Source organism: Lissotriton helveticus, chromosome 7 (genome assembly GCF_964261635.1).
Source record: "Lissotriton helveticus chromosome 7, aLisHel1.1, whole genome shotgun sequence".
NCBI lineage: Eukaryota > Metazoa > Chordata > Amphibia > Caudata > Salamandridae > Lissotriton > Lissotriton helveticus.
In genome coordinates, this window is record NC_136068.1 from 332,709,963 (window position 1) to 332,998,320 (window position 288,358).

General features: G+C 44.9%; 1 protein-coding gene across 1 annotated transcript; it reads left to right on the plus strand.

Moving 5' to 3' along the window:
- Positions 1–9,821: 9,821 nt before the first annotated feature.
- On the plus strand, positions 9,822–158,381 carry ACTR5 (actin related protein 5). The gene is made up of 9 exons (XM_078652150.1): positions 9,822–10,289; positions 53,183–53,412; positions 59,166–59,335; positions 72,540–72,757; positions 81,465–81,641; positions 88,090–88,212; positions 105,567–105,706; positions 108,626–108,758; positions 144,897–158,381. Exons 1-9 carry the CDS (start codon positions 9,927–9,929, stop codon positions 145,167–145,169), a joined length of 1,827 nt encoding a protein of 608 aa, XP_078508276.1. The 5' UTR covers positions 9,822–9,926; the 3' UTR covers positions 145,170–158,381.
- The last annotated feature ends 129,977 nt before the right edge of the window (positions 158,382–288,358 follow it).

The window sequence follows — 288,358 nt, forward strand, 5'->3', positions numbered from 1 at the left end:
AGAAGTGTCCTTAACTTGTAATTTTCCAACTGCGACTTTCCCATAGAGTTGTACGGAGCACGCATCTGTGTTTTCCTCACTGCACCCGTCCTACATGGGCTCCCTGTGTCACTCCTCTGGGTGGTTCCTTGGGGTCCTAGCGATTCTACGTGCTCTAGGCACTGTGGCTAGTCAAGTTGTTGTTGTTATACAATGTTTTTAGTATATGGTTCGGTCTCCCCCTGGAGCCCGCTGTGTATTGTGCTATTTACGAATGTTCTATTGATTCAGTATTGTGTGCTTTATGTTCTAATCTCTTATAGAGATTAGTAGAGATAGTTATATTAATAAATACATATTTGTATATAACTACTGTGTGGTTCTCCTTTCATTTAGCCATTTAGGAGGTGATATTTGGGTAAAACAAGCTGCTTTACATTCCTTCAAGATTAAGCCTGAAGGCTGCTCCCCATAGCTACCACTAGGATAGCTTTCAATAAAGGTTATCTTTGACCTCATACATCATAGAGGTCATGTGGATTGGTTGGTACAAGGTGCCTACTTTAATTAGTAGACAACATATACCAACCCACCTTCTCACAAAGTGGAAAAAGCACTGGATGAAAGTAGCAAAGGAAAGGCCCCCGGTCCGGATTGCACCCCCTGGACCTGTACAAAGAACAACCAGATATATGGGCTCCTCTTCTTACAAATATCTATAATGCCTCTAAAGCTTTAGGACCACCCAGTTCTTGAAAAACTTCAATTATTGTTCCGATTAACAAGAAAAAGGACAAGTCTGTACCGCAAAATTACTGCCCAATATCGTTACTGGATGCTACTGCCAAATTCATTGGGCGCATCCTCTTAATAGATTGGAAGAATGGGCAGTAGAAAATAATACCCTGGCTAATATAAAATACAGTTTAAAAAAAGGCTTGAGTACTGTTCAACAGTGCTTAAATCTAAACAATATTATTGGGAAATATACAGTAGCGAGGAAGGGGGTCACTGTTTTTCTCCTTCATGGATCTTTCCGCAGCCTTTGATTGCGTTTCTCACTCGAAGCTGTGGAAGACTATAGAGAAGATGGGGATTGAGTCAGGGATCATAAGTTTCATAAGGAAACGTTATGCGGAAAATAGGCTCAAGTCCGTTTTGGCAGGAGAGGTGCGGGCTCAGGTAATTTTAATATCACTAGGGGAGTTAGGCAGGGCGGTGTTTTAATCCAGTTTTTATTCTCACTTTACATAAATTGGGTAGAATCCCGCCTAATTCCATCCACTTGAGATACAGTAATGATGGGCTCCCGTCCACTCCCGGTTCTTTTATATGCAGATGATGCTGTATTAAATGCTAGAACCGGGCGGGGCATGCACAAACTCATAAACGATTATATTATTTTTATGGCGGACCTGGACTTAAGAGTCAATATCTCCAAAATGTACATAATGTTAACCGGGCCAAGCAAAGATAAAAACCAACTTTATTTGTAATAGGGTCAAAACTGACTGGAACCTCTGTGTTTTGTTATTTGGGGATACTTTTTGATAACAAGAATCTGTGGACCCAAATGACAGTTAACAGATGTCCACAAATGGAGAAGGCCATAACAGGGTTACGTTCATTTACAAGAACATTACGTTTTAAAGCGGTGAGGGAACTTCCTAATATATACTTAAGCAAGGTAGTGACTGTGGCCTCATATGATGCAAGGTTATGGGGAATGGCCAGTACGCAAAACATGCAAAGAATTGTGGACTCCTTTTTTAAGTCCATTCTTTCCCTTCCCCTCAGTACATTGAATTATGTAGCCCATGTGGAACGGGGCATGTCATTTATTTCTGACAGACTTAAGATAGCCCCCATAATGCTTTTGCACTCGATTTGCTCGCATGAGGACACAGGTCTAAACAAATTGATACATAACAATGCCATGAATTTAAATTACACGATGAAAATCCCATGGCTGGGATACATTAAATCCACATGTTAGCTGATCGGTTTACCAAAACTCTTTCTTGATCCAGAAACTAGTAAATCGATAGGGAAAGACCAGCTGAAACAATGTCTTCAGTACAAGCTATTAGAAAAGAGAGAACTGGTGGAGGGGCTTAAACCATCTGCATTGACTTATAATACTTTGATCCCCCAAGAGGGTCTGAAGTTATACTTGACAGTGGTTTTAATGACCAACATAGATTTATTGTAACCCAATTCAGGGTAAATAAACTCCTGTTGATGTTAGGTTTCCCAGATAATTAATCACTATGCCCATGTGATAGAATGTCCTCAATAACTAATTCGCACATCATATTTTTTGTACATTTTCATTTTATGTAATTATAAGCCAACTAAGACGGCCACAATAGATGACTGTCTGACACTAGAGTGTCTGGCACCTCAAAGGTTTGTTAAGAAAACCCTCACACACCAACCTGGTTGGTGGCATGCGTCATCATCAGGACCCAGCTGAGTAGCTGAATGCTACCCAGCTGTGCTGCAACACCTGTTTACAGTGGAGCGGGTTGAGGTGTAAGTGAATGTGATGAAGTCAGTGTGAATGTAAAAATACCTCCAGGATTCTACCTATTAGTTTATTCCTGATGATCCGGGGTATGTTTAAAAGCAAGAGAGTGGATAATAAGCTGTGGATACTATGTGTAGCCTGTTATTACCCTTTGATGGTCGATATGTTTCAGCCCACTTGAAAATATTTTGGGGCTGGCTTTCTTCAGGACTTCTCAAATAAAGTGAGTGGTAAAACAACTACCACGTGTTAAAGCATTTTTAGTACTCGCGCTAAAGAGTACTGTACATGCAGGGAGGACTGACTGTGTGTGGGTCCTCGAATTTGATAAATACCTGTAAGAAAAAAGCACAATATAATACAATACAACAATTAAAAAACATTCCGTAGGTTTTGACCGCATTGATGGTGGACTATGGTGTTTTTTTGCGGCAAGCAGTGTCAGACATACGTGCAGTATCTTTCACACACATGCCATGCATTCAGTATACCATGTCTGTGTAAGGTGATTGGGCCTTCTAACATTACAAGAGAGGCGCGCTTTTAGTGCCCCGTATTACCCTTTATTGGTCGTGGTGAAAAGTGGCAGTGACTAATCTATTCGACTTACAGTGATTAATGGTGGTACAAGTCCAGTATAGTTAGCCATGTAGCGCTGTGAAAATACATTTTGTTATAGCTATGTGGCGCCTTGAAAATACATTGCTTTTTACATTGACTTAAGGAATGGTGATTAGTGTTTGACAATTACACTAATCGTATTGCAGGCTCTCACATCTGGTCCTGAGGGGGGCGAGCCTCTTTTAAGTCACATACTAGAATAGAGGAACTTAAAAAGAGGAGAGGGTCAATGAGGACATCTGGGCTTGCCTCCTGTAGCATGCTCTGTTTGTATGGCAGATATTAAAAGTGGGTTCAGTGGCGTGAGGGCTGATTGTACCCTGACATAGTTAAGTCTTACTTGATGCGAAGGTCTCGTCCGCGGTTTCACCTATTGCGGTATCCTCAGGAACAGGCTGGCACGATTCTCGGCGCTTGAGCTGTTTTTAAAGAGACGCTCCTGTTGTATGTGGAATTGCTTCCTGGTAGAGTGTGTGTCATCACGTACGTCGTGTGCGACGCGAGCGCGTCATCCTTCGCGTGACGGGTGACGACGATGTCTAGTATCTAGAGTGCTAACTTGCATGGGGGTGTGCAGTTACTCTCGGATAAGGATTTCAGTGAATCGTGCTAATTGGATGGTTCTTACGTGGCGTATGACCGCGTCATAGTAATTTAAATATCCCATTAATGTGCACTAGAAATGTAATAGTAAAGAAAATAATTAACAATAAAAATAAACAAAGACTAACACAGCAATATTTGCTTAGCTTGGATTGTCAATAGTCACGATGGTGGCATCTGGTTCAGAGTGATTCCAGGTGCAAATCATTGGCACAATGGTCATAACTTATTGATGTAGGTCGATTACTAAAGTTATGTATATCAAAAGCGGGTATTCTTGCATAACTTGCTGGGGTTCTATACGTGTTACATAGGCATTAGATTCAGGTTGATTCCAGATGCAAACTATTATACGTAATGTTAGTGTGGTTTGCCTTGACCCTTTCCGTGGTTCACTGTTTCAGCAGTTAAGGTTGTTCCAGGGTATATTATCATTCAGCCCCCCCTGGGGAATGAGTAGACATACGATATATCCATCTTTGCTCTTTATCCAGTAGTTCTTGTTGGATGTTGTTGGTATTGCCGTCCAGTTGCTCAATCACTACCCATTGCATATCGTTTGGGGTGTGGCCCTGTACCAGAAAGAGGTTGGTCATGCAAGATATGTTGCGCTTGCAACAAATGTTGCTTCTGTGTTCAAAGATTCTTGTTTTTACTTTACGGCTCGTCATTCCTACATATCTTAGGCTACATGGGCAGGTTATAAGGTATATGACGTTTATGTAATTACAGTTCGTGTGCCTGCGTATTTCCAAGGTTTTCCCTGGTTCTAAGCTCAGTGTCTTGGTTAGTTGCGTTAGATGACATATGCTGCAGTCACTGCAGGGGTGGTGTCCTGTTACTCTTGGTAGTCCCCATGCGCTGAAGATTGGGTTCTCTTGTCAGTTTTTTTGTTGGGGTCTAGTGTGTACCAGACTATCTTTCAAGCTCTTTCCTTTTTTGTATGAAAATAGTGGTTTCTCCCACTCAAAATTGCCTGTGTTCAGTATTGCCCAATGTTTTTGTACAATCTCGGCCACTTGATTTGATATAGGATTGTACGTTGCCACACACGTTAAAGGAGCTGTAGTATCTGTAGGTGTTTTGGGTTCTAATAGTCCCTCACAGTTTTGGTTGCGTGCCTGTTTTTCTGCCTTTTGGTGATTTTATCCGGGTATCCACGATTTTTTTGTTTTGTGGTCAGCACTTGTGTCTTTTCTTTAAAGTCTTTGAGATTACTGCAATTTATGCGTAACCGCCAGTATTGTCCTTAAGGAAGGTTTTCCCTCAAAGAGCGAGGGTGGAAACTAGTGTAATAAAGCAGCGAATTTCTTGCTATTGATTTAAAATGGGTCTTTGTGTCAAGTCTTCCATTGTGGTGTGTTATGTCTAGGTCTAGAAAGGTGATGTTTCTCCTATTTATGGTGTGTGTAAATTTCAGATTAGGGTCACACCCATTGATCTAGACAACAAAGGCTTCTAGTGACTCACCAGATCCTTCCCAGATAAGGAAGACATCGTCTATGTACCGTCTGTAAAAGTGTATATTTGCTGTGAGTGGGGTGTTAGAACTCAACAGAATTTTTTGTTCAAAGCTGTAGACGTACAATCCTGCTACGCTTGGGGGCAAAAGTACTCCCCATTGAAGTGCCATATGTTTGTAGATACAGTTGGCCTTCGAATTCCAAAAAGTTTTCTTTTAGGGCTAGCTCAGCACATTTCAGGATAAATGACTTAGATGTTTGGTAGGACCAGGTGATGCTGTCTAAAAATGTTTTTAGAACTTCCAAAGTGTCATCCGGAGGTAGACTCGTATAGAGACTCTCTATATCTAGGCTTACTACGAAGCTGGTGTTGGGGTTGAATCTTTTATTTGTCCTAAAAGATCTTTTGTGTCTTTTAAATAAGTGGTAGTGGCCTGCACCAGAGGTTGCAGAAATAAGTTGCAGAACTTCGAAATAGGCTCTAGGATGGAGCCTATGCCTGACACGCTGGGGCGGCCAGGTGGAGGAATTTTGTTTTTATGCAGTTTCGGAATGGTATGTAATACCAGGGAAGAAATAAATTGTATCTATTTTTTAAAACCTTAATTTTAGACAATGCAGGCCAGCTCTTTTATTCTTAGTACAACAACATACTCCACTTGAATGCTGTACAATCTCTTCTTATTTGTGGCAAGTGTGGTAAATAAGGAAAAGTATGCGGGGGATCATAACGCAGGAAAACCCATTGTAAAGATTACATCTGGCCTATATATGGTATAATATATATGAAATGTGTTTTAAGAAGTGTGATAATGTATTTTATATATATATATATATGAAATGTGTTTTAATAAATTTGATAACGTGTTTTTTACTAAGTGTTTTATCTTGTGTATTGTACTTTTAAGTAACTGAAAAGTAACAAATAAAGTTAAATGATTGATTGATTGAGTACGTTTCCTACTTTTCAGTAATCACAAACTCGGACTGTAAGTTACTGCTAAAAATACAGTAATACACCCAACCATAGGTATGGTAACACCTTCCCCTAGAAAATAATGGCAGTGGGGACTTAAAATAAAACCCATAGAAAATAATGGTAAATTAAATTATTTAAAATAGTTGCAAATATTAATAAATATAAACAATTTTTTAAAATATATATAGAAATAGTACTTATTTATTATGTAATTCTATAATATTTTAGTAACATAGTTACAAAAATGTAACCATTTTTTTAAACACAATTAAAACATGAAAAAAATGCAGTTTTTTTGTATGTGGCACAGTGGCCAAAATGGTTGTCTCCGGAGTGTAGGGCTCGCAGTATGATCCCTGGCACTGGCAGCAGCTCAGCTCAGCATCATGTGACTCTGGACAATAGCACACTTAATCTCCTCGACGGTCCCCAGTGCTTTGAAACCTGTAAGGGTGATATGTTTGCGATTTACAAATAGGAATTATTTATAATCAATTTTATGTACCAATTTAACTAATTATTAATGCACATTATTTTTTTCTGCGGGTGGGAATGTATTTCTTAATTTGAAGTTCCAAAAAAGAATTTTAATTTTGTATATTTCCATTTTTAAAGCTTTAATTCAAAATTAATTTACTAGTGCTATAGCATTTTCTATATGGTTATACATTTAAAGTAAATATATATGATTCATTTACACTTATATTCAACATAAAAACAGTTCTAATATTTATTTTTGAGTAAAATAAACTTTTTTGTAAAAATATTTTTCCTATATTTTAACACACAGAGATCTCCGCCCTGGCTGTTGTGTCTCCCTATAGTAAAGTATAGGGATTTTTTTATTTAACTCGTCTTCCGATGCTGGTGTTTTTAGTGATGATTACTGAGTCACATTATATATATATATATATATATATATATATATATATATATATATATATATATATAATAGATAGATAGATATATAGCTTTGCAGTGTGGTTAATAATGGCGACGTGCTCTGTCTGCTGGTGCTCGCGTGGAAGGTAGATCAGCCTTCCCATAGGTTTTCAACAAAAGGAAAAAGCTGCACTCCAGGAACTTCACATCACTGAATATAGAATGAGCACGGCCCCCGTTCTGTAACGAGACGTGGCGCGCATGGCGGGCGAAATGCCTCACCACACTCATGCGGCCCTGTAACGGAGATTTAACGCAAGCTGTAGAAGGAGAGATGATGCATCCTCCCGCGGCGGGGACCTAAATTGGGGAATAAGCAGCCCATTAATACCGAAGCTTAAAGTCAACATGAGTAGTATGAAAAGGTACTTAGATCTGCTGGAAGCAGGAAAGAAAGAGGAGGTTGACTGGGTCACAGTTGGAAATATTGACTTGACCTTTGCCTTGATTGGCTGAACTTTGTTGTGTAGTCCTTTCATGGTGTTTGATGGGAAATAATAATAATATTAATCATGATAATGAGGTAGTTTAAAGTTGAAAGTAGCTGGAATAAATAAAGGTAGAAAGTTTTGAGCATAATCCTCGCCTCCGGTCCTGACATAGAATTAAAATTATCTTTAAATATCTGTGTGTCTTCATCATCATTATATTTCATAGTCGAACTAAGGTAATTTGAGGGCAGTAAAATGGTCAAATGTCTAATTCAGTAAAAATGTTGACAAGGAAAATAGTTTAGAATCAGTAAATGTAAATTAGAATTTGGTTACATGTGTAATGGAAATTCCACTGCTATCTCGAACTCCATGGAAAACGGAGCCAGGTAGGAAGAGAGCAGTATAAAGGCGGGCCAAGGAGGGCTAAAGGCAGACGAAGCAGCAGGCTAGATGTGGGCTCAAGGTGGGCCGAGGCATGTAGAAGGCAGCCCTAATAGAGAGGTCGAAGCTGGAGGATGTCCTGAAGTCATCGGCATGAATAAGAGGACATGCTTACCAATGCACATCTAGTCACGACGCGTTATCAGCCTCCATAGAAAGTATACAGCCGCAACGCTTACGAGAAACAGCACAAAGTGGCAGTTGACTCATCACAGAGAAGTTCCTGAAGGGAAGGTCTCTCAGAATGGCATGTGAGGCGTTGGACTGGACTATGACCAGGGGTGAAAGTTAAACAGTTAAAAAACTAGTAATAAGACACTCCTATAATAATATTGTCAAAAGTAATCCTTAGAGAACTAAGAAAAATGAGGTACCTATCTTGACAGCGAGCAGCAAGAAAAGAGAACTTGTTGCTCCCAGTCAAGAGGTTAATAGACTTGCTGGGTTATGACTGGTTAATGTCTTTATGGCATCATACTGTAGTTCTTTGTATGATGGGATATGTAGTTTATCTTGGCTGCTATTTGATTAAATGCGAGAAAAAAGGCATAATAGGAGCCTCCTGTCTTGTAATAAAATTGAGATTTCTTAGAACCCTGCGTGCGCTCATAATGCCATTGCAAGATTGCCACCCGCTATGTTTAATTTATTTATTGCAAGCATATGCCCGTCATGTTTAGGTATAAGCATGTTTTCCTCTTCCTTCTTTTATTCTTATAATTTATTTTGCATATGTTGTTGAGTTTGTGGATAGGCTTTTTTGTGGTTGTGTGAGTGAACATAAGAACGAGTTAATGTGTAGATAAATGGATGCATGAGTGACAGTGCATGCAGGAGGACTTTTTAGTATCGGAGTGAAAAATACATGCAATGACAGCTGACTCAGTCGGGAGACTACTGATTTTCAGAGCCAAAAATTGGCATTATTTGAGCTATCTCCTACCTAAAAGTACCTCTTTTTAATGTTTGTCAATGGAAAAAATCATTTCCCCTGATTTTTTCCGCTATCTTTCTCTTTCCTGTTTCTAAATGTGGGCATGTATGCTGAAGAGGATCTTTCATTTATAAGCTATGACAATATTTGTCAAGATTGCAAAGTGCTCATTCACATCTAGAAAAAAACAAAAAACATACAAATGCATCACCACAGTTATGTAAAATGTTTGTTACAGTTTGCATGCAAAATAAAGGGGCAGCGTATGGCTATGTAAACTGATCACATTAGACCAGATGTCTTAAAACTGGGGAGTGGGCTCCCCCGGAGAGGAGAAGGGGGGGGGGGGGGGAAGACACCAGGCTCTGGCCAAGAGAAGCATCATGCTTTTTTGTGATAATAATGAGAGGCTGTAAGCCACTTTGTAATGGGCCATGACTAACATGTTTTGTCATTTATATCCTGACTGGGAATGTGTGTAAAAGGGGTAATAGAACTGCAATTTTTAGAAATGTTTATATATATTTTAACATTGCCGTTTTTGACAGAATAATTGAGGGGGGGGGGTTAAGACAGGGGGCGCAACATTAAGAAGTTTGAAGACCACTGCATTAGGCTATAGGGGAAGTGGCCATCGGCTCCACCCTCTAGTTTTGAAACTGCCGGTTTCTAAGAGAGAATAGGAAACAAACAAAACAGAATGACACAAGAATTCTGCATGGCCCAAGCCACAACATCGTGCGTCTCCATACTCCGTGTCCCTTTGGTAAACGATTTGCCTTGTATTGGTTATGTTAGAATATTATCTAACTATTTGAGTCCTGTTTCTTTGTTCATGCCTACGGGTATCCAGCGCTGTCATTCTTAACGCGTGTTCTATAGTCCGTCTTCTCTCCACCTGTATCCAAGGCTGTTGCTAGGATGCTTCGCGCCTAGTGCTGGTGATGTCGAAAAGCTAGTATCGTTTTGCACCCCGTTTGTCTTGTTGTCCCACAGCAAGATGGCGGAGACGTCTTGCAATGTCTTCTCTTTTAAAGATGCACAGGCGGTGCCAGACCCTGTGCTGGAGCCGGATCCCGCCGTGCGGAGTCCGCGACCCGTGCCGCTGGTGCTTGATAATGGTTCATTCCAGGCGCGGGCGGGCTGGGCTTGCTCAGCCGAGCCCCGATTGATCTTCCGAGCGCTGGCTGCTCGCAGCCGCGGCGCTTCCCGCTGCCAGACCCTGATCGGCAACGACATGGCTAGTCTGGAGCCGTATCGATGGCTGCTGCGGACCCCGTTTGAGAGAAACTTGCCGCTCAACCTGGAGCTACAGGAGCTGTTGCTGGACCACGTGTTCCAAAAGCTGGGAGTATGCGGACAGGTGCGCATGTGTGGAGAGATGTTGGAAGAGTCCCTTACTTGGGGAGAGGGGTATGGGATAGAAATCTCGGAGAAATGCACTGCATTAACTCGCTAGGCCAAGTTTCTTAGAGAGTTGCTTGCTGGTTCTCAGTTAAATTATTTGTTTTTTTGTGGATTGGTATACGCGTCGGAGGATTTATTGTTGGAAGAGTGGATGATTGCTTTACGATTGACAGCCACCATATTAGGATTATGGACTCAATGTGGTTGGCCGATTCCGTGTCTAATATTATGCCTTGTAACTTTCACCCTCTTCATTGTAAAGGAGGGAGATGATGTGATATGATGCTCAGCCATTATGATTGTAAATAAAGGTAGCGTAGTCCTTGTAGTTCCTTTATTATTGTAAGATGGTAAGTTAAGAATAAGAAAGGGAAACCCCACCAGGAGCAGCCTCCTGCTGCTCAGCCCTTCATCCAACTGACAGTCTTACGCACTCAACATTCCAACAAGCTCTCACACCAACATTCTAGGCTGAGCAGCAGGAATAAATATAACACATCTCCCTTCTTTAATTAGAAGAACAATATATAGGAATTAAATTGCGGAGAACAAGTCAAATCACAGAAATTAACATCAAATAAAGAAAGATCAGCAATTTAACATCCAACAGACAGTCTTACGCACTCAACATTCCAACAAGCTCTCACACCAACATTCTAGGCTGAGCAGCAGGAATAAATATAACACGTGGTAAGTGAAAAGTCAGAAGACACAACTCCGGCACTGCACTCAGTACTCAGGCACTGCCAATCTCATAACGTTCACATTCCAATCTTCCCCGAGCGTTCTAGAATGCAAACAAACACAAGACCCAACACACCCCCTTCCCTTATACAATGGAAACAAAACAATGGCATAAACTGAATGAAGGTTCCTCAACATGGGGAAAGAAAAGGTAAACATGCAAGGGAAAGAAACCATGTACAATTGGACAAAACACATGCAACATTTTATTTTTCAATTACATAATCATCAAACTTTTTAGGTACAAATTTCTTCCTCATGGAAACAGGCTGAACACCACAACTGCGCGTAGATAGTGCTGACTTTTGGACTCTCCTGTACCCATCTTCTCAAGTACATAACCAGCTTTAGAGCCTGGCACCACAACCATCCTACTCTTGTTCCACACCTCGCCTTTCTCCGTCCTTTACCTCTTGCACCAAAATCAGGGGTGTAAATCTGGAACACCCCTTCCAAACGTGGCGAGGAATCAGAACTCTCATTAAATATACAATCCAAATATGAGCTGGGATACAATCTCTAATTACCACGTTCAACACCCTTCCTATCTTTTCACAATCAATACTCTTCCTTCCCATCAATTCCCTATTTAAACAGGTATTTGTAGACCTACCCCTAACAGAGAAAAGGATGACATTCCTGTACTAATGTGCGGTGTTGTTCTCATGGCCCATAACATGTCCTCAATCACCATCTCACGTCCATTGATTAATGCTAGCTAGAGTTGGTCTTTGATTACTCGATTGGCCCTTTCAATATGCTCATTACTACGGGGATGATACAATGTGGATCTCAAATGCCAGATACCATTTGTCTTAAGAAATCCACTCATTTCCGTGGACACCATTTTGGCACCGTTGTTCGTCTAGGAAAAAATCCATCCCTTATGAAAACCTCTTAGAAAAAAAACCAACAATCACTCTTGGGTTAACACTATTTACGAACTTCAACTCTGTCCACTTAGACATGTAATCAGTTGGCACCAAGGCATATTTAGGCACATTTCATAAACCCCATAAGGTCCAGATACACAAAATGACAACTTGTGCCATGGCACTCCATTTGTGACCATTGTCAGTACGGGGTAAAGCACAGTAACTTGTGACTTTTCACCTAGGATGCACACACTATACTCTCTTATGTAATGCTCCACTGCCTTGTCTACACCCAGGCACCAAAAATGGTCTGTGACTCTGGTCTTCATCGTCCACATACTTACATGTCCTTCCTGGGCAAGTTAAAAAACCTTAGCCCTCATGCTCTCAGGTACCACCAATCATTCAGATCTCAATAAAATTTGGGCAACCATGGATAACTCATTGGCAGACATCCAAATGAGAACCACCCTTTTTTCCACATTACGCTTGCACGGCCAATGACTAGTAACACACCTAATGACGTTTTGTAACACCTGAGCCTTGCTGGCAGCTGCACGCCACTCCTCTACTGACAACACCCAACCAGTTACCTCGTTACCAGAACATACACGTTCTAAATCATCATCTCCATCCAGCTAGCTTGAATCCAGTGGCACAATGATTCGGGGACCCATGTCTGGGCATACTCGGCGCACTTAGGGCGAGAAAGCAAAAGACACACAGATGATGGACGGAATGCTAAGCAAATCAACCAGTCATCTGGGTTAAATCCATTGTTCTTTTGCTAACCATTCCACCCCAGTTTAGACCCAGCCATGTGCAAATCAGTCTTGACCCTGTGCCTCATGGGAACAGTCCTGCGTGAACTGCTAAGCCAGGTCCTCCCTGGTCCGGAAACCAGCATCCTGGGACCGGTTTCGGGTCATCACCCTTCATTAGCCAGGCTAGCTTGAATCCAGTGGCACAGTGAGCCCGGTCTGGGCATACCTGGTGCACTTAGGGCGAGAAAGCAAAAGATGATGGACGGAATGCAGAGCAAATCAACCATTCATCCCCAGTCGAGCTTTGGGTTAAATCCATTGTTCTTTTGCTCACCATGCCACCCCAGTTTAGACCCAGCAAATCAGTCTTCATGGGAACAGTCCAGCCTAAACTGCCAATCCAGGTCCTCCCTCAATGGGAAAAACGCATCCTGGAACCAGTTTCGGGTCATTCCTCCTCATACACAGGCTAGCTTGAATCCAGTGGCACAGTGAGCTAGGGACCCACGTCCGGGCATAGCCGGCGTACTTAGGGCGAGTAAGCAAAAGACACACAGATGATGGACGGAATGCAGAGCAAATCAAACATCAGGGCTCGACAAATCTGAAAAATTGTACTAGTCCTGCAGGTCTAGTAACTGGGAAAATCCCCTCGACCCAACTGCAACCTACTTGACCCTTGTCTCTGAAAACGGAGCAAAAGTGACAAGTTAACAAGATTTAATGGCATCTTTATTGCTCAGTCCCTTTGTGAGCAATAAAAATGCCTTGAAATCTTGTTATCTTGTCACTTTTGCTCCGTTTTCAAAGACAGAGGACAAAAGTTAGTTTGTCTTCTTACTCGCCAGAAAGGGCGAGTAGGACATAAAAATATCTCGTCCTCATCCATTCTCCCTCGCAAATGCGAGTGGGCGAGTGGATTTGTCGAGCCCTGAACATTCACCCCAGTCAAGAGTTCTTGGTTAAATTTATTGTTCTTTTGCTCACCATGCCACTCTAGTTTAGACACAGCATATGGAAATCAGTCTTTACCCTGTGCCTCATGGGAACAATCCAGCCTGAACTGCCAAGCCTGGTCCTCCCTGGACTGGAAACGAGCATCCTTGGACCGGTTTTGAGGCATCACCCAATATCAGCCAGGCTGGCTTGAATCCAATGGCACAGTGAGCCCGGGTCCACGTCTGGGAATACCCGGCGCACTTAGGGCAAGAAAGCAAAAGATAATGGATTGAATACAAAGCAAATCACACATTCACCCCCAGTCAATAGATCTGGGTTAAATCCATCATTCTTTTGCTCACCATGTCACGCTAGTTTAGACTCCAGTGTACTTGGTCCAATTTGTCACAGGATTAGTATCAACTGTGAAATATTTTGTAACCAGTGTAGCTGAAATCTTGTTTTGATCAGTTCTTTGTCATGGGTAGTTAGCAGAGATGACTCGTCTTCACCTGTGTATCCTAGGTGAAGAATGAGCTGTCAGTGGATCCTAGTCTCTTTGATACTGTTTGATCATAACATCATAAATTCTGGATACCGCATCTCTGGAACAGCTCCATTGTCTTATATTTGCTAGTATGGCGAAAGTGTAACAGTGCCATTGCTGATCTAGTCAGCTAGATAGTGCTCACAATTGAAAGAAAGCATGCACACGCATCAGTGTACTCCAATTTATAAACATTTAATCAAACTTCTACTTGGTAGTGTGCTCATGGGTATTACCCTCCTCCCATGGGTGTTGCAAAGTCAAACACCATATGCACGTATAGAAAACGACATGTGTTCCCTTAAGCACTCCTCCAGGTACTGCGAGAAGTCTCCACTCTTAATATTATTGTAGTTTCATTCCATCTCCCTCAATAACCATAACGTTTAATTTTTCATTAATAATTCATTTTATTAATATTTCTGTCCACTGTATGACAGACTTCCAGGTGTGTAACCAATTCATTCCTTAAATTACATTATTAACAATGTGAGCAGCTGCTGAGTTGTCTTTTGGAGCAGCTGCTGAGTTGTCTTTTGGAGCAGCTGCTGAGTTGTCTTCTGGAGCAGCTGCTGAGTTGTCTTTTAAAATCATGACGACTTGTAGAGGGGGGAAAGGTAGGAAATCTGTAACTGGTGGGTCAATAGTGGGTTCGCTGGATCAGTTCTTAATTAGGGCATCGTCTGTACTGGCCCATGAAATTGAACTGACAGAACGGCGTCTATCGCAGGATCCCATTTTTTCTAAACAGTCTTCTTTAGGCAGGCTAGCTCATGCTAGATCACCAGAGCAACCTCCAACTTTAGACATTGTCTCTCCTGCTATTACAGGAAATGACAAACAGCAACTACAGAATTCTGGGGGTCCACTTGACATTTCTTCTTGTCCGGAAGGTACACCAGAAACCCCGCATGTTGTTCCATTAAACAAAGAGCATGCTTGTGTTGCAATTTCCAGAGCACTAACGAGGTCTGCATGTACTTCTACCTCGCAAGTGGTGGCCCAATTGTGTGAACCAGAACCAGCAACTAAGAGAAAGCGAGGAGGAGCCTCTCGGAGGAATAAAAAAGCAACATTTCAAAAATGTACAAAGCCCGGAGAGCCGACAACTGCTGGCACGCCAATTAGTCCTGAACCACGTCAGCCACTCGCTCGAGTGAGCATGACTACTCCAAACTGCGGTGATGCTAGTTCAATTCAGATGGAAATGGACTTTTGGTCTAAATTGGAAATTCTATTTACTAATTCATGCATTCCCCTCTACGACAGACTTAACTCCATAGAGGAAAGACTCTTGCGTTTTGAATCTCTTTTTGCATGCAATCACGCTAAGGACACTATGCAGGTGGAAGGGGATAGTGGGAATCCAGTTATGACAACAAATGTAACATGTAACCTCCCTGTCCCTAGCAATTTACCCTACCCGCCCCCTCCCAATCCCCCTCCCAATCCACCTCTTAATTTACCTCCACCCCTAATTAGTGGGAATGTTGCGGCGAACGCCAAGGTAATATGTGGAAGTGTGTCAAATGATGGGGGTGGAGTCAATGAGAACACAACCCCAGCGAGCTATGTGAGGGGGGTGGCCGGATGCGCGAATCAGAGAGAACAGACAGAATACGTGCCCCGCAAGGAGTGCTGTGACTAATGGTGCACCGAAGACTGCACTACTGTGTATAGATCTTCCACCTGAATCAACACCGTACGTTGTAGTAATAGTAGGGGTTCCTGTGTTAAATCAAGGTAAAGATGAGTCTTTTTTTGTTTTTACTTTTACTTTACTTTACTTTATTCGGTTAAAATTAATAACTATAAAAGCATACAGCATACAAATTTCATTTACAATAAAATATAGTTAGAAAAACATTAATCAATTTTCCCTGAGGACAGACAGTAAGGAGTCAACCCAACAAGGTAGATTTTGCAAGTTAAAAAATAAACAATTACAATTGAGGAAATGAAATGAATATGAGACTATATCTAAACTATATAAAAGGAAGCACATAGGTGACATCAATTAAAATTCATTACATTTGACGACGCCAAAAAAAAGTAACTATGCTTATTGGATGCTTTTAGATCACCTAATCTAAGACATGAAGAAGGTCATAACGATTATAAGTGGGTATCTTGTAACTACTCGTTACGGGGCCCCTCCTGCCTGTCCAGTGGTTTTCCTCTACGCTCCATCTTGTGGGGGGCAAGTACGCGGTTCTGGGATAGAAATCGGACAGTTCTCTTGTTACTATGGGCCCGTCTCCTATTTGTGAGTCCCAACTACGTAGATATGGGATGACCTGGTTATCCCTGAAGTTAACAATTACCAGGTCTCCAGCCATGTCCTTAGGACGGGAACCTAACCATCCCACCCTTCTGACATTTAAAATTCTTCCATCAATATTAGATGGAAGGGGTCTATTCTTAGTTAACCAAAATTGTACTTTATTTTTGAGGTCCTGATGCCCTTCAGTTTTCCCGTTTGTGAGCGCCGGTACTCCCGAGAGGACGCACACATAGGGTGCTGCCTCTGGTGGTAGATTTATACAATTAATTTTCCTACGCATATTACCTTGGTTAGCAACTGACCCCTCAGAGCTCGTGACTACTTTGGACGGCCCTGCTCTAGCGGCAGATCTCAGTTCCTTTGTCGATTTTTTTGGGTACTTCCTTGCTTTTTGAGGCTAGTAATATGGAATCTAGTGACCGATTTTGGGCAGTGTTACTATGTGCAGAAGTTTCGAGCATATTGGAAGCAACTAGACTCTGCAGTTGCTTGCTTAGCTTGATAGTTTCTTCTATCATCATGTGTTTTTCCCCAATTCTCTCTATCCTTTCTATGAGGGGGGATAAAAAGGTTTTAACCAGTTCTTCAAGCTGGGCCAAAAAATTGGATGGTAAAGTGGATACAGAAGTTTCCAGTATTGGCCATGCATTGAGTGGTTCAGGTGTGATGGTGGCATTGACCAAGGGGGGACTTAAAATCAATTTTGGATGTTTTGCTAGACTCCCCCTGTGTTCCACACCTTTACGCTTTCTGTTCTGGGGAGGGACCTGGGAATGCGTGATCGCTTGAGTGTTAGCTTTATCTATTAATGGGAATGGAGTTTCCAGGGGGCTTTTATTTGGTTGGAGTGATTTACTAAACTCGGGGCTTCTATTTCCCATAGGGCATGTTAGGGGACTCAATTGCTCAGTTCCATGTACTGCTGGGAAGTACCTGGTGTTACAAATTCCATTTAATTCCCTCAGTAATAAAGAGTTCGGTGAATCAGTTGGAATCAAAGGGGATCGTTTGCAGGACATAGTTTCTGTAAACAAACTATGTTCTGCTCTCTCAATTGCCGATGTTACCCTAGTTACTTCGTAGTCCAGAGTCCCCTTGAATGAACCCCCCAGAGAGAGTGTTTGTTTGGAGGCCCCTTTAAAAGCCATGGGACAACTAAGTTATAACCAATAATGACATACACGAACCTATATCGGTCCAATGGGTATCTTAATAGCCAATAGGTAGACCGTTTAGAGGAAGCAGAAGTGTTCGTGGATAGTCTCTAGATATGCATACCTTAGTTCATGTCCTTTGTCCCCCAAAACCAAGGGGGGTTGCCCAACCCGACCTCCTCTGGCCTCTGACGGCCACAGACGGCCCGCCCTCTGCCCGGGCTCCGCCCGGCGCCGTCCACGCGCGTCCGCGACGCGGAGGAAGCTGTGTGAGTTTAAGCGCCTCCTGGCGCGCTGGAAGGGAAGTGGGCGGTACAGTCCCCCGAGGCAGGCTGGGGGCTGTGGTTTTCCCCTCTCCGCGGCCGAGCGATGTAATCTGCACGGCGGCGGGGGAACCACAGCGTCAGGCCTCCAGCAGTGAAGTCCGCAGAAAAGGAAGCCCTGTGAGCCTCGGAATCCGCCCCTCGCAGGTGTAGTGCAGCCCCGCTCCTCAGTGGATGCTGTGTGAGTTTAAGCGCCTCCGGCGCGCTGGAAGGGAAGTGGGCGGTACAGTCCCCCGAGGCAGGCTGGGGGCTGTGGTTTTCCCCTCTCCGCGGCCGAGCGATGTAATCTGCACGGCGGCGGGGGAACCACAGCGTCAGGCCTCCAGCAGTGAAGTCCGCAGCAAAGGGAGCCCTGTGAGCCTCGGAATCCGCCCCTCGCAGGTGTAGTGCAGTGAGTCATATATTGATCTTAAAAATAAATGTATATACTGGTTGAACTATAACAGGCCACTCCCCACACAGGCTTTCAGTGAAATCCTTTTTGCCTGCAGAGTAAATTGGGTGGGGCAACGAAAGAAAGATATTGAGGGGGACTGTATCTTGATCAACTTTAGAAATAGGTGGGTGGTTGAGCACATATGTAATTGGTATCCAGTACGGCCAACTACACAAATACAGTCCCTTCCCCTAACCTATTTTTACCCTGCCACTTCAATAATCCCATTCCAAAGAGAGGGGGCCAGCTTTGGGGAAATTGGGATAGTTGGGGCCCAAGAGTCCGGGCAGGCAGTAGATACTTTGATGAAGATATCAATGATATCCCCCTATCAATCGCATTTCCTGTAAGCAACAGATTCAGTGTTCTGGATCAGGTAGATTGACAGTTTAGAAGCAGTCACCATCCAGACCCACTTGACAACAAGCCGGGACTGCTAGAAACTGGTGAGGGAATTGAGGCCCATGATCAGATATTGTCCCCAAATAGTCCCCAGGGGTGTGAGAAATCTCCGAAGGGAGCTATTGATGATAGTAGGGAGTCCACCGGGGGGGGGGGGGGGGGGGGGGGGGGATAGCGTTGACGATGGTGTACCCTTTGGTACTTTACCATTGATAACACAGGATGGTGAGGCGATGGTCCTACCATTGCTAGCAGTTAGGGAGGGCACTGGTATAGAATTGGCGGTGGCAGAGCACAATTATGCCGGACTGTATCCTGATGGACTACCAACCCAGGTTGATAGGTGCACTGAGGGACACCGGAATATTCGACTGCTGGAAGCTAATGCTAATATTAGAATTTTGTCCTGGAATTTGGCTGGGATTAAGAATAAATGATCTTGTCCAGACTGGGGATCCTTTGTAGACAACTGTGATGTTTGCCTGTTCCAGGAGACGTGGGTCCGGGAGGAATACCAGAGAGTAGGCTTTGCTCCTTTCAATATATTGGCCACTATGAAGGGTAGGGGGAGAACCTCTGGTGGCCTAAGTATTTTGGTGGGTACCCACCTTGGTGTTAAAGCCGAGCAGATTCCAGCTAAATCGGATGATGTACAATGTGTCCTCTTAACACTTCCCTCAAATATACAAATAGCCCTACTTAATGTTTACTCAAGACCTGTACAAAATGGGCAAGAATCCAGAACCATTGAAGATCTGAGACAGTTTATACCAATACTTGATCCAGCAGTTGTCCTGATAGTAGGGGGCGATTTTAATTGTCAGTTTGAGCCCCTAAACAATCTAATCCTAGATGGCCCTGCTGATGAGGACCAGTACTGGCATATACCCAACCCGCAGATTCCACCTGTGAAAGCTTCTACGCCGCTGGTCTTACAACTAAATTCCCTCACCCTGGCATCTTCACTGAGGGCATGTAATGGGAGGACTAAATCTGATAGACCAGGCCAGCCCATGTTCAATAGAGAAGTGCAGAACTCGCTGCTGAATTACATCTTGGTCGAAACCAGAGCCCGGGACAGGGGTTCTTTATTTTTAGATTCATCAGAGACAAGACAGTGACCATAATGCCCTAGTAATGACCCTCAAACCAGGGAGTTTGGGTCTGTGTAACCCTTTACCAGCACCCAAACCAGCATAAAATGTATTGTCCCAATTGAATAACAGGCGGAGAGTGAGGTGGTGCCATATCCAGAATTCCCCAACTAAACTGGCCAATACATACCAACAGGTCCTACCATACTTAATTGAAATAGGTGAGGCAGGTGGAATGGACATACAAATAGGGATTGAGGACAGGCCCCTAAAAATCCACAAATAGTTGACTTCAAAATTGCTTGATGTGTTCTATCCAGTAGGAAAGCAAAGGCCAAAAATTGATTCTGCCCACCCTTGGTATAATGCTAACTGTCGTGAGGCTAAACTAGAACTGCTAACTGCAGTGAAGGCAAAGGGCAGGCTAGCAATTAAGCAGCATAGGACTAGGTATAAGCGGATTATTAATCTATAAAGGAAAAATTGGGAAGCCGAGAAGTGGTAAGATTTTTGGATTGCCCTGCATGAAAAAGACTTTGGGCAATAGTCAGCTTTGGGGGTTAGGGGGGGGGACGGACCTGCCCTAGAACCCAATATAGCCCCAGCAGTCTGGGAAACACACTTTGGGGCATTGTATGCTCATCAGGGCAAAGAGGGTACCTCCTCTCCTTCGCCGAACCCCTTCCATGAGTACCGATTGGAAGGGGTTTGGGAGAGCACCTTAGGTGAAGTAGAATCCGCCATTGATAAACTACAACCTAATAAAGCGCCAGGTTTAGATAAGCTACCCGGGGACCTTTTCCGGATGGAACCGAAAATCTGGGGTCCGTATCTGTGTGCCCTGTTTAATGCTATCCTAAAGGGTATGGATCCACCGGATACTTGGCGTGGGGCCGAGATAGTCCCCATACACAAAAAGGGTGGCCCTCTCCTACCGTCCAATTATAGGGTTATTAGCCTAATAGACACCACTCAAAAACTTATGGGACGGGTCATTTTAGATAGAATTCAGGGCTGGATAGAAGAGATGGAGATCCTGAGTCAGGCAGGCTTCAGGTCGAGTAGATCAACTATCGACCAGATATTTAGACTTCAGGTTCTATACTGGAAGACGGTGAGTGTAGAGGGTGGCAGCCTCTACCTCATCTTCGTCGACCTGAAGTCTGCCTTCGACCTAGTTCCTAGAGAAAAACTGTGGAAAGTATTGTGTGACCTTGGGATCCCACCGTACCTTTTGGATGTGTTAGTGAGGTTGCACAGGGCGACTTACTCCCCAAGTTAGGTGCGGGAAACATGGGGAATTGTCAGCGCGTTTTCCGGTGAAGCAGGGGGTTCGCCAGGGGTGTGTCCTGGCCCCCACCCTATTCTGCCTTTACATCAATGGGCTTATTGACTATCTACTTGGTGTTAAAGACAGTGATGCTCCAAGGTTAGTCTCGGGGAGGGTACCTGCGTTGATGTTCGCAGAAGACACCTTGTTGTTGTCCAAAACATCAATGGGCATTCAATGCATTCTGGATGGCTTTGCTGACTTTTGCATCTTGAGAGGCTTGGAGATCAACCTATCTAAAACTAAACTCATGATCTTCAACCCCCCCAGGACCACTCGCCCGAACCCATTGTTAGACGGCACACCCCTGGAGAGGGTGAAGACTTTCGAGTATTTGGGCATCACTTTATCTGAACAGCTGGAGTGGGATACCCAATTGACCAGGGCAAGCCTAAAGTTAACCCAAACAGCGGGCGGGATCATGAAAATTTACAGACTGGCCACGTTTGAGCCAGCTGCCCTATTATTGAAATCTATGAAGGACAGGCTAGGGGGGGCCTCCCTCTGTGGGGCTGAACTGTGGGGACATTGTAGGCCCTCTAACCTTATGAAAGTAGAGCATTCTTTCGTGAGGAATTTGGTGGGACTTCCGCCTAGCACCCCTTTAGTTCCCCTCTGCATGGATTTAGGGCTATTACCCATTGATGAAGAGACTGCTCTAAGACCCCTCATGTACTGGCGAAGGCTATGGGTAACACCAGAGCTGTCTCCTTATAGAGACAAACTCAGAGAGGTTTTGCCCACCCTGATCAGTAAGAACCTCCCTTGGCTTAACCACATAAGGGCTCTTAGTACCAGAATAGAGAGGCAGGAACTTTGGGAAGCACCGGATATAGCGTGCTCATTAACAACTAGGGTAGAACTGGCGCGACATTATAGGTATCATAACTTGTCAATCCTCCAAGTAAGTTCTACTGCTGGTCGCTTGACAACAGAGTTTCCACAGGTGAAAGCGGAATATAAAAAAAGTTTTTAGATTTGATCTATCCTCCCCTGGCCAGGAAATTATACATGCAATTTAGATTGGGGACTTTCCCTCTTATGTTGTTCACCAGTAAATTGGACAATGAAAAGATTCAGGAATGCCCGGCGTGCAAACATAAGACAGAGTCTGAAATTCATGTGTTTTTCCTATGCCCTGCTTATCATGTATCCCGCAAACGATGGGTAATTCCAATTTGTAGAAATCTAGGATTTAGACACTGTTTTCAAGCCCGTAGGATTTTAAAGTATGATACCCATCCCCCTATTGTTTTTGCTGCCTCGCGCTTTCTGAATGGGATGTGGCATAAGCGAAGGAGTTTCCTAAAATAATCATCTGTGGAGCTGTATCTTTGCCTGTCTGTTTAAAGAAATTTATGGAGGCATTTTATAATGTGGTTATTTGTACCACTTATTAACTTAGTTCTTAATATCGATAACTTTCAAGGAATTTTGAAGCTGTTTTTATCTAGGAATGGCTGAAATACATTTTTAAATTGGAAAAAATGTAGAATACATGATTGTATTGTATTATTTTATGCTATTTATTAACTTGCTTGTTATTTTGTATGATTGTATTAATGTACCTTTATGGCACGAGGTGGCCGAAATAAAGTTATTGAATGGAATTATTAACAAAAGGCTTTACAATCCCGTGCTCCCCCAAGCCCTAATTCATTTCAGGCCTGGGAGGCCTTTCATCAGGGAGAAAGTGTACTAAAATCAGAATAAAACAATAACACAATTAACCATCTTATATGTGGTACATTTCAGCAATAATTTCCAATCGTATGGTTAGATTAGCACATAACGAATTAAATAATAAAAATCTGCGCTTTATATCAAAAGCATATGCTTATCTCTTGCACTTCAGTATTAATATTAATCAATTTAAATCAATCCAACACAAATCAATGTGTATTTAAATCAAGTGTTTTCCCACAACCTAAGGAATGTGTCCATGAAGGTTGATTAATATCTAAAAAGCCATATGAATATAAGCTCATTTGCATATTGGTAACTGCTTAATAATCGATAAAGAAGCATTCTTAAAACTCAGTACTCATTAAGCATAGTGTAGCACCCCAGTCACCCCTTCATAAATACCAGACTAACCAAGAGATGTACACCTAATATCAATCCCAGTGGAAAATTGCGATTCTCCTATTACCATGACCAGAGAATCTGGATTTGATTAAAGACATGGAGGCTAACATTAATGCATTATTCCTTTAATGCACCTTCAAGCAGCCATTTTAAAGTTAATACATCACAATGCACAGCTCTAGAATACTAATAGGTTACAATGGCGACCAGGCTAGATAGATCTGCCTCTTTTAAATGCAGTGAAAGGCAGAGTTCAAGTATTATGAAAAAGATGAGCTTCTTCTTTTGGAACGGATGAAATCCAAAGGAACAAAAGGTACGATCCCGAGACTTGCTTGGAGGGAAGATGAGGAAATCTTAGAACTCCAGGTGAGATTGTGCATCTTGTGGAGGAACCACTTAAGTTGAATTATCTGAAAAAGGATAAATTATTAAAAATTGCATTAATAAGCCATATGAAAAGGGAGAAAATGAAGGGTATTAAGTAACTGGGATGTTTCCTCATTATGCATCCCTTTTTTTCTTTTTTAATTCTAATTTTCAAACAAATGCAATAAAGTAAATTACAAAAAATTAATAACATGCTAATATGAGGGACCACTCCCAGGAGGGGAGGGTTGGGATAATGTTAGCCTCCATGTCTTTAATGAAATCCGAGTTCTCTGGTCATGGTAATAGGAGCATCACAATTTCATTACAAGACCGGAGGCTACCATTATGCACATTGGTATTCTATTAAAACTACATCAGACATATGTTCTACAGGTTTGCAGTAATGTTTTACAAAGGTATAGGAATTGGACCAGTCGGCCGCCCTTAAGAATATCATCTAACTTACCTCCTTTGCAAAAAGATTGGCTAGCCATAGCGCCTCTTAAAGAATGAGCTTGAAATCTTTGGAGATCGTGTTACATCCAGTCTTCAATGAAAAGCGGAGAGAAGGCTAGTGTATATTAAAGGTTCTTTATTGAAGATCCTTCACAGCAAACACAAAGCACGTCAGCTATAAACAGGAGTCAGTCAGCAACTGCTAAGAGATAGAACCTCCAGTCTAGAACTCAATAAACATTCTAGGCATTAGAGACAAATGGAGAGGAAAGAAGGCTTAACACTACAAACCATAGATACCACACATCTCCCTTCCCCAAAACAAAAACAGAAAGAAAAAAATTAACGATAAAAGTCCTTAAGATAAGCAGGAGCACAGGTGTTGCGAGTACTCCGCCTGGGAACAGGTGGAAGATTCATTTGAGCAGGAATGACTTTTGGAACAGAAGCAGAACAATCAGGCATGACATTTGATGCAGAGGCAGAATAATCAGGTACTTCGTTAAAGACACATACTTCATCAGTGACATCAGGAGGCGAACATAGGTCCGACCGTAAGGAAGCAGGACCAGGACGTTCCAAAACATCAGCTTCAGAAGTAAGAGAACAATCACCCTGAGATGAAGACGTGGAGGGCTGCAAATCTGGAGATAAGCAGACCGAAGAGTTGCTGTCCTTCAAGCTCCTGTAATCCTTGAAGACAGGAGGATTGACCACCACTACATTTCTTTTGCTCCACCATTTCCCATTAGAAAGTAGCACGGCATTCTTAGAAACTCCGATAATTTTTGATGCAGGATAAAACTTAGAAGTCTGACTACTGTTTTTCATAGGTCTTTTGACTTTGACAGAGTCACCCACCTTGAAAGGAACAATTATGGTTTTAAATTTATCATCATAGGTAACTTTCATTTTGTTTTGCATAGAAACAACTTTATCACGAACTTGATCAACATTGGGTAACTTACCATCAACTTTTGTTTTGTCAAGGACCCAGAGGGGACTAAGTTTGGAAGAACCAAAACGTTTCTTTAACAAAACAAAAGGGTTAACACCAGTTGTGGAATGAGGCGTATTATGATAACTCCACAACCTTTCTTTGACTGCTTTTGCAACATCCAAATTCTGCATGCAAGCCAATTGGATGGTGTCCTTTAACATCTTGTTGACCCTTTCAACCATACCGTTCCCTTGAGGGCTGTACAGAGCAACAGTCAAATGTTTGATGTCAAGATTAGATAGAAATTTCTGAGTGACATGGGACTTGAATTGGACACCATTGTCAGAAACTAGATATTTGGGAATCCCTTCCCTATGAAAAAGGTCATCCAAAAAATCAATAACACCGACAGTGGAGGGATCAGACATGAACCTGCACTCAACCCACTTGGAAAAATAATCCACAAGGACTAAGGCATATCTTAATTGAGGCTTCAAATTATACATGGGACCAATAAAGTCAATACCTAGTTTCTCCCAGGGGCCTTGAGGATAAGGAACCGGATTAAGAGGAGTATTCCGTAGTTTGAGAGATTTGTCAGCTTCAAAACAACAAGAACATCTACCAACAAAATTTTCCACATCGACATCTAAATTTGGCCACCAGTAGTATAGTCTTAATCTTTTCTTAGTGCCAGTGATCCCTAAATGACCAAGATGAGCTAAGTTCAACAATTTCACTTTGAGTTTGTTAGGAGGAATTAGCAAGGAACCTCTCATCAAAAAGTCATCTTCTACAGTAAGTTCATCTTTGACTTTAGAAAACAGCCGCAACCCAGGATCAAGATTCCTTTCATCGGGCCAGCCTTTGAATATATGAGCCTTGACCATGTCTTGGACCTTGTCCAATTTAACACAATCCAACCACTCATCCTTACTGATAATACTCTCCGAAAACAACAAACCATCAACTAATCCCACAACACACTCAGAGTCCTCACCAAGGGAAAAAGAACCTTCAGAATCTCTAAGGGGACACCTAGAAAGGAAGTCAGCGCGAGTATTTTTACCTCCAGGGATATGTGTAATAGAAAAGTTAAATTCATACATCCTTGAAAGTAATCTAACTAAGCGAGGACTGAGACTATTGTGATCTTTGTTTGACAAAAGGAAAACCAAAGGTTTATGGTCAGTTACCAAAATAAATCTTCGACCCCAAAGATAAGTTTGGAAATGCTTGGTAGCCCAAAGACAAGCCAGAGCCTCCCTCTCAATGGTGCTATATCTGCGTTCTGCAGGGGAAAGGGACCTGGAAGCAAAACCAACAGTTTGTTCCACACCATCAATTAATTGAGACAAAACAGCCCCTAAACCGATGCCACTTGCATCCACCGTGACCACTGATTGAATGTCATCTCTAAAAGAATGAAGGGAGGGGGCTTGTACAATGAGTTTCTTTAAGTGCACAAAAGTTTTGTTGAGAGAATCATCCCACATGAACTTTTCACCTTTCCTGAGTATTTTCCTTAAAGGTTCTGTTTGTAAAGCAAAACAATCCACAAATCTCGAATAATACTCACATAGACCGAGGAAAGACCTAAGCTGGTCTTTGTTCTCCGGACTAGGACTATCTACAATGGCTTTAATAAGATCTTGTTAAGGAGAAATGCCACTGCTGGAAATGTGATGACCCAGGTAATCGATGCTGTTAACCATAAACTTACATTTCTCTTTTTTTACAGTGAACCCATTGGTTTCAAGAATGTTCAAAACTTCAGAAAGCTTCTTCAGATGATCATCATCACATTTAGAATAAATTAAAATGTCATCTTGGTATGCTAACACATTGCTACAATTACCAAACATTTTGTACATAAGCTTCTGGAAGACTGAGGCAGCGGACGCAAGCCCAAAAGGCATGCGTAAGAACCTGTAGGGACCAAAAGGTGTATTAAAAGATGTCAAGTCACGGGACTCTTCACATAGTTCAACTTGGTGATATGCAGATCTTAAGTCCAAACACGAAAAAACTTTAGAATCACCAAGTTGAGCTAACATGTCTTGGATCTTGGGAAGGGGAAAGCAATCAATTAAAATATTTTTATTTAATGATCTCAAATCAATGCATACTCTTATGTCTTTGCTACCCTTTTTCTTCGCGATAACAATGGGGGCAATCCATTCTGATGAATTTATGGGTTCAATAACTTTATCAAGGCAAAGCTGTTCTAAGTGTAGCTTGAGTTGAGACCTGACAGATAAAGGGACATTCCTTACTTTATGAATAACAGGAATGGCTTCTTTTTTGAGGACAATACGATGTTCAAAGTCATGAACAAGACCCAGCTTGTCCTTGAAGAGGGCACTATGTTTGGCAAGAAGTTGATGTAAGGTAAAATTAGTGGAAGAACAAACATCAACCAGAGTGATTGGACAAGAAGTGCCTGGTCTGAGAACCATGCCGAATTTGCCCTGATCTTTCCATCCTAATATGTTGTAACCATTTTTAGCTACGTATATTTTAGTAGCAATGCACCTGTCTTCAAATTTAATGGTGTCATTGAAAAATCCCAACATGTCTATGGAATGACCACCACATGAAATGGTGTGAATATCAGGAGGAAATAGTTGGGAAGATTTCCAATGCAAATTAAATAAAATGTCAGTAACAAAGGTGATTGGAGATCCAGAATCCACTGTCACCTGAATAACAATATCACCAATGGTGATATCGCAGATAGGACCACCATCATCCAATTCAGCATCAATGTATAAAACAATCTTATTGGAGGGAACAACTGTACATATACTTTCAGGTTCAGAACACTCAACATTTTCAATCGTATTGACTTTTATAGGATTTCTGTTACACACTCTGGTGAAATGACCAGTCCGTTTACAATTGAGACAAGTTTTACTAAGAGCTGGACAACTTTTAGAATTGGCTAGATGTGAAGAAGAACCACATCTGAAACACGCAAAATTTTTCCTAGGCTCTCTGGAGTCTTTGTTTTTAAATTGAAAAGATTTTGGTTTAATGCTTAAAGCATTGACAGTTTCAGCCAATGTTTCACTTTTATTTTTGTTCAAAACTCTTTGAGAAGAGACAGATCTCTCAATTCCTCTAGCAAGTTCAAGAGTTTCTTTGAGAGATGGATCTCTGCAACATAATAATCTCTCTTGGACCTTTTTATTATAACAATTGACAATTATTTGATCTCTGAGGTAAGAATCAATGTTGCCATCAAATTCGCACGTAGCGATCAAAACTCTAAGTTCAGTCAAGAAAGTGTCAATTGACTCAAATTCAAACTGATGCCTGGTATAAAACTTGTGACGTTCAACAACTACACTGGTCTCATCAATAAAATATTTAGCTAGTCTGGAAACTGCTTCTTGAAAAACATCCCAATCAGTTTCATGAGGTTGGGGAGAAACAGGTAAATAATCAAAAATGCGTTGACCTTCAGCTCCAAGACTGTTATATAACAATGCTAATTTCCTGTCTGGTTCAAATTTCTGACCATCTAAAGCAATAATATAACTACCAAAGCCTTTGAACCATTGTTTCCATTTGGTCTTAGGTACACCAGGATCAGTAAGGAAATAAGGAGGAGTGACAATACTTTGTGACATCTTTGAATACTGTGTAAACAATAATAAAATGAAAGTCAAATGTAAAAAACAACACAAAGGTATTTGTCTCTCTTAATTAATTTTTGAAAAATTTAGTTTGTGAGATGTGCACATCATCGAGTGGAATTCAATAGATGTGCTGTAATAACGCTGAGATTATGAGAATGAATAACGTCCAAACCTGAAGGCGATTAAATTGTCTGAAGACCAGAACAGCGCAGTGAATAATCCGGCAAAAACGTGGTAAAAATGATGAAAGTCGTTGTCAATGACAATATTCTTCATGCGATGACACGTTTTGAGAGAACGAGTGTAAGAAAATGATTGCGCAAGTCAATTGGTTAGAAGCGTGAACTTTACCAAGATGGAGGCACGTAGTAAGTATCATACGTGCAGTGCGTCACTCCGTCGTGGTTTGTATTGATGATTGTGACGACAGCTGACTGGGAGGAAGAGACGAGGGACGGAAGACTCAGAGGAGTACGTTCTGATGGACGCTCGAGCCGTGAATCGCTCGAGCAGTAGAACGCAGAGCCTTTGAAGCGCTCGAGCGGAAGCTCGCTCGGGAAACTGAAATGCGCAACGTATTTTAAGCAGCGCTGGACAGGTAGGAGCTTACAAATTTTTTTTTTAAATTTTTTCATACGACCTTGAGTGGCGGAAGTGCGCTTCTCCAAGATAAAGTTCAAACGCAGTCCAAGCGCAGTCCAATAGATGAAGAGGTCTCCCAGTGCTTCGACGAATGCTGGGAAAGTGAAGGAAAAATCCCGAACGTCGCCAAATGTTACATCCAGTCTTCAATGAAAAGCGGAGAGAAGGCTAGTGTAGATTAAAGGTTCTTTATTGAAGATCCTTCACAGCAAACACAAAGCACGTCAGCTATAAACAGGAGTCAGTCAGCAACTGCTAAGAGATAGAACCTCCAGTCTAGAACTCAATAAACATTCTAGGCATTAGAGACAAATGGAGAGGAAAGAAGGCTTAACACTACAAACCATAGATACCACAGATCGCCTGCCATTTGCATAGCTAGTTTAACCCATCTAGCTATAGAGGAAGTGGAGACAGGTTTGAAGGGTTTGACTAAGGAAATAAGAAGCTGGTTTACACCAATAGTGCGATGTTTGTTCATCCTTGCATCATACTCCTTCATTGATTGATTGATTTTAATACTTATATAGCGCATGCTGTCACCCTACGGGTATCCTGGCCCTTCCGACTGGAGAAATGACCAGAATAGAATAAGTCGGGCCAAATAGATAGGAGGCGAGAGATCAAGCTTTAGGGAAAGAGCCAGGTTTTTAAGCTGTTACGAAACTCGGTCAAGGAGTCCATTTGTCTGAGATTCAGGGGTAGATCATTCCAATGGCGGGCACCCGCCACATTCAATGCCCTCCCTCCCAACCTAGCACGTTTGAAACTGGGGACCGACAGTAGGCCGGCACTAGAGGAGCGGAGTTGCCTCTTGGGCTGGTACCCCGTAAACCTTTTCTGCAATGATACTGGGCCAGCTCATGCACTGCTCTGAATACCAGGCAGAGGGATTTAAAATGAACCCTTTCCTCAATGGGCAGCCAGTGTAGCTCTCTCAGAGCCAAGGTGGTGGATGAACGTCGCGGCCTATTGAGTGCTAATTTTGCTGCTGCAGACTGTACTCTCAGCAATCCCTGGATGATATTTTGTGGGGTCCCCAAATACAGTGAGTTGCAGTAGTCCAGTCTGCTTAGCACTGTGCTTCTTACCACCAGTGGACGTGACTCTGTTGGTAGTAGCGGAAGTATTTTACGTAGCATGCGTATTAGGGAGAAACATACGTTGGCGGTCTTGTTTGCATGTGACTCCATCTGAAGGTTATCATCAATCAGAGCCCCCAGATTTCGTACCTTATTGACTGGCACTATTGGTTCCTCCTCGGGAGTGAGTTTAAACTCAAAAAGTAACGGTTTGGGCATCCTGGCAGAGGAGCACTACAACACCTCAGTCTTCCCGCTGTTAATTTGAAGGAAGTTTCTCCTGAGCCAGTCAGCCGTACGATGCATACACTGCTGGAATATATCCAGGGAGATCGCATATTCACCTTCTAAGGAGAAAGACGGCTGTGTGTCATCAGAGTAATTAACTAGGCTAACTCCAAAGGACTTGATAATGGGAAGCAAGGGGTGTAAATATACTTTTTAATGTATATTTACAGCCCTTGCTTCCCATTATCAAGTCTTTTGGAGTTAGCCTAGTTAATAGGACTAATCGCAGAGCCCTGCGGCACCCCATATACTACAGGAGATTTGCTGGAGGATAATGGTGTTAGAGTCACTACCTGCTGTGTTCCTTCCAGATAGGACTGGAGCCATTGCAGTGCCCGTCCCTTCACACCCAGCTTCTTAAGTCTCTCCACTAAGATGGAATGGTTCACTGTGTCGAATGCTGCCGACATATCGAGAAGCACTAGAACAGTAGCATTCCCATTGTCGGCTCGCATGCGCAGATTGTCCATCATGGTGACGAGCGCCGTCTCGGTCCCATGGCCTGGTCGAAATCCACATTGGTCTCTATCAAGCAGGTGATTATCCTCCAGAAAGTACGACAGTGTCCTACTAACTGCCTTCTCCAGGATTTTGACCGGGTATGGCTGAACGTAGATAGGCCTAAAGCTTGCTGGGATTGACGGGTCTAGGGTGGGTTTTTTGATCAATGGGGTCACCACCGCCTGTTTCCAACTCATCCGGACAGTTCCTTCTACTAGCGATTGATTACAGATCTGCCTCAACCAGGGGAAGGTGTCTTTACCAAATGACTTCCAGATTACATGAGGAAGGGGGTCAAGAGGAGAGCCCGAGGTCACACTGTGCGCCAAGCAATAAAAAGCGTCAACAGTAAGGACAACGCTAACTTTGGGTAGGCATCAAACCTAGGGTAAAAATCATGTCACTTTTAAAAAGGAAAGGGAGGTCTCCTTTAAGATCCAATCAGGGACAAGGAGTAAAGTATGAAAAGTAAAATATCCCTAGCTGACCGTTAAATTTAATCACATAAAAAATACACAGAGATGAAAAACAATTACAAAAATGAGTATAGAAAATTGTACAATTTATTAGGGAAGTTATACATTCATAAAACAATTTACTGTATTTTTTATGTGATTCAATATACATGTGGTTATGGTGGTTACTTAAGAGCTATGAGAACATTCTCTTGATTTAATGTATGCCCCCCCCCTTTTCCCCCCAAATTTAACGGTCAGCTAGGGATATTTTACTTTTCATAAAAATCATGTCAGACATGGTTTTAGTTCTTTTGATAATTTCAAATCTGACACTGAAGGCGTCATAAAATCTATTGGTTATTTCCAGTGCTTTGACAACTGAAACCCTATGACAGGATATTAGACATAGGAGAGAAGCTAGTTTAATAGAACGTTTTTTATTATCTAGCAGATTATTATTGGGCCAGTTACAAAAAATGTCAAGTAACAATTTTACGTCCCATAGTGTTTCGTATTTAGGTTTAGGAGGTCTTCGCATTAAAGGAATAATGCATAATGGTAGCCTCCGGTCTTGTAATGAAATCTGCACATACATGCAGTTGTTTCATTACTAGGATGGTCAAACTAACCACAGTGAGTCCCCTAATTTCACTTGCCACAACTAAGCTTCAAGTTATCCCCTCAGACTCCTGTGTCCAAGTGCAAACTCCCTGCTAGTAGACCCTGCTACTTATAAGCTCCTTGTCTGGAGATAGAAACAGGACTTGCCTCATGTTTGATTTATCAAAATGTGTTGGCCGTATTGGAATAGAGTATATGGGGGAGAAATGTTTCTCACCATTATAGTGTCCTCTGTACTTGCTAAAAAATATGAAAAATATTTATAACGCAAAAATAGTCATCTTTTCCAAATGGGAGAAATTTAAAGTGTAAAAAACTATTTTTATGAAACATTGAGTCAATGTTCTTCTCCAATTTCAATTAACCTTTTCGATGCGTCGTAAGGCTCCCACATGTTCACCCATCCCCAAAGACCACGCTCTCACTGACACATGGCAGCCGTCCCAGAGTGCCATTAGTCAAAGTATTTTGTTCAAACTATAGTCTTTGGCTCTATGGACATTAGGCTTAATGATTAAAACTGGGCTTTTGGGTGTCTGGTAACATTACGTGAGTGGCTTAGCCTTTAGTAGGTCACAATGATTTTGATTGATCAAAAGTAGCTCTCATTACAGAAAAGGATGGAGACCACTACATGCCTCCAGAAATCTACATGGCCACTCGCAATGGTGAGTCAGATTTTTTGAGCTATTTTTAGCACCTTCTGGTCTGTGCTGACCAGTGAACATAAGCTGTAAAGGAACAGGTGTTCTGTTCTTTCTGAAAGTGAATGAGCACTAAAGATACCTTTAAATCTTGTTTTTATCTTGACATATTTGCTGTCTGCTCTGCTCAGGGAAAGAGGTCAAATGTCATTTTGTCTTTTTACGAATTGTTGTTTGGAAAATTTAGTTTTTTTCCTTCTCTTACTACAGTTAGTGGTTTTTGTTAGGCACTTTTTTTTTGTAATGAGGTGCGAGGAGCAAAACAAATCAGAACACTTTACTTGGTGATGTGCAAATGACAAATATTTTTAGAAACTCGATTTTTAAACATTATTGTTTGTACGTTATATAGTTTGATCAGTTAAACTGCACGTCAGTTGGACATTTTGTGGCCATTTCAATGTAAAATCTACTGATTGCAAATACCAGCGTGCTGCCACTTCATGCTTTAGTTAAGTATGATCGTTTTTAAACATGATTTCAGTAACGTCGCTGCCCTGATGGCAATGCTGTTAATGAACTAAGAGGCAAGTCATGGGCCATATGTATCCTATCTGTGGCTAGATTTGTATTCTATATGGAGCAAAAGTTTAGTCTATTAAATCAAACAAAAGTTTTTGTTCAGCAGACATGTTGAAGTCGCATATTTGAAGGTGCTCTCTCATATGATAATGAAGAAAATAGCTGCTCAGTGAATTAAAATATTTGCCCACACATGATTTGAAACCAGTTTATGGGTCAAGAGCATTAGAATTAGGTTGAGTAGATTATTTAAGTCACTAGACTTGCAGGTCTAGTAAAATTTTTATAATTTTTGAGCCCTGCCTTGAACTAGATAGTGCACCAGTTAACGGTATTTCCAGATTTGGAATGAGGTAATATCTTTTTGTATTATTGCAGATTGGTCCCCCAGCGTAGAAACTCCACAAGTGGTTCTTTTCTGCTAGGATGAGTGTACAGACCCTCATCAACAGACTTGAATTGTTCCAATCCTGGCCCTCCTTTGAGTAGAACTATGAATCTGAAATTACCGGTGTGCATAGATTATGCGGACAACAGTGCCTCGTCCGTCGGTGGTCTGGTCTGATCGCACAGGTGTCATCCACAGTAAAAGCTGGTTGGCTGCCAGGGTGGTGCCTCTCAGTTCCACAACACAAAGGTGTCCCAAACATGTAGGGGTTAGAAACACTAGTTGTGAACTGTGATGTGAAAGATAGATAGTGTTAAGAAATATCTGATAGTCTAAGGCCTCTTGATGTAGCGAATGAATGGAGTTTCGGGGTTTAAGTGAACGTTTTCTTCCCACCCATACAAAGGTCTTTATGTAACTGTTTCAAAAGGTTCTGCAAGGATGACAATGGAGACCTTATTGACATCCAAGTAGTCACTCACATGAGATCTCAGGGAAGACTTAGCCTCTGGAAGCTTATACCTAGATATTTTCATGTCCCACTCATTGGACACTGGAAGGATATGACCCAGGTCTAGAGTGATACTAATTGCAGAGTGACAACCCTCAAGCAAGTCAGACCGATATTGCAGGACTGAATGTGAGATCAGGAAATAATGTATCTGGGAACATGTGCCGTGGACACAGGACATAAAAGTTAAGTTGCTTTCCATTGGGTTTAACAGTCTTCAGGCCCACCGCGACCTGCGCGTTGAGAGTGCGTAACTATTTAAAAGCTTATCTCCTTAGAGGAGTCTGTCCAGGTCTTCAAAATCATATTTGGTAATGCCTTAGAGAACAGAATTGTAACCTCACACCTCTTGGAGGACATGTAGGAGTCCTACACAGAGCTGTTTTTAAGTTGGGTTAAGCTGCTGCTTGCCACCTCCCTACCCAATCCCGCTTCATTTACTGATATTCAGCTGCAATAGGTGGGTCATCTTAAACAATGCTATGTCTGGGACTTGGAGGCTCAGGGTGGTACTACCTCTGCTCTTTTAATGTGCGGGGGCATGCCAATTACATTTGAGGACAAAAGAGTGAGAGATTTCCAGCAGGACATCTCAGCACTGATGCATGAAGCTCCCTATGTATACTGTAAAGATGCCTCAAGCATAATTTATGGTAATACCGAAATGGCTGTTAAACAGTGACTGTGGAGGCAGAAAGGAGCGGTGGTAGTGGGATGATGTGGTTGGGAACAGTCTTTGGTGGCATGTGTGTAGGGATCACGGATTGTACATATGTTTACACGAGCCGTGTCACGAGCACTCAGCTGTGTCTGGCGCTCGTGACACGGGCGTGCGCTTGGGGATGATATGTTATGTTTTAAAATACATGTAGAATGCTTACTGTTAAGCATAACTTGTTATCGTTATTACTGGCTTGGAGTTCATGAAATAAGGAGCGGAATAAACCTACTCTGAACTTAACTATCTTCCGTGTGATAAATGACTTCCCTACACTGGCGACGGGCGGGATCGTTATTACCTGCGTAAGAGAAACCTCGCTGCAACAGCAAAAATCTATTTCATTGGATTTTACAATTTTTTTTAGATTTTCAGCGATGTTAAATTTAAATGAACAACATTGAAATACTGCTGAATTACGGGAAGAGGAAACGGAAGATCGCATATATAATCTAAAAGAAGCGGAAATTGAAGATATAAAATATTTTCACTGGGTTACTTACTTTTCATACTGGCATTTTTGAACCTGGCTCCAGATCTCGAGCACTTTACTCACGTTAATTTACCAGCATCACACGCGCACAAGGATTCGCGCATAACAGTTTTGATACCGCTGGTCAACGCGACGTTTGAAGTCATCGCGCAACGTCAGTTCCTGGAAACTGTTTCCGGTACTACGGACCCAGTCAAGATTCACTGGATTTAAAGGCACAGCGCGCATTAAAGGCACAGCGCGCATTACAGTTTCAAGAAACATCGCGTTGGAGATCTCTTCAGTGACACACTCACTGTGTGTCCTACATCGCGTTCAAGATCTCTTCAGTGACACGCTCACTGTGTGTCCCAGAAAATAAGTACTTTACCCAAATCTTTTATTAACTACCCTGCATTTAACTTACATTTAAAGTGCACACATTTACATTTAAGATGCATATAATTTATACTTAGAGTGAAATATATTATATATAGTGTGAAATATATAGATTGTATAATAATTAGTATATTAATAGAAAATTAACATGTCAGGCATTGTACCTCCTCCTTCATTTTTGTCCTCACCTGGTGAGCCACCCATGGCTTGGGAGATTTGGGAACCTGTTTTCTTGGCTTATGTTGATGTGCTAGAAGAAGGGGAGTGTGAACCAGAAAGAAAGTTATCTCTTTTAAAACATTGTTTAGGGGGTATAGCACTGAAAGAATTCAAAACATTGCCAGTGTTAGTAAACCCAGGGAACATCAATGTATATGAATATGCTTCTCTACAGCTAAGTTTAAGGTATGGGAAGAAAAAGAATGTGGTCATGGAAAGATTCATATTTTATTCTCGCAAACAACGAAATGATGAACCTGTAGAGGATTTTGTTTCAGCCTTGAGATCCTTGGCTGTCACATGTGATTTTGAACACATAACATATGAACAAGTGTTGAGAGACCAGATTTTAATGAGAACTAACAACAAAAAAGTACAGGAACGTCTTTGGACAACATCTGATATGTCACTTAATAATGCTATAGATATTGCTAAGTCTATAGAGCATTCAGAGAAATTTGTCAAAGAAATTAGAGGCAATGATAAAAATTATGTTTTTAACATTACTAAAGATTTAGATAAACCTAGGAAAAGTTTTTTTCAAAGGAATGAATACCCTTCTAGGAATGATAACAAATTCAAAAATCAGAGATATGAAAGGAAAACTTCCAAGCTACTATGTTTTAGATGCGGCAGTGACAGCCATTTAGCAGACTATAAGAGTTGTCCTGCTTTAGGAAAAACATGTGTAAAATGCAACAAGAAAGGCCATTTCACAAAATACTGTAGATCAGCACAAGGGAAAATGAATTGTATACACGAGTACTGTGATGATTACCAATCAGATAATGAAGAAAGGTTTCAAGTAAATACTGTCATCAATGTATGTGGGGATGAAAATTGCAAAAAATTCCCATCATGCATTATAAATATTGATGGAGTAAATTTAGAAATTTTTGTAGACTCATGCGCTTGGTACACAATAATTTCCTTAAATGTATTTAGAGACAAATTTACTAACAGAACATTACATGAGTCTGATGTTTCTCCTGGTGGATATACAGGACACAAAATTGACTTAATTGGTTACTTTATAGCAAACATACAATTCTCTAACCGACACATGACAGGAAAAATTTATGTGTCAAGGTCTGGATTATCACTTTTAAGTTGGCCACATCAATATGAATTAGGGATGAAAATTGATCCCAGGGCCAATCCACCTGTTTACATTGAACAAATACTAAGTGTTTCAAGTGTCACTGAGGATAGTTCTTCAATAGTGGAGAAATTGCAAAATTCTTTTCCCACTGTCTTTAGTGGTAAACTAGGCCAATATAAGGGATTTGAACACGTCATCAAATTAAAGGAAAATGTCATCCCTGTAAGACATAGAGTAAGGAATGTTCCTTTATCATACAGGATCAAACTTAAAGAAATGATAAAAGATCTCTGTGAAAAAAATATTATTGAACCAATAGAGTCATCACCTTGGGTTTCTCCCATTGTGATTTCGGTTAAATCCAATGGGGAACTCAGATTATGCATTGACCTCCGCAGTGTCAATGCAGCTATCTGGGTTGATTCACATCCTCTGCCCAACCTACATGAGATGGTCTCGACACTGGCTGGCGCAAAAGTATTCTCGTGTGTGGATCTAGCCAGTGCATATCACCAAGTGGTATTAGCTGATGAATCCAAAAACATAACTGCATTTATCACTCCTGAAGGGTTATACAGGTTTTGTCGCATGCCTTTTGGCTTAGCGAGTGCGGCCTCAGTGTTCCAAAGATTAATGAGAGATACTTTAGAGGGTTTAAGTGGGGCTGTAGCATTTCAAGATGACATCTTAGTATATGGAAAAGATGATGCTGAGCATGACAACAATTTGAAATGTGTGATTGCTGCATTAGCAAACAAAGGACTAACACTACGCATTGACAAATGCAAATTTAAACAAAAAGAAGTAGAATATCTTGGACATACTATAAGTGGAATGGGTATCAAACCTAAGGAAAATCACGTCAAGAGCATTGTAAATGCTCCTGTACCCACTTCAAAAGAACAACTTGTAGCTTTTTTAGGACTTATCGAATTTTATGCCAAGTTTATACCGAATTTTTCTGTAAAAGTTAATCCATTCAGGTGTCTACTAAAGAAAAATGTGAAATTTAACTGGACTGAGGAAATGACAAATGCTTTTCAATCTTTAAAAACGTATATTGTTAATGCACCGTGTCTCAAACCTTTTGTTATTGGCATGAAATGTATCATAATGGTAGATGCAAGCTCTTCTGGTTTAGGTGGAGTACTTCTCCAGAAAGACAATGAAAGTGAATGGGTCGTTGCTTATGCATCAAGAGCTCTGAGAGATGCAGAAAAAAATTATTCTGTAATAGAGAGAGAATTATTAGCATGTGTTTGGGGAGCTGAGCATTTCAGACCTTTTTTATGGGGAACAAGATTTTTGATTAAAACTGATCATAAACCTTTAGTGTATCTAATGGCTCCAGGTGGAGGCAGAACTATGTCGGCACGTCTGGCAAGATTAGCGTCGAGATTACAATCTTTTCAGTTCACTATTGAATATGTTCAAGGGAAAGCTAATATGCATGCCGATTGCATGTCCAGGTTGATTTCTGATTCAGAGACTTCTACAACTATTAGTGAAGAAGAATGTGAAGTAGCTTTTACTTTTCAAGACATTAGTTTAGTGTGTGGTGAACAATTGTCATTACAGAAAGAAGTTTGGATGGAAGAAATGAATAAAGACTTAGAGTTATGCAGTGTCAAAAAGTATCTTGTTCATGGTTGGCCGGAACAGAGGAAGTTAACAGGGAGCTTAATGGGTTTTTATAAAATTCAAGAAGAACTTGCTGTAGAGAATGAATTGATTCTTCGTGGCGATAAAATTGTTCCACCATTTTCTATTAGGACCACTATTCTCAAAATTGCCCATGAGGGACATTTGGGGATATCTTTCACCAGAAGGCGTTTGAAAGAATCATTTTGGTGGCCGGGCATTGACTCGTGTGTGGACCAATTTGTACGTTCTTGTTCTTACTGTTTAAATAGTGACAAGACAGCTGTTGCTTTGCGTCCTGAACCATGTCCAGTTGAATTACCTTCAGGTCCTTGGCGTAAACTTGGTATAGATATAATAGGACCTTTTAGTTGCTTACCCAGACAGGAGGCCTTTGGCATAGTACTTATAGATTACTTTTCTAAATGGCCAGAAGTTAAGATGGTAAAGGAAGTCACCTCGCATCACATAATAGAATTCTTAGATGAGATTTTTTGCAGGGAAGGTATTCCTCAGGAGATTGTGACCGATAATGGGCCGCAGTTTGTGAGCAAGGAAATAGAATTTTTTTTGTTAAATGCGGTATTGTCCATAAGAAGATTGCAGTTTTCCATCCGGAAGCCAATGGCCAAGTTGAGAGATTCAACCGTGTAATTAAGGAAGCTATACAATTATCTATCAAAGGCAAATTAAATTGGAGAAATGCATTGCAATCCATGTTGTTGGCTTATAGGACGTCACCTAATTCTGTGACTTTGGTCACACCTTTTGAGTTACTAAGAGGACGGAAGCCTAGTACCAAATTGGTTCCATGGTGGTTAAAAGGAAGTTTAGCGGGCACTGAAAATTATATGAAAGTGGACTTTGAAGCAGTTAGAAACAGAGTACAGTCTTATAAGAACAAAATGAAACATAATTTGGTCAGAAGAATTGGTTCTACATATTGTGGTTCCATTAAAGTGGGCGATTACGTACGTGTAAAAAGGAAGGAAGGTGTAAGTAAGGGTTTTCCGGTTTGGTCAAGTCCCAAGAAAGTTATCGAAGTTTTCAGAAACGCAGTCAGGGTTGATGGTGGTTCTGTATGGAATTTTAGCAGAATTTCACTATTTAAAGGACCTAGTCCCAACCAAATTGTAGATGATGTTGACAGCAATATTTTTTTTGATGTGGGAAAACAGAATGACAATGTGGAACATCTACATGAAGAAAACAGTACTACCAGTAACAGAGCAACACGTTGTCATCGTCTACCTATCCGATTTAATGACTTTGTGATGAACTAAAACTTTAAAATTGTTTTTATTATAAAGGGGGGGGGTGTGTAGGGATCACGGATTGTACATATGTTTACACGAGCCGTGTCACGAGCACTCAGCTGTGTCTGGCGCTCGTGACACGGGCGTGCGCTTGGGGATGATATGTTATGTTTTAAAATACATGTAGAATGCTTACTGTTAGGCATAACTTGTTATCGTTATTACTGGCTTGGAGTTCATGAAATAAGGAGCGGAATAAACCTACTCTGAACTTAACTATCTTCCGTGTGATAAATGACTTCCCTACAATGTGTGAATGGGAGATAACCAAGAATCAATGCTGTGGATCTCGGCCTAATTGTTATTAAGCTAAACATGTCTATTGCTGGGAGATTAAAGCAGACAGGTCAAGGAATAATCTATTGAGTTGCTATACTAACCTCAAAACTTTGAACAGGTTAAACAAGCCACCATGGAGCACCACCCCACAGTCAACTGTAAGAATCTCATACCAATACCTGTTCATTTTAAATCGAATTTTAGTCCGAAAACTGAGATTATATGACAGTACATGGGGCGGGAAACAGCCTGAACAACGAATTTTTAACAACGAGTGGCCTTAACAATGACGCAAAAAAAACGACCTGCAACTGAACCACGACCACCTCAACAACTACTACATTAAACAACGAGTAGCCTTAACAACGACTATAAACACAAACAAAAAATGTAATACGTTTTCGTTCGAAAACCTTTATTTCGGTCACTAAGACCATAAAAGTATACACAAGGCAATACAATAATAGTAAAAGTAAACAGTTCACACAATTCAGAACGTCGGCTCTAAAAATATTTCAGGTGCAGAGTTTTGGGATCATGGAATAGAAACATTTTTTTTTAACAGTGGGATGAAGTGGAAAGTAGGGAGGACATAAAAAAAAGGGCATGTATGGAGAGCAATTGTTTCAATTAATATTAGTGTAAACAGCAGACGAGAGATAGCAGCAATATTTCAATAAATAATTAAAATACACAGATTACAATAAAATCACGTTCACATAAAACTTTTGTATAAAAACCCAATTTAAAAAACTGTATCTCTTGTATACTAATCTCATGCTGCTCACTTTATGGTGTTGGTACATGCCGAATAACAATTTGCGCTTGTTTTTCCTTATCAATAAAGCCCCTTCTCCTTCGTCACATAGTATTTAAATAGCGAGAAACAGCGAACACAATGGGTTTTGAGGTATCATATTTTAGAACTCGGAATGCCTCCCTACAGTGCTCAAACCCCAGATTCCGGCAGAGTTGTACTAGCCAGTATCGCCTTGCTTCCTGGTAGCGTGGGCAGAAAAAGAGATCATGCAATTCTGTTTCCTCTTGACAAATGCATACAGGGCACCCATGTGCAGAATGCCCAACCCATTTGTTGGTAAAAGCACATACGGGTAAGGTACTATGTCTGAACTAAACATACAGTTTCCTTGCGACCTGTGGTAGGATATCATCCATAAAGGTTTCAAGTTTATAGTTATCCTTCACAGTGAGGAACTGAGTTGTAAGGGTGCCTAATTTTGTATTTGAGTGGATAGCCTGGAGCTTTTGGGTTTGATAGATCCTCGGTATTGTAGCTAGGGGAACCGTGGAACTAATCTCCCCTGGTCTACTCCACAAGGTTGGTTTGCCTATCTTTTTGCATTCATACTTCACATGTGCAAACCAGGGAACATTTTTCAGCAGCCCAGGATAGGATAAAAGCTTGTTGGTTTCTGCCTGAAATATTGCTAATTCGGGGGTTGCCCACAATCTTCGCCAAAAAGTTAAATGTCTTAGGGCGACCTCATCTTGAATCAGGGAGATGCCAAGATCTAATAGCAAGGGAATTAGCGGGGTACTAGCTGGAAGGCCCACGATTTGTCTGAGGAAGCTGTTCTCCAATACAGTTAGAGGAGCGGACCAGCAATGTCCCCAGAGTTCAGCCCCATACAATGTGGCTCCCCTCGCTTGCGCCCTATACATCTCAGTCGCGGGGCCAATGGGTTTGATTGGGGATTCCCTTGCCATTTTGGTTATACTCCCAGCAATCTGGGCTAACTTGAGCTTAGCTTTGGCTATCTGGGCCACCCACTGCATATCTTCTGTGAGACTGACACCCAGATACTCGAATACAGACACTCTTTCCAAAGCTATCCCATTCAATTGTGGGTTGGGCCGTGTTGTTTTCATTTATCTTGTGAGGCCAATAGATGGCGCTGTAGGATTGTTTTCATATGGTTTTTATGCTGACGTTTTAAAAAAAAATCGATTTAAATAATGGATTTGGTTTTAATTTTACGTTTGGTATGCCGCCAATTAAGTTAGCATTGTAGTTGTGACCTCTTTCACATCCCAGCTTCAAGGTGTCATTCTGTGTGATCTCTGGCATTTTGCACCTTTTTCTTCAGATTCTATTACGCAGGGCTAAAAAAAAAAAATATCAAGCAGCTATTGGAATATATATAATGGAATGAAGAACAGACCACCCGGCACTTCCGCTTTCTTTATCCGAATCTAGCATTTTTTTTTTATCACTACGATCTCCTTTTTCGCAAGGTTTCAATTAATTTATTTTCCACCATTCTTCTCAATTTTTTGCAATCAATTCTGTAGCTCTAAGATTTTCCTATTTGATGACATCATCCTAAAACAGTGTGGCTAGGTTCGCAAAGTAAAAAGAGATTTTCCTAAATAAAACGTAAATACCAGCAATATTTTACTTAAATACAAGGCTGGAGATTAACAGTTAGTACCAGTGTAGAATATGACATTAAAATCTGAGATAAGCGTCTACGTGTAAATAATAGTATTGTTAAAAAAGAAAAACACTTTAAGAATGACCTTTTCAAAGATAGCAGGTTTTCCTTAACACCAGTTTCAAAATATGGGTAGATTCGGTTTGCACGTCAAAAGAATTATTTTCGTGGTTCAGTTAAGTCTTGGTTCAATAACTTAGTGGTTAGCATTTGGTCGTTGTTTAGCCTTCGTGGTTTAGGCGCCCGTGATTTCAGAGGTAGTTATTTAATCATACAACCCATGGGGCAGAGGACAATCGGTATTCAACAGAAAGTGAGGTGTCCATGGCAGAGGCTTCTAGTGACTTCAGCTGTTGCTCTAGGCAGTTTACTAATTTCTGGTTCCTGCCCAGCGTCCAGTCTATTGACCAGGTGTTCCTTTTAAACCTTTAACATTGTCACCCTCCTATCTGTTAGGTGTATTTGGTTTGCTAGGCCCAGACCTCCGTGATTTGACATCTAAAGCAGTAAACATGGTATCAGCCTTCAGAGTACATTGTGAATCTTGTTGTTGTGAGTTCTTTTATGAGGGTGTCTAGCATGACTTCTGCTTTCTTGTCAGATTCAACCTTGGTCTTCCCCAACTTTGCTATCTTGTCAGATTCAACCTTTGTCTTCCCCACCACTAGTTCTGAGAATAGGAGCTCACTTGGGGCTTTAGGCTGTGAAATATGCCGCTCACTACAGGGTTTTTTGTAGACAATATGCGTGGGTTTCACTCCCATGAGAACTGTTTAAAGTACAGTAAACCAGCAAGGCAGTAAAACGGCTGGCATGTGATTGGTGGCTCCTGCGTCAATATATCAGCCTGTAACTGTGAATGGGGAGGGTAGGCCTGGATAGAATGCTGATATAAGCTGTTATTTACAGGGGGATGATGTGGCTCAGCTGCCAATGGACATATTTTGTTTGTTGAGGAGGCGAGGCCAATCACTGTAGTCCCAACCACGCTCAGTCAGTCAGTCAGTCATAAAACTTTTATTCGGTTAAAAAAACTTTAAAACCATAAAAAGTGCAAAAACAGAACATATAAAACAACTCAATATAATTAATTAAGAAAAATGACAAAGACAGAAAAAATAAAACGACTAATTAAAATTAACATTTCCATGGTTAGTGCGTTTAGATGACAGGTCAGTTGGAAAATAGAAATTAATGTTATATGGTTAATCAATCAAAATTGGAACGATATTTTAAACAGGATTTTAAAAAACATGCTACACATTTTGCGACATATTCTGAGTTCAAACATTTCAAGGCCCAATAGGCTGGACGACAGGATCTCATACCTAGTGTGCGTAGGAGCGGCACAATCCAGCGCTTACGGGCAGAGACATAATATCTGCAAAAAAGAGTGACATGCATTGTTGATTGTGGGGCTATTCCGTCACACGGACACTTTATAATAGTGGGAGACCAGTCCTGTTTTTTAGGAAATGTAACAATACGAAAAAAAGACTCAAAACGGAACCTCGTTAGTAAGTACTTTTCATATGAGGTGAGATGGTAGGTTAGATATGCTTGGATACCCGGGACGATCTGTACTGTCAAAATTTGAACGTTGGAGGGCTTATTAATTTCCTGAGATAGACGTAGTTCTCTCAGGTGGGTTAAACATAACTTTTTTAGGTCTTTCCTACTGATATCGACTAAACAGGAGGGATCTTGAAAGTAGGAAGAACGGTCCAAATCCCGGTTTACCCAACTTTCTCGAAAAAGAGACTAAAGCCGAAGTTGCTTGCTGAAAAAGAATTTTTTTGCTGTTCATAGCCGGTCTCCAACTTAAATTGTCGTCCACTAAGATTCCCAAGTAGGGATATTCCTTGGTACGTTCCAGCCTCACTTTGTCATTATAGATACTCTTTGGATTATGTACCCTGGGACCAAGGTGCATAACGAAGGTCTTTTTCGCATTTACTTTTAAGCCTAATGCACCCATAAATTGGCTGTATTTGTTAAGTTGGTTTTGTAGTTGGTTCAGTGTTCTGGCTAAAATTACTGAATCATCAGCGTATAATAGCGCCGGATTTGGGCGATGGGCTATCATTGGGAGGTCCTGGCTCCCTTCTAGCATGGCCACCTCAAGGCCGTTGGTGTATAGGTTAAACAGGAAGGGAGCCAGCACACAACCCTGTCTAACCCCTTTTGTGATGGTAAATGCAGGGGATAGTTCTCCGTTTACTCCATACCTGACGCGAGCAGTGGCATCTGAATAGAGTTCGCGGAGAAAAATAATGAGCGAGGGGTCTACCCCCAGATCCCCAAGTATGGTCCAAAGTCTAGAATGCTGGACGCTGCACTGAGGTCTACGTACACCATGAACAGATTTGACTTTTTGGCTCCGGTGTATTTCCCTATCAGGAGGGAAAGATTTAAAGCCTGCTCCACTGTGCCGAGTCCCTCCTGGAACCCATATTGCAGGTCGGTCACGATGTTATTTACGGTCGCCCAATCTTGAAGGCGCTCCAAAATCAACCGGCCTGCAACTTTTCCTAGGGAGTCCAGAAGGGAGATAGGCCTGTAACAGGCGGGGTCGTTGCGGTCGCCCTTCTTAAAGATTGGGAGCAATATAGATGTAGACCAGGAATCAATTAGGCCGGCAGATGTAACTGCCGCTAAAACCTGGGTAATCAGTGGGGACCAAAGTTCAGGATTGTGGACATAAATATCTACCAGTACCCCGTCAGGGCCTGGGGCCTTCCCAGTTTTAGAGGCTGTCAGGGCTTTAACGACCTCTTTGTGGTCAAAAAGAAGATTTATCGGGTATGTTTTGTCCAAAGGTTGACCACCCATGACTGCGCCCTCCTTACTAGTCTCAATTGGCTTACCGTCAAATATTTTTGAAAAGTGGGAGACCCACTCATCAGCCGTTACCGCGACATCTAAATGTCTCGCTGCAGATGAGTCAGCCAGAAATGTAGATTTAACTACTCGCCAAAACATGGCACTACCTTTACTTAGACGACTCTCATGGAGTTGGGCCCATAGATTAGTCTTAATTTCTTTCCTGCGGTTTAGTAAGGCAAGGTTATACTGCTTTCTTAAATTGGCTATTTCGATTTTATTTCTCACTGTTTTTCGAAGGGCCGCCTTTAAGTTAGAAAGGGCTTTACGGCAGTGAGAATTAAACCAACCGTTGGATGTTGGCTTTTTAGATGTCTGTTTACGAAAAAGCTCCTCTCTAATGATTCTAGTAATTTCTTGGAAGCTAGTAATAACCTGCAGTGGGGGAGAGTCTATCGCCAAACATTTTTGTACCCAGGGGAGTGCTTTAATTAAAATTTTTCTGGTCATTTCTGTCGGGTCCGTCTTAGCCAATTTGACAGAAAAGCCATTAGTTTTGTCCATAGTCAAGGTTTGTTGGGTTAACAAACTATTGGTTACAGGACTGAGGGGTACATTTTTTGGTAGCACCACTAAACTATTTGGGAAGTGGTCACTTACAGAGTTCGAGCCTGTTTTGAAATTTACCATTTGACCTTTCATGCTCTGGGAGGACAATATAAAGTCTATAGTACTCGATAGCCCTCTCCCATGGAAGGTTGGCAAGAAATCGGTCGGGGGATCGATCAATTCATTAGCGAAGTCCAACTCTAAGGAAAAGAGACATTCATTTAGACAATTGCCGGTCAATGTATGGGCAAAATGAGACAGAGGAAGACCACATTCATCTAATAACCCACAATTACCATTTTTACAGTTTTTACACAGTGGAATGTTAAAATCCCCGCCCCAGATGACATAGACAGAAGAAGACAGATTCTTAATCCGCTGGGCGGTCAAAAAGGCTGTAATTTCATTTAAAATCCTCACACAATTAGCGGAGTCCAAATTATTATAAAAATTAACCAAGAGGTACGTTATACACTTATTAAAAGACACTTCAAGGATTTGATAACTCTCTTCACCCTTCAATTCCACTATATGAAAGGGAAAGAGATTATTGGTTACCTAAATTACTAAACCTCCCTTGGGTCTACCAAACAGCCCTGGGGACGCCGGGACAAAAAAAGTTTTAAAGCCCAAGAGATGAATCGGGTCAGTTGACCATGTTTCCTGCAGACATACTACTTGATGTGCGTTTATCGTATCCAACCATGGTTGCAGGTTGGATTTTGGGCGTAAACCTGCTACATTCCAAAATAGTATGGAAAAGAAGTATGGATTAATGTGGGAAGATCTAGATTCATGGGGTTTCAAATCCTGAAGTTGAGTGGGGTCATAGGGTATCAAGGGTTTGGAATGCATAAGATTGATCCTATCATTGGGATCTGGAGATACATTACTGTAACCCATATTCTGTTGGGTAACCTCTGTGCTAGCTGCAACTACTGCGTGAACGGGAACCAAAATTTGGTTATCGAGGGTTAGTTTCTCTTTAGTGTCATTGATCCTGTTCGACGGGAATACGGTATCTTCGAACCCCAACCGTCATTCGCAGCCGTCAAGGCCCGAGAAGGCTTCAAATCTGTTAGTACCTTCCAATGGGGTAAATGGAAGCAGGTGATCCATATCCCTCACACCATGTGGGTGATCCCTCCCCCTAAAACTGTTGCCAAAGCCCCTGTAAGGCACGGTATCCCACCCAAAGACATTTTTTGGGGCCATAGGTTTGGGCACCTGCGGCGGGTACTGATTACTGAAATTCATAGGTTGATTAATCAGAGGACCAGAGGGGACCCAGGGACACATTATGGGGGCTACCAGAGCTCTCGGGTAGAAGTACGTCAGGTCACAGGGCACAATTGTCTTACTGGTGTTCCCTGGCATCCAGTTTAGGATGTAACTGACCGCACTCGGATCCCTAAAGTTTATGACTATTAGGTCGCCCTTGATGTCTTTCTCTCGACTCCCCAACCAAGGGAGGCGACGCACATGCACAATTTCACCGTTGATGTAGCCAGGGAGTGGTCTGTTCTGGGTGAGCCAATGCATGGTTTTGTTTTTTAACTGAATGGGACCCTCTCTTCTGTCATCCTCTAATATGGGGACACCCGTGAGCACAACTAAGTAGGGGACTGCTTCTGGAGGTAGTTCTACTTGACGGGCTCTACGATGTTCTACTCTATTTGGAAACGCCCTCCCTCTTGCCTCCGGCTTGTTTCTTGTAGCAGCTGTGTTCCCCCCTTCGAGGTTACCTTGGGGACATGTGGGGCGGATTGATGGACAAATACATCTCGATCAACCCCCTGATGATTTCGGCTCACAGAATTACTGGATGGATGTAAGTCCTTTTGAATAACAGGATTAGAAGCAGGCACTACGACTGTGTGGGGTAAAGCTGAATTAGCTGTATCCTTAGGAAGTCCGACTTTGTTGGTGATAGCCGATTCTAAATGCTCCATCCGTTGCTCTATCCTCTTCAGTCTTTCAAGGATGGGTACCGTAAATGACCTAAACAGGCGTTCGATGGAAGCTAAAGAGGGGACAGATGACTGTTCGTTAGGTGTGCAATCCCCGACAAATTCTGGGCCAGATATCAAAGCAGTTAGTGTAGGGGACGATGATATTGCTTGAGGAATCGTTTGGATTAAATCGGATATTAAGGTGTCTTTTGGAGTTGGTGCAAGTATAATTCTTGCCTTAGGTCCTTTTCCAAAGTCAGTATGACTGATCTTGCCTTTTTGTTGAACACCTCCCCTCCTTCGTCTTTTGTTCGGTGGTGGACCATGGAGTTTGGGCGCCTCCGGTTTTTTGGGTCTGGTTTTTGTAGAAACCGTCACTACTTGCGGGGTATCGGATATAACTTCTGACCCCATACTTAAGTTACTAGATAGTAAAGTAACGGTTGTATCCATATTATTGGAGACAGCTTGCGTAGGGGATATATCTCGGAGGAGTGCTGGAATACCCTGAGTAGATAGGAGGTCCTCTTTTTTTAAGACCAAACCTATACTAGGAGAGTTAATCTGAGATAGTGGGGTTGAGGGAGGTTTGCTCTTAATACATTCGATGGAGCGACGTCGCTCCGCCCTACGTTCAGCCAGTAAGTTCTCCTTGTCTTTAACGGGGGCGGGTTTTTTAAAATAATTTTCTAAAGTACCTTTACTGTTTCCCCCTTCTGGTGGGAATGCGGCTATTTCAGTAGTAGTAGCCATAAAGAATGACCCACCGAATGTTGTTAGCAACAGAAGAACTCCAAGGCACTGGAAAGAGAGGACGCAAGAGGGTGGGCCCAGCCCAGCCTCCTTCAGCCACCGAACGGCCACAAAACGGCCCACCCTTTGCCCCGGCTTAGCCCGGGCGCACCCGCGCGCTCCCGCGACGCGGTGAGAGATGCTGATATTTATGCGCCTCCTGGCGCCCTGTCCGTGTGCGCGGCTTCCGGCCGCAGTGACCACAGGGACCTGTAGTCCAAGGCTCACCCCCGCTCGGCGGCCGCTCTGCAGGTGGAAAAGGCGGCAGCGGGGGGTGAGCAGGAGCACCAGGGGAAAGAAGCGGGTCCGCAGCAAGGAAGACCAGGCTCGTGGGTCGATGGCCTCCCAGTCCGCAGCAGGTAGAATCACCAGTGCCTCCTCGATATTTTTACAAAAGCGTCTCCACCACGCTCACTTCTGGTCGTATTAAGTTGCAGTGGAAAAGGAGGGACGATGATCAGGCAAAATATCACTAGCTAGAGAGAGAACCAGGTACTTTTGCCCCCGTGGTGGAAGCAGGTTTTTTGAGACTTTTCTCAAAGACTTTATGCGCAGGAAACTGTATGGAAAGGAGAACCAGACATTCACAGGTAGGTGTTCTGAAAGAGTGAGTCACTGTTTTGCTTTTGCAGTATTTGTGGAACTAATGCAGTGGGGAGATGGCATCTAGCCTGTCTGGATCAGGGTAAATGAAAAATGTGTTGCTATTCTGTTCCTAATCTGATGACGATTAGTCCAGATTTGGGCCGCTCCAGACTGGGTTGCACACAACCGCCCCCCCCCTCAAATCTTCAAATTGAATGTGGTGCTGCGCAGGTCCCTTCCCATTGGTCGCAAGACGAGCAGGCCTCTCACTGCCGCCATCCATGACACAGTAGGGGTAGTGGGTGAGTCTACAGTTGAAGATGGGTGTAGGAGAGCATGCTACCCTATTCACCTGTACACAAATATTCTGAGAGACTTTTTTTGGTACAATATAGTGGACTGAGCAGTTTCATGATGGTCACCTTCTTATGGCGTTTCAGTAGGTGGCGATACGAAGCAGATTTCCAGATTGTCAGGCATTGACCGTCGGGGTCTTCAAATGGGTGCACTGTGGTCTTCTCTCAGCCATGGACAAGTCATTTCCATTTCAAGGACAGACTAGCTGCTGATATCCAAAGTAATTTGGCAGTGGGGGCAAAAGCTCTAGCAAATGTCGGACAATCCAGGCTGAGCCAAGCCACGCCTTTCCAGTCCTGCATCTTTAGTGGTCACTCTGCAGCATCGTACGCTAGACAAGCGTAGCGGGTTGTGACCCTCTGAAGAGTTGCTTCCATCACCCAAACCAAGGAGCACCTGAGGCCAACATTAGACTGTGAAGACTTATCACACATTTGGTGGAGCACTGTAGCATTCAGATCTCTGCTCACTGTTAGGACGCTGATATGCGACCCGGGCCTGCAAAAATGCAGCTCCAAGCAAGAGCTGGGAAGACTGATTTCTGTGTGTTGGGACACTGACTTTTAATAAATTATTATGGAACTTCTAAGGCTTGTCCTTTCTAGCGGGGGCCTAACCTGAATGATTGGCTCATGTAAATGGGGAATAACTGGTTTGCAATATGCATAATTCATTTCCTCAGCCACCCTCATTCAAGGAGGAACCGCCTCCACAAGGACACCAACGGTACCCGGGTGCCCATTCGTCCAATGTCCACTCGCCTTTTTGCCAATAACAGCGCAAGTTGGGCCAGCTTATAGGGAATCTTGCACCCCCTGGGTTTCCCCACCACCTCCAAGAGGCATGCCAACGGAGTGAGAGGAATGTTAATGTTCAGCACCTCCACTGTTTTAGCCACCACATCTCTCCAGAACCTTTGAATCGCAGCACATGCCCAGGCCAAAAGTAAAAAGGTGGCCTCAGCACACTGCATCATGCACAGTGCGCCTCCCTCGTCGGCTTATCCTGTTCAAGAGCCTAGGGTGGTCACATAAGTGCGATGCAGGAAGTTACATTGAAGTAATTTAAACCTATGGTTTCAGAACACACTCCTCACCAACCCACATGCACACACAGCAGTCCTAGGTTAGTAATATTTAAATGCATCTTACTCTTTTATTTTACTTTAAATTAATTGTATTTAATAAACTTCAATAAATGTCACCATATTTTTCTCTTGGGAGATCTCAGCCCCAATGATTGAGATTTCCACCAGAATGTAGAAAGTGATCAGTAGTAACTTTACAGGTGTAGATTCCGTTGTCAGATTCGAAATCCTCTGATTTGAAATGTGGAGAGTCTTAAGTCTACACCTAGGTGTAATTGTCCACTCGGAAATGATGAATGGCAAAAATGTGGAGAGTTACAAATAGGTGTAAGAGTAGATGTCCACCGGATGACGAAAGGCTAAAAGGGGTAATGGCTCCAGTTTTTTGCCCATCAATGAGGATGATTCAGGTATCACTTGTCCTTGGAAATGGGAAACCCCTTACCCATTAGTTTCGGAAATCCAGGCAATGTTGTAACCCTTGTTCTGAACCAGGTATTCTTGAAAATGTGTGATATTCAATGTTGGTTCCTCTTGACAAACCGTTTTCTATTGTGTGACGATACATTTATATTAATCTATTGGAATGTCCTTTTTCCCATACCTTTCTCTTTCCCTGGCTCTTTACACCTGACTTGGGTTTTGATAACACTTCTCTTTCTTTTTTCCATACCACTATTATTTCTTACCGTCCTCCTCTTTTATACAATTATTATTTCTTCCCGTTCTCTACCCCGCTTTCTCTTCTCCCCTTTCTACCCCTTGTCCTGACTTTCCCTTTCTTTCTTTTTTCTTTTCCTTTCTGTTTATTTCTTTGACTTTTCACATTGTCCTTTGTGCTGTTTGACTACTACTCTCTTTTCTTTGGTTTGCCATATGATAATAACTTTGGTTTCTCTGAATATCGACAACATACCAAATTGTTCATGGCTCAACTTTTCTATGTAACAATGCATATATGACAATTTGGGAATGGGGATATTTTGTTTTGCTTTGTCTTTCACCTCAACCTTGAGAAAGCCCCAGCTTGCGGGCCTAAACATGTGTTGGCTCTGCCTCACATAAATATTTTCTTGTCAGAAACATTAATGACCACAAATTAATTTGGGAAAGCTACACGTTTCTAACTTCATTCTTGCCCGTCCTAAAATAAAACTAGACACGGCATTTGGGCCTTACTGAATTCTCACAAATACCAGTACTTGTCCTGGTTCCTTTTCGAATAGATCTACACCTGAGTAGGTCCACACATGCAAAATTACTTTTGAGAATTGAGCCATGTACCTGTCCACTAGGACATTTCTGTGGGCTATTTGAATAATGCAATGTTATTCCCTTCTGTAGCATGCGTTTGAACTTTGCAGGGTCTTGAAAGATTGACGATTGATGCAAGCTGCCAGTAGGCTGGTAAAGAGGAGCTGGGTCTTCTGTTTAACCCCCTCGCAGTGCTTTTCTTTGCCTGCTTCTGGAACACAGTCAAAATCACAAGACCTTTCGGCACATACAATTTAAGAGATTAGCTTTCAATTTTCTGTGCTCACTGCAGCAAGATTTAACATTTTCCCCTCCCCCAGATATTGTTCACTTATTTTAAATACGTCTTTGGTTTGGGACAAGGGGCAGGAATGCTGTTTTTTGTCCTTGCTTTGGGTGGCCTTGTGAAAATCACCATATTTATTGAGTGCTTAAACTGGTTCAGTTATTTGACTGGAGATCGGCTTAAAAAAAGCATGCAGAAGGAAGTAAATTGAATTGTAGCTCAGTCTACTACTATTGCCATGTAATATTCACTGTTATTTGTTGCTTTTATCTGGTGAGGTTAATTGTTGCATTTATCTGGTGAGGCTATGAAGTACTGATAGTTTTTTTTCAAGTACACCGGCTCTCTAAAGTTGTTTATTTTGTGTTTTTCTTTTTCCCTTCTGATAACCAGGGCTCCGTTGACCATCCCATTGTGCTGACCGAGGCACCCTGTAACTCTCTGTATGCCCGGCAGATGATGTCAGAGTTACTTTTTGAATGTTATCAGGTTCCGAAGGTCTCATATGGAGTTGATGGTCTCTACAGCTTTATCCACAATACCAAGGACAAAACCACACCCAGCGGCCTGATCATCTCTTCAGGTTACCAGTGTACACACATATTACCGGTTTTAAAGGGCAGGTGAGGTATAGCGCAGCAATAATTGTGGAGACAGCCTGCCACAAATTTTGACTTTGCTTAACTAAGTAAGCGTACGTATAATAATAGTGTTTACTTTTACTGCTACCCCAGCCTTTCCAACTTTCCTGATTGTATACAGTTGTCTAATTCAGAAGTATGCTATATTATCTTTACTTTGAGTTGACTACCTATTTTGTGGAACTCAATTCCTTTGGAGACAAATTTCTGTGTGCACTTTAGATTAGGTGCCTCAAGCTTTGCCATATCAAATACCTGAGGATTTAATCTGGGGAGAACTTTCAAGTCAAGCCAAATAACATTTCACATTTTCAGATGACTGTTCGAAAATATATATATACTGTGTAACTAGACAAAGTACATTAGTGAGCCACCTTATCATTTACATAGCTGGCAAGCTTGTACAATTTGAGGGATGAATATCGTCAGTGTTTTGGCAGAGGCAGTGTGTGTTTGAAGATCCAGTGGAAGAACCCTTGTGTGTAGCAGGCAAGCAGGGAGGTTGTAAGTTCCCAGATTTATGCCATAATTACTGGTGTCTGCTCTATATGTGAATGTTTCTAGACGGGCTGGAGTAGCAGATAGCATGTGCTGACTTGAAGAACCAGAGAAGAGTGAATCGGGGCTAGTGGAAGCAGAACAGATATTATGGAATGCTATTTTGAAGAGCTATGTCCCCAACTCAACTTCAACGTCAGCCCCCTGACCGACATCTCTTATAACCCTCCCCCCCGCCCCCCAATAGCAGTTGTCTGGGGAGGGGAGGGGGTGGGCGGATGAGCCTAGTGGGCCGGGCTTTGATTTCACCTCGCATGTGATCTGCCGGTTGTCTGAAAACTCTGAGCACTCTGGAACTCTTAGCACACTGACACCAGAATTTTGCAACCAGGGCTCCTTGAAAGTTCCTTTTGAGATAGAGGAAACAACACGTAGACTAAGCAAGAGAGGCAAGTCAAATAAGATCAAGCACATCAGCCTCCGCACAAGACGGCAAAAAAGACAAAATGCTTTTCGCCAGCAGAGGAGGACGTGGAAAGCAGCATTGTAGCCAAACAACGGACAATACTTGGAGCAGCCATTAATAGCAACTACGAATCTATTTAAAAACAAAAATGACATCCGATACTACCTGACCTGAACAGGGAAGAAGCAACAAGAACTAAAGCTCTCAGACTATTACTCCAGAAAGAAAGAGCCCACCAGAGGCACACAAAGCTGTGAGGAACAAATAATAACATTTCCACCAATACCATTAACACCAGAAGTAATCATCTCAGGAAAGGGGTCAACAGCAGCAAAATTGGATCCAGGCACACAAACAAGAAATAAACGGGGAGGAACAAACAGGAAGAAATCCTAACTGGGATTCTACCTAGAAACCTGGCTAGGGATTGTCACAAAAAGGAAAACAGGGGACATGCAGCAGGGTCAGATAGCCACAGATAAAACAGCTGTCACCGATACCTGTTTCTTCAACGAGTTCAACTAGTTTGATGGACAGCATCCAGGAGGTAAAAACAAAAAGCGGGTCATTGAGATCGATCTTTCAAGTGACCTGGACTAGACCGAGGATACTATATTTGCTGCATCCTCATTAGACACCATTTATCAACATGCTAAACAAAACAGAAGAGAAGCTAAACCAGGGTCAACACCAGGCCAGCAAAAACATCACTGCAACTGAGGGCTACAATGCAGCATCCCCTAAAAACAACACATGAGATAATAGTAAACTATCCATGCGGCAAGTCAATGAACATAATTAGGAACAAGGACAACAATGCTCGCTGGCAAGCTGGTGCTCAAATCTCCCAAACTCATGTTTTAACAATCAGGACAAAGAAGCCCCCAACAAAGGAACAGCTAGAAAGGAAGAGGGTCTCGCCCTGTCTCCTGTCCGAATCGAGAATATCTTAACAACTGCCAACGATGCCTTGAGCACAATGGACAATGCAGCCTGCCTGCATGCAGATAAACTGGATGTCCAAATAAACATACTCCAAACAATGGCCACCCTAATTTCGGGAATAAATAGTAAACTAGACCAATTGAACTCCCTGATAAACGGAGCCTAATACTCAGCAGAGCTAATCCAAAAGCACGAGGCATGTCACTGCAGCCCAATTTTAAATACATTGGAAACCCTACCATATAATGAACTCCTTAATTGAGAACTTGAAGGAGGCGGCAAGAGAACAGACACATAGAAGCGATCCAACCTTACAACAAAATCAGAATCCAAACATGTCAAACTCAGAAAAAGAACCCCATCGTTAAGAGAAGGAGATTGCGATGAAGGAACAGAGTACAAAAGAGCTGTAACTACCCAAGAGCCACAGAGTCATGTCGACAAAGTTTAAAGCTCGTTTTATAAACTATGACCGCAGTAGCAACCTTGATAAATCTTTAAAACTCTCATAAGTCATAGATTTAAAAAATGTGTGTGCCGGCATGATACCCCAACTATTGACTGAGATTTTTAACATTAACTTCATATTAATGAAATATTTATTGGTAATGTGACGTCCTTTTTAGGTCTCGCGACCTATCAATGCGCATGCGCATTGAGCGGAGCGAGAATTCAAGTGCTCAAAATGCTCGTGAAACCAAGGGTTTCTTCGTGCGGTTTTCTTTGAGTTCACGTGAATCACGTGACCAAACAAGCACGCGCATCAGCCTCCCTCCCTCCCTCCTAATTGCATTTTTTCACCCGCGCACAGCACATCAAAGGGCTTCTCCCAGCGTGTGCTGTGCGGCTTCTCCTCCCCTAATTATTCATGGCTGGCCGGCCGTACTTTCAGTTTCCCTTTATGCTCTTGTTATTCTTGTTATTCTTGCCTGCTTTATTTATTTCTCTGTTTATAACCCAAGAAGACATCCTTGCCAAACTCCTTTTACCGACCTTTCCAAGCTTTGTCTTACCATACCACAATCGTACATTGAAGGGTTTGTTACATCTTCTCACCATCTTTTCCACTATCTATGGGTAAGTGTCTGCTTGCAGCCCAGCTGGATGACCTTAACTGAAAACACTTAATGAGAAGAGAAATCCTGCCACACTTTTCCTCCCCTCGCTCGCATTCCCGCCCCCCACCAGGCTCTCCCGCCCCCATCCGGCTTCCCTCCACGCATCTTTTTCTATTCCCTTCTCGGGCGTCTCTATTGCTCACCAAAACACCCACGTGTTTGCACTGTCTCACTCCCTGATCGCCACCACTCTCGCTTGCTCCCCCCACCCCACCTCTGCCCGTCACCGACTATCTCGCTCTCTTTCCTGCCTTCCGACTATCTCGCTCTCTTTCCTGCCTTCCTCTCTCTTTCTCTGACTCTCCGCGCTCTGGTGTGTTTCTTTGTCTGACTCCTTCTTTCCTGTCTGACTTTCTCGCTCTCTCTCTCTGTATCTGCTTCTCTCCTCCATTGGGCTCATAACACAGAGAGAGACCCCCAACAAACAGGCCGAGCGTTCTGCGGGGTTACCGCCCCCCACCAATCTGGGTCCGCAGCCCCTTATATACACCAGACCCAAACAATTCAGCGTGTTTGCAGCAGAAGCCTGCTCGTGCGCTCTCGCGTTTCTTTCTACCCTTCACACTCATCTGCCATCAGGGCGCACAGCGCTCCCTCCTCAATTTACTGTTTGTTATCAGACTCCGTAAGGACTCACAGCCGCAATGCTGTGAGCTACACAGCACACTCAGTGCACGATTATTTTTCTGTACGTCCCTGATCACCGCAGAGGTACGGCAGGCGCTTCAAACCAGCGATTTCAAGATTTTTAAGTCCTTGCTAATTCTTTCATTCCTAATGTCTTCGTTTCTCTTGCACGTTTGGTTAGAAATCAAAGAAAATCAGCTTCACAAAAAATGATTTATATAATTAGCAGACTGAATTCCGTTTGTTCTTGCATGGTGCTGCACCATGCCATAAGGCACTTGGTACAGGCACACAAACCCACACACACACACAACCACACCCACACACACACACAACCACACACACAACCACACAACCAATAGCAAAACATAGCATAGCATAACAAAACATAGCATAGCATAACAAAACATAGTATAGCATAACAAAACACAAACAACATAGCAGAACAAAACTCAAACAACATAGCATAACAAAACACAACAAAACATAGCATAACAAAACAAAGCTTAGCATAGCATAACAAAACATAGCATAACAAAGCATAGCATAGCATAACAAAACATAGCATAACAAAGCATAGCATAGCATAACAAAACATAGCACAACAAAACATAGCACAACAACACATAGCATAGCAAAACAAAGCATAGCATAATAAAACACAGCAACACATAGCATAGCATAACAAAGAATAGCACAGCAAAACACAACAAAGCATAGCATAGCATACAAAGCATAGCATAACAAAACACAACAAAGCATAGCATAACAAAACAAAGCATAGGATAGCAAAACTAAACATAGCATAGCATAACAAAACAAAGCATAGGATAGCAAAACAAAACAGCATAGCATAACAAAACAGCATAACATAACAAAACATAGCATAACAAAACACAACAACACATAGCATACCAAAACATAGCAAAACACTACAAAACATAGCATAGCTTAACAAAACACAACAAAACATAGCATAGTAAAACTAAACAAAACATATCATAGCATAATAAAACATAGCATAGCATAACAAAACAAAACATAGGATAGCAAAACAAAACATAGCATAGCATACAGCATCACTCAGCACCACCACAGCATCACTCAGGGGCACCACAACATCACTATGGGCTACCACAGCATCACTGAACGCCACAGCATCACTCGTTCACCACCACAACATCACTCGGCACAACCACAACATCACTCGGCGCCACCACAACATCACTCGGCGCCACCACAGCATCAATCTGTGCAACCAATCAACAACAACTGGTTCAAATATGTTCTCTCAATTTTTCAAGCTTTATTACAAATGTCACAAAAAGATGTTAATATTTCACTTCTGTTCTTGGATTTTTGTCACAATAAAATACCCTAAACATAATATTCACAAAAGTTATTTACAAAATGTAAGCTATTGCCATTATAAATTACAATAACTTTTATTTCAAAAAATTAAAAAACATTGTTCTTTGTAATATCAATACATGTAAGTCACGTACATACAACACATATTGCATTACAAATGCTATAGGTATCAAATTTGCAAAAGTTATAACTATTGGCAGTGTAAATGACAAAGCTATTAATTTCGCTATTTTCAAAACCAACACAAAAAAAAAAAAATGTCATTTACAATACCAATAGCTCAAACTTTCCTAATGCGAGACCTATTGGCAACGCCAGTGCTTGTTAATACAAAATGTTATCTATATGTCTTCCTTTGTAAATTATTGCAATGATTTTAAGTAATTGTGCAATAAATAAATTGTAAATTGTAACCTGTATTTTGACTCATTTTATACAGATTTAGGCAGAATTAAATGTTTTCTCAGAACATATTACCACAGGGGTGTGCCCTGCCACATAACCTTAAGAAACCAGAAGTGCATTTAAAATATCTCGAACATCAGTTTATGTGACGACATCATTGGTTCAACCTCGTCTTCCCTGGAGACAGACACATTCCCTAGCATCAGTTGATAGACAATTATAAGTGCTTGCATCTCATGAAGCTTTAGGTATCTTGGGACAGAAAGATTTCCTTAGCTAACTGAATTTTTCTTCGTGGCTAACAGGTTTGACGCAAAAAACTGTAAGCGCATTAACCTGGGAGGTGGTCAGGCTGCCACCTACCTCCAGCGCCTGCTGCAGTTGAAATACCCTGGCCACCTGGCAGCCATCACACTAAGCCGGGTGGAGGAAATCCTGCATGAGCATTGCTACGTGGCTGAGGATTACTTTGAAGGTATGTGACATGGACAATCACTGTAAGCTCCTTGGTTCCACCCAAGCAGAACATGGCCCTTGTATCAATTCAAGAATCTTGCAAAAGAGTTGCTCCTTCTTGACAGCAACTGGCAATGTGCTGATTGCATTGAAATTACAGCAATAAATGCAGGCAACTGAATCTGCCGTCCCTCTAAATTTGATTGTGAGCCAATTTAGGGAAAACTAAGTGCTGAAATATTTTTTAGAACTGCACTCGTCGCTTTGCATCCATGTTTCAAGATTAGTTTAATAGTAACTGTGACACCTCCTTCATCATGCCTTCCACTGAAATTGAAATTCATCAATAAGGAAAGTAGAGAGCTCTAATGTAAAATATTAAACTATGAAAATGCAATTGATACATTTCTGCTCAAACGATGTACTTGGGTTAAACAAAACATAGCATTTTGAGCCCATACTAATGGCAAAACAACACCATATACATCTCTGTTAACATAAAATACCAAACTTCTTTTACAAGCATCAGATATTCGACTCCATTTTAGGCCACTTAGAAAGCACTGAATACTGTTATGCGTCCAAGAAAAAAATGTATGTAGTCTTCTGGAAGCTTATTTCAGTGTTGGCTACATGGAAGGAGAATCTTCTCCCAGATGTCTAGATGTGCAACATTGTAGTTACTTTATGAAACATCATATTTTTTGAGATCCTAAGATTCTGTTTTACAGAATAGTACACCCCTTTCAAGACTTCGTGAAATGCTGCAGGAAACCTAATTTTGGAGGCTGTATTTTTTTTTATTCAGTCGAGTTTGGATTCAACTTCTCCTTAAACAGAGCTTGATGCCAGGTACACAATGCTACATACTACCAAAATGACATTGGGTATTTTATTCTTGTGGTAGCCGACAGGTGCCTTGTTTTAATAAATGTTTCAGTGTTTGGGACTGTTTGTTTTGTTGGTGGTTTTTTGTGTGTCATGGGTATCTGTTTGCTTGTTGATGCACCCCGCCATTTTTCTTCATAGTGATAGATGGACCTTTGAGGGGAGCAAGCATTGCTTCCTGTCTGAGTGGGTACTGACATCACAACTAGGAGTTTATAAAGATAGCAACTCCAAGAAATGATATAAGGGATAAAGTACCTCCTGCCACACATTATAAGGAATATTACAAGTCGCAGAGAAATATAGAGGAACGAGGCTTAAGGCCGAGTTCCTTTATATGGTAATGGAACTCTGAGGTGGCTTGCAATACCAGGGGGTATATAATCCCATATAATATGTGGTCAAACCATCATCTTTCCCACAAACTGCTTAAAATCTTGGTGTGCAACTCTTTCAAATGAAAGGGCGAGCATGTATGCAAACATGAAGAAAAAAATAAAACCTCTAGTGTAAAATTAAAGACATCAAGAACTGTTACATATTTGTTGCTAACAGATATTAGAATACTGGCCAGTTTTGTGAAAAAATACCCTGCAGTAGCTCCAGGGGCGTATCTGGGGGGGGGGGGGGGGCGGTCCGCCTCAGGCAGCACTATTTTGAAGGCGGCCGGTGTTGTGTTGTTTCCATCTCCCCATCTGGATGTGCTCCCCCCTCGTTTGTGCGCATGCTATCTGAAAATGCTATTTTCCTAAATACAGGTATTTTTGCTCTCCCCCAGTGTTATGTCATTTTTAGTGCACATGCGTGTCATTTCACGCGCGCACTAAGTCATTTGTCATTCAATTTGAAGCTCCTGTGGCAGCGTTACCACCACTACCAGTGATTGTGGTAGTTAACCAGCCGGTGAAGACAGCCACCACTGCGGCGTGCTGCATGAACCAGGCCCGGACTTTCATGAGGTAACCAGCCTGTGAAGAGGCATACGAAATTATATTCAAAGTTATTGCCTAAAACAGTAATTGTTAGCCAACTTTACGCATACCATAACAGTTTTCAGTCAGGCGCATGCACAAACAGCTGCTGCACTTTAGGGGAGGCATAGACATACGGCCAGGCACCAACATGCAAGTTATAGCTGTATTTGTATCTCCCCTCTGACATAGGGGAAGCACAAACCAACGGGGGAGCACATCTAGTTAGGTTTTAGCTGTATTTGTGAGCTCCCCTGTAGGGGGAGCACGAGCGCTACCATTGAAGTCCCTGGGAATCATTTTGGGTCAGCCCATATACCCTCACTGGTGCCATTAGAAGGATGACATTCACTGCATCCTCCTGAGCCTACCTGAAGGCCATACATTCAAGGTAGTATGATAGGGTGTGATGGCTGGGACTGGGAAGACTAGGTGTAATGAAGGTTACTGTTAAGTAATTGGGCCATTTTCTCTACGCTCTTTGTCCTCATCCCAGTCTTTATTTATATGGAATACCAAAACAAGGTCATACTTCGTCTTAAAACAAAGCAACCCTTAGAAAACCAAATCCCAGATTTACTGTTCCTCATGAAACGGAGTGCTGCCTAAAAAACTGCCCCAGGGTCTTGCGGTAGTGTTAAAGATTAAATTCTTCTTAGATGTATACGATGTAACTGATATGGTATCCCAACTCTAGTCTCCTGCGAATAGCTTCAGATATATTCACTACTCCAACTTTGAGTGCTCTTGTATATTTATTAAAGAATCCTAGTCCTATGTTGCTACATTGGTGTGCCCCATCTTCTGATGTTTGTTTCTGAATGACTGTTCCTTTTTGGTCATTTGTGTCACACCTGTGGGTAGCAGGTTGTTTGAATGGTGAGCACCACAACATTATACAGACAATCCCTCCTATCAACCTTGATTTTTTCTTACAAAACCTGTACTCTCTTTGTATGTGCAACTCCTTGCCCCACTACCATTATTATAGTTTGTACTGGCAGCGCCTCTCACTAAATCTACCACTGTGGTATTTTCTGTCCTTTGTTCATTGTAGTGCTGCAGTTTTTTAGTGCTGGTGGGCCTTCATCAACTGAGACTTGACCTTCGAGGATTGTTCTATGCTTACGCTGTAGTTTCGCGCCCTTTCTTATGCAGTGGAATAGAGAGTATCGTCATAACTCAAACCCTGCCAATCCACCCCTGCTGCTCGGCGTAATTTTCCCCCAGACCCTCCCTCCACTCCCTCCTGCTGCTACTTACCATAGGCGGCAATCTAAGGGATAGCCCCGGGCGCCAGAAGCTCTAGCTACCCCACTGAGTAGCTCAAAAGGCGTAGAAACATGCAGAAGTATTCCAGCTTTTCTCTATCTAAGGACTGCAAAAAATAAACATGTTCTCTCTGCTTTTCACTGTAAGCTATTAAAATAGAGCAGAACAAAGAATAGCAACCTTCCGTTTTCATTGCAAAAAAACTGCTTCAATAATGCTCCGTGACCTGACCGGCCAGTCACATCGGTTTCTTGATCTGGCAGCAGGCATTGCGACGGCAGAACTCGAAAGTGATAACCTTTATAATAGTCGAGTTCTGGCGTGTTTTCTTTATATTCAGCGACTTTATGCGTTATTTACAGGATTTTATACAGGGATTACAGAATCCCGTGTATTAAATACAGAATTCTAAATGTGTAACAGTGAATTACAGGGATGGTTATTACTGAGGAGTTCTGAGTGACATCAATTAGCGAGAATGGTGCTCAAGTTGTTTAAGATGTCACTCAGAACCTGAGGTGAAAAATATCCCCGTAATTCATTTTTCAACCATCTATAATTTTATGTTGTGAATGGCTGGCAAACATCATATGCTCCTGCTTTCACCTGCTACTCAGTGGCAGAGGAGTAATGGGGCCATACATAATGTAGACTCTATTATGTACCTCTGTCGCAAAAGTAAAAAAAAAAATACCTCCCATCCTTCACCAACCAACATTGCCTTTCTTGCCTTCCCTCTCCTGCAGCTGTGCTGTGTGCTTTCATTCAAAGCAGATATGCAGAGCTGCTGTGACCGGCTCAAAGAGTCTTTTCGGCCTGGCCTGGAAGGTCTTTTTGACAAAGCAACAGTGGTTAATGAGTTTTATTGTCAACTGTTGCTATGTCACAGCAATGAGTTATGAGATCTAGAAACTGAAATAAGCGATAGAGGCTCTCTATGAGAGCTATGCCTAACAATGTTATTATTTTAGACTGGTATGGCATTGCAATTACATACTTGTTAGCAGATAGGATTCTGTTAATACAATGGTATTATTTTTGTCATTTTATAGCAATTATATAATGTTTTTGGCAAAAAAAATGAATTTAAAGTCCACACTATACTCTGGGTTTATTATTCCTCTATTACTTCAAGTCATATGTAGATTAAATAGATATTTACTGGATAACATTGCTGCTGGAAAAACTTATTTGCTGCTATGCTGCCGGAAAGACTTCTTTGCTGCTATTTTCATGTCATTAGTTTAAGTTTTTGAAATCTTAGCCAGGATAGGTTATTTGTTACTGAGAGTGTTTATTTACGTGTTTTTTACTGCACTAAATACAATAGTGAATCAACTACTTTGGATATTTGTTGTGATCATTCTACATTTGATCCTTGTGAAAGGATTTTCTTTGATATTTGTTAACCATGGACTATTTCTGGTAAGGGTACTGTATAAAAATTATATATATATATATATATATCTCCTACTGGCGGTCGCCAGTAGGTAGTTATAGTTAGGATTGATTTCCATAGGGAAATCGCAACATTCTATTTGGAATAACTTTGGCGCCGGTTGAGGAATCAGCCTGAATTTTTCAGCAACTTTGCCTCGCGGCTCTCCGCTCCTTCCCTGAAAGTTTGGGGGGGGATTCGTCAAGCGGGGGCCGAGATAAAAGGGGGGTCCCAAAACGTGGGCTCTCCATGTTAATTTCCATAGGGCGGTCGGTCGCACTTTTAGCCCGAACGGCTGAATGGATTTTCACCAAACTTGGCAAAATTGTAGGGACTGGTAGCCCGATGTGCCTTTGCTATGTCTCAAGATATGTGCTCCAGAGGATTTTGAGTAATTTAGGTTCAAAAAAATTTATATATCTGTAAGCGCGCCCCGGTACGCGCACCGGGGAGCGCTCCGGGCGCGCCACGCGACTTGCGCACGGAAAGCTGATTGGCTTTCGGGTGTCTGTAAACATTCGAAACAGTCCGGAGCGGCCGCCATCTTGTGTCTCGGTAGGATCGAGACACAAGCGGTGGTAAAAACAAAGGGGGAAATAACCAAAAGGGGGCAGGGTAGACCCCCCCCTGACCCCCTAGGTTTGATGTGGGGGCCATAAAAGGGTTTAATTTGTTTTCGGTTTTCGCGGGGGGAGCGCCCGGTACGCGCACCGGGGAGCGTACTTTGGTGAAAAATAGTTAAAATAATAGTGTAAAATAATCATTTTGAGTGATTACAGGTAGGGTAGCTCTGAAAAGAGCTTTTGGGTTCAAAAGAGCTTTTGGGTTCTGTGGCTGTTTTAGGTACCTACAAGTACGTCCCACACACACCCACACGCACACAACCCCACACCCCAACACCCTCCCCATACACACCTCACACACGCACACCTCCACCCACACCTAAACACCCCACACCCCCACACCGACACCTTACACATCCACACCTACACCCACACATTCCACACACCCACACTCATACACACACCTCACCACCCCCCCAACACACACACACACACGCACACACAGATACCTCACAGACACACCCCACACATCCCACACACACCTCCGCCCCCCACACATACACACACACCTCACAGACACACCCACACATCCCACACATATCTTACACACATACCCCCCACACCCACACACCCCCCACACCCACACACCCCCCACACACACCTCACACACCCACATTTCCACCTACAGTCAAACACCCCACACACCCAGACCCGCACACACACCTTACACACCCACACCCCGACCTATACCCACTGACTCCCTATAAGTCACACAAACTGCATTACTTATCTTTCTTTGCTATTTCACTCAAACCCATTCAGGTACTGTTACCTTTATTTTCTCTGTCCTTTGTCTTTGTCACTCCCCATCTCTTATCCTAATTCAATTTTTCACTCTCATTCACCCCTCTTTACTTATACTAACTGGTCTTTTCTTACCCTCCCTCACCGTTCTTCATTTTCCCCAGTTACGCCACTACCGTTCATTCTCAATTTTTTTCTGTCCTATCTTTTTCTTTCAACACCCACTCACATTCTCCCACTATCTCTAGTGTAGTGTTCTTCCTCTCTCTTCCCTTCTTTCGCTCCTTTAGTGATTTTACTTTTCTCACTTTCACCCTATTACACTTTCTCTGTTTTTAACTATGCAATAAACAATCCCTCTGTGTTTCTCCCTCTAGCTCTCTTTCTCTTAACATTACTCTCTTTGTGTTCTTCCGTCATACTAACTCCTTCATTAATTTTTTTTTTTTTGGTGCGCTCCCCGGTACGCGCCCCGGGGAGCGAACCGGTACGCGTACCCTGTAAAAAAAAAATTGACACAGATTCTTTAAAAATATAGGTTTATTTTTATAAAGTAACGGTAGTTCTAAAAAGAACTGTTTTATTTCTTCTTTTTGTTTTATATTTATTTTGTTTTTTTGAACATTTTGTCCTTTTTTTGGCTTTTCTGAACACTTTTATATTTTTTTTGTATTTTTTATGGGGAGAAACAAAAAACAGGGAATTGCAAATGGCTCAACTGGAGCATGAAAAAAATCAGGAAAAATTAGTTTTTTTTTGGACACTTATGGTTATCACCAGCAACCATGATAAGTTCAATGCTTTGCTCACCATAAGCAAGTAACTTGTTTATTTATTTATTTATTTATTTATTTATTTATTTGCAAGCTTATACCGCGCTGGGAATCGACTCCCTGGGGAGTATCTCCGCGCCTTTGGCAACATCAGAAAGCAAATAGCCCTGTCATGTGTTAATAATGTTCTACAAGTGTCAATAGTTAAATAAAAAAGTTTTTTATTTTTTCCTGAAAGGAAGATGTTCCCTGCAAGCTCTGATTTCCAATGGAAGTTCATTCCAAACTTTCGGGCCTGCCACTGACAGAGCTCTACCACCTTGTCGTGTTTTCCAGAATCTGGGGACACATAATAGTTCATGGTCTCCAGATCTCAGAGTTCTTGCGGGAATATATGGGATGAATTTCTCTGTTAAGACCTCCGGGCCACTACCAGACAGGCACTTATGGATAGTGCAACAAGTTTTAAACAGCACTCTCTGTTTTATGGTGAGCCAGTGGAGTTTTTTAAGAAGCGGTTACAATATTTGCATAAAATTTTGTAATCATTAAACTTTGGTTCGATAGTAGCCAATGTGTCTCTTGCCCCCGGACCCGATGGAGTGGGTTGTTTTGATGTTGAGCGTCCAGACGTTGATGGGGGTAGTTTACTGCAGAGGTCCCTTAACTCTGCATTAGAGTAGTTGTTTGGATGCGCACGCGTCATGTGGCGAATCATCGTGTGATTCCCGAAGGAATACTTTTGGTTAGGGTTCCCCCTGGATAGCTGAGCACCACAAATTAAGCAAGTCACATTTGCTGCGTTGACTTTTTTAAAACCCCTTGGGAGTTTGTAGAACTGCCATATAAAGTGATCTTTGGGTTTGTAGAGCTGTTTATCTTCTGGCAGGAACTCCCTTCTCTGTGCCTCCTCTTCCTCATCCTCCTCCTCTTCCTCTTCACCACCAACGTAATCTTCTGGTGGTCTTTTAGGTGGTGGTGGTGGGCCAGATGCTCCAGCTGCTGATACTACTGTAGCCATTTTCTGAGATAGAACTCGAAACAGGTCTTCCTCAGTCAAAGGACAAAGTCAGAATAAGGAAACAAGCATTTACAATGCAACGGTTTCGCCTTTGGAAAAGTTAGAGCTATTGGCATTGTAAATGACAACATTTTTATTTATGTGTTGGCTTTGAAAACATAAATAAATGGCATTGTCATTTACAAAGCCAATAGCCTAATCTCTCGCAAATGCGACACCTATTGCATTTGCACCCACACACACACACACACACAAAACCGGGTCACAAGCAGGCAACAGAGGCACACACAAAAACGGGTCGCAAGCGTGTGATCTTATATCGGATTATGCACTTGGTGGCATTTATTTAAAAGTAACGTTTTTAATATTTGAAACATTCCTGCACCCTCCCCACCATCAGTGAATTAAGAGGCAAGTCGGTTGTCCTCTCTACACTATGTCTTCTTTATTCCTTATTATAGATGGAGCAACGCAATAAAAACAACAACATTAAACACAAAATAATAAACAGCGCACATCGCCAACTCGTGTATTTCAGGGCGCTCTGATAAGCAACAAGGAGGCACCGTGAAATAAGGTATCCAACCGTGATCACATGATCTGCCCAAGCAAGGAAGACGGACCCATCCCAGGTTTTCCAGTTTCTTATTGTGCAATTCAGTCACCAGGTGATATGGTATCTCTCTTTCCCGTGCTTACATCAAAGGCTAATGGTTGTCTTGAATTCCTGGCGCATGGGGTTAGCGTGTGGGCGGCAGGCAGAGACCATGTGGAGGCTCGGCTCCCTTTGGGTTCTAATGTTCAATAGGACCTCGAGCTGAGCGCAAGCCAGGCATCTGGATCAAGCCTCTGGTTCGACCCCATCTAGAGCGCGTTTCTCTCGATGAGCGAATAAAGATCTTGAGGCACACAGACCGTGTGGGGAAATTGTTTTATGCACTTAAGAATGTGGCCAAACCCGCACTCTGCCCCAAGCACTAACGCCTATCCCCCTCCCCGAGGCTGTCCCGCTCACAGGAAAAGTACGCCGAACGCATGACATATGTTTTTGTATCACTGAAATACAAAAGTGATGCCAAAATATAGGGATTATGACTATCCCCCCTCGGCGGCATATTCTACCCGCCCACTGCGCACGTTCATACTTTGACAAACTCGTTGAGAACAGAATTTGGTACTCACTTTCGCACCACGTTCACCAGGACGCTACAGTCCGCCTGCAGCCACGCAGCAGATGCTGACACCGAAGAGCCGGGGGCGCCGCCGCTGGTCTGGCACCGGAGACCGATGGAAAACAGCACGGGAGCCACGAGACTGCCGCAGCACTTACAGAAACGAAAGCGGAGTGCGTCTCATTCCGAGCGACGCCGGATCCCGCGCATGATGCCCTTTAAAGATTGATTGCTCATGGGTCTTTCCAGTGACCGAGAAGTGCCGAGGGGGTGCCCCGCAGCCCCTTACTGTCGCTGGCCCTGAAGGGTGATACCCGGCAGTCGAAACGTTTCCTGGAATGGAACGACGCCTCTCGCACGCCCCCTCACAAATACATGTACTCAAGGGGCGGAGGAGGGGACTCTGGGACTGTGACCGCTAGTAAAGTAAAAGCACGGAGCTGGGGCAGGCAATGGAGAATGATCGCTCTTTCTTGGGGGAGATCATTCATTTTTTTTTTTTTGAGGCATGGGGACATGAGGTCATTTGCCTAGAATCACAGGATGTTGGCCGACGGTGAGACTAACCGGACTCCCCAGATCCCAGTTCGTCAGCTCTAGATGTAGACGGAGGCTGAGTGGGTTGATAGGATACGTAGGGGCCAGGGTAGATAATTAGCTTGGGAAACGGGATAGTGGTTCAGAAGGAAGCAGGAGTTTAAGTTAGGAAGACCGAGGAAAGGATTAACAAGCATGAAGCACGGCGGAGGGGGGAACGCCGCACGGACAGCGGGAGCGGGGGGGGCGGGAACGGGCACAGGACAGCGGGCGGGAGGGGGGGGGGGCGGCGGGAACGGCCAGCACTCACCTGGACCTGGACTTCCTCCGGCGGCCGTGGTCGGCATGAAATGACGAATACAAACAAATTAAAAAAAAAAAAAAACTCCGCCCACCGCCCAATGACGATGCAAAAAGGGTGGAGAGCGAAAAAAATGCAGGAACGCCCACAAATCTGGTCCGGCCATGACGGACAGATCTCTGTTCCAATGGCTAGCCTCCATTTATGGAGCTAGCCAATGGAACAGAGGGCGGGACTAAGCAGTACACTGTAGAGACATAAGATTTCTCCTGGGGGCGGAGCTAAAGCTCCGTGCCCCAGGCGAAACCTAAAAAGGAGGGGGCTTTCATCATTTGGAAAACAAAAGTGTTCTGGTCCAATGAAAAGTGTTATTTTCAAGTCACATGATCCAAGCTTTCATCATTTGGAAACCAAAACTGATCTGCACCAATGAAAAGTGTTATTTTCGGATCACATGACCCGACGCGCTTACGCTACGCGCCCCGGGGCGCGCCTCGGGGCGCGTCGCGTAAGCGAGTCAAGACGTTGCTCGATCGTATGCGATCGCGTGCTTCCAGGTGAGCTTACGCAGTGCGTCATATGACGCATCACTCGACTACGCGAAACGTCATGATGTTGTTTCCGTTCGCGGGAATAGCGCTCTCGGGACGCTCCCCGGTACGCGCCCCGGGGCGCTTCGTAACATTGCGCTCACCCGTACGTTCACCGGTACGCGCCCCGGGAGCGCCCCGGGGCAAACAATAAAAAAAAAAAATGTTTACACAATTTAAAATTTGTTATAAAAATTATGACTTTTCATACCTATAGATATTTGCTATTAAAAAACCTATGAAATTCACTGAAAAAACCATAGGTTTTACACCAGTTATAGTTAGCTGGAAATTTTACTCGCATAAAACCATTGAAATTCCCACGTGATAGTTAGTTGGACTCACTATAACTTGCGCGTGCAATGCACTGCTGATGACGTCACATATTGCATCACTCATGACATGGTCAGTGACATCACTCATGACATCACTGATGATACCATCCTTGTGACAGAGTGACAGACCTCCTTTCACTGTAATGTAACCCTTGAAACACATATTCAAAAATAGAAACTAAAATTTTCAAAAAAATGGAGGTACCCATACCACTTACAACAACCAATTCAATAATTCCAGTATCTATATACACATCCACTCATTCAACAACAGTTCTATATAGTCACTCATATATATACTCGCTCATCATATGTAGTGATATACCTATACATCCTGTTACACAACGACAGTCATTCAAAAGTTATAGACACACATACTCACACATGCAAATAAACTATTGAACATCCATTTATTTGCATATACAGCTATACACATACTACCACTTTTCTTCTGAGGAAACTTACACATACTTACTCTCTTAAACAATCACTTATAGAAACACATACTAATTTAAACCGGAACTCTTACAATTCCTCACTCTCACATATACTCAACTAAATATATATTAATATTCACATATACTAGATTAAAACATATCTAGTTACTGATAAAGACACTAGTGAGACAGTCATTCACTCACTAACATACACAGATACACACTCATCCACCCATACAGTCCTGCACATATGCTGTCTTCAAAACACATACAAACAGAGAGTCAGACACTCATGCATCTATGTGCTAAGTAATACCCCCACCAAACCATATAGACAGTCATACTGATATTAAGAAAAACATCTAATAACTCATATACATACACATGTAGCTACTCACCAACCCATGCAGCCACTTATACACAAAGTGAAACACTAATACATATATTTAAATATTTAAACATTACTCACTAATATTTATTTTTCAGAAAGACACACATTCACTGGATGGTGTCATCAGTGATGTCATGAGTGATGTCACTGACCATGTCATGAGTGATGTAATATGTGATGTCATCAGCAGTGCATTGCACGCGCAAGTTATAGTGAGTCCAACTAACTATAACGTGGGAATTTCAATGGTTTTATGCGAGTAAAATTTCCAGCTAACTATAACTGGTGTAAAACCTATGGTTTTTTCAGTGAATTTAATAGGTTTTTTAAATGCTAATTCCTAACTATAAGTGGTGTGAAACCTATGTTTTTTTCAGTGAATATATATATATACACATACATACATACATATATACACCCACCAGTTGGAGACGCACTCTGACATCCACTGCAGCAACCTTCATGAGATAAAAGCTGGATCGGCGGGCGGATCCAGTTTACAGCTTGCCTGTCGATTCACGCCGGACGCGTTTCGTGCTCATTGCACTCTTCAGCGGCGCGACAGTCATTTTGGCATAGAGGCCACACCTCCCACTTAAAAACCCTGTGAAATTACTTAAATTAGATCAGACTGAGCTTGGCAGATATTGCTATCTCCCTTTTGACTATTCCAGATTTCCTCTACTCCTCCTATTTCAATAACCTCACGCCATCCACCCTTTGCTCTTGCGGGTTGGTGAAAATATCGTGGACGGTATTTTTGAGGCAAGACTTTTATACCCTGTGAGAGCTCTTTCCCTTCTGGTTTGTAAAAAGAGTGTTTTTCCTAATTGGGCTGAGTTTGGGGAGGACTTGCAGGATTGGTAAAAATGTCCTAGGTGCATGCCGCAATTGTAGGTATTCATAGAATTGGGACTTAGAGTCACCACGTCTGGGAATGATCTAATGTGATTCTCAGTTCAGGCAGCAAATCAAAATGCTGATTACATGCCAGAAAAATTAATTGTTCACTGTCATTTTGTTTCTCACTCGCTGACATTTTCTTTGAATTCAGAAACATTTTGTCCTCCTCTCTTTAAAACAAGAAGAAATATGAGGATAGTGTGATAGGTCTCCTGCATAAACCAGAACAGTCTAACAGACCATGCTGGGTATTATAAGACAGGGCAACTGCTTGAGTCCCTAGACTGCGTTATCTTTTTTCAGCCTAATGTATTTTATATTATGCATTGCCAATTTATCAAGTTTATAAGAAGTTTCAGAAACTTGCACATGGGCAAAAATGTTCTATGATTTATGACTTAAGTATCTATGATGGCTAAATAAGATTACAGGTAAGTAGCATTTCCTTCTGGCGGCGGAAACCAGCCTGTGCATTTGAAACCAGTACAACAGTAGTATTATTGTGTCTTCATTGTTTTGTAGATTTGTATAGTAGCTTATGCTTTGATGAGACCCAAGGCTACTGTGTTTTGTGTGTAAAATTGGTAGAGTGCTGGTTTATAGAGTGGCCAGGGTAAGAATACAAGGTGTAATGTGCAAGGTTTTATAGGTTTTTGAATAATTGTGACCCAATTGGGGCTGTGGTCAAATGTTTTGCAAGTTAGTACAGTTTTACTATTGTTGAGTACATTTGATATAAATGTGTTATTGAAGAACCAGGTGCTTGTTCAAGGCTTGCTGCACTTTCAAGTTGTTTTATCTTCACTGATTGCAATCATTCATTTCAGAGCTCCAGAAGTGGCGATCACCCGAGTATTACGAAAGCAATGTGCACAAAATGCAACTGCCTTTTTCCACAAAGTTTCTTGGCAGTGCAGTTACTGCAGAGGAGAAGCAAGAGCGGCGGCAACAGCAGCTTCGACGGCTGCAGGAGTTGAATGCCCGCCGTCGTGAGGAGAAGCTCCTGCTCGACCAGGAGCGACTAGACCGTTTGCTGTATGTGCAGGTAATTGGAAAACACTGGACACTTAACACTTCCACTTAACACCTACTCAGCCTGTTCCTAGTCTCCATTTTGATCTTAAGAAAAAAATGACTCTAACTTTTATTTCTGTTGGTAATCTAGGAATAGCCCTACAAAATCAATGTTGGAAAGATGTAGGTTCTTTAGTTTTTCCATCAGGTTTAAATGACTGTGGAATGAACCTCCTTCCTTAGCTAATGCATGACAGGATTATGTTCTTCATAATAGGTAGCCCAACATTCAAACCTTTTAATTTCTTCTATCGCGATAGCCCTGATGTCTTTGTTTCCATGAATGTGCTATTGTCCGACATGCAGCCAGAAAAAAGTGAGTTATAAGTTTGCCTGTAAGAGTAGTTTAAGGAGTACTCTAAATCCTCTCCCAAATCTCCCAGTAAGAGAGAGGATTCATGGGCAAATCAGCAGCTGTTATTATTTTAATTTGATATAAAACCTCTCCAGAATTACTGAACGAGCATACAAGGCCACCAGATATGCCCCACAGTTCTATTTTCCGTCCAGTTTCTCCAGCAACTGTCTGACGACCCAAACATAGCAGGAAGGTGGGCTGTAGTTGAGTACCACCAAAGGATTATTTTGCAACTATTTTCTTTGCGTTGTGTCCAAATGTTACACCTGGTGTCCTCCCATATTTGTGTATCAACTTCAGTTTACCAAATGACCATGCATGTAGACTTCGGAGTTAGATGTAAGCTGCCTAGCAATTTGTATATCATTGCTGTTGGGACGGAAAAGTCCTCTGCACTGTAAGAGACGGGTACCCCTGTCTTGAGTGCCCAACTGTACTGTTGTCTGGATCCCTAATGCTGATTTTATTGTCATAGGCGAACACGGATAATGCATGTGCACCATGACCTAGGCCTACCTCAAGGGTTGCGGTGCTGTTGGACCGCGGGGGACGCCCAAAGTGCTGCCTTCATAGTGGTGTAGAGATCACGCTTACACCAGAGTTACACAGCACATGCCTCGTGGCGGCAGCATACCACGTAGTGATCAGTAGAAGTAAGCAGAACCATTTTACCCTGCGTCACTGGAGTGAGGCTCACTCCCCTTTTTAAAAAATTCAGCTGATGTGGGCTTTACTTGCACCTGGCCTATGTTGGGCAGATGTGGAAGGGCATGCATGAACGAAACGTGCTGATTGCATGTGTGCTCGCAAGAAGTACACTACACAATTGGTGAAGAATGATACAGTGTGCATATGGTAAATGTGTGTATGCTGGCAGTGTGTGTTTTTAAAATAACACCCCAGTACAATACAGAAAGGATGCAGTACTGAACAGTGTGCACATACTGAATGCTTTTGCTGCATGTAGTTATGCTTGCAGTGGCATAATACATGAGGATAATCGTGCTGTGCAGTAAGTGTGTTGTGGATGTACATTCAATGCAAGTGAGCCTGCACTGATACTTTACATAGAGGACCTTCAGAGTCCTGCATGCTGTGATAGACATCTCTCAGGAGGAAGAAGAAAGGGGAAAGATGTCCATTTCAAAGAAGCAGAACTGCAACATGAAAACTTCAGAAACTCAGGCGCTAGTTACATGTTGTGTAGGGTAGTTTGAGAGCCCAAACGTTGTCATCTGCCAAGAAGTCAGATGGGCTGTGTCAGAAGGGGAATCTCTACCAGACTTCTGCCTGTGATCAGGACTGCGGTCCCAGGCCTGCTAGTCTCTCTACATGGTAAGGGGGCATTACCCAGAGAAACAAAGGCGACCTGTCCTGGAGCCTGAAGTACCAGTGCTTGCCTGCTTGCCAAGACCAGTGTAAAAGAGGAGGGTGTTGGAAGGAGCAAGGTCCAGGAGGGAGCACTATTGTGAGGACTCCCAGTGCGAGGTGTTAGGAATCTGCTTGTACACCGATTAGGCAGCAGTCCATGGGGGTCTCCGGATCAATCCACCACAAGTGCCAGTAGGGACTGCAGTGGACTGAACCAAGGAGCAAGGATTGTGTGAAGGGCGCCAGGCCTGCTCAGCCTCATGATGGCCCAGTGTGCTAGAGAGGGGGCCACGGTGAAAATCAGTGCCAGGCCAATGTGGCCAGACTTGTGAGTGCCGTGGCGAGGACCCTGTACACCAGAAAGTGCCGCCGGAGACACTAAGGCCAAGGGTTTGGGCCGTCATCTGGGACCGAGAAACTGCTGTTGTGAATTAGGCGGGTCCGGCCTGCATAATGCAAACTGCGCCGAAGGGAGCCAGAGGGATCAAAGGACTTCACCATAGTCCAGTCAGGGCACGGAGATCAACTTCACCCACCTGCGAACAGAACTGTGACTTACTGTGCAATCACAGTAGCGGGAACAACCCCAATCGCTAGAATCAGCGTCAATAGTGTGACTCGAAGGAGAGAGCCTGTGTCTGCTGGGTCCTGCAGTGGGTGACTGTGCGCAGCCCGACTTTGCTGATCTGGAGCTGGACTTTGCTGTGTTATTGAGGGGTTCCATACTGTTGGAGCGGCTAAGCAATTATTTGGGCTTTTGGGGCCCTGAGGGACCTACATTGATTGGTACTGTGACCTTGTTGACTCTTGTGACTGAACTTCAGAAAGGAGTCAGAGGGGTGAACTCTTGAATACCCCTAATAGCTAAAATTCCCTGAATGTGGCCAGCCGGGAATGGGAGATAGCATTGAACCCATTGCAGTAAAGTTAGTGGGACAGGAAGTGGTCTGACAACTACTAGGGCCCGACCTCAAGTGAATTGTGTTATTGCTTTTGGATGTTGTTTACCTTTGCATGAGTAGAATTAGAATTGAAATACTTCTTTTTATGTAAAAAGAAGTATTTGACAGAACATTGATTTATTGTTCGCACGCTTGCACGTTGAGTTATGAGTCGTATTTACTGATCTGTATCAATGCTTCCCCTGAAGGAGCCTTGAATGCTCGTCCGATGCGGCCAGAGAGACAAGTGCAAAAGGCGGGGGGGCTTGGCCCAGTTGAGCATGATCCATAGTATGTCAGGCCCCTGGACATGGGGAGTAAAAGGCTTCGGCCAGCACAGGTGGGCCCAGTAACTCCTCCTTGCCTCATGGCCCACTGATAGGGGTTCTGACAATTGCCAAACCTCTTCTTCTGGACACACTTGATACGAAAGTCTAAATAGGATTTAACAATCGTAAAGCTTCTTTCAGTTGGTTAATTGCATATATTTATACTTATCCACACTGGTTAGATGGAAATGTTAGAACAATCATGCCATAGATCTAATGTGCCCCTCATCTTCTAGATCGCCCCGTGTTGCTAATGGGGCAGTAAAACGTTCCCTTCGATAGCTTGGGAGAAAGTCAAGATTTTTCAACATATGGGTCAAAGGGGAATGAGATGTAGTGACCCGGTCAACATCATACCACCTTGTCCAGTATCTCATGGTTGTATTTGTAGTGTATAACAGCTGTGTCATATTATGTGTTAAAGGTGGAAGTTGTGGTAAAACATGTGCAAGTATTTCCATGTAGGTCTCCTCTGTCTGGACTCCTAGTTTCTGTTTACCCCGATGGATCAAATCTTAAATGGTTTTAAATATGTACCTTGGATATAAGTTTCTAGATGAGGGATCGATAGACGTCCATCATATATGGATTTATACAAAGTTTTTCGTTAATTACCAGTAGTTTATCCTAGATGTGATTTAGAGCAGTAGGCGGGAATAGAAGTGGCAACCTCTGAGAGACGTATTACTGTTTGGATAAAAAATTCATTTCTCTTGTAGCTATTTGGCCAAACCAAAAGATATACCTTATTCCCCAGTGTTAAATGTCTTTAAAGAGAACGTCCATTAGGGAGTATTTTGGCATCATGAAGCTGCTTGGAAGAAGCTGTTACGTGAACCCCTGAGTATTATAAGGGGTTTGCTGAGATGGTGAAACTATTCTCCCCCCCACCGCCCCAAAGCAACAAGTGTAAATAGTATAGTCTGTATCCTTGGTATATTGGATCAGGTTACCAGCGGCTTAAGCAGAGTCATTAAGCTCTCTAACTAAATTGGGAATCGAGTAGTTGGTTTGCGTGATGAAGCATCTGCATCATCGAACATCAGCGCCAATTTGTATGTGTTTGGACCGTGAATGAGAGTGAATGAGAGTGAATGAGAGTTGCTGTTGGAATTTTGCCCTGCTTTAACTGAACCCATTTTTCTTGGTCTTAGGACTCTACCACTGGTTGGGGTTGTTTTTAGGTCTCGTCCAGGCAGCGCATGCGCTGGCGAGACTTTTAGTAAGGGGGCTTCAAAAAGCTGACCACACGCTTTGTGTGGCCTACAGCGTGCGGTTACATGCACGGTTACGCACACAGGCGTCATCTTGCTTTCCTCTCTCGTCATGGCTCACTAAACGCATCGCTCGCGGGCACCCTTGCAGCACGTACATCGCACACCAGACGCCAGACGTTCCTCCTTGTTTTTAAAACAGAACACAGGAAATGAGAGCGGAATATGAAAGGAGCAGCATCTAAATGCTAGATATGTAAATAAAAGAAAGACTGGCACGTTGCACTCTCACTTGCAGAGAATTAACAAACACACAAAGAACAAAAAAGCCTCAAGGAAGCACTCGACTTCGGCATGTGTTGCTTGGCATCAATTAAGCAGCTTCTGTGAAGTCATACCAAAAGGTCATATGGAGACCCTATAAATATAGAATTAATCAATCAATCATTTGTAAAGCGCACTACATACCCACGAGGGTCTCAAGGCGCTGGGGCCGCTATTGATTGAACAGCCAAGTCTTGAGTAACCTCCTGAAGGTCAGCAGGTCTTGGGTCTGTCGTAGGCTCAGTGGGAGGGTATTCCATGTCTTGGCGGCGAGGTGGGAGAAGGATCTCCCACCGGTGGTGGTTCTTCGGATGCCCGGGACGGTGGCGAGTGAGAGGCAAGAAGCTCATGAAAATAAATAATGAATTGAAGATGGGGCTAGTAGACAATTAGCAATAAGGGTATTCCCACCCCCCTCGTGGGGTGAGCATAAGGGGAATGTAGACACCCTACAGGTAGACAGCCCATTGACTACCACCTGGCCTCCCCTAGTAACACGCCTAAATTAGGTGGCTCCCCGAGAACCTGACTTTAGATTCGAGAGACACAAGAAGATGACAGAAGAAGAACGCGGGGTTTCAAGAACTGAGACCCGATGCAGAAGAATAGGCACAAAGTCTGCTGCTGCCAAGGACTTGACACTTGACAATTGCAACCTGCTGTCTCTCCTGAAACCTGTGAGGCCTCCAAGACACCCTGGACCCGCCCCTCCCCCCTCCCAGCCTTCAGCAAATTGCCAAGAACCTTCCTTTGGGCTAAAGGCTCCAGTCCCCAGCGTCTGCTGGTAAAAAAAAAAACTGTGGTGGAGGACCGGCACACTCCGTGTCGATGCTACCCACCACTGAAAATAAACCTTGCAGCTTCCCAGGCCTTTTTGATCCCAGTCTGGTGGAATCAACCCCTTCACGCATCCCTCAACTGGCTGGAGGTAACCTCGCAACACAGCGACCAACTCTGGAACCAGCCCCGCTTCTAAGTGCCCGGACATTCGTGGCCAGTGGCGTCGACGGCTTACAGAGGCATCGTTGGCATACCCGCCTACTGCGGGGTAGTCTGCTTTGCATCACAGCTGTGGCCTGACCGCTGCTTGTGATCCCTGAAACCGACCCCTGATACCTCCGACCCAGGTCCAGCCCGACTGCCTGAAGTACCAGCATCCTGGGCCCCCAAAGACCATGACCCTTCTTGCCAAGAACGCCTCTTTCCTTCCAAGGTACTGTGGTCATTCGAAACTCCTTTCAGTAACCGCAACGGTAGTTGAGCTGGCGAACCTCCACTACCAAGACTCTACACCACCCTCCAGTAACCGCAAAAGCGACGGTTGGGTTGACGTTGTTCCGAATCCATTGGCTTAAATAGGCCTGCTGTCGGCGACCGCGACGGTAACCGGGTTGGCAGCCGAATGAACTCCATTGTAACTATACCCTTCCATTGCACTCCCCTTCGACTGTGATGGTAACTATCTGATGGTATTGAGTGCCGAGATACTGAAAATACTGCATACTTTGAACTGCACTGCATTTATTTCCATCCTCACCAGTATACAAAGTATTTATCCAAGTGTAGAAACTGTACTACGTATATTTACGATTTGAAGGCTTGCTTCTCAAAACCTATATAAAGAAAAAATCCTTGTTATTTTTAAACAAAATTGGTCTGATTTTCTTCTCGAGTGTGTGTCTCATGTATTGCCTCTGTGAGTACAACAAATGCTTTCCACTGGGCTCTGATAAGCCCAACTGCTCGCCTACACTAACACAAAAAGAGAGTTAGTATTATCTCCTTACTGCCTTTATCTTCTTCCTTTGGGGATTTCTCACACTCTACATAGTGTACTTCATTTTAGTACACTGTACAGAGTGGCGGTATCTTATACCACTTTACAGGTATTCTGCGCTTCAGAGTGGTATTCAAACCCTAGGTATTCAAATTCATTACTGTAAAGAATGCCATCATATGCCTTGATCGTAATTATGCCTACACAAAATGAATAATAAGTTGTGGTGGAAACACTTTCCCTGAATCAACATTGAGTTTGAATTTATGCCATTTCCGATAGTGATCAAATGGCCCATTTTGTATCTATTGTACCATTGAATCAGTAAACCAGAACCTGGGTATAAGTGAACTGGGCAACAAAATGACACATTTGCCCACATCATGGAGAACAATAAAGTAGGTAGGAAGTAGGACTGGGTGTCAAGCAGCACTTTAGGAGAGGGGCAGATACCTGTTAGTAAAACTAGAGCAGGACTGTGCACAATATGCAAGAATCACAGGCCCCATATTATATGCCACCTTTAAAATGTAAAAATCATGGTTTAATGTTAACTTGGAAAGGGCCATTTTTGTTAATGTGACAACCAGGCATAGGTTACCATTCAAACCAAGCTAAAATATCTCTAAGGATTTAGGTCAAGTTGCTTGAGATGATCTGGATATTCCAAGTTTGACTTTGATCAGAGGAGGCCTACCTGGTCTTTCTATACCCGGAGACAGCTTATCTTAGAGCATTGTGTTAACCAGGGGCCATTGCTTTATGCAGTAGGTGGGGCTTCCTCCACAGGAGTTGAAATGCGCAGGATTAGGGTAGCTCTGGCTTGGTTGAGACTGAATGTTGCTTACGTTTATACCTGAACATATGCCTGAGGGGATAGCCCCAACAATAGTTATTTTTTAATTGTAGAGGTGGAAAATAATGTTTCTGAGATCTCATCTTCTCTTTTGGTGTGTACTCTGAAATATCTTGAGAAATTGAGCTCTTATCTCCTTCAAATGGTATATCCACGCTCAATCTGGCCGCCAAGGCGATCTCTTACTTCAGTTGATAAAAGTGCACCTTGGTTGGCACATCAGGAGGCATATTCCTTGGATGCAATCTAAAATTTTCTTCTCCTTTGAGGCTTCCAGGATGCTGTTGAACACTTTCTGTATATGGTTCTCCAGTTCTCAGTTGGCTATTTCTGCGTTGATCCCTTTAATGTATAGATTAAGTCTGAAACTATTTTCTTCATCATCTCTCTTATCCTTTAAGATCTGTTGATATTTTTTTCAGAATTAACACTCATTCAAGCAGTTCATCCTCTTCATGAGAACTTTCCGTGGAAGGTCTTCAATTGGTCTACTCGTTTTTTTTTCTTCTGCAAATGGTGGTTGCAGACCGATAGTGTATTGGAGACAACATGTCGCAAGAATGATAGGTCCTTTCACAGTTCTTGATTAAGGACTTTTACATCCCCATTAGTTGCTGGTGCTGGAATGTTGCATACGTTTTGTTTGTTCGTAGGAGGCGGACAGGTACTCCGCTCATCTTTTCCACAGTCACGTAGGCAAACTCTTCGTTAATTGATGCCTTTTGCTTGTCGGCAGCCATGTTGCCTCCCAATTTCATTACAGATAGTAGTTGTGGGGTATCACGTATAATGTGAGGAGAGAACCGTACTATAACATATCAAGTGCCTTTTCTCCTAAGTAACAAAAGACGACTTGCCAGACTGTGTCCACTCAGAGGGATCCCTATTGAAGTGTTCCTTAGTGATTTATGTCTTTCAAGCATGCAATGGATGAGGACTCGAGGGGAGAAGCCTGATATCCTGACAAAAAATCTGAAGCGACAGCCTCAGAAAGTCATTGTGCTGTTGTAATAATTAGGGGGCCAAGGATGGCAAACTCTCTATGGTAAGCTCAAGCTTTGTTTCTTGAGTTGGCATTTAGAAATTAATTTGCTTTGACAACATGGCCTACTACATCAAATTCATGACTTTTAACCTTTTCACTAGCCAGTGCACTAGACAAAGTTTCAGGAGAAGTTATGGTATATTAAATTTGCAACTCCAACTCAAGCTGCTAAACACATGAGATGAAGAGCTGTTCTTTAATATTGTAAGGTCACAGTGGATATTCAGCTGTGGTTCTGGCACTTGCCATTTGTATTTATTTTCTGTTTGAAGTACCAACAATGTTGTAACAGTCTACTTGAGGGGCTATCAAAAATAGAATACACTGACATAAAATCAATAGAAACTACAGTATTTAGACAAATGTACACTGGTGTCACAATTTACCAGCCATGATCAATTAAGAATTATTTTTACGAGTGTAGACTTGAGCGATGCATTAATGGCTGTTGTCTGTTGCGCAGGAGCTACTTGAAGATGGGCACATGGACCAGTTCCACAAAGGCCTGGTGGACCTTAACATGGACTCTGCCGAAGAGCTGCACTCCTACATCCAGAAGCTGAGCCAGGCTATTGAGCAGACCAAGCAGAAGATCTTGCAGGCTGAAGCCAGCGTGGAAGTGGTGGATAGCAAGCTCCAGGTAAGGCCCTGTTATAGCTGCCCTCTCATCTCACAATATATCCTCATAGTACTAAAGGTGCTCCTTGTTGCAACACTCCCCAATTTCCCTTTTCTCTTGCCCTCTCTGTCATTACCTTTAGGGTTTTGCTTGCAAACCTTATCAGTTATTCTTCTTTCTGGAGCTCTACCTGTTGCTGGGTCTGTGTTATATACAACCCCTTAAGTTAATAAAAATAGAGAACCAGATATCATGACCTAATTTGATATGCTTGAGGGTTTAACTAGTGGAATTGCTGAAACAATGTTACCTGTGTCTGAATTGGTCCCACGGGCAGGTGACGTCCGAATATTTTATTGAGCATTTTCCTGGGAAAATGCATGGCAGTATCTGCCTTATTTTGACAATATCCTGCATAATATAACCCATTGACCAAGGGGCTGCAGTCATTTTTGAGGGTAAGATCTCAGTGTGATGTGCACAGTAGATGCTCGCCTTGTGAACATATTGCAATTACTAGTACACGCGTGAGGTCATATAAATACCTTTGTACCTTAGATTCATTTTACTATGATACTGCAATTTGTTGTTCGATCTCTCTACCTAAAGATCTAATTTATGAAGGCAGTCGGAAGAATGATAGCAGAAACTGATTAAAACGTGGACACAGAGTAGACGTTTGCAACTTCTGGTTTCTTTGTGTGTTTTATTTTTAGGTATTCTTTTTACTTACCTGAAAATGAAAGTAATTTTTCATCTTTTAAGAAATAACACCTACTAGAAGTTGAGTGTGCGTGTCAACTGCTGTGTCAATGATTATAATAACCCTTGGCGCATACAGGAGTAAACCTCGACAGTTAGACAGGGCTTGTTTTAAGTCCAGCAGCATTGGTGGAGTGGGAACTGCAGTGGTAAACCATAGTCCCCACTTGAATACTTTTCAGTAACACTCTGGATCAGAAAGAAAAGCCATCACAACCTTGTAGATATGGGTTTTAAAATTCCAGAATGCAAACGGATTTTGATTACAAAGCCCAGGATGGCTCAACATGTCGCATCACACGAAGCGCAGGGTAACTTGGCATATGAAACCTGTGTTGCTTCTACTCCCCCCTCCCAAATGAGAAACGTTTCAGGTTAATATTCCTGGGTTCTTGTGGAATGAACCTCGACTACGACCAATAAAGTACCTGAAAAATCATTAGATCGCTAATCGATAGTAAAGACTCAATCCTAAATATGGGTCCCGGAGTAGCGTGCTACTCGCCGAAAAAGTGCTTCGACGCCTCTTCAGGGGTATTAAGCGCTATATAAATGCAATTACAATACAAAACAATAAATGACATCCTTACTTGATCCAGTTATCTATATGGATTATTTTCAAACTGAATTTAAAATCCATTACAGGGCTAGTTTATGTTGTAATGCCGCCCTCATGTGGTGAGTGCATAGTATGACTCTTGGAATATGTAGTGTTGGTTTTCTTGGTAATCAAATGCCTGACGTTGATCCAGCGGTTCACCAACAACAGATACTCCACTACCATATCCTCACCTGGGCCCATAAAACTCAGTGCGTAAACCGCTGGGGGTCAAGTTTATAAATTTCACCAACTGTTAGGATTAGCTTATTCAATACCTTCGTTCATCTATAACTAACCCTTCACAGATCAAAAAGTTCTTTCCTCTGGTTGATGGACCATTAGTTGAACTAGTTGATGGTGATACTTATTATCAAACTAACTTTTATACACTTTCGAAGTAAATAACCACAGATTCAGGAATTTTTTAAATCTTTATCTAAAATGTAAGGTGCATGTCAATACAGTGCAGTCATAATCATTCATAGGAGAGAAAATTCAATTAAAACACAATGCATTTGCCTCGGACTCGTGCAATAATCATTGCTCAATGAGAGAAGACAGAAAGACAAGATAAAGAACATAAGCAAATAATGGAAATTATAATTACCACGGATGGTGCGGAAGACCAACCCCCTGGCCAAAGGGCTGGTAGGGGACCCCTGAGATAGATCAGGAGACAAAGGCTTCAGGACAGGAATCGGGACAGGATAGTTGACCTCTATAGAATACCAACGGTTGCGCCGCACCCCTCTCTGGCACACACTTCCTCCTCGCGTTTCTTCCGCAATCTTCAGACCTAACCCAATTTGACCAGCATAGTAAGTTCTGCTTCAGGTTCTGCAATCCGCTCCCTCCACCCTGCTCTGTGCTCCTTCAGTCTCTCCAGCTCTTCATCAGCACTCCAGCATCATCGTCTAGCATCAGCACCTTCTCTCTCTAACTAACTAAAGCTATCTTATTTATACTTTTTGTTTCTTCATGTCCCACCCACTATAGTTTCAATATCGGGAAAATACGAGATTTGATTGGTCAGGCAAGGGGGCTCTTAATCACCCCATGCTTACATGTCATAAACATCAATTCAGTTATTGTTCGCAAACCCATCCCTTTACTTTTTATTCATAAATTGTATTTCATGTACGAATTGTATCTTATTCGGCAACATTAAAACTTTATTATGAAAACAACTCTTCAGAGTCGAACTCTGCACCATCTTGTTCCCAGGATTCTCTTGTCCTTGGCTCCCATTCAAACTTACTGTCATCGTTTCATGATTCCCTTCCAAAGGACATGCGCGGACATTACGTCACTCCGTTCAGTTCAGTTATGCGAGAAAGGCCCAAATACGCACTAATGATAAAAGTCAAAAGACAAATGTTAATTTCTCAAATAAAGTGTTTGCACTGTATACCACCCACCTCTACTCTATCCTATTTTATGTATTAATACTTTTCCCAACTTCTGCATTAGTAAAATAGTTTGCTCTTATTTCAGATAAGCTGGTGCCCTGAAAGCGAGTCTTCAAGACTCCATATTAGAAGCTTCTGCTCATGCGCAAGATTTTCCCTCCGAGCTTTACATCGTCATCCTACGTAGATGTAGTTGACGCATGCACAAAATGAAATTCCCGTTTAAAGCGGCTACACTGTTATTTGCGTTAATACATGCATACGCAAGCTTCACTAACCCACAATGTTCATCTAATGCATATTAGTATTTACCATACTTTATTAATAACTTGTTAGTGAGTTAAACGAGTGGATTGCTTCTGAGAAAGTCTCTTTTTCCTTAAGACCTTGCTTCATCAAGCACAGGTTCACTTGGCATATAAAACCTGTGTTGCTTCTGCTCTCCCCTCCCAAAAGATAAACGTTTCAGGTTAATATTCCTGAGTTCTTGTAGAATGAACCTCGACCACGACCAATAAACCACCTGAAAAATCCCTAGATAGCTAATCGATAATAAAGACTCTAAATTACATCCTTACTTGATCAGGTTATCTAAATGGATTATTTTAAAACTGAATTTAAAATCCATTACAGGGCTAATTTATGTTGTACTGCTGCCCTCATGTGGCCAGTGCGTAGCATGACTCTCGGAATATGTAGTGGTCTTGGTTTTCATGGTAATCGAATACCTCATGTAATCGAATTGTGCGCGTGTTCACGTTCATTGAATAAAATAAAGCTAAACAGATGTTAATTAAGGTTGGGGGGGGGGGGTTATGGGGAGTCCCACCACGCTATAGTGATGTGTTTTAATTTGAGAATCGCAAAAAAATGAATGTGTTAGGTCAATTGATGGACAATGAAGTATGGTAACTTTTAAACTCAACGTAGCTTTTAGCCTAGAAGTGGAGTCAATTGGGCCCGCCAGGATCAGTGCTTTTTCTACTGTGAGTTTGTTGTGGTGTTTGAGCATACATAACGAATGGCCATTTTGTGGTAGCTGTGACAGTTGGACCATCAATTAATGGAATTTGACGATGCAAAGTTTGTTCATGCATTTGATTTGGTGTGTGTGTGAACCTAGGCCCATGTCAGAAATTTAACCAAACATAACTTGAGGTCTGTACTTTTGTAATGTAGGGGAAACAGCTGAGTTATTGGTGCAGCGTTTTAGCATGGGTTTGATTGTGATGTTCGCTACCAGTAGTGTTTATGAACATTTGGGTTATCTATGAAAAGAACCGTCCAACAACTCCTCTAATGCTCAATGGCCTCAGCTTCCATTGATTTGTGATGGATTATTGCTGTGGGTTTTAGTTTGCCACATCTAGCTGTGTTTTCATTACTCATCTCCTGGCTAGTTATCTTCTTAGCTATGCTTTATTTCCTTTGCCTTCTATTCTTGTTGCTAGGCAGCACCTCTACATTCCATGACAACACAATGCTCGATCTTCCTCAGATGCATCTTTGCAGTTGGATTCTAGCTGCTGCCTGGGCTGGTGCTCTGTGTAGGAACTCCTGAATAAAACTACCGAAGAATTGCGGAGCGTTTCCTGCACTTTCTACCAATTATACCTTGAGCGCAAATTTCAGCCCGGCGCAAGCACAGTTGGCACTCTGCGTCTTTTGTTTTGGATAGAAATTAACCAAACCAAAAAAAGCTCCGGAAACAAAAAGTAATCCTTGACGATTTTCGTGGTATTAGGAAAAGTCACTGGTTTTGCGCCGAGGCCCCTTTGTAACTTTAACAACTTTCAGCCTGATTCATGTACGGGCCGTTTTGCGTGGCCCCAATAGCGAATCATAGCGACTCGCTATTGAGGACACGCAAAACGGTATTCATGTAGGAATTGCTAAATAAATAGCGATTCCTACATGTTCTCTATTTGCGAGTAGAAAATTGCTACTCGCAAAAAAAGGAATAACTCCCCATTCATTCCTATGGGCCAAAAGGCCCATAGGAATGAATGGGGAGTATCCCTTATTTGCGAGTAGCAATTTACTACTCGCAAATAAGATAGCAATTTTAAGGGTGCCAGGGGTGTCCAAAGGACACCCTGTAGCACCCCTAAAATGCACATTTGAACAGGTGTTGCGCACACACATGTCCAAAGGACATGTGTGTGTGCAACATGAAACTTAGAAAAATGCTTTTAAAAGCATTTTTCTAAGTTTTTGCTATTTACCGAGAGGTCTGACCTCTCGGTAAATAGCGGCCCAAGTTTGCAAAATCGCAATTTTTGAAAGTGTCATGAATAGCATTTAAGGAATCTCTAATAGAGATTCCTTAAATGCTAATTCTCGCATATTAGCTAATTCTTCATTAGCGATTTTTGCATTTGGGATTGTGAATCCCAAATGCCAAAATTGCACTCGCAAAAGGCAAGATTCTGAGAATCTTGCCCTTTGCGAGTGCAATTTAGCTTCATGAATCAGGCTGCAAGTTCCTTCTCTGCCAAATTTGGCTCTGTGAAAGCTTGAATTTTGAATGCTGATCTTTCAGCTTTTGTTCAGTTCGTGTAGAGGTGATTGCAAATCCCACTAGTGGTGCAAAAACTAGATTTCCTATGAAGTAAGGTTTCACCCTAACTACAGTGGCACGATTCGCCTCCATAATATGTTATGGTTAATGTTTCTGTTATTGCATTATACCAGAAATGCCTTGGATCTTCAAAATGAAATTGTTTCAATTATTTCTTACAGATTCGAGTCCTAGGAATTACTCTTAAACTGAAAATCGTCAAGATGTGATTTTGTTGTTGACCTTCCGTATTTATTTGTTAAAGTTAATTAGCTACAAAGATTGTACACCGGGAAATTTACACTTTTCAAACAGTGGTAAAGGCATGCAGAGTTTTAAGTATGGAAGTTTGTGGCTGTTTCTCCCTGAAAATTAACAGAAGCTGTTGTTCTGATTTGTCATCAGTATTTCAAGAATGTATTTCTCTCACTAGCATGCTCTCTTCGTACTGTTGACATTTTCCGTGTATAACCAGTTGTAATAGAGTAGCATAATAGAGCCCTAACAAATACACTACAGGGAACACCGCTTGGCAGTGGTGGGGTGTAACACCGGAGATTCACATCTTTATCCACAAGGCTCACTATTGCCTTAGTTTCATACTCGTTCCTCCAAGTTATCGAGCCCTGTTCTCATTAATGTAAGGTAAAGAAATATTTAACCTTGGTTGACTGCCAATCAATTCCAGATATTTTCGAGTGCAGACTATGTGCCCTATGGCCCTAATGAAGATTATGAAGGTGTGTGGGGTGTTGTGGCTGAAGACCAAAGGACGGGGTTTAGGGTGGCATAATGCATGTTGCCTTGAAAATACATGTTGAAATCGCACTGGGCAATCTGCCACATTGACTTTAACAGGAAGTACTCTATCTGAGATTTTAGAGTTTACTTTTCCTCTGTTCTTATTTTTTTCACTCTTTATTTTGTTCATTCTTCCTCTTTTCCATTTCTCTCATTCGATTTCTTTTTATTTTTCTATCTTCTCAGTCTCCAACACTCACACTAGCCCAGTCTTAATCCCTCCCACATGCTCTTTCTTAGTCTTCCCTTTATCTTCTCCATCGCTGTCTTCCCGCTTCTCTTTCGTTCTGTCGTGTTTCAATAGGCCTTTACCAATATCTGCTTATTCTTTTTCAGGTACCGGACTTGGAACAGTTGGGCAATGACACTTCTCTGGAAGACATGGAAACCATAACTGACCTGGATCCTCTATTTCCCGAGGAGGCCCCAGAAACAGAGAGGCCAGTTACCACAGTGCAGGTATAGCAAAACCGCAGCTCATATGTCATTTCCTCCATATGTCATTTCCTCCTAAATACCGGATGTACTCTTCCTTCCAGTGTCATTCATTTGCTTGCTGTGCATCTTTAAAGTGTAACTTTTGTGGCTTTGAGGGGCAGGCACGAATGCACTGATGCTACACAATTGCCATCCATTGGGCTCTCCATGTGTGTGGCAATCGTGAGTAAATCCCTTAGACCACAAGGACCTGAGACATCACAAAACTTGTAAGTAACTGTATCTAAGCATGAACTTTACCTTCTAGGATGCAAATTGGCTCGACAGAACCTCCCAGGTTTCTGAGGCTTATGAGGCTTAACAGATTGTGACATTATGTAAGCTTTGACATTTTGCTCTAGACTTTTACCACTTTCTCCTTCAAGTCCACCTGGACTACATAAAATAGAGCGTGTGTTTTATGTTTTGTGAATTGTTAGTCTTGTCTATGCCCCCCTTTTTTTTTACAGGGCACCTAATCACTTATAGAATGACAATAATATGTCTAGTGCCAGCTGCCCAGCACTTTTTCCGTAAGTCACTGCACCTGGATTAAGACATCTAGACCAGAGGAGTCATAAGAGCATTGCTTTATTTCTTTTTCTGTGTTTTTGTCCTAACAGGTTTGCGATTACGCAGAAACCTTCGTGGAATTGATTTAGGTACACATAGCCTTAATTAATTCACTTTTCTGTAAAATTTCATATTTTTTGTTAAAAAAAAATGTGAGTAAGGTGGGGATTTTTGCCCCCAGTCCTGAAGAAGGAGTTCCGACTCCGAAACATGTTGACGCACACAGGAGATGATGTACATCGTAATACATTAAAACCTCACTAACACACCTTTTTAACAGTGCCAGCTAGGAGGGTTATTAAAGATATTTTTAGTTGACCTCACTAGTCAGGCACTTTTTAACATTCACTTTATATCACTACAAACCCCACTACTCCTAAAAACTGCACATACCTCTACACACACCACGCATAGTCTGATAAAAAGTGCTCCCTCGTAGACGTAGGTCGTAGCACGCCGCATCCCGTAGAGGGGTGCGAAGACCCCGATGATGAAGCATGACACCAAGGGGCCTGTTGGTGTGTAAGGGGTATTTTAAGAACACCTCATGCTCCCCACCATTGTAGGGACCACGCTTAGCCATTAGTGGATTCCTATTGTTACGGCTTTAGGTGACCAGCACTCTATGAATGATTTTGGCATAACATAGCTTGGCAAGCCATTTTCACTGCCTTTCTCCTGATTTAATAAGTTTCTTACTGGCAGTCTGTTCCAAACATTCAGTTCTCATTACTTACTAGAGGTGTAAGGGGCTGTCTGTAGATCAACTGTAGACAAGTTGCAGTAACTATGTTGTCATTTTGTTATGATTTAACTGGAATCATTGTTTAATTGGGTTAGTGATGACACCATGAACTTGCTTGTTGTGATTATGAATCCTTCACGTTTCAGAACACATGGCCATTAAGGGTCTGATTATCTTGGTAATTCAGGAGACATAGTGGTTATGGAAGAAACTGAGTTAAAACTTGTATCTGAAAGTCAGAGTAAGATGGCAAGTTCCATATTTGTAGCGGTGGCAGGTTTAAAAGACATTCTGGTTATTTTGCTCTCTCTTTCCTTGGGACTCTGCACGTTTAATAAAGTTGGAGGTGTGGGTGTGTCCAGAGAGGGAGAGTTTTGAAGCTGTATTGTCTGGGTGACTGGTGTGAAGCTTTGTATATGAGAGAAGGTGCACTACAGGCTGTCCCCTCAATGAGTCATACATCTGATGTTCCCTGTCTGATTGTAAGAGGGAGTAATACAAACACACTTACTGCTTTCTCAGTCATTGATGCCTGTAGGAACTGCAGCAGAGTGCTGTGTGGTAGAAGAGCGAACACAGTCCATCTCTTGTTAAAAACACTGAGGCCATGGGATTAAACTGCTTAATAGGAGTAATAGCTTGGATGCGGGCTATACGGTGGTGGGGAATATTTAGCAGTTCTACTTGTCTATTGACTTTTGATACTGTGTTTTGGAATATGGCTGTTCTAAAGCAGTTTTTACGTATGTTTTCATGTATTTAGTTTTATGATTGCCTCCGACTTTCGACTAAAGTTGAAACTGACTGGTGGTTCGGTTATGCTCGAAAGCCAGACATGGCAGAGAAGGGCAGGGAATCTGGTAAACTGGTGTCGCCTAGATTCCAGTCTACATGGACAGTGCGGTTCAGTGACTCTTTAGGGAGGGGGGGGGGGGTACAAGTCTATAAAAGGGTATATAAATACAGTGAAAGCATTCGAGGCCTTGTTTCAAGTTTGAGGCTGCACCTCTGCCATCTCTGAACCTCCCTGAGTTTCCAGGAACTGGAACGCACCCCACCCAACTTTATGAATTTTATGAGGCCATGCTCCTCATTTGGGCATCTCTTCCATGCTAGAGCGCTTTCTTGCTCCGCGGGCTTGGGAGAGCATTTTCGGGCCAAGTGGGCCTGGAAAAGTCCCCTATTAGTCGTTTGCTGTGCCGGCAGGTTCGCTCCTGCATCCAGTTGAGCCCCTTTGATCCTTGGATGGATCTGGAGCTGTGCTGGTCAAAGCACCTTGGCCTTTCCCGGCGCTCGCTCCACTGCTGACGTCCTCTGCGTGTACTGTGCCCACTGGCAGTGCCGTCCCCATATTCATCCCCAGCTCCAATAGGGAGCTGTATGGGCGTTGTCGGACGTTTTCTTGGGGCAGACCACCCAGACTGAAGCCTGTGCCCTATTCCTTTGGACTTTGAGATGATTGGGAGGGGCCATTGCACCCTAATGAATACCAGCCCCTCGATGTTACAGAGGGCACCTGGTGTGAGGATGGGACACCACCCCCAGATACTGGTTTGGTTTTTCCTCATACTGTGACTATGGAGAAAGGAGCCCATTCGCTATGGTGGTGAGGAGGGCGGCTTAGGTCCTAGACCTTCAGCTACCCACTGTGGCTGTCAAGATAAATGTCTTGACTGAGATGCGTGTTAAATCAAAAGGGAGAGAAGGAAGATTTTGTGATCCATTCAGCTTCCTTAATTTTATCCTCAAAAAATCAAAGTGAGGAAGGATCACTTGTCCTGAGTAACCAGGGTTTGTTTGTTATTCGTTTCGGATACCGATAAAAAACCCTCATTCACGTACCAAGGCTCGAATGGCGGTATATCTTGGTTCTCCGCCTCTTTGTTTACGTGACCGCATCATCATCGGGTTAGTTCGCATGCTTCCTCCACCCGGAGGCAAACCACTGGTTAGTACAGTATTGATTAGTGATGAAAACGTGAGTGAAAAAGTTCTTGATAAAAAGCTTGGGTGGCCAGACAGAACGAAATTTTATGAGGTCTGGAATCAGGCGTATTTAAAAATATTGACATGCGTAGGAAGGGGAGTTAGGGTGCTTCCGCACTGTTTAATGTTAATGTCCATAAAAATTTCGACATGTTTCAGCGTTAATTTGCCCTGGAGGGGTTAAGTAGGCTTTCGTCAGAACCTAGAAACTGTAGTGAAAAAAGAAATAACCTTTTGTTTTGAGGTTGGTCTAGGTATGTTATCCTGACCTATGATAAGGTCTGTGAGTATCTGTAAGTAAAGGCGGAAAACATGACAAACAAACATATACAGATAGCGTCAATATGTGCAGTATCTATGATGGGTGCTGTTCGTGTACCATTGTACTAAAGAAATATAAGGAAGCTAAAAAATGACAATTCTTTGCATACAATGACAAAATTCACTCATTCTTATATGGCAAAGGATCTCTCATTGTTCATTATTCACATATTGCTATGACCAGTCATCTCAGTGGTGGCCTGGTTCGTTGATGGCTACATGGTAATGGGCCTGTTCTCATCAATTGTTACAGTGACACAATGAACCATACGGTCTGAGCATTAAGCTATTGATCGATAGCCCTTCTAAAGCAATGGATTGCAGTATGCCCTTAGTGTTAGGGGCTAGGGCAGGGTTGGTTGCATCATGTGTGAATTAATAGTGTACATTACGTTGTCCTAAAGGCTGAGCTCATGTTAAGTAACGGGCGCTTGTTGCTCGAATTGTATTGCTCGTGAATGGTAATGGTAGGTAACATCACTCAATTGGGCTTCTGTTCTCGACACAGGCATATTGTGTATGCCGAGACGATAATGGTGGCAGGGGTGGTTGTTCCAATCTTATCAACTCCGCCCATGGTGACTGAAGGACGTGTGGTGCGCGTAAATAGTATTGGTTGGGATTCTTTGCGGTATAACCACTTTATGAGGCTGGGATCGCCGTGGGCACATAGCGTGAAAAAACATTTTTTGTGTGGCGGAGGTGGCTGGCTCGTAATAGAAGTATTACTCGTCTCAACTTTTATGCATGCAGTCTCACCCCGCTTAGCCCCTATGTTGCGTACCTGATCTGAGTTTGTATAAAAACTTCATCGGGCATCCAGAGAGGTGGTACCTGCTGGGGAGAATATATGCATACATTGTGCATTACAAATGTTGCAACAAAGATGCTTTACGGTTCTGTCGGGGCATTTCTCGATGGTGTGGATGCTACCTCTTGCGCAGGGGGTGCACAACTTGTGCTTACTCTGCCTCTCGGAACCCGGATCAGAAGGAAGATTGTTTCCTGTCCTCTTATGTCGATGTTATTAGTAATAGAAAAAAGACTATGCCTATTGGGGCGATTACAGTGATTTATTTTCTAAAAAGGGGGGCAGAAGAGATGCTTCAGCCAGGAGTCACATCCGAACCACTTCTCCCGTTTAACAAAGCCCTCACGAACGTCTTACTCGGGCCTTGTCCAAGCCCTGCACCGGAGCTCCTGTGAATAGGTCCATTGTCTGCGGCCATTGCATCGCCCCACGGATACAAGTTCACTCACAACACACCCCACACTAGAGAGCTTGGTGGTCAAAGCCTCCACTTCCAAATCCAATCCTGGCACATTGTCTACCACTCCCCCGTACAGGTAATCTAAGAGACTGGCTACTTTAGGGAAGATGTTCTCTTTCACCAGCATGGCACTGCAGTCTGTGAAAATCGTATGTCCTTTGGGTCGATACTCTCACTCGCTCTGGGACTCTGTTGCGCAGGTGCTGCCTATGGTCTCTGAGGAGGCCCGAGCCATACTTTCTTAATCTATTGCAGACGGGAGAGACACCACTAATTTTGCCATACACTGTGGGGTAGAAATGACCGACTCGCTAGCCAGAGCTGTTTAATACTCTGTGGCCTTACGGCAGCACACCTGGCTGAGGACGATTTGCTTTTCTGGAGATGTCCAGAGCTCAGTCCTGGACATGCCTTTTGATGGTTCCTGCTGTAGCGCTTTAAGTACAGCAGGGCACTTCCAGGTACTTGGTCCTTTCCATGGTCTCTCGCCAACCAATGTCCACGTTTCACTCCTTTCATGGCCATGGAAGGGGCTTCAGCTATGCCTCCAACTTCCCAACCGCCACGGCCAGCATGCTTTACAGTCTTTGTGTGGCCGAGGATGCGGTACCCACAGGTCTTGTGGGTCTGGTAGCCAGAGGTTGAGCCTTTCCACCACCCCATCGCAGCTACAGCCTCGAAGCCCCTTTAGTTGCCCTACGACCGTCATGGGCACCCTGTGGGAGGGAGTATGTTCCATCACCTGCACCACTGGAGGTTGATAGCATCCAACCGCTGGGTTCTAAAGAATGTCCAGAAGCGATATTTCCTCCCCTTTGTGACTACCCCTCCACCCTTGTGACTTACTTGCGGCAGGCTGACGGAGGACCACATCTTTTTACTCTGCCAAGAACTACAGACTTTCTTGGCTGAGGGTGCCCTAGAGTGGGTGCCTTTATCAAGAAAACAGTGGTTCCTGTGGTGAAATACATGTACGGTAATAATTCAGTACATAGCTTAATAGCAATCACATTGTAGAGGGGTTTAGGCAGGATGTCAGAAGGAGAAGCAAAGCTCATAGTACTAAGTTTTTATATGATCATTGTCTTTATATTTCAGAAAAAGGAATTCAACCAATTATATACATTGCACACATAGTATTCATGAAAAGTGCAAAGTGTCCCATGTGTATTTGTGAGAACCAAAAAACAGTTAAGTGACAGTAAGTAAATATATACAGGTTTCTACTTGGGGTATTTACAAGGAAAAGGAAAGTGACCATGAACGATAATTTTCACAATAGTTAGACAGTGGCTATCTACAATAATAGGCACTGTTTGTATGGTTCATTTCCTATAACGTCGACGGCGTAGAGTGGGTGCCAGCATCAGAAGTAGATCATAGTTGTAATTCCCACTACTTTCTGGTGTCCAAAAAGGATGGAGGCTTTCGTCCTATCGGTGACTTAAGCCCTCTCAATTTCTTCTGGAAAAAAGAGAAATTCAGAATGCTCTCTCTCCCTCAAGTCCTCTCTGCTCAAGACCTGGGAGACTGGATTCTAGCTTTGGCCTTGTAGGACACATACTCCCACATCCCCTTCCTGCCTGCCCACAGACATAAACTGCTGTTTACTGTGTTTGTCAAGGTGATGGTGGTCATTGCTGCTCATCTGCAGAGATTAGGGGATTCAGCCTTCTCCCTATCTCGACAACTGGCTGTTGAAGGCACACTTGTCCCAGGCAGTCTTCTCCCAACTCTAGTCAATGGCAGACATTCACTAGGATTCACTACCAATGTGCCTAAGTCACACCTGATCCCTTCTCAGACACTCCCTTTCATCAGAGCTGTTCTGGGCACTGGACAGTTTCGGGCGTATTATCCGGAGCAGCAAGTCAGGATATTCAGGCTATGATACTGATGATTCAACCTCTATCCTGTAATTTGGCGAGACTGATTCGGAGGCTGCTGGGCCTCATGGCCTCCTTCATCTAGCTTGTGATGATGCATGTTGGCACATACAGGCTCTTCAGCGGGGCCTGAAGTTCCAGTGGGTGCAGCATCAGGAGACACTCTTCGACATGGTCTAGATTTTAAAGGGCACTGTAAAAGATCTGAAGAGCTGGCTGATAAACCGTGATTGTGTCGGTGGCAGACCCCTCTTGTTCCCCAACCTGATCTGAATGCAGTGACAGATGCCCTATTCCTGGGCTGGGACGGCCATCTGGGAGAGTTGGAGATCAGAGGACTCCACATCAATCAATTGTAGCTGCGAACGATCCGGTTGGCATTGAAAGCCTTTCTAGCATCCATCAAGGGAAGGTTTTCACGGACAATGCCACCGCCATGTGGTACACCATTAAACAGGAAGGGGTGGGGGCTGTGTACCTTCTGTCAAGATGCCCTGCGTCTCGGTACATGGCTGGAACTTCAGAGCATTTCCCTGGTGGTTCAACTCCTGGCAGGCTCTCTGAATGCCAGAGCATACTAACTGAGCTGAAGATGCCTAGCGGTTCACAAGTGGTGTTTGTGCAAGGTCTTTTTCAGCAGCGGGAGAGCCTTGGTTAGATCTGCTTACCACCCCTGAGAACGCACTATCACTGCAGTTCAGTGCACTGGAGGTTGCTCACGCTCAGAGATGCTTTTCGTCTCGAGTCGAGCTCTGGCCTCCTGTGCGCCTTTTCACCAATACCACTCCTGCCCAGAGTTCTCAAGGAGATCAGGAACGACCGGGCCCAAGTCATCCTTGTGCCTCCGGACCAGATTGGTATCCTGTTGAGCATGAACATCAGTCCTCCGATCAGGTTGCCCCTTCTGAAGGATCTCCTGTCTCAGCAGCAGAGTAGGGCTTTCCACCAAAGCCAAACCTGCTCCGCCTTCATGCGTGGAGATTGAGCGGCACCAGTTGACAGCTTTTGACCTTCCGCTCAAAGTTTAATGTTCTCTTGACAGCTCACCGTCCTTCTACCAAAGCAGTATGTGCGGGCCATTGGAGCAAGTTGGTGTCATAATGTATAGACAAACAGGTTATCCTTTTATCTGCACCCCTTTCCCAAATTCCTTTGTTTATACTTACCTGGCACAGCAGGGCTCTGTATTATTTATAAGCTGTCTTGGCTTTCCTGCGACTGCTAGATCAGCTGTTCTTTACAAGTGCCCTAATGTAAATATATTCCTTATAGGTCTTCAGCACATACTCCTGTCTGCTCCCTTTGTTATGCCTCAATGGGACCTCAATTTGGTTCTTACTTTTCTGATGTGGCGCCGAGATGCTCCCTGGAGCGATTGCTAGCGCGGTATAAATGGACCTTACATACATACATACATACATGTGCACTCCCTTTGAGTCGCTTCATAACTGCTCTCTTAGGCTCCTCCAAGACTGTCTTTCTGGTGCCAATTTCATCTGCCTGGAGTGTCAGTGAACTGCAAGCGCTGTCATCTCAGCCTTCGTACATTTCATTTTTATCCTAACAAACTGGTCCTTCAGACTCTAGCATCCTTCTTGCCAAAGGTTGTTATCCCATTCCACGTGGGCCAGTCCATCACCTTGCCTACCTTGTGCGTTCTGCTTCATCCCTCTAAAGAAGAGGACATTCGCCACTGGCTGGACCTAAAAAGAGCATTGTCGTTCTACCTTGACCACACACAACTGTTCGGGTGGACGAGGAAATTTCCGTGGAGTATGTCAGAGCCAAGAAAGAGAAAACTGTGCAGAAACGAGCCATCTCCCGATGGATTGTACTCTGCATTAAGATCGGCTATGCATTTGCCAAGAAGCAACCCCCGAAGGACTTTCATGCTCAATCCACCAAAGCAAAGGCTGTGACACTGCATTAGCACAGAGTTCCGATTCTGGAAATTTGTCAGTTTGTAATGTGGGCTTTGTTGCACATGTTCACCAAGCACTACTGCCTGGACAGTTAGGTTTGTTGGGATGCAGGACTTTTCATTCTAAATCAGGTTCGCAGACCCACCTCCAAGGAACTATTGCTTGGGTATCTATTCTAAGGTAAGGAATATGCGTCTAGAAGTCTCTATCAGATGATCAAGTTACTTAACCTTCAGTAACGCCATATGTGGTGGAGACTATGTAGCGTAAAGACGAAGGGCCCCCTGCTACTAATAGGGAGTTCCTCTAGGCAGGGAAATAATACACAGTGTAAATTCCTAGGGCAACTACAAAATAAATATCACAGCAAATGATAAAAATTCTGATTAACAGAGAGACAACTAAACATGTGTATATTGAAAAGTACAAAAATAGCTATTTATTGATAGTAATGTGTTCAATATTTCATCATTAGAACTAGAACAAAAACAAACCACATCCATACCACATATATCTCCTCATTCATACTTGACATTCATAATGTATACACTACAGGTATTTTTAACTCCTGAAATTCATAAAGCAAAAGATTATGTTCATGGTAAACAATTTTTGTATGATTGTTTAAACATTTTCTGTAAACTGGCCTTGTATATAGGTTTCACAGGTATGTATCTGGTCATAGACACGTATCCAGTGAATGGCATCAGCACTACATCAGGTGTTTACAATATTTTTCCCTTCATTTCACTTCATTCAGATATCAGTTCTTGTTTCTTCCTTAAAAAAAGACACTGTTCATTTTGTCAAACATCTGGACAGACAGACTCCGCATTAGAGGGTAATATATTAAGAATGATTATTTTTTTTTGCATGATTCAGGATCACAAATAAGAATTTTCAGAGGACAATAATAGTGGCTATGTACTGGGTATCTTTCACAAAGATAGTTTGTCCAGTCATAGCAGCATGCAATCACACTCTTGCTACTTTATATACCATAACTGATGAAATGGGAGCTTTCTCACTGAATTGGTGCTTTTCTCTCCATCCCTTTTCCTTACTTTTGTTCTTGATTTTGTTTTATTTAGCTTTTCAACTACTGCAGGATCTGTTGGTCACTTAAATCCGAAGCTTTTATCAAGTGTTAGTATACCGTTTTTATAGTGTTCTGCCAAGAGAGACGGGATACATGTGTGTTCTTGTTTATATTTACAGAGAACAAGGCATTTTTATGCCGAAACGCGCGTAGAAACCATCCGGGATTTGCAGCCACTCTATGACACATATACATACCTGTGAAGCCTATATATAAGGCCCTTTTACAGAAAATGCTTAGACAAACATCATAGAAACATTGTTTACCATGAACATAATGCTTTGATTTATGAATTTCAGGTGTTAAATATACCTATATTGCATACATTATGAATGTTCAGTATGAATGAGGAGATATATATGGTATGTATGTGGTTTGTTTTTGTTCTTTAGTTCTAATGATAAAATATTGAGCATATTATTATCAATAAATATCTATTTTTGTACTTTTGAATATACACATGTTTAGTTGTCTCTCTGTTAATTAGAATTGTTATCATTTACTGTGATATTTATTTTGTAGTTGCCCTAGGAATTTACACTGAATTATTTCCCTGCCTAGAGGAACTCCCTATTAGTAACAGGGGGCCCTTTGTCTTTATATTAATTTACCCGCAGCCTGTCTCCGTGGGGCTTGTTTTGTTTTGTCTTATTGTTCCATTTGCTTTGTAATTTGAGTTAGAATATTTTCTTTTTTATCTCTTTTCACGTTTTAAGGTGAATTTTTTGGCTTTCGTTTTCTTTTCACTTCTTGGTTGGTTTGTATCCTCAGTAGGAACTGTACTAATTTGTAAGCCATGGAAACTCTCCAGGTGTTTGGTTTCACAGATGAGCAATATGCCTTATTTGTAGGTAATCAGAATAATTTTGACCAACAAAACTAACATAACCTCTGCCAACAATGAAGACATCAATAAATTGTTATCATTAAAAAAGAAAGTTACAAGAATAGAAATGCATTGACAATACATGCTTGAGTATCTAAAGGCAGGAGTTATACCCCAAGGCCTTAGTCTGTAACATTCCTGGGCTATTTGTCAAAGTAAGACAATTTTGAGAAAAACGGTCCCTCATCGCAAACAGATGTTTTCGTGGTTTGATGATTCTGATAGTGGAGACGGTTAAAGAGCTAGTACAGATCCTGATAACAGAAATAACTTTAGAAGATAAGATTTTAAAAAGTAATGCTCTAGATGAAGCAAAAAAGAAACTGGAGGAAATAAGTAAGGAAGTAACATCATATTCTGCATATTTGACCAAAAGAAGGTCGAATAAATTAAAGAAAGACATAGGATTCTACTCTAAAGAAAAAACATATCCTTACCTGGATGAGCATTTTTACTCCCAAGGAGATTATCAGGACTCTGATGTACTGAGTAATGTGCAATTTAGACAGAAAGTAACCACATTTTCAGATACGTCTGATTCGGGCAATGAACATAGCCCACATAATTTCAATTACGAGGGTGAAAGACCCATACATCAATATAATTCCCCAATAGGACAACCTTTTTAAGGGAGACGAGGAGCACGTCTGGGCCTGTGGAAACCGAGGTATCAACCGAGATATCGGTGCAATTTTAATTGCAACAATTTTCAATAAAACAATTCCCAGTTCTTGGTCACACGCAAGGCCCAGTACTGCAGAACATAGAGGAAATACCTATTTTTAATTTATCAAAAAAAGCCCTTAGGAACCACCACAGTAGCACTACTCTCTAGGGGTTTGTCCTTTGTACCACACACTGGGACTAACATCTTTGAATTATTCCAGGACATCATGGCTTTTTTTTGAAAAATACAATTAAAGAAATGTTTGGAAGGCACAGTGTGTTTAATGAAGAGAATCGATCAGGGTTACGTCCTACATCCTCATTCCTTCCTACCCCGGACCAAGTGGGTCCAGAGGTAAGTATCTTTGAGAATGTGGTAATGGCTAAACTTCAAGCAGCTACCAAATATAACCTACAACCATCGCCAAATTTACAAAAAGATGAAATTGGTGCCCTATGTGAACTTTAAAAACCAACTGATATAACGATCAAAAATTGTGACAAAGGAGGTGGGATTGTTGTGATGGACAGTGATGCGTATGTTACCAACATGCACACTCTCCTGAGTAACACAATCCATTACCTACCGGTGAAATTATATCCAACGGTCAGAGAACAGAGAAATATACAAGGTCTCGCCAAAAAGGCCCAAGAACAGGGGGACCATATGCCAAAATGAATGAGTTTTTGAATGTCATCCATCCCTGTGTGGCAAGCATATATGGGGTACCTAAGATACACAAGGATTTTTAACACCCCTCCTTACCGCCCTATTGTAACAACTATAGGGTCGGTCACTGAACCTATTTCTAAGTATATTGACCGTATTTTATACCCACATATATCGAAAACCACCTCTCACATTAAGGACACCAAAGAAACGATCAATAAGGTGGAAGGCCTTCCATTCAATGCTACAAGAGATGCTCTTGTAACCCTTGATATAGAGTCTCTCTATAGCAATATACTACAACAGGGGGCCTTGAATGCAGTTGAATGGGTCATCACCCATTACTCTGTAGATTGTGACTAGTCGTTCATCTTAGACATTCTTCACTTAGTCTTAGAAGAAAACACCTTTGAATTTAATGGAGACCTTTTTAAACAAGTAAAAGGGGTAAGTATGGGGAATAATTACAAATCCATGAATCATTGATCGCGATATATTGGTGAAATTTTCTTTGTATGGTGTGGTGAACCCGACGTCCTTGTAGAATTTCTTGAATGGATCAATTTGTGTGATGAGAATCTTCGTTTCACTGCGAACACAGACACACAAAATAGAATTTCTGGATATCGAACTTAGAGAGTGTGATTCAAAGCTGGAGTTAGTATACTCTATTTACAGTGTTCTGCCAAGAGAGACAGCATACATATATGTTCTTGATTATATTTACAGTGAGTGTCTGTATCTGCTGTGGCTTTTCCTGAAGAAGGCATTTTTATGCGGAAAACTGCCTAGAAACCGTCCGGGATTTGCAGCCACTCTGACACAGATACATAGCTTTGAAGGCTATATACAAGACCCGTTAACAGAAAATGTTTAATCAAACATTATACAAAAATTGTTTACCATTAACATAATGTTTTGATTTATGAATTTCAGGTGTTAAATATACCTGTATTGTATACATTATGAATGTTAAGTATGAATGAGGAGATATATGTGGTATGTACGTGGTTTGTTTTTGTACTAGTTCTAATAATGAAATATTGAACATATTACTATCTATAAATCACAATTTTTGTACTTTTGAATATACACGCTTAGTTGCCTCTCTGTTAATCATAATTGTTATCATTTACTGTGATATTTATTTTGTAGTTGCCCTAGGAATTTACACATTGTAGAGACTATGTAGCCGCAGATTCCTTACCGACCCACCCATCTTTCCCGTTCTGCGAATTTATTTTTCGGTACAGGGCTTTTCCCTTTTCAGGGTCCAGGTTTTGCACACCAGTGGTCAGTGTTCTCCATGGCTCCATGCTCCTGGTGTGGAAAGTATTGAAAAGAAGCTAATGTCAACCTGCTAGGGTGACGCCTATATAGACAACGCCACGTCACTTCTGGCACGGATGACGCAGATGACGCCACATGGAGTAAAACAACGCCACGTACTGGTGTGCAGGGGTACTGCTCATGAAAAAATTAACTAATACAGTCTGACGTCGGGGGATTATTCCAAGTAACAGAATCTGCAGCTAGATGGAAGTCTCTATGGGCATTACCGAAGGTAAGTAACTTGTTCTTTTAGTCTATCTGGTAGCTCGCATACCCAGAACTGATCTTTTTTCGAAGTAAGTGTGTTATGGTGAATAGATCTGCAAACGAAGATGCGATGGGAAACCACTTGACTCTTTCTTCAGGCACATTTGATTAGTGTTGGACAGTTTGATAGCTGCACACAAGAGAAATTGATTTGAACCCTGACCAAGGCATGCATGTTGGAGAGTGAGCTTTCTGAAATACAAGAGTCTTAAGAAATAAAAAATGTTGTAATAATTTTCAGTTACAGTGGTATTCCCTTAAAGCATTTGGCATTTGTAAACCACTCTTGAAGGTTAAGGACCAATTCATTCAAATGATTTCAGGCTCTAATGCGTGATATCCAAACCCCCTCCCCTTATTATTTTAAAGACTCCATCCCTCATTAAAAAATAATATAACGAAAAGTGTCACCTCTGAAGATTTTGCAAATTAGAGGTTTAGAAGTGCAGAAGCAAACTGCCACAGGTGTGTAACAAAGGAAGTACCTTCATCCAATAAGGCAATGCTATGATATGCTTATCAAGTCTTTTTAGAGTGCTTTCTCCTAGGTTCCAGCTCTTGCCAAATCTCAACTTGTTACCTTGCCAACTAGCGGCAGGACCCAAAACTATTTAAAAAACTGTTGTCAATTCATAGGTTTGAGTGCAGCTACTATGCCTGCATATGAATTATAGTTAGGAAATAGGATTGATAAAAACCTTAGAAATTCACTGAAAAAAACCAAAGGCTGCAGAGACATTATAGTTGGGCCCAGATTTAACTCATAGAAATTCAGCAGTGTAGTTACCCGAGCTAACTATAACTTGTGCCACTGCAATACACTGCTTATGACCTCGCAGGTTACATCACTCATGACAATGGTCAGTGACCTCACTGGTGACATCATCCAATGAGTGAAAGTGTTTGGTAAATCATTCTGAGACTTACAGATGTATAGTAAGCTACTGCTTAAGTTAAATTAATATTGTTTCTAAACTAGTGATATGTGATGCTAATTTTAACGTGTCATCTGAGTGGGTGTATGACTATCATTGTGGGAGTGGGTGTCTGAGTGCTGTATGTGTGTGGATGTGTAGGTTAATAAGGGGGATGTGGAAACCCATACGGGTGTATAAGGGACTGTGTGAGTGGCTGTATTGATGGTTAAGAGTGATTGGCTGTATGGCTGAGTGAGTGGCTGACTTAGTGACTGTATGGATGGGCGAGTGTGTAAGTGGCTGTTTTAGGGACTGATTGGTTGTGTGAGTGGCTCCTGGTGGGCGAGTGGGTCTGTTAGTGGCTGTATGGGTAAGTTAGTGTTTGTTTGAATGGATGTATGGGTAAGTGAGTGTGTTCGAGTGGCTGATTTGCAGTGTCTGTGTGACTGGCTGTGTCGGTGAGTGAGTGGGTGTGTGACTGCTTGTATGGATGTGTAAATGGGTATGTAAGTGTAGTGAATGGATGTGTGAGTAGCTGTATGGGTAAGTGAGTGCTAGTGTGAATGGCTGGCTAGTTGGTTTTGTGAGTGGCAGTATTAGTGAGTGAGTGACTCTATGGGTGAGTAAATGCTAGTGTGAGTAGCTGTAAGGGTGAGTGAGTGGGTCTATAAGTGGCTGTATGGGTGGGTGATTTGATTGTGTTAGTGGCTGTATGAATGAGTGGGTGTGTGTGAGTCGTCAAAGGGTTTGTGAATGTGTATGTGAGTGGTTGTGTGGGTGTGTGAGTGGACGTATGAGAGGTTATATGGTGTGTGAGTGGTTCTGTGGATGATGTCATCAGTGATGTCATTTGAGATGTCATCAGAGATGTTATCAGTGATATCACTGACATGTCTTTAGTGATCTAATGTGTGAGGTCATAAGCAGTGCATTGCAGGGGCGTAAGTTATATTTAGCTCAGATAACTATAACTGCTGCATAACTATAATGTCCCTGTGACCTTTGGATTTATTAGTGAATTTGTAAAAAAAAATTAAAATTCTGCTTCTGGACTATATATATACTTTAATGAAGAACAAAGCACGTCCTCTCGCATTAACAATGAATAAAAATGTCTCAAAAGTTTTTCGAAGAGGGTGTACCAATCTGTCGGTCTCTTCCTCAGGCAGGCTAATACCATTGCCATCATGGTCGAATATAACTGTAATTTGTGGCACAAGTTTGAGCGGTGCTATTCTTTTGTCCCAGAGAATGTCAAGGAGGAGTATATGTTTATGATTCACTTGGGAAATGTAGAAGCTGAGCAAAAAGGGAAGAGGAGTTGGTCTAACGGCTAGGGCGGTCGACCTCGAAACTGGGGAACTGTGTTTGAGACTCGGCAATGACGCTGAGCATCCTGTGATTCTGGGCAAATCACGTAATCTCCCTGTGCCTAGCAAAAATAAACGTGTCCTCATGTAACGCACCTGGTGCTATGTAAAGCGCTCTGATACCCGATAACTTCAGGTCAAGTTTGCGCTAAGTAAAACTTAATTTAAAAAAAAAAAAGTCCTGATCTTCAGGGCGTCATTTATATTGCCACAAGGTATTCTCATTTTCCCATGGACTGTGTAGCTTGTCTTCTGACTTTGGATCTCAAGACAAAAGTACAGCAGAATGTAATTGTCATAACAAACTTTTTGCTCTGTGTTGAGACTTCGGCAGAACAAAACAAGCACTCTAACATCCAAATCTCTTAGTGCTTTTCAAGCAGCACTGCTGATACCACATTCTCCTCCTAGCAGGTTGAAGGCTTTCCAGTCTTTTAATGCCGGTTGTGGTGTGTCCCTTTACTCCAAACCCTAGCGGTACAAGTTTACACAGCTCAGAGGTAAAAGCTTTTGAAGCTGTTTCCAGTCTAGCCAATACAAGGTGGAGTGCCCATTCACTGAAATTAGGATTGAGCCCCCACTGAGTAAGAGTGACAGACTTCCATGAAGTTCATTTTGTCAGTTTTAATCACTTTGGTCAGTTGATGTCTTCTTATCCTTTCCCTACTGTACTATACCAAAAATCAGTTTTTAAAAAATGACAACCAAATCTAGTATCTACTCCTCGCAAATGTATCTCAGATTATAGGAACATCTGATTCTTTTTACTTGAATGAGTGCAATGAGTATAGTACTACAGTTTCTGCTAGGTGTAGATGACTTTTATTCTGATTGTTTGGCAACATTGTTTCTTTAAGTCAACTGTAGGTCTCCTTCTTTTGTTGGGAGCAACCGGTGGACAGCGATATCTCCTAACCACTGTGTGATTTGCTTATGTAAATGTGGGATACTTGTAAAGCGCACTGTTACTCTATCCGAGTGTCCTGGTGCTGTAGACCGCTGGGGAACCCGTCCTGGTTTTCCCTGTGAGATGGTCCCTTTTTCTGGGTATCTCCAGGGTGAAACCAGGCATCCCCGGCGTCTGTGGGGGGCCGTTGTAGAGATGAGGCAAGCTTAATGCCCAGAGTTACCGAGTGTGTTCCCTGGTTAGAGTAGGCACTGAGGCGAGAATTATCGAGTCCGTTGACCCTGGTCCAAGACCCTGCCGCGTCGGGAATTGAACCCTGGTCCCGGGCCGTTCTCTGCTTACAGGTCTGCCGCCTCTAACCATTGAGCCACACCACTCCACTTATGGTACACATATACTAACATCTGCACTGCAGCACCAATTTGAGACCCTGTGGATAGAATGTGTGGTAATATTTAGTAATATTTCCATATCGTGCTTGTGTTGATTATGTTTCCACTTATGGTTTCTCTTCAAAGCCTATGTTTAACCTGGCAGAGTATCACCAGATGTACCTGGGGACAGAAAGAATCCGAACTCCGGAGATCATCTTCCAGCCTTCCCTGATGGGAGAGGAGCAGGCTGGCATAGCTGAGACAATGCAGTATGTGCTGGACAGGTGGGTTTGAGAGCGGTGCATCCAGCGTATACTGGCTTTGTGCACTGTAGTAGATGTGCATGATGGCATAGGGATAGCAAAGGTTATTCAGTTTACGAGGTGCATGCTGGGGCAGCAGAGAGCATCTAACATATGCTAAGCAGGTTTGTGATCGCGCATACTGGGATTAGTGACCATATAATTGTTGCTGACTAGTATGACCAATTCTGCACCCTCGCCAGATATTTCTGGCTAGCTCTTCTTATCATGGTTTGAACTGTATGTCTTCCTCTAGTAAATTGAAGTAAATAAATAATTTGTTTGATGAGCCTGTCAACTGTGGAGCATAACAAGTCAGAGAATTTCACTGTTAATCCGATCTACTAGCCAGAAGAAAAGTTTTTACTTTTCCAACATTTAGTAAGCTAATTTATTTGCCATGTTTATCTAAGCTTTATGAAATGAGAAATTTGTGTTACCCAATGAAATACATTTTGACTGCTCATGAAATGGAAATGTGGCTGTCAGTAATTAAGTGATGACCAATTTACGAGATAAAAATCAGTCCACAAGGGAGTTTATTAGTTGAATGTGTTTATTAAATGGACATTAAACACATACGTTCATTACATTTATATTGCAGTGTTAACACTGGGTGATTGAGCATTTTCCCTTTGTCTCCTGTGTTTCATACTAAACATAGGGAATGAAGAGGGTCTTTTGGTGGGTTGTAGATGAATGGGCTATCTGTTCCAAGAACACCCAAACAGGGGAGTGGTACGAATTGACATCACAGGAGAGATCAAGAAGCATGTATGCAGTACAGTGCTGCAAAATTTTAAAAAATTGTAGGTACTTTCCTGCGTCCTCAAGCAAGGGAATATTTTACACCTTGCAATTTCACCAAATAAATCTTCATTATAGCTTGGCATGGAAAAGTTATTTTTTTTGTGTGGTTATTTTTTGGAACAGAACAATCACAACAGTTTTAAACATTTTTAAAGAGCCTGATGTACAAAGCATTTTTCCAGTGGCAAACAACCCGATTCACAGAATTGTACAGTCAGTGACTCAAAAGAGTTTCATACATTAGGAATACCGATTTACTAATTGCTTTTTAGAGAGAATCTCAATTGGGAAATCGGTATTCCTAATGTTAGTAAATATAGCCCTTTTTGCAATGTAAACACTCACCCAGTATAACTGTAAGTGATGCACCGATGTGTTAATTCCTCTTTCTTATCTTTAGAACAGTCACCTTCATTTGTAACAACGCAAATATTTTAATACATTTTCAAATTTCATTAGCAGGAATTCTCACCCATGAGTACCACCCCACATTATTGGTCTCTCTTTAGCATTTTATTGAATCATTACAAATTTAAGAACTATAAGAGATAGGGTATTACAGATAGGCTATCCTGTTGTGTCCACCCAATACTCCATGGTATTTTCAAATGTACTCTTCAGGCTCCATCACCTGTAGTAAATTTACACCTATCGCTTTAAATGGAATAGAGAAAAGTGTGCCCTCTGCCATGTAGCAATATTGCCTCCATTGTCTCCAGTCCTTCTTTTCTTCAAGTAGCAATTTTCATATCTCAGCTCTTAACAATCTAAGTTCAAGGTGTCTGTCTTAGGACACTTCAAACATTCCAAGACACATCACTGCTTTCTATAGTTGCATTTCTGTTATCTAGGTAAAATCTAAACAAATGACATCTGTAAGATTTGAAAATGTATTTGCCGTGGCGGAATTTATGGTGTTCACTAGATGAAGTATACCTAGTATAGTGCAGAACATGGAAGAGGTACATACTGGAATAGAAAACAATTTGTGTGTGCTTTACACATGGGCGAAGGGTGCATGCTATCCTAATAAACCACATGGCTTACAGAGACTGGATGCCTAGAGTGGAAGGATGTCATGTATGCATGTTTGACTACACAGCTGACGGTGGTCATCAGATTTCAAATCGTGTTTATTATCTTTCTACTCAGTGTTACCTATGTCTTTATAGCTTAAGAGCTTTGTAAGTTAACTTGATTTGCCTAAACTAAGAGCAAAACATGCTCTGGCATGGGCTTTTGTGATAAAGTGCAGGACTGTGTGATTTCAGTCTTAATTAACACATGATGAACTTAACAGAAGTCATGTCGTTTTTGACATCTGCTGATTGTGTTTAATTTGTATAATGCGGTACAAAAGGGGGTGGTGATGTATAATGGTCATAGAACATGCTGCATATCATGGACATGCGCGAAAGAGACAAGTGCTCGGCGTAATAGTAATTGCAGTGCAGTATTTTCCGGGCTGGTATAGGAGACTCACACGAAGGCTAGCTGATGTAATGCAATATGTGGTGGACCGCAGGGTGAGAAAATCATGGCAAAAGCAAATACCTTACAGTTTGTGCTAAACATGGCAGTATCAAAGAGAAACCTGCTATCACTGCATATGCTTTGAAGTATCATCCTGATGGTTCTGTGGATGAGTAGTGCGCTTATCTACTAGAATAGAAGTAACCTTCTACTGGACAGGTAACTGTTAAGGGCTGGGCGGGAGGTAGTAAATTAGGTGGTGCTGCGTAGACATTGATGTGCCATGCCATAGTGTGTTAGTCGAGATTCTCCATCATGTCCCAGATGGCATACATTGAGTACATTGAATGCAAAGGGTAGGTAATGCTGCAGTAGTGGTACATACTGGGTAGCTGAGACACTAGAGATTGGAACTCATTGTTGTACTATGGACCCACATGAGAGCAAACAACAGGTTGCAGTTCATGATTTGTGTTAATATTGACCAAAAAATTCTAGTCTGTCAGCACATCAAAGTAGTCACTTTGCTCATTTGCTGCTCTGACTTTCAGTAAATTGAAATCTCGGTCTGAGCCTCAGATGCAGAGAAGAGTAATATAAAAATGTTTTCTTCCATAGGTATCCAAAGGATGTACAAGATGAACTGGTGCAGAATGTTTTCCTGACAGGTGGCAATGTCATCTACCCGGGGCTGAAATCTAGGATTCAGAAAGAGCTTCTTGAAATGAGACCTTTCCAGTCGACATTCCAGGTTTGCATGTTCTAGAGTCCTATTAGGACACCACTCTCTATATTATTTGTTTTTAATGGATACTTCTACCTGCATATTCCTCACTTGTTATATATACCCTGGAAAACACACAAAAACTGAAAGGCGGAATAATAAGTGTACCCATTGGCAGTCACTCGGGGGAGCATTCCAGACAATCTTTCTTTTCCCACCTTGCCATCTCAGTTAGGACCCAGCAATATGCAAATCAAGCTTGACCTTTCTCCAGTAGGAACAGTCCAGCCAAAACTCCCAGGCCCGGTACTCCCCAAACGGAACACAACTAACCCAAGACCAGTTTTGTCCTGATTGGGGGTCATCAGCTGATTGTAGCTTCGTTTCACTGGCACAGTTAGCACGAGACCCATGTCTCTGCATACCTGTGACAACTTTGGGCGTTATAATAAATACACTGGCAGTCACTTGGGGTAGCATTCCAACTCACTGTTCTCTTTCCCATCATGCCACCTCAATTTGGAATCAGCCATATACAAATCAGTTTTGCACTTGCTCTAGTAGGAACAGTCAAGCCTGAACTGTCAAGTTAGGTTCTAGGAATCTCCCCTAGCACCAGACTGTATGTGAAATCTTTTGTCATAGCTCTCCTGCACAGGTAAGAGTTGCTGGCTCCATCTAGGCACCAGATGCGAGGGCAGCATGACGTAACGGGTGCTGTATAGCGCCTACCCTGGTTCATTAACAACGGTATTAACACAGGGCTAGGGAAAATGTCCACTCTTAGGAAGTCATATTTGAGGCCCTCCCACAACTGCAAAGGACAGATACCCACTCTTAGGAGGATGTCTTTGGTGCTAGACATGATCCTAGGTCATGACCTCTGTGCCAGAGCTTGAAGCCCCAGGCTATCAAATAGCATGAGGCCAACTTGTTTATGGCCCGCATCCTCAACATGCTTCGGTCTTGATCTCTATGTGTTCGTGTTCTAGATCCTGCTCTCCCTTGAAGTCATCACCCTCCTAAAAGTCCTACAAAGAGAACTAGAGATGTCACAAGTGGAAGAGGCATGAAGACTCTGGCTCAAAGACAGTCCAATTGTAAATCTCCACAGAGCTCCTTGCCTCCATCAGGGTCATCTCCAGAACTGATAACTCCAACTGGGGAGCCATTGTTAGTGGTGCTGCCGGAGCTAGTGGCGCTGCAGGAGCTGGCCAGAGAGCCTTTTTCAGCACCCCAACCTCAAACCACATAGTTGCAATTTCAGGTCTATCTGGAGTTTCCGGCTGGAGAGCCAATCCGACTCTGTTTATGCACCCCATGCTAGAAATGTTGCAGTGTCCTATGGACCACTCTAGATCATCTTGAGGCCCCATGGGGCCATTTGGGACTCCATTCGGTTCCCGCTAGCAGGTTTTCCCTCTGTGCTTTTCATGCACTCCCCATGGCTGTGTAGAGAGCTCTTTTGATGCCATTGGGAGTCATCCCAGTGCCAAAATCTTCGCTAGTTGACATTCCTACGGTGCCAGCACAGAAAGAAGTCCCTGTGCCAGGTGTTCCACTCCATTGTACCTGCACCTGCTGCCAGAACTTCCAGGACCCTGTACTGAACCTGCTTCCAAATTTGAGGTTATCCTGCAAAGATCTAAGCGATAGGCACAATGACTTACAGGAAGAAAGCTACCGAAAGCAGGAGGCTTCTTGCATCAAGTACTGGCAAACTATGCATAAAATCTTTGTGTATCTTATCTTATCTTATCTTAGGGGGGACTTATATAGCGCACTGACACCGAAAGGTTTCCTGGCGCTGGCTGAGTGCTGGTGAGATGGAAAGACGAGGGTCTAGCCAGTCTGTGAGAAGAGTTGAGTTTTCAAGAGTTTTCTGAAAGCCAGAAGGGAATTGGCAGATTTAAGAGGGAGGGGTAACTGATTCCAAAGGACGGGTGCTCGGTAGGCAAATCTCCGACCGCCGTTTTTTTAAAATTTGGTAGCAGGGACAGCTAGCAAGAGGCGATGGGAGGAAAGGAGATTACGTGCCGGACGGTAGGGAATGACCAGTGATTTGAGAAAGGCAGGGGAGATCCCGAACACAGCTTTGAAGGTCAGGCAGCCGATCTTGAATGCAGTCCTCTGCTCCACCGGCAACCAGTGGAGTCTGTGAAGTAGGGGTCTCGCAGATTGCCACTTCGGGGTTTTAAAGGCCAACCTTGCCGCTTGGTTCAGTACAATCTGGAGCCTACTAAGGAGGAATTTAGGTAGGCCATAATAAAGGGAGTTTGAAAAATCCAAGCGGGAAAGCACCAGGGCAATCAAAACTTGTATCAGGGCCTCTGGTGTCAAGAGATGGGAGACTTTCCTGATCTTTCTGAGCTGAAACATGCATGAGGACACAACCGCACCAATCTGGGGCTTGAGAGAAAGATCCGAGTCAATTAGAACCCCCAGGCTCTTTGCTGACTTAGCTGGGGCGGGCGGGGAGCCGAGCTCAATTGGCCAGAACTGTGGGCCCCAGTGAGTAAGACTGTTTCCTGGAAGGATTAACTCGGTCTTCCCCGGGTTCAGTTTGAGCTGGTGGGCGTTCATCCAGTGTTGGATGTGTAGCATCGCTGCTTGGCAGTCGAGGGCTGCATTGGGGGTGTTAAGCGGAAAGATGATTTGCAGATCGTCTGCATAATTGAAGACGGTGATGTTCCACCTCTTCAAAGAGAAGATAAGCGGCTGAAGATAAAGATTAAAAAGCAGAGGGGACAGGGAAGATCCCTGAGGCACTCCGCAGATAGATGGAACCTGTGCGGCTGTGAAGGGGCCTAGCCGGACCGCCTGCATTCTGCCCGACAGGAAGGATTTGAGCCAGGCAGAGGCCAGACCCTGGATGCCGGCTTGCTCGGCACGGTGGATAAGGATGTTATGGTCCACCGTGTCGAACGCAGCCGACAGGTCCAATAGGACGAGCGCCTGTGGTGTCCCCCTATCGGCATTAGCCCTAAGCATGTCCATGACTGCCAGGATCACAGCCTCGGTGGAGTGGGCTGGTCTGAAACCAGCCTGGTTGGGTTCGAGGAAATTAGTGCGCTCGATGAATTCAGATAAGCAGCTAGTGACGTGTGCCTCCAGGAGTTTGGATAGGTAGGGCAAGAGAGAAATGGGCCGATAGTTGGCGAGGTCGTCCGGGTCAGCTCCCGGCTTCTTCAGTAGGGGTACGAGAACAGCCTCCTTGAAGGAATTAGGTACTACTCCTGTCTCCAGTGAGGCATTTAATAAGGGCAAAATGCAGTCCGGTATGGACAGGCAGATGTCACGGAAGACAGAAGGAGGACAACAGTTATTGGGTGAGCCAGATTTGACTCTGGCAGCGAGTTTGGCCAAAGTGCTGGGGTCGAGGGCAGGGAAGGAAAGCAAGGAGAGCGGATTTTCAGGGGGGGAAGCTGGCATGTCATCAGGGAGGACTGAAGGAATCGTATTCCTGATCTTGGCAATTTTTTCGATAAATTATTTAATGCATTACAAGATTCCTGCGTCGGGGTCTGAGACGGAAGAGTCCTTGCATCAGAAGTAAGCCCCTCATGATTGAGAAGATTTCCTGGGATTTGTTATGAGCGGTGAGGATCCTTTCCGAGATGTGGAGAGCTTTGGCTGCAATGATAGCATCTTTATATTTTTTCCTCGCAGCAATGTATAGCTCTCTGTCGATGGACAGATAATTACGTCTCCACCTACGCTCCGTTTGGCGTAGTTCGAGTTGCTGAGCTTTTAGGGTGGGGTTGAACCACTTGTGGGACTTACTATGCCGAGAACGGGGAAAGCAGGAGGGAGGAGCAAAGCGATCACTAGCTTTGATGATCCAGCCAGTGAGATCTTCCTCCAAAGAGTGGACAGTTGCAGTTTTAGGTAGCGATGGACGGGTCTCAGCCAAGAATGAGAGGAATGCCTGAGAGTCAAGAGTGCTCCATTTTCGGGCAGTCCCGCCGGCCATGGGAGGGACCTTACTACAGCCTCTGACTGTGATCGCTGTGTCGATCAGATAATGGTCAGACCAGATACAGGGGGTGATCACAGGATAGGAAAGGATGAGGTTATGAGTCCAGATGTGATCTAAGATATGGCCGCCGGTATTAGTCGGGGAGGTGACGTGTTGGATCATATTGAAGCTGGTGAGGACTTCAAATAGCTCGGCCGCATGAGGGCCAGCTTCCTTATCGTTGTACCAATAGTTAAAGTCGCCGAAGATGGCGACTCGAGCAGATGACGTGAGTAGGTTGGCTAACTGTTCACTGAGGGCAGCAGGGAACAAAGGCATGGGGTAGGGAGGACGATAGAGGATGATAATGGTAAGGACGCCCTCACCAGTCTCTAGCTTGATGATGAGATTGTCCACGTCAGTGAGAGTGAAAGAAGACGTGGAAGTAAATTTAAACTCCTTGCGGATGACAGCTGCCACCCCACCACCGACACGCCCGGAAGGTCGATTCGTATTGAGCAGGTAGTAATCGGTGGGTAGAGCAGCTAAGATGTCGGGGAGAGAATCATCATTCAGCCAGGTCTCGGTGAGTAATAGAATATCAGGTCTTTCATTGGTGAGGAGGAGAAAGAGATCAATCTGATGCTTGACCAGTGAGCGTGTGTTTAGGTATAAAGCCCGGATGCAACTTTCAGTTACACTGGGATCAGATGGCTGTTCAGTGCAAGAGGGGGGAAGGGGTACATACCGTGCGATACCAAGGGCTGAGATAGTGTCCACTGTCCATGGGGGTAATGCGACAGATACACACTCCAGATCCCTTAGTGCATGAGAAGAGTAGACACAGGGGGAGGTGGCCTCCAGCGCCTCCTTGGCGCGGACGGGCACAGACGGGCAGGACTCTGGCGCGACTCCGGCGCAGGTCCGGCGCGTCCGCTGCCCGCGTCCACTGCGCGGATGCATGACTGTCCCCTTTTATGCGCGACTAGAGCGCTGGGGGTTGGACACACACCCAATATGGCCGCCGCTTTTTGTGAACCTGGGACCAACTCCACAGCGTCGATACTCGGCTGGGAGTGTCACAGGGCAATAAAGAAGAGTGGAAATGGGGTCAGCAGGAAGAGCTTATTAAATCAAGCTGATGGGGAGTTGTAGCAGCAAAGTTAAAAAAAACGCCGATTTTTAATGGTTCTAAAATACAGTTACAAGCAGTTAAAATGGCACAGCAGCACAACCTCCCGGCTTCCGCCTCAGGAGGGACGCAAATGGCACTCAGAGTGTAAGACTCTGATCCCATTTAAATATAGGACCATCACCTCCATGGCAAAGATGGTAGTAGCGAATTAGCCAATCTCGTGCCACCACAGCAGCCATCTGATGTGGCAGGCTCCCTCCCTCGAGGTGGATGTGAATTGTCCTGTGGGGCTGTCACTCCTGATGGGTATTTCTTTTCATACTGTCCTGAAGAAGGTGACTATGGTCCTTGAACTTCCGTTACCTTCTGTGGCAACAAACTCAGACCTCTGCTTCTTTAACTTTTTTCTGTGCAAGGATAAGAGGTTGTCCCTGCCTCAGGTTCTTATGGTGCTGGAAGCAGTAGACTTGATTGGTGCCCTTGACCTGACTATACCACATATTGCTCCTGCAGTCACACAGTAGATATACCTGCATTTCAATGTAGAGTCCTCTCATGAACATTAGCATCCAGAGCATCCACAAAGTTTATTGTGAAGGCTACAGCCCATCTCAGGAGGTCTTGCATTTCAGTATTTTATTTTATTTGTTAGTGCCCCATCACTTATATCCTCTCTAGGTGCTATGGTTGACACCTACTTTCACTAGGAGATGGTGGAGTTTATTGGTAGTTCAGCCAGGTTTTCAATTGCTTCCTGGATTTTAGTAAATTGGACTCTAGTAACAGATGTAAAGGCAGAAAAGTCCTAAGTGTTGTACCAAGGGCACGTAGAGAGCATTTGCCATAGGTTTCAAAATGGTATTTGTGAGCAATATAGTGTTTATCTGAGTAGGCGAGAAGGGCAATACTTTGAAACAAACGGCAATTGTTATAGTAGCATTTGTGCAGAATGCATTCTACCTTACATTTGATCCGATTTTCGATTGGTAGCCAATATAACTGCTTTCTTTAAGTAGAGACATGCTCATTATTGCCCACATTGAACAATGAACTGAACATTGCATTTTGTATGTATTGTAGGTGGTCCTGGGTAATCATAAGAATGTTATTAATGTCTGTTGACGTTTCAGCCAAATTGTGAGCTAATTTAAATGCAAGCTGGGTGTTATCATTTTAAAAATATCTTTTAGTAACAAAATCCAGTGTCAGGACGAAGGTATACATTTAAAGTAAACCAGTATCTGGATGACTGGGTGCTCAAAGGCAGTTTGCCGAAGATTGTGGCACACCAGTCGACAAAGTCTCTGCTGTTCAAATTGGAGGTTTCTATCAACATACTAAAGACTCATTTAGAGGCTTCTATGCATCTCTTGTTCATAGGGACAGTAGTGAACACAACATTGCCTCAGCTCCTCCCTCCTGTCAGCTATCCCTCCCCTCCCCCCCCCCCAGCTCCCCAAAGGATTTGAGATACTCTGGATATATATTTGATGTTTCGGGAGGAAGAACAAGTTCCAGTCCTGATAAGTCTCTCACTGCTAGGTCTGTTTGCTGCCTCCATCCTCCTCGTCACATACTCGCGCTGCTAGGTCTGCTGGCTTCGTGCATCCTCCTGGTAAAGTAATCAGGCAGGTTTTCCAATCAGAGATGTATGGTGGATCCCATAGTGATCTTCTGGGAGACTATGATGGACATGATTCTGCGGTGGCACAGAACTATGCATGAGACCAAAGAATCTTAGTGGGCAGGGACTGAGTTATCCTACCACCTTAGTACCCATAAGCCTGGGACCGACTAGCTATAGTGTCTCACTTGCCCTCCTACTCACTCACAGAGGAACAAGTGATTAGACATCCCAGAACACGCACTCCTGACCCTCTCAGGAATCGTGGTGACAGGACAGACCCTTTTGCTCTCACACTCGTACTTATCCACAATAAGATCTGACAGAGACACAAGAAATATTTAAAATATTTATTTTAACTATCGTACTCTAGTATGCAGTATACGTGCCACCATAAGTAGGAAGATGCCTAGCACAAATATGGTCAGAATAATAAGTAATCAATACATCATAAAAGTAGCTGTCATGGTATTGGGCAGGGCAAATTAAAACCCCTCCCCTTATACAGAAGCAAGGTGATTGTATATCAGAATATCTTTGGGTGTTTGCAGTGGACCTGTTACCTTAGCATGCATAGATGAAAGTTCTACATCTCGGGGGTAGTCGCGATCTCTTCTGTGTAAAATCTCTCTTCAAGTGTGTATTTGCATGTCTCTGCAGAGCTATATGACAGAGTTGTGGTTCCCAAACAACAGCTGCATTTGTGTGTTTTGACTAGGTGCTAGAGGCTGACCAGGACAGAATAACAAGGGGCATTGTTGTTTGACCTTGTCTACGGTGTTAAGACTAAATCCCTTAAAGGAAAAGAACACAAAACCAACAGCAGGTTCTGTGTGAAAGTACAGTGTGGCACAAAGCAAAATACGTTTGTATAGTAACATGCACAAAGCAGAGCGCAGCCTGCAATGTGCTCATGCTAACTTAAGGGAAAACGATAAAGGGTCTGCATGGAAAATAAGACAATTACTTAGTGGTAGGTGGAGGAACATCTGTCACAGGGAATGCATTTCTACCCTCCATTAGCAGTGGACACAGTGATGACAGCTCCCTCAACTGTCAGCTGGAGATCGGAGGTCTGTGGTCTCCAGAGGAGCAGGTTCCACCCATCAACCTGTTCAGACTGAGGGCAATCCGATTGGTGCGCAAAGCCTTCCTTCCTTCCTTCCTCCCTTCCCAGTCAGTCAGTCCAAATCTTGATGGACAATATGTCGCTATTGTATATCAACAGGGCAAAGTTGGTCTTTGCCTTCTCTGCCAGGAAGTGCTGAGACTTCTGGGTGTGGGGGGACCCAAGTGGTCTTTGGCTAGTTGCCAACCATCTGGCTGGCTCTCTGAACACCAGAGCTTGTCTGACTTTGTGTCATCTTTGCCTAGTTGTGATATAAAACGTTTGCCCAGTGTGGCACGCCTCAAGTGGATCTCTTCTCCACTTGCAGCAACACAACTTGGCTGATTTTATTTGCCCCCTAGTATCTCCTGCAGAAAGCCTTGGGGGACCCTATTTGGTTGAACTGAATGGAATTCGTGCGTTTCCTCCAATTCCTTTGATTCATTCGGTGCTGAAGCAGATCAACCAAGTCTGGGCCTAGGTCACCTGCATTGCTCCGAATTGGCCAAGAAAGATGTGTTATGCAGAGCTCCTGCTCCTCTACCTGTATCCCGCTCTGTATTTATCTCAGAGCATTTCTTCTTCCCAGTCTGATGAGCAGGTTCAGTGTCCTAACCTCCAGAGTCTCCACCTTCATGCTGGGAGATTGAGCAGGGGCAATTGAGTTCTTTTCAACTGCAATGGGGGGGGGGGGGGTGATCGCATTATCTTAGCTGCCTCTTGTTGGTATGTAAAGCTGGGACCGATTTGTGCTCTGTATGTGAAGCATGGTGTTGACCCTCTGAATGCTCATCTGTCTGAGATTGTTCACTTCACACTTTCACTAGCCCAACAGGATTTCCCATCTTTCTCCTGTTTCTTCTCGGACAAGTTGGTGCTGCAAACTAAAGTGCCTTTCCTGACGATGGTCAGTTAGCTCGACTGGGGCAATTTAGCTCTTTTCCCACTTTTCAACCTCTGTCCCAACCCATTAAGGACTAAGTCCGCCAACACTGACTGAATCCCAGACAGGCAGTTTGCTATTACATCTACAGTACTAAAGAGATTAATCTGACAACCAGCTCTTTGCCAGTTATGCTTTCAGTAAGAAGGGAAAGGTGATCCAGAAGACATTGTTTCTTGAGTACCTTTGTGCATTAAAATCGCCCTTGCCAAGAAGGACTCTCCTGATGGGATTCAGGCCCATTTTACCAGATTTCGTTAGAAGTGTGCTGTAGATAACATTTGTCGGGCAGGTGCATGGTCTTCCCTTGATTCAGAAAAGGGGGTGGTGATGAACAGAGTGCCTGAATTAAGCAGACCACTCTTACCCAGTCCAAAGATCAGGGCTTGATCCATCACCGTTTTTTAGCTCACTGCACCATCCCAGCTCAGAACTTGGCTATATGCAAATTAGTCTGTTCCTGTCCCAGTGCATGATGGGAACAGGGCAAACCAAACTACCAAGCCAATTCTTATACTGGGAAGGAAACAAGCTTCCGGGGACCGGTTTCTGCCATTTCAGGCGTCGTCGGCCCGGCTTGCTTGAATCCTGATGGTGCAATGAGCAAGGGACTCACATCTGAGTATACCCTTCCACGCTTATGGTGGACAAAATGATTCAGAAAAGGGGGTGGTGATGAACAGAGTGCCTGAATTAAGCAGACCACTCTTACCCAGTCCAAAGATCAGGGCTTGATCCATCACCGTTTTTTAGCTCACTGCACCATCCCAGCTCAGACCTTGGCTATATGCAAATTAGTCTGTTCCTGTCCCAGTGCATGATGGGAACAGGGCAAACCAAACTACCAAGCCAATTCTTATACTGGGAAGGAAACAAGCTTCCGGGGACCGGTTTCTGCCATTTCAGGCGTCGTCGGCCCGGCTTGCTTGAATCCTGATGGTGCAATGAGCAAGGGACTCACATCTGAGTATACCCTTCCACGCTTAAGGTGGACAAAATGATTCAGAAAAGGGGGTGGTGATGAACAGAGTGCCTGAATTAAGCAGACCACTCTTACCCAGTCCAAAGATCAGGGCTTGATCCATCACCGTTTTTTAGCTCACTGCACCATCCCAGCTCAGAACTTGGCTATATGCAAATTAGTCTGTTCCTGTCCCAGTGCATGATGGGAACAGGGCAAACCAAACTACCAAGCCAATTCTTATACTGGGAAGGAAACAAGCTTCCGGGGACCGGTTTCTGCCATTTCAGGCGTCGTCGGCCCGGCTTGCTTGAATCCTGATGGTGCAATGAGCAAGGGACTCACATCTGAGTATACCCTTCCACGCTTATGGTGGACAAAATGATTCAGAAAAGGGGGTGGTGATGAACAGAGTGCCTGAATTAAGCAGACCACTCTTACCCAGTCCAAAGATCAGGGCTTGATCCATCACCGTTTTTTAGCTCACTGCACCATCCCAGCTCAGAACTTGGCTATATGCAAATTAGTCTGTTCCTGTCCCAGTGCATGATGGGAACAGGGCAAACCAAACTACCAAGCCAATTCTTATACTGGGAAGGAAACAAGCTTCCGGGGACCGGTTTCTGCCATTTCAGGCGTCGTCGGCCCGGCTTGCTTGAATCCTGATGGTGCAATGAGCAAGGGACTCACATCTGAGTATACCCTTCCACGCTAATGGTGGACAAAATGATTCAGAAAAGGGGGTGGTGATGAACAGAGTGCCTGAATTAAGCAGACCACTCTTACCCAGTCCAAAGATCAGGGCTTGATCCATCACCGTTTTTTAGCTCACTGCACCATCCCAGCTCAGAACTTGGCTATATGCAAATTAGTCTGTTCCTGTCCCAGTGCATGATGGGAACAGGGCAAACCAAACTACCAAGCCAATTCTTATACTGGGAAGGAAACAAGCTTCCGGGGACCGGTTTCTGCCATTTCAGGCGTCGTCGGCCCGGCTTGCTTGAATCCTGATGGTGCAATGAGCAAGGGACTCACATCTGAGTATACCCTTCCACGCTAATGGTGGACAAAATGATTCAGAAAAGGGGGTGGTGATGAACAGAGTGCCTGAATTAAGCAGACCACTCTTACCCAGTCCAAAGATCAGGGCTTGATCCATCACCGTTTTTTAGCTCACTGCACCATCCCAGCTCAGAACTTGGCTATATGCAAATTAGTCGGCTGTAATGCCAGAAACCGGTCCCCGGAAGCTTGTTTCCTTTCCAGTGAAGAATTGGCTTGGTAGTTTGGTCTGCCCTGTTCCCATGATGCACTGGGCCAGGGACGGACTAATTTGCATATAGCCAGGTTCTGAACTGGGATGGTGCAGTGAGCTAAAAAACGGTGATGGATCAAGCCCTGATCTGTTGACTGGGTAGGAGTGTTCTGATTAACTCAGATACTCTGTCCATCACCACCCCCTTTTTGTAATTAATTTGGCCACCATGAGTGTGGAAGGGTATGCTCAGACATGAGTCCCTTGCTCATTGCACCATCAGGATTCAAGCAAGCCGGGCCGAAGACGGCTGTAATGCCAGAAACCGGTCCCCGGAAGCTTGTTTCCTTTCCAGTGAAGAATTGGCTTGGTAGTTTGGTCTGCCCTGTTCCCATGATGCACTGGGCCAGGGACGGACTAATTTGCATATAGCCAGGTTCTGAACTGGGATGGTGCAGTGAGCTAAAAAACGGTGATGGATCAAGCCCTGATCTGTTGACTGGGTAGGAGTGTTCTGATTAACTCAGATACTCTGTCCATCACCACCCCCTTTTTGTAATTAATTTGGCCACCATGAGTGTGGAAGGGTATGCTCAGACATGAGTCCCTTGCTCATTGCACCATCAGGATTCAAGCAAGCCGGGCCGAAGACGGCTGTAATGCCAGAAACCGGTCCCCGGAAGCTTGTTTCCTTTCCAGTGAAGAATTGGCTTGGTAGTTTGGTCTGCCCTGTTCCCATGATGCACTGGGCCAGGGACGGACTAATTTGCATATAGCCAGGTTCTGAACTGGGATGGTGCAGTGAGCTAAAAAACGGTGATGGATCAAGCCCTGATCTGTTGACTGGGTAGGAGTGTTCTGATTAACTCAGATACTCTGTCCATCACCACCCCCTTTTTGTAATTAATTTGGCCACCATGAGTGTGGAAGGGTATGCTCAGACATGAGTCCCTTGCTCATTGCACCATCAGGATTCAAGCAAGCCGGGCCGAAGACGGCTGTAATGCCAGAAACCGGTCCCCGGAAGCTTGTTTCCTTTCCAGTGAAGAATTGGCTTGGTAGTTTGGTCTGCCCTGTTCCCATGATGCACTGGGCCAGGGACGGACTAATTTGCATATAGCCAGGTTCTGAACTGGGATGGTGCAGTGAGCTAAAAAACGGTGATGGATCAAGCCCTGATCTGTTGACTGGGTAGGAGTGTTCTGATTAACTCAGATACTCTGTCCATCACCACCCCCTTTTTGTAATTAGCATGGTCTTCCCTTGACACATACACCAAACACTGTTGTCTGGACTCTGAAGTGAGAAGGGATGGCCATTTTGCCTTTTCTGTGCTCTAGGATATCCTGCGTTGACCATTACTTTAGGCCCAGTGCCATAGGTACCCCCCATGTGCACCCTGTTAGAAGGGGCAATCTCCGAGGGCCAGGTTGTGCTCACCCAGACACCCCAAGATCCACCTCTCCCTCAGAACTTGCCGAGTCTTGATTGTGAGGTCCTCGCCGGGGAGGCCTTTGGGTTCGGAATCGTACACACTGAGCTCACACCACACTACGAACAGACACCACACCGTTGGGTTTTAGGAACAAGTTCTTTATATAAGCAAATAATGAGGGGAGCACTCTTATATACACAGTGGCAACAGGACCACAAAGTCTCTGAGGATTCGGGAAGGGGGAAGCGGGACAGTCTGTTAGTCTCTGGGTCAGTACGAGGCGTACCCCACGCACAGCTCTCAATCCTCGAGCCGGGGGTTACGGGATGGTGGTCGTACTGGCTGCCTCAACTTCGTCGAGTCGGCCCAGTCGTGATGGTGGTCTCGATGGTCCAGCCGGACCAGAGTACTCCTCGAGCCGCGACGAGGTCAGCAGGGCTTGATCTGGAGAAGTTCGTGAGAGCCGCGACAGCGTCAGCAGGGCTCGGATGGTTTTAGAGGTCGAGCCGCGACAGCGTCAGCAGGGCTCGGATGGTTGCAAGTTCAGCTCGAGCCGCGACAGCGTCAGCAGGGCTCCGATGGTCCAGGTGAGTCTTCTTAGGGTCAGCCGCGATCAGATCAGCAGGCTTCAGGTCCAAGATACAACTGCCCGCTAGTTGTCAGGCGGGCCCAGTTATAGTCCTTCTACTCTTTGATCTCCGGACCCTCGCAGGCAGAGGTCTCCGGCCCTGGGGGCTGGTCGTTGGCGAGGTCCGGCGGTTGGCTCTTTGATCCCTTTGAAAGATGGGTCCGGGAATTCCCAGACGCCCAGCGGGTCTGGAGCCAGCCCTCGGGGGGGCCAGAGGGGTGATCGAAACTGGCCCACAGGGGAGGGCCAAAGGTGTGACAGAAACCAGCCCCTCAGGGGAGGCCGGAGGTGCCATCGAAACTCCCTGGCTTATCTCACTCGGGGAGCCCTTTACCCCCCAGCCGGGACTGGCGCGCCTTTGGAGTCTGGGCTTCGCTGGGGCCGGGGTCATGCTAGGCCTAGGGAGACAGGGATGTCGGGAAGGGAAGATGGCGTCCGGGCCTTGTGGGGCATGCATGGTTAGGCGCTCGGAGCCGGGCGAGGAGCGGGAAAGGCAGGCCTGGTCAAGGTTCTCGGGGGATCTAGGTGTCCCTGGGTAGGACGACCAGGCTCGGGTTGCAGGCTACACTAACGGGGTGGCTGCGCAGGGGACTCGGGGTACAGGCCTACGCTCACAGGGTGTGGAGGGACAGAGGTGAAACACGCCACGAGGCCGGGTCCAACACGCGTCCCCCCCAGCTGAAGGCGGGGAGAACTACCCATCCTCTTGGGGGTTCTCTTCGCTGAGGCGGAAGAATCGGGACAGGCCGTCAGCGTTGGCGTGGTCCGCGCCCGGCCGGTGTTCGACAGTGAAGTCCATCCCCTGGAGGGAGATGGACCAGCGCAGCAATTTGGGATTCTCCCCTCTCATCTGCATTAGCCACCGGAGAGGTCGGTGGTCGGTCTGGACCCGGAAGTGAGTACCGAACAGGTAGGGCCTCAGCTTCTTCAGGGCCCAAACTACCGCGAAGGCCTCCCGCTCGATGGTGCTCCACCTTTTGTTCTCGAGGGAGTAGCCTCCGGCTAATGAATGCCACTGGTTGGTCTAGGCCGTTCTCATTCACCTGGGACAGGACGGCCCCGATGCCATGCTCGGACGCGTCCGTCTGGACTACAAACTCTCGTGAGTAGTCGGGGGCCTGCAAGATGGGGGCAGTGCACATGGCGTCTTTTAACGTTTCGAACGCCTCTTGGCAGGCGGGGGTCCAGCTGACTTTCTTCGGCTGGTTTTTGGAGGTTAACTCCGTGAGGGGGGATACGATGCTGCCGTAACTCTGGATGAACCGGCGGTAGTACCCCGTGAGCCCTAGAAATGCCCGCACTTCCGTCTGGGTCATGGGGGCCTCCCAGGCCACGATGGCATCGATCTTGGGCTGGAGGGGGGCTACGAGGCCGCTTCCGACCTGGTGCCCGAGGTAGGTTACGGACCCTTGTCCGATCTGGCACTTGCTTGCCTTAATGGTGAGACCGGCCCTTCTCAGGGCCGTCAGCACCGCCCAGAGGTGCTGGAGGTGCTCGGGCCAGTGGGAACTGTACACTGCGATATTGTCCAGATACGCAGCGCTGAACTCCTCCAACCCCGCCAATACCTGGTTCACCAGCCTCTGGAAGGTGGCGGGGGCGTTCTTCATCCCGAAGGGCATCACCCGGAAATGGTAGTGACCATCCGGGGTGGAAAAAGCGGATCTTTCCTTTGCTCCCTCGGTGAGGGCGATCTGCCAGTACCCACTGGTCAGGTCGAACGTGCTAAGGAAGCGAGCAGCCCCGAGGCGATCGATAAGCTCGTCGGCTCGGGGGATGGGATGAGCATCGGTTCTGGTGACTGCGTTGAGCCCGCGGTAGTCAACGCAGAACCTCAGCTCGGGAACAGCACCGGGGGCGGCTGCCTTCGGAACCAGGACCACGGGACTAGCCCATGGGCTGTCAGAGGCTTCGACCACCCCGAGAGCTAGCATCTTTGATACCTCGGCCTTGATACAGGCCCGGACTCTGTCAGGGACGCGGTAGGCTCGGTGCCGTACCGGTGGGCTGTCCCCGGTGTCCACGTCGTGGACGCACCAGTTGGTGATGCCGGGGGTGAGGGAGAAAAGGTCCGAGAACTGTCCCAACAACTGGCAACAGTCCTCGCGCTGCTCGGGAGAGAGGGAGGAGGAGAGACTCACCCCCTCTACGGAGCCATCTTTTTCTTTCACGCACAGGAGATCGGGGAGAGGCTCCGTTTCTTCTTCTTCCCCATCGTCCGTGGCGAGGAGCAAGCTCAACTCGGACCGGGCGAAGTGGGGCTTGAGGCGGTTCACGTGAAGGACCCGCAAGGGGTTCCTGGGGGACTCTACATCGATGAGGTAGGTCACCTGACTCTTGCGCTCTACCACCTTGAAGGGCCCTGTCCACTTGTCTTGCAGGGCACAGGGCTCTACGGGGGCCATAACCCAGACCTGCTGTCCGGGCTGAAACTCGACCAGAGTGGCATTTTGGTCAGACCACCGTTTCGTTTCTTCTTGACTGGCCTCGAGGTTCGCCGCGGCTAGTTCTCTGAACTTCCTCGTCTGGTTCCGGAGGGCCAGAATGTAACGAAACACATCGGGAGGGGGCTCTGGGGCCGCCGTCTCCCACCCTTCCTTGACCAGGGTGAGGGGTCCCGGACGGGGTGCCCGTAGAGCAGTTCGAAGGGGCTGAACCCCAGGGATTTTCGGGGAACTTCGCGGTACGCGAAGAGGAGACAGGGAAGGAGGACGTCCCACTTACGCCTCAGGGGCTCTTCGAGCCCCATGATCATGCCCTTGAGGGTCCGGTTGAAGCGTTCCACCAGACCGTTACCCTGGGGGTGGTATGGGGTGGTGAACTTGTACGTCACCCCACATTGTTGCCAAAGGGACTTCATGTATTTCGAGATGAAGTTGGTCCCTCGGTCACTGACGACCTCTCGAGGGAATCCCACCCGGGAGAAGATGGCCATGAGGGCCCGCCCCACTACGGGGGCGGTCACCGTTCGGAGGGGAACGGCTTCGGGGTATCGGGTGGCATGGTCTACCAGCACCAGGATAAAGCGGTGCCCCAAGGAGGTTCGGGGGTCGAGTGGGCCCACAATGTCGATTCCCACCCTCTCAAAGGGGGTACTGACCACGGGGAAGGGTGGGAGAGGAGCCTTGCGCTTCCCTCCGCTCTTTCCGCTGGACTGACAAGTGGGGCAGGATTTACAGTGGGCCTCCACATCGGAGCGCATGCCCGGCCAGTAGAAGTGGGTGACCAGGCGCTGGTACGTTTTGTCTTGTCCCAAGTGTCCCGCCAGGGGCACGTCATGGGCCAGGTTCAGGAGAAAGCAGCGGAAGCGTAGGGGGACCACCAGCACTCGGCCGGACCCTAGCTCGGCGGACTTTTGCTCGCTGTATAATAGGCCGTTTTCCCAATAGATAAAGTGGGAGCCGGACTGGTCACCGGCGGCCTGGGCGGCGGCCTGCTGCCACGGCCCCACCAGGGATGGGCAGGATGTCTGCTCTAGGCAGAACTCTTCTCGGGACGGTCCCCCTTCCTGGCGCCATTGGGCCAGCTCAGGAAGGTCGTCCAAGCTCGGGGTTGGTTCGACGTCGGGGCCGAGGGGCCCTGCGTCGAGGGGGAAGCTCTCCCCGGGGAATAGCTCAGGGGTCTCAAAGGGTTCCGGGACCTCGGGGTCCTCGGGGGGGGTCGCCGGGGCCGCCTCTAAGGTCACCCCTTCGGGGGCGGTCCTTCGGGCGGTCATCGACCGGGTACTCACACAGGCCCACTCGGGTAGGCCCACCATCTCTAAGTGGGTCCTTTTCTCAACCCGCTGCCATGGGGAGCTCTCTAGATCGTTGCCGAGCAGGCAGTCCACCGGTATGTCGGAGCGGACCGCCACTCGTAACTCTCCAGAGACGCCCCCCCACTCGAACGGGACTTGAGCTATCCGGCAGGTGCGGACGGAGTTATCGGCTGCGATCACCCTGCAGGAGATGTGGGGAACAATCTGGGCTTCGGTGACGAGGTGCCGTTTGACGGCGGTGATACTGGCCCCAGTGTCTCGGAGCGCCCCTATGTGATGGCCATTGATAGTCACCTGCTGCCGGTACTTCTCTGTGTTGTCGGGTAGGGGAGCTCCGGGGACCATCTCCCTATCACCCAAGGAGACTAACATCATAGCTGCGGGTTCAGCTCCCTCGAACTCTTCCTCCCCCTCCTCTTCAAGGGCTACGGAGGTGATGTGGCGCACTGGGGGCCCTGCAGCGGCAGGCTTCTGGAACAAGGGGCAGCGGGGGTCATTGGCATAGTGGCCGGGTTTCTGGCAATGGTAGCAGGCTTGGCTGACCCGGGGCCCTGGCCTAGCTGGGGGAAACCCTGCGCGCGCTGTGGGAGGCGAGGTACCTGGCTGGTTTCTGGGGGGACTGCGCGGGGACCCTACCTGGGAACCCCTCTGTCTATTCTGACCCCCTCCTCCCCTCGGGCGGGATGGTCCTTGTTCGTTTCGTCCAGTGTCCCCCCCGGGCCCCCGGGGTACTCTGGTGCTCACCCAGCGATCGGCCTCGACGGCCAGCTTCCGGGGGTCGGCCAACTTGCTGTCCAGGAGGTGCTGTCGGAGTTCCACAAAGCAATTCAGGGACAAGTGCTCATACGCAATGAGGTCGATGAGCCCCTCGAAGGTGGATACTTTGCTGCCCTTGATCCACCCTTCCAGGGCCCGGCTGTAGAAATTGACATATTCTACCCACGTGGTGCCGGGGATCTTCTTGCATTCTCGGAAGCGTTGGCGGTACATTTCTGGAGTGAGCCCGTACCTTGTGAGGAGGGCCTCTTTCATGTGGCTGTAGGAGGTCTGTTCGGCAGACGGTAGGTCGAGTAGGGTGTCTCTCCCCTCACTCAGGAATCGACCCCACAGCCCGGCTCCCCAATCTTTCTGTGGGACTCGGTGTGAGGTCATAGCTACCTCGTAGGCCTTGAACCATTGCTGGATGTCATCGTTTTTATAATATTCTTTGACTACATCCTTGGGGATGTGGACCTTGGGTTCCACTGGGGGACCAGACTCTCGGGTCGCTGCTGTTTTGTTGCCTTCGTTCTGGGCCTTTAGTTCTATTTCCAATATGCTGCGCTCGTGCTCCAGCTGGAGCTTCTTTCCGTCATGTTCTCGCTGGAGCTTCTTCTCCTCCAGTTCTCCTTGCAGCCGCAGCTGCTCGATGGCTAGCTTCTTCTCGGCCAGCTTGAGTTCTCCTTCCATTTTCAAACGGGCTAGTTCTAGCTCGTGGTTTCGGTTGCGCTCTCGGTCGGTCATCTCTTCTCGAGACAGACCTCTCTCGGGGCTGTAAGTCCGCGTCGGGGACTTTGCTCTTTCTTGCTCTGGGGCGTGGGTTTCGATCAGGGGTGCTCCCCCTCCATCGGCTTCCGTCGGTGCTGGAGGTTGGGCTCCGGTCTCCACCCAGGCTGTTAGAGCTTGTTGGAAGTCCTCTTTGGTGTTTAATCCCGTTGACGGGATATGGAGATCTTTGCAGAATTGCTTGAGCTCAAGGTGCGAATAGTCTCCCAGAAGCTCCATCTGGAAGGTGGTCTTGTCGGTCGTGACGCTCATGGCTGCTCTTTGTTCGGGTAGTGTGTCAGTACTGTACGATCCCTAGACGTAGGTTCTTATCGCGACGCTGCCACCAATGTTAGAAGGGGCAATCTCCGAGGGCCAGGTTGTGCTCACCCAGACACCCCAAGATCCACCTCTCCCTCAGAACTTGCCGAGTCTTGATTGTGAGGTCCTCGCCGGGGAGGCCTTTGGGTTCGGGATCGTACACACTGAGCTCACACCACACTACGAACAGACACCACACCGTTGGGTTTTAGGAACAAGTTCTTTATATAAGCAAATAATGAGGGGAGCACTCTTATATACACAGTGGCAACAGGACCACAAAGTCTCTGAGGATTCGGGAAGGGGAAGCGGGACAGTCTGTTAGTCTCTGGGTCAGTACGAGGCATACCCCACGCACAGCTCTCAATCCTCGAGCCGGGGGTTACGGGATGGTGGTCGTACTGGCTGCCTCACCTTCGTCGAGTCGGCCCGGTCGTGATGGTGGTCTCGATGGTCCAGCCGGACCAGAGTACTCCTCGAGCCGCGACGAGGTCAGCAGGGCTTGATCTGGAGAAGTTCGTGAGAGCCGCGACAGCGTCAGCAGGGCTCGGATGGTCTTAGAGGTCGAGCCGCGACAGCGTCAACAGGGCTCGGATGGTTGCAAGTTCAGCTCGAGCCGCGACAGCAGGGCTCCGATGGTCCAGGTGAGTCTTCTTAGGGTCAGCCGCGATCAGATCAGCAGGCTTCAGGTCCAAGATACAACTGCCCGCTAGTTGTCAGGCGGGCCCAGTTATAGTCCTTCTACTCTTTGATCTCCGGACCCTCGCAGGCAGAGGTCTCCGGCCCTGGGGGCTGGTCGTTGGCGAGGTCCGGCGGTTGGCTCTTTGATCCCTTTGAAAGATGGGTCCGGGAATTCCCAGACGCCCAGCGGGTCTGGAGCCAGCCCTCGGGGGGGCCAGAGGGGTGATCGAAACTGGCCCACAGGGGAGGGCCAAAAGTGTGACAGAAACCAGCCGCTCAGGGTAGGCCGGAGGAGCCATCGAAACTCCCTGGCTTATCTCACTCGGGGAGCCCTTTACCCCCCAGCCGGGACTGGCGCGCCTTTGGAGTCTGGGCTTCGCTGGGGCCGGGGTCACGCTAGGCCTAGGGAGACAGGGATGTCGGGAAGGGAAGATGGCGTCCGGGCCTTGTGGGGCATGCATGGTTAGGCGCTCGGAGCCGGGCGAGGAGCGGGAAAGGCAGGCCTGGTCAAGGTTCTCGGGGGATCTAGGTGTCCCTGGGTAGGACGACCAGGCTCGGGTTGCAGGCTACACTAATGGGGTGGCTGCGCAGGGGACTCGGGGTACAGGCCTACGCTCACAGGGTGTGGAGGGACAGAGGTGAACCACGCCACGAGGCCGGGTCCAACACACCCCCCACCCCCCTTCACCCTGGGGGCCCGCAACGGGCCCCCAAAGCAAAGACTGTATGCCTTTCCACGGCGGCAAGACATAGGACCGCAAGCATTGTAATATGGTTGGCGGTGTTTCGCCGCCACCGCCACCATATGTACACACTTTTTTCGCCGGTCGCAAAGGCGACCGGCGGAAAAGCGTCGGACAGTCTTTCCGTCCGCCACGGACCCCCCAGCCATCCTAATGTGGCGGGGGGTCATTTCATTGAGGATGGCGGGCGGGTTGCCCCCTGCCGGGCCGGCGGCGGGGGCAATCCGCCCGCCATCCTAATGGGGCCCTTAGTTGAGGAAAGCCTATCCATCAGCAGAAAGAGTGAGAAAGTTATAGACAATTGGAAAGACTATTTCTGGAAAACAATCGCAGAGAGGCAATACAAATCTCTGATATTCCTGATGGCATCATGTATAGGCCTCATTCTGTTTTGCAAATTTAGTATGAGACCTGTTCAGCAAGAGCTTAATATACTATGGAAACAGGTAGAAGCCTCAGGGGAAGATATGGTCCATGTCACATGGGGCTTGAAGCAAGCTCTAATGTGGTGGAGGATTCCAGTGACCCTAACTGCTGGTCTTTCTTTTCTGCCGATAACAGTGAGGTGGTTACTCACTACATATGCTTCCATGGATGGCTGGTGGGCCCACCTGCTAGAGATTTTAACCAGAGGCCTCTTATCAGATGGAGAAAAGAGGCTTCCCATCAATGTGTTAGTCCGCACCATAAGACTAAGTTTACTAGTGCTCATCCACAGATTGCAGGTCAATTGGTCCTAATCAGAGCAGACAACACAACATATATGTTCCACATAGCAATGCAAAGAGAAACACGGTTCAAAATCCATTCAGAAGAAGCTCAGCTGCCGTGGAACTGGGCCACTTCTCACAGGATTGACGTTGTGGAACATCTGCCAGGCTGTCAGAACGATCAGGCGGAATTAGAATAGAAACAAGTGGATTACATTTACAATCAGTGGAGTCGCCCTGCAGTCGGTCTATTTGCCAGTCCGAACAACAGGAAATACCCTTACTTTGGAAGCAGGTTTTGGCATTGAGAATCGATGGGCAATGCTCTTTCGATCAGTTGATCCAAAATATATGCCCAAGCCTTTCCTCCTTTTCCACTGATCCCCAGTGTGTTGAAGAAGGCGAAGGTAGACCATTGCATTATGATCTTAATATCTCCGGTGTGGCCTCACCAGTACTGGTACTGAGTAACATGCAATAGGTGACTTATCTGTAAGTAGATAGAGTATCCACCAGGAGGATAGTTTCAGAGAATAATTAACTTTTCTTATTTGCTCATTTTTTAAGTCGATAAGGCAATCACTAGTGACAGGCTTTCCTAGGCTGAAGTCTCGCTTACTCTCAGGCTTATATTGTGTGTGTGAGGCACCTCTAACTATACCCAGCCACAGTGTCCATGTCAGATTTTTCTTCCTTTTTATTTTGCGTGCTCATTTGCTTTTATGCATGCCGCTATTATTTGTAATTGTGAAGTGTGAAGAAGTAATTCTGCTATGAGTTATGAACTCTCACCGGTCAGTGCTTTTATGAAGTATCAGCTTTGCACATCATGTTCTTCTTCTTTATAGTCCATATCTGATAGCACCCTATTTTACTACACTATGCTGCTATCAGCTGAGGGTTATAAACTGCCATGTGTTCTTTGAATACGTTGTTTTGCTCACTATGTTTTTAACAAATGCATTTTTATTGTTATTTGGTACGCATCACAAGCCGCCATTTGTTTACTGTTTTTATGCTGCTATTGCTCTACATACTGTGTATTTTTATAAAGTGTATGTATTGTTGCTGGTATTTTGACATGTGCTTTTATGGATATCTTATATCCGAATAACGATTTATTGAATTGAATTATGCTATGAAACTATATTTCCCGTTTCAATTGTGGGCTTCTTGCCTATTTTGCCTGATGGTGTACGTGTTACAGAATACATAGACGTGATAGAATGCTCAAATTAATCTCAAGCACTTGTAATTACGTTTTGGCACATACCAGTCCATCGTTATTTTGCACTTCAGGCAACCTCAGTTTGGACCCAGCAATATGTAAATCAGTCATGACCTTGCACCAGTAGGACAGCCCAACCCAAGCTCCCAGACCAGCTCCTCCCTGAAATGGAAAACAAGCAACCCAAAACCGGTTTGCCCTTGTTCGGGCTCATCAGTCGGGTATACCTTGGTTCCGGTCGCGCAGTGTGCCACGGACCCATCCTTTACCTGAAAGCCTAATATCTGAGGTTTCCTTAGTGAATGTAAAACTTAAGCTATTAGTACCACAAGTCCAAACTTTGAGTCTACGACAATGAAGGTGTTTGTATCAGGTAGCCGCGCCATCTGTATGGCCAAGGCCATGCACTTTCGTGGGTAGTACGTCCAAACCCTTTGTGTAATGGGCACATCTGCTACTATTAATAATCCAAATCACAGGAAGGACCCTTTCTCTGAACTCGTCAAGATGGTCTTGACACTTCAAAATGAATAGACTGAAATTGGGAAGATACAACGACGACAATATTCAAGCCCATCTGGTCACTCATGTCGAAGCCAAAGTGCATCCTACATAGGTTCACAGCAACAACAACACTCTTGCAACCAACCACCCCCCATATGGTATAGCATCCATTCAGTAATGCACTTTGCACACCAGAATGGTGTCTGAAGCGCTAACTAAATAAAGCAACACAATATAATAATATACAAAAATGCAAAATGCTGTGTAATTCAGTACTATAAAGTGGTATAACAACAACATTATAAAATATAATTGAAATGGACATGTCAGTATCTCCATTGCAGGTCAGAGGGTTGATCTGTGGTCCGTATGAGCACTGGCTAGAGTTGGTGGAGGTCAGAGTGCAGCAGCATAGAAAAGAGGAAGGATGTCAAACCAGGAGATCTTCTTCTCATGTTTGAAAGACACCATCCTCCTGAAGGAGGTGTGGCTAACCTTAAATCTATTCTTATCAAGATTTGTGTCCTCTCTGGTTTTTGTCCAAATGTTCTACTCAGAAGATGATGCTAACTATTTTTCCTATGATGTCATTTCTAGCTTGGAGTCTTCGGAGCCAAGGAGTCTTTGCCTTGAGATGGATGTCACATTGCATTTGTTCACCTATTTTTCGGCACCTAGAAGTCTTTTTGTCCATAAAATAATTTCTACTGCCTTCCCTATTGGATTCTCTATATTTTAAACTTTTATGCCTGGCACTTTCTCCTCCCCTGTTCAAGGTAGTTTCAGTGCCCTGCTTATCACTACTAGCACCATCCAAATTTGAATTAAAAAATCACCAAGATTGCCAAAGAAATTTTTTGCCCTTGTGATTTTCTTTCCTCCGAACTAGGACCCTTTTAATGAGATGCTGGACACCTGCCACACATATATATTAAAAGTTGCGTTGCGCCGTGGCTAGTGGGAGGAGTCACCCTTTCTTCTGGCAATGAAGAAGGAATCTTCAAGATACTTTTAATGTCTAGCCCTTGACAAAAACAAATCTAAGAAACAGAAGCTCTATATTAGTAAGAGAGGAAATGGGAGGGAGGAAAAAATATAGTGAAGCATACAGAAAGGTGGAGCGCTGAACAAAGTTGTAGAGAAAAATTGTCACATAAGCAATATAACTAATAATACATCATCAGATTGTCTAAATGTTTTTTCTTTCTCCTGGTGACTGGATCCTGCAGCGCTCCCTCTTGATCTTTTTGTGTTTTCTTTGAAAACCTTCTCCACCCCTTCAGAAAAACATCCCATTTTAAATGTTTTGCCTTTTGGAGTATAAAGTGAACAGTTCCCGATATTGTTTTTTTCCATAAAAATTCCATTGTTTTTTGCCTTATGCCCTTTCAGTGACCGAGAAAAAGCTCTATTTGATCCTCGCAGCCTGTGTCTCATCTGCTTACCCGAGCATACAGCCCTGAAGATTGCCGTCACTGACAAAAAAAAGGCCATGATGATGCTTAACATAGGCTTACTTCATGGACTCTATCGACCCATGCATGAGGACTATGCCTCAGGATGGTGTGAAGGGCATGGAGGATAACTCCCTTCTATCATTATTCCATGTACTGTCTTCAAAGCCTCCCGGAGGGTGAGATTTAGGAAAAGAAATACCCCTGAAAGAAGTATTGTCTGTGGAAAACAACTTTCTCGGTTGATGTCAAGGCCCATCATGGTGGCGACATTCTCCCTGCCGAAGCAAGTACACTTCTGAGTCACCCCTCTCCATCACATCAAAGCACGATCCATTGACAATGCGCTGGTCTTCATTGCTGTAAAAGATGCTATCTTGTGAAAGCATCAATTCCATCAAGAAAGTCAATGTCAAACAGAATTCACCTCTCTGCTGAGTGGGTTAGGATGCTAAGAGAGGGAAGGCTCCATGAGACTTCATATTCAGAATCCTCAATGATACAATCACAGACTTTCACAGTATCTCCCTCTATACATCTTTTAGCAACCCCTTAACCAAGAGCCCCTTTTTCTCCACGTCTCTCCCCTTCCTCTCCGGTCTCACCACAGATGTCTTTAACTGTGCCAGCTATGCAGTTTCCTCCTACTCAACGATATTCTTTCTGCACCAATTTCCTACAACACCTGTTGGATACCATAGTCTTAAATGGAGATCAAGGTCTGATGCCGGTCCTTGCCATCATTCCATGCATTCTAGATTGTCTTAATCGAACAACAGAAGCTAAATTGTTCTAGATATCAGTTTCATCATTTTCCGCCTCCATGATCCTTCCCAAGAGTGACAAATGAAAGACGTTGCAACCTTATGTGGTTAATGAAAATTGAAACGCTGAAGTCAGTAGGCCATGAAAATGACAAGAAAAACAAGAAACACCATTGTAGATCATATACAGATTTTCTATCCTTCAAGATGTTAAATTTCGTAGTGGTCCAGCATCATCAGCAGCAAAGCAGCCTTGGCGCCAACAAAAATCTGTTAAATGGAGAAGTATCTATAAACGTTAGGCGGCAGCAGGAAAGCCTCCAGTGAAGCCTTGACACCTCAGTTTGTCATTCTCTGTCACTGATGTGTAGCGAAGCATCACAAACCGTTTGGAAAAGTAAGAAAAAATAAAAAGAGACTGATGTGTGCTGAATCTTGTGAAGAACACAATTCTTAAGGTTTAAATATCTTTCTTTAGAAATTCCACCAAAAAGATTCTCCCAGTTCCATTGAGAGCAACTCCAAAGATAAGTAAATAACTTAATGGCGAAACAATCTCCTCTTCTTCAAAACGTAAAGAGGATGTATTGACATTACTTTTTTGTTTAAGGAAAGATCCTGCGAGAAGAGTTCAGACCCATTCTCTTTCCTAAGGAAAGCAAAAAATTGGTTGAAGATACAAATATTAAGAATATTAGCCTTAACACCAAATTAAAAAAAAAAATGATGGAGACCTAACTTTGCAGGTGGTGTACCTCTACATCTCCATTGCTGTGAAATATCAAACATCACTATGGGGCCTATTACGATGTCGGTCGGAGTTTCCTCCAACCGACCCCGTGACAGAAACCAGACTAACCGATCTAGGGACAGTGGTCCCGACTGCCAAATTATGATGCGACTGCACATGGTGCGGTCGCATTCCCACATTTCCCCATGGGAGCATGTGTTACAGTCGTAAACCGGCCGTAGTATGTGCTCCCATACTAAAATATGTGAGGTTGTGTTAATCCCTGCACCCCATGGCAGCGTGTTAATCCCTGCACCCCGTGGCAAACACCTCACAGAGCCTACCACAAGGTGCAGGGATTAACGGGGGGCACCATAGGCGCCCCCTCGACTCCCACCCAGAGGCTGCAAGGAAAAGGGGGCCCTGCTAGGGGCCACCGAACTCACATGCAAACAAGGTTTCCATGTGGGAAGGGCCGGTATGGAAACCCTGTCGGAAAACGTGCATCGTAATCCGGACAGCGAAACCACCATTCATATGGATTACAGGCTGGTTCCGACGGAAGCCAACTGGAATGACTGTCCGGTTTCAATTCCGACTGGCTGTATTGTAATCAGCCAGTCAGAAATGAAACCGACGACACGCATATGTGAGGGCTCGCACGGATTCCTTTGTTTGTGGCCGCCATGATGCCGGTCTGCTTTCTTCTCAGCTGCGCTGATAGCCGGTGAGCTCGAACTGCCCTGGCTGCCCGCCGCACCATCGGATGCCCCTTGCTTATGCAGCGCACGGGAGGGGGTGTAGAGTGTTGTAGGGCATACATCCACTTCCCTGTCGGGGACTGTGACCCCCGTCTCTCCCCCCTCCCAACACCCCGTGGACTGCTGCTAAGATGGCGATGCCTGATCACCAACGGGGTGGAGATGGCGCTGGGACCTCTTCCTGGGGTGGCACGTGTGCATTGGTACGGGGAACCGTGTTTGAGCCCTCCACTGAGGCTGGAGAACCTCGAGTATCGCAGCCGGTCTGCACCTACAGGGAGGTGTTGAATATCCTGAATGAGGTACGGTCGGAGATGCGGCGTACCTATGCTGTGCTGCTTGAGAAACTTGAGGCATGTATCCCTGCTGAGAGCCGACCGCAAGGGGTTCACTCCCGACAGGACCCAGGTCTGACTTCGTTGCAGCTTGCCAGCCCCTCGCTACCTCCTGTTACTATTGTGTCAACCGATGGAACGAATGCTGGAGCCTTTGAAGATTTGTTGCCGCTCGTCGACACTGCTGTTGCAACAGTGTTTCCCCTTTGTTCTTCGACTGGCTGTCTGCCTCGTGTACCGGCCTGGCTGCGCAGTGCATCGCTAGCCTGTTCTCCTGCCCTGTCCCCTGCTCCTTCCTTGACTAGTTCCGTCTCGTCGTTCAGTGACTTTTGTCATCTATACGCTCTGGAAGTACATTTTGTTGTTGGACTACTATCTACGGGGGACAGGCGAAGCTCCCTCAACGATGGTGCGCCTCCCCCATCCTCGAGGCGGCCATGTTTTCACGTCGAGGCGGACTGCAGTGAACTGCCAAGTTGGTTGGGTTCCAAAGTGCCTCCTAGATCGGGCCAGGGCTAGACGATCCCCTGATCGCATTCATTTACTGGCGGGTGGAGGCTAAGACAGACTTGATATGTGTGTGGGACACTGGGTATTCTTTGCTGTCTCTCCCCAATGATTATATCTCGGATGAAGTTCTCTGGTAATTGATATTGGGGTGTAGGATGTTTAATGGGTCGGCGGTATCCGAGCGTGTACAATCGGTACAGGGTTGGGCGGGTTCCTGGTTGTGTCACTGTCTTGCCGGGTGGGGATTGGGGTTAGAATGTGGTACGTACTGGCTGCTTGGCTTATATTTACGATGTAGATTGTTTTCCCCCGTCTGTCTCTATTATAGTTAGTGGTTGTTTTGCTTTCCAATCAAGGCATCCTTCGGGTGTTGCGACCTTTGTCAATGGCACAGTCGGCGTCATACACTGGCTACCCTGATTTATTGCTGGATATCGGCTCCGCCACGTTTCTCTGGTTCCTGTTGGCTGGTCCTGGAAGCTTATTGTGACATGGGGGTTATTTGTATAGGGTAGCGTCCATCTTGCTCTCCTTTGTCTGCACTCTCATTACGGCGGCCATCTTGTCCCTTTGTCCTGACTGGGGAGGGCTTTTGCTGGGCGTCATAGTGTAGTGGTCGCTCGCGACCGGTTTAAAGATGGAGGTCTCCGGGGCTTCACTCTTGTTGGACTACTGTTATGTTTCGTACTGTGCCTCCTCTCTGGCGAATGTAGTGGTCGTGGCTCCCCACGTCTGTTCTTCTACTGTTGCTCATTCTGGTGATTTCGCACGTGGGGTGTGCCTGGGTGTATCCTGCTATGGCCCATATGGACGGGGTGATCATTCAAGTACTGGCTCGGGGTCCGGGGTGCATCTGTTTCAATTCTTCATTTGGTGGTGTATTTTTTGATATTATTGCTTCACTCGATGCTGGGGGCTATACATGGCTGGGGGACCGAGAGTTTGTTAATGTTGGGGCTCCTCCTCCCTCGTTTCCTTTCTTTTCGGGAGTGATAGACTAGCTTGTTCTTTTCTTCCTCCCGATGCTTCAAGTGTGATAGCTTTCTTTTCTTATCTTTTCTTCTTCTTTTCTATTCTTCTCTGTATTTCGGGTTTCTTTACTGGGCGACAGGCACTTTGCCGGGGGGGGGGGGTAGGCCGTAGCCTCCGGATTGTTGCAGGGTGGGGGGGTAGATTTAATTTTCCTTTTTAGTTTCTATGGGCCTTATTTTTCTAATTTCTGCGCTTTCTTGTTCTGGTTTCTGTTCTGGGTCTGCATTAGAGGTTAGTAGGGAGTGGGTGGCGCTGAGGGTAGTACGTAACTGTGGACTGCAGCTCTTATTGTTTTGTATGGTACTGCCATATTGACGGGGTGTTCTTCCTAATGTTGTTCAATTGATGCTGCCTGCTCATGTTTGTGTAACTAATGTCTGGACTCGGATCTTCTTGATTTTATTCTTCACTGATTTATATTTCTTCACAACTTTAAAAATTTAACCTTCAATACTCCTTTTCCTTGGCGACATGACTCTATTCAATGCAACTGCTACTGATTGCTGCTATCTTGCCTGATGCCGCTGTGGGACCGCGTTGCTCGCACCTGTGCTTAAAGTTTCGTGGCCGGCCTGATGGTTGTAGGCCCGTATTTGTTCTCTCTTTTGTGCACAATAAAGGTTTAAAAAAAAAAAAAAAAAAAAAAAAAGAAATGAAACCGACAATGTCGGTCGTGTAATCGGCTCCTAAATTTATATGGGTTGGTGGAGCAGGTACTACTTCCTCTAAAAAATCCTTACCATTCATTCTGTAGCTCATACCAAGAATGTTATGAATGTTTGTGGTGGTAGTAGTTGGCCACCTTAGAAAAAAATATATGTTTGTTTACTCCTGTGTGGAAGATTTGGTGATGAAAATTCTTCAACGCCATAGAAGCTCAGACCACTATCAATTGACACTTACCATCCTTTGCAATTACAGCTGGCTATTCAAACAAATGAAGCCAATTGCAATTCCAGTTCAATCTATTCACCTCCTCAGCTTAGTGTTGGACATGCAGGACACAGGAAGGATAATTTACGAAAGAGAGAATTATGTCAGTTTAGCTAAAATGTCACAATCTCCTAAAGACATGAATCCTTTGGGCTCGCCAGAGCGCCTCTTTGTTGGGGTGAATGGCTTCCTGAATTTTCCTTTTCTTTTTGTCTGTTTGTTAAAGTTTTTTGTTGCAATATACAGGTTAAGAAGCATAGAAAAATGTAAGCATATTAAGAATAGCATTAAACATATTAAAAAGTTGCAATCTTTAAATAGTAGACTAATTATTGCTCGTTCATCTTCAAGTGTCGAGCCTAAACAGTGTGTCATGTATTAACACTTCCAAAGCATTTTAGAAATATTTATGGTTTTGAAATAGGCAATAAGCGTGTTAATAACAGTACTAAGATGCAACGTGTATGTCATACAATAAACATAAAAGAGAGATAAAACAAACTCCTATGAGTCAGAGCAATATAAGAATTTTAAACATTTGGACAGAATCATATGTGAAAAAGCATGGGAGGCTTAAGGTTAAATTTCTACATAAAAATAAAAACAATTAATCTTTTGCATCCTGTGATATTGCAAGAATGTCAAGGTAATAAACAAAATAACATCCAATAGAGCAGCTAGAGCAACAAAGTGGCAACATGGAAATGCCTCAGGTAGCATTGTCTAGGCAGTATGGGCAACAGAAGACTAAGACAACATTTGAAAACATAGTCTGGAAAAAAACAAAAATAGCAAAGATATGACTTAAAAAAATATGAGACTTACAATATATTGACCTTGAATACATATCAACAGATGGCACACACCTCAGATCACTATCAAGCATTTACCTCCAAATATGCTAGGGTTAGAGGCAGAACATTAAATTAACCCAGCCCAGTAGTGGGTGGGAAGCGAGTTTGTCAGGATTTAGGAACTTAATATGTTCGTAATGTTTTTAAGGAGATATTTATGTAGTTGAGTTTTCAGCAGTCTAGCTGTTTGAATCTGCTGCTACATTCTGCTTTTCATATGTAACCATATATTCTTGTGTTAGACAACTTTTCCTAACAATGTGTGTCTTCAAGATGTCTTGCCCAACTCATATAATTGCTGTCTGTGACTGTATTACCGAAGCATGCCACACTAGAAAAGATTCAGTGTTATACAAATTGTTTACCAGTAAATATGGATTGCCACCATTGTCAACTTTTATAGATCTGTTCATCTTCCCAGAAAAGATTGGTAATAATTCTAAACCTTCTATTTATTTACTCATGAGATCTGTAAATTAAAACATGTATAATTTTGCTTACATCATAGGGCTGACAGAAAAAACACAGAAGTCACTTTTTATGATGGAAAGGAGACGTTAGAACTCACTCATGTGGGATTGGTAACTTAGAGGTCGATTAGGATCGCGGACGGACTTGAGTCCGTCCGCGACCCCTGAGGAGGAGGGAACATCCGCATGGGCTGCGGCGTTCCCTCCGAGCTGATTAGGATGTGACCGCCAGGGTGGCGGTCACATCCTCTATCTTTAACACTGCGGCGGGTGCAGCTTCAAGCTGCACCCTCCGCAATGTTAAAAATGCATGCCACGCATTTGCATGCACAAAACGGCAGGCACCCCGCGGTGCCTACCGCTTTGTGCACGCAAATGCAGGGGGGTACCATAGGTACCCCCCATGTGCACCCCCCACGTGCACCACCCACCCCCCTTCACCCAGGGGGGCCGCAACGGGCCCCCGAAGTGAAACTCCGTATGCTTTTCCACGACGGAAAATCCGCCGGCGGAAAAGCATGTCATTCACACCATCCTAATATGGCTGGCGGTGTCTGATAGACACCGCCAGCCATGTTAGAGCCTTTCCGCCGCGGTCGGAAGGCGACCGCGGCGGAAAGGCTGCGGACGGAATCCCAGACCCACCGCCATCCTAATATGGCGGTGGGTCTTTTGAGGCTCCGCAGCGGTTTTTGAGCATCCTCCGGGCCGGCGGTGGCTTCCGCCGGCCCGGAGGATGCGGAAAAACTGCTATCATAATCGGCCCCTAAGTCCGATATACTACAGAAATGACCAGTGTTCTGTGTTGCTAGTTTGAGTGCAAGTTTGAACATTTCAGTTTTCAGGAGTTCCCTAAACTTTGTAGTCTCGTATACAACTAAGTAGTTGGTACATGCTCAAAATCTAAGATGGTGGTTCAGAGTTGAATTACTAGGTTGACATGACTGGAAAAATAAAACAACAAACTGTACAAATATTGGAAAAAAGAACTTTAAAAAATTATATAATTTTATGTATATTATTTTCCTTTCAGGTTTCTGGTCTGACATCAGCAAATATTAAAAACAGCTTGTGAATCTATGAAAAATTACTGTACTTAAGAAATAGGTTTTCAAATAACTTAATTATACTGCACATAAAACTATTTTATTAGTAGGGCAACTATTCCTGTCTGTCTTGACTCTGGTGTAGATGAGAAAAACTGAGGTATGAAAGGAGTGGGTGTACATGAGAAATGGAGCCTGTAAGGCAGACAGGCTTGGATCCCATGCCATTTTAATGACCCCAACTCTTTTGTGATCTCTTCTCCACCGTTTAACATCTCTTGGCCACTTGATGAAGTACAGTCAATCTGGTAAACAGCTATTGTTAATCCCTTAATAAAAAATCTTCCCAATCTCCAAGTGGCGCTAACCACATTTTCACTGTCGTCTTGTACTATAATTTGACAACAGAGTTACAAGCTTTTATAGAGGTCACCCTTGTCTTGTAAGTCGTTAGGAAGTTTTGGTAACTGGCAATCTGCATGTTTTATGGAGAATGCTTGGTGTAGATGGTGTTGAGGTGGTGGTTCTTTTAAATCTGTTCAATGCCTTCAACTCCATCGATCTTCTCATGGCCAGACTTCTAATAATAGTAATTGGAGACATTGGTTCTTGTCTTTAAAGATATATTAACTTGGGCATATTTAAAGGTCTTCTCTTATACTTTTAAGTAACTTTACTACTTTTGCCTATTTACCATTATCAAATGTAAAATGACTCAAAAGTATAGACTTGCATTTCCGCACCCACTAATTTAGGAGTGTAAGGTTATTACTTGTAACTTTTCATGTGTAGGCAAAAGTCTCTTCCCCTCAGGGTAGAGATCTCCCCATGCTAAAGTATAGAGAAAAGTGTATTAAATAAAAAATACTAAAACTGTTTTAATGTACATTTTATTGTAAAATTATTTAAAATATTTTTTTAATGTAGAAGAAAATAACCTACAGAATTATGAACGCAATTTTGAATTGAATATTTCATTTTGAATATATTTAATATAATTAATTTTCATAAGATGCTAATGAATAAAATTCCTCCTAAATTAGAAAATGTCTACTTATTAAGTAGTAGAAATTATTAGTTATGTCAAATTAATCTTACATTTTTTTTGAATATTAGTTACATTATTTTTTAGGTTTCATGATTATTAAAATATTTTATAATAAATAAAATCGATATATTTATATAAATGCGTGTAATGTTTCAATTCAACTTTTAAAATAAATTAATTTAACAATAGGTCCTGTCTCTGTGGGTTTCCGTTTAAAGCCCCTGTCTCCAATAATTGCTATATCAGGTTGCTGCCGTTCAAGTCTTTGGCCATGTGTGGTGCTGGGTTTACTACTGCTCAGAGCCAAAGTAAATTTACTACTGTTCTGGGTGCTTTCTTCTGAAATAACTATAGAAGTGCAGTTTGGGTATAGCAAAGACTCTTTTGTTGGTGGGTGCATGTCCCTCCCCAAACCCAGCTACATTCTGATTTATCTAAATTAGACCCTGCTCACACAAACACAATCTTACTAAAGGGTGATCAAAAAGAGACTATTTTGGGCGTATGTTTGAGAGTCGTAGCCGAGACTTGGTTAGGCTCTGAGAGAAAACGGCTGCTTCTTACATGGTGCAGAAGGGGTGTGATTATCAGAATGAAGAGTATGTTGGCGAAATCTTGGCCTATAAAATCAAAGACAAACCGAGCAGATCCAGTATAGAATATATGAAAGATGATGAAGGGTAAATTGTCTTCCCACCCCAAGAGATTTTGAAACAATTTGGTATATTATATCAATCTGTTTATAGCCCTGAAAACAATCTACTTTCACATGCAATTCCCCATTAGTTAGAAACTACCGAAATCCAAGCTTTGAGCGAAAACCAAACTAACATGCTCGAGGCTGATAAAACTATAGATGAAGTCACTGCTGATATTTTTTCTTTCAGTTCAGGTAAAACTGCGGGCCAGACCGGTATTCATGTAGAACTCTATAACATGTTTATGGGCATACTCCAGATTATTAAGAGCATTAAGCAAAACCATGCTATTCCTGCTTCTTGGGGCTCTGTGAATATTGCAGTCTTTTTAAAGAAGGGTAAGCCCTTCATGGAGAGAGGATCATGTTGGCTAACTTTCCTTATCAGCAAAGATACGAAACTCAATACTAGAATTCTGGCTACTCAGCGCAGTAATTGATACAATTGCCTGTTCATGCGAACATGGCTTTATCCCTGGCCGAGATACTACCATTTATACTAAGAGCCATTGCACTCTTTGACATTGCAAATAATCTTCGGATATATGTGCGTATGATCCCCCTCCATACAGAGAAGGGCTACAACAGTGTCTTCTGGCCCTGTCAGTGGACTACAATGGAAAAAATGGAATTTGATGCTAAATACATGAATTGTATCATTTGCCTCTGACAAAATCCAAATGCCTGGGTAGTTTATTGGCAGAGAAGCTTCTGAAGCCTTTGTGATTAAGTAGGGCACTTGTCAGTGTTGTCCATTGTTGCTGCTACTATTCATTCTATATTTAGAACTGTTTTTAATTCTGTTTTTTAATAATCACTCCCAAACGCCTATAGCAGCGATTGGCACCATAGTTCATTTAACGGTATAAGAGGATGGAATTGCAATATATCAGTAAATGCAATGTATGGTATAGCCCGTATTGAGCAAGAAGCACTAGACTTTAGAAGGGTATCTTTCACTGTAAGCGAAACAAAAATATAACGCAAGTCTTATTAAATCAACCAACTACATTATCAGATTCAGGGAAACTACCCACTGCCTATCTTGATATTGTTATATCAAGTAGTATGTATGAAATCTTCAAACTCAATTGAGTCTCTTCTTTCCAAATGTATCTCGCTTATGCGTCTTTCACACCGTTTGCCTGTCACATTAATTGGGAGATGCAATATAATTAAAATGAATGTGCACCCTAAGTGTTTGTATCTATCTTGTGCCGTTCCACTTCTAGTTCTCAGTTCTTTTTTCAAACCCCTTGATTCGGCTATTAGCTTTCTCTGGGGTTGCCAGCGGGCAAGACATGCCGGAGGCCTTTTAAAGTTGCTCCAAGAAGGGGTAGGATGCGCATTACCAGATTTCGAACAATACTTTTGGGCTGCATTTGGGGAACATATTTGTTGTCTTGTGACTAAGAATTGTGATAGTTAATGCTTCATATGTACCAAATTGCTTTAGGAAGAGATGTTTGTAGTTCCTTTTCTCACAATGATCTCTATTATTTTAAGCATGTGAGATTTAAGATTATTTGGGATGCATTGTCTATCTGGCTTGAATGGTGTAGAAAATGCATTATTATGCCTATCCATTTGTATATGCAAGTACATAACAGCTCCCTGTTTCCCTCAAATTTTTTTTTTGGGGGGGGGGTTTATGAGCTGTGTAGCTAAGAAATTAAGGACAGATGTGGTCTTTAATTCCTTGAATTTCATGCTTGGCACCATCTTACAAGCATCCCCTGAAAATGTGCCTATCTTACTCAGCTCTATGATTCTTGCAGTCTCTGCATTGGGCAAGAGTGGGAAAGCCAATCCCCGCCCTTCTCTTGAGCCGTAATTCATTTTTTTATTTGAACGTGCAGCTTTCAAAGTCAATGGGAAATGACGTCTTATGAAACTATATAATACTTAGGGACTCATTTTTCTATATGATGTATGTTTGATTCCTGTGTACCATGCAGCTGACAGAAAATATACCACAATAACAGAATAAGATCTATCTATTCTGTTTTCTCAATTTAGATTTTATATGAACTGTATGTGAATGCTGGTTGCATTGACCGCATGTCAGAGAATATATCTTGATTCTGTCTCTTGTTACAGTCTTGTAGGTCATATAAATATATATGCTTCCCATTTCACTGCAGCCGAATTTATTCTTAATAGGTCACAGCGTAAACTGAGATTTACCAACCAATGGTTTCTGCAAATACTGAGGACCACTTGTTGGTTGGTGTTGTCTTCTCAAAAAGTTGCTATTCAAGGTTCTACCTGTTCTTCCTGCCTGAGGCAAAGTGAACCTATTAAAGTTTTTAAGTCTGTCATTGTTTCACAGGTAACAAGATTTGTAGTACTGTTGCATCCGATTACATTGCAAATGGGGACTCATTTTTATTCATTTAGGGAATGGTGTTAAGTATTGTTGCATTTCTGTATTCTGATTTGCTGAGCCTTTGTGTCTTTTTGCTCACCTCATGTGGACGGTATGAATTTTACTGTGTATTTTGCTATAATTGAGGGCTCATTTTGGATGTAAGCGAGAGTAGGTTCCCTGATTCTTAGAGAGCAGACCCAAGCCACTCTATCTCATGCTTAGGACTTACAATAATTTTGACATTTCTCTTGAGGCAAAACCTTTTGTCAGACCTCTTGCTCCATTTGGCTAGTAATGTTTTAATTTAACCGAGCTACCTGCTAATTCACTGTACATGAGATTATTTAACTGATAAACTATATTTTTTTCAACCTGTAATGATCTGAAACTCTATTAAACCTTTATGGTTTCTAACCTAACATCAGACTCAAGAAGGCTTATTTAATTGTTTGTTACTTGATTTATTGCCAGTCCTGTCTATTCAGGGGCACATTTCCTCATATTCTTGAGAATAACACCGCCCCCAATACTGCATAGGTGCTATCTGTATATTATCTTATAAGAAATTGTCATCACTTCTGGTGTACCTTGAATTTATCTCTAAATATAAAGTTAAACTTACCCCAATCTATTTTTGTTTTGCAGGTTAGTATGGCATCCAATCCCATCCTTGATACTTGGTATGAGGCCAGAGACTGGGCACTAGAGCACATGGAGAATGAGGAGGGCTGGATAACAAGACAGGACTACGAAGAAAAAGGAGGCCAGTATCTTCAAGAACACAGTGCTTCCAATATATATGTTCCAATCACCATCCCAAAACCAGTACCCCGGCCAGCAGCTGTAGCAACTGGGGAACCTTCTGCTGTCACTAAAGCAGTCGTAACTTCTGCTAGCAACATCCCAGAGCAAACGTAGCAAACCTTCAGACATCAATAGAATAAGCCATGAATTCAACAAGCAACACATCCAAGCCAATGTCCGGAATGTAGTAGAGTGCACAGCACTCACTAATCGCACTGCCTTTTGTGGTTTGAATGGGAAGCAGAATGGACTGTGCTCCGGTCAAGGATCCCTTCTGCTCACAACGGTTATAGACCACCTATGTAGGGTCCTACAGTTTAAGAGCTTCCTAAATTCTCTCACTGGAAAATGTAAATATGTTATGTTGAATTGTTAAAACTGGAAGTATCCTGTGAGAAACAAGAGTTGTGAACAGAGAGTAGCTGTACTTAAAACACACTCAGATTGTCAATTGCAATCCATTTATAACTGTATTTGTAAAACATATGTAAAACCTGATCATGCTGGTTGTAGGATATTTTCCAAGTTCTTCTCTGTATGGTGGAAATGTCCACCTCACGGATGGTAGTCGTTGTTGATTTCTTGAATACACATACTCTTTGAGTCACTATAAAAATCTAGCTTTGTGGGAACGTTTTCCTCTAAAATTTGAATATTGTAATCACAAAGCAGGAAATGATTTTGATTGAGATTTAAAAAACATCTCATGGTTGGTAAACTGTTTACAAAAACTCGGAGGGGCTTTTGAAACACTATCCAAGCTGATCAATCCGTTAGATCTATACATTACCCCAATGTATTTGTTTTATACGTGAGTCTCATATAGAGTCTTGTGGGTTCCTCAGATTTTTTTTATTTTATTTTTCTAAATTTTATTGCGCACTTTTGTGCATACAGCACATTGTACAGTATTATGCATAAATTCAGAGGCAGAATATATTGATAACATCAAGCATATTGTGACACGCCCGGATCAACATCAGTTTAGTTCCCTATTATTTTGCAGGAGCTGTAGATTAATACTTCAGTATTATTGGATATCTAGTGTAAACACAAAATACGGAACCATGGACAAATGTTACAAGATAATACCTTTTTCACAATAACGTTGGTTAGAACTAACATACACCTGTCTGCATAGTTCAGAGATAGTTTTGCAGTATCCATCACTGCAACAGCATGTGGGAGCATGACCTTGTGATGCCTACCATGTCATGGGTTTCGGACTTCCATGTGAGACGGCTAGTGGGTACCTGAGGTTCTGATGTAGGGGGATGATCTCCACCGCGTACGCCGGCCTTGAGTTCTGTCAGAAAGGTATCCAATGCAGCAGCTATGGGATATTTGCGCAGCCCCAGAGCGTCATCTCTGTATTGCCCTGCTCTCGACCTGCACCCACGCATTCAAGGAGAGTTCCCAGGCAGATAGTGTAGTACGGTTGGGAGATTTAATTTGCATATAATCTGACACTTAGCGAGTTATGTTGCTAGATGCGTGAACCGAGCTGTGGTCCTGTTACTCTTGGTCTAGTGCAACTGGCCCGATAGGCAAGTTCTCCAGTTATGCAGTTTTGTATATCCCATGCATCTGGCCAGATGGCTGCAATCTTGTGCCAGTACTGGGAGAACGACGGGCACTCCTAGAGCATGTGGAGTAAATCTGCATCTATTGTGTGGCAGCATGGACAGGCTGCGTCAGTGCGCTGCAAGTATATCTAGATGTTTTTGGAGAGGTGAAGTATGCCCTCCGTAGCATATAATATTGTATCAGGCAAAAACTGGCATTATGAGGCACTAGCATAGGGTACCCCACAATGCACTGCTGCTTCCTATCGGTGTGTGGTCAATCCAGGTCGGTGTCTCAATCAATGCGCAAGGGAGGTAGCAGTGTGAGAACGCAGGTAACTTGCAAGCCAGCTGACAAGATGGTGGCCATTTCCCAGGACGTAGATGTATTGTACCATTACATGCATATCTGGCTCCTGTTGCATGTTACCCCAGTGTGCTGTCAGTGACCGAATGATGGAGTTATGCAGAAGGAACTGGCCTGGGGGTAGACCGATGTTTGCTGTGAGCTCCTCCAAGGGCAAGAGTGCCTTCTGTAAAGGTCTCCTAACGTGTGTTTTCCTGCGTCATGCCAGTGACCTAGTTCCTGTTGTGAGGTGGTTGCCGTGCCTTCCAGTAAACCCAAGAGCAGGCCTCACCAATCATGTAAGGAAGAGGTTCCGTCTGAGGCTGCGGTATCCTTCTCAACGGACCCTACATCATCTCCTATGCCGACGACACCCTGCTCATCATCTCGCTGTCAAAAGACCCCCCCCCACCGCCAGAGCCACCTTCCACAGATGTATGATCACCGACTGGATGAAGGACAACAGCCTCAAGCTCAAGATGGAGGTCTTCATCTTTGGGACCACCTCTCCATGGAACAACGCATGGTGGTCTGCTGAACTCTGCCCGTCCACTGCCCCGACAGACCACGCCCTCAACCTCTGCATCATCTTGGACAGTAAGCTCTTCATGAAAAACAGGTAAACTCAGTCTCCTCCACTTGCTTCCACACCCATCGCAAGATCTGCAGGTGGCTCCCAGATAACACCAGAAGGACCGTCACGCAGGCCCTCTTCACCAGCAGGATGGACTACGGGCACACACTCTACGTAGGAATCACTGCACGCCTCTTGAAGAGATCACAGAGAATACAAACACAGCGGCTAGACTCCTCCTCGGCCACCCCAGACATAGCCACAGCGCACACCACCTCAAGAAGCTGCACTGATTTCCGATCCAGAAGTAATGCCAGTTCAAGATGTTGACCCACACATACAAAGCCCTGCATAACGAAGGACCAGCTTACATCAACAAATGCCAGACCCTCCACCAACCAACGATACACCTACGATCCCCATCCCTCTTCCTCGCAGACACCCCTTGGATCCGCCGAGGCAAAAGCAGAGGATGCTCCTTCTCACACTTGGCAACCAAAGCTTGGAGCAACCTTCCCTTGCACCTCAGAACCACCACCTTGCTCCAGCAATTCAGGAAAGTACCCAAGACCTGGCTGGCCGAATAAACAGTTCAACACAATGCAGGCAGCAACTCCAGCACCTTGAGACCCTCATGAGTAATTTGCCACGCTTTACAAATCCTAGATTGATTGATTGAGGCCATGCGTAGCAGGGACGGCTGTCTCATCCCATTCTAGTATTGAGGTTGAACAGGAGCACCACTCAGGGCACCTCCCAATGGAGAGAAGCTGACACCATGTCCTTCAGTTGGCAACTTGCCAATCACCTGGACACCCACTGGAGCTGGGAGGCCAGGTAGAAATGTTCAACGTTTGGTACGTCCAGGCCACCTTAATTGGGCGGCAGACCAAATTTAACTAGAGCCACCCTGCAGTGGGAAACATGCCAAATAGAATCGCCCATGGATTGCTCTTTGTTCCTCTGATGAATCCTCTTTTGAACCTAGCAACAAGCTTTCCATAGCCAGCTGCAAATCAGCAGACAAGTCTTAATCCACATCTGCTAACTGGAATGACTTTCTGGACTGATTAGGGAAACGTGTTTGACCTGTTAATCATTCAGTATCCGCTGCTGCCTTAGTGTTTCCAGTCCATCCCTAGTATAAAAGTGTAGCAGAGAATGTGGAATTCAATATGTACAGGTCAATCTATAGTGATGGACAAAGATGCATCAAGCCATAGGTTTCCTGCCCCTAATTCACTGTACCTCCTTTAGTTAGATCCAAAAATGATTTACTATCTTGGTAAGTCAGTCCAAGAACCTTACAAGGGCATGGCAAGAGACCTAAAATCCTGTCAAGACAGGCTCTTTGATGTGACAGGCCGTTGGACTTTTAGAATCTATAGAATGTTGCCAAACTACCTTCAACATTACATTTTTGAACGGTAGAATTTAGCAGCCATATGCTTGAGTAGTAATGCCAACATGACCATTTCCTTGAAGGAGAAAGTATTCTGCTCAAGAAGAACTCCAAGCTGGTCAACTGTGTCTCCTTTGAAAATAGTCCAAACTCCAATGGTATGCTTTTCGAGGATTCATTTATTAAGAAAATATCTAAGCACATTGGCATGTTAGCAAACCTCTACAAGGCGTATGGGGACACGAGTCAGTTTTCCCTGAGTTTATTTTCTTCCCCCAAGGGCAAGGACTCCAGTGGACCATTACCCGAGACCTCAAACTTGCTTCTATATCTGCTCTTCCACAGTTTGAGACACCATGGTGGAATTTCGAAGTTCTTCCCTAGAAGCCCTGTAATGCAAGCGGTTCTAATGGCTCATTCTCTGCTCACAACAGCTCACTTTCAAACAGATTCTCCTGTAGACTATCTTCTACCTTCTTCAAAATACGCCTGAAGACTTTTACTATTAATCTTCATATGGGCGCTCATTATTGAAGACTCTTGGGGTTCTTCAGTCAGGCTCTGGTAACTGTATAGCACTCCTGGGTACCACCTCCAGCTTTGTTTCCCCCTGTTTTGCTTTCTGGTTTTGGTCCTCCTGGTTGGCTGAGATTGACCTGGGTAAGTTTAGGGCACACTCTGCTCGAGGTACAATGGCTCCTAAAGTTTTCCGCTTAGCAGGCAGTTTGCAAGGTATTTTTTAAGGTGGCTTACTGATCATTTATACTCTTTTAAACCTATTGAAATCAGTGCTGCAAATGTTCTTCCAAGGCATTTTTGAGCTTGTTTATTATTTTGTGTTCCTTGAAGTACTCTGTAGTTTTCCCGGTTGGAAATCAAAAGTGTGCATAAGACCGGAAAGCTAATATTACCCCTCCTGCGACAAGCCACTCTTAATGGCTATTTTTATTCTTATCATACCTCCTCCATCTTAAGCCCACAATGTGCCTTCAGGCTCCCAGAGCCTTCCAGTTAGTGTTTATGTTCTTGGAGGCCTTCTCATCTGATCCTTTTGTCGAAAATGGACTTTACTGCTTCCTTTTTATAGTGCTGCTGCAGTTTTCTTCTAGTTAAAAGCATTCGAGAAGCCACATTCCCAGAGACTACCAGTTTGTTTTTATGCTCATGGATGCCTTCTCATCTGATCCTTTTGTCGAAAATGGTCTTTGCTGCTTCCTTTTTTATAGTGTGGCTGCAGTTCCCTTCTAGTTAAAAACATTTAAGAAGCCACATTCTTCTTGGGTACCTGCTTTTATAGTTCTGTTCTCTTTATGGTGTTCTTTGTGGTATGGATTTGTTTGCTCTTAGGTGCTGCTGACTTAGGGTAAATAAAGAAATAATATTTGCCTTCATGTCTATGTAACAATGATGTTGTCCAGCTGGTGGGTGGAAGGATCAGCATGTAAAGTATTAAAAAGGATGAGAAAATCAGCAAAATATAATGCCTTGCTGTATTTGTATGTGATCTTTTGCTAAGGACTCACTGCAGTGTGGAAGTCCTGGTTTATTTGTTTTTAAATAAGAAAATCTCTTTGTTAATATACTTTATAGTCTGACGATTGCTTGTCTACACAATGTACCAATATTCTTGCATTTCCAAACTCCTCCATCTGCATTTTGGGTCTAAACTCCTACTCCTACACCCCATAAGTATCTGGTCCAGGAACGTGTGCCTGCATCAAGCATAAAGCATGTTTAATATTACCATTTTCATTGTACGTCATCTGCATCCATCTCCACCTTAACTTATTGATTTTGTTATGTAGGTAGGACTACCCCTTTTTATCAATTGTCGATCGTCTACTGCTCCCTCATTTGCTAGTTGTTTCTAGTTCTGCCTTGAATGCCTACCTACTTACTTCTCTACAACTGGTAGCACCTGGTTCTGCTCTTAAGATCCACAGGGGCTTACACATGAGAAGAGCCTGCCTATGAGAGGTTGATCTTAAAAGCAGTGTCGGCCAATGCGTATAAACAGGGGTGGGACAGGGGTAGCACAAGTTGGGTAGAAAAATAAATTAAAAATTAAAATAAAACTTAACTGAGGATGCTTCTGCCACTTTGCGCCTGCTTCCTGGTCCCAACAGCTCCTGAGACAGCATCAGAGACTCCCTGTGCTGCTCTCATGATATCATGTTATGAGAGCAATGCAGGGATTTGCCTGAGGGGGCTGGTTTGATGCTCCGCACAGGCACAGAGAGTCTGCTGTTTCTCCAACCCAGCTGGGCTATACAGCTGGGTTGGTGAAATCTAATTATGCATGTTTGTTTGGCCGGCCTTAGATGGCTGGCCAAACAGACATGCACAGTTAGCAGTGCACTCCCCTGCTCCCTCCCATGACTCGTCCCTGCACACTGGCTCAGCCAGCAGGTGGAAAATAAAACTATAATGAAATATTGTTTTATTTTTCAGCTGCTGGTGGCACTGAGCGAGTGGTGCAACGCTCCGCCATTGCGGAGGAGCCACCTCTGCCTGAAAGATTCATAGGTGTGAATCTGAAAATAGCCTTTCTAATTGATAGTGCTATCCCAGCCCTAAAGAAATGATGGAGCCAGCTCCGTCATGTAGAGGTGCAAATTTTGTGCCGATCTATCACGTAGGGTACACAAAAAATAGGTTTTGGCCCAAAATGTTCATTTCCCATTTTAACTTCCTTTTATTTTAATAAAAAATGTTTTATTAGCAAAACTTTAACAGCAAAATTACATAAATATATTGAATAAGGACAGATCCGGCAGTTAAATCATAAATAGATTTTGTCAAGGTATCGGCCCGACATAATACATTACGGGCATCCAAACAAACCAGCTTGGCCAGAATTACCATATATGTCCTTCACCAAACTCTACAACCCCATACCCTTTATTCTTTACAGTCAAGCAGCTATTATCCATTTATACAAAGATACCTAGCATAAAAAAACGCCCCAGATACTCCTCCCTTTAGTCTCCGCCCTCTTACCCTTTCGCTCATAAAGTGCTTTTTCTAAATTGTAAACATATAGAAAATGCCCCTTCCATTTCTGAAATGTCGTGGGTTAAGGATCAAGCCAGGCAGAGGCAACAAAGAGCCTAAAAACCGCCATAGCTATAAAAATTAACTCAACCTCAACACATATATTTAATTCATCAACGCCCAACAACATAAGCTGCAGTGATGGCATAAAGTCACCTTGAGGACTTCACTAAAAAACCTGCAATATCTAAACCAACAGTTTTTAGGCAAGGGCAAGAAGAGAACATGTGTACCAGGTCTGCGCTGAGTTTGCGACATCTAGGACAACGGGTCCCAGACAACCTGCCCCATTTAGCGATTTTGGCGGGTGTTATATATATATATATCTAAAATCGTTATTTATATTGTTGCTTTTGCAAGTTCGATGAGCATAAAATTGTCACACCCAGCGATTTTTGAAAAACCTGAATTTTCCTCGCCCGCCATTTTTCATTATGTTTTTTCAAATCATCTAGAACACCTTGCAGCAAGCACCCATATATTTGTGAGATTGAATAGCTAGTGCCCATATTAAAATATCCATCAGGGAAACATGAGCGAAGACTGATAATGCCCCAACATTTCTCAATAGGAAATCCCTCCGCTGTAAAAATGTTAAAAAATCCAGAGATTCGATATTAAATCTGCCACTAACTTCTTCAAATTATGCTATATGATTTCCCGTAAGCAGATCCCCGATCCTATCAAAGCCCTCTTATTCCGATCTGGCTAAACAATTGTCATGGAATATTCCGGGCAGTTGATTGTTCCAAAGTAGCGGAGTGTACCAACTATACCTGCCAACCCCCAGTTTTTTTCGAATGCCCATCCAATTCCGGAATGCATCCATTACAATCTTAAACTGTGTCTTTTTATGGTAACTCAGCTCAAGAATCTTCAGTAGACAGCCCTTGGCAGCTGGCCCAATCAGTAGCTCATAAATCGAAGGAACATAACCTGCATTCCCCACTTCAGTTGCCTTATTGTTAAATAAAGGGAAATAAAATTGCAGAGCTACCGCTAGATAATATAATTTAAAGTTGGGGGGAATTTAAAGTTGGGAGTGCCCAGCCTCCCTGTCTCTGGGTAAACATAAAAATGCATTTTCCCTCCTAGTCTTCCCATATGCCCAGATGAATCTTGCCACTTCTTTCATTTACTTAAAACCATGCATTATCAACCTCCAGTGGGATTGCATGAGAGACATACAATAATTTTGGAAGGAATATCATTTTGACGACGTTACATCTTCCCATTGTTAAGAGAATTAAATTATCCCATTGTCTAAAATCCTTCTTAGTCGAAATACATTTTACTCCTATTATTGAAAAAACGAAGTGCTCCACTTCTGCTTTGATACTAGCTCCCAGATAGGTAGCCTCCTCTACTCCCCAGCTATCATTGGCCAGCGTATGTCTGTTTATCACTAACTGCATTTTTGCTTGGTTTAACAAGAACCCTGAGTAAGTTCCGACCTCCTCTGTTATCCTTTCTATGGAACGTACAGCCCTATCTGGATCACTGGTAACTATTGCCACATCATCGGCATAGGCCAGTATTTTTGTATCCCAGCCCTGCAGGCTGATGGGAGGTCGGAAGACTCTCTGGATATCCTGCCCAAGGAGGAGATCAATGTATAAAGCAAATAAAAGAGTGGAGACTGGTCAGCCCTGCCTCGTTCCCCTTTCTATCAGAAAGGGATCCAACTCACCTCCCATTATCTGTAATCGGGCTATGGCGCTAAAGTACATCACCCGGATTGCTTGGATGAAAGACCTGCCCAAGCCACTGGCCTCCAAAACTTTCCAGAGGTACTCCCACAACACCTATTTGAAAGCCTTCTCGCCATCCAACAGAGCAACCCCCATAGGTTCTTCTAGGACCTCAGTGGCATCGAACAGTGATATTACTCACCATACATGATTTGAGGTCCCTCTCCCTGGAATAAACCCAGGCTGCCTAACCAAGACCAGTCTGTGTATTATACTGCCCAGCCTGCTGGCAAAGATTTTATAATAGAGTTTAACATCACTGTTTAACAATGTGATTGGTCAATAAGAGCCCAAAGACACAGGTTCCTTACCTTTTTTTAACGATGATTACATGTGCGGTACCCGGGGACCCTGGGGGGTTTGCCCCATTTCTAACTTGCCTAAAATGCTCCAGCATTTCTTGGAGGAGTACTACGGAAAAAACCTTATAGAATATCAGAGGTATGGAATCCGTTCCCACAGCTTTCCCAAATGGGAGAGCCTTGAGGGCCGCCGGGAATTCTTCTGGTGAAATATCTGCCGCTAAAAGTCACCTCTCCCTTTGGGTTGCTTTGGCAAATGTCACCGGGTCCAAAAATACCTCTAAATCCTATGGAAGAGGCTTTATAAAGGTCAGCGTAAAATTCCCAGAATGCTTCTCTAACTTCAGCGACATCAGTTACCATGCTCCCTTGCATATTCCTGACCTGACTAATGTGCCCAGCTGCCTGCCTGTCTTGACCTGACTGCTAAAAATCGCGCCATCCGTTTGTTGTAAATAACGAAGTCCTTGAGCCAGGTATATATAACACGCTGGTTTTAATTAAGCTTAGTTTCAAGTTCAGTTTCAAGTAAATAAGTTAAGATGACAAAAGCCCCACCGGGAGCAGCTTCCCTGCTGCTCAGCCTGCATCCACCAACTGCCACTCCACACATCTCCAGATCCCAAGCATCCCCTGACATCACACACATCCAACATTCCAAGCATCATCATACACACCAGCACTCACTCTGGCTGAGCAGTAGGGAAGAGACATGTAAGTTATAACACCGTTCATTATCTTCATAGCACTACTCTCTCTAGCCATGAATTTCCTGGCGATCTTCTCAGCCGTAATCTGTTCAGACGTGCCTTAGTTATAGCTATCAGGTTCAGTACGGGGGTAAGATCTCTCTCGGAGGCCACAGCTACAACCAATTCTGCCTTCAAGCCACTAAGCTTTTGATTAAGTTCTTTGCTCTGTCCCAGACCCAACATCTGTTTGGCGATACTAAACTTAAGGTTTTTCCCTCTTATACCGGCCTTGGAAGCGTCCCAAACCATCCTGAGAGAGAAGCTACCTTTGTTTAGTTATAAATTACTCCGGAATCCAGCTCTTTATATGGCTTATGTACTTTGGATCTGACAAAAGAGCCGTCTCAAAGGTCCATCTCTTAGGCACACTTCTCCGTCATTCAAGTGGGATTTCCAAAACAATCGGGTTACGGTCAGACATTAATTTTGGAAAAAGTTGTACCTGAGCACCCCTAACAAATAATGGCAAGACCAAGAAATAATCCAGCCTAGAAAATTTAACATGTGGGGATGAATAGAAGGAGTACCCAGCATCAGATGCTTTCAGGCTAGGTCACACAACCATTAGGCTGATGTCCTCCACTAGATTCCTGAAAGATTTAAATGATTGAGGTTTGCGCCTAGCATGACAAGCTTTCCTTGCCCCCACGCCCTGATCTTGAGCCATTTAAATAATAAATCAATAGTCCCCACAGACTATAAATACGGGGCAGGCCAAGATCGTAATTTAGTTGCTAAAAGGTTAAGCAGTCTAGAGTCATCTACGACTGGGGCATATATCGAGCACAGCAAAAAGGACCCACTGCTAACTTTACACTCAATTATTGCCCATCTCCCACACCTATCTGCGGCCTTCGACCAGGGACAAGAGTATTTCCTTTAACTCAAATGGTAACCTCCTTAGTCCTGGCATCCTGAATTCTGTGACGAACTACATTCAACTGTAAGGAATTTAACAACGCACAACGTGTGATATGGGTCTCTTGCAAGCAGTAAATATCTGCTGTACCCTTCTACTTTTAAAATTATTGTTCAACCCACAAATATTGATAGTAGCAATGCAGAGCTTGTCCAATCCACATGCACTACACCCCAAAATTTAACAGGGCCCAAACAGGGACACATTTCCACAGATCAACTTGAACAGATCTAAAAAAGTAACGTCCCTCAATAACGGACATAACATTTATTCAACCAATTTTACGATCTCGCCCCCAACTTTCTCTCCATGCCGCAAGATAAACAGCCTCACTAAAACATACTTGCTGCTTTTCCCATACAGTGTCAACCTAAATAATTGCCCCCACCCTGTCCCTGCCCCAATTATCCTAAAAAACCCTCCACCAAAAACCCTCCACCCAACCTGCCCCCCACCCCCCCCCCCCACCACCAATGGAGACAACCAGACCCACCAGGGTCTGTGTGGTGGAGACTGGTAATGGACACCGCTAACACCCCCCCCACAGACCAATCCTCTGCCACCCCACCCACACCAAAAGGAAAAAAGTGAAAGTACAAAAAAAAAATATCTTTTGATCATCCACCAGGCAATATTTTTAATTTCCTGGGGGCCCATATATCACCAACTAGCAAGTTAATCCGGTGAGGATGCAGCTAAAACTGATTTACAAAAAGAAACACCTAATGAGCTAAACATTATCTTTATCTCCCGACAAGCCACACAGGTACTCTCTGGCTTGAATCTCAGAGGTAAAAAACTTAATAGACCCTCTGACTATGGTTTTTAATCTATCTTGCGCCAACAAATTAACTTCAAAAACTGCTTCCAGAAAAGGCTTGATGAATTGCCGAAAGCGCCATCGACGCTCTGCCGATGTATGTCAAAAATCTGGGCGACCAAAAAAGAGGATTCCCGATATCTCCATCCTGCCTCAGGGTGGGCTTTCTCAAAAATGTCTGAAAGAAGCAAACAATTGAAACCACAGTATAGCCCTTGGCTGCCCTTAATCTCTATTACCCCGTGTAGGCTTATGCTGGACTAGCAGGAAACGGTAAACCCACTGAATTTCTGACTCCCAGTTCTGTAATGCCAGTTCGGAGAAAGCTCTTCTGAGGAGGTCCAGCATAAAGGATTGAATATCATCCCTTTCCAGTCCTTCCTCAATCCCAAGAAAGGGGAGATTGTTCCATCTCTGATGGTTTTCCAAGTCCTCAATCTTCTACAGCACATCGGTCAAGTGAGCGCCATATGACTTAACTTTCTCCTTCACAATTAACATATCAGTTTCCACAGCTGAAGTCCTTTCCTCAATACAGCGGAGCTTCTCCCCAATCTCGGAGCAGGCCTTACCGATCTACCTTATCGTGCCTTTCAGCTTCTTTGTTGCCTGCCTAGCCTTTTTACCATCTGCCCGGGTCTCAGCCTGATGCCCTTTAATTGACTCCAAGATAAGACCAAGAGATGGGTTTAAGGCCATGTCCCCTACAGCCTGCAGGACTGGAAATTTTCACTTCACTGAGGCTGCATGTACTTCTGGTGCTCCCAATATCCTGCTGTGAGAATAATCCCATTTTAACCCAACTCCAGCTGAAGATTTATCTCTGTTTTTTTCGAGAATCTGTATTACCCTTAGAAGTCTTCCGGTACTTTTGATGTTGAAGAGCTGTTTCTTTATCCTCTGGTGTACTGTTATGTGGGAATCTAGGACCCTAGTGTAATTTTTCCCGATTCATGCCCATATATAGGTGTAAACCATCCAGTCCTTATATAGGCATAAAGAATCATTGCCTTATTTAGTTATAGCCTGCGCAGCCCTAATACAGCATGGCTACTTCCACTAAACTCCGAGAATCCACATTGATTTCGTGGTAAAACCAGCCTTCAGCAGTCAGGAACCTCCCCCTGCTTGAATACTAATTTATCCAAGAAATCCGGGAGTTTTCAAGGAACTAAGGCACTAGTGATGATATTATGTCCAATCTTACGTCAGACTCAGCACCTGCAGGGGTATAAATATGCCTACATTTGCCCAGTCAAAGACACGGTGGTTTAGGAGCAGATCGACTAACTACTTGCCCGACGCCCTGCTGCTGCAAGTGCTTAAGGAAGCCGACCCTCCAACTGACGCACTGAAAAGACGCTGCCTTTTCTCCTGCCAAGAAATCCAGCTCCAGTGTTTCCAGGCTACCCTTGCGGGTTGCTGGGAGATCGAGTCCCGAGAGAGAGATACAAGACCTCTATCATTCTAAAACCAAGATACGGAGCTGATTAGATCCCTAGAGAAATCTTGAACAGATTCTTGGCAGAGAAATACTAAAATCTAAACTACTCCTCACTTATTCCTTCCTCGTACTAAGCTTAGGTTAGGTACACCAGGGTAGGCGTATGTTAGAAGCACCAGTTGAGTACTTTTAGCCACTATTTTATCATTGTATGTATTTTATGCATTCTGTGTATTTTATATATATGGCTCAGAAACCATATAATGCTTTTACAGTACTATTTTATAATACTATTCATATTATATGCAGTATACTTCTTAACTAACATTTCAATTGTAGCAGTGCATTTTCTTATGCTTAAGAAATAAGACTGTTCAATAAATACTTTTATTGAAAACGCCTGTCTCTCTATTTCTAAGCAACTCTGGTGAAACGAAGCATGCACATCTGACCATCTATTGTTTCCGTGACTCTAGAGATACGTTTCATTCTGGGGAAACAAAGTTGTCATGTTATATGGTTGTCAGAGACTAATCCCTTCTTGTTTATTCGAGAAAGTTTCTAGTGACCTCTGTGCTAGCTGGCACTCACAATTAAGTCTAATCTATTCGGCAGAGACCTAGTCTACTTCAGTCCTACGTCTAAGCTGCAGGATATATTATTCCAATGCGCAGAGCCTATTGGGAATAAAGGAACTACACTCCATGACGCCCAACATTTGGTAAGGTGATCATTTAACGCTAGATACTAGAGTAACTCAGTCGTGACCCCTTTTTCCCGTAAAAACTCCAAAAGACGTCTGGAGTGGGTGAAAGGATAATATCCACCAAAACTGAGTAGGACGAAAAATCCTATGTATTAGTTTTCGGTTTATACAACGTTGAAGGATACAGTGTTCCAAAATATTGTGCACCTAATCTTTGTTTCCTTGAAACTTATTCTGCAAACTCTCAGCAGACAAAAAAATGCCGGATAGTGATACCGAATTAGAGAGAGCTGCAGCAGCAGCTCAAGCGGTCTTAGATGACGCTGCTATCCTCGAAAATGACACGGATGCTATACTGCTCCCGGTAAATGTAAGGAAAAGTATAACTTACAGACTCATAAATAATGGAGTATCATCAATAGGTGGCCGAGTAATCTTTGTCATAGAGGCACATGAATATCGGCAGACAGAGGTATTCTATTCATGGATTCAGTTTCCAGCAGCAAATGCGGGAACACGAGAGTTCCACTACTACAAGGCAGAGGAACCTCTAGAGGAATACGTTCCTTTTGAGGACATTGAAATTCCATTAACTTACCAAGAGCATCAGCTCTGGTTTAAAGGCGCCCTAAAACATCAAAATCACATTACCAGGCTCGGTCCACTCGGAAGACCAGGAGCTACATGGCCGGTACTAGCCGGCTATACACCTCATCCAGACATTGAAAGGATGTCAGATGTAGAATTATTAGCTCAGCTAAAACAATTAATTAAGATACATAGACAATTGGTTCAATATGTCATGCGGACATTAACAGTCCAACCAGCTGTAAGAATTCCACAGCACACCCCTCACCAGGGGAACACACAAAATTACACCACAGACTATACAGTCAGTCATTGGTAAATTACCAGCAAAACGAGAACAGATTCCATTCTGGTTAGCACAAAAAAATACTCAAATATAGGCAGTATTTCCTGATAGTACACCTCATAAGAAACACAGGATTCTGACAATCTGTTTACCTATGGGGATTGCACCACACATTGAGGATTGTGACACTTGGGGCACAGTCTTTGCTTCAATCGACACTAAAACACATGGTGTCCCGTCTATGGCGGTGGTACCATACGTTCTAAGACAGATTCAAAAATGAATACGGTCCAGAACCGGCCTTAAATCTAGGTATGAAATTAATGTTGGCTAACAGTATAGCCGAGACCTGTTTGAAATCTTTCAGTAGAGGAGAAGCAGCATCAGTGGCAATCCGCCAGAAATTAAAAGAAACAGACATTACTGAACAACCTTATGAGCTTGCCAGAATTATTGAAAAATCCTATGAAGAACTAGGTAGAGATGGTTTGGGTGGGAAACCACTAAAACCACAACTAACAGAGAATCCTGAAAAAAGTTTTATTAAAAATAATCTCACTACTCCTAAAAAGAAGTGGGAGAACACTAAACAGACACCTCCTAAAGAGAAATACTCTCAGTCCAGAGGAAGATCTCCTCAACGAGGAGGTAGGTCTCCCCAACGGGAACCATCTGAAAAAAGATACAACCTTAGAAATAGGGATACTTTAAGAAAACCTGACAGATATCAAGATAATGACACACGTCCCTCTCGATCTTTTCAGACTTCCTCGCAGAAATCAGAAAGCAGAGGACGGTCAAAACACAAAGAAGAACGCGTCAAGTCCAAAGACAAAGAACCCATTCACCAAAGTAAAAAAGCTCAATTTTTCAAAGACGAAGGTAGCAAGCATAAAAGTCAGACATGCCGAGGATTCTGAGGACACAACTCAAGAACGGGGAGTGGGCTCAGACAATGCTAGACAGCGCAGCAGAAGTAACCATAGTTCGCAGGATCCTGAAGGATCATCTGGAGACAGTGGACTTGAATGAAAACATTAAAGTTGAAACTGCAGACACCAGGGTTAGTGTACCCCACAAGTTATATGAAGTAACACTCCGGATGGAGGGGGACATAACTAGAAAAATAAAAGCTCTATTCTGGGATAAGCTTTCCAAGGGTTATGACATACTTCTAGCTGAAAAAGACTGGCCACCTGCAGTTGTTAGGGAGTGCCCACACGGCGAAGAGATAATTATGCCAGCCTTCTCAAATCATATTCCAATTCATAAAAAATATACATATGCCAGGAAATGGGCTGTGGCCCAAGCTCCAGCATTATATAAAAATCATGTAGGATGGGATGAGGACTCTCCTCACCACAAAATCCAGTTAAAAAAATCAACCTACTGCACAGAGGCAGTATCCAGTAAAGCAGGAAGCTAAAAAACAAGTCAGGGAGATCTTAGATCAACTTGAATATCAAGGGGTGATTGAAACATGCACCTCATCTATTAACAATCGTTTGTTGTTGGGGAGGAGGAGCCTAGCTCGAGAGCGTAATGGCCGCCATTTAGCTCGGCTCCGTCGGCCCTCCGGCCAACCTCGAATATCCTGCAATATATCCTGTACTGCGACGATACTTCACTACAGATTTTGGAATTTAACGACCCACTCTTACTCACCGTCTGGTCCGGAGGCTCCTGCGTGCTGTGGGTTCGCGGCTGTGCCCTCGGTAAGATTGGGGCCTCCGGGCGCTCGAGACCGGGACCTCGCCTGTGGGACCCGACCGGCGGTGCTGAGATTGCCGGCCCCGGCCGCGAGAGTGAGCCACTGGTGGGAGCCGTTGTGTGTATGCCCCGGCGATCCTGGACCGGCCCCGATTTGTGGACCGTGCGGCTGGAGGGGGACGAGTTGTGTTGGGGGCTGACTGTGTGAAGGGGTCCCTTCGCCTTTGTTCTGTCCGGCAGCCCTGGACCCCGCGCCTAGCTCTCGCTTGTGGGGCCCGCCACTGTTCGGAGGGGGCCCCCCCCCCATCGAGCGCCTGCCCGTTCTGTGCCGGTGAGGCCGTTGTTGGGAACCTCCGGTGGTCTGTAAAGTCCTACATTTGGGAACTGTTTGGAGGCCCACGGTGGAGAGCGGGGCGGCGACACTCACAAAATGGCTACCAACAACGTGGGGGGTGATCCGCTCTGCACCGACGAACCTTGCTGGCCGGATTGCGCGGAAGCCTGGGCGTGTGCTCGAGCGCCCACGCTCGGAGATGTCCTGGACGCCTTGATGTCCTTGTACGCTGTCTTGGCCCCCGGTGCTTCTACAGACCCCATGCGGCCCGCCGCCATTTTGGGTCGCCGCTCTTTCATGCACCCCTATCGTCCTGATGCCTCCATTGCTTCCCCCCCTTCGGCTGCGCCAGGAGTTGCTGCCGCTGTTCTTCGGCCGCTTGATGGGCCGGTGGCTTTTGAACCTCCGCTTTTTCACCGCCCGGACTTCGAGGACTTGCACACGACGCGGAGATCTGCTCCTTCCCGTACAACTGGGAACTATGGTGGACCGCTGTTTGCTCCCGCTTCGATGGATTCGAGCTTTTGTCCTGGAGGGGTGCCTTTGCATTGTCGAACTGCGAAACTGGACTCCGGCTTGCTTTTGCTGGCCCTGTCGTTGCTGCTACAATTGACTTGCTTCATTGACTTTTTGTATTCTATTAGTATGGTGGCTCTCCCTAATCTACATCACTGCCGTAACCCTGGTCAACATTACGATTATTCTGTGCTGGGTGGTCCGCTCCATGTTATCCTGTATTGGGTTGGTTTCGTGGTTAGGAAGGGCTGGGGGTAAGTTGCACAACACTAATAGACTGCTGGTTTACCTGTCCGGTGCACTGATGCTTGTATTCTCGGCATTGTGAAACGTTAAAATTTCCCCCTCCCCCCCCCCCCTGTGGGTTTTTGCTGTATGTGAAGGTGTAGTACTGATTTGATAATTATTCATTTGCTGGTCGGGGGAGGGTAGTAGCCGAGTGTGTTTGTTCATATCCTCTGGCTCCTCCCTCACATCTTATTTTTGTTTCATATTCCCTCTCCTCCTTCTTTTTGTCTCCTTATTCTACTTTATTTCTTTACTACATTTCGGGTTTCGGAGTAGGGCGACAGGCACGCTGTTTGGAGGGTAGGTCGTAGCCTTCTGCAGGGGTGCGGGGTGGGACGGGTGGGCGGGGTCTTTCAGATGTTTCTTTTTTGGTTCTATGGCCCTTTTCTATCCCTTTATAGCGGTGCCGCTTCTGTCCTCGCTTCTCTGGCATGAGTGGGTTGGGGTCTGTTGCTATGTCACTTTTATTAGTTTCGATGCTCCGTCGCGACTGCCATACCCCTCTTCTCGCCAGCTCTCTACTCTCTTCTGTATTATTAGCCGCGGGATGCCTGGCCCGGGGTGGCGCCCATCTTGCACGATTGTGTTTCTCCTTTTATATTTCTTTTTCTTGTTCCTCCTTTTTCCCCTTTCCCTGTTCTTGCCCTTATTGGTTTCCTCCCCTCTGTTTCCCCCCTATCTTTCCCCCTTTCCCTCCCCCCCTCCCCTTCCCTCCCCCCCCCCTTTTTTTTCCCCAGGCTCGTATGGCGAGTAGGTTTCGATCGTGCAGTTTATCCGCTCCCCTTGCCTTGGTTAGCGTGTGATTGGGTGTGGGGCATGAGATGCTGGTAGTACCTGTATGCTTATCTACTATATTTTGCGTTTGTTTTGTGCTACGATCGACTCGTGTCTTCACATCCTCCCCCCCCCCCCTCTTCCCATTTTGGTGGGGGTGTATTTCTGTTTATTGGTTTTTCCCGTATTATTATGAGTCTGCCATGAGCCTTGTCCCCTTATTATAAAATGGACCTCATTGATCCTGATAGTGGGCCGTTGATGTCGCTTGTCCTTTTCATAGCACTGTTTTAAATATGTTTGCCGGCCTGCCAGCTGGCCTTGTGTCGCTTATTTTGACTTTTGATCATTTTTTGACTTATGGCCGGCCGGATTGGTTGTGGGCCCACGCATGTCTATCCTATTGATGCAAATAAAGGTTTTCAAAAAATAAAAAAATAAAAATAAAAACAATCGTTTGTTTCCTATCTCCAAGCCAGACAATACATATTGTCTAGTTTTGGATTACAGACACCTAAACTCTTGTTGTAAAACTTTTGCAGTACAAAATTCACATAGTGCAGCACTGATGAATAACATCGTGCACAAAAAATATAAAACCACATCGGACATTTCAAATGCGGTTTTCTGTCAAAATATTGCACCAGAACGCAGGCATTTGACCGCTTTCTCAATCTTGCGGTCGCAACGGCAATTTTGCCGTCTCCCCCAGGGATTCAAGAATAGTCCAGGGTTATTTTCAGCCAGAGTAGCAGAAATACTACAAATGTACGATGATGAGGCATTATCTTATGTCGATGACATCTATCTTATAGATGATGATTTGGACGTACACTTGAAAAGAGTGAACACCATAATACTTGGGTTTGCATCTGAAGGGTATAAATTAAATTTTAAAAAATCACGAATTGCCCATCTCAAATTCCTATTCTTAGGATATGAGTTGTCAAGTGAAGGCAAGAGCCTGGCAGCAAACTTTCTAGAGAAATGTGTGCTGCTCCAAACTCCAAAAACGCTGAAAAACCTACATTCAATTCTCGGTTTCTTGAATTGTGGACGAAAGAATGTTCTAAACTACGCAGAAAGGGTTAAACCTCTCTACGAATTAATCAAACCTGATTTCAAACCAACTAATTGGACTCAAACACATACAGAAATTTTACATTCAGTACAAACAGACATGTTGACTAAAACAAAATTAGATACACGCAATAATGTGCGCAATCTCTTGATCCCTGTCATCCCAGGGAGATGCGGATTCACATACCTGACCTTTAATGAAGGAGAAAAGGTACTAATTGCATACAAATCACACTTGTACACACAAGCAGAAATTAAGTTCACTTCAACAGAAAAAATTCTGACAGCGGTTCAAACTGCAGTAGCAAAAGAAAGAACTCTGGCGCAGGGTAAACGCATATTGATTGTTACACCTGTACCTGCTTTAGAGGCAGTAACAAGGGCTAGCATTCCTAATGCTAAAGCTTTACATCCAAGATGGATACAGTGGGTTTATTCTCTTGCTGCCACAGATGTTGAATACGTCTTTGACCCTAATTTAAAGACACAAGAATTCCTACAATACGAATACGAATGTCCAATGCCGACCAAAATTCTGCCTCTAGAACATTACGGATGTATAATATATACAGACGGATCAGCACAGCCCGCAATTGGGGGCAAACAAGCCTATAGTGCTGCGTGCGCGATCGTTAAAGGTCATTGGCGCAAAGGTAAATTCAGACCTATGGTCACTAAAACTCAATCACTCGGAGACTGTACAGCTCAGCGAGCTGAACTACAGGCTTTCAAGATGGCGCTTGAAAATACCGATTGCGAATTCCCCACACTAATATAGTGTGCAATCCATATTACTATGTTCAATCTTACAATGAGTATCTACAGAACTGGGTTCAAAATGGTTTCAAAGACGCGAAAGGTGGCACAATTAACCCCTTGGGCGCGGGCGCGATTCTGCGCCTGTGCGGCGTTTTTCAAAGTGGGTGGGTTCTTGACGGCCCCCAGCCGTCATCAGCACACGTGCACCGCGGTGCATGACGGACGGGGGCCGTCATCAGCACCGAAGGGGTTAAGCATAAAACGCTTTGGGAACAAGTAGTTCTTTTACAGAAAGAACTACAAAAGACTCACGTGATTCATAGACTGAGTCATCAGCGTGATGGCGTTCACGTTGCAGGGAATTCATTGGCTGATGAAGCCACGAAGGCAGCTGTGCAAACGGCTTCCGTAGCTGCGATTACTCGGTCAAAAACAAAAATAGACAGCGAAATAATGCAAGCTGTCACTGCTTCAGTTAAAGACAGTGGTAAGACACTCCCGAAAGGCTTTCCTATAAAGTACTCATATATAACTGATGCGAATAATGTTCCCTTTGCTCGAATCCCTGGAGTGGGGGAAAGAGCAATTCCAAACATGGAACATAGGTTAGGACTGATCTTAGCAGCACATGAGGGACTGGCATCTTCACACGCAGGTATTTCCGCCACAGTATCGTTATTAAAACAAAGATATTGGTGGCCACGCATGAGGAAACAAACTAGAAACTGTGTTCTAGAATGTGAAATCTGCCAGAAAATAAAAGTGTCAACAGTGAAACGTCCTGTACAGACGCCCCTCCTGATTTCAGATAAACCACTAGCATATGTTTACCTGGACCACTGCGGTCCCTTACAAAGGGATGGGGACTATAAATATATCATGGTCGCAGTGGACTCCTGGACAAGATTTATTTGGATGTGGCCACAGCGCTCGGCTGACGCCAAAACTGTTATAAAGGATTTGCGAGTCTTTATCGGCACATACGCAATTGGCACGCTACATTCTGACCAGGTTCCTGCGTTTAGCTCTCGAGCTTACAAAGAGGCCATGGCTAGCTTGGGCGTTGCATTGCGGTATTCTAGTCCCTTCCATCCTGAGGGTAATGCGGTAATGGAAAGAAAAAAACGTGACATAAATCAATCCATAACAGCTCAGGTATTAGATTCGGCTGATGGGTGGGTCAAACATCTAAAAAGTGTCCAACGTAGTCTTAATAATCTGCCAAGAATTTCTCTGGGTGGAGTCACTCCGTATGAATTAATGTTGGGTACTAGAATGATAATCGAAGACCTCGATAGTCAGACTTCAGTGGTGAAACAAAAACCCTTTGATGTCAAAGATCATTTGACTGTTTTACAGGACTTAAATGAAACAAGAAGAAGTCTGAGTAATACAATACAGAAGCAAACGCCCACTGAAGAAAAACCACCTGTCCCAGCAAGGCCTGTCTGGATTCCAAAGATTGGGGATCTGGTCAGAGAGAAAATCGCGGTAAAGAAGGAATTTGGGCCTTCTTACAGAAAAGCAGTACCTGTCTTGGCCATCCAAGGAATAAGATCAGTAGTACTACCGCCCCTTGCTGGTAAAAGGGAGAACAGAGTTGTATCCATCGACCTGTGTATCCATCGACCTGGTCAAATCCCAATCATGTGGCCAATAATAATAGTAGGCCCAGTGGACTCCCAAGAAGTAGCAGACAACCAAATCTTGCTACAATCCAAGAGGTTCAAACTGAAAGACTTATCACCTTTGATAAACCTGCAGTACGAAAAGAAGGACTATGTAACAAAGCCATGGAACTAGTACCTCTGGAAACCCAAATAACAGTTCGTCAAGAAACACCTGTCTACAATGATGTACCGTCTGAGTATACAAATATGACAAAGAAAGAGACAGCTCCAGTGATTTCAAGTAATCCTGATGCAATCCCAACAATTGACATAACTGCTTCTGGCTACTTTATCAACTTCGATAACTTTTCTGAGGATCCCAGTGAACCTGAAGATGAGCCAGCAAACAAAACTCTCAAAGTAAAAGTAACAAAACTCCTTCATCTATTGAAAAGAACATATCTGGTTTCACCATGGGTAGAATTTTGGATTGGATTGGGTGTACTTTTCCTCCTGCTCTGGCGCGTGCTAGTATTGAGCTTGGGAAGGATGATTGATGGTAAATACAGTACTATGGACACAGCAAGTAAGAAAATCAACTTGGTCCTGAAACCTTACAAATCATCTCATCATGAAAAAAGAGGACTGTCAGCAGTGAAAATCCCAGCCGTTCCTATACCTGGTGGTATAGCATGGGACAGAACTGATTATAAACAATATAGGGGGGTGTGGAATGCACTCCTATTCGTACTGTTTTAATTTCAGTTTGTTTCAATGTATTCCTTTTGCGTGCAGCTACGTTGCAGTGTCCTGCCCAAAGGACACTGAATAGTTAACAGCATTGAGAAGTGGGACGTATTCTCCACCCCAAACCAAACGCACTGCGAAATGTGCCACCATGGCTCTGCTTGATTCCTTTTTAACCACTTCAATTAATTTTCTTCGTCTTTATTCCCATTATTTTGTTTTAGCTCTCTTCAAATATCGTCCCCACATGACTTCATATGCCTTTTTTCCAGGTTTCTAATGTTCTGCCTGTGCCACTTCGGGCCTCTTGAAAGAACATGATTGATGCAATAATTTCGTAAAAAGCAGTGTTTTATTAGCTGGAACCCAATGCATTTCGGGCATTTATTGCCCTTCTTCGGGGGTCACTGTAAATGAACAATGAAAAAATATATAATGACCTCCCATCAATATACATTGTACTACATCTTTGGATTGTATCAAGCATTTAATCTAATTTAACACCATAATAACATTTCTTCGTGAAGCGTTTTTATCTTAAGTTAAACTGCTCACTTCATGGATGTATTATCTCGCTCTGCTCGTTCTCTATGAATGCTTGTAACTCAAATAATAGCTCACCCTTCCTCTCCTAATTAAACAGCTAACAGTCAGTCCTAGCGGTAAAACTCCATATTCCAGTTTTAATTTATCCCTCAGCTCTCACCATGCTCGATATAGTGACTGACTCTTTACTTAGCACGATAATGGTGTGACATTTTGTTCCTGCTCAAAAATATGCACGTACCTGCCAGACAACGTTTAAAAACCGCCCATTCTCCTCTTTTCTCCCAAACAGCCTCATTCCTCCCACAATCCCTTGCGTTTTTAAACTCATCCCGATCACCACCTGTTTTGACTTGACCTCATCAAGGTCAACTACGAGATTAGGTTTGCATCAGCTAAATACTACAACTCCCATGATACAATATCATTAACATGACCTTAGTATAATAGTCTCAATGTAACGCTATAATACTGATGGCTTCAATGTGGGCCCGGTTTCATAGTTCATGTCCTCTGAGATTTTACACTGTCTAAAAAACGAACCCGATGATCCAAAATGTCGTGCAGGGAATTAAGTCAGTTTCCATCGTATTAATCATCCTTAAATTCAGCGGGTGCAACCCCACGGCTGGGCATTCACTTGTGTAAACAATATAGGGGTGTGTGGAATGCACTCCTATTCGTACTGTTTTAATTTCAGTATTCCATGGAATAAGGCTGTTTGGGAGAAAAGAGGAGAATGGGCGGTTTTTAAACGTTGTCTGGCAGGGACCCCCGAAGAAGGGCAATAAATGCCCGAAATGCATTGGGTTCCAGCTAATAAAACACTGCTTTTTACGAAATTATTGCATCAATCATGTTCTTTCAAGAGGCCCGAAGTGGCACAGGCAGAACATTAGAAACCTGGAAAAAAGGCATATGAAGTCATGTGGGGACGCTATTTGAAGAGAGCTAAAACAAAAAAATGGGAATAAAGACGAAGAAAATTAATTGAAGTGGTTAAAAAGGAATCAAGCAGAGCCAAGGTGGCACATTTCACAGTGCGTTTGGTTTGGGGCGGAGAATACGTCCCACTTCTCAATGCTGTTAACTCTTCAGTGTCCTTTGGGCAGGACACTGAAACCTAGCTGCACGCAAAAGGAATACATTGAAACAAACTGAAATTAAAACAGTACGAATAGGAGTGCATTCCACACCCCCCTATATTGTTTACACAAGTGAATGCCCAGCCGTGGGGTTGCACCCGCTGAATTTAAGGATGATTAATACGATGGAAACTGACTTAATTCCCTGCTCGACATTTTGGATCATCTGGTTCGTTTTTTAGACAGTGTAAAATCTCGGAGGACATGAACTATGAAACCGGGCCCACATTGAAGCCATCAGTATTATAGCGTTACATTGAGACTATTATACTAAGGTCATGTTAATGATATTGTATCATGGGAGTTGTAGTATTTAGCTGATGCAAACCTAATCTCGTAGTTGACCTTGATGAGGTCAAGTCAAAACAGGTGGTGTTCGGGATGAGTTTAAAAACGCAAGGGATTGTGGGAGGAATAAGGCTGTTTGGGAGAAAAGAGGAGAATGGGCGGTTTTTAAACGTTGTCTGGCAGGTACGTGCATAATTTTGAGCAGGAACAAAATGTCACACCATTATCGTGCTAAGTAAAGAGTCAGTCACTATATCGAGCATGGTGAGAGCTGAGGGATAAATTAAAACTGGAATATGGAGTTTTACCGCTAGGACTGACTGTTAGCTGTTTAATTAGGAGAGGAAGGGTGAGCTATTATTTGAGTTACAAGCATTCATAGAGAACGAGCAGAGCGAGATAATACATCCATGAAGTGAGCAGTTTAACTTAAGATAAAAACGCTTCACGAAGAAATGTTATTATGGTGTAAAGTTAGATTAAATGCTTGATACAATTTAAAGATGTAGTACAATGTATATTGATGGGATGTCATTATATATTTTTTCATTGTTCATTTACAGTGACCCCCGAAGAAGGGCAGTAAATGCCCGAAATGCATTGGGTTCCAGCTAATAAAACACTGCTTTTTACGAAATTATTGCATCAATCATGTTCTTTCAAGAGGCCCGAAGTGGCACAGGCAGAACATTAGAAACCTGGAAAAAAGGCATATGAAGTCATGTGGGGACGATATTTGAAGAGAGCTAAAACAAAAAAAATGGGAATAAAGACGAAGAAAATTAATTGAAGTGGTTAAAAAGGAATCATGCAGAGCCAAGGTGGCACATTTCGCAGTGCGTTTGGTTTGGGGCGGAGAATACGTCCCACTTCTCAATGCACAGAACTGATTATGACATCTATGGTCCGGTTGAGCTTCTGAGGCTTCCACACCAATTTAAGGTTTCTTTGAGTGACTTTGTAGCACCCAGTGAATTTTCTGATGATTGGGACTTTGAGACTATTAACAACATAATGAAAAATTTAGAAATATCAGCTAAATTTACAGAACATGACTACTTAGAAGGGTCATCAGATTATGAACAAATGTATTGTTTTATTCATTATGGTCATCATTATTTGCATAAATCTGCAAGCCCTAGAAATGTGTTTATTACAATCAATGGGAACATTGTCCAACACCGCCAAAAGGCAGTTCGAGAAAATTCTTTAGAAAATTTCCATACTGCACAGGGTTTAATGTTACAAATCCAGAAATGTTTTATTTTAAAAATATAAATAATACAGGAATGAAAACAATGTTGACCAATACTAAACAAATTTATTCTGCAAAATGTTATGCTCCACTGTCTATTTTAGGATTTGACTATTGGAAAGACAACATAGAGACAAAAACTGTCTGGGGCACGAAAGATTGGCAGGTACAAGGTTTAGAAGCACTATTCAGAGTCTGCATTATACCAGAACAAATTTTGTTTTTGAATGACACTGTCCAACAAACCTCTTGTCTTGGCTTAGCTGAGATAAAAGATGTAAATGAACCATCTTTACCAAAACCTGCACCTGACAGTAATAACGATTCGGATAAGGAGGTAGACGTAACTTATATATTGAAACAGAACAGAACTGATCCTAACTGGAAAAAATGGTTAATCTGGCAAACAGACACTAATAACTGTCATGAAAGATCCATGAACAAATCACAAGGATTCAGATGGAATAGGCCAGATCCAAGATATTCCCAGAGACAACATCCAGGAATGGTAACTACTTACAGTGTAGGGAAGCTTTGCCTTGAATGGCTTCAAAAATCTACACTTCCAGAAATAAAACAACACTTGTCTTTACTTAAAAAAAGCAATGATTTGCGAGATTTCTTAATGGGATCTCGCAAGCCAAGGCAAAAACGTTTCATATATGCCGGTATATATGCGGCATACAACGAAGCTTGGAAAGTGACGCAAATAGAACCTGCAGAAAAAATACGAGAAATTTATCGTATTAATTTGGAGAAAGCACTTGCTGTAGTGGACAATGGGTTAACGACTCTGTCCTCCAGAATATATTCTATGGACAGCATCGTGTCATCTGCTATAGACATCATAGAACGCAATTGAGACTGACCATGTTGTAATTTTAGTAAGTCTTGTTCTATCATGCTGTTAGGCTGGATGTTGCAAAATATGCGTTCTGGCTATGTGCCATGGCATCTAATCAATACAACGTCATTCTTTGCTGTATTTAACCTTACAGATAAACAAATCTCTTTGGCACAAAAAGGAGCAGACTATACGGTGCTGAGCATTAAAAAACTAGATAGATTACAATTGACAGTTTCCGAGAAACCTGTGATTGAGTGGATAATTCATGGCTCCATTTCAATTCCAGTCACGACATTCCGGTTTCAGTATTGTCTAGAGCATATACCAGCGGGCCTGTATGAAAGGTTGGGTAGAGAATACATTAAGTCGACCTGGGTCTTACGATATACACACAAATGTCGGAATAGGGGACATTAAGTTTTCCTTAGTGGAAATAATTGCAAAAAATCACTAAGTGGTACACTTCTGTGCGATGAAGTTAATTTGCATGGAACTTGTGATGGTTCTGCAAATAACTTTTCATGCCCCCTGCACGCTTCACCCTCTCCTACGATAATACTGGTTTTGAGGCAGCTATCCAATGGCAGTTACGTTATGTTGAATGATCACAGTTGTTGTGGCATGTTGCCAGGAAAAAGTTATCTCGTAACTGTGTCGTCCACGGTCACTTGTTGTATGCAAGTATTGTATCCAAAAACAGAGACAGAAAGGGAGACGGCTATATGGCCTTTACTGAATATCTCTTCTATATGAATTGATACTTTGAGCAGAATGAAAGCCATTCTTTTACAAAACAATTTGCCACTGACCTCGTCTAGAGAAACGTATGATCTGCAAGTAGCAAGGTCTTCAGCAGAGATACATGCATTATTATCAACAAACTGCCCAATGTATTTCACAGAAATGTTAAGCCAAATCATAAACATGTCTGATACCAACGGCATCGCACATGTATTTAAGATAATTTTTTCGGGACTGTTAACACCTTTTTAAGCAGTCCTCGGCATTTTTCCTAATTTCGTGCACTCTGTGTTCGGCGGCCTGCCTCTCATCTTGGGACTAGTAGCTGGAATTCTATTTTTATTCCTTCTGCTCCGATATGGCAAGTCCGGTCACCAGCAACACCGAAACTGCCATGGAACAATGCCTCCTTGCAATGAGATATCGTGAAAGGATTTCACAGATTCTTGGCATGGCTCGTTTAAGAGATCTGAACACCACCTGGTTTTTATCGTTCAGACCAATCTGGCAAGATTGCATCTTACCTGTTCTGCGATGCCTGCTTTGCGGACAGGAATGCGTGTTGGACATTTGTCTTACACTCCCATCAGTACTGCCATCGGATGTCGACGCTTTGCTAGGTCCTGTAACGGCTCATGCATCGTGTTGCCCCAAACGGCTGCCAATTCTGATGACGGCATTCATTGAAGTCTCACCGGCAAGTCTAACTGAGGGTGAGATACGAGAAACTACAGGCATACAGGTACCATCCACTACAGACATTGCTAATGCATCAAACCCTGACGGTGATGATCCCCACTTCTGCACTTTTGATCTGCTAACTGAAGTGGTTCCACTTTCACCTAATACGGTGGACGGTTTCTTTTCGAGCCTTGACAATATGATGTTCTCTCCCGACTCTACTGACACTCCTGAGAATAATTTTTGATTATTTCACACAGTGTTCCCGGAACTCTGAAATTCGGCCTTCATTTTTCAAAACATTCCCCTAATTTGAACTTTTTCCAAATAGAACTTTGGCACAGAGTAATCTGATTAAAGTAGAACTATTCTTAGAGAACAAGATTTTGTGTTTGAATGTCCTAAATAACAATATTTGGCTTCAACCTCGAGTACCAGGATAGTTAAAAAATTATGCTATGGGACTTGATCTCAGGTATTGATTAATGACTGTACTTTCGTTTATGTGATGTGAAGATATATGCTCATAGTTTATATTTGATTTCATGATGCCTACGATTTTTACATGATGTATACTCCCATGATGTATGCGAACAAGCCTATTCACAAATGCATTTTGTATTTTGGGGTGGGATTGTAAACACTTTTGCTTTGCAATATGTTCAGTGCTTATGTCTTAATGAACTTAACATTCGTGGAGTGGGTGTTATGTGGGAATCTAGGACCTTAGTGTAATTGTTCCCGATTCATGCCCATATATAGGTGTAAACCATCCAGTCCTTATATAGGCATAAAGAATCATTGCCTTATTTAGTTATAGCCTGCGCAGCCCTAATACGGCATGGCTACTTCCACTAAACTCCGAGAATCCACATTGATTTTGTGGTAAAACCAGCCTACAGCAGTCAGGAACCTCCCCCTGCTTGAATACTAATTTATCCAAGAAATCCAGGAGTTTTAAAGGAACTAAGGCACTAGTGACGATATTATGTCCAATCTTACGTCAGACTCAGCACCTTCAGGGGTATAAATATGCCTACATTTGCCCAGTCAAAGACACAGTGGTTTAGGAGCAGATCGACTAACTACTTGCCCGACGCCCTGCTGCTGCAAGTGCTGAAGGAAGCCGACCCTCCAACTGACGCACTGAAAAGACGCTGTCTTTTCTCCTGCCGAGAAATCCAGCTCCAGTGTTTCCAGGCTACCCTTGCGGGTTGCTTGGAGATCGAGTCCCGAGAGAGAGATACAAGACCTCTATCATTCTAAAACCAAGGTACGGAGCTGATTAGATCCCTAGAGAATTCTTGAACAGATTCTTGGCAAAGAAATACTAAAATATAAACTACTCCTCACTTATTCCTCCCTCGTACTAAGCTTAGGTTAGGTACACCGGGGTAGGCGCATGTTAGAAGCACCAGTTGAGTACTTTTAGCCACTATTTTATCATTGTATGTATTTTATGCATTCTATGTATTTTATATATATGGCTCAGAAACCATATAATGCTTTTACAGTACTATTTTATAATAGTATTCATATTATATGCAGTGTACTTCTTAACTAGCATTTCAATTGTAGCAGTGCATTTTCTTATGCTTAAGAAATAAGACTGTTCAATAAATACTTTTATTGAAAACGCCCGTCTCTCTATTTCTAAGCAACTCTGGTGAAACAAAGCATGCACATCTGACTGAGTGAAATAGCCATCTATTGTTTCCGCGACTCTAGAGATACTTTTCATTCTGGGGAAACAAAGTTGCCATGTTATATGGTTGTCAGAGACTAATCCCTTCTTGTTTATTCAAGAAAGTTTCTAGTGACCTCTGAGCTAGCTGGCACTCACAATTAAGTCTAATCTGTTCGGCAGAGACCTAGTCGACTTCAGTCCTACGTCTAAGCTGCAGGATTTATTATTCCAATACGCAGAGCCTATTGGGAATATAGGAACTACACTACAGTACTAGAACCTGAATAAGAGGAGCTGCGCCCATCCTAGCTCAAACAGGAGTTAGAGTTCATTTAGCCTGAGCCATCCGTAAGGGAAAATAATGTGTCCATCCCTTCCATTGTAGCAGCAGCTGCGTCCCAGCCCACTTGCCCTATGTTATGCTCGAGTTCACCTAATACGGCTCTTCCTAGGGTACCAGACCGAGGTAAACACATGGAGTCATTTCTAGGGGCTTCCTGTAGACTTTCAGTAGGGTTACTAGCCACCTCTCCTGGTCCTTATAGCACAGTTTGAATGGGCTGCCCCAGAGTACCTGGTGTTACCACTTTCACCACTACATCAGTCTCCTCTTGCAGCTCCACGGAGCCCCCACTCAGATCAGCAGCGACCTGACCTGGGCAAAGATCAGCTTATCCATGATCAGAAGTTTCCTGGGGAGCTAGACCCATCGTTGTATTTTTAACTGTGAAAAACTCTGTGATTGCTGGCTGTGGGGTTTGTTGGGTTTCTTTTACTGGAACAGAAAGCCCCTACCTCCGGAACCGAAAGTACCCAGGGCTGTTTTTACTGTACATATTGACCAATCTGGCAATTTCCTCCTTCACGCTGCACGCAAAGTTTCAAGCTGATTTTTAGTAGATCGAGAGTCTATCTGCTTACCTGCACCATTACCTGGTTGATCCTGAGGAGGCTCCTGTCTTGCCCCCAGTGCAGCAGCCAGCGCTGTGGTAGACAGAGCATTTCCCTTCTCCCACTACGTTTTTGCAGCTTTAGGGGCCATAAGGTAAGCTATGCACAACCACGCAGTGTCTGCTCTGCGGTTAGAGACCGCACCGGAGATCCTTTTGGCAAGGTCTGCCCATCTGCTGAGCGCAACGTTCCACGTCCGGGTCAGCCGAGACAGAAACCTGTCTGATGCACTGGCAAAACCCTTCTTGACTTCCTCGAGGCGAGCAGACTTATGCTCTGTAATCATGCCGCACCGGCACCTGACCAATCTGTGCAGCAGCGATGGGAGACGAGCCCGTGTTCCAGAGAAAAATAAGGTAAGGTGAGCAGGAGTGGGAGCTCGGCCGCAGCATTGCTACACGGTCGCCATCGTACATCCTCCCATTTTAACTTCCATTGGATTCTTTGCTCCTCGATGCAGAAAAAACTTCTGGACGGAAATACACTAACCTGGCATGTACGTAGAACTTTATTCAAGGAAGGCCTTTACTTAGTTTGGTGTAATACCATTATTTGATTTTTGATAAATTAGTGTTTAATAAGTTGTTGGGTTGAATAATAAAGAATGCTGCACAATCCAGATGAAGTTGTAAAGTGAAGTTTATTCCATGAATAAGAAGTCAGCATAGGGGTCCTTTCAACAGCATCCAAGATCATCTGCAGCCAGGAGCCAACTGGCAAGCCTGGAGCTTCCCTTAACAATAACATTCTAATCTAGACAACCATAGACTACTCTCTGAATACCATGCACCTAAGCATAGTTATAAGTAAACCTATAATAAACATGACTTTAAGTATGAACATAATACATCTCCCCCCTTTAAAACAACCCTTACAAAAACAGGTAACTGGAAACGAAGATAACAATCATATCACATAGTCTTGAAGATATTTGGGCTTAGTTCTTAACCTTTTAGTCTTTGATGAGGCTCACTGTTAGACTGAGAAACAACCGATTTCTCAAAGTGCACTACATCCTCAGGCAAATCTAAGCATGGCTTGAACCCATTTGAATCCCTTCCCTCAGGGAACAAATTCCCACTACATTCATCATTGGATGCCCACACCATTTCCTCCCCATCACCACCATCATCAATTAACTACATATTGCTACTGCTGGTACCAGACCCCAAGGTATGGTCCATGACCTCTAGCAAATCACTCACACAACTGCTTAGAGCTCCTCCCAACCAGAATATCTTAACTACTATGCACTATTTCATCCATCAATTTGGTCTCCAAACAACTAACTTTTACCTCCAATTTTTCTCCGTTAACCCTGGCCACTCTCATTTTACTTCACCATTTACCACCCATACCTTGAACAATTTTTGTTCCTGTATAGAATTTTGAACCTGATTTCTTGGATGGTGGCCTGATTCTGACACATTCACCTACCACAAAAACTCTATCCTTGATCCGTTTGAAATGATCATACCTGACCTTGGATTTGACGTGTCTTTTCTCTATACGATGTCTTACTTGATCACTTCCTGGAATTAAATCATCAACTCTGGAACCTTTCTCAACCCATTCAGGAGACAATTCATTAAAAGAATGTCTCCCCCTCAAAAAAGCAAATTGAGTCACCCCTATGGTAATTTCAAACCAAAGGGTAGTATGGTATTTCTGCGCAATATCTGATGGTTTAAGTGTTACTCAAAGAATAATTTAGTAATCTGCTACAAAGGGAGTCCAGACAGTCACCACCCTATACTGCCAAGTTGCAACTTACTGTTCCCCTGTAATATAGTCGTGCCACTCGCCCGTGAAAACAAGCAAACGTTTGCTTGTTTTCACGGGCGAGTGGCACGACTATATTACAGGGGAACAACACTAATATGTGTGAAGATAAACATATGAGGAAATTAATAATATGCTTCGTTTAGAGTTACGTCTAAGCTGTGCTTACTCGCTTTAAATACTTATAAAGGAAATTATTGAACTACAGATTGTCGCTCTAGCCCTGAGGAAGTCATTATGGTGGTGATGCACCAGAGACGAAACATGCATGTTGGCTGTTGTGTGGAGATCTAAAGATACATTTGTGTGAAGAATATTGTCTCATGAGTTCATGTGAAGAAAAAGAACTGAAGAAAAATTAAAGATCACGGATACTCTATTTTGGACATTTATTATTGGCTGAACTGTTTAATCTCGGAAGAATTGTGAAACGACACAACAAGGGTCATATACTTTTTGCTCAGGGGGACCTACCAAATTGAGACTTCACCCCTATGGTAGAATGGGGTGTGCTATGATACAACCAAACCCTTTCACCCACTGCATCCTGTGCATGCAATCCTGAAGAAATGGCTAACTGCACAGCATCTTTCAGTATCTGGCTCACCATCTCCACCATACCATTTCCTTTGGGACTATAAAGAGCAGTGATAAGATTCCTAATTCCAAAGTTCGCTAGGAGCACTCTCATATTATCGGATGTACGACATTGCAACGCATGCTTTTACCACGCATGCTTTTACATCGTAAGTTTTACAACGCATACCATTACAACGCATAGTGCTTTGGGGCACTGGATAGTGAATTATTTCATTTACTATTCCAACTCCAGTCCCCGTGGATAGTAGGGAAGTGTTGGATAGTAAATTAAATATATTCCATATCCTAGAGCGCCACCCAGCGTAATGCGTTGTAATGGTTTGCGTTGTAAAAGTTGCGATGTAAAAGCATCGCGTGGTAAAAGTTGCATTGTAAGTGATGTTTCCCCATATTATCAGATACAAATTGAACTCCATTATCTGTAAACAAAAATGCTGGAATACCCTCTGACCAAAACAAATCTTTCGGGAAATCAATGACATTTACAGTGTTGGGTTCTCTCATACATTTAAAAGAAATCAATTTAGAGTACTAGTCTATCACAACCAGAACGAATCTGTTCCCCCCCATTCAAACCTCCAAAACGTCCAATAAAATCCATGCCAAGTTACTCCCAAGGACACTCTGGGAAGGTAATTGGAAATAAAGGAGCATTGTAGGTGCAAGGAGGCTTCTCTGCTTGAAAACACTCTCTACAGTTACCCACCAGAGTCTCTACTGCACTACCCATACCTGGCCACCAGTAGTACAAGCGTAGCTTCTTCCTTATACCAGTCACTCCTACATGTCCCTTGTGCGCTAAAGCAATCAACTTGTTTCTTAAGTTTGCGGGAGGAATCAACATGGAACCTCTGATAGAAAAATACCTTCCACATTCATCTCCATTTTCACCTTCAAATAGGATTTAACATTCTCACCAACTTGACCTTCTCTAGGCCAGCCATGAGTAATATTCCTCTCAAAAACTTCCTGACAATGATCATAAACCGACATTTGTTCCCAATCATCTCGTGAAATGACCTCTTTAGCCACCGTGAAACCATCCACCAATCCAATGACAATTTCCTTAGCCTCCTCATGTATTTCATCGGCCACACGATTAATCAGACATCTGGACAATAAGTCAGCCCTGTAGTTCTTCCCACTAGGATTATGTTTTATTGGGAATTTAAGTTCGTGCAACTTTCCAAAGAGGTGAATAAGCCTAGGACTGGCATTACCTAAACCTTTGTCATTCCACAAAAAAACAATGATTTGTGATCAGTGACGAGTACAAATTCTCTCCCCCACAAATATGTAGAGAAATGATAGGCACATCACACACAAGCTAACGCTTCCATTTCAATGGTACTATAATTCTTCTCAGCTATAGACACTCTATGAGACGCAAATGCCACAGTATTCTCTACCCCTTCAACCATTTGACTGAGCACAACACCAGGACCTAAATTACTGGCATCAACTGTAACAAAAGATAGAGCATCATCCTTGAAAGGCTGTAAAGCGGGCAATTTGAAGATCATAATAACATTTAACAATTTGAAGGCTGTTTGTTCATTTTCCCAGACAAATTTGGCATTGCTCCTAATTAGTTTTCTTAATGGTTCACTGTCCAATGCAAAATTTTGTACAAATTGTGAATAATATTCACATAACCCTAGAAAAGATCTCAGTTGGTCATTCTCTGTGGGTTGGGTACAGTCATATATAGCATTTAAAAGATCTTTACGTTTTATACAGGCAGAGGAAATAACGACCTGAATATTCAACCTCTTTCACAAGAAATTTGCAATGTAGTTTTTTAACTGTTACCACATGGTCTTCAAGAATGCCTAATACTCTATCTAATTTAACCAAATATGACATATCTGAAAGAGACACGTTAGTGATAGATTCCTTACCTTAGAATATCCCCAGGTGTCAGGCTGGATCCGGAAAGTTTTTCTGCTTAGCAGTACCTCTGCACGCCAGTAGGTGGCGTCCTGCGGCTCCGCGTCCGTCACTGGCATCGTAGGTGCCGAGATGACATCACGGAGAGTACTTAGGCACCACCCATGCGCGCTGACGTCCGTTCTTTCTTTTTCCGCGCAGATCCGGATTGAGCACGTACCTCCGTCATTTTTTGACCACTTTTTTGTCTCCTTTTCTTGTCTCCTGTGCACGTAGGAATGCCTGGCTTTAAGTCTTATGGGTCGTGCCACAGTAATATGTAGGTGGCGGACCCCCATGATGTCTGCCTCTACTGCCTGGAGACCGACCATGACTCCCGGGACTGCCGTGCCATGGCCCCAAAGGCATTACGGGAGTGGCGCCGGAAGTGCTAGAGGTCCGGCACTCCTCTCACCGCGCATCCGGGTCTAGGGGCTATTCGTGGGACTGCTCGCAGGACTGGGCCGTCGCTCCTCGGACTCGAGGTCTTCACCTTCATATTCCGGTAAGCGTTGCCATAAAAAGAAGTCGAAAAAGCGCGTTCGCTCTCCGACGTCCCCCCGTCGCTCCCCGGAGGTGGACGTGGGGTACAGGGGCTCCGCCCCTGTGGCTCCTCTGGAGCCTGGGAGTACCGCGGCCTACCCGCTATACCCGGGTTCGTCGGCGACTCCCGAACAGGTGCAAGAGTTTCTTGCTGCCATAGACCGCCTGTTTGGGCCTCGGGCTCGTGCCGGCAGGCCCTGCGGTCCTGTTTCCAGATCCTGTTGGCCCGGCTCTTGCGCCAGTCCCGGAGCCACTGGACCCAGCGCCCTTGGTTCCGGCCCGGGCGCCACAAGGTGATGGACCGCTGGCTCCAGCCCCGCCCCCGGGGCTGCCCTCGGCTCCAGCCCCAGTGATGCCCCTTGCTCCGCCCCATGCGCCACACTGAGTGCCGTTCATCCCGCCCCCGCCCCCAGACCACTTTGTTCCGGCCTGGGATCCACGTTGGGATGCAGCTCTGGCCCGGCCTCGGCTGGCGCCACTTCTGGCGCCACTGACCCCCTCCCTTGTTCCGCGGCCGGCTCCTTCTACCCCGGAGCCAGACAAGGACTGGGACGGCTCCAAGGACCCCCTTGCACGGCAGTGTGACTCCGAGCAGGATTGGGTAGATGACCTTCAAGATGCAGGTGAACTTGATGTGTCTTCTGACCTGGGGTTTGCCTCACCTCCGCCTACTATGGAGGAAGGCGCTTCCTATACTCTGGTGCTGCGTCGAGCCGCGGAGGCATTTAATCTTGACCTCCCTACGGTGGCCCTTAAGACCAACCTCCTTACGGAGGTGCTCCAGACGGCGTCTACATAGTCGGAGCTGCTGCTCCCTTTTAGTGAGGCCCTTATCGAAGTCCTCTTGGGCACTTGGTTGCGGCCGACCTCGGGGGCACTGGTGGATAAGAAGGTTGCTAGGCGTCATCGCCCGGCGCCTGGTGATCCCGCCTTCTTGACCACTCACCCCATGCCTGAGAGCCTGGTCATTCAGGACTCGACATCCCAGATTGCCTTTTCCTAGGCTCCGCCGGATAAGGATTCTAAGAGGCTGACCAATATGGCAAGAAGTTGTTTTCTTCAGCCAGTTTGGGGTTGAGGTCGGTTAATACCACCTGCTTATTGGGCTGTTACTCCCACGCAGTGTGGGATTCGGTGGCAGAGTTTCTGCCTCAGTGCTCTGAGGAGGTCCAGGCTGTCCTTTCCCAAGCGATTGCGGAGGGCAAGGATTCTGCGAAGTTTGCCACCAGGTGTGGTTTGGACACCGCAGATTCGTTTTGGCAGGGCGATTTTCACGACGGTAGTGTTGCGACGACACGCCTTGTTGCGTTCCACAGAAATGAAGACGGGAAGTTAACTGTTTGCATGACCATACTCTGTGTCAAAGCAAATATACACACACAAGTACCTCACAAGATTACATTTTCTTACACATCAAAATAAAATTCCCCCAAAACATTGTTTGTCCAAAACACTCCAGCCGTAGAGCACTTAAGTGATATTCCTAATAGGTGTGCGCATCACCACACTACTCAAGAAAATTGCTCCGTCTGCGGAGAAATCATTTGTGTTAATAGAATGAGGTAGGCGCATCTTTAATAAAAAACAAAGGCAAATCCTTAAAGGTGAGCTGATCACTGCGCTCGAAACGGAAGGTGTGCGTGTCACCGGGCCTTTAATAAATACATTGTGAAAATCCCTTAAGGTGACTGTTGTATATGTATTCTTCTGTTCTTACATTATGCCTGTTGGTTTGGGGGTCACGTAATGTCAGTATGTTTTCCATGTCCACTCTTGTATACGTCACTGCATTCTCTTCCGAATGTCCGGATGATATTTAGGTGACTTCATTCTTCCTGCCCTTCATTCCGCCCTTCACCCTGATCTGACCTTATCTTTTCCCCTCTTCCCCGTGGGCCTTTGTATTCTTATTCTAACAATAAATTACAATGTATTGCCATCTATTGAGTCCGTCCTCTTTCCGCAACAGTGACCGTATCAATGCCTCAGTTTCAGTGTCTAGAGCTTGTAGGTGTAGGGTGCCGGGACTAGGCCTGACTAGGCCCTGGTGTGGCAGTTGAATAAAGCACACAGGACACAGGAAATTACTCCGTAGGCGGGAAGACCCCGAGCGATCTCCCGCAGGTTTATTTATACCCTCGGAGCGAGCCCGCCCCGAGGGGTGTAGGGATGCATGGGTGCGTTACATTGTATAGGAGAGCCCGAGTGGCTCTCTACAGTAGCGACACAGTATTCCAGCAACACAACATCCAAGTAAGGCTTTTGACAGAATCTTTTTTTTAAAGATGCCCAACGTGTAAAATCAAAGTTCAAGCGAGCTCGCAAGAGATTTGAATAAAGTTGAAAGTGAGGTCAATTCAATTAGCATCCGCAGGGTCTCGAAGCAAATGTGATGTTCAGGTTCAAGCAAGCAATTAAAATGTAATTAAAAAAATCCAAGGGTCCCCTTTGTCAATCTTCCCAGGAATGAGTAATCCTCGCCAAAGTCACCAATAATAAGGTACCCGGTGTCACTATAATTCCATGACTAGTAACCAAGGTGTGACCAGAGGTGGAAACACTCCAAGAAGAAAGCTGCACCAATCCTGGAAATAGGATTAAAATCCTTTAAAGCGCAGAAGTGTCTTCTTAAGTGCTGACTTCAGTCGCTCTTCGCCAAATCATGTTGGGTTGAATAATAAAGAATACGGCACAATCCAAATGAAGTTTATTCCATGAGTAAGAAGTCAGCATAGAGGTCCCTTCAACAGCATCGAAAATCATCACCAACCATGAGCCAGCTGGCAAGCCTGGAATTTACCTGAACAATAACATTCTAATCTCCTAGACAACCATAGACTACTCACTAAATAGCATGCATCTAACCATAGTTATAAGTAAACATAAAAGAAACATAACAGTATGAACATAACGTGTATTTTAGGCTGGGCATGAAGAGTTTAAATTATACAGACCTACAGGCCGTTAATCGGAAATATAAGCAAAACCAGGTTTGTGTACCTCAGTAAGCCCAAAATATGTTTAAAAAAAAGAAAAATACAAACCTGATTGGAGGAAGGAGCTTTTTCTCCCAACCATCATGTCGGTTTTGTTAATTCCAAAGAGATGTCCACGAGCAGAAGACATCTGATTGGTTTGCCACAGAGAGAAAATGATTTTGCTTCAACCAATACAGCGTCCAGAAAAATAGATTCAAAAGAGCCAAAATGGGGGCTGTGGTACCCTCCTCTGACCTCCCCCCACCACTATTACCACCCTTTACTCAGGTACAGTGGGTCACAAAAGCAATACCCAAAGAACACAATTCAAAAAGTAGGCTGACCCACCCGCAGAAGGTTGGATGTTTTGAGGCCTGGCTGGCCCCCTGTTCAGCAGATTATCGTCGGAAATTGCCAGCTACAGTTGGGTAAACGAACAATAACTTGTGTTTTTGACCTTACATATGACATCTGCCTTGACATGTTAATTGACCTAATTTATTAAATCCCTGATGACATTTCAAATTACAACGTTGAAGACATCGCTGATAAAAACACTGATGACAACAACTATTGGGTCTGCTGTTGATAATAGTGTTGGGTTTTCCAATGATTCAAACCAAGAATTTAGATATTTGAGGGAAATCTTTTTCGTCATGAGTTGTTTTGGATCTACTGTTTTTGTGGCAGTATTTAAAAAATAGATTTTTATTGGTTGTGTATGTTGTAGTGCATTGCAGATAGGTTCTATAGGTAGAAGCTGATATGTCTGTTCTCATACTGCAGTTGGGATATGGGATTTGGACCGTTTTTGTGTGCTGATGTACCTTATTCCATGTTAATTTGCAATAGAGTGTATAATGCTATATCTGTTCATGCGTGCAGTGATCAAACTATGTTTTTGTTTGTCTTTTATTACATGTATGGGAATGTTTCAACATCATGGAAGGTGTGTTGCAGGATGAACTTTTTACTGCTGATTTGTGGTGTATTCTGTTTGTTTCATGTTGTGATGGTGTCATTGTGAGATAGTGGGGGTCTGTCTGTTGGCACTTTTATAGTGGTTTTTGACAGGTGGTGTTCTCTGTCAGAATAACTCTCATCTGCAAGGGGAGTATTCTAAATAGATGTTGATTCCAATCTTGGCCCCTAAGAACAGTAGACATGCAAACAGTTGTGTTTTTTTTTCTTTCAATAAACCATTTTTTCTTATGCACTATGCATTTTGAAATCTCCCCTTATTAGAATGATGATAATTATCACAGTAATTGTAGTAGTCATAATCTAAAACAAAGTGAATATTAGAAATGTCTCAAACGTTTTACATAACACATTCCTACTCTCTGTTAAATTAGTCATGTTCGTATGTAGTATGTATATATGTTGTCAGTCTCAGGGTTATTGGATTTGCTCAATGGTTATTAAAATTAACCATTTATATGCAAAGCAATGTAAATATTGCACTTACCTCTGTAAGGCATCGGGTCTGCAGTCAGATAGAGGTACTTTGGCATGTCTAGCAATCAGTGCTTGTGTCTGCCTCACTGAAATTCTCTGTACTCTTTATACCTTCTCCAGTAGCAGCCGGTCCCCTGCCAAAGTGGGGCGGGCCGGGCTGGAGGAGAGAGGTGGGCAGGAGGGGACAGTTTGGGAAAAAAAAAAATTCAAAAAAACCTTACTTTAATGCTGCTACTGCCGTCTCTCGTGCATCGGATTTTTCCTGCTTATGGCTCTGTAGCTGGGGACAGGCTCTCAGCCTGCCCTGTGGCCAATCCTGAGGCAGCTCTCGCATGAGAGCAGCTTCAGGATTGGCCTGAGTGTTGGCAACTTGCGCTCCCAGGCAGACTGGGAGCCTGTGTCTGCTCTCTCCAGACCCAGCAACACAGCTGAGGCTGGAGAGAGCTTCACTGCGCATGAAGGGTTTGGCCGGCTAGAGAGGGCTGGCCAAACACCTCAAGCGCAGTGAAGGGAGTGAACACCACTTCCCTACTAGGAGTGTCATCCCCTGGACCCGCCCCCAAGACGTGTCAGTGTTTTGCTGGTGGGCCCAGGAGATTAAAATAAAAATAATAGAATGGGGATAAAATCCATTTTATTATCGTTTTATGCGGGAGGGGGCAGCCTCTGAGTTCTTCTCCTCCAATGATTTTCTAAGGACCGAGAAAGGGGTACTTCTGTGCAACTTGCCATATCATAATGGCAACTTGCAGCTCTTAAAGTAAATGGCAATCTTAGATACGCTGTTAACGTTACTATTCAAAATATTAGTTTTCAAGGCTCTAAGCCTGACACACACACAGTCTGAGTTAGTGTTCTCACTGGACATACTATCAGGCCAGACTTGTATGTAACGTATTACATGGCAAGCCCTGCCATACACGACAGAACTTATTCAGAAATCTATCCAAGTGATCATCTAACATAATTCTATATTAAGTGGGTATTTATACATCTCTGCAAAACATAAGGTTTTTTTGGCTTTAGGATTAAGTGATATATCCAACTTGATGGTGTCTGCGCAACACATGTTGGCGATTGATGGCAACATGCACTTTCAAGAAGATGCACCTTCCTTGAAAACAGATGACACTAACAAATGAACCTATAATGTCAATTTCTGTTTTGAAGTAGGAAAAGCACTTACTTCATTTGGTTCCAAATTCTTATTTTTCCAGTGTCAAAACCAGTAGACATCTCCCAACATGGTGAAGCGGGGACCAAAGTCTGCTGTAAAGTCTACTTTCTTTCCATCTAATTCAATCTTATAGTTAAGTGGTTTAAATGGTTCCTCGTCAACACGCAGTATACTTAAATCACAAATGTCATGCTTTTCCATAGCCAAGCCAAGATTGAATTCATAACTGGAACTTTAGGTTCATGGCAAACAGAGTATGAATCTGCAGCCCTGAAACCAAGCCAAACTGAACCCTACGTTTAACAACCGGGGCATTTGCAGTTGAATATGCTTCCTCATGAGACAATCCATCCATGCACAATTTAGCTTTCTCGTCGCCAGATTCACCAAGCATGAGGCACCCAAGTGTATTTTTCTACATTTGTTGAAGCCTCCTTTTAAAGTAATATAACTCCTGCTGAAGGTGAAAGAATCCGCCTTGCAATGACTGCAGGATTGGAGGAATTGCATGATGGGTACCGGTATATGGGTTTCATATAACAACAGACCAAACTAAGGCTTGGCAGCATAATCTGGTCCTCCAGCTGGACAAATTGTGTGCAGGTCTGAATTATTTGTCTACACTGTATCTGTCTCTTATGGGCAGAGCGGCCATCTTTAGAATTATATCATTTATATCCTTGTGGCGCATCTTGTACCAGATCCAAAACTACCCACATGGCATCGCTAATGAATATTCGTCTTACATGATTACCAAGGTTTGGGGTTTTCAATGGGTGAAAAAAATTCCTTCTACCTTCATGGTGATATTGGGCCTGCTGCTATAAAAGCATATTATAGAGGATCCCAGCTAATTATAATTAATGAATAGCTGATCAATGCATACCATACTCTTGCCTTTTGGTAGATATTACCCCTCCGTTATTTTGTGACAGGAAACGTGACCTTAGCCTACCATACCGCAGTGGTTACAGTTGGCACTGTGTGGGGACACCCTGAGGAACTTGGTTTGGCATCGAAGATTCACACAGGTAAGTTCACTGTGGCTGGCAACATGGCCTGGTCAGGTACATTCATTGCATTGGTTTAAGGTCTGGGACCTCATTGGAGTGTCAACATTTTGTGATGTTATGGTTGTAACTAATATGGGCTCATTCAAAGACCTACAGGGGAACTATGATTTGAAATATTAGCGATCTTTCGGACTTACCTGAGTTCAATGCGCTATAGTTGGAACTGCTAATAGGGGATATGGCAAAATGCCAGATTTCTAACCTGTATGAGCCCCTTTTGCCACGTACCCCAACACTGTCTCGAAGTTGCGGGATGCTTGGGAGAAGGATATGGGTGTCCTGGAAGATGAGTGGAAGGAAGCCAGGATGACCCTGAGGGAGTGTGCAATGGCCACTCAATTCAACTCTTTCTTTATTCATCCTTCTGAAGAAGGTCATAAAAGATACACCATATTAAAAACATCCAATGAAATCATACACGTCTCAACAATACAAAACTCATTTTCCATTTAAAAAGAGTACAACAGCAAGCAAATACTGTCATTTTTTCTCTGAACTAAAGTGACAATGCAAAGCAATTAGGTTAATAAATAGCTGCAGATACTATATAATAGTGCAAAAGACAACAGCAGCCATAAATAGCAGCAAATAAATAACCAATAGTACATGAATAAAAAAAAAAATCTATCCTATAAAAAGGTTAGCAGCAGGGGTGGACATTTTAGCAGCAATACAGATACAATCCATACAGGAAAATGGTAGCGTGCATTGGAATTAAAACCGCATGCTTCTTCTCTTTGCTAAAATACACTTAAAAAATCTCCCAACAGCAAAGCAAACATCGTGGTTATTGAGTTGCTGCAGAGAATACAAAGCTGCTTTGCACTTGGAAAAATTGTGTCTGTGCAAAAGAGGTATTAAAAATTTCCTGGCAAATGGAAGATAAAACTGACAAAAAAAGACAAAATGTAAAATTGTTTGATTTGAATGTTCATCACAAGGGCAGTTAGTAATAGATTCCGAAGAATACTGACCCAAGGGAAAGCATACCAACCACCGAAATGACCCCATCCTGAATCTAGTCAGCAGATTCCTTTCGTGCACATTATTTACATATAGTAAATATGGGGCAATATAGGGAGGTACTTGTATAAGGAAATAATCCCTGACAGTGGGTTTGGCTACTTCAGACAGTTCCCTATGGCCACTCATTTTCACATCATTTACCTTCGATATCTTCCCCCAGTCCAAATTATGGACATCTTGGAGAATCTCTCCCCTTGCCTTTTCACGCTGTAGTTGGCAAGAAGTGGCCCTTATTCAAATAGTCTGGGAATGCCCACATTTCAAAGATGTCTGGGCTAAATTCTGCAACATATTAGAGGAAGTTATGGGCTCAATTATTGATGACAGGGACAATGTGGCACTATTACACGTAACAGCAGAGTTAGACAGCAACGGAGTTAAAATTTGTCGTCGATCCATCATGGCTTAGGGCCTGATTTAGAGTTTGGCAGACGGGTTACTCCATGGTCTGCCAAACTCTAAATCAGGCCCGTAGTGTTGTCCAAAAGAGACATTGCCAGAATTTGGCGGGATAGTGACCCATCTAGATAAAAAATGGGCAAAGGGGATGGATCGTTGCATGGTCCAGGAAATTCCCAACTCCAAAACCAGAGTTTTGTCTCAAGCCCTAGCACACCAACATACAGATTATAACAAGTTAATGACTTGAAGTTCAAGACAAATACAGTAACACAATGTATGATTTAATATTTCTTTCTTGTTCTGACTCCAGCCAACACATGTTTCATCGTTCGGGACAAGACACACGTGACTTCCTCAGGGCTGGAAAACATATACAGAAAACACAGTACAAGTCCAAATTTCATCGGGCATCAATGTTACAGTCAGTATTCTATAACTTTCCAACCGTGCCAGTAACATAGTATGTTCCTGCCAATTACTTGGTGCAGCGGACAAGGGATAGTGAGGGCAACAAATCCATCATTTATTGGGGATGCTACATTGACGATTGCATCAAGATCTGGTCTGGGAGCATGACTAATCTGACCCAATTCTGTGAACATCTTAACTCAAATGATATGGGCATCCACCTCACACACAATCTGAGCACCTCACAAATAGAATTTTTAGATCTGACACTCTTCATAGAGGACAACCAAATACAGAGTAAACTTTTCCGCAAACCCACTTCATGTAATGCTGTATTGCATGCCAACAGCTCACACCCTAGACACCAAATTGAATCCATACCTTATGGAGAACTAACTAGGGCAAGGAGAAATTGTAGCAAGAATAGCGACTTTATTGCATGCAAAGATAACATGAAACAAAGATTTCAAGCAAGAGGATATAAGACACACACTCATCAATGAGGCGGAACGTAAGATCTTAAAGATTGAAAGAAAGGACACTCTGAAGGATAAACCATACAAACGCCAAACCCCGGCACAGGTCAGAATGATAACAAACTATAATGAGGTAGCAATAACACTCAGGAATAGCATGAAAAAACACTGGAGGATATTAAGCAGTGGCAACTCCCTGAGCAAATACATCTCCAAGCATCCCTTGATAACATATAGTAAAAACATCAGGACCTGGATCAGTCCTAGTTATCCGAAACAGATTGAGAGACCATCTAATTGGCTAGCACAAAGCTGTGTGGGATTCCACAAATGTGGAGGTTGTAACATTTTCCCCCTAGCATTGAATAACACCAAAACATTTCACATTCACCTGGGGAAAGAATATGAGATCAGGCAAATGATCAATTGCAATAGCCGCTATGTAATCTATATGATCAAATGCAAATGTGGCAGTTTCTATATAGGAAGCACGATCAGGGCACTCAAAGAAAGGATATATGAACACCTGAGGGCCATAAAACATAAGGAAACCTAGTATATAACTGCATCACACATAAATGAATGCCACGCTCAAGGTACTAACAAAACAATTTTATTTTGCGGAATGGACCACAGAGGCGGCAACCAAGAATTGCACCTAAAATGTAGGGAGGCTTTATGGATTATGAAGCTTCAAGTAGTAGAGTACGGGATGAATTCTGATCATGAATTACACTACTTCCTAGGTGACTGAGGAGCTAGACCAATAACCGTAATAACAACTAACTGTAGGTAATAATAGAATAAGATTACATTTTCATACATGAAGATGATTATCTATGTAGGACTTATATGACAACAGTATAGTATAGTATATGTATTATGTTGATCTTAGAAACAGGAGAACTAGAGCATGACATAAGAAACAGGATGATGGTATCTATCATTGTCATTCATTGAATATGACCAGGACTGTACATAGCACATAGTAATTGTTTTGAGAATGGATAAACATGTTTGAACTACGATCTGTCAAAGAAATGTATAATATGCATGGGTATCCACACAGACTACTGTTGTGAGTATGACAAGGAGAACTATATTCATATTCTATTCGCAAAATTCTCATGTGATACGTACGACACCAGGACTAAATAATAATGGTCCCACCCTGCGCACCAATTGACACACACCCACTCTAATCCTCTTCCCTGATTCTCTTTATTATTATTTTCTTGATATACTGGTATATTTGTTTATTCTTGATTCAGCACAGGATCGAGATGGACCTTCACGCAGGCAAGGCTGGTGGTTTGAAGGAGATATTACCCAACGATAGAGCCAGGCGTTTTTATACTTCTTTAGGATCAAATGAATATACGATCCCGCCCTAGTATTGAACGACTTACATGTCTAAGATGGCGACCACGTATCTTGACTTTAGACCCGATGGAATATATATGATTATCAGTTTCCAGGGGGCAAGATGGCCGCGGCTGGATGGTGCTGAGTAGTCGCACTCACCTCCTCTCCCACACCGGGGTGTAACACCGGGACACCGGGATGCAAGAACAAAACCTGATGACCTTTACAGACTGGATCCAGGCGAGCGTGCTTACTGGGGCGAGGAGTCTTAATACTGACGGTGACATATTCAGTTTCATTGCCAAAAAATCAAGGAAGTGGCTCGCGTCCGTGGGTCAAAAGGGCACCTGGAGCCTGGCACAAGCGGTGCTACTACTATTGAAAAAAGCTGGTTGGACAAGGTCCCAACAAGAGAAGCTTAAAATGCGACCCCCAAAGCCAGAGAGAGGGCATGGCAAGGAGAAAGGACAGGCGCCCCAAGTCCTGGAAAAGACAGCGGATACAGCGGGGGTGAATGAGAAGGCACTGAATGTGAATATGAATGGCCCGCCGCGCTCATCAGGCGCAGTACGGAAGAATGCCATTCCCCCCCCGAGAAAGAAGCCGGAGCCACGAGGAAGAGCAAACACCCTAGGCGGACAAGGCGGACAGGGAAATGCAGCGTCTGTGAGCGATACAGACATGGCAAAGGCGCCAGACAAAGACAAGGACAGAGATAGAGATAGATTGAAAAATAAAGAACCACCCCTGCGGCAGTCTACCTTAGTGGGAGTCTTCTCCCCAAAGATCTCCGGGCTGAGCGAGGGAAACGCGAGCAGCAGTAGCGGCGGTATGCCTGGAATCAGCAGCAGCAGTGTGTCAGAAGTCGGCCGGAGCAACCGCGAGGACGGTGAGGACGCAGGGAGCGTCGAACGCAGGGTTGCTAAGCAACCACCCAGCCCAGCCCGGGATGGCAAAATCAACGAGGCCGGCACTGCAGCAAGTACTGAGACGTTACCAGTGCAGGCAAGCGCCCATACCAGGAGGAGCTCGGCGCCAGGTTCAGGGGCAGAGGTAAACCCAGTAACCCCAGAAGGTGAGATGAGGAGAGGCTCACAAGAAATTGGCAAATCAGACATGTTGGGAGCCATAATGCTGCTGGAAACTGAGCTGGGCTTGGGTTTGGGGCAGGGAAATGACAAAACATGGGGGAGTAATGCAAGTTTGGGGAAAAAAAATATCACAACCCGCAATGAAAAAAACTGTGAAGTAAGTCCAAATATGATCGGAGAAGGACCCTCAACAGAGGGAGAGTTTTTCTCACCCAATGAGGATACTGAAACAGACCAGACTACCGAGGGAAGTTCAGATGAGCATGCAAGCTCAGGTGTAAGTACCTCTGGTAAAGACACAACTAGAAAAAAAGTGAAAAGACTATCAATGTTAAGTAGGCGCCACATTGAAACACCATCCGGGGCTGGTAATCGACTAACATGGGATTATTCTGCTACCTCCTTAACTTATTCTGAGGAGAACAATATGAGGGAAATACCTCCTGAGGCTGCAGCGCAATCAGCTCCTTTTGATATTCTGCTCAACACTGTAAAGCAAATCCAAACAGAAGCAAGGGCAGAGAGCCGGAGAGCGAGGCAGGCTTCAAAATAAATACAGAACACAATGAGGAAGATGAATAAACTATATGACGAGATTGCAGACAGAGTTACGGAGGTAGAGGAACGTACAGGCAAACTAGAGGATGATGTTGGGAGCTGGCAGAACTTTCAAACCACTTAGGAAAAACTCACCGAGGACTTCCAGTGGAAACTGTAAGATTTTGAAAATCGTCAGAGACGAAATAACGTCCGACTCTTGGGTGTGGCGGAAGGGCTCGAGGGGCAAGATACAAGACGTTTTGTGGTTAGCTTGCTGAGAGGTGCATTTCCCGAGTCCGACTGGAATTGGGAAAAGGAAATACAGAGAGCACATAGATTCTCCTTTACAGTAAAGAAAGGTCAAGGAGGAGGGGGGGGGGGCGGTCAGGGGAATCTACCTCGAGCAATCCTCGTAAATATAGGAAACTACCTCTTAAGGGAAGAAATTATTGAGAAAGCTAGACCCAACAGCAGGCTCACAGCAGAGGGTGTCACCTTCTTTGCCAGGCCCGATTTTTGCCACGCCACAGTGCAGAGAAGATGGAGGCTAAGGCAAATGATAGCGCCTTTACAAGCACAGGGTTCAGAAGCATACCTCCTCTTCCCAGCAAAGCTCAAGGTGGTAACGAAGGGAAGAACAAGATTCTTCTTGTCGGAGATTAAAGCCCAACAGTTTCTAGATGAGATTAAAAACCAGAAGGGGGGGTAATAATACAACTTAACATTGATTAGATGATATTCATTTATGGGAGGATCATTGGTTCGCAGGATCCCGGGTGGGAGGAGGGTGCGATTAGCACTATCCAAAGCGGTCACACATAGGTCTCATTGACCTATTTGCCAGGAAAGGGGGGGGTCTCAGATGGGGTGGGAGGGGTAAGGGGGGTTAAATGGGGGGTGAAAAGGGGGAAAAAACTGGTTAACTATACTGAAATGTTTAAGCACACTGTATTTTTTACTTTTATGTTGTCATTTGTGAGTACACCTGGTTTGTGGTATATAAAATTTGCAACAGATACTAGAAATGTAGGAACTATAGACTATGTCTTTCGGATCATTTTATTAAGTAAATTGGGAAGACGTCTAGGAAATAAGAAAACTTGTAATGACCTGTAGAATTGCGAGTATTGACGTCTGTGGGTTAAATGATGCCAATAAGAGAAATAAGGTGGCGGCATTGCTGGGTGGGCTACATTTGGACGTTGTATGCCTACAAGAGACCCATGTAGAGGTGGCACAAGCCTACCTTTTAGGACAACTAGGATTTACCGTGTTAGCTAAATCAAAACAAGCTACAAGGAATAGGGGGGTCGCGATCCTAGGGAAGATCAGGGATGTGGTAGTAAATAAAAAACAGGAGGATGAGTGGGGGCGCTGGGTCATGTTGGACTTGACATTTAGGGGAGAGAAATTTACACTGGTAACTATATATGGCTCAACGCAAGATGACCCTGAGATATTTCAATACTTAGATTCGGAGCTGGCAACCTGGTCTGAACCAATTGTGTTATGTGGAGATCTAAATATACATGATTTTAGGAACCCTATACTGCAGTCAGGGACTCCTTACTCAGGAAGGAAAAAAAGAACTTATAGGGCATTATGTGACCTGGTTAGCAATAATTCCCTGTATGATCCCTGGATAGAACTACACCCAGATATAGATGGTAGCACATTTTATTCTGCCCCTCACAAAGTGATGGTTAGGCTGGACTACTTTCTAATTTCTGGGTCTATCATTAATGTAACTGCAATAGAAAAATATCCCCGCTTAATCTCAGATCATAGTCCTCTGGTTCTAACAATCAAAATAGGCCAAGGCAGGAGGGAAAAAAGGGAGTGGACATTTGAAAGGGCACTATTGCAGGAGGAGGGGTACAAAGAACGCATGAGATCCTGGATTAGAAGTTATTGGGACATCAACAGGGGTACTGCTAGCTCGGGGATGGTTTGGGATGCCTTCAAGGCTGGGGTAAGAGGGCAGACCCTGAGCTACGTGTTAGCTACAAGAGCAAAGGAAAAAAATAGGATGATGGAATTGAATATGAAACTCCTGGACGCAGAGAGGGAACTGGGAGAAGCGATACTTCAACAACTGTCTCTAGACCCTTTATTATTGGAAATGGTGTCACTTAAGGCAGAAGCCACTGAGTATATGTCAACTAAGACGGTGGGGGAATATTTGGCCAAAAAAGAAGAGATATATGAATTTAGCGAAAAAGTTGGGCATCTATTGGCTACACGTACTAGGCAGCGAGCGGCTGCAGCTGATATTTTGGAGATGATAGATCAATACGGAAATCGAGTAGTTGGGGCGGATGGGATTCGTAAAATCTTTAAACAGTTTTATGCATCACTATATAAAGAAGATATTGAGGGGAGTTCTCAAGAGGTAAAGAGATATTTGAATGGGGTTGCTCCAGTGGGTATTTCGTTAGAAAGCAAGGAGGAGTTAGAGCAACCGTTTAAGAAAGAGGAGCTCATACAGGCACTAAATCTTCTACCCTCCGGAAAAGCTGCAGGTCCTGACCAGCTACCTGCGGAATTTTATAACATTTTTCTCGCTGTGCTAGGTAAGGATATGTTTGATGTCATGAGTAAGGCACAACTAGGGGAAGCAATTCCCAACTCCTGGGGGTGGGGGCAGATGTAGTGGTGATCCTCAAAAAAGGGAAACCTGCAAACCAACCAGGATCATATAGACCAATAACGCTAATGAACGCGGATGTGAAAATTTATTCTAACATTTTGGCTAGAAGGTTGGCAGGAGTTATCGAAAAACTAGTTGTCAACTCCCAACATGGGTTCATACCAGGCAAGGGGACTACACAACATACAAGGCAGGTATTAACATTCTTCGATGCAGCTAGTATCCCAGGAGACTCTATGGCAGCAATTTTCTTAGACGCCGAGAAGGCCTTTGACAGAGTCTCCTGGGAGTATCTCTGGGAGGTGTTGAGGTGGAATGGAATCGGCAATAAATACATCAAAGCAATGCAGACACTGTATAAAAATCCTACGGCTAGAATTAGGGTGTGTAGGGGGCACTCAGAAGGAATCAATATTGAAAGAGGAACCAGGCAGGGCTTCCCTTCATCACCTCTCCTTTTTGCGTTATATTTGGATCCCTTTCTGCATCGGCTTGAATTGAATGATGGGATTTATAGGATGAGTTTGAATGGGTGTGAAGTGAAAACACTGGCATACGCGGATGACGTGGCTATTTTAACCCCATATCCAGAGGAGGCGATGGTGGAAGTAGAAAGGGAGGCTGAACTATTTGGGAAAGTCCCTGGGTATAGCTTAAACAAAACTAAGACTCAAATAGTGAGCAATCGATATGTACAAAATGAACAAAATAAAGTAGATCCAAGAGTGGTAAAATCTGCAGTTTATCTGGGGGTGGAGATATCAGCGGATCTAGAAGTTGTAGTGCAGAACAATGTGGCTCCCCTACTTGTGAAGGTAAAATCAGATCTAGAACGGCTTAATAATTTACATTTGTCGTTGGTGGGATGTACAAATGTGATAAAAATGCTGATACTCCCAAGATTTTTGTATTTTTTCAGGGCAATACCGTTATTTTTTGAAACAAAATGGTTCTTAGCATTGGAGAGAATCCTCAATAAATGTATTTGGGCTCACGGCAAAACGCGCAGGGCTTATCGGTACATGACGCTTCCCAGAGAAAGAGGTGGTTGGGGCGCGCCCGATTTTAAATTGTATTACTGGGCCGCGGCCATTCAATATATGCAAGGCTTAATAGGGGGGGAGGAGATCCAAGGGTAAGGGATTGTTCTTCTAGAATTTATAAGGCCGTACTTGGCGAAGAGGCGGAAAATGGTTTTATAGCTTGTGTGGAATATGGGCGCCTTAAAAGGACTAGATATAAGACGGTGGAGGCAGGAGTTAAGATATGGACGGCATTCATGAAAAAAGTGGGGCTAGGAAGGTTCAATCGATATACAAGACTATTTAAAAACAGGTCATTCCCAGAAGAGGTGTTTGGAGACATAACAATGGAAAGGTGGATGCAAAAGGGGGTTACATGCATTGGAGATCTTCGGGGGGTTCAGGGCATAGTCACTTTCTTGGAGCTCATCACTAAGTTTGGCTTGAACAATAAGGATTTTTTCAAGTATCTACAAATTAGGAGTTTCTTAGGAAATAAGCAAGGTGGGTTGGTTGGTTACAATAAAGTAGAGATAATGGAAAAAATAAGAGGAGGGGGGGATTGCTCAATAAGAACCCTATACGCCAGCTTTGTGCGTGGTATGCAGGATGACTTGGATAAATATAGCGAAAAGTGGGCAGGAAAACTGGAAGGGGAACTAGGGTGGTTCCAGGACTCTTTGGACTTAGGGCGTACAGCTCTTTGTTCTGCGTCTCTACAGTCGCAGCACTACAAAACTCTATACTCCCTATATTACACACCAGCAAGGATAGCGAAATGGGGAGGGACGGAGGGTATAACCTGTCCGCGATGTAACTCAGGAGACGCGGACGTAATACACATGTTCGCGCTATGTCCACAGCTACACACATTGTTACGAAATTTGGAACACTTCCTGGAGATTTCACTGAAGATTAAGTTGGAACTTAAGCCAGTGCATATACTCCTAGGAATATTACCAGAAGAAGGGGAGCACCATGAGTTTGTTTTTTTGGCTATGGCAGTATATAGACTGTGCATTGCTAGAGCCTGGTTAGATCCTAACCCCCCTTCATTACAAGTATGGCTGGCTAATTTACTGTCCTTATATAATATGGAAAGGCCAATTTATGCAAGGAAAGGCAGGAGGGGAAGGGAAAGAGGGCTGCGTATCTGGAAGCCAATAGCAGATTGGCGTAGCGGGATAGGATAGGATACAGTTGGAGAGCAGAAAAAATTGGAACACTAGAGGAAACACTCCATATTTATGTTTTTTATTGGCTTTGGTTAAACTGTCTTTAATTAAGAATTACATAGGTTATGTATGTATCAGTTTTGCTTCTCCCCTTCCTTTTTTCCTTTTGTAAAAAAACAGATTGTATATTACGGTGTACTGTGCTTTAATGGATGACTATGATGGAAATGATTTTGATAAGTATAGTACTGTAAGAAATTAATTTTATTACTTGAGAATGTGTATTGTAATGAGATAACTGTGCAATGGTTAAAATAAAAATAATCAAAAAAAAAAAAAGGAATATACATGATTATATTGAGGCTATAGATATATTAAATGTTTAAGTTCCCCAATGGGCTGGCAATTCACTTTCGATCGGACATATCTTTGTAAGTTATTGCACCTACAGGCGATGAGAGGTAGGAGGATATTACCGTCAGAACGTTTTAGTTAGTCACCCAATATGGCGACAGATTTGCAGGTCGTGACGGCAACGCGCACAGTCTAGTTGTCGGGAAACTCTTTTATTAACCGAGCACTTCCGGCACCCACCTGTACACTGCGACCAGACGGAGTGCCGAAGAACGTTTTCGCGGTTGAATGCTGCCATATACAGGTAATATTCGAGCTATGGTCCAGCCTGTTGCTGAGATGCAAAATATATTACTAGGACACTGAAAGACCTCCCCGTTTTCATAATTTTTTAGCGTGCAGGAGGCGGACATGATACTAGCCCGTCTTTGAGCACGACCATATTTCGGATTGTGCTAATAGGGAAGCGATGTTTTTTAACACGAGCACTGATCTGATGGGAAGGTGGGAGTCACTTATGATGGAGACTATGCATTTTAAAGATATAAATACACATCTATGGATAGCACGAGCACATTGTAAGCATGCGACACAAGTGTGATCTATATCGAGATGTGAAGTTAACTAATGGATCTGATAATATCCGCTTGATCACAGACAGCAAGTCTCACGCATGCTAATTACTTGAACAATAGAAGTGTTACCGTTAACTTTTCCTATTCACATAATTGTGGAAAGATAGTCTGACTATACATCATATAATTTCGACCTTTACAGGCGTACAGACACTTGCGTGGTGAAATCTTGTTAAAAGGGAATTTTCCTGACCCCCTTTTCTAATACGAACTTAACAATGTTTTTGCAGATACATTATCTCTCTAAAGACTCGTTTACGGATTACTAGCATATTGCCCAGCCATATTTAGGCTGGGACGGAAATATAACCAGCCAGAAGGTATGTGATTTACCTCTTGGTGTTGACTCTCAAGATTTAAGAATAGATAGGATATTTTGCAAATAGGTATCATTATTTATTTTAGGCATTCAATACTGATTCTGAAGAACCGGGTTTTCTTAGAACCCAGCGGTGCCAGGGACACACCCGAAGTCTTCAGATTCACCTGTCTTGGCATACAGAGACACGGAATACTTCTGGTTGGCGTCAGAGATCAATTTATTAGCTGCAGCTAGTAACAGTGTACCAAGCAATACAACATCGTGTACGACTCAGGAAACTGCTCAATTTTTGTAGAGCAAGACATCACCTTATATTGACAATTTCAGCCCATTACAAATGCACACCCACTGTGGCAAATTCTGACCAATCAAGTACATTTCACATACATTATTACATTCCAAAAAAGCTCACTTTACATCATACCAACCCACAAGTTAATTATTAGGACTGTCCCAAATTCGATTACCACAAGCCGAACAAACCCATAATTGAAAGCACTACCCATGTAATGAAAAGTCGTAAAGGAAAGGAGCAATTCAGATGTTGAGTAGGATAAGAAATGTGCAAGAAACTAAGAGTTAACGATTTCCTGAACATTGATTGGGAACGCAGACAACGATCAGCTAGAGAGAACTGGCTTTGTAAAGGGTCAGTTTCAGGTGACGGGGTCAGCATCTTTGCAGCTCACTCGCAAATCGAAAAGGGGCCTGTTAATATGTACATGGACAACGAGGCCCATGCAACTTCGTTTGTTTGTTTACCACCTAAGCCTACGTGAGGGCAACATAAAATAGCGTCTCGAGCAACACAAACAAAATGGAGTCCGGTCCCGAAAACCACGGAACCTCAGACCCTCCTTTTGCCATTACGTAGGCAATGACCCAAACCCATGTCAATCTGAATCCAGGTCTATATCTATTCTCATCAGGTCATCAAGGTGTTGCTGTAACATCATCTTATTATCCTTCACTTCTCTCGGGACGGGTCTTCTCACACAGATCGTAGCACAAAGGCCAAAAATGGCGGGACCACACTGGATGCATAAGCAACACAAGAAAAGGATCGCTAAAGCCATACCAAGGAACATTAGAATCTTCCATCCCCATTTGGACAGCAGTTCCCAAAACCATCCCAACAACGACCTGTTCCCTTCGTCTACATGTATAGACTCAGCGGACTTATGTAACCTCAAGATGGCTTGGTACACTGTCGGGGCATTATCTGGTATGAAAACGCAGCAACTAGACCCGATCAATTTACATACTCCACCTCTATCTGCGAGTATAATATCATAACAAACAAAATACGTGCCTTTGGCTGGCACGAACTGTGGAGATTTCTGGGACGTATAGACATAGGTGTGAACGCACACACTCTTACCAAACTGAGCTCTCAGATTCTGACCATTGCCTTGCAGACAAAGATGACCTCTGTGGGGTACGATCCAAATAGGAGGAGACCTTTTCTGTCTCTCTTTCTCTGTCAAACTAATGCTATATCTTGTCTTGTTCCAACCAACATATGCTCGTACTTCATCTTTAGGGATAGCATTATATGCATCAATATCTCTGACCATATCTACTATTCCCCCTATCAAAGCATTATTACTCGCATTATCTTTGATGGAACGTACGGGAGATGCTTCATTCGCATAGATAAACATTGACTGGAGTGCCCATACTGACCCATTCGGCGAAAAAAAGGCAAAACCAAATATGGCATTCCCTTATCAGTCGTATGCGGCATAAAACCACACACCCAACAATTTGTTGTATTTACAACTAGCTGATGCTGATGTAACATCTGTATAAACGAATTGTTCACAAATTCTGATATTCGTGTCTGTTCATGTTCAGGCAACGTATGAAACACATGTAGGGAGACAGTAGGAAAAGAAAGAGTAGTTTGGGAGGTAGATGCAAGCGTCTGTTGTGTGGCATAGAAAAACCAACCCACACAAGCTATCGTAATATTCAGAAGCATTAGAAAACACATTATTAAAAAACATTTGTTACGGATCAATGTACACATTTTCACTCTAAAATCAACTCTTTTAACACCCTTGTCGGACTCAAAAGACTCCATCCTCTAATGTGCTGCTCACGGTAATTTTCCCTCTTCACTTAAGTGTGCGCCAAGATCGCACTAACGACCCTGAACCGCAGACCTTGCGTCAATACGCGGCTCACCCCTTAAGAACTTATACCATGACCCTGCAGCTGAGTCCGGATGGTGACTCGAAAAAGGGAAAAAAAGTAAAAAAAAGTCTCTTGATCTGACAAGGTGTATTTCACTACATAAAAAAATTCTACTTTATTAGTCCGTTTCAAAAAACCTTTTTCGATCTCAAATTATAGCGTTCTTTGCCAGGCACAGTCTGATCCTTAAAGAGGAGTTCCAGATTCGTCGTATCGATTCTCAAGGACGGAGACACAGCAGCTTGCAGAACATCATCATCCTCGCGTTCTGACTGAGTCCATGTCAAATGTGCATCACTAAAAGGCACGAATCTGGGAAACCCTTTCGCATTCTGTGTCAGCTATTCCATCCCTCACCCACTTGCCATACGGTAAAGGCAACTGAACTTTTTTCGTATGGGTGGTATGCACCCAATTCTTTTTACCAGCTACTCTAACAGCAGTCCGAGTTACTAATAACACCAGAAAAGGTCCAGTCCATCTCGGTTCCAAGTTCTTGGATCGCTGAAAGTTTTTAATCAACACCAAATCACCAGGTTGGATCACGTGCCCCGGATCTGTAGTAGCTGTCGGCAAGCTGTCATAGACCTGTTGGTGGAGAACACGTAATTTAGCAGTCAAGTCATGTAAGTAATCCACCAACATAGGGTACTCAAGGTCACTATATTTCTTGGGGCGAGGCACATTCCAAACATTCGCTGGACGACCAAACACTATTTCATATGGGCTGAGTCCCACACGAGAATGCACTGTCGTCCTTGTTGACAAAAGAGCCAACGGCAAGGCATCCGGCCATGTAAGACCAGTGCTCGCTTGAATCTTAGCCAATTTCTGCTTAAGTGTGCCATTATAACATTCAATAAGTCCAGCTGACTGGGGTGATTCACAGCATGGAACTTCTGACTTATCCCTATTCCAGCACACACTTTCTTCATAACTTGACCCACAAATTCACTCCCATTGTCCGACCATACAATTCTCGGCAAACCATACCAAGGGAAATACTCTTTAAGCAAAACCTTGGCTGTAGACAAGGCAGTATTATCCCCTAGGGGGTAGGCCTCTATCCATCTGGAAAAGGCGCAAACAACCACAAGGACATACTTCAAATTGTTGCATCTCTCCATGTGTATGTAATCTAACTGTATCACTTCAAACGGATACGTCAGAGGAGCAAAATAACCAGCAGGAGTTGGAGTTCCCTTGCCAGGATTATACTTCAAACAAATCATCCAATGCTTCACCACATTCTCAGCACATTTCGGAATTCCAGCATTCTGCCATACTGGAGCCAACAACTTACATATTCCCTTCGAACTAATGTGAGCCATTCCATGAGCCATAGTAACCACTGGGAGCACATACGCATCAGGCAACAACCATCGCTGGTGTTCTGACAACTCAACCCAACAACCTGTCGAATCCAACATACCCGTAGTTTCTCTCCACGTACTCACTTCTTTTTCCGTAGCTTCAGCCTGAATCATCTTCACACTTTCTATTGTGTCTTCACACATTCCTCTTTCCACAACCCATCTTGCAGGACCTGCCACATACATACGGCTCATCATGTCTCTCGCCGTTTCCTTCGCAACTTCATCCGCAAACGCATTCCCTCGACCTACATCGTCCACAACTTTCTTATGCGCACTACACTTGACTGGGAGAGGTGTGGCGCCGCGGCCAGGGCGACTGACGCTGGAATCTGGGGATCAGGGTTCGATCCCCGGCTCCGGCGGCAGGTTAGCCCAGCACCATGTGACTCTGGGCAATAGTTCGCTTAATCTTCCCGACGGCCCCCAGCGCCTAGAGACCCTTACGGGTGATTGTGCGCTTTACAAATGTGGATTATTATTATTATTATACACTTCACAATTGCAATCTGCTTTGAGAGAGTAAGAGATTCCAGAAGTTCATTCACTAACTGCCCATGCTGAATTTTTGTGCCATGGGAAGTAAGGAATCCTCTTTCTCTCCACAAATGTCCAAAACTCTGGGCAACGCCAAAAGCATACTGGCTATCAGTATAGACATTCACTTGCTTTCCCTTTGACAACACACACGCTCTAGTCAGTGCTATTAACTCTGCTGCTTGAGCTGAATTCTGTGCTATGCGTGCTGTTTCAACAACCGTATGCAAAGTTGTGACAGCATATGCCGCAGTCGTCTCACCATTCGGAAGCTTGAAACACGAACCATCTACCCATAAAGTACCATCAACATTCTCAAGAGGAGTATCTTTTAGATCGACTCTAGCCTTCGTTTCTTCCTCTGTCCGAAGGAAACAATCATGCTGTTCTTGAGCATCTGTCTCTACAGAAATCGGCAACAACATAGCTGGATTCAACACATTACATCTTTTGATGTGCACATGGCTAGCCAAAAGTGTCAACTCATAACCTGACAGACGTGCACTAGTAAGGTGCTGTGTCTTAGTTCTGTTCAATAAGGTATCCACTGCATGTGGAACCATCACAATCAACGTATTATCCAATACCAAACCAGCAGACTATCGGATAGAAACAGCCGCTGCCGCTGTAGCTTTCAAACAACTCGGCAACGCTTTAGCTACCGGATCTAACGTCGCTGAAAAATACGCACGTGGACGTTGCTTGTCTCCAAATCTCTGTGTCAAAACTGACAATGCACAACCTTCTTTCTCATGCACATACAACGTAAAAGGCTTACTGTAGTCTGGAGTACCTAACACCGAAGCCGAACACAATGCATCACGTAATTCAGAAAAACTTTTCTGACACTCATCAGACCAAGGGAGAGGATACGGAGTATCTTTAAGAGTCAGCGCCAACAGAGGTTTCGCTAGCAGGGAAAAGTTAGGGATCCATTGTCTACAACACGAGGTGATACCTAAGAAAGCACGCACTCCTCTCTGTGTGGATGGTACACTCATTTGCGCAATCGCTTGAATTCGTTCTGGGGTCAACCTTCTTCCCTCCTTCGACAAGAGATGACCTAAGTAGGTTACTTCTTGTCTGCAATACTGTAACTTGGAAGGTGACACTTTATGATGAAGGTCAGACAAATGTCGTAACAAAGAAAGAGTAACCTCTTTACAAATCTCTTCGTCATCAGCGGCAACCAACAAATCATCAACGTACTGGATAAGAGTAGCACCAGTAGGCAACACAAAGCTATCAAGCTGAGTTTTCAATGCCTGACTATAGATGGAGGGACTTTCACAATAACCTTGGGGAGCTCTCTTAAACCGGAAGCTTCGTCCTCCTAAAGAGAAGCAAAAAATATCTCTACTCTCCTCAGCAATCGGAATGCTAAAGAAAGCATTCTTCAGGTCAATAACAGAAAACCAAGCTGCCGAAGCAGGAATCAGAGTCAACAGAGCAGTGATATCTGGGACAACAGGAAACTGTGGCACAACAATCTTGTTTACCTCTCGAAGGTCAATCACAAACCGATACACAGGTGGCTGAGAAGCATCAGTACGCTTAAGGACAGGCAAAACAGGACTGTTACACACATTACCTCTCGTTTCTTCAACTACACCCTTCTCAACCAAATCATAAACAATCGCTAATAGAGTTCTCTCGCCATCACTAGATATTTTATACTGTGGGATACGAGGTAGCCTAGCATTCGATTTGAGGGTGACAACATAAGGTGGAATCTGCAAAAGACCAACATCATTCGGACCTGTAGCCCAAAGTGTATCAGGAAGAGAACGCAATTCCAGTGGAAGACAATTTTTAGACAAATACATCGGAGAAATCACTTTCTTACCTAAGGTAAGGTGTACTCCCGAAGGAGAACAATGCAATGTCGCGTACAATCTTTTCAGCAAGTCCAAACCTAACAGATTCTCATTACAACCAGCCATTACAATAAGAGGAGCTTCCAATTCACAAGGGCCAATAGAAAGAGGCAAAGGATTAGAAATCGGGTTACAAACTGGGGCGCCTGAAAATCCTACGGAAACATTGGTCAAGCCAGACAAAGGTGCGCCAGGAAGTTTAGAGTGCATGATAGAACTCTTTGTCGCACCAGTATCCAAAAGAAAAGGTCCTGTCACAACTGATGTAGTCACTTCAACATAAGGTCCACTCTGGTCTACTGCAACTGACACTACTCCCTCTCTTTGCCCATGGCTGTCCTAACTATCATTATAACCAGCACTTTCACTCTCGACATAATAATCATCAACATAGTACTGTGCAGACTGACCACTCGGAACATTCTGTCTGTCAAAATAATTTGCAGAATTCTGAAGGGAAGAGGAACGCTCATTTTGGGGTAACACACCACGTCCCCTACCCCTAGGAGCTTGCTGAAAACCACCACGACCTCTCTGACCAGATACACCATTCACACGCTGTAACAAAGCTGGACAATTATTCTTGAAATGACCTTCCTCTCTGCAATAAGCACACTGATTAGGTCCAGGAAAGAATCGCTGAGCATAAGGCTCAGGTTTCTGCAGCAATCTCTGAAACTGTGGAGGTTTCTGGAACTGAGGCTGATTCTGACGAGGCGGATAAGCTTGCTGCAAAAGAACTTTCGTCTTTAATTCTTTAGTCTTCTTCTCTGCTTTATCCTTCTCATCTTTATCCCTATTCTCATAATATTGTGCAGTAGCCAATATCTGGGCCGACGAAGAAACAGCCCATGAACTCTCAGAGTCTTTTAACTTATTGGAAAGCTTGGGGAGCAAATTAAAGACGAATTTGTCCACGAACAATCTTTGCCCACCTTTCGTACTCATGTCCTGACCACTATGATCGACAAACGTCTCTTCAAACCTTGTGAAGAAATCGGACACGCTCTCATCTTTCTTCTGCTTGCACGCTGCTAACTTATCCCAATTCACTCGTAAAGGAGGCATCATAGTTTTCATTAGATTAATAATTTTACCAGGTAATTCTGAAACTAAAGGCTCAGGTTTAGCACCACCAACCTGACTACCATCTGTGGCAATAATATTAGCCCATGTATCACCCAATTCTGCCGCATGATTCTCATGACGAATCTTCGCCCACAAAGGTTGAGGAACTACATTACCCATTAACATATCTATGTCAGCTAAATTCATGATACACGCTTCAACTGTCTGGGACAACTCCTTGTAATAACCAGCAGGATTCTTACGAGGGTCAGGTAAGGTCTGCTTAAGAGCCAAGACCTCTGCTCGCTTCCAAGGAACATGTACCCATACTCCCTGAAAATATGCTTCTGCAGCCTGAATACCCTGACCGAAATCAGCCTGAACTGCCTCTCTCCATACAGGGGGAACTTCTCTCATAGGATACTGCTTCACTTTCCTCCTAACAGAAGGATCAGGTTCATACAATGGCTGAGGCGGTAACCTAGACCTGAAGGCAAGTATCGTCTCTACAGCATCTGTAACATCAGATTCCACTATCGTCCCTTTAGCAAATTCTGACTGAACATCGAGCACTTCCTGCGGAATCGGATCCACCTCGTTATCTTCCCATTCCTGCCTCAAAAAGGCACACATTACATCAAAAACATATCTTTGCTTAGGTGGCTCCCACGGAAAGAAAACATCCATAACTGATGGCAAATTATACCTGGGAGCATTCAAAATTCATCTACAAGCCAATAAATCCAACACTGCTCGTTCTTCGGAACTAGGAAACTGACTACGACTCTGCTTACGTTCCGAAACAGGGGTCATACTCAGTGGCCCAAACAATGGAGACAACAAATTGACAACAGTTTCAGTCATTCGTTTTCGTACAGGAGAAGAAGTAGGCGTAAAAACAGGAATGTTAAAATCTTGAGACAAAGAAGGAACAGGAACAGTAGGAGTCTGAGATGTAGAAGCAGAAGGCAAAGGAGGTTGAGGCAAAGCTGGAAGCAAAGCTTGCGACCCTAGAGTGGGTTGCGCAGTAGGAGGTAAAACCATCTGTAGAGCACCGGGTGGCTGAACAACAGCAGGAGGTTGAACAACAACGGGTAGAACAACCGGGGGTAATGGAGGCGCAGTAGCATCCTGCACATAAGGAGGTGGCAATCTCAGTAAATGAGACATCAAAGGACCTTTTTCAGGGTCTTCCATCACTTTCGGAGGAGAAGACGGCAAGGCCGGATAACATTTATCTATGGCCATGCAACGCTGTCTATTTGAAACTTCACTCACTCGATCTTCCTCGTCTGTTTTAAACTGCCTAGCAGCTTGTAGTATTGACATATTCTTATCTTTCTTATCTCTTTTTGCTTGCTTAATTTCTCGCTGTTTGGCTTCCTTTCGCCAAAGGCGGAAAGAGTCAAACATTGCCGGCCGGGCTTTCTTCTTAAATAGCGCAACTTCCAGATTATCTAAAATATTTAATTCAAAGCTACCATGTTGGGGCCATCGTAAGACACCATCTTTCCTAGTATAGCGGACCCACACTTCATTATAAGTAATAGGACCCACTCCGTGTTTTGAATAGAGCTCATAAGTCGGAGTTCCAACCAGAGGTATCGGACACGAATCCTCCAATCGGGAATCCCTGTTGCAACCACAACTAAACCATTTCCTAATTTTGCTAAGACCAGGCATCTTATAGCTCACTAATCTAGCTTCAAACTTCAAGGGGTTATCAATTATCGATACACTCGCAAATATACGAGCCCCTCGGCTTCGATTGCTGCAGCACCCGAATCAAACCAAGAACCAAACAAAGTCGTGGGAGCGACCCACTTATACTTAACCAAAGTATCTGTCACGCCACCAGAAGACCGTCTATCGTCTCGCTCTACAAAGGATCAATCAAGGGTCCAAAACAGGGCGACAGTCAGGGCAGCAGTCCTTCATAGCCGTCGGAAAGCAGGAGGCCTCGCAGCAAAGACTTTCGGTACACGTCGACATACAGGGGTCGATGAAGCCTTCCTCCAGAATTTTCTCACGTGGCTCCTCACAATCCTCAGGCTTGGACCGGTACCGCTGAAGTCGCCCAACGTTGGGCGCCAACTGAAGAACCGGGTTTTCTTAGAACCCAGCGGTGCCAGGGACACACCCGAAGTCTTCGGATTCACCTGTCTTGGCATACAGAGACACGGAATACTTCTGGTTGGCGTCAGAGATCAATTTATTAGCTGCAGCTAGTAACAGTGAACCAAGCAATACAACACGGTGTACGACTCAGGAAACTGCTCAATTTTTGTAGAGCAAGACATCACCTTATATTGACAATTTCAGCCCATTACAAATGCACACCCACTGCGGCAAATTCTGACCAATCAAGTACATTTCACATACATTATTACATTCCAAAAAGCTCACTTTAACTTGTGGGTTGGTACGATGTAATTATTAGGACTGTCCCAAATTCGATTACCACAAGCCGGACAAACCCATAATTGAAAGCACTACCCATGTAATGAAAAGTCGTAAAGGAAAGGAGCAATTCAGATGTTGAGTAGGATAAGATATGTGCAAGAAACTGAGAGTTAACGATTTCCTGAACATTGATTGGGAACGCAGACAACGATCAGCTAGAGAGAACTGGCTTTGTAAAGGGTCAGTTTCAGGTGACGGGGTCAGCATCTTTGCAGCTCACTCGCAAATCGAAAAGGGGCCTGTTAATATGTACATGGACAACGAGGCCCATGCAACTTCGTTCGTTCGTTTACCACCTAAGCCTACGTGAGGGCAACATAAAATAGCGTCTCGAGCAACGCAAACAAAATGGAGTCCGGTCCCGAAAACCACAGAACCTCAATTCAAAGACTGAAAGGTAGGCCAGGGGTTTGCCCCAGTATATGGTATATGTACCTGCCGGAAAAAGCACATGGGTTTTTCACTTAATTTGTGATTTCAGCAGCTTGCACCCCCCTTCCCAACTCCTACACTATCCAGTTTCTACACCACCCACCGTCGCTTATTTATCCTGGTCACCACCATTATTGGTTAGCCTGATGTGTCAGATACCTAATTGGATTAAGGGATCTATTTTAGATCTATTCTCTTTCTTGCCCTCACTATCCCATGTCCGCTGCACCAAGTAATTGGCAGGGACATACTAGGTTACTGGCACGGTTGGAAAGTTATAGAATACTGACTGTAACATTGATGCCTGATGAAATTTGGGCTTATACTGTGTTACTGTGTTTTCTTTTCCAGCCCTGAGGAAGTCGCGGGTGTCTTGTCCCAAACGACGAAACACATGTTGGCTGGAGTCAGAACAAGAAAGAAATATTAAATCATACATTGTGCTACTGTATTTGTCTTGAACTTCAAGTCATTAACTTGTTATAATTTGTATGTTGGTGTGCTAGGGCTGGTAAGAAGTTGTAAGGATCGGTTGATCTAAATGTGGAGGTGTTGAATGATTGCCTCCACCCTAGGTACCCATAACTGAAAGATATTGAGCAACATAATATAAACCATAACCTGTTAGCGCCACTTCTATCCGGGGTATAATCATCCCAATAATCCTCCAAAACCAGAGTTGTCCGTATAAATACGTCAAGATATGTGGGAGGTCACTGAAATTACTACGGGGCTGTTGTCGCTGTCTCCCTTTTGATAGCTGACAATACTGGACACGTGTAATATGAAATTGGTGGGCCCTTGGCATGATGCAATGGGTTTGTTTCGATATACAAATATTTTCCTTAAATCACTCTGGTCACTGATGTACAAAAACATTCACATTGTTTAATTTATATAAGTTATGCACGTTTGCTGAAAAGTGCTGGTCTTCCCCCATTAAAAGAATTGCACTCTTTCCTGAGAAGTGCTTGTCTTCTGCCATTAAAAGGTTTTGCACCCCTGTTGAGGATTTCTGGTACTCTCTTTTTCAAATCTAGGAAATACAGGTAGGTGTTCGGCTCTTCACTGTACCTGCCCACAATCGTTGATTTTACGACAGTAATGAAGCCTGCTGTCGACACAAAACCGGGCATTGTCAACAAAGAAAGCATGGTTTAGCAGCGCGCCGCCGCAGAACGACTTTTAACCAACGGGCGGCCTGACATTTAATTCATCACAGCACACTAAACCTAATGAATTAAGATTTATTGGGCAGGAAAGATGCCCCTCGCGCGCCACCACCTGTGGATGTCTGTCCCTTTATAGGCTCTTGTATGGGCTGAAATGACACATACACGCCGTGCCCTGAAGATGGCGCAGTCCCTTTGTTGATTATTCTATGCCTTGTTTCTCCGTTGCCAAACTGTGTCTTGTTTTATCCATGCCAACACTCCTCGTCAGTCCCGTGTAACCCCCTGTGCCCTCCAGGATTCCTCTGCATAGCTGGCATTCCTTCCTGGGCTACGGACCAAAACATGGGGCGCTTGCACGGAATTCTTGGTAACTAATGAAAGTTGATGGGTTTGTCTCTTTGTTTCTCTGAACAAAATAGTACATGTGCAAAGCTAGGCCGTTTTTAACAGGACAATGCGCCGAGAATCTAAAGCAGATAAATGGAAATATTGAAAATGAAAGTTTCACAGCTTCTTTTTGTTCGAGTTTATTTACTAGTTTATTGATGTAAATTTTATAACGCAAACCAGACTTCTTTGTGCTTCGGAGCGCTACGTGATCGATCAGACACCGGAGTTTAGTTTATCAGCATATAAATCATAATAATACAAGTAGGCTGAACCTATTTTACTGTACCCACTGGCATGGCTGTGCAGCGAGATTGTATTTTGCTTCGCGGATTAAACCTCTGGTAGTCCCGTTTTATTTAATGACCACCACGCAGCACCATATGAACGTTTAGTCAGAGTATCTTCCAAAATTAGAGTGTGCCTGGTAAAACGAAGATGTGCTTGCTGACGGAACTTGCGGTTTGTTGATTCATCTTGGATGCACGAGAGGGCACGCTTCACAAAGAGAAAAAACGCGATTTAATAATACGTGCATTTGGAAGTAAATTGTACGACTCCCTGGGGCAGATTTACAAGAAGGTGCCGCAGCGTGGCACCGCAAGCCCTTTCGCTGCGCCACTTTCACACCCCAGGAATGCGGCATATTTACGATATGTCGCATTCCTGTGCTCTCCCCTGCCTGGCGCATAAATAGCTGCTATGCGCCGGCGCAGGCACTGCACCATCGTGCAAGGATGCGTGCGCCAGGGGGAGATTATTTTTGTGCAGGAAGGGGCACCTTCCTGCACGAAAACAATCACTACAGACCTTTTCCTGTTTCAATGCGTGCTGTAGAATGCAGCACGCATTGGAAGAGGAAAAAATGAAGAGAAATTAAAACATTTCTCCTCGTTGCGCCTCGCTACGCCACCCCTACGGTGGCGTATCATACTGACACATTTCCAGATTTACGATTCCTCGTAAATCTGGTAATGTGTTTGGTTCCATGGGTGTTGCGAGGGAACACCCACAGCGACACCCATGGAACACCCCTTTCACGCAAAGTGCAGCGTGTGAAGGGGCCATATATACAAGGACAGGAAAAGCCATGCAGGGTGGTTTTTCCTGTCCTTGTAAATATGGGGCAGTGTAATGCGCTGCCAGTGCTTCACGAAAAGTTACGTACTGGCAGCGTAAGGGGCTTGTAAATCTGCCCCCGAACTGTTATGCCGTGCGCTCATGAAAAAAAAAAAGTATGTCAATAACTTCCAATCCAGGCACACAGATATGGGCCAATCTGCTCCTCCTTGCGTATGCAAATCAGAGGTTGATTGGTGTATGTATGAAATCGAAAACAGATTCTATGGTAGGCCCGAAGGCTCAGATTATGCTTCTCAATCTTTACTACTCATTAACAGCAGCCAATGAAAAAACAGTAAAAACATTAAATTCTACATGTCCCATGAGGCTTTGAACTACGCCTCTCACATTAACCAATCCGAGCAGTCCAGGGTCTTACAAAATAGCCAGGCACCATCGTACTGCCTCTTTCTTTGCTGCTCTACAGTCAAGATAAGTGCCTTTCTATTATACATTTCATTCTGGCTTATTATACATGTTATTATTGTTTTTTATGATTTTTATTTCATGTGATTGTAGCGTTTTTATGCTTGCGACGCTGATAAGGTTGTAAATTCCCTGATTTCCTCAGCGTGTGTTGCACTGTTTAACACCTTTTTCATTACTGTTTTATGCCCTTAATTGAGTTTATTTGAGTTTAATCGAGTTTTGCTGCCCGAGCGGCTGTGCTGTGACGGTGTGCGCTCCTCGCGCTACCGCTAGGGAGTGGCCCCTCCCTGGAAGCGAGGTCGCGCAGAGAGCCCAATTGGGCTGATCGCACGTTCCTCTTGGGAGCCTGCACGAGTCAGTGCACGTGACCGCAGGCTTCCCAATACATGCTGGAAGACGCCTCTCCCCGGGCTCGCATTACAGAGGGATTGAAGCAATTGCTCTGATGTGCCGGTACTGGGCCTTACTAAATAGACTATTTTGGGCAGTTTTTTCTCTGCATTTGTATCTATACCGATAACTCTGCTGTAATCCAGCCCTAATGTTTGGAATCTCTCGCTGGTTAATTGGGCAATAGGAGTTTTCAGCTCCACATAAGTCCTATTGCTACAGCGTTTCGTCCACATAATCGAGACCACACAAATTCTTTGTAGCATAAAAGGCCACTTTATTCAAGACGTATGAAATCCCATCAGATAACCATTTATTTATTATATGATGCAATTTGGAATAAAGACCAAAACCATTTGTCATCTTAAATTTGTAAATACATATATATATAACATTTCACCAAAACCATCAATATAATTTTCTTGTGTCACAATACTGAATTAAAACTTCCCCAACATTTTCTTTACATTCTTCCCCTCAATTGTTCTCCATAAACACCCCTATCCCCCTCCCACTAAGGACTGGACAAGCCCGCTCTAGACTTCTCCTCCCCCGATTTACGTCGCGAAAATCTGCTAGGGAATCATGTCTGGAAGTGGCAATTCTCAAGGAAGGTTGGATAACTACCTTCGTTTTTCTTTTTTTTTTTCTTTTTGGGTGGGTGGGTGGGGTCTCCTCAAAAACGCGCCCCTGTTGTCTCCGTCTTCCTTGCGCACCTAACTGCCTTCCCTACGCCCTACGCTATCGCGCGCGCCTCCCTGCCTGACGCTCAACTAAACAGCGTGGACCGCTCCATGCGTGCGAATATCCCCAGGGGGAGACGTCTCACGCCGCTCCCCCTGAGGACCCATCGCCCACATAATGGAGACCACACAAATTCTTTGTAGCATAAAAGGCCACCTTATTCAAGACGTATGAAATCCCATCAGATAACCATTTATTTATTATGTGATGCAATTTGGAATAAAGACCAAAACCATTTGTCATCTTAAATATGTAAATACATATATATATATAGCATTTCACCAAAACCATCAATATAATTGTCTTGTGTCACAATACTAAATTAAAACTTCCCCAACATTTTCTTTACATTCTTCCCCTCAATTGTTCTCCATAAACTCCCCCTACCCCCTCCCACTAAGGACTGGACAAGCCCGCTCTAGACTTCTCCTCCCCCGATTTACACCACCCAGGAAAACCAAAGAGTTTTCCTGGTCCCCCCCCCTCCGTTTTCTTGGCTGAAGTGAATTAGACTTTGGAATCGCACCATAAATTGACCTGTAACTCTTGAGCCAACACATCTCTGATTTCCATTAAATAGTAAGCTACACCTTGAGGCGATAAATGTACTCCGTCCCTTCCAAAAAGGTGACTTACTGTGCTTGTTATATTATCATGAGCAATACATTTGATCTGCATTACTGAACAAAATATTCTCATCGCTTTATTCAGCTTCTTTCTAGCTTTCTCGACTGCTGCATGACACCTTGCTTTTCTCCATGACTGTCTATAAACAAATTCTGTCCAAATCAAGCGAGTACTTGGCCAATTGTTTTTTAAAGCAGCTAAATCCAATTGCATCTTTTTGATTAGCGTTAAACCAGAGAGATCCACTAAATCATTCTCTCCTAGGTGGATAATCAGATAATCAGGACAACCTCTTAAATGAAACAAATTTGTGAGCGTCGGGAACAAGTCCTCCGATTTCATGCCTCCTTTACCCTTCCATACCAACTCATGTCCAGCGCTGGGAATACCAAGCGATCTTCCATAGATTTGCTTCTCTGCAAAAAGAGCCGCCCATTTAACAAAGGAATGACCCACCATCCACGTTTGCTTTTTAATTTTGGAAGATGCGCCTAAAGAGAAAGGCAGAAATTAACAGAATGCCACAGACTTTAAATATCCAAACATCATCATTTACGAACATAACGTTTGTAACAATTTGATTTCCATCTGCCAATACGTTGCAAAACGTCCACACCCAGCCCCAATCTCGATGCTTCTGTAGCAGCCCCAATCCTAAAGGAATGCGTGGCAAAATCTTGTGGGTCGTTACCTACTAACAATAGTGTTTTTCGCAATACCGCCAAAAATTGAGCACTCGTTATTTTGCCACCATCTTTGTGCATGAAAATATGGCCCTTTTAAAACATGCCCGACAAGGAAAAATGGACCCATTCTTGTACCGGGCAACAATGTGCTACCCCACTGCCGTTTAGAAAAACCCATATGCCCCTGCCTAACTGATCAGTTTTTGATTTTTGAAGCCAGATTCCCAATTTGTATCCCAAAACTGAAACGTCTTCATTGCATAGACCCCGGTCCCCGCCCAACTCAAAACCTCTGAGACCCTAAATGTTCCAAAAAATATCCAAATCATTGCTAATCTGAAACGGTCCCGTTCCCAAACATCAGAACAACATACCGAAAGCTGCTTTAACAGTTGTTGTAATAGGTCAAACGTAATAGGAGCTCGGAGCTGTTTAAAGCTAACTTTTTTCCTATTGAGGCCTCTCAGCATCTTTCCAACTAAAATGTTGTCAACTGGATCAAAACCCCAGAACAGTTGTCCATAAAATGACACACCTGATAACTTACCCGCAATAGTTGTGTGGGATAAACCTTTGTCAATCAACATGAGAACAAAATCACAAATACATGCACCACCTGTTCCTGTGGACCCTTCCTGAGAAAAACAACTCTTATAACTCAAAAATTCTTCCCATGCTTGTAGGTAACTTCTTCTAGTCGAAGGTGCAATGGAATGCTCGACCACTTGTACGATCCTCATTCCCCTAGGGCGGGGTACCATCGTTTTGCTGACGCCCGCTCCTGGCGCCAATGCCAGAAACTTCTGCCAATGAGAACGAGGGAGTGCGTCAGCAATGGAATTGTCAACTCCAGGGACATGCTTAGCTTTGAAAACCATATTAAACTTGAGGCTCAAAAGCATGAAAATCCTAAGCAATTGCAGAACCTTCACATCTTTAGCTTTTTGGTGATTCACGAGGTTGACCACTGCGGTATTGTCGACATGAAACAATACAGATCTGTTCTTGAACTCATGTCCCCATACCAACAAAGCAAGGATCAAGGGAAACAGTTCCAAGAAATCAATACTTCGGCCCTGTTTCTTCCAATTTTCCGGCCAACTTTCGGCACACCATCTCCCTTCCCAGAACAAACCAAAACCACTTGATCCTGCAGCATACGAATAGATCTGAATTTGCCAAATAAAAGCATCGTCCACGAAATGCAAAGGGACACCATTGAAACTGTCAAGGAAACACAACCAAACTCTCAAATCCTCCTTAATTCCTTTACCAATTCCGTCTGTGGTGTGGAAGATAAGCACCAGATAATGCCATGCCCAAACGCCTACAGAATGTTCTTCCTGCCCTCACTACTCTACAAGCAAAGTTTAAGTAGCCTAACAGGTGCTGTACTTGCCTCAACTCACTTTTCTTCTTATCCAGCACTAACAATAAAAATGCTCGAATTTCTTGTATCTTGCGAGCTGGAAGACACGCTGTCATTTCCAAGGTATTGATCTCTATTCCTAAGAAAGTCATTATCGTCCTTGGTCCTTCTGTCTTATCTGGAGCCAAGGGGACCCCCAGAAATTCTGTCAATGCCTGAAATTGAGTAAGTGTTGCTATGCAATGTCCCAACTGAGCCTGTCCTACAAATAGGAAATCGTCCAAATAATGACAGCTGGCACCTTTGTCACATACTTGGGAAAATATCCACTGAATGAAAGTACTGAATGTTTCAAAAAGAGCTCATGAAACCGCACAGCCCATTGGCAGAACTCTATCCACATAATAATGGCCTTGAAAGAACATACCCAGCACCTCAAAATCTGAAGGGTGTATGGGCATTAATCTGAAAGCTGATTGGACGTCACATTTCGCCATCTCCGCCCCACTACCCATCTGTGTCACCAAGTGTATTGCCTCATCTACGGTTGTGTATGACACTGAAGTATCTACTGCCGAGATGAAATTATTGATAGAGCAGCCCTCTGGCCAGGACAGATGTTGTATCATCCTATACTCCCCTTCTTTCTTTTTAGGAATGACACCAAGTGGGGACACCATCAGATTGGCTAAAGGACATTGTGTGAAAGGACCCGCTATCCTGCCTGCGTTTAGTTCAGCATCCAGTTTGCGTTGTACCACCTCCCGGCAACTCTTTTGCAGAACGCAAATTATCAGCCCACCTACGATGACGAGGGCCCTGATACCAAAGCTCAAAACCATCTTTGAACCCCCAGAATAACCTAGCCGCTGCCTCTGTATCTGGGTACCTTTCCAACCAAGGTAGTAAACTGGACAGCTTAACTGGTGTATGTGCCCTTTGGAAAAGCAGGGAAAGGGGCGCCTCTCCCCCTACATGCACTACTGCTCTGTTCTGGAAACCTGTGCTGCTCATTGAATCGTTGACCGCCAAAGCCTCCCGTTGGGGAACCACAATACGTGAGTGGATGTCGCCCTCCACACTGTGAACACTCATGTCTGAAACGACATAATTGTCTAATGCACATTCCCCTTTTGTAATTCCAGCAGGCCCCTGTCCCCGAACTTTGCCCCCGTTCCAAAACACCCGCCCCCGTTTGGGCGGGACGCCACAGAAAGGGCCGATAAACGACTGGCAACCCGCTTGCCGTATGTGTCGTCGCAGGTGGGTGAGACATGGACATCCATTGTAGCCAAAGCTCGGAGTCCACATCCCCCCACGGCTTCTCAGCGCATAAACTGATTCTTGCTCTAAACTCCTCATCATAGTTTAACAATGAATACCCCCCAAAATGCATTTGTGCTTTTCTGACGATATCCATGTATTTATAAAGGGCTACAGACCTCTCAGGATATTTTTCACAATAAATACTTGCATATATCAGAAAAGCCGAAGTCCAATTTTCTATTGTACGAGGTACCCTGGGACGTCGCGCTAACTCCCATTCCTCTTCCTTTGACCCCTCTTTAGCTTGTATATCTCTGTGTATTAATTTGAATACGTCCACAAACTCATGATTCCATATTTTTTGTTTAGTTTTGTCAGTTAAATGAGTTCCCAGCGGCATCGCTAGACCCATATATGGAAGCCTTCTCTTAATGTTAAGGGATACAGTTCTATCAGACCCTTCATCTGAGGACAACCCCTCCGCTACACCGGATTGCCTATTGTGTGGTCCGACAAAACCCACTGTACTAACCGGTGTCAAAACACCAGGCGATACTGATCTGTCTGACAACCCACCTCTACTACCTTCCATATCAACCACTTTCTTTGTTCCAGGCTGCATTCTCCCCCCTGCCCTCGTCCCCTGCGTATCGTCCCAAGCTGCCCACCAATGGGGCTTACCATATGGTAAATTTTCCGCTCTTTGCTGAAACTCCGTCTGAGACATCCGCTCTTGATAATCTCACGGTGTTGGGACGGTATGAGAGGAGTCTGCACTTGACCTCTGAAATGATAAAACAAACTTTTGCATTGCCCCCGTCGCCTTTGTCACCCCCTTTGATTTTAGATACTGTACCTGTGGTGTTTACAGAAACTTTTTTACTATTAACATTTTCTTTACCCCTGAAATTCGGCAACTGTGGCTCTCCCACGTTATCAATAGCAGTCTGCAACGCCGCACTTGTACTGGGACATGCTCCATCCCCAACCCCGCCATCAAAGGTTTTCCAAGTCGAAACAGTTCTCCTCTCCAGAGGCCTGCTCGACCGCACAAAATACGCTCCAGATTCGCTATTATCCTTGAAATTAAGTTCTCCCAGTGTCGCAGGAACATTGGGAAGAACCGCCTTGCCAGATGTTACCGTATGTGTAACACCAAAACCTCGTCAAAAAGGCCGCCAGAACCCCGTGAAGAACTGGAACTTGTCTTATGCACTCTCCGCTCTTCTCCAACATCCGTAAATGGGCTTAAGTGCTCTACCCAGACCCACTGTCCTTCCAAGTTCTGTGGCTGAGGGGGGGCGCTAGGTGGCGCCAGACCAAGATGGCCGCACTGTGGTGAGGCTTCTGCCTGATCGAGCACTGTCTACCATCCTTCAGGCATCCTGACCGGAGATACCCGACTGATCACCGCCCACAGTGACCGGGACGTTGAGCCGAATCCAGCGACACCTCTCTTGCTGGGGGGGCCTGCTCGGCTGCGGAGATATCTGCCGACAAACTAGAAACGGACTGTGGCCTTGGTGGGCTCGCTCCCTGCCATCGGCCCCACCCGCTGGGAAAGGCCGTGGCTTTGCGGCCTATGCGTGGATGCTGAGGGAGGCCGTTGAAGTAGAGACATTTGGAGGTCCGGAGGGGGCTGCTGCCGTTATAGCGACCCTAGCTGCTGAGAAGGTGAGCGGTGCTGTTGAACTGGCACCCTGGCGCTACGAACAAACCTGACTGCGTTTATGCTCCTGCGGTCCAGACGCCGGGTGGGGGCTGCGACCGGGCGTCTTGGCGGACACGCTGAACATTGGTGACGCTTGTGCATCATACCTCCCTGCACAGCCCCCGCGATTGCATACCTGGCCGGTGCGGCTGCTTCCATCCTCCGCCGCCTCCCCGGAGACTCTCTGATCTGCAGGAGGGCCGCCCACGATACCCCGGTGCTGCGCTGGGACAGGGCCGTAACGCCTGTTGCATGGAGCGGTAGGGCTCCGTGAGCATCTACACCGAGCCGCTTGCCCCTCCCCCTCCCCCCCCGTGCTACTGCTGTGAACCTCATCTGAGGATTTGTGACCCTTTTCCCTGGGGGGCTCCGACATTGCTGCGACCTGCCACGCCTGCTACTCCCCCTAACCTGCCAGCGGGGGATCATCAGGAGGGAGCTCCCCTCCCTCTGGACTGACACACCACTCGCGGTGCTTTCTCTTGCTGTGGCGGCCAGGCTTCCCTTTCAACAGGCGAATATTGAGTGGGGCATCGGTCCGCAATATCACTGCTTCCTGCGCCTTTCTTGAGCCCGGCGCGCCTATTTACAAGGAACCGATAGCTCATTCTACCTACAGCGCAGCTGGGGCCTACGTAGCCCTACGAAGCCCTCCCTGAGCAGGTGACATCTGGTACTGACCCCTCCCGCCTTTCATACAGGTGACTTTCTGAGACTTGTCATATAACGATTATTGGGAGTTTCTATTGGTCCCAGCTTCCCCTATACCCATTTGCTCTGCTACCCCACTCCTGGGACACATCACCGTGGCTCCGGCCATCGGCGGGAGGAACCTGACTGTGGTACTGCCCACGCTTTCGCCACTAGCTCCGCCTGTGGCACGCGGGGCCACCCCAGGGCGCCAGGAGCCCCTGCATGCTCGGCGCTGTCAGCGGAACTGCAACTTCAGTGCCTGCCCGCGTCCATCTCCTAGTCTTGGTGCCTATCCCGTCCTACCGTCAATCGACACCGGGCTGCACTTTATCAAAGTGCTGCCGGAAGCCTTTGGTCCTTGAACCTCCCCACTCGACTGGAGCTAGAAAACATCGGGGGCCTTCATCTTATACCCTGTCATTCCCGCCTAGCCTGCATCGGCCCCTCATCCGCTTGGAACCTCCTGAGACCTGGCGGCCACTCTCTCTACTGTATCGCGGACCCCGAGGAGGGACATGGGGCGCAAGGATGCCAGACAGTCAAAAATTCCATTTGAATCTAAAAAGACTTCAAAAACAACGCCGGAGGAGGGTGGAAGTCCTACCACCTCGGCCCCTCAAGAAGACGACTGCAAGACACTCTTGTTGGGCATGTCGCAGAGCCTGTCAACCATTGACTCCAAAATCGACACCATAAATACCCGCATGGACAGTGTGGTCGCTAAATTGGAGCATCATGACACTCGCATTAAGGAGGCCGAAGACAGAATTTCTGGATTAGAGGATGGAGCTACCTCTTCCGCCAGGCAAGTCGCTCAAATGGACAGGCTGCTGAAAATCATAGCGGACAAAAATGAGGATTTGGAGGCGAGGTCCCGCCGAAATAACGTCCGCATCCTAGGCCTTGCGGAATCCACCAATACGGGAAGGATGGAGATCTTTGTTGAAAACCTCGTGGTAGAACTGTTTGGGAAAGACTCATTCTCCTCCCACCTCATCGTTGAGAGAGCCCATAGGTGCTTGGCCGCTCGTCCTCCTCCTGGTGCCCAACCAAGGCCCATCATTGCGCGTTTTCTCAACTATAGAGACCGTGATGTGGTGCTGAGACGCGCGAGGGAACTGGGGACGGTGAACTATAACAACAAAACGCTATCCTTTTTCCACGATTTCACCCCTTCGGTCCAAGAAGCCAGGCGCAAGTTTGCAGGGGTGAAAAAGAAACTTCAAGCACAGGAGATACAGTATGCCATGCTATATCCGGCGAAATTAAAAATCTCCCATGAGGGCAGGCACCATTTTTTTCAGAATCCGCAGCAGGTGGACGACTTCCTCAAGCAATGCAGAAAAGAACAGTGCAAGGAGGAGTCGGCGCGTCGGCGCTCCAGGTCGCACTCACCATTGTCACAACAGGACTAATCTGATGTAATGTTATGCTGACCCCCCGGGGGGCAAACTACTCCCTGGACAACGGGTATGTGGCAACTGATGCCTGCATATACTGGTGAGATACTCATTCTGCTTTAAGTCTTACTGGTCTAAGGTTTAATTAAGTGCTCGATCGCCCACCTCCGTCCCGCATGACTCGACCGGGGTAAGCCTGGTTGATTGTGGGTGTAAGTAGGGAGGTGGTTGGCAAGTCTGGAGCCCCTAGTTCTGACCCCCAATGGGTGAACCCCTAGATTCCTCTCACCTTCTGAGGGCTGGAACGTATGTAGTGTTTTTTTTGGACTTGGTTTCGTTTAGGTTCTGGGTGGGGGGGTGGGAGACATGTACCCGGCAGGTTGGGGTTGCCGCTGTGGGCGGGATGTCAATCCGATTTAAAGTTGGAGTTATTCAAGGCGAGGTACCGCAAGTTCAGGGCGGGTCTGGGGGGGGGATGGTGGGGTGGAACTGTTGTTTCTATGTAATTGATTGTACCGTGATCTGTGATGCTGTACCTATATGCTGCACTAATCTTTACTTGTTTGAATGGGTGACGTAGCGGACTCACAGGAGTCACAGCAATTTCGGCTAGTCTCATGGAATGTTCGGGGGCTGAACGACCCGCGAAAGAAGAGACAGATTCTGGGTTACCTAGATAGACAGAAGGTATCAATTGCTATGCTTCAGGAAACTCACTTAAGGCCTGAAGGTTCCCCTCTGTTTGCATCTAGATGGGCCTCGTGCAAGGTGTTCTCTTCTTATTCCAACTATGCTAGAGGAGTGACAATTGTGGTCAGGAAAGGGATGCGGTTTATACCTGCTGGGACAGAGATAGATTCAGGGGGTAGATACTGCATGGTCTGGGGGACACTATACTCGCATACAGTCCTTTTCGCCTGCTATTATGGCCCCTTTACGGATGACCTCTCTGCACTCCTTACGATGTGGGGTAAGATTCAAACTCTGGGCATAGGCCATGTCATATTGGGTGGTGACTTCAATACAGCATTGGAACCAGGCCGGGATAGATCCCACCCCCAGGCGGTGCACTACACTCACACCCAGCGTACACTATCGACTATTGTTGTAGAACATCACTACATTGATGCATGGCGGCACTTACACCCCTCTCTCCACCAGGGTACACATCACTCTGCAGTGCATTCGACATGGGCGCGGCTTGATTACGTACTCATGTCGGCGGGCCTCCTTCCTTGGCTGGTAGGCGCCCTCCACCTTGCCAGGACATTCTCAGACCATTCGCCAGTCCTCCTCACATTACGCATACCCATCGATGCCTCTCCATACTTAAGTTGGCGTCTAAATCCCGCACACCTCACTGATTCGGCCTTTAGGGCAGAACTTGAACATGACATACAAGACTTCTTCGAGCGTAACGTGGGGTCAGTGTCGAACCTTACGACGGTGTGGGAGGCCTTCAAGGTCACGGTCAGAGGGTGGTGCATCGCGAAGGGAGGTGGTGTCCTCAAGTCACTACGTGGCGAACTGCGCAAGCTTGAAACCGAGCTCCGGGACCTTGAGCGCGGCATGAACTGTGACACGATGGGACATACTTCTAAAGCGCTTCTCAGGGACAAGCTGAATGAATATGCGGAAGTGGCGGAAAAGGAATGTAAGTTCCTTGGGAAACCATACACTGCGCGCCTCTATGGCGAGGGGGATAGGCCTGGCAGGGCACTTGCCTTTGCTATCAGGCCCCCGAGATATCACAACTATGTCGCTGCTTTACTGGACGAACATCAAGTCCCGCAGAGAGACCTCAAAGACCAACTTCGTATCCTCACTGCTCACTATTCCACACTATACACCTCTCATAGATCGACACCTATTGACTTACAGTCATACCTAGATGACACCGCTATTGCGTGGCTTGGCACATCACAGCAGAAATGTCTAAATCATGAAATCGAGCTGGACGAAATAAAAGACGCTATCATGTCTATGAAATCGGGCAAATCACCTGGGTCTGATGGGTTGCCGATAGACTTTTATAAGGCCTATATTCATCTACTCGCCCCACTGCTGAAACAAATTTACTATTCGGCCCTAGAGGAGGGAACTTTGCCGACCACTATGCGTGAAGCCCTGATAGCATCCCTGTTGAAACCAGGCAAATCTCCAGAACACTGCGACTCTTACAGGCCTCTCTCACTGCTAAATTCCGATGTAAAAATTTTGGCGAAAGTACTTGCGACACGCCTTAATCTACTGATGGAGCATTTGGTCTTGCCTGACCAAGTGGGCTTTGTCCCAAATAGGGCGACGTCACATAATCTACGCACCCTTCAGGCTGTACTGCAGGACATTAATCCCCGATGCGAAGCTGCTGCGGTTTTCCTAGACGCCACAAAGGCGTTCGATTCTCTCGAATGGGACTACCTTCTGGCCCTACTGGAACGGATGGGAATTCCCTATAACTTTCTTGATTGGATTCGATTGCTGTATTGCAAACCGCAAGCTTCAGTCCTGTTAAATGGCTCCCGTTCAGCTCCATTTGCGATCCGTAGAGGTACCCGGCAAGGCTGCCCGCTCTCCCCGGTCCTCTTCGCGATCGCCATTGAGCCCCTGGCGGCTAAACTCCGGCAACATCACAAACACCGCTCCTTAATATACCCGGGGCGCCAACTGCTCATTGCGTTATATGCTGATGACTTAACTTTATATGTCCATAAACCGCAGGAGAACCTTAACCCTCTGCTGCGTGAGATCACCAAATTCGGAGCCATATCGGGGATACAGATTAACTGGTCGAAGTCCGCTCTATTCCCCCTGACAGACAAGACCCTACACTTCCCTCTGGATTACCCCCTACTGTGGGAGACGGATGAAATAAAATACCTGGGCATCATAGTGACTAGAAACCGGGAAGCTCTTATTAGGGCTAATTATGGTACTGTCCTGGACAGACTGACTGACACCATCACTAAATGGATCCATCTCCCACTGTCAATGGCAGGGCGCATCTCCCTGATTAAGATGGTGGTTCTCCCCAAGCTCTTGTATCTTTTTACTAATATACCGTACAGCCCGGGCTCCTACTTTTTTCGTTCCCTCAATTCCCAGCTGTCTAGACTTATCTGGGGAGGCAGGCAAGCTCGGATCAGTCTGAAGACTCATGCTACCCTATCACCAAGGAGGATTTGATGTTCCCAATTTTCAACGTTATTATGACTGTGCCCAGGGACACTTTGCGATGTACTGGTTACACCCTCCTCCCTTCATGGCTCACCTTGCGGTGGAGGACGGCTATATGAGGCCCGCACAACCATCGGGTTATTTATATGCCCCGGCCCGTATCGTGGATCGTGACCCTACCACGGTGGACTGTACGGTGCTAGCTTGGCAACGCATAGCTGACAGTATGGGAGTCACGTTCTTATACTCGCCATGTATGTCCCTTGCGCATGACCCCCGGCTAAGTGTCCCCTGTGAGGAAATTGGACGTCAGATGCTCGCGAAATATGCGCTCCGTACATGGGGCGATCTGTATCTCCAAGGGCGATTTCGCTCATCGGCTCAGCTCTTTGGGGATAATACCCCCTCAGTAATGGACACGTTCCTTTATACTCGGCTGCGTCAGAATGTCAAGGCGGTCACGCCCAATTTCCCTGATGAGCCGGAAACTATGGCACCACTACACGCCCTCCTGCAAACGGATTCCCCGAAACATGTAGCGTCTATGCTATATAAACATGCGCAAGCTGCCCCGTCCCCCCGTCACTAAGAGCGCGAAGCGACTGGGACGAGGATCTAGAAGCACCGTTGTCGGACGAGCAATGGGAAGAGTGCTGCTCGCATACCACCGCGGTGACAGGCAATGCGCGACTCAGGCTGGTTCATTATAAATTTTTGCACCGACTTTACTATACACCTGCTAAACTGTTCCGCTTTGGACTTCGGGACAATGACAGATGTTTCCGATGCAGAACTGAAGGGGCGGACTTTCTGCACTTGGCTTGGGGTGCCCTGCCGTAGCGGCCTACTGGGACGAGATATTTAAGGCGCTGTCTGACATGATCGGGGTAGACATAGTACCGTGTCCTAGGATTGCCCTATTTTTTATTTATTTATTTTTTAAAACCTTTATTGCGCAGTATTATAAAACAAATACGGGCCTACAACCATCCGGCCGGCCTAGACATATTTATGGGCATTGTAGCAAGTTATATCGCGACTCAGTAGCACAGAGTACAAAAGAACACACAATCTAATTTACAGCGAATAAACAGAAGCTACCGAGAATACAGGAGAATTGAAGGTTCATTTTTAAGATTTATACAATTCAATTTATAAGAAAGCATACGAAACGAGAAGGATCAGAGCACATATAGATCACCGAAGACATGGATGGGCAACGCGTATCAGAAGCATTACGATCAGGCAGTGAGAAATAATCAAAATGGCGGCCTAAAAACAGAACAAAAGGATAAACAGGCACAAAAAACACGTGGCATGCCAAACGCTACCCATCTAATCCCAACCGATCCCACTGACCCAGAAAAAACAAGAAGGAAAAAGAGAAGAACATAAAGAGAAAAAAGGCCCATAGAAACAAAAACGGACAAAATAAACCCCTCCCCCCCACTCCCCACCCTACACACATGCAGAGGCTATGGCCACCCCCCCCCTAACAGTGTGTCTGTCGCCCCAAAAAGAGCACCCGAAATATAGAAGAAAAAGTAAAGTAAGAAGGAAAAAAGGAACAATATCGAACCGGAGGAGGGCCAAACGTATATACTCAGAATAAGCAACATATGCAATCACGGCCGCCATCCCCGGACCTCCAACCCGACATTGAATCAACATGTAGCTACCCCGTGTGTACAGTATAGTCCCAGCGATATGAGCGTCAGCAATCAAATGGAGAAAACTTCTTCAACCTTGCCCCTTACGGTCCGATGTGTCGACAAGGTCCAGCCGGACAGCAGCCATCATGAATAGCGCGAACAGACGGGATGACCACAGCCGAATAGGAGACCGTCCACCAAAGTCTGTACAACCCGAAACCAGGTGTGCCACGTTATCACAAAAGGAGACAACACATAGCAACAATCCACTGAGAGGGGCCGGACCAAGCAGTGAGAGCAGTCCCAGAAGAAGGCAGTGAGACACGTCAAAGGACCACCGAGAAGCTGCCGGACACAACGTCCGGAGACGATCCCCAAACCAACGCAGAAGTCCACGAACATCAGGGCTCTCCACAACAACAATAGTCAATTTCGCGATTGAATCAGGATCTTGTAGCTTCAGTGCCTCCGTGTACATCTGGATAGGCAATCCACGGCAGTCAGGTACAGGATGTGGCACAGTGCTCCGCACTCGAGAGCAAACGTGGCCAGTCGAGGGCCTAGTGGACATAAGGGCGTCCAATCGGTCCCCCAGCTCTCATGCAGCATCTCGTAAGACAGCTCGCAATTCACCCAGCGCCCCAAATATATCGCCAATCTTCAATGGTTCCCCAGAAAAAGGGGTTTCAGCAGCTCCCTGCACGCCAGGCACACAGACATGGAGGAGACCTCGAGACCAGCCGCCGACCTCCCCTGCGGACAGCCGATCGTCTCGCCCCCCCTCCGCACAGTAGAGCCGGGCCGGGGGCACAGGGGCAGCACACTCCATTCCGACACCCAAACGAGGCCAGTTAGTGACGGGGCAGGCTCGTATACTCGGGAGCAGCCCGGGGTCTTCAATTGCAAGTGTCTGGAGATAGATACAAAATGGCACCCACCAAAGCGCTGGGCATCGAGAAGGCTGGAAAATTCCCTGACGAGCTGGGGAAAGGATACTGTGTAGCACTCACAGCCGCCCTATCCTCGGAGCGTGAAGCGTTGCGGAGCAGACGGGATATCTGCGGCGAAAAGCACAGGGCAACAGCCACTTCCCACCGGGCGGCTCCGACTCAGCTGCAGTGGCCGCTGGTGATGCGATCAGGGTCGGCCGTCTCCGAGGAAGAGAGACCCGGTCGCCGCCATTGAAAGCCAAGGAGGGAGCAATGGTGCCGCTTCGCTTCCCCCGCTAGGAACACACCGGGAAGCACACCGTTGAGAGCAGAGTCACCTCCCGGATCCGAAAATTCGGGTAAGAACCAGGATAAATGGCAGGATGAGCGGCGACACGGGAGGAAAACGAGAGGGTCGGCGGAGCCGAGGGTTCAGGCGGCCATCATGGTTACGGGCTAGGCTCCTCCTCTAGGATTGCCCTATTGGGCCAGTCGAATCCAGCGATTAAAACACATAGAACATTTTTTGCACTGGGCCTCCTTTTAGCCAAGCGGCACGTAGCGTGTCGCTGGGGTCGAGGACGTGCGCCCAAATTCAAGATTTGGTTGACCACGATGTCTACTTGGCAGGAACATTTACACACGTATGCTGATCTTCTACCACTACAGTCTCGTCCTAAAGACCTCTGGGGTCCCCTCACTACATACCTTCTACGCGTCCAGGCTGAAGATGCGTCAGAGGCAGGAAGTAACAGAGCAGTAGCCTAAGCTAGCCTGTCCCCTTTCTACATGCTAGGACCAGGATCCCGGTAGGCGGGAACTGGAAGGCTCCCCCCCCCCCCACCCCCCCCCCCCCCCCCCTATGCACAATCTCACTTTCTGACAGCCCGCATGATTAGCCCATGGGTAGATAGTTTGATACACTGTGCTGTTTTAGCCATTACAAATGAATGGAGCACAGGACGTAACAGCCACAGCTCCCCAGCGGATGGCTTGAGTGCCGTTCATTACCGTCACCAGATAGTTTCTATACCACACTAGCAGGTCCTAAGTAGTGCAGCATTCGACACATCACACAATGTTGTACTCACAGATTGGATCATGGGCCACCCCCCCCCCCCCCCCCCCCTCCCATCTCAGCCTGAATGGACGATTGGGTGCAGATTGCCATTCTCCTAGGAGTGGACTGTCTTCTGACATAGGCAGTGCTGCTTGCAGCTCTGCACCTCAAGATTTTTCTCGCCATTTTCTGAGTATGATGGGAACCATGGGAGGGAACTGTTTCTTTTAATATGTTTAGTTTGTTGTAAATGATAAAAGGAACCTCAAGTAGCCGTTGTTTGAATGTACCTTGCTAGCTCGCTTGCTAGATAATGCATCCGTTGACAGCTTACCTTACTTTTACACTGCGGCCGGCCCGACTGGGTTGTAGGCGACATGCTGTGTTTAAACGATTGCTGTTTCCCCTTGCTAGATCTACATACACGCATGATTCGGACCACGATAGCTGCCGGCCTGCGGACGCAGGTTGTGGGCGAGTAGCTGTGTACAATTCTTTAATCACTAATAAAGGTTTAAAAAAAAAAAAAAAAAAAAAGTTCTGTGGCGGAGGGTAACCTACTTCATGCCGGGAAACAGGTGGCGGGCGAGCGTGCGGGAATACATATCCTGTGTCCCATCTTTTCATAGCTACACCTGGAGCAACAGTGTTCCTTTCTTCTTCAAGAAGGGGTTCATCTTCACCTTCATCATCACTGTCCCCACCCAAATCAATCTCAATATCCCTGGCACAAAAACCTTCCTGTTCCCTGATAGGCTGTGTCTGCATTCGAGCGCTCCTGCTCCTTGCCAATGGTGGACCAACTTCCTTTGTGCCAACAGGCACCTCAAACGCTTCTGGGTTTTGTGGTAAAGTAATCATAACCGTTGGAAACGGCGCTTCTTTCTTAGCTTGCGCCGCAAACTCCTCCCCTTCCTCACTGTCACTGGAATAAGCTACTAGGGAAGCGTCTTGTCTCTTGAATAATAAAGGCTGACCTCCGTCGCTGAATGCGGGGCTCTGACCTTTAGCAACCCTCCCCTTCTGGCGACAACTGACTGAGAGCCGTGGAGGTATCATTGCATGCCCCGACCCACTTTGCCCAACCAATGGGTTCTTAACAGCTTTCTCCTTCCCTCTTTTCTTGGCAGCTGCAACCTTCACCCCACTGGGGCCCCCCGCCAGCATGCCTGTGCCCTGAGCGCTGGCGTCATGTAAAATAGCCAAGGCATCCCTTTGACTCACCGTCACTGAAGGTGGGAGAGAAAGGTCCCTGTGAAACGGCATGTCCGCTGAAAATGCGCCAGTTGTAGTGGCCCTCAAAGCCCCTGTACTCCATGAACGTGGCCTCCTGGCTCCCCGCTGAATGGGAGATTTCCTACAAGCTGCCACCGCTAACCGCACACCTTTTGCTGCCTTGCGCTGTGGGGGCCTTGTGGGGGGTGTAGTGTCCCGGTGTGGGCCTATATAAATCACACGCGGAGACACTTGCTTACTGTGGTGGTTAGTTAACTGCTGACCACGCCCAGAGCCCTGGGCTATTTATTTACTTGGTGGCGCAGCCGCGCTCACGTAAGGGGGCTACCAACACACAGCACGCCTCAGGGGGGAAACACACATGAGTCAAGGGGAGGGGGCGTGTGCTGCAGTGGTACGCCCCACTGGCAGCAACACTACATTCCTCCTTTACCTAGGGATAAAAGAAAAACAGGAATATACGAAACATTCAAAAGCTCAAAGTCTATATCAAAAGTCCATCTGGTCGGTGACCATGTTGTAGTCAGGGGATGGCAGTGCCCATGTGTCAGCTTACAGGAATGTCTCTGGTTAAGTCTCTGGTTAACCTGCAACATGATATAACAATTTAACTACAAAACAGAACAGTCTTACTTCAGTTCTCGGCGGGGTCAGCCATCTCGATCACTTCAACGCCAGCACTGTGCCACAAAGTCACGATATCGTTGGGAAGGCTTTGGGCACGGACGTAGGCTGTATCTCGTCTGGCTTCGGCTTTCCCCTGTAGCTGCAGGTGGTTCTTCCATGCTGCTGGGTTCCTGAGTGGTGGAATTCTCCACGGGTCTCTCTGTGATCTGGACGCTCGGGGCACCGTCCTCTGCTTGGTTGGCGGCAGTGTTGGTTTCCTCTGAACTTGAGGGCCGATGAGGAGGGGCCGGGTACCACTCATCTTGGTCGCAGTCTATGTTCTCCTCGGGCACTTGCTTGAAAAATGAAACATTTCTAGTGACGGACTCGCCGTGCCTGGTAGCTGTGATCATGGTCCCATTTACCTCCAGCACAGTCCATGGGTCTAGTTCAAAAGGCATCCGGAACTTTCCTCCGGGGTGACGGTCCTTCACTAGAACCTTGTCTCCGATTTGTATTGGACTGTCCATTGCTCGCCTTCGTCGGGACGCCTCATGATTGGTCTTGGTGCGCTGCTCCATGGACCGGTTCTTTGGGTGAGGGGCGTGTTCCCACATAGGGTGGTGCGGTATGGTGTCTACTACGACTCTGTTGAAGGAGAGCCGGCTGTAGTGCAATGTGGGGTCAACCGGTATTCTCTGAGGAACTGGTAGATTGCTAGTTCCAGACATTGGCCGTCGGCGACTGCAATCTGTATGGTCTTGTTCAAAGTCCTCATTAGGCGTTCGACCTCTCCATTTGCCTGAGGCCACCGGGGTCTGATCCGTCTGTGTTTGATCCCTTGGCTTTGGAGATAGTCCGTGAACTCGCTGCCGTTAAAGGGGGGCCCGTTGTCGGTGCGGATTTCTTTCACGAGCCCATGGGTGGCCAGTATCTTTTCGAACTTCGGTATCACTTCCCACGTCGCGGTTGACGACACGATCTCTACTTCCGGGTACCGGGAGAAGTCATCCACCACCACGAGCATGTACTTGCCTCCAGGGAGGCTACCGAAATCTGCGCTCGCTCGCACCCACGGGGACGTGGGGCCCTCTTCGGTCACTATCGGTGCCGGAGGGTTCGGGAGGCTCGTCGCTAGACACACTGGACACCTGTGGATCACTTCCTCCACTGCTTTGTCTAACCCTGGAAACCACACCTTGCTCCGGAGCCGGTTCTTGGATTTGACGATTCCTTGGTGCGAACCGTGTGCCAGGACTGCTGCTTGTTGGGTCAGACTGCTGGGCAGCACGAGACGGGGCCCGCGCAGGAGGCATCCTTCCGGGGACACGGACAGTTCGTGTCGGACTTGGTACAAGGCCTTCAAGATGGCTTGGGCATCCAAGGTGCGGAATGACGCCGGGCTCTGGAGTGCCTTCCAGTCCCCGCTCTCTATGGCATGGATTGCGATCTGGAGGCAATCATCGTCTTTGGTGGCACTAGACACCTCGTCCAGAGACATGGGACGTGGTCTTGACCTTTCGACAATCAGTCGGACGTACTCCTCGGTGTCTGCTGCTTCAGCTGCTTCTGCATCAGAGACAGGTCGGGCGTGCCTCGATAAGTAGTCCGCAGGGTTGCGCGAGCCAGGCCGATACTCTACTGTGAACTGGAATTCCTGCAACTGCAGCACCCACTTCTCGATCCGTGGTGGAGGGCGGGAGGAAGAGCCTTGGAACAGTGGTATTAGGGGCTTGTGATCAGTCACTACTGAAAAAGGGTGCCCATAGAGGTAAATGTGGAAATGGCGGCACCCCCACAGGATCGCAATGGCCTTCCGCTCTATTTGGGAGTAGCGTTGTTCGGTGGGTGTGAGGGTGCGGCTGGCATATGCAACAGGGGCCCACTCGCCGCATGGTTGACGTTGCGATAAGACGGCGCCCAGGCCAGTGGGGCTGGCGTCTACAAGCAGTTGTGATTCGTTCTGAGGGTTGAAGTACACCAGCGTCGTGTCGGCTGAGAGAGCCGCTTTCGTGTTCTCGAACGACTCCTGTTGGTCTGGACCCCACGTCCAGGCGGTGTTGGATTTCGTGAGATCCCGGAGTGGTCCAGTTAGGTCGGACAGGTCCTTTATGAAGCGCCCGCAGTAGGTCACCATGCCTAGGAAACTGCGGACTGCGGTCACGGAGGTGGGTGCGGGCGCGTTGTGGATGTCTTGGACCTTCTCTGGGTCCGGGCCTACTCCTTGGTCGGAGAACTTATACCCGAAAAAGCTTATGTCTCTTCGCAGGAACTCGCACTTGTCTTTGTGGAGAGTCAGCCCTCTCTCTTTTAGGCGGTCAAACACTGCGTGGACGCGCCGGATGTGTTCCTCCAGAGTCGGGGCATGCACCAGGATGTCGTCACTTACGTTTAGCACCCCGACGAGGCCTTGAAGGACATTGTGGATAATGTTCTGAAACACTTCGGCGGCGCTTGAGATGCCGAAGTTTAGCCTCGTGTATCTCCACAGGCCAGCATGGGTAGAGAACGTGGTGATGGGGCGTGAGTCTGGGTGAAGCGGGATCTGGTGGTATCCTGATCTCAGGTCCATTTTGGAGAACCACTTGGACCCTGCGAGCTCCCCGATGATGTCGTCAATGGTCGGCGTTAGGTGACGTTCCCTCTTGATGGCCAGGTTGGGGAGTCGCATGTCCTTACCGCATCGGGTTGCTTCGTTTTTTTCGCTACCACGATGGGGGACACCCACGGGGTGGGCCCGGTCACACGTTCGATGATTCCTGCTTGTTCCAGCATTCTCAGTTCAGCTTCTACCTTGGGTCGGAGGTGGAACGCGATCCGCCTGTGTCGTAGAGCGACAGGGGCCACGGATTGGTCGATGTGGAGTTGGACAGGAGGCCCACGGAGGCATCCGATGCCCTCGAACAACGAGGAGTGTTCAGTGACTAGACTGTCCAGGCCTTGAGCTTGTACGGTCAGGGCAAAGTGAATGAGTCCAAGTTCACGTGCCGTCTTGCAGCCAAGGAGGAATCCTGACCCTTCTTGGGACACGTAGACTTTTGTCTGCAGCTGCCTGGCGTCGTGGGATATGGTAGTTCTGAATACCCCGCACAGGCGTAGGGGCCGCCGAGTCCCGTAGGCAAACACCTGCACTCTGGTGGGGTGAAGGGCGGGAGCGTCCACCAGGTCCCGGTATACACTGGCCGCCATGAGGTTTATCGTGGCACCGGTGTCGATGAGGGCTCTGACCGCCTGGTCGTGGACTTGGACAGTGCACATCGGCTCGGATGATGACGCGGCCGTCAGGGAGTTGAGCATGCGCACCACGTGGACAGACGCGGCATCTTCTTCGTCGTCGTCCATATCGCTGCCGGGTGACGTGTCCGGGAGTGGCGCCACCTGTCGCGCCCTCCTGGGTGGGCCGCTGAGCTTTTTCCGTTGAGACGACAGACAGACACTTGCGAAGTGGTTGGCCTTGCCGCAGGCACTGCAGATTTTCCCTTGCGCTGGGCAGGCTCCTTTGTGCGGAGTGGCACCTCCACACCACATGCAGTTGCGATCTCGGGTGGACTGGGAGTGATGGGGCTGAGTGGTTTTCTGAGGCCTCGACCGGCTATCTGGACGTTGCGTCCTGACTGCGCACACTGGCTCCGATTTGATCTTGACGGCCGGGCCTGGCTCCATGTGGGCCGCCCGGGCTTTGGAGAGTTCTTTGGACCGTCCTAAAGCGAGTATGTCTCGCATGGGCATGGCGTCCGTTTCGAGGACTCTCTCTCTCAGCTTCAGAGATGCGCACCCCTGAATGAACTGGGCGCGAATTTCGTCTTCTGCGTCCGGGAGTGTACACGTGCTCGCCAATTTCTTAAGGCGTGCGTAGAACACATCAACCGACTCCTCGGGGAGTTGGCGCGCTTGTCGGAGCAGGAAGCGTTCGTAGTCTGCGCTGGTGAAGGGTTCGAAATACCTGGTGATAGCATCCCGCAGGGTGGCGTACGTGTGGGGCGGGTCGCCTTCCGTGATGTCCTTAGAGATGTCGTGGATTCCCTCTCCACCCAGGTGTAGGAGCATCGCCCTGCGTCTCTCCACTGCGACCTCCGCCGCAATAAAGTAGAACTCCAAACGTTCCACCCACTTTTTCCATCGAGAAGCCTGGGAGGGTGGCGTGCCGGTGATGGAGAAGGGCTCCAGGGGGGGCACATTGGCCATGCTGGCGGCTGGAAGGACGAACGGGACACACCCACAGGACTTGTGGGCAAATGCAGGTCTCTCAGGGCCACACAGGCACAACAGGAAGAAACAGGCACCTCCTGGGCACTTGCAGGCTCCGCTCCGCTAGATGCGTGAGGAACGGCAACCTCCCGGCCTCGATGACACGCCAGATGCGTGAGGTAGGGCCGCCGTGTGAGCCGCGCATGCGCGGGATCGCCGGGTCGACGTGCGGGGCTGGCGGCTTGCAGGGAGAGGATCGCGGGCCTTGGGCGGCAGTATGGAGGCGGAGGCAGGGCACAGGGGCAGCCGTTGCCGAGCGGCAGGCAGCAGCCCGTACCTTATGGAGGCCACGTGGATGGGCCGGACGGCAGCGCCGGCAGGCAGGACGACGTGCCGAAGGTAGGCGAGGCAAGTACTGGAACCTCCGCCGCAGGAATCTTCTCCGCTGGGGAGCGGGCAGGCCAGGCGAGGGCAGGAGACTTGGTCGAGGCTGCGGGGCGGCCTCGGAAAGCAGGGAGGCGCACCGCCATCAGGAGGCGTGCCGCTGGGCAGCGGGCCGGGTGCGGGTGACCGGCAGGGCCACGGAGCAGTAGGGCACGCGATGAGCAGGGGGGCAGATCCCATCCTCGTCGCCAATGTAGTGTCCCGGTGTGGGCCTATATAAATCACACGCGGAGACACTTGCTTACTGTGGTGGTTAGTTAACTGCTGACCACGCCCAGAGCCCTGGGCTATTTATTTACTTGGTGGCGCAGCCGCGCTCACGTAAGGGGGCTACCAACACACAGCACGCCTCAGGGGGGAAACACACATGAGTCAAGGGGAGGGGGCGTGTGCTGCAGTGGTACGCCCCACTGGCAGCAACACTACAGGGGGGAGCATCTCCTGGCGCGCCGCCTGTGTCAGCATATCTTCTCTCCCCTCCTGCTGAATCACACGAAGGGCTGCACCAGCTTCTCATTCTTATTCATTATTGCCCAAATAATGCTGTCAGTCCCTGTCACAAATTCGGCAGGAAACGCTAACTCACTAAACTATCTATCTCCTCAAAACCACGCCCCTGCTGTCTCCGTCTTCCTCGCGCACCTAACTGCCTTCCCTACGCCATCGCGCGCGCCTCCCTGCCTGACGCTCAACTAAACAGAGTGTGGACCGCTCCATGCGTGCGAATATCCCCAGGGGGAGACGTCTCGCGCCGCTCCCCCTGAGGACCATTGGTACATGCTGGCCTCACTGCTCCAGCTTCTTGCTCCCACTTGACACCCTGTTCTTAAGCTGGTCAGGGTTGTAGAATTGGCTTCCCACTGGGGACATTTTGAGAGGAATAATTTATATTCATTAGGATGTCGGACTGTGAGGTCTACGAACAGGAACTTGCTGCATATGGGCAGTGAGGCGAGGATTATCCCACCCAGTGGGACAGGTAAGAGTTGTTTGGAAACTGTCATGATGTCATATGCTGTATTGAGACATGTTTTTCTTCCCTCCCTTGAACACCAAACTTCTTAGTTCTGTGGTTTTCAAACTTGTTTCTGATTTCAGGAACGGATTCCAAACAGAACTGAAGATGGAATATCTTCTGGCTACAAGTTCTGCGCTGTTTATGGATAAAGCTGTCTCGTCTGAGAACTGTTATTTAGAGTTGCTCTCTGTTAAGAGATGGAACTGTATCCAGTTTTGAATTGCACCAAGGAAAATACTGCTTGTTGTAAAGAAAGAGGGAGTAAGATGGTGCCTCGCTATTTTGTAAGACCCTGGACTGCTCGGATTGGTTAATGTGAGAGGCGTGCTTCCAAGCCTCGTGGGACATGTAGTATTTAATGTTTTTACTATTTTTTCATTGGCTGCTGTTAATGAGTAGTAAAGATTGAGAAGCATAATCCTGGCCTCCGTGTCCATAATAGAAACTAAAATTCTTGTTTCGAATGCTGGAAAATTTTGTACTGTTATAACACAATAAAACTACACCCGGAGAAACGCGCACCTGAGATTGGTGGAAGCTTGCGCAGTGCAGGCAAACAAGATCCAAGGCCAGGTAGCAACCATAACCCAAGGCATATGCATGAATGCAATTCCCAAAACCCTGTCCTCTTACCCGTGGCTGCTCCGCAGTTTGGCACCAGAGACACAAGAGAACTTGAAAACTTGGCGTCTGTGCATCACAGAAATCAGAGGGACTACGCTGTTACTTGCCTGCATTCTGGCCAACTAGTTCTCTTCCTGCTTCTAACCCACTCCTCGCGGCCCCCGCTCCGCGGGCGCCGCTCGAGGCTGCCATCACTGGGGACTTCCTGACAATCGAGAGGAGCCTCCTAGAGACGCTTTCGCCCCTGCGGGACTGCAAGGACCAGCGGGCGCTGCGCCTGGAGACTCGCCGCAGCTAGTCCTCTTCCCGCCACCCTCCCGCCTGGATTTAAGATCTGAGGGCTGGGCGTTCAGCGCGTCTGTGCATCGCAGAAATCAGAGGGACTATGCTGTTACTTGCCTGCATTCTGGCCAACTGGTTCTCTTCCGGCTTCTAACCCACTCCTCGCGGCCCCCGCTCCGCGGGCGCCGTTCGAGGCTGCCATCACTGGGGACTTCCTGACAATCGAGAGGAGCCTCCTAGAGATGCTTTCGCCCCTGCGGGACTGCGAGGACCAGCGGGCGCTGCGCCTGGAGACTCGCCGCAGCTGGCCCTCTTCCCGCCCCCCTCCCGCCTGGATTTAAGATCTGAGGGCTGGGCGTTCAGCGCGTCTGTGCATCGCAGAAATCAGAGGGACTACGCTGTTACTTGCCTGCATTCTGGCCCACTGGTTCTCTTCCTGCTTCTCACCCACTCCTCGCGCCCCCCCCCTCCGCGGGCGCCGCTCGAGGCTGCCTTCACTGGAGACTTCCTGACAATCGAGAGGAGCCTCCTAGAGACGCTTTCGCCCCTGCGGGACTGCGAGGACCAGCGGGCGCTGCGCCTGGAGACTCGCCGCAGCTGGTCCTCTTCCCGCCCACCTCCCGCTATAATCAGATAGCGTCTGACGCGTTTGCGGGGCAAAGCGCGGAGCGAAGCCCGGGCAAAGGGCAGGCCGTTCGAGGACCGGAGATACCGGGACTAGGCAATCCCCCCTGGTCAGTCTGGTCCAATCGCTCCACCTGCCTGCCTGCTACTGATCTGGACCAGAAAGACACAGGGATGTGTACCAGGGAAACAAGGAGTAAATCCGCACAGGTTGTGGTCAGAGCCGCTAAAGGTCCCATCGACAACTACTTTGTCAAAGCTGGCTCACTCCTGATAGATGAAATCACCGTTCTCGAAAGGCGCATCTCCCAAGAAATCGAGTGGGTGAGGAGATCATCACTGGGACCAATGGCCCTGGCTAAGACCCCAGAAGGAAGGCCAGAACCTCCCAACATCAACCAGGAGGGTCCAGAGACAAACCAGTTAGCTATCAACCCAGAACTGACTATGGAGGACTTTAACGATCTTGAGGATATGAGTCTCATGACCTTACCTACGGTCCAAATACCATCTGCCCCACTCTCAATCATTAAGAAGGACTCGGCCATACCCAGCACCAGCCCGAACCCCCCTGACCCCACAAGGGGAGCAAGGGAGGGAGCCATTAAAAAAAGTAAGAAAGGGGGACAAACCAGAGGAGGTAGCAAGGCAAAAACATCCAAACTTGACCCTGCTAAGGGCGCTGCTAGCTCTGGCGGAAACACTTCGGGCCAATTATCTAAGAGTGCCATGGAGCCCCAACAAATAGCCACTTTACCTGCAGATACACCCTCACATTCCAACATCTCCATAGACTCTTCCGACGAAGATTTCACACTCGCAGATTTAGGCACACTCCTCAGGTCACTCCTTAGCCCCCTAGAAGCTAGGCTGATAAAGATCAAAGCCAGGTTGGTTAATATTGAAAAATCTACAATCCAGCTGGCAGATAGCCTTAAAACAGAAATTAAGGGAGCCAAAGGGGGGTCAGATCAAAAGTCCAAAAAGAATGCAGACCCTGTAACCCTCACGAAGAAAATTAGGCTACCCACCCCTCAAAACACACAACATAAACCTAGTCAAAATAACATCCAGCAACCATCCCCTACCCTAAACAAAGTCACACCATCCACATCAATTCAGGCACCGGTACCCCCACCATCGAATATACCCACAAAACCCTTAGACAATCCCAACCCCCCGGAAAAAACAAAGAGTGATACAAGATCCTCAGACAATATGCAGAATAATTCTCGTAATATCAAACCTGTGAATTTACCACCGGAGGCATCCCCCTACACACTGATCCTGGTGGGTGTACCCGAATTATCTCCCACTGCCACAGAGACGACTGCCTCACTCAAGAACAAAGTCATCAACTGGTTGTCTTTATATAGACCTCTTCCTCAAGGCACAACCAGCGACGTTCTCATGGTGAGACGTGTTGCCTGGGTGGGAAATCGGAGAAAGACAACTAGAGATGACTGCATTGTGGTCAGCTTTAGGGAGCCGAGGACAGCCTCGTACATCTGTAGCTGGCCCACCGACGATCAAGGGAACCTCATCCAGGCTCTCCCTCTCTCATCCTTCTACCCATCAAATATGTATATAACAGAAGATCCAAGATGGGGGCACCATCAGGAGTTACTGGGAGATTGGGAGAACAACAGTATAGGAAGGAGGGAGCCCCATGGGAGCCCCATTACCAGAGGAACATGTGGCCCGAGTATTTACCAATCTATGATGATGACGAAGGGTGGGAGTATAGCCCCAAGAGGAGGGGTGGTTGGGGTGAAAGACCGAGAGGAGTCCCAGGGCCATACGGAATGCATCACCCGGCCTACCTCTCAACTTCTAACAGATACAGTACCCTTGAAATGGTTGACTGACTACCCAACTCCAAAGCTAGGGCCAAGGACTGTCTCCATCTAACAGACCGTATAGAGAATAGATCCGCCCCCTGGGAACAAACTCAATCTCCAATAGATCCAACAACTGATCCCAATGAACATAGCTATGACCAAGATCCCGGAAACCCCTCAGCAGAGGCAGCGGACAATGATAGTACTATAGGGGCTATACAGGGCGAATTGCCACAAAACCAAATGGCAAACCCAAATCCTGTCACCATAAAGGATAACTTCTCGAACATTGAGTTACCATCCCGAAGACCTGCCACACTTAACATGATTTCATGGAATATTGCTGGCCTTGGTAACAACATGGAATGTCCGGAGTGGTTGTCGTTCATCAGCTCAAAAAGTATCTGCCTCTTGCAAGAAACTTGGGCAAGAGAGGAGTATTCATGTCCGGGGTTCGCAGTGTTCTCAAAAAAAGCCAAATGGGGGGTAAGGGGACGTCCGTCAGGAGGGCTGATAACCATGATTGCATCCCATTTGGGCTGCAAGGCTAGGTGCTTAGCTGTTGATTCTGACGATATATTACCTGTCCTGCTGGAATGGCCAAACTGCGCTAAGTTGTTGGTCATAAATGTCTACTCGAGACCGGTGGTTATATCATGTGAATCAAATACCATTGATGAACTTTCGGCTCTTCTGAGTGAAATCCCAAGGGACCTCCCTCACGTGGTCGCAGGGGACCTTAACTCACACTATGAGCCACTTCCGGGCCTCCTTGATGGACCCTCCCTAGAGGAGGACTCAAGATGGCTGATACCAGCTACGGTGGCACCCCCACCAAGAGCCTGGACTCCCCTTGCTCTTCAGATAACCGCAATGACCCTCAACTATGGTCTAAGAGCATGCAATGGGCGGATAAAATCAGACACCCCAAGCAAACACACTTTTAATAAATTAGGAAGCGAATCCAGACTTGACTACGTATTAGTCCAATTGTCATGTTGGTCAAGAATAATCGATTTCAGGGTACTAGATAGAGAGGACAGTGACCACAACGCCCTCCCGCTCAAATATGCCAATGCAGGCATCGAGGTCATAGGACCGGACAAAGAAAATGTAACTACAGGATTACTCCTGGAGAACAACAGGAGGAGAGTGAGGTGGGGGAAATTGGCCACAAGTGCCGACAAGCTCCCCAGGCTCTATGCCAGAATTACCCCAGTGCTCGAAATAGCATTCACCCATGTAAACGACCTAGATAACGGGGAAAAAAGAGATCAATTGTGGCAAACCCACGAAGATCTAATAAAAACCCTGGAGCTAGACCTATTTGTCAAAAGTGCAGGGAAAAATAAGGGGACTCACAATCAAAGCGAGGGGATCTCGGGAGTTGATCCAAGCCAAAAGACGGGCCTATAAGACACTTTTGGCAAATGCTAAAGCTGAATGGGATATAAAGTATTGGGAGGACCTTTCTGGTGCACTAGCAGCCAAGGATTCTTGTAAATTTTGGCGGCTGTTTAACCATGGGTCAGAAGATCTCCCCTCGGCAATTGAACCCAACATAGCCCCTGCCATGTGGCAGGAGCATTACCAATCCTTATACGCAATGGATGATGAGTTTCGGAGCAGGCCCGATTGCACCATCCAGAGTGACCAGGAGGGTGAACTCTTCACGGAAAAAGAAGTCCATGCTGCAATTGCGGGGTTGGCAGGAGGGAAAGCACCAGGGCTGGACGGGGTCCCAGGAGATCTCTATAAACAGGAACCTGGGGTATGGGCCCCGTACCTCCTGTTGCTATTTAACGCGGTTCTTAAGGGCATGGAGGTCCCCGATACTTGGCTGGGCGCAGAGGTGGTCCCAATATTTGAAAAGGGATCCCCTCTGCTCCCAGCCAACTATCGCCCAATAAGCCTTATCGACGTTTCACAGAAACTTTTCGGCAGGCTAATATTGGATCGGTTGCAGAGTTGGCTGGAGGAGACAGACACTCTGAGTCCATACCAGGCAGGATTTAGGAGGGGGGTCTCCACAATTGACCAAATCCTTAGATTAAACCTTATGTACTAGAGGACTGCAGTTATCGAGGGCGGCACGTTGTACACGGTTTTCGTGGACCTACGTGCCGCCTTCGATTTAGTGCCAAGATCAAAACTGTGGGAGGTAATGGCAGAGCTAGGCGTCCCACAGGACATCCTTGCAATTTTGATTAAACTACATCATAACAACTTTGCAAGGGTCAGGTGTGGGAGAAGTGGTAAACTAACCGAAAGATTCCCCGTCTGCAGAGGGGTGAGACAGGGTTGTGTGCTCGCACCGACCCTGTTCTGCCTCTTTGTGAACGGGGTAATCGCACACCTGACCGGGATTCCCAACACTGATGCCCCCAAACTGACTGGCAGCAGGGTGCCCGCAATCATGTTTGCGGATGACACCCTGCTGCTGTCCAAAACCCCGATGGGCATACAGAGGGTGCTCGATGGCTTCCTTGAGTTCTGCACAGGAAGGGGTCTTGAAATTAACCCACAAAAAACAAAATTTATGATCCTAAACCCTAAGTCCCCAAAGCGTCCAAATCCCTTGCTTGGCACAGTACGACTAGAAAGGGTTGTTACAATAGAGTATTTGGGGATAACCCTAAACCAAAACCTTACGTGGGGGGCTCACCAGACCAAAGCGAATATGAAGCTAGCCCAGAAGGCGGGTGGTATCATGAGAATGGCGACTAAATCAACTTATCGCCCTCTGACTCCCACCATTCAAATATATAAAGCCCAGGCACGGGCAGGAGTAACCTATGGGGGCGAGATGTGGGGCTATATTTCGTCCCGCACCTTGCAGACCACAGAAAATAAATTCCTAAGGCAGTTGACCGCTCTCCCGCCAAGCACCCCACTATTGCCTCTAAGATTGGACCTAGGTTTGAGGCCCATCACGGAGGAATTAGGGCTCAAACCCCTACTATTCTGGCGCCGCATTTGGAGTAGCCAAGATCTATTATCTTACCGATCTGAGCTACAGGAATTCTTATCTCTTCCTAATGCGACCAAGATCCCTTGGTTTAAATACATCATGAGAACATGCGAGACCATTGGAATACCAGAATTGTGGTCCCATCCAGAAAGCGCAAGCAACAGGATCCCAAGGAAAGTGCTCTCCAGAGTATATTATGCTAAAATGCTTTCCAGTGCCCTGGACAATGCACGGGAGGGTTCTTTGACACATCGTTTTATCACAACGAAAGACTCATACTATCTTGAAAGTGTCCTGGATGGAATGACTCCTGCTCTAACCAGAAAACTATTCCTGCAATGGAGGTATGGGACCCTTCCCCTAATGTCTTTCACCGCAGCATGGCCCGGGCGGTCCCCCACAGAGACGTGCCCTGCTTGTGCCCATACCAAAGAGAATGAAGTGCATGTTATCTTTTTCTGCCGAGCTTATCGAAAAAGCAGACAATTCTGGCTCGCCCCCCTGCTTAGAAACTTGGGATTTAGAACATTCCTCCCCGCACTCAGAGTTCCAAAAACAGATTTATCCCCGCCAACTGTATTTGCCCTAGCCAAATTTTTAACAGCAATGTGGCATGCTCGAACTCACTATTTAAAGATGGCAGATGACCCCTGAAAAAAACTCTCTCGCCCTGATACAATGTTACTCATGTTTTAATATTCCTTTTAAATTGATGCACTTAAACAAATGAAATATTGATGTTGTGGATTTTAAATTATGTTTTATTGTATATCTTTTATGATCACTTGATCGAAATAAAGAGTTGAAATTTGAAATTAAGGCATTCTGGGAGTTGTAGCCTAAATTTGCTTTGATTGACTAATACATCTGGTAAACAAAAAAGTCCAGAACTGGATTCAAAGTGTTTGGTCTGGATGAAGTGATCGGCAAACCCAAGTGTGTCTCATGTTAGCAATGGAGACATGAAGGTATTTGTTATGGTATTACATATGATTATAGCAAAGAGACCAAGGATAGAATGTTCACTCCGAGCTGTGCATTGTCTGTAGGTCTCTTATTCTGACTGCATGAGTATGCATGCGGACACTCAGGGTCAGTGAGTCTGCCTAGGTTTCAGCTGCTGTAGTTAGTTACACTATACTCATCTTGGGTCAGGCCTGGTGAGAGCCACTTTCTGTGGTGCAACTTTAGCTTTTGATCTCTTTTTTTTTATTATTGATTGTATGGCAGTGGAAAGTTGAGCACAAAAATAGAAACAGAATACAAGATACAAAAATTCACAATTTTGATCTCAGCGCACTGAGCGTCACTAAGTCAGCAGACCTTGGAGTGTACAGCTCTATGACAGGCTGATGCTCATATGATCTCTGCTGCCATCAACGGGGCTGGGCAGGTAACGGAGATGCTCTAATGAGTTTTACAGGGTTGAAGATCATGAGCTTACTTCTTTTTGAATATATGCAGCCTGGCTGTGATCGCTGTCTGTGCCTCAGCCTCACTATCCTGAGGCTTGACCAAGGCTGTGCTGTCTGTGGCAGGCTGGCTGTCGAGTCAGCGAGGTATCTGACTGTTGCCCTTCCCTTTCTGGCTCTTTTCAGCAGTTTTAAGATATTCTTACAGTTTCTCGTTGCTCAAATGGGTATAATTTCTGATATTTATGTTTCCTTCATCTTCATTGCTTGATTTTGCTTGTGAGAAAGTGTCAATCATAGTCGTTGAAATGTCACTCATAATTATACTAAAATTATGAAAATTTCACACAATGCAATCTGAAACCTTGGCAGATAAGACAATACTATTAAAGGGGAAGACGGACTTCACTGAGGCAGAGGAAGAGTCCAGCATTAAAGTAAACTGTGCATTTGACCTCCATGGACACCTACGCTGGGGCCTGTTTAGAGCCTGAAAGATGTGGAACATCCCTCAATAATTGGTCAGTGACTTGTCGGCTTCCACACCCTTGATGTCATGCACCCAGTGCAAACATCTACTCCTGGAGTCATTTATAACCCCGTTGGCCTACTGAATGTCCTTCTGAAGGTAGTTCTTTGTCATTTTGATTGTTTGGTAGCACTTCACACTGCTTCAGTAGCTTTTATTAACCTCCATGTTAACTGCATGTACCAGCCTTCACAAAATGCAGTGATTGCTTTGGAAACAGCTCTAATAGATAATATCTGAAACAATAGCCAAAGCCATTGTCCACAAACTGAGTTGTGATAAGTCTTTGCTTCAGACAAGAACAGACATGAACTTGAACATTTAAAATATAACGGATTAGCCAGAAAACACAAAATCGCGGTGCACAGTAAGAACTTTAGTCCGCTCAGCTTTACAAAACAAATTTGCTTACTGCTGCGCTGCTGCCCATGCTCCTCCAGTTGAGCATGGAGCCTAGCCTGGTTTTTGCCAGGATCCACCTTTGCTGTGGATGTAGCCGGGAGATCATCTTTGTGTAGCACCAGATGGACCTCCCTAAGAAGGCTATGGCCTTGATCCAAGACCAGCCCCGGAGGTCCTCCATTGCCTTCTAACATCCCAGGGCTTTTTGCTGGCAACTCAAATGCAGATGTGTACGTCTTTGTGATCTATTGGCAAATTGTCTGAGGTGCCATGTTCTGACGCATCTCTTCACCCACATAGTTCAAGAAACTTTCAAGGACCCCCCTGCACCACAACTTCATCTTCTTCTTGAAAGAAATTGGGGCTCATCTCTGGCTTGTCTTCAGCTATTTCAGGGAGCCCTAGAGTGTCCTGAACTGTTGAATAGTGGTTGATGTCCTGGAACTGTGGATTGTTGCAGAATGGCCAATTTACCATTTCGATGATGCTCACTTCCAAATATGCACAGTTGATGTACTATTCCACTTTTTGTAGCATAATATTATACATGATAAGATCTGAGAAAGCCAATAACAGGTGGCAGGAGGGAACTTGAGTAGCACAGTAACTATTCATGGAGTGACAGGTCACTGGCTAAAGCACATGTTTGCCCACATCATTAGTCATATTCACAGATAAACATGGCTCAACATATTAACTTCAGTAGAAAGACATGTATACTGTATGTCCGGTCCATGTAATATTCCACACCGTTTGTCACTGCAAAGCCAAAAGATAGATGAACAGTTTGTACATAGTCTCGTACTTGTGTGCTATTTTGTAAAAAGAGTACACAAGGCATATTTACTCTAGCCTATCTTGTCCACCAGGCAAACAGACGGAAATGCTCAGCTCTTTACGCAGGCTTTGTGGACTATTGGTCAGCCTTTGACCTGGTGGACAGAGGTATTTTATGGAGCAAACTCCAGGTGTGGGGGATTCCAAGTGATCTGCTTAATGCCATTATATCACTCTATTCATCAACTTGGGAGAGGATCAAGTTGTCAGATACTGCGTTAACCAGGAAGATCAATACTAACCAAGGGCTAAAGCAAGGGTGTGTCCTCGCTCCAATGTTGTCTAATCTATACACAGCGGACATGTCCCAGGCACTCAACAACGCCAATCTAATCCCCCCAAAAAGAGGCAAAACTAAGATCACAATACTGCAGTACACGGATGACATTGTTCTGCTCGACAACTAAAACGTAGGAATGCAGAGAGCATTAAAATCCCTTCACACATACAACATAGCAAATAAGACGATAGTAAATTCCTCCGAAACAAAGATGTTATACTTCGGAAAGACACTAAAACAAACAAGCTGCAACTGGCCTCTGCGCCCCTTGAAAATCACTGAAGCAAAACCCTATAACTACCTGGGTACACGGTTCTCAGCAAATTGCGCACCTACAACACGCATTCATAGTTGAAAGGATAAAGCAGCATAAATTACCACAAGGCTCTGCCAATAGCACACAGCCCTTAAAAGCCCCACGTCAGCCCAATCAGAAAAGTGCTCAGGGCCGTATTACCATCTGCAATCACCTACGGCAGTGAGGCCTTTCTGGGCCAATTCATTTAAATTATTGAAAAATTACATCTAAAAGTCTACAAAATAGTGTTCAAGATGCTTTATTACACCAGGGGACCTATGGTGAGACTCAAATTTTGCCTGGAGGGCGTCGAATGGTCTAGCATGGAGTCCTTTCTAAGGTATTAATACAGATGCATCACAGTGATTCCAGGCACCTTTAAATATATACTGCAAAATATTTTCAAATATAAAAATAACCCTTGGTCCACTTATCTAACAGTGGCAGCCACTAGGCTTCAAATCGACATGACCGTTCTAAACACTTCATCACTCACGTACACCCCAGTAAAAAGTATATTGAAAAAACAGTTAAAATCTTTCTCGAAGACCGAAGACATGGAAAATATTAAGTCAACACCGCCAATAAGGGCCCTGGCAGCAGCACATAACAACGACAGCCATGTTGGTCTTCAGGCACAATCTTACCTTAACTGCACAATCGGGTAAGCTTGCCTAACCCAAATTCTGGCAGTAAGGATGCTGGCATTACAAATTAAAGACTTCAACCCAAACTGACCACTACTCTCCCAGATTTTTAAGTGCAGACTATGCGGCCACAAATCTGAAACTTTTATATACTTACTTTGCTGCTGTCCGACGTTGCTCAATTCCCGGCGAATACTATTAAAGCCACTTTTCTAAATCCATGGCAGAGAACATGAAATAATGCAATGAACTGGATTTTTTGCACCATGGTTCCCCTTGAACTGGCAAGAATAGGCAAATTATTCAAAGTAGTGCAGGACCTTCTTAAAAATACACAACAAAGCACAGAGATATGACCGCAGATTGATAACTTTTAGTTCCTGCACTCCGGACATCAGGCATTGTCAAGTCTGACCTCTTTGTAATTGAGTTTTAACAATTGCTATGCATTTAACCCAATTTGTAGCAGATTTAAACTATTTTTATTTTTTTCATATACATTTTGCATCAGTTTATCTATAATAGATTTTAAATAGCCAAATTACCTTAAACTTAACCAAAGCAGACTGTACTCCGCACGTTTTATCTTTAGGCACTATCCCCTAGATTCATCATTGTCCCGTTTTGCGAGTCCTTAATAGCGATTATTAAGGAATCGCTATTAAGGACCTGCAAAACGGGATTCATGTAGAAATCGCAATTTTAATTGCGATTTCTACAGCTTCCTTATTTGCGATTAGCAAATTGCTAATCGCAAATAAGGAATGACTCCCCATGCATTCCTATGGGCCCAAATGGGGAGTTATGAATGGGGAGTTATTCCTTATTTGCGATTAGCAATTTGCTAATCGCAAATAAGGATGCGATTTCAAGGGTGCCAGGGGTGTCCAAAGGACACCCTGTAGCACCCCTGAAATGTAAATGTAGCCTGATGTTGCGCACACACATGTCCAAAGGACATGTGTGTGTGTAACATACTACTTAGAAAAATGCACTAAAGTGCATTTTTCTAAGTTTTCGCTATTTACCACGAAGTCAGACTTCGCGGTAAAGAGCGGCCAGAAATAGCGAATTCGCAAATAAAAAATGGTTAATGAATTGCATTTAAGGAATCTCAAATAGAGATTCCTTAAATGCAATTCCTCGCAAATATGCGATTTCGCAATTAGCGATTTTTGCATTTGGGATGATGAATCCCAAATGCAAAAATTGCGCTCGCAAAGGGCCAGATTCTCAGAATCTGGCCCTTTGCGAGCCGATTTTTCAATGATGAATCTAGCTGTATGTGCCAGTCACACTACAGGGTATTGCAAGGACCCACCGATTCTTTTGTCCTTTGTATAACATGTGTTTTAAATGTCTTACATTGTCATAGTTTTAACCCCTTCGACGCTGATGACGGAGCGGTTCCGTCATCAGCGTCGGTTGGGCTGTGCTGATGACGGAACCGCTCCGTCATCGGCACAGCCCTGGGGGGGAGCGCAGGCGCTCCCCCCCTGGGGCATCGATTGTGAGGATTTCAGAAGGGGTGGCAGCGAAAGACTTTCCGCTACAACCCCCAGCCCCCCGCGTTTCCTGGTGACGTCAGCGTGCTGTTGCGCGTGCAGACGTCATCAGGAAGCGCTGGACGCGCTGGAATTCATTTCTTTCCAGCGCGTCCAGGAGGAAGGTGGGTTTTTGGTCTCCGGTGGGGCGGAGGGCCGTTTTTCGGTGCCTTGAGGCATTGGGGGGGAGGAAACAGTGTTTCCTCTCCCCTGATGTCCCAATGCAGGGCATTCCTGGTGCAGGATCGCGCACAGCGTCGCGATCCTGCACCAGGAATGCCCCCACTAGACACCAGGGATCCTTTTCTGCAATTTTTAGGAAGCGACCCCTTGCGCAAGGGTCGCTTCCCTGGGGGCTATATATTTTTCAGCCTTTTCTGCCCCCCTGGGCGCAGATCGGGTCAATTTTTTCCGAATCTCGGCCCGGGGGGCAGAAAAGCCCACTAGATACCAGGGATTATGTTTTTAGTGCAAAGGAAGCGACCCCTTGGGCAAGGGTCGCTTCCGAGGGGCCACATTTTTTTTTTAGTCTTTTCTGCCCCCCCTGGGGGCAGCTCGGCCGTTTTTTGGGCCAAATCTGGACCCGGGGGGGGGGGGTAGAAAAGCCCACTAGACACCAGGGATTATTTTTTTTATTAAAATGGAAGTGACCCCTTGGGGAAGGGTCGCTTCCAGGGGAAAAAATATTTATTTTAGACTTGGGGCAGATCGACTGTGTTTTTTTTTCATTGTGGACCGGGGGGGGGGGGGGCGGGGTAGAAAAGCCCACTATACACCAAGGATTTGTTTTTTTTGTATAGGAAGCGACCCCTTGGGCAAGGGTCGCTTCCAGGGGGCTTAAAACATATTTTAGACTTTTCTGCCCCCCCGGGGGCAGATCGGCCGGTTTTTGGGCTGATTCTGGACCCAGGGGGGGGGGGGGGGTAGAAAAGCCCACTAGACACCAGGGTTTTTTTTTTTTATAAAGGAAGCAACCCCTTGGACAAGGGTCGCTTCCAGGGGGCAATATAAATATTTTAGACTTTTCTGCTCCCCCCCCCCCGGGGGCCGATCAACTGTTTTTTTTCTCATTGTGGACCCGGGGGGTGGGGTAGAAAAGCCCACTAGACACCAGGGATTTTTTTTTTTTGTATAGGAAGCGACCCCTTGGCCAAGGGTCGCTTCCTTGGGCCCATATTTGATTAAAATATATTCTGCCCCCTCTGGGGGCAGATGTTTGTCTTAATTTTGCCTTTCTGCCCTCTGGAGGGAGCAAAATAAAACACTAGACACCAGGGAAATCTTTGTGACATACCCTGTGACATTGCCTGTTGTAATGTGTATTTTTTTTTCTTCTAATGTGTATTGTTTTATTTTCTCTTTAGATTGTTGCACTCTGCGGTTCCGTTACTGGTGGTTCTGCTGTTCTGCTGTTTGTGTAGTTGCATGTGTTTGGTAAGAGACCGTTTTTGTTCAATTTTAATGTAATTGTTTTTTTTGCAAAGTGTGTAATAATACAAGTATGTTTGGTTTCTGTCTTTTGTGATTGTAAAACATGTTTTGCATTTGTTCTTGATGTGTACTTCTGTAGATGTAAGTTTTTTTTCTTCTTTCTAGTGGGATATCGTTGCCTATTTGCTGTGTCTTTGCAGAGTAGGTGCTGGTGAGTGTAGCTGTCTCTTGTAAGTGAATTGTATATTTTTTCAGTATATAGATCTTTGTGATAAAGGCTTACATTTTTTTACTTACTTTGCACAGTGTTTTGGTTGTTGAATTGTTTGTGCAGATTCCTTTCTTAGTAAGGATAATGGCTAGCCGCCGGATTACTGCTCAGCAAGTTGTTGTAATGCTTTTTGATTCTTCCTCTGACCATGGTTCAGAGACTGACTCTGCTTCTGAGGCAGAGGTGGGAGGTGAAGATTCAGGTAGTGAGTTTTCTCTACACATGGCTTCATCTGATGATGAAGATACTCTGAGTGCTGATGAAGCTACTTTTGGTGTGGATGAAGTGACTGTGGTTGCGGAGGACATTGCAGTGCCAATAGTGCGGCAAGAGGCATCTGGGCTGCAGCCTGGGGCTGCTAGACTTCCAGTTGGTGTAGTGAGACAAGAGGCAGCTGGGCGGCAGCCTGAGGCTGCAAGACTTGTTGGTGAAAGTTCTGACCTCTGGGTTGCCCCAGGCATGGTGCAGCCGGCATTGCCTGAATTTACTGGTGTTCCAGGGTGTAGGGTGAACACTGAAAAATTTTTGCTAATTGATTTTTTCAAGTTGTTTATGGATGATGTGTTTTTGGCAGAGATTGTAGAGCAGACTAATTTGTATGCAGAACAGTTTTTGAGGGAGAACAGTGCCAGCCTTAAGCCCCACGCTAGAGCTACCCGGTGGACTCCCACAAATTTGGAGGAGATGAAAAAGTTTTTGGGTTTAACTTTTTTGATGGGCTTGGTTAGGAAACCGTCAATGGCTTCAGATTGGTCTACTAGTCCCTTGATGGCAGCAGCTATATTTCTGGCAGTCATGAGTCGTGATAGGTATTTGCTTCTGCTTCGGATGATTCATTTTGTTGACAATGGTTTAGCTTTGCCACGAGATCACCCTGATTGTGACCGTCTTTTCAAGATTCGGCCTGTCATTGATCATTTTGTTGATCGATTTCCTAAGATCTTTTATCCTCGGAAAGAAATTGCAGTGGATGAGTCTTTGCTGTTGTTCAAGGACCGCTTGGTATTTCGGCAATACATTCCTAGTAAGAGGGCACGCTATGGAATTAAGCTGTATATGCTGTGTGACAGTCAGACTGGATATGTCTCTAATTTCAGGGTGTACACCGGTAAGGAATCCAGGATTAACCCCCCTGGTTGTCCGTCGACTTTTGGAGTGACTGAGAAAATTGTGTGGGAACTTGGTCGAGGAATTTTTAACAAAGGCCATCATTTATATGTAGATAACTTCTACACTGGTGTGCGGTTGTTCAGGGAATTGGCCAAAGTGGACACTGTTGCTTGTGGTACAATCCGCTCTAACCGTAAAGGTTTCTCAAAAGAACTTGTTTGTCAAAAGCTTGCTCGGGGACAGTGCAGTGCATTGCGTTGTGAGGAGCTTCTAGCTGTGAAGTTTTCAGACAGGAGAGATGTCTACATGTTGACTTCCATACATGATGAAAGCACTGAACCGGTGACTGTTTGGGGTCAGGTTGCAGAAGCGCGCAAACCTGTGTGCATTTTAGACTATAATAGGCACATCGGTGGTGTTGACAGAGTAGATCAGAGGTTGGAACAGTATGCTGCTCTTCGTAAGGCTTACATTTGGTACAAGAAGTTGGCTATCCATCTTTTCCACTTGGCAACCTTTAATGCTTTTGTTGTGTTCCAGCAATCTTGTCCTCAGTCAAAGATGACTTTTGTAAAGTTTCAGGAGTCTGTAATAGGCAGCCTTGTTTTAGTGGAACAGGCAAGTGTTCCTAGAGTTGGAGTGGTGGAGGATGTTGCCAGATTGAAAGATCGCCACTTTCCTGATCAAATTCCTCCAACAACCTCAAAAGACTTTCCCAGTCGGAGATGTAGAGTCTGTTGGCGAAGAAGTTTGCGGAAGGAGGTTTGTATGTACTGCCCCGACTGTCCTTCGAACTCTGGGCTGTGTGTACCTGCTTGTTTTAGAATGTACCACACGCAAAAGAATTTTTGGGAGCATCCATAAGTGGTAAAGTGAACTGACTGGTCTCTATTCTTTAAAACTTATTGTTCAGTTTCAAAGTTGCCATTTGTGTAGTGTATTTAGATTTAGTTGTTGTGTTAGTAGATTTGTATCAGTTTGCAATTTGTTTTTCATTTGTTTTGAAAAAAAACTAAAGTATGATGTTGGTTTGCGTGTAGTGTCCATTGTCTGACGGTGCGCATGGTTTGGCGCTTGGCTGGCGGTGTCTGTGGACTGGTGCTTGGCTGGCGGTGTCTGTGGACTGGTGCTTGGCTGTCGGTGTGCGTGGTCTGGTGCTTGGTTGGCGGTGTGCGTGGTCTTGCGCTTGCCTGGTGGTGTGTGTGGACTGGTGTTTGGCTGGTGGTGTGCCTGGGCTGGAGCTTGGCTGGCGGTGTGTGTGGAGTGGCGCTTGCCTGGTGGTGTGTGTGGACTGGTGTTTGGCTGGTGGTGTGTGTGGTCTGGTGTTTGGTTGGCGGTGTGCATGGTCTTGTGCTTGCCTGGTGTTGTGTTTGGTTTGGTGCTTGGCTGGTGGTGTGCCAGGACTGGTGCTTGGCTGGCTGTGTGTGTGGAGTGGTGCTATCCTGGTGGTGTGTGTGGACTGGTGCTTGCCTGGTGTGCGTGGTCTGGTGTTTGGTTGGCGGTGTGCGTGGTCTTGCGCTTGCCTGGTGTTGTGTTTGGATTGGTGCTTAGCTGGTGGTGTGCCTGGACTGGTGCTTTCCTGGCGGTGTGTGTGTGGACTGGTACTAGGCTGGCGGTGTGCGTGGTCTGGTGCTTGACTGGCGGTGTTTGTGGTCTGGTGCTTGGCTGGTGGTGTGCGTGGACTGGTGCTTGGCTGGCGGTGTGTGGGAAGTGACTTAATGCTGGTTACTACACACAGTGCTAGTTGAGCGCCACTCCATGTAATCCATGAGTTTGTGTAGTTGCTGTGTCAGGAATGTGGGCGTGTGAAAGTGATGGGCCCATGATTGGCGTTGTCTGCTGGTGGAAGTGTAGTAATGTGATGGGTCAGCGGCTGGCGGTGTGTATGTTTTGTATGTGTCACATGTATGAAAGGTGTATGAATGGCCTGTAAAGCGGTTGGTGCCTTGTCGTGGCTTTACAGCTCACAAGCTGTGAGTCAATGGTTCAGTTTCTTGTCCTTTCCATTATTAACAGTGTATTTCATTTTTTGTGAAATCACTTGCTAATACAATGGTATATACTGAACCATCACTCACCCTCGTGCCAAATCCAACCAGTATGTGTTTGAAAAATTGATGTCTGTGTAGTTTTTTTCCCCGTTTTTTTTTTAAGCAGGACGCACCTTGTCACTTTTTTTGTAAATGTTGTGATGCGTTGCTTTTGTGCCTGGTGGTGTGAATGGTCTTCTGTGTGCCAGGTATGAAAGGTGTGTGAATGGCCTGTAAAGCGGTTAGTGCCTTAAAGTGGCTTTACAGATCACGAGCTGTGAGTCAATGGTTCAGTTTCTTGTCCTTTCCATTATTAACAGTGTATTTCATTTTTTGTGAAATCACTTGCTAATACAATGGTATATACTGAACCATCACTCACCCTCGTGCCAAATCCAACCAGTATGTGTTTGTATGTATGTGAGGAAAATGCGTTTTTTGTGTGAATTTTTTAGCTTTGCAAGGGATTCTGGGTAACAGAACCTGGTGGGAGGCAGTTGAGTGACCCCATCCTGAGTTCCCCTGCGTGTCTAGTTTTCAGAAATGTATAGGTTTGCTAGGTTTCCCTAGGTGCCGGCAGAGCTAGGGTTCAAAAACAAAAGGTAGGCACTTTGCCAAAAAAGGGCCCGTTTTCACTGCGAAATTGAGGTGCGACCACGTTGCGTTTTGCGCTGTTTCCTGTCGCAGACACTAGGCAGACCCAGGCAAGTGAGGTACTATTTTTCTCGGGAGACCTGGGGGAACGCGGGGTGGGTGGAAATTTGTTGATCCACGCAGATTCCAGAACTTTCCACCACAGAAATGTGAGGAAAATGCGTTTTTTGTGTGAATATTTTAGCTTTGCAAGGGATTCTGGGTAACAGAACCTGGTGAGAGGCAGTTGAGTCACCCCATCCTGAGTTCCCCTGGGTGTCTAGTTGTCAAAAATGTATAGGCTTGCTAGGTTTCCCTAGGTGCCGGCAGAGCTAGGGTTAAAAAACGAAAGGTAGGCACTTTGCCAAAAAAAGGGCCAGTTTTCCCTGCGAAATTGAGGTGCGACCCGTTGCGTTTTGCACCATTTCCTGTCGCAGGCACAAGGCAGACTCAGGCAAGTGAGATACCATTTTTCTTGGGAGCCCTGGGGGAACGCGGGGTGGGTGGAAATGTGTTGGTCCACGCAGATTCCAGAACTTTCCACCACAGAAATGTGAGGAAAATTCGATTTTTTTGTAAATTTCTTTGCTTTGCATGGGATTCTGGGTAACAGAACATGGTGCGAGGCAGTCGAGTCACCCCATCCTGAATTCCCCTGGGTATCTAGTTTTCAGAAATGTATAGGGTTGCTAGGTTTCCCTAGGTGCCGGCAGAGCTACGGTTCAAAAACTAAAGGTAGAAACTTTGCCAAAAAAGGGCCAGTTTAGACTGCGAAATTGAGGTGCGACCACGTTGCGTTTTGCGCTGTTTCCTGTCCCAGGCACTAGGCAGAGCTAGGCAAGTGAGGTACCATTTTTCTCAGGAGACCTGGGGGAACGCGGGGTGTGTGGAAATTTGTTGATCCACGCAGATTCTAGAACTTTCCACCACAGAAATGTAAGGAAAATGCGTTTTATTTGGTAAATATTTTAGCTTTGCAAGGGAATCTGGGTAACAGAACCTGGTGGGAGGCAGTCGAGTCACCCCATCATGAATTCCCCTGGATGTCTAGTTTTCAAAAATTTATAGGTTTGCTAGGTTTCCCTAGGTGCCGGCAGAGCTACGGTTCAAAACCTACAGGTAGGCACTTTGCCAAAAAAGGGCCAGTTTTGACTGCGAAATTGAGGTGCGACCACGTTGCGTTTTGCGCCATTTCCTGTCGCAGGCACAAGGCAGACCCAGGCAAGTGAGGTACCATTTTTCTTGGGAGCCCTGGGGGAACGCGGAGTGGGTGGAAATTTGTTGGTCCACACAGATTCCAGAACTTTCCACCACAGAAATGTGAGGAAAATGCGTTTTTTTTGTGTAAATTTTTTAGCTTTGCAGGGGTTTCTGGGTAACAGAACCTGGTGCGAGGCAGTCGAGTCACCCCATCCCGAATTCCCCTGGGTATCTAGTTTTCAGAAATGTATAGGTTTGCTAGGTTTCCCTAGGTGCCGGCAGAGCTACGGTTCAAAACCTACAAGTAGGCACTTTGCCAAAAAAGGGCCAGTTTTGACTGCGAAATTGAGGTGCAACCATGTTGCGTTTTGCGCTGTTTCCTGTCGCAGGCACTAGGCAGACCCAGGCAAGTGAGGTACCATTTTTCTCAGGAGACCTGGGGAAACGCTGGGTGGGTGGAAATTTGTTGATCCACGCAGATTTCAGAACTTTCCACCACAGACATGTGAGGAAAATGCGTTTTTTTTGTTAATGTTTTAGCTTTGTAATGGATTCTGGGTAACAGAACCTGGTGGGAGGCAGTCGAGTCACACCATCATGAATTCCCCTGGGTGTCTAGTTTTCAAAAATGTATAGGTTTTCTAGGTTTCCCTAGGTGCTGGCAGAGCTAGGATTCAAAAACTACAGGTAGGCCCTTTGCCAAAAAAGGGCCAGTTTTGACTGCGAAATTGAGGTGCGACCACGTTGCATTTTGCGCCGTTTTCTGTCGCAGGCACTAGGCAGAACCAGGAAAGTGAGGTACCATTTTTCGGGGTCGGTGGAAATTTGTTGATCCACGCAGATTCCAGAACTTTCCACCACAGAAATGTGAGGAAAATGCTTTTTTTCCCCCCAATTATTTAGGTTTGAAAGGGATTCTGGGTAACAGAACCTGGTGGGAGGCAGTCGAGTCACTCCATCCTGAATTTCCCTGGGTGTCTAGTTTTTAAAAATATATAGGTTTGCTAGGTTTCCCTAGTTGCAGGCAGAGCTAGGGTGAAAAAACTACAGCTAGGCACTTTGCCATAAAAGGGTCCATTTTTAACTGCAAAATTGAGGTGTGACCACGTTGCATTTTGCGCCGTTTTCTGTCGCGGGCACAAGGCCGACCCACACAAGTGTGGTACCGTTTTTATCGGGAGACTTAGGGTAATTCATATTTGTAAATCAACTGTTATTACCTTTTGAGTTTTCATGCATTTCTCCCTTCCCAATGACAGACATTGTGTAAAAAAAATAATTGTGAAAAATGACCAATAATTCTCATGCTAGTATGAGTATTCCCAATTTCGAAAATGTGCAAATATATACTGTTTCTAAACTCTATAATTCGTACCCAATTCAGAAATACATAGGTGTCTTTCATACCGATTTTTCCATGTATACATTTTCCAAAAATAGGTGCTCTATATCCGGTAAATAATAAAATACCACTGCAAGTTGCTGCTCAGTTTTTGGCTCTGGGTTCGTCGGGTTCTTGGTGAAACTACAAGTCCTATATATCCCCACAACCAGGAACGTTAAATGGATGTAACGGTATATTGCTTTCAAAGAGCTGTCAAAATTACAAGAAGTTACCGTTGAAAACGTTGAGACAAAAGGCTGTTTTTTTCAACAAATTTTCAATTATTCCAATATTTAACTGTTAGTTTCTATAAAGAAACCTTCATGGATTTAGACAATTGACCCCTTTCTGAATTCAAAATTGTGTCTACTTTTCGAAAATGTATAGCTCTCCAGTACCCATTATTGCTTTCAAACTCATTTCTACCATTAACTGGAAGGAGGTTGAAAGCTCTAAAAATAGCAAAAATAGGCTATGTCCCAGAAAAATGCCAAAACTGTGTGAAAAATGTTGGTTCTCTGACAAAAGATTTACATTCCCTAAAAGCTGAGAAAACGGAGATTTCAGCCCCACAAACCCTTTTTGATAACATTTGCAGGGAAAAACACAGAGGCTTTCATTTGCAGCCCGTTTTTCCCATTTTTCTGAAAAAAACAAAACGTTTACTGTATTTTGCTTAATTTCTAGGACCCCTCCAAAGGAACCCACAAACCCTGGGCACCTTTAGAATCCACATCATGTTGAAAGAAAAGGACGCAAATTTGGCGTGGATACCTTATGTGGTCAAAAAGTTACTGGGGCCTAAGCGCGCACTACCCCCAAATCGCCAAAAAAAGGCTTAGTACAGGAGGGGAAAAGGCCTAGCAGCGAAGAGGTTAAGTAGCTACATAATAAACTTTGTATTGATGTATTGATATATTGAGTACACAAGTAACAGACTAACTATGTACAAACTGTTCATGTGTCTTTTGGGTTTTCAGTGCCCTGAACAGTTGTTGCATCACCTAGAAACAGACACTGGTGTCTCTGGATGTTGTTGGTAGACAGAGGAATGCTTTGCATTTCGTCATTAACTCAACTCTGTCCATTCACTGTGATACTACAAACCAGGCATGGCTATGTCAGAAGTGTGAAGCTATTTGTTGGTAGTGCTTGACCTCTGGGGAATGTGGATGACAGTTTGTCGCCTTAAAGTGACCTCGGCGTGGGATCTGAATGCAGTCATTACCAGCATGCAGATTATGCGTCTGGCATTTGTGTGACAAGGTCCTTCCTCACTCAATCCAAATCTGGATGTACCACCTTAGAGGTGCAATCCCAGTTTTGAGAATATGTGTCATTGCACCTTAAATGAAGAGCAGCGATGTAATATAAGGTGTTGCTGCCACTGTGGTGGGAAGCGAGGTTCACTTAGATCAGGGGGTCCTAGCTTGACCCAGTGCTGTACAACTTTCTGTGAGGCATTGTGAACGTTTAGAGGCTGTTCACAAAGATCTGCAGATGGCTGCCTTCATTTGCATTACAACACTGGTGTATAGATCTAGACTGAAAAACCTACTCTCAGGCTATGCCTAGTTTATTCCTTGGTAAGCTCACCTCAATGCAGTCCTATCTATTTGCGTGCAAGTAAAAGATCATTATGAATAGGAAAGAGTCAATGGTTCCCGGTCACCACTGAACCCAGGAGTTATGTTTAATAAAAGTAACTAACCCTATACCCCCTCAAGGCCTTTCTCCAGTTTTGAGTGGCACAAACTTGGATTACTTTGATTTTTCAGGTGTACTCGGTTGGCCACTGGCGACCACTTAAGTTATCCCCATGACTGAAGGCATGTCCCTGTACCTAATAATCTGAGGAATCTTTGTTTTTTTCCGTTCCTCCATCCCCCAGACTCTCCAAGGAGTTACACCTAGCCCTTGTTACGTCTCGCCTGTGACAGCACTTGTACTTTCCCTTGTGAGAGATATTGTATACATGAAGGAGATTGCATCCCTTCGCTGGCTTTATTGTCCCTCTTATTTGATGCCTTCTAATTGTCCAGCATGTGCTGTCTTCACTTCCTGTTCTATTGCTTCAGTATGGACCAAGTACTGATTGCTTCAGCTTGATTTCCGTCCTTTCACTGATTGCGCTTTGATAAAGGTACTACTTTTATTTTTCTTCTTCACTGTCATTCTTGTTAATTCTATCGCCATTTGTTGCTATAATTTACTAGCCACACACACTTCAAAGAAATCCCTTTCTCCTTTAAAATGGATGTTTATTGTGACAAAAGATTTCATCTGCTATTACTGTGACAACAGATGTTATCTAATTCCAAACATATTTTCACATGGACATGGACGAAATTTCTTTCTTTATGTGATACCATTTTTTTGCCAAATGTCATGTTGTTTTTCAGGCATGGGGAGATGAACTGATTTGCTCAGAATCATAGAGGTGTTATGCTGAGATCTAATAAGCATTGACAAAGCTAATAGGTTCTTGCCTTTGAGACTATAGGCTCTCCCATTTTCTTTAGTTAATTCTTACAGCATGGGCATTGTCCACTTTGGCAATGATTTGTAGCCATGCTGTATAGCAGTGTGGCTCTGTGTAGCATGGCTAAAAATAATAATAATATAAAAAATGAATATGATGCAAATGACATTAATGCATATAAAAAAAGCGAAGGAGTGGTAGTAGTGGCTGCGTCATACCGCTTTTTATAATTTGGTTTAGCCACACAGCAAAGCATTCTCGCTGCTGTACAGCATGGATACAAAACATTGCCAAAGCCAATAGGTCTCATAGGAAAGACCTATTGGCTTTGCCAACTTTTTCTAATGAGCTTTCTTGTCAACATTGAGCAGGGAACACATCAGCTGAATGGCAGTAGCACTAGTGTCATGCTTATATATGACTCTTGGCAGGGCTTTAAGTAGGATGAAAAAATGCGGGGGGGGGGGTTCAAAGGGGCATGGCCGGTGTAATTAGGGCGTGACTTAAACACATAAGGTAAAAGTCTGTGCTTAGCATAGTGTGCCGCATGACTGGTAATTTGCTGCTTCTGTCATTGCATCCAGATATATAATACAACAAGTAACATTACACCTACAACAAGACAGGATTATTGGCTTTGCCAATGATTGTTATTTGCAAAAGATAAATAAGCAACAACTATGGCTTCCTTGTATAGAAAATTGAAAATGCTAAAATTCTGAAATGATGAGACTGATGTAACTTCAAAGGGACTTGTTATAGTTCTTTCACCAAGACAGTGCAGGTTGGTGCTGCTACAGAGATAAGATTTTTTTTCATCCTGCCTTTGAGGGCAAAAATGGAGAGCCCAACAGGGACCCATCTCAGCACCTGCTTTTTAGAACTGTCGGTGCTAAGCACTGCCAAGACCCGGCCCACTTAAAGCCCTGCCTTCAGTTCATTACGTCCCACCCACCTGCTAATCAACAAACCTGCTTGTAACCGTGCTGAAGACGTGCAACGCCCATTGGGCTAAAAGTGCTTTTGCCCTCCACCAGTTTTGAGTCTCAGCCCAAGCTGCTTCAGTATGCAGGTCTCACACAGTTCTTTGGATGATGTGTGGTGGGATGAGCTGCAGATAGGGCATCACAGAAAGCTATATAAAAAGTATTTCCAAAATGTTTGAAATGCAAAAAAAAAAGTGTGGGAACTCTAATCCTCAGTGCACTGTCAGTGGGGGCAAAGACATGGCTGAAAAATGAACGAACTATTCTGAAACTATTTTATCAACCTTTTTCCTTTAGGCAAATATGCTATGAAACCTGAATTGGCTTTGTGTGTGTCATCATTTAAAAATTGTATTACACACAGTATAAGCAAGAGTGCTGAACAAAATAAAAAGAGATTAAAGTGCAGATTTACTAAGATTTCACACAACGCAATGCAGCAAACAAAGTTGTCATGCGATGCACGAAATGTAGAGCGCAGAATACAACCACATCTACTAACATATGGAAAACAGAGTGATGAATACTAAGATAAGGCATTGTTTTCTTCTCTTCCTGCGTTGCCACATTGTAGGCAGACATGACTGGTTACTGCTCTGTGCTGCATTGCATTCTGGCAAGTATAGGTTTTGCACAAGAAGGGTACAATACCAGTACAAAATACTGTGCCTAGACATAGTCCAATACTTTACCTACTTTATACATGTGCTGCATATTGCAAGATGCATGTAAAGTGGAAAAGATTTTGAGAAAGAAAAACATTTCTCCAAGACAAAGACACCTTAAAATTGTGTCATTTTTCAGTGCAAAGCCCTACCTCCAACAAATGTTAGTAGATGATGCTTTGTGTTAAAAACCATGGTTGGGTGCATTGTAAGACCCATATACTACCCATGGTACTCCACCCACTTTGATGCAAAGCAGCGCTAACATTACTTTGTGTTGCGATAGGGCTACTTTCCATCTCAAATAACGTTTTTCACTGGAAACTAAATCCCAAATCAACTGTTTTCAGCTGTGTGCTTCACTTTTGTAATGGCAGCCTGGTGCAAATTGTAAATAAATCTGCCCCTACATGTTTAGGATAAAAGTAAATGTGTCACAAAAATATATTTTTACCAGGGGACTTTAACATAGTTTTGGACCCCTTTCTTGACAAAACTCCTAATACCCGGCCTCTAATTCCCTCTAAAACCAGGGCTTTTTTACTTGATAGTATGAAGCAATATGGTTATTGTTAGAACTGGCTATTTCTGGTAGGCTAAGGCTGACGCCCAAGCCAGGCAGAAACCACCATTCTAGTCAGGGCAAGGGAGTCACACGCTAAGATAACCCCTGCTCACCCCCTTGGTAGCTTGGCACGAGCAGTAAGGCTAAACTCGGAGGCAATGTGTAAAGCATTTGTGCCAGCACACAACAGCAACAACATCCAAGGCACACCACAAAAGGAACTCCACACAAGGTTATATTAAAATAACTTTTGTATTGTCAAAACACATCAGATAGAAATCACACATGTACATTGTGCCAACTGGCACGGGCAACATTCATAAGGGATTATTTACAGGACAGGGCCACATGGGCCACTGTCAGCATCAACACTTTTAGAAATTAGAATTATTGTCAGAAATTAGAATAAAAGGAAATAAAATCACTGTAGCACAAAGTAACAGTTCTAAATCACAACCAGTATCTACTGGTAACAGGTAAGTACCACCTACACAACCCTAACCACCTTAGGAGAATGTCACGCAGGGGACCAGGACCTCACTAGGACCACCTGTATTAGAAAGAACAACCACCTAAGTATCACACAGCATTTAGGGGTATAAACACAACACATTACACATGATGCATGAAAACACATTCAGAGGAGTAGTAAAGGAAAACACATGATCCCTAAAACATTCAGAGGTGTACGGACAACCACCTAAGTACCACACAGCGTTTAGGGGTCTAGGAAAGAACACATTACCCATGATGCATAAATATACATTCAGAGGAGTAGTAAAGGGAAACACATGATGCATAAACCTACACATTCAGCGGTGTTAAGAACAAAGCACATGATGCATCACAAACACATTCAGAGGTGCAGCGCTAGGAGACACATGACGCCTAAAACATTCAGAGGTGCAGCGCAGGGAAAGAAAGACACAACTCAATAGCGCAAAGACACATGATGCCTAAAACATTCAGAGGTGCAGGGAAAAACCACACAATTGCGCAAAACCTACATAAGCCACCACCTGTGGCAGTCCCTAGGCCAACTGGCCTTGTTGGGGCTAGGACGCCCTGTGTCTCAATGTCAGGGGCCTAAACGGTGCAGGTGCCCACTACTTGCTGGGCACCTGTGGGCAATCCCAAGACCTAAACGGTGCAGCTGCCCACTAATTGCTGGGCAGCTGTGAATCCAAACTGCGACAGGGTCCTCACTGACCCTTAGGCGCAAACTGCGCCAACTGTGGGAGCCACACAGGCTCTAAAAACAAATTCCTCGCAGGCAGGAGGGGGCGGGCACCGGCAATGTGCCCCGGCACCCCCTCTAACTAAAAATGGCCAAACGCTGGAGCCACACAGGCTCTGGGCATATCACATGCCCCAAACGTTGGAGCCTCGCTGGGCTCTTAATCACAACTGCGGCGGGGAGCCTCTCTGGCTCTCAATCAACAAAAATGCCCCACTCGTCGGAGCCCCCCTTCTGTGGGCTCGAGATCCGGGAACACCGTTGAGCCCCTCAGGCTTGTCAAACAAGCGAAAATGCTCCCTGAGCCTTTCAGGCTCGAAATCTACAATGCCCCACGGTGCGGCCGCTGCCCACTGTTCAGCGGGGCAGCGAGAAGGGAGAAGGAGGCCCAGGCCACGGGGGCGAGCACCGAAAGCGTGCTCCGACACACACCCCAACCGCCTCCCACCGAGCTGCACTCACCGGGGCTCCTGGGAGGCGCCTCGTTCCCGGCAGCTTCTCTCTCGGCTCCTCTCCTCATCTCGGGGCTCCTTCTCGGTCACGGGAGCCCCACAGCAGCCGACGCCATCTTCTTCCCCGGTCTCCCTCTGGGCACGGGAGACCGGCAACACACACGAAAGCTTCCCCCATGCAGGGGGAAGCGAAAAACACATCCTCCCGGCCCCGCCCACAACCAGGCGGCGGGCCGGACCTCTGCTTCCGGTGGGCAGCCAATGGCTGCGTGGCAACTCTTCCTGGGCCAGCCATTGGCAGGGCGGCCCTCCTGGCGAGCCCACTGGCTCTGGTCGCGCTGTTGAGGCCACGGCGGCGATTTCTTCGCCGAAGCACGGGGTGGACTCCCGTTGTAACTTTACATCAAATAAACGGGAAATAAAAGCGCTCTCAAGCGCTGGGGGAAATAAAGCGCTCCAAAGCGCTAGAACACAGATAGAGCGCTCCCAGGCGCTAAAGGAAATTTAAAGCGCTCCATGCGCTAAAAATAGCAAGTCAAGCGCTTCCAAGCGCTACAACAGAAAAATAAAGTGCTCCTAGCGCTAAAAGGCAACCAAAGGTCACCAGTCCAGCAAAAAGTACAATTAAAGCGCTCCTCAGGCGCTAGTGCCCCAAAAGTCTTCCACAAAGTCCTTCAGGAAGGTGAAGCAAAGGGGACCCAGTAAAAGGGTCTCCAGAGTCCAGGAAAACAGCAGGAATCCAGGGCAAAGCCAAGTCCCCCCCATCAGCCCAGGCAAGGCAGAGGGGTCCCCCAGAAGTCCTCCAGGCATCCAGGGGCTGGGCAGCGCCCGCCCCTGGTAGAGTCAAGTCAGAAACAAGAACATCTTGGAAGGGGACACAGCCCCTTCTTATACAGAGAAAAGTCTTTGAAGTATTTGTGCAGGCAGTGTGAGAACCAGCTAGAACTGGTTATAGGGAACTCTCTTCAGTGTCAGGGACAGAGGTGACAGTCGCCCAGCGGGGAGGTGGGGCCAGCATTGTGGTCAGGCAGGCACAGCCCTTCACTATCAGGTGCTATCTCCTCCGACTTCCCTGGCAGCAGATGCTGCCTTTCATCCACGGGCTGACTCAGACAACCTCCTGGGGCTCCCCAGCCCCTGCCATCCTCAAACCAGACAGTCAATCCACAAGCAGGCCCAGGCACTCCTGGGCCAGGCTCACCAGCCAATCACACGCCAGCCACAGACTACACAAATATGCCAACTTCTAAAAGTGGCACTTCTAGACTAGACACAATCATGCCGCATACACCATTACGCAGCATTCAGTCTCACGAGTTCTCACATATCAAACTCGACCCTGCACTCCCCACACATCAGGAACTACCATGGGCATACATATTCCCCATTCATTCCTATGGGAGGGCAGGTCACTCACCACACATACACAGAGAGCTCACGCACTTTACACTGTACCACAGTGAAAAAGTGCGCCAAGGCCTAAAACCATCAACACTAGGTTCCAGAAACAGGCTAGGAAAAAGCAAAAAGTTTCGGGGTGAACCTGCCAAAAAGGGCCAGGTCCAACAGTTATTTTGATATCTGGAGAATTAGGTCAGGTCAACAACAGGGCACCTCATTTCGTAATTACAAGTATGATCACCACTCAAGAATTGACTTTATCCTGATTAGCCAGAAACTGATCAGTTCATTCAAAAGTATTCTCTACCTTCCTTTCCATCTGTCAAACCATTCAGCCATATCTATGGAACGTGTAGGTTTCCCTAAAGCTTCCCCGAGAATTTGGTTGTTTGACCGTTCACTACTTTCATCATCAGAAGATATTACTTTTTTTATAACTGAAGCTCAGTGCTTTATGAATAACAACATTGGATCAGCTTCATTGGGATGCGTGTGGGACTTCTTTAAGGCCTTCTTAAGGGGCCTAATAACCAATAAGGTCACATATAGGAGGAAGCTCTACAGAGAGGAGGTATCATCTACTCAAGCTGAGATGGCTAAGATACAAGCCGAAATCGTTCTGAACTCAGCTGCGTTCTCTGATATCTTACAGGAATTGCAGAATAAGTTACTCCTTCTAAAGGGGCACCTGGGTTCAGTCCTGAATGCACGTATTCTCGAAAGGTGGGAAGCTAGCAAAATTGCCCATTTCCAGTATGGTGAAGGGGCGGGGAAACTGTTATCCTGGAAGGCAAAAACGGACCAGGTTCGAAATAACATAGATTCAATTATTTGTGAGATAGTGGTCTACTCTGCGGATGACGACATCAGAAGAACATTTCAGAAATTCTTTCAAGCTATTTATCATGAAGATAAGCATATTGAGGCAGACCGTATCGATGATTGGTTGAGGGGGATTTCTCTCCCTTCACTGACCTCAGAACAGTGTGCCTCATTAGACAGGATTATCACACAGGAGGAGGTTAGAGTTGCCATCTTAAATAGCAAGAAGGGTAAGGCGGCAGGCCCGGATGGCCTTCCGGCTGAAATCTATAGGTCTTTGGATCAGCCAATTGTTCCTTTCCTTACCACATTATTTAATCAGATCCTCCAGGAAGGATTGTCACCCCCTATCTCTTGTGATAGTGCGTCTATAACTTTGATTTTAAAGCCGGGGAAACCAACATCATGTTGTGGGTCGTATAGACTGCAAAATCTTTGCTGCTGTCCTGGCCAATAGATTGGGGGCGGTAGCAGCCGACATTTTGCATCAAGACCAGAGAGGTTTTGTGAAGGGCCGACAGCTCTATGAATTGATGTACGACCTTATAGGGGCTATCGACATGGCAACCGCTGACTCTCTTCCCCTGGCTGTTCTCACGCTCGACGCTACCAAGGCCTTTGACAGGGTGAATTGGTCATACCTGTCGGGGGTCTTGGGTAAGGTTAACATCGGTGATGGATTTCGCCGAGCAGTGAGATTACTTTACCAGAACCCTTCAGCTTGTCTGTTGGTTAATAGAGAATTATCAGACCCATTTAGCATCACAAGGGGAACACGTCAGGGCTGCCCTCTCCCCCCTCTCCTATTTGACTTATATATTGAACCCTTTGCCCAACGGCTGAGGAACGATGTTAACATCAAGTCTTTTAAGTATAGGGGATGGGAGAAGAAAGTGGCCCTGTACGCCGATGACATTCTCATCTTTTCCTCAGAACTACGCACAGCCATTCCATCAGTTATTAATTTAGCTCAAGACTTTGGGGAAATTTCTGGTTATGAGGTTAATGCCTCTAAAACATATATTATGGTTTGGAACGATAATGAGCTCGGGGAAGGGGTTCAGCCTAGTCCAACTTTGCGCTATCTCGGTCTTAATATTGTTAAGGATATAAATACAGTTGCTACACTTAACTTCTCTGCTGAGGCAAAAGATTGTCGTAGACTTATGTGATCTTGGTCTCTGCTTCCGTTGTCTATCTTAGGAAGGGTAAACCTAATAAAGATGACTATTCTATCAAAAATTACTTTTTTGTTTAACAATATTTCCCTTTATTTTGAACCTTCACTTTTGTCTAAATTACAGAGCGAAATTAGTTCTTTCATTTGGGATAAACATATACCTAGGATCGCTTGGAAAAAACTTAGACGGCGTAGAGAAAAGGGTGGCCTAGCAGCTCCAGACCTCCAATTATATGCATGGGCATTTCAATTTTCCCACGCTCGCATGTTATTAAAAATGCCCACGGATTTTGGGGTTGGTTGCATGTTTACAGCTTTGCTTAGAGGGGAAGGTGCTGTACAGGCTGTTTTTTTGTTTAAATTTGGAGATCCCAAATTTTTTAAGAAGGTAAAATTGAAGTTCTTGCAGGGGATGGCGAAAACTTGGGTTAAACTCAGGAGCTCTATAAGGTTGGGGTATTTTACAAGTAGGTCGCCAATGTGGGACTCACCTGGGAGCCCTGGTTGGCTTGCTGACAGTCTTGCTGTGCCCTTGAGAGATGCGGGGTTGGAGGTCTGGGGTGATCTGATTGCAGAAGGTTGTTTGCTCCCATGGGAATCTTTGAAAGATAGAATTGGGCCAAACCTTTCTAGGTTCAAATATCTCCAGATTGTTAGTTGGGCTCACTCACAGATCATTGTCAAGAGTAGATTTCCACTAGGAGGTGGTAGTCATCTAGTGTCCTTGCTGCTTGATAAACCTCCAGCCAGAAAGGAGGTTTCATGTATACTACTATAATAAAGTAAGAACTTTCAGGCTTTGAGATGGGTAAACTCTGGAACCACAGCGCCAATCTACACACCCGATACACCGTTGAAATCGTCAGGGTGTGTAGATGGTTATAGGCTATATAAATGACAAAATAAAACGTTATTTGCAATATTTATATTTTTTTTAAAAGTAGTCCCCCCCCAAAGTAGCGCCGGCTCACGTCAGCACGGGGAGGAGAGGCGTCCAAGGAGCGGCAGACATGGCGCGGGGGAGGAGCGGTGATGTGACGCCAGCGGCGGGAGGAGCAGCGGAGAGGCGGACATGGTGCGGGGGAGAAGCGGCGGCGGACAGGCGGTGAGGAGCAGAGCGGCGGAGCGGAGAAATGAGTACCGGCGGCTGAGGCGTGAGGAGCAGTGAAATGAGGACCTGCGGCTCAGGTAAGGCTGCGGGGACAATGCCGGGGAAGGCGGGTGGCGGGCCAGGCAGGGGACAGGAAATTGGAGCGGTGAAATCAGGACCTGCGGCTCAGGTAATGCTCCGGGGACAATGTCGGGGCAGGCGGGTGTCAGGCCAGGCAGGGGACGGGAAATTACTAAAACAATGGTCGGGGCAGGCGGGGGACGGGGCGGGCGTGGGGACGGGGCGGGCGGGGGCATGGCTGCTGGTGGGGCGGGGCGGGGGCACGGGCTGCTGGCGGGGCGGGCGGGGGCACGGGCTGCTGGGCAATGTCGGGGCAGGCGGAGTAGGGGAAGCCTAAATGCTCCCGGACAAGGTCGGGACGGGCTGCTAGTTATGGTATAACCTAATGTTAGATCAGGTTGATGGCGAATTCCAACTGCTAGAGAAGTTGTGGGGGTCCTCCTTTGTTGGCCATGACTTAGAAAACTTGTGGCTTACATCCTTTAAGGTACTGTGGGACATTGTTAAGCCAGCTTGGCTCCAGAGGAACCACCTTTTCACTCTCCATAGAGCTTACTATTCACCACAGAGACTATCAAAATGTTCTAAGGACTCTCCTGTGGCATGTCCTAGATGTGGTCTAATAGCTGCCTCGGACCTACATATGTTCTTTGATTGTCCCCTTCTGTCTCCCTTTGCAGACTCAATAAGTGCCTCACTTACGACCTCCTTGGGTTTCCAAATCTCGATAAACCTCCCTCTCACAATATTTGGGATCTTGGATGAGGTTCGAGGACCGGTTAAATATCTTCTTTTTTATTCCATCTTGTTGGCCAGAAGGGAAATTTGTAAAAAACGGAAGGACTAAACACCACCTTCCCTGCTTGACTGGCGAGCATCTGTTTTGCAAGTGTCGAAGCTGAATTTGGCAAGGTCTGGAAATCAGGATAAAACAGCCTTTTGGCACCTTCTTAAGTGGGACTAATAGAGATTTCGTCTATGGGTTTATTTTTTTTTCCCCCATGGTCCAATGATTACGCTGCTTTGTTTTTTTCTGCCTTTTCTGGTGCACCTATGTATACTGGTCCGGACCTAGTGGCTAGTATATGATTGTAGCAATTTCGCTCCCTAATGGTTTTATCTTTTTTTTTGCAGAGTTTTATATAGCGCGAACAAGACCCGAATCGGGTATCAGAGCGCCTTACATAGCACCAGTTACGTTACATGAGGACGCACATTCATTTTAGGCACGGGGAGATTAAGTGATTTGCCCTGAATCCCAGGAGGTTTTGGCGTCGTTACCGAGACTCGAACCCAGATCCCCAGGTCCGAGTTCGAGCGCCCTAGCCATTAGGCCAACTCCTCTGCGTGGAGGTCCTGGGGGTAGTGATATTACTGATTGGTGACGCCGAACTAATTGATTGGCTGTCCCTACCAGTTTGACTGTGGCAGTATGTCGCTCTCTGTTGGCCTTAGCGTGTTAAACCATGGGGGAAAATGAGGACCCCAAAAAAATATATATATATTTATATATATATTTTTAGTAATACACAATCAGACTGTAGTTAGTGCAAACGTTTCCAATATATGGGCAGGCTCCCGAACTACTGAGAACCCCCTACATTACCTCTCAAAAAGAATAAATGATTGTCACCATGAAGCCTCAAATGACTCCATCAATTTATGCCCATCCTGTCTCCCAAAAGATACACAATTGATGGACGGAATTCAGAACAAATCAAAACAGTCACCCCCAGTCAAGAGATCTGGGTTAAATCCATCATTCTTTTGCTCATCATGCCACCCCAGTTTAGACGTTGCCATATGCAAATCAGTCTTGACCCCGTGCCTCATGGGAACAGTCCAGCCCGAACTGCCAAGCCAGGTCTTCCCTGGACCGGAAATAAGCACTTTAGGACCAATTTCGGGGTTTCACCCCTCATCAGCCAGGATAGCTTGAATCCAGTGGCACAGTGAGCCCAGGACCCACATCTAGGCTACCCGGCGCACTTAAGGTGAGAAAGCAAAAGACACACAATTGATGGATGGAATGCAGAACAAATCAAAACATTCAGCCCCAGTCAAGCGATCTGGGTTAAATCTATCATTCTTTTCCATCCTGTCTCCCTAGCACCCTTTATATTTGCTGGTTAACCAGTTGCACATATAGACATTTCTTTCAGGTAGCAGACACCCTGGCATTAGGTGTGTTTCTCTTTTGCTGTCTGCCTCTCCCTTTGCTGCACAGAACAAGGGACTCCCCCCTTCCCTTCATTTCAGCCAGATGCACCTAAAGTGTGTATCTATTCTGGAATGGTTGTTTATATGTTGAAAGAAGGGAATCTGTTCTTATAAAAAATTTTAAAGATAGGAAATGTCATGCCCAATAGATCCCACCTACTTCAACCAGTGAGGTCATCCAAAGGCCATTTGCTGATAGAGGAGGCCTTGTTTTTTTTCTTTGCTTCTGCTGTCTCTTGATGTTTTATTGTCTCTGGCTACTCTTCCCCTCTAAGAGATGCCCTTAAAGGACAAGGGCCTTCATTAGGAACTGTGTGGAGCAGAATTCTCATGTGTAAATCCATGTCACACTATTATAAAAGGTCCAGTGTTCCTGCACCCAGATTTACTGGGTGCGTGAACAATAACCTTGTAACACAACGGGAGATATGGAGGCACACCAATGCATTTTTTTCCACAATCAATGATCAAGAAAACACAAATGTTATGGTTGGAGATGTAAGGCCCAATTTTGGTCTATATCAAAGGCATTTCAATTAGGGCTGGAAGGAACAGCTATCCAGAGTACCAAATATAATCATAGTCCCACTCTAGTAAGATTATAGTACCAGGGCGGACTCAACATCAAATTCTATTGATCTAGCAAGGCAATAAAGAAGAGGCTCTGATCTTTTCTAAATAGTTCAACTTGCTTGATCCTTCCTTAAAATTCTCTATTACAATGGATAAAGCAAAGTTGTCTTTCTCTGACTTGAGGATTACTTCTGAAAACGTTAGTCTAAAGACAGAAGTGTTTTACAACCCAACTGACAGAAATAATCTCCTTTAATTTGAAAACATTCACCCATGATCCCTTAGAGAAAATCATCCTGTAGGGCACGTTTTACACCTCAAGGGGGGACCCAGGGGGCGCGAGCCGGTCTCCCCCTGTGTTAATTCGCGCATGGAACAGGCCACCAGGTGAAGGGGATCAAGTCGGGTTAGAGTGGCGCGCAGGGCGGGGAAGTTTATTTCTAGGGGGTCTGGCGGGGCGAGAAAGACACTGTGCCAGTGGGAGGCAGGAGGCGGAGGCATTTGCATTTTGTTGTACCTTTCATATTGCGCACTTCCTGGGGTCCCTTGACGTCGGTATGGCAGCATCGGAAGAAGTTAGGGAGGCCATCAGGGTTCTCTGCGCTGCGGCCTTCTCCAGCCCGGAGTCCCGGGAGCAGCTTGGGTGGGACTCACGCGCTCCACACGGAAGGCCGCTCGAGTTGTGGCAAAGGCGGTGGCTGCGTGTTTGTCCCCACAGCCCGAGGATGAAGACAACTGCTTCGCCGCCATGCCTGTAGGTGCGGAGCAGGGAGCGGCAGCCCAGCAGCGGAGCCTCTTAATCCCCCAGCGGAGGTCACCGGGAACGAGCAGGTATGTGCTGCTGCTCGCGTGGTGACCAGGAAGTGAGTGGCTGTGGGCGGGAGGCGGGGGCAGTCTTTGGGATGGGTTTACCGCTCGAAGGGCGGTGTTCTGGGCCAGGCTGCTCTGCGGGGCAAGAATGATTTGAGAGGGAGGCGTGGGAGGAGCGCTGAAGTGCCGGTGACCTCCGTGGACGGTCTGCATGAGCGTCAGGGTGAGCAGTGTGGCGCGCAAACTGGGGCTACGTGGCCCGGGGGTGCCCATGGGATTAATGTGCATGGGCAGACTTTTATACTGAGCTGAGCTACTTCTTTGCCCTATTTAAATTCTGCAGCTGTGACCTAGGAGGCCCCTGTGGTTGGGCATGGGGGTAGGCTTGCACAGAAATGTGGGAATATGTTCCCCTCTTTGATGGCATCAGGGCAGGCACCCACCAGTACAGATGTGGTGTTACAGTCTGGTGTTAGGGGACCTGGAGAAGCTGTACAGTTCCCTTTAGGACCACAGTCACAGATAGAGACAGGGCACACTGTTCATGTGGGGGATGCAGCATATCGGTTAGTACGCAAGACGTGCCTTTTGGTGTCACCCCCGGGAAGATAACGCAGGACCCCAAAGGAGGCCAGTGGGTGTGGGTGGGTGCAGGTGGGGAGTCGGCGGCAAAGGTTGGTGGCACAGTGGGGGTTGCGCAAGGGTTTTTGGGTGCGGAGAAGTCTGGTTTGAGCGGCTTGAAGGACACTGTCCCAGTTTTGTCTACAAAAACGACGGCTGGCAAGAGGAAGTTGTGGGCTGAGCACGCTGCGGCTCAATCATGGGGGATGCTAAGGGGCAGGAGATCTGGAGCGGACTTCCTTGCCACTACAGACAACACACCTGTTCCGAAGGACTTACAATGGCAGTTTTATGATGGTGGGGTTGGTGATGGGGAACTGCCCGGGGGAAGTGGGGATTATGTTGATGGTGGAAAACAATTGATATTTGATGCAGACAGCGATGATTTGGAAGAGGGTGAATTGAGAGATGGGGACGGTGGGGCTGCTGGAAAAAATTTATTGGCTCCAGTGATGGAGAAGAGGGGTGTCTCAGGGAAATCCAGTCTGGTTAGTCTTTTGCAGACGTCAAGTGCAGACTGAGCAATTGGGAAGGCATCGTCAGCTACTTCTGCACAACATGATGACCCTATGGATTTTCACACAAGAGCTTTGCAGCTGCCACAAGGTAAGGTCGGATGGTGGTCTGTTTGGCAGAAAGGGGGTTCTTCACAAAAATCTACTAGGTCCATTGGTATTGGAGTGGACAAGGTCTGGGATCAAGTTCTGGATGGGACGGGGCAACAAGGACATTCACGGGAAGAGGTGCCGGAGGGTGGTGTTGCAGAGCAGATTGGGCAAAGAACTAAGGAAAGGGGGAACCAGACAAGAAGGAAGCAGTGGAACAGGATAAAAATAAACACACAAAATTGCCTTACATGGGAATTGGTATGCCTTTAGGCTCTCATTTGACAGACAAGACAAAGAGCAGAATTTGGCGGCACAAATTTGTTGATGTTTTTAAATTGTTACATTGTGACATTCAGGCCAAGGAAGGGTCAAAGGAGTAGGAGTGGGAGTTAGCCAGACGACCTAGGGTCCCTAAAATGGTTGAGAACTGGACATCTGCTTTGCTTATATACGCTAGTATATATTGTGAAAAACACCAGGACAGAGTGGTCGCCATGTTTAAGTATATGGATATTATCAGAAAAGCTCAGAGCTATTTTGGGGGTTATGCTTGGCTCTCATATGATGAGGAATTTCGTGCTCGCATGAGTGTTTTTAACTATAGACCCTGGGGTGATGTGGTCTCGGAGTTATGGCTGCAATGGATGGCGTCTTCTCAACCGCCTGCTACTACTCACAATGCAGGTGGGTTGCCAGTATCTTACCAGCCCTTTCAATATTGCCCCGCCCAGACTGGGGCGGGGTTTAGCAGCAGGGGTCAGACAGCAGTTTTTGGGACCTATTGGAATTACAACAGAGGTTTTTGCAGTAGGCAGTTCTCTAGATACAAGCATGAGTGCTCCCAATGTGGAGGTCGACATCCTCTCACGCAATGTTTCCCAGGCAAGAGATTTGGTGATCAGGGGCTGGGGCAGCGGGGGAGTGGCCAGTCCCTTCAGTTTGTCCCAAAGGGCTCATACACCCATTAGGTTGGAGGTCTTGGAGCAGTGGCTGACTGTGTATCCTGACTCTGAAGCTGCTAATAGATTGTTCTGGGGTTTCAAAGATGGTTTTAGGATCGGCTACCAGGGTCCACGTCAAAGTCGGTGATCGGACAACTTGAAGACCGCTAAAGAACTCCCTCAGGTTGTTCAGCAGAAGTTATGGGCTGAAGTCGCAGCTGGCAGGGTTGCTGGTCCTTTTGTCAATTGTCCAATGCCTGACTTGATTGTGTCTCCTCTGGGGGTGGTGCCCAAAAAGAAGGCTGAGCAGTTCAGATTGATACATCACTTGTCCTGGCCCGAAGGCTCCTCGATTAATGACTTCATAGCAACTGAAGATTCTAGGGTGTCTTACGAGTCTGTGGATGACGCATTGAGGTTGGTGAGATCGGCGGGCAGAGCAGCTCAATTGGCCAAAAGTGATATACAGTCTGCATTTAGGCTTTTACCCATCCATCCTTCTGACTTTGGTCTGGGGGGTATGCATTTCCAGGGAGCGTTCTATGTGGATAAAGTTCTGCCCATGGGATGTTCGGTATCCTGTGCACTCTTTGAAACATTCAGCACTTTCTTACAGTGGAATATTACCTGCATTAGTGGCCATGAGCTAATTTGTCACTATCTGGACGATTTTTTGTTCATTGGTGTTCAGAATTCAGGGCAGTGTCTTAAAGCGTTACACATTTTCCAAGACATGACTCGGAGCTTGGTGTGCCGTTGGCACATGACAACACTGAGGGTCCTAGTACCACACTGACCTTTTTGGGGATTGAAATAGACACTTTGAAAATGGTGGCGAGATTGCCAGCGGAGAAAGTACAGGACATTTCAGCCTTTTGGTCCTCAGTGTTGGAGGAGCGTAAGCTGGAACTCAGGAAGGTGCAGAAATTGCTGGGATACCTGAATTTTGCATGTAGGGTGGTTAGAGCTGGGAGAACATTCTGTAGGAGGCTTGGAATGTCATTGTCTGGGGCCTATCTCCCACACCGTCGAGTGCGGATTCCACAGTGATCAGAGCGGATCTGTACATATGGCTCATCTTTCTTAAGGACTTTAATGGAGTATCTTTTTTTTTTGCGGACGAATATATGATTTGGCAAGTGCAGGTATACACTGATGCTTCTGGTGCTAAAGGCTTTGGCATATTCTGGGAAGGGCGGTGGTGCGCAGAGAGTTGGCCATTACATTGGCGGCAGCAGGGGCGTAGCATAGCCTTTCTAGAGCTTTTCCCGCTCCTGGTTGCATTGCATGTTTGGGGCGAGGAATTCCAGAATAGAACAGATTTGTTCAATTTTGACAACTTAGCGGTGGTAGAATTGATTAACAAGCAGAAGGCCAGGGATTTGCGAGTGTTGCGGCTGTTACGTGCTTTCATGCTCAAGTGTTTACAGTTGAACATTATTTTTAAAGCAAGACATATTCCTGGTGTAAATAATTGTATAGCAGATGCTCTGTCTCATTTCCAGGTGAAGGAATTCCGTAGGCTGGCTCCTGGGGCAGAACCCAACAAGATCAGATCCCTCAGTGCGTCTGGGCATGGGGGGAATGAGAATTGTCCAGTTGGTAGAGCAATCTGTGGCAGAATCCACCAGAAGAAGCTATCAACAAGCCTGGCACGAGTTCTTGAGTTATGGTAACAGGTTTTACTCACATGGGAGGTTGGTTGATGAGGAACAGTTTTTAATGAATTTCGTTTTGCACCTTATAGATAAAGGTCTTTCTAGCACTACTATTTCTGGCAAATTGGCCGGCATTTCTTTTTATGGACAGTTACGGTGGGGTAGGGATCTGGTGGGGGGGTTTTAGTAAGGAAGGTTCTTAAGGGGTTGGGTAGGGAACAGGCTGGTAGCAAACAGTTTCGAAAGCCGGTGTCTTTTGATTTGCTGCAGAGGTTGCTGTTGCAGTTGCCATCTTGCTGCTATGATGAATTTGAGTGTGGCAAGTTAAGGTTATGTTTTTGTGGTTGTTTTTTGGGGCATTTAGGGCCTCTGAGATACTAGGTTTAAAGACTGGGGTAGGCTTACACAGTAATGAAGTTTTTGTTGAAGGCCACAGGCATCGGATTTGGTTGAGGGCTTCTAAAACTGATCAATTGGGCAGGGGCAAATGGGTTTTCTTGAATAAGAGTGGTATGGAGATTTGTTGTTCTGTCAGGGAATGGGAGGTTTTCTAGGCTTCTTCTTTTTTCACACCTGGGTATATATTTTGTCATGCTCAAGAGAGGTCAATTTTAGTTGCTCAGTTGTTTGCAGTATTGAGGAAGGTGCTCCTTAGTTTGGGTGAGAATCCGCTGTATTTTGGAACACACTCCTTTCGCATTGGAGCGGCAATGGAAGCTGCAAGATTGGGGTGGTCTTAGTCAGAAATCCGCAGGATTGGTAGGTGGAGGTCCAGATGTTGCGAAAAGTATGTGAGGAAATGATTCCAGTGCTACTTTTTCCCTTGTTAATATTTGTTTCTCTAGCTAGGTACGATTGACAGGCTTACACACTTAAAGAGGATATTTTGGATAGTAGGACACTCCTTTGTTAAATGGACTGCGGTCTATGCTGAGCAACAAATTTGTGGGAGATAGCTTGGACTCATAAGTGTTAACCATGAGGTGATATGGAATGGGAAGTGGGGAATGCATTGGGGGGGGGGTTTGTTCCCCGTCTTGTCCGATGTGTTCTAGGGGGGGGCCTCCGGACTTGCTGGTCATTCACCTTGGTGAGAACGATCTTGTAGACTTATCGGGCCTGACTCTGATCAAATTAATTAAACTGGATCTGTCTGTCATCAAAGAAAAGTGGGTGAGCACCATGGTGGTGTGGGCAGAATTCATACCGCGGCTGCATTGGAGAGGAGCAAGAAGCCTTGCAGCTTTGGAGAAGGCGTGAAGGAAACTTAATAGAGCTATGAGTCTCTTCTGCGGGGGTAAAGGGATTACTGTTTTATCTCATCCAATAAACATATTAATGAGGGGCATCTTTTTCGTGCGGATGGGGTCCACCTGTCTCAAATGGGGCAAGCATTTTATTTATTGGAATTACGGGATTTGATTGCACAGACTTGGAAAGAACAGATATGGTGCTCTGGCAGGCGGATTTGAAGGTTCTCCTTGGTGGGGCAGGAAAACTCTGTTCGGTTTTCCTGGTTGGCGGATTTTTCTGGGGGGTGGGCAGCCTGGAGCGGGTTTGCCTATCCTCAAAGGGGGGAGGTGGGGTACACAGTGAAAGGACATGAGGGGGTTCTCATCAGGAGTCAGTTCCTTTCTGGGTTTGGTTGGGGTAACTTTGTTGGGGTTTAGGTTTTGTAGGCAGGCTAAATCAAGTTTGGGGATTTGCTTTATCTGATAAATGACAAGATGTTTTGGGAAAGAATATTTAATTTTCACCTGTCTTGATAAAGTGGCCTTTGTTGCTAATAAAGAATTTGTGGACAGTGAGTTATTGCGTAAACTCGACTGCACTAAGGTCCAGGAATACAAGGCTGATGTCAAAAAACTCTTGCTCAAACTTTGAGAGAAGAGGGCCCTAAATAATAATAAAGATCACCTTCTGGCCACAATGAAAAAACTCTACAGGACAGGCTCATTTGTGTCACCACCCTAAGTCCAAAGCAATCCAGAAGATTGTCAATAGAAATTGGCATATTTTGACATCAGGCGGTCTTTGTTTCAACAAACCAATGTTTCTCGTTTAGGAGAGGCAGAAACCTAAGGGACATTCTAGTGCACACATGCCCTAAACAATCAGAAAAGAAAAAACAAACCATGCTGTGGAATTTACATGCTCAGACAGGACATTCTCCTTTGCAATGTATGCGGCTTGACATGTAGAGTATCCAAGCTAGACCTAGAGCCAACCTGGAAACTGAAGCAGTTTACAAATTGCAATTCGAAGAATGTGGTGGATATCATTAAATGCTCTGCAACGTTATATAAGTAGGGATGACAACAAGAAGCGTATGTACCAGAATCACTGACCACCGCAGTACTATAAGGTGCAAACTCAACGCTACTAAATTAACCATGTCTTTTATTGATATAGGGTTTTGTACGTCATTGTAATTCTCAAACCTTTTCGCAAATATATGACAAAATCCTTAATGTTTTTTTAACACCGCTGGATATACAAGCTACGTACTGATGTGTGATGGCTTAGTGATGAAATTTTAGTCAGGTATGAAAGTTATATATATATATATATATATATATATATATATATATATATATATATATATATATATATATATATATATATATATAGCTCTGCCCCATTAATATCATGGTGAGTAGACAATGAGAAAACAAAGAGTGCTGGGGTTAAACATATAGGTGTTGGAGTTATCTACCTCCTTTGGGGGGCGTGGTTTTCAGACAATACATGGATGCAATCTAGAATGAATGTTTGAGGACCAAGGAAGATCAAACCCCGTGGTTTATACTATCTGGAAACAGAATATTGATATGGTAGCTAATGGCTAACTTCAACAAATACACCAGTGAGAGAGGATATGGCCTAACGGCTAGAGCGATCGAGTTTGAAACTGGGGGACCAGGTTCATGTCTTGGCAGAGACAGCTCAACATCCTGTGATTCTGGGCAAATCACTCAATCTCGCTGTGCCTAACAAAATTAATGTGTCCGTCTGCAACGCAACTGGTGCTCATGCAAAGCACTCTGATACCTTCGGTTCGCGCTGTATAAAACTGCCCCAAAAATAAAATTAGGTTTTCCTTTATTTTTGCCTTTTTTTCAGATGTTTTAGAGGCTTACACTGTCCCTACACCTTTGAATGCGAAGATTATCTGTCTCTAGACCTCAGCAGGTATTGGGCGCAGAGTAAACTACATTTCCCATCAGCTGCGTTAGGGCATGCATCTCGTCTTTGATGTCAGATGTCATTTTCCTATTTACAGATGCCGGCTCCTGACATGGGCAACGAGCTACTTGGTTACAGGAGCACTTCTAGGCTTCCCATACAGCAAACCTCTTGACAAAGTCAGTTTTTTGGACACATTCCTATTAGAAGGAGAAATATTAAGAATGAATTGTTGTATGTTGATGCAGAGAAGTGAACATGAAGAATACCACTATCGATCAATGCGGGCCAAATGTCTTGCAAGAAAAACATGATGGTGGATGCTACCACTCCCACCAGTGTTCTCATCTTCGGTTGCAAGAAATATAGCTGTTTGGAGATGCAGCTGTCGCTGGATGTGTGAGCCACTACATATATTTTCAGGACCGCTTTTCATCTGTATAACGAACCTATGTGTGCTGAGTGAAAGGATGACAGGATAGGGAATGCTCCCAATGCCACAAATGATTTTAATTACAGTGACAATATGGTCGTTTGAAGGTGTCACTATTGCTTGTTGTGTAATCCACAGCATATGTGTTCAGGGCAGCCTTTTGACTGTAGATCGAAAAAGCACATCCTAACAATTTTATATAGAGATTCAACATCTTGTTACCATTAGCTTTCCTGTTGTTATGAGGTTTTGCAATTGAGATGTTGAGGACCTACTAATAACAATGACCCTTCTAAATTGTATGATTGTTGGCGCGTGCTGCTTGCTAAATCCGCGCTACTTTGATTAAGAAAAAGGCGCGTTTGTGGACAAATTGAGATGGAATTTGTGTGTTTTAAAAAAAACTTTTTACTTTACTCACCTCACTCGAATCGCGATCCCTTAGCTCAACCAAACACTCCCCCTGCTCACCTTCCTCAGACCTCAGCCAATCGGCCTTGACGGGGTGGAGCCAGGAGGCGGGACGTTTGTTGAAAGGTCAGTTCCCCGTAGCAAGCAGACAATTGTATGATTGTTGGCGCACGCTGCTTGCTAAATCCGTGCTGCTTTGATTAAGAAAAAGGCGCGTTTGGGGACAAATTGAGATAGAATTTGTGTGTTTTAAAAAAAACTTTTTACTTTACTGACCTCACTCGAATCGCGATCCCTTAGCTCAACCAAACACTCCCCCTGCTCACCTCCCTCAGGCCTCAGCCAATCGGCCTTGACGGGGTGGAGCCTGGAGGCGGGACGTTTGTTGAAAAGTCAGTTCCCTGCAGCAAGCAGACAATCGTATGATTGTTGGCGCGCGCTGCTTGCTATATCCGCGCTGCTTTGATTAAGAAAAAGGTGAGTTTGTGGACAAATTGAGATAGAATTTGTGTGTTTTTAAAAAAACTTTTTACTTTACTCACCTCACTCGAATCGCGATCCCTTAGCTCAACCAAACACTCCCCCTGATCACCTCCCTCAGGCCTCAGCTAATCGGCCTTGACGGGGTGGAGCATGGAGGCGGATCGTCAGGCCAAATGCAGATCCTTCCACGGGAGCGCAGCGGACGGGCGCAGCGGGCGCACCGGCGGCGCGCCGAAGGCAAGCCTGTCTGCGCCCGTCCGCGCCAGACCGGGTCCAGGGGCCACGAGTCCTGCGCAATCTCTCTCCTATCCCTCCACGACACTAATAGAGTGGCAGTCTCCATCCACAACGCTCCCCTCAGCGGCTCATGAGCGTATTCTGTCCTTGGGTATCTCACGCAATGTGTTGAGCTCTCCCGTTAATAGAGAGCGTGCGGCTATCCTCCCCCCTTCCAATACTAGGCCCTTGGCATTAAGTAATGACACATCTCTCAGGATGCTGTACCTTAACACGCGTTCTATGGTGAAACACCAGTTAGACATATTCATCTTACTGACCACTGAAAAACCAGATGTGCTATTAATCACCGAAACATGGCTCACCTCAGATTCCACCCCGGACATCCTGGCCGCCCTCCCCCGAGAGTATTACATTTTTAATGTAAATCGTTCATCCGGTCAACCTGGGGGTGGGGTAGCAGCCATCATCCATAAAAATTTCAAATTCATCGCCACAGCCTCCCTGGCCCTACCAGAGGTGGAAAACCTAGTCATCAACCTCGAAACTAATGCAGGCGCTCTTGCGCTTATACTTATCTACCGCCCTCCCCATCCCATGCCCTCGTTTCCCATTTCCCTGAGCGAACAGATGGCAAACTTGATGACCTACCATACCAGAATTTTACTCCTTAGTGATTTTAATTACTGCTTTGATGACGATCGAGCTGGACCTCATGCTACTGAATTATTCGAACTCTTAACCAGTCTTAATTTGGCCCAACAAATCACCACACCCACTCATATCAAGGGTCACATCCTTGACCACATTTGGATACATAATCTAGCATTATCCAATCCTATTATCTCCCCCTGTATCTGGTAGGACCACCACCTGATTGGTCACCTTTATAGTTAAAGGGAGGGTTAAGCCCCCAACGCCGGCAGGAGGGCTGTCCCGCAAATGGAGCTCCTACGACTCCCAAGGCTTCTTAGATTCCCTGGCCAATACTTGCCCCATCATCGACCCCGATTCCAACGTCGACTTGATTGAGGAAGACATCGCGAACTGGTTACAAAAAGCCAGTGATAGGTTCGCCCCCCTCACTAAATTCTCGCGTGCCAGGCACGGGAACGAACACAGATGGTTTTCTAGCGACCTCAAGGAACTTAAACTTAAGCTACGCCAACTAGAACGGAATTGGAGACGTGGCTACTCTAACTCTGACAGACTGCTTTTTGTGGCGGCCCGCAAAGAATATAAAAGTGCATTCATCATGGCTAAAGCCACACATATCTCTGAAAGAATCCTCTCAGCCCATAACAAATCTAAAGAAATCTTCATAATCATGAATGATCTCTCCTCTGATGACAGAATACTACCTACTCAGGTTCCCACACAAGGGACATGCAACGCGCTGAATTCCTTCTTTATCGAGAAAATCGTGGCTATCAAGAATACCATTCCCCTCCTAGTCCCGTTAGTCCGTTGGACTCCTCTCTCCCTAATCAGCTATCTTTTGCTCACTTTCCCGCCATCAGTCCTAGCATCCTCTCAGAGCTTACAACCCGCATTAAATCGGGGTCTCCCAATGATTGCTGTCCCCCCTCGGTTCTCAGGGACATCTTTTCTTCCTTACCACACAGTATCCTCCCCTTCCTGAACGCATCCCTCAGCACGAGCACTGTCCCCAGCTCTCTAAAGGAGTCCATTCTGGTCCCCCTACTGAAGAAACCTGGGGCAGACCCTGCCAACCTCTCTAACTACCGTCCCATTTCCCTCCTGCCTTACCTGGCAAAACTTCTTTAGGCCCATGTTACCAAGTGCCTCTCCAAATTCATAGAGACCAGGCTGGCATATTCTACCGAGACCGTCAATTTGGCTGTTCTGGATGCTCTGAGGGGAAACGCCGACAAGGGGGTCCCGCAGGCATTAGTACTCCTGGATTTGTCAGCTGCGTTCGACACGGTGGACCATAACATCCTTTTACACTGTGTCGGACAGGCTGGCATCCAGGGCCCCGCCTTCGAGTGGGTTAAGTCATTCCTCTCAGGCAGAGTACAATCGGTCCACCTGGGTCCCTACACGGCTACTAAGGCACCCACAGCATGCGGAGTTCCTCAGGGCTCCTCCCTTTCACCTCTATTATTCAACCTGTATCTCCAGCCACTGCTTCACTCGCTAAAAAAGTGGAAGATCACGGTGTTTAACTACGCTGATGATCTGCAGATCATCTTCCCCCTAGATTCCCCCAATGCCGCAACAGAATTCCAAGCGGTGATGCTCCACATACAGCAGTGGATGAATCACAATCAACTCAAACTTAACCCAGGGAAAACGGAACTCATCCTGCCAGGAAACAGTGTGGCACACTGGGGCCCACAGTTGTGGCCAGCTGCCCTATGCCCCTGTCCCGCACCTTCTGGCTCGGTTAAGAGCCTAGGGGTGATCATTGACTCCGATCTTTCCCTTAAAGGTCACGTGGGGGCAGTGATCTCATCCAGCATGTTTCAGCTGCGAAAAATTCGAAAGATCTCCCATCTGCTCTCGCATGCGGCACTGGTGCATGTTGTGATCTCCCTGGTAATATCTTGCCTCGACTTCTCCAACTCCCTCTACTTAGGTTTACCCCAGTCTCTGCTCCATCGCCTACAAATTGCCCAAAACCAGGCAGCGAGACTAATCTACAAAACTCCGAAGTGGCAATCGGCGAGACCCCTGCTGTGTAAACTGCACTGGTTGCCAATCGCTCAAAGAGCCGCCTTTAAGACAGGCTGCCTTATATTCAAATCACTTCACTGCACCAGCCTGGACTTCTTGAAGGACCTCATTGTAAAGCATTGCCCGGCACGCAATCTCCGCTCGGCCCATCTACACTTACTGGTCACTCCCACCATCAAACTGAAAAAGCTAGGAGGTTGCAGGTTTGCCTATCTGGCCCCTAGGCTATGGAACTCCCTCTCAAGACCAGCAACTCCCTACTGAGTTTCAGAAAGACCTTAAAAACCTGGTTATTCTCTAAGTCCTGCTAGCCGGCTCTGCCGCACCTTCTACATACATACCTAGCACCAGGAAACTTACGGTGTCAGTGCGCTTTACAAATTCAGCTTAACATAACATAACATAACATAAATTAGAGCTGTATTATCAGAATAATGAACATACTAAAGTGGTTTTGCTTCTAGTATTTCTGTTAGTGGAGAAAATGATTACCTTTAAGTCACTATTTTATATAACTACAGTATGTGACTGTAAGGATACCATCTCTACCTAGACCATGAAGTTTTCCCCCTAATATTAGGGTGAGCAGCCACGAATTAGATATATGCATGTGTTCACTATACAAGTGTGTGTGTGTGTCCCTCTTTACATTGCAGTGTCACAAATTGTATTGCACAGATGTATATTAGCATCCTGCATGTAATGTTCCACTTGAGTGCCAATTGTAAGTCCAATGAATCCATTTAATTGATTTTTTTGGTTCTGATATATTTTAGGGACCTTATCCTGAGGTGTCAAGGTCGGACTAACTTTGACACATATTACGCTTACTAGGTGCTTCAGCGTGAGTTATAGAGATAAGGATCCCCAATGGCCCTGAAGTATGCCCCTGAAAAGTATTGGCAAATGTAAGGCAGAAACATGTTGACTTATGATGGATGGTGGGATCATTGTACCTGTACACCATTCCCCCATTTTAGTTTTTAGGCTTACTGAACGCATCGACTAAATAAAGGTATTATCCTTGGTTTACCTTCAGGTATTTTTAGTATATCTGGATCCCTTCTTATCCAGTTACTTTAATCTAAGAACTTCCTCTTATATGAGGTTGAGTCTTACCAGGATGGGATGACGGCGCCTATGATGAAGCATGCCACAAATAGTGGGTGAGGCCTCCTGTCCCAATAGAATTGATCCACTGGATAGCTGTTCTTTCATGAACCTAATTGAAATACATGTGCTAGAGACCAACATTGGGTCTTAAATCTGCAGCCATCACACTTAATGTGATTTCTTGCGGGAACAACAAACCTGATTTTACCTACCTGAAAATCCAGCAGGTAAAGTCACTGTTAGACAATGATGCATTGAAGCCAGGACCCTTTATATGGCCCCTTCCCTAACCTCAGGCAAAGCATGGGGGAGCATGGCATGCCCCCCTGCCAGCCAACACCCTCCACTTCTTCCTTTACTGTCCTCACCCTTTCCCTCCACCCAGCCTTAAAAAAAAACCTGCACACTTTCACCACATTACTCTGCACACTTTTACCACCTGCTGAAAGCAGGTGCTAAATGTGTGCATTAAATTCCACAACAAAGGGGATATCATGTGGAATACTGACAGGTAAATCCCCACAGTAATTCCCCATTCTGTGAGGTTTAGCTCGTAATTGCACAGTACAGGTGTGTTCTTACCACCTGGTACTGGTAATTACTGAAGCAGAGTTTGCACCCCCAATAAACTGCAGCCTGGACGAAGACTGTGGTGGGCTAGTTAAAGAGTTTGGGAGACATCAACAGGGGTGAAAAGCCTAGTTTCACATCCCAACACATCTACAAATACAAAGGAGGGCAATTACCACACTTTAACTTCTGCAAAAAAGACAGAGAATGCAAGATTCCATCATATCTTGCATCAATAGCTTTCAATACATTTAGTGGTTACCCTCAGGCACTAGAAGCAGGGCTTGTGGCACATTATAGAAGAAATCAAGAGGAAATGAAGGGTGTGGCTCTTATCCTTTGGAGATGGAGCATTCTCACCTGAGAGATAGCTCAGATGTCTTGCACATTACCTATGACTATGAGATAGCTCAACAATGTCGCTAGGTAGCAGAATGTTTGTGAAACCATATTCTACTGCCAAACTAAGCATGAATCTGTCAAAAGCAAAATCATTCTGATATTGAGCATAATACGTTACCAAGTAAAGCAATGCACAATGAAAACACTACTTTGTGCACTACTTGTTCCAGGGCTACAATGACAAACTGGTAACCATGTTGTCTGCTTAGTTTCTTTCTTGTGGCTAATTCAAGTTTGCCCTTTTCTCTCCCAAGTCAGGCTAAGGGCTGTCATTAAAAAAGATGTTTACAGACATTTAGGGACAGCGATTGCAGAGAATATAGTCATACTTTTCACAGAAATTCGTAACAAATGTTGCATTTTATAAAGCACTTTGCCCCTGTAGGATTTAAAAACAACTTTGATATTTTAGTGGATTTCACACTTTATGTGCTGTTACTTCAGAGCAAATTGAAAAGCATAGTTTCTGCTATTATACTAATAAGTGGCACTATTTATGTTTCTGTTGGGGTGATCTCTGTGCCTGATCTTGTCAAACAGCCCAACTTTCTGTGTGTTTTGGAGCTTGAAGTAATCCATGGGTCCTTTGTATGCTATATCTCCATTTGTTGCAAAGTTATTTTATTGTAATTACCTTTTTGCCAGTTCTTTAGGCCTGGTGACTTCCCCCATGGATGTATCTTAGTCCTGTCTAGTTGCTGTTCCTGGCTTAGGGCGTTTGGGCCCTGCCCACCCAGTTATCTAGGTTATGCGGATGGTATATGCTAACAGCAATTGCAATAGACTTAACACTTAATAAAAGATTTAAAGATTTGGCCACCCACAGTGCCTGGCTGACTCCTGTGACTCTTCCGGCCTGACAGGAGAATCAGGCAGCCAGGCACATTTTGTTATGTGGGAATCTAGGACCCTAGTGTAATTTTCCCCTTTCATGCCCATATATAGGTATAATTCACCCAGTCCTTATATAGGCTTAGGAATCATTGCCTTATGTAGTCTTAGCCTGTGCAGCCCAAATACGGCATAGCTACTTCCACTAAACTCCGAGAATCCACAACGATTTCTTGGAAAAACCAGCCTTCAGCAGTCAGGGACTTCCCCCTGCTTGAATACTAATTTATACAAGAACTCCTGGAGTTTTCAAGGAACTGAGGCACTAGTGACGATATTATGTCCAATCTTATATCAAACTCGGCACCTTCAAGGTATAAATATGCCTACATTTGCCGGTGGTTAGGAGCAGATCGGCTAACTACTTGCCCGACGCCCTGCTGCTGCAAGTGCCGAAGGAAGCCGACCCTCAACTGACGCACTGAGAAGACGCTGTCTTTTCTCTTGCCGAGAAATCCAGTTCCGGTGTTTCCAGGCTACCCTTGCGGGTTGCTGGGAGATCTAGTCCTGAGAGAGAGATACAAGACCTCTATCATTCTGAAACCAAGATACGGAGCTGATTAGACCCTTAGAGAATTCTTGGAACAGATTTTTGGCAGAAAATTACTAGACTTAAGCTACACCACACTTACTCCTCCCTCGTACTAGACTTAGGTTAGGTACACCGGGAAAGGCGTATTTTAGAAGCACCAGTTGAGTACTTTTAGCCACTATTTTATCACTGTATGTATTTTATGCATTTTATGTATTCTATGTTTATGGCTTAGAAACCATATCATGCTCTTACAGTACTATTTTATAATACTATTCGTATTATATGCATTGTACTTCTTAACTAGCATTTCAATTGTAGCAGTGCATTTCTTATGCTTAAGAAATAAGACTGTTCAATAAATACTTTTATTGAAAACACCCGTCTCTCTATTTCTAAGCAACTCTGGTGAAACGAAGCATGCACATCTGACTGAGTGAAATAGCCGTCTATTGTTTCCGCGACTCTAGAGATACGTTTCATTCTGGGGAAATAAAGTTGTCATGTTATATGGTTGTGAGAGACTAATCCCTTCTTGTTTATTCGAGAAAGTTTCTAGTGACCTCTGTGCTAGCTGGCACTCACAATTAAGTCTAATATATTCGGCAGAGACCTAGTCGACTTAAATCCTACGTCTAAGCTGCAGGATATATTATTCCAATGCGCAGAGCCTATTGGGAATATAGGAACTACACTACATGGCGCCCATTGTTTGGTAAGGCAATAATTTAAGCTAGATACTAGAGTAACTCAGTCGTGCTTTTCACACAGACCCATTTTTCCCGTAAAAACTCCAAAAGACGTCTGTAGTGGGTGAAAGGATAAAATCAGCCAAAACTCAGTAGGACGAAAAATCCTATGTATTAGCTTTTGGTTTGTTCAACGTTGAAGGATATAGTGTTCCAAAATATTGTGCACCTAATCTTTGTTTCCTTGAAACTTGTTCTGCAAATTCTCAGCCAACTAAAATGTCGGATAGTGATACCGAAATAGAGAGAGCTGCAGCAGCAGCTCAAGCGGCTTCAGATGACGCTGCTATCTTAGAAAATGACACAGAGGCTATACTGCTCCTGGTAAATGTAAGAAAAAGTATAACTTACAGACTCATAAATAATGGAGTAGCATCAAAAGGTGGCAGGGTAATCTTTGTCATAGAGGCACATGAGTATCGGCAGACAGAGGTATTCTATTCATGGATTCAGTTTCCAGCAGAAAATGCGGGAACACGTGAGTTCCACTACTACAAAGCAGAGGAACCTCCAGCGGAATACGTTCCTTTCAAGGACGTTGAAATTCCATTAACTTACCAGGAGCATCAGCTCTGGTTTAAAGCCGCCCTAAAATATCAAAATCACAATACCAGGCTCGGTCCACTAGGTAGACCAGGAGCAACATGGCCGGTACTAGCCAGCTATACACCACATCCAGACATTGAAAGGATGTCATATACAGAATTGTTAGCTCAGCTAAAACAGTTAATCAAAATACATAGACAATTGGTTCACTATGTCATGTGGACATAAACTGTCCAACCAGCTGTAAGAATTCCACAGCACACCCCTCACCAGGGGAACACAAATAAAATCACACCACAGACTATACAGTCAGTCATTGGTAAACTACCAGCAAAACGAGAACAAATTCCGTTCTGGTTAGCACAAAAAATTACTCAAATAGAGGCAGTATTTCCTGATAGTACGCCTCATGAGAAACACAGGATTCTGACAATCTATTTACATATGGGGATTGCACCACACATAGAGGATTGTGACACTTGGGGCACAGTCTTTGCTTCAATCTACACTAAAACACATGGTGTTCCGTCCATGGCGGTAATACCAGACGTTCTAAGACAGATTCAAAATGAATACGGTCCAGAATCGGCTTTAAATCTAGGCATGAAATTACTGAAAGATTTCAAACAGGTCTCGGCTACACTATTAGCCAACATTAAAGGTGAAGCAGCATCAGTGGCAATCCGCCAGAAACTAAGAGAAACAGATATTACTGAGCAACCATATGAGCTTGCCAGAATTATTGAAAAATCCTATGAAGAACTAGGTAGAGATAATTTGGGTGGGAAACTACTAAAACCACAACTAACAGAGAATCCTGAAAAAACTTTTATTAAAAATAATCTCACTACTCCTAAAAAGAAGTGGGAGAACACTAAACAAACGCTTCCTAGAGAGAAGCATTCCCAGTCCAGAGGAAGATCTCCTCAACGAGGAGGTAGGTCTCCCCAACGGGAGCCCTCTGAAAAGAGGTACAACCTCAGAAATAGGGATACTTTAAGAAAACCTGATAGATATCAAGATAAGGATACACGTTCCTCTCGTACCTTTCGGACTTCCTCGCTGAAATCGGAAAGAAGAGGACGATCAGAACAGAAAGAAGAACGCGTCAAGTCCAAAGACAAAGAACCCGTTCACCAAAGTAAAAACGCTCAATTTTCCAAAAAGAAGGTAGCAAGTGTAGAGATCAGACATGCCGAGGATTCTGAGGACACAACTCACGAACGAGGAATGGGCTCAGACAATGCTAGACAGCGCAGCAGAAGTAACCATAGTTTGCAAGAACCTGAAGGATCATCTGGAGACAGTGGACTTGAATGAATGCATTCAAGTTGAAGCTGCCGACAACAGGGTTAGTGTACCCCACAAGTTATATGAAGTAACACTCCGGATGGAGGGGGACATAGCTAGAAACATATAAGCTCTCTTTTGGGACAAGCTTTCCAAGGGTTATGACATACTTCTAGCTGAAAGAGACTGGCCACCTGCAGTTGTTAGGGAGTGCCCACACGGCGAAGAGATAATTATGCCAGCCTTCTCAAATCACATTCCAATTCATAAAAAATAAACATATGCCAGGAAATGGGCTGTGGCCCAAGCTCCAGCATTATATAAAAATCACATAGGATGGGATGAGGATTCTCCTCACCATAAAATCTAGTTAAAACATCAACCTACTGCACAGAGATAGTATTCAGTCAAGCAAGAAGCTAAAAAGCAAATCAGGGAGATCTTAGATCAACTTAAATATCAAGGGGTGATTGAAACATGCACCTCATCTATGAACAATCCTTTGTTTCCTGTCTCCAAGCCAAACAATTCATATTGTCTAGTTTTGGATTACAGACACCTAAACTCTTTTTGCAAAACGTTTGCAGTACAAAATTCACATAGTGCAGCACTAATGAATAACATCATGCGCAAAAAATATAAAACCACATTAGACACTTCAAATGGGTTTTTCTGTCAAAACATTGCTCCGGAAAGTAGGCACTTGACCGCTTTCTCAATCTTGGGGACACAGGGACAGAAGTAGCAGAAATACTACAAATGTACGATGATGAGTCATTATCTTATGTCGATGACATCTATCTTACAGATGATGATTTGGACGTGCACTTGAAAAGAGTGAACACCATACTACTTGGGTTCGCTTCTGAAGGGTACAAATTCAATTTTAAGAAATCACGAATTGCCCACCTCAACGTCCTATTAATAGGATACGAGTTGTCAAGTGAAGGCAAAAGCCTGGCAGCAAACTTTCTTGAGAAATGTGCGCTGCTCCAACCTCCAAAGACGCTGAAAAACTTGCAGTCAATTCTAGGTTTCCGGAATTTTGGAAGAACTTATGTTCTGAATTACGCAGAAAGGGTTAAACCTCTCTACGAACTAATCAAACCTGATTTCAAACCAACAAATTGGACTCAGAAACATACAGAAATTTTGCATTCAGTACAAACAGACATGTTAGCAAAAACACAATTAGATACACGCAACAATGCGCGCAATCTCATGATCCGTGTCATCCCAGGGAAATGCGGATTCACATACCTGACCTTTAATGAAGGAGAAATGGT

Coding starts and splice junctions, on each gene's coding strand:
- ACTR5 (XM_078652150.1), top strand. CDS start 9,927: ATGGCGGAGACGTCTTGCAATGTCTTCTCTTTTAAAGATGCACAGGCG. Junction 10,290..53,182: donor AGCTGGGAGTATGCGGACAG/GTGCGCATGTGT, acceptor TCTGATAACCAG/GGCTCCGTTGACCATCCCAT. Junction 88,213..105,566: donor GGCCAGTTACCACAGTGCAG/GTATAGCAAAAC, acceptor TTCTCTTCAAAG/CCTATGTTTAACCTGGCAGA.